The 213187-nt window shown below is 52.9% G+C and overlaps 11 protein-coding genes, 1 long non-coding RNA gene, 4 other non-coding genes and 1 pseudogene across 23 annotated transcripts; 9 read left to right on the forward strand and 8 right to left on the reverse strand.

The window, feature by feature from the left end:
• Nucleotides 1-6052: 6052 nt before the first annotated feature.
• LOC135271696 (uncharacterized) lies at nucleotides 6053-26425 on the forward strand. Its single transcript, XR_010339833.1, has 3 exons — nucleotides 6053-6124; nucleotides 17389-17521; nucleotides 26107-26425. It is a non-coding gene; the product is annotated as an uncharacterized LOC135271696 (long non-coding RNA).
• LOC110568290 (small ribosomal subunit protein uS11-like) lies at nucleotides 22651-23201 on the forward strand (annotated as a pseudogene).
• KCTD2 (potassium channel tetramerization domain containing 2) lies at nucleotides 26410-41967 on the reverse strand. The gene is made up of 6 exons (XM_012453928.2): nucleotides 41608-41967; nucleotides 39594-39702; nucleotides 35926-36017; nucleotides 32185-32280; nucleotides 29985-30110; nucleotides 26410-29226 (listed from the first exon to the last, which is right to left on the reverse strand). Exons 1-6 carry the CDS (start codon nucleotides 41944-41946, stop codon nucleotides 29197-29199), a joined length of 792 nt encoding a protein of 263 aa, XP_012309351.2. The 5' UTR covers nucleotides 41947-41967; the 3' UTR covers nucleotides 26410-29196.
• A 219-nt stretch (nucleotides 41968-42186) lies between these two features.
• On the forward strand, nucleotides 42187-47759 carry ATP5PD (ATP synthase peripheral stalk subunit d). The gene is made up of 6 exons (XM_012453741.3): nucleotides 42187-42275; nucleotides 43340-43470; nucleotides 44358-44454; nucleotides 46439-46510; nucleotides 47366-47428; nucleotides 47553-47759. Exons 2-6 carry the CDS (start codon nucleotides 43349-43351, stop codon nucleotides 47682-47684), a joined length of 486 nt encoding a protein of 161 aa, XP_012309164.1. The 5' UTR covers nucleotides 42187-42275; nucleotides 43340-43348; the 3' UTR covers nucleotides 47685-47759.
• A 4987-nt stretch (nucleotides 47760-52746) lies between these two features.
• Nucleotides 52747-52819, reverse strand: TRNAR-UCG (transfer RNA arginine (anticodon UCG)). The gene has a single exon. It is a non-coding gene; the product is annotated as a tRNA-Arg (tRNA).
• Nucleotides 52820-53433: 614 nt separating this feature from the next.
• Nucleotides 53434-53506, forward strand: TRNAR-CCU (transfer RNA arginine (anticodon CCU)). Its single transcript has one exon. It is a non-coding gene; the product is annotated as a tRNA-Arg (tRNA).
• Nucleotides 53507-54256: 750 nt separating this feature from the next.
• Nucleotides 54257-54329, reverse strand: TRNAR-CCU (transfer RNA arginine (anticodon CCU)). The gene has a single exon. It is a non-coding gene; the product is annotated as a tRNA-Arg (tRNA).
• Nucleotides 54330-57021: 2692 nt separating this feature from the next.
• On the reverse strand, nucleotides 57022-57127 carry LOC135271785 (U6 spliceosomal RNA). Its single transcript, XR_010339910.1, has one exon. It is a non-coding gene; the product is annotated as a U6 spliceosomal RNA (small nuclear RNA).
• A 1861-nt stretch (nucleotides 57128-58988) lies between these two features.
• On the reverse strand, nucleotides 58989-68192 carry MRPL58 (mitochondrial ribosomal protein L58). 2 transcript variants are annotated; one of them, XM_012453744.2, is made up of 6 exons: nucleotides 68075-68192; nucleotides 64083-64119; nucleotides 60476-60535; nucleotides 59852-59934; nucleotides 59590-59759; nucleotides 58989-59328 (listed from the first exon to the last, which is right to left on the reverse strand). In XM_012453744.2, the coding sequence occupies exons 1-6, from the start codon at nucleotides 68171-68173 to the stop codon at nucleotides 59244-59246; spliced, it is 534 nt and encodes a 177-aa protein (XP_012309167.2). In that variant the 5' UTR covers nucleotides 68174-68192; the 3' UTR covers nucleotides 58989-59243. The 2 variants fall into 2 exon arrangements, with proteins under 2 accessions (XP_012309167.2, XP_012309165.2); XM_012453742.2 differs by having other exon boundaries at nucleotides 67988-68192.
• A 2644-nt stretch (nucleotides 68193-70836) lies between these two features.
• LOC105718141 (serine/arginine-rich splicing factor 3-like) lies at nucleotides 70837-71743 on the forward strand. Its single transcript, XM_064369165.1, has one exon. It carries the CDS (start codon nucleotides 70951-70953, stop codon nucleotides 71443-71445), a length of 495 nt encoding a protein of 164 aa, XP_064225235.1. The 5' UTR covers nucleotides 70837-70950; the 3' UTR covers nucleotides 71446-71743.
• A 5279-nt stretch (nucleotides 71744-77022) lies between these two features.
• Nucleotides 77023-94797, reverse strand: CDR2L (cerebellar degeneration related protein 2 like). Its single transcript, XM_012453745.3, has 5 exons — nucleotides 94304-94797; nucleotides 83761-83873; nucleotides 81620-81768; nucleotides 80580-80744; nucleotides 77023-79628 (listed from the first exon to the last, which is right to left on the reverse strand). Exons 1-5 carry the CDS (start codon nucleotides 94380-94382, stop codon nucleotides 78737-78739), a joined length of 1398 nt encoding a protein of 465 aa, XP_012309168.1. The 5' UTR covers nucleotides 94383-94797; the 3' UTR covers nucleotides 77023-78736.
• Nucleotides 94798-111117: 16320 nt separating this feature from the next.
• HID1 (HID1 domain containing) lies at nucleotides 111118-131524 on the forward strand. Of its 3 annotated transcripts, none has more exons than XM_064369143.1 (19): nucleotides 111118-111246; nucleotides 118096-118245; nucleotides 118818-118988; nucleotides 119737-119853; nucleotides 120489-120595; nucleotides 120845-120961; nucleotides 122534-122756; nucleotides 122849-122905; nucleotides 123717-123857; nucleotides 124004-124094; nucleotides 124286-124437; nucleotides 124544-124622; nucleotides 125969-126133; nucleotides 127668-127895; nucleotides 128285-128418; nucleotides 128843-128923; nucleotides 129884-129975; nucleotides 130141-130299; nucleotides 130550-131524. In XM_064369143.1, the coding sequence occupies exons 1-19, from the start codon at nucleotides 111181-111183 to the stop codon at nucleotides 130611-130613; spliced, it is 2394 nt and encodes a 797-aa protein (XP_064225213.1). In that variant the 5' UTR covers nucleotides 111118-111180; the 3' UTR covers nucleotides 130614-131524. The 3 variants fall into 3 exon arrangements, with proteins under 3 accessions (XP_064225213.1, XP_012309169.1, XP_064225214.1); XM_012453746.3 differs by having other exon boundaries at nucleotides 128285-128391; XM_064369144.1 differs by having other exon boundaries at nucleotides 119740-119853.
• A 730-nt stretch (nucleotides 131525-132254) lies between these two features.
• Nucleotides 132255-145336, reverse strand: OTOP3 (otopetrin 3). Its single transcript, XM_012453954.2, has 7 exons — nucleotides 145255-145336; nucleotides 139345-139761; nucleotides 139117-139253; nucleotides 138279-138337; nucleotides 137915-138033; nucleotides 133825-134639; nucleotides 132255-133001 (listed from the first exon to the last, which is right to left on the reverse strand). Exons 1-7 carry the CDS (start codon nucleotides 145271-145273, stop codon nucleotides 132831-132833), a joined length of 1737 nt encoding a protein of 578 aa, XP_012309377.2. The 5' UTR covers nucleotides 145274-145336; the 3' UTR covers nucleotides 132255-132830.
• Nucleotides 145337-146025: 689 nt separating this feature from the next.
• OTOP2 (otopetrin 2) lies at nucleotides 146026-156393 on the reverse strand. Its single transcript, XM_012453955.2, has 7 exons — nucleotides 156305-156393; nucleotides 155691-156036; nucleotides 154989-155125; nucleotides 153448-153506; nucleotides 152920-153053; nucleotides 150349-151223; nucleotides 146026-147820 (listed from the first exon to the last, which is right to left on the reverse strand). Exons 2-7 carry the CDS (start codon nucleotides 156001-156003, stop codon nucleotides 147650-147652), a joined length of 1689 nt encoding a protein of 562 aa, XP_012309378.2. The 5' UTR covers nucleotides 156004-156036; nucleotides 156305-156393; the 3' UTR covers nucleotides 146026-147649.
• Nucleotides 156394-157537: 1144 nt separating this feature from the next.
• USH1G (USH1 protein network component sans) lies at nucleotides 157538-161175 on the forward strand. Its single transcript, XM_012453957.2, has 2 exons — nucleotides 157538-157713; nucleotides 159954-161175. The coding sequence occupies exons 1-2, from the start codon at nucleotides 157550-157552 to the stop codon at nucleotides 161173-161175; spliced, it is 1386 nt and encodes a 461-aa protein (XP_012309380.2). The 5' UTR covers nucleotides 157538-157549.
• A 10973-nt stretch (nucleotides 161176-172148) lies between these two features.
• On the forward strand, nucleotides 172149-199049 carry FADS6 (fatty acid desaturase 6). The gene is given in 8 exon segments (XM_021670893.2): nucleotides 172149-172198; nucleotides 178905-178967; nucleotides 179074-179357; nucleotides 179957-180123; nucleotides 190320-190500; nucleotides 192249-192436; nucleotides 194512-194691; nucleotides 195601-199049. Coding segments are annotated over 8 exon segments (1263 nt in total). The 3' UTR covers nucleotides 195751-199049.
• A 2097-nt stretch (nucleotides 199050-201146) lies between these two features.
• On the forward strand, nucleotides 201147-211454 carry FDXR (ferredoxin reductase). Of its 5 annotated transcripts, XM_012453751.3 has the most exons (13): nucleotides 201162-201255; nucleotides 201802-201920; nucleotides 202011-202082; nucleotides 207127-207219; nucleotides 207427-207549; nucleotides 207747-207860; nucleotides 208161-208262; nucleotides 209042-209149; nucleotides 209403-209487; nucleotides 209619-209818; nucleotides 209908-210079; nucleotides 210726-210896; nucleotides 211022-211454. In XM_012453751.3, exons 1-13 carry the CDS (start codon nucleotides 201177-201179, stop codon nucleotides 211150-211152), a joined length of 1569 nt encoding a protein of 522 aa, XP_012309174.2. In that variant the 5' UTR covers nucleotides 201162-201176; the 3' UTR covers nucleotides 211153-211454. The 5 variants fall into 5 exon arrangements, with proteins under 5 accessions (XP_012309170.2, XP_012309171.2, XP_012309174.2 ...); XM_012453747.3 differs by lacking the exon at nucleotides 201802-201920 and having other exon boundaries at nucleotides 201147-201255; nucleotides 201985-202082; nucleotides 207124-207219; XM_012453748.2 differs by lacking the exon at nucleotides 201802-201920 and having other exon boundaries at nucleotides 201147-201255; nucleotides 201985-202082.
• The last annotated feature ends 1733 nt before the right edge of the window (nucleotides 211455-213187 follow it).

The following is a 213187-nucleotide window of genomic DNA, read 5'->3' on the forward strand; positions in this document are numbered from 1 at the left end:
TGGTCAAAGGGGCCGGGCGAGGTGGCTATTGCCTGTAATCTCAGCATTTTGAGAGGCCAAGGCGGGTGGATTTGTGACCAGTCTGACCAACATGGTAAAACGCCGTCTCTACCAAAAATACAAAAATTAGCCAGGCAAGGTTGTACATGCCTGTAATCCCAGCTACTCAGGAGGCTGAGGCAGGCGAATTGCTTGAATCCAGGAGGTGGAGGTTGCAGTGAGCCGAGATCATGCCACTGCACTCCAATCTGGGCAACAGAGCGAGACCATGTCTCAAAAAAATAAATAAAAATTAGGCAAAGGATCTGAATAGACATTTCTCCAAACAAGATATGCAAATATTCAATAAACACAAGGAAAGATGCTCAACCTCATTAGTCATCAAAGAAATGCAGATCAAAACCACAATACAGGCTGGGCACGGTGGCTCAGGCCTGTAATCCCAGCCCTTTGGGAGGACAAGCTGGGCAGATCACAAGGTCAAGAGATAGAGAACATCCTGGCCAATATGGTGAAACCCCATCTTTACTAAAAATACAAAAATTAGCTGGGCGTGGTGGCACGTGCCTATAATCCCAGCTACTCAGGAGGCTGAGGCAGGAGAGTCGCTTGAACCAGGGAGTCGGAGGTTGCAGTGAGCCAAGATTGCCCCACTGCACTCCAGCCTGGAGACAGAGCAAAACTCCGTCTCAAAAAAATAAAAACAAAAACAAGACAAAACAAAACATAAGAAGATACCACTTCACAGCCACTGGGATGGCTTCACTTCTGGGTGACTTACACAGGAGACAGCAGTGTCAGGTTGTAAGAACATTGAGACAGATGTCACTGTGGTGCTTATGGCTCATTCTCTTGCCTGTAGAGTGGGTCTTTATTGCCAGGGAAAGGTCGGGCTTTGACAAAGGGGACATTTGGCTCAGTCTGAGGTTCACTGGAGACAAACGGGAGGAGGGGACAGGACCCAGTAAGATTGGCCCTATGGGGCCAGGCACGGTGGCTCACATGTGTAAACATCTGTAATCCCAGCACTTCAGGAGGCTGAGGTGGGCGGATCACTTGAGGTCAGGAGTTTGAGACCAGCCTGGCCAGCATGGTGAAACCCCATCTCTACTTAAAAAATAAAAATAAAAATAGCTGGGTGTAGTGGCACATGCCTGTAGTCCCAGCTACCTGGGAGGCTGAGGTAGGAGATTGGCTTGAACCTGGGAGGCGGAGGTTGCAGTGAGCCAAGCTCTTACCATTGCACTCCAGCCTGGGCGACAGAGCAAGACTATCTCAAAAAAAAAAAAAAAAAAAGATTTGCCCCATGGGCCTATAAGGATGATCCCAGGCCTGTCCTGTCTGGGGGACAGAGGGTCACATTTGCAGCATCTCGGCACCAGTTATCTCACCTGGCCCAGTCCTGTGAATGGCAGTACCTTAAGAGCAGACTGGATACAGCCGCCTCCCTTCCCATTCCTGGGTACTCTGGCAGGACCCAGGGACTCACATTCTGGAGGCTCCTCTACCTTTCTGAAAAGTTCAAGCACAAGAGGTTTCCCAGGACCTCACTGTCCTCTGGGAAGCACCACCCAAAACTTGACCTCTACTTCATCAAGATGAAGTTGGTAGTGCTCTGGGGCACCCTTGCCAGGGTGAGGCTCTCACTGGGCTGAGGGCATGGTTACTGTGGCTGCAGTGCAGAACCAGCATTCTCTGGCCTTCCCCAGGCCTCTTCTGTGACCCTGTCCCTTAAATGCAGGGCTGAACTCACATCCTAATCACCAGGCCCAGTTTTGGGTTTTTTTTTTTTTTTTTTTTTTTTTGAGACAGAGTCTCACTCTATCACCCAGGCTGGAGTGCAGTGGCATGAGCTCGGCTCACTGCCACCTCCGCCTCCTGGGTTCAAGCGATTCTCCTGCCTCAGCCTCCTGAGTAGCTGTGATTACAGACATGTGCCACCGTGACTGGCTAATTTTTGTATTTTTAGTAGAGATGGGTTTCACCATGTTGGCCAAGATGGTCTTGAACTCCTGACCTCAGGTGATCTACCCGCCTTGGCCTCCCAAAGTGTTGGGATTACAGGCATGAGACACCACGCCTGGCTACAGTTAGTTCTTTTTGTGTCCATCTTTGTTTACTTTAAGGTCAGAAAGTTGTTTTTTGTTTTTTTTTTTTTTTGAGACAGTGTCTCACTCTGTTGCCCCGGCTGGAGTGCAATGGCACAATCTCAGCTCATTGCAACCTCTGCCTCTTAGGTTCAAGTGATTCTCCTGCCTCCGCCTCCTGAGTAGCTGGGATTACAGGTGCCCACCACAATGCCCAGCTAATTTTCGTATTTTTAGTAGTGATGGGGTTTCACCATGTTGGTCAGTCTGGTCTTGAACTTCTGGCCTCAAGTGATCTGCCTGCCTCGGTCTCCCAAAGTGCTGAGATTTCAGGTGTGAGCCACTGTGTCCGGCCCCAAAAAGCCTTTGTCTCCATATGTAGCTCGGTGTGGGCACCACTGTGACCAACCTGAGGGTCTGTTCTCCCAAACTCCTGAGCTATGGTGGGGCAGGGACTGGGTCTACGTTGCTCCCCACCGCACCTGCCCTGCAGAACCTTGTGCCTGGCCCACAGGAGCCACTCACGGGACACTTACGGAGCACCGAAGTAAACCAGGCAGAGACGGAACCATCTCCAGCTGTGTAGCTGGCTGTGTGAAACACAAAAGCAATAAGGCCTTTGACCTCCAGGCAGGAAACATCAACGAGAAAGATGCAACTTCCAGAAACACTTGGCAGGGAATCAAAAACCAGTGCCCCGGGTTTCTGACACTTTGATTCTTATTTATTTTGGCAAGCATGAGTGACTGGCTACACAAATGTGATTTCACTTTTTATCTTTTTTTTTTTGAGACGGAATCTCACTCTGTCACCCAGGCTGGAGTGCCGTGGCTCTATCTCTCTGCTGCCCTGGTTCAAGCGATTCTTCCGCCTCAGCTTCCCAATAGCTGGGATTACAGGTGCCTGCCACTGTGTCTGGCTAATTTTTGTATTTTTAGTAGAGACAGGGTTTCACCGTCTTGGCCAGGCTGGTCTGAAACTCCTGACCTCAGGTGATCCGCCTGCCTCAGCCTCCCAAAGTGCTGGGATTACAGGCATGGGCCACTGTGCCCAGCCTATTTTATTATTATTATTATTTTGAGACAGGGTCTTGCTCTGTCACCCAAGCTGGAGTGCAGTGGAGTGATCTTGGCTCACTGCAACCTCTACCTCCCGAGTTCAAGCAATTCTCCTACCTCAGCCTCCTGAGTAGCTGGGATTACAGGCACGCACCACCATGCCTGGGTAATTTTTGTTATTTTTAGTAGAGATAGGGTTTCACCATGTTGGCCAGGGAAGTCTCAAACTCCTGACCTCAGGTGATCTGCCCGCCTTGGCCTCCCAAAGTGCTGGGATTATAGGCATGAGCCACCTCTTCTGGCAAGTTCATACTTATTAACATGTCATTTGCAATGGGAATGAGATCCTGTCTCAAAAAAGAAAAAGCAGACTGGGTGCAATGGCTCATGCCAGTAATCCTAGCACTTTGGGAGGCCAAGGGGGGCAGATCATGACATCAGGAGATAGAGACCATCCTGGCCAACATGGTGAAACCCAGTCTCTACTAAAATACAAAAAATTAGCTGGTCATGGTGGTGCATGCTTGTAGTCCCAGCTACTCGGGAAGCTGAGGTAGCAGAATCTCTTGAACCCAGGAGGTGGAGGTTGCAGTGAGCTGAGATCGCACCACTGCACTCCAGCCTGGTGACAAAGTAAGACTCCATCTCAAAACAAACAAATCAACAAACAAAAAACCCCACAGGTTTTGTCAATAATTACTCAAGTAATATATGAACACAATCTTTTATGGGAATAATACAAAAGCAGAAACCTTTTTCAAATAATCTGTGGAGGCAGATTTGTTTATAGCCTGTTTGGATTTAGCCTGAGTGCTGAAGCAGGACGGGAGGAGTGAGTGGGTGGCATTCGGGGACAGTCCCTGCCCTGGGCCTCAGTGGGGGAAAGGGAGCGGCAGGGCCACTGACATGGGTCATTCATAAGCACTGGCTGAACTTGCTGCCCCAAAAAGGGCCCCTCTGTGATTTTTTTTTTTTGAGGCAGGGTCTCCCTCTGTCACCCAGGCTGGAGTGCAGTGGTGTGATCATAGCTCACTGTGCAGCCTCAACCTCCTGGGTTCAAGCAATCCTCCAGCCTCAGCCTCCTGAATAGCTGGGACCACAGATGTGTGCCACCACACCCAGCTAATTGCCCAGGCTGGTCTGGAACTCACAGGCTCAAGTGATCCTCTTGCATTGGCTTCTCAAAATGCTGAGATGAGAGGCATGCACCACCGTGCCTGGCTCCCCTGTTATGTTACCCCCCGTGAGGCACAGGCTGAAACCTGGGTCACTAATTTCTCCAGGAACAGTCCAGGTAGAGACCAGACACCCTGACATTCGGTTTGCTAACAGGCCTCCTTGAAAGTGCGGGCCTGCTTGCCATCTGGCTCGTGGGAATGCCGAAAAGAGTTTCAGGACCCTCAGAACTACCATTGTGGACCTATGGGGGCCCAGGACTCCCCCAAATAAGGAACAGCTGTTTGAGAGTAAGTAACATCCCCAGGACATTTGGATGTGTGCCTGAGGGTGTCATGCACTATCCTGCCACCAAGTGTCTTTCAGAGCTGGGAGGACTTGGTGAGGAAGCCCCCGTCCTCACCAGCCCTGTGACGTGGGAAGACTCTGAGATGTGGCTGGTGCTATCCACCTGGGTCATGCATTTACCTTTTCAGCATTTCCTGACCTGAGCCCTCCTCTGCAGAAGCCTGTGGCCACTGGGGCCAGGAGGAAGACTGGGGTGGGGAGGCAAGATGTGGGTTTTGGGTAAAAGGTCTCTCGATAAGGCAGAAAGACTTTGAGCTCATTCCTTACTTCATAGGGGCAGCAGCCTTCGGCAAATGAGTCACTGGGATTGGTGCTGGGTGAAGACTCCAGGGAGAAAGGCCACCACGAGGTTACAGCCAGGGCTTCCTCAGAGGAGCCCACCCCATCCTCCACAACTTTCAGAGCATACTCTGCACTCCCTGTGCCCTCCTGGCTCCAAAATGACCACCTCGAAGGAAAAACCTGGGTCACTAATTTCCCCAGGAACAGGCCAGGTGGAGACTCAATTCAGGAAAACGCCGGAGGCAGCATGCAGCCTGGTTCGGAATGCGTTGCTCTTGGGATTTTTTTTCTCCCGTGATTGGTATCAGTTCCTCTTCAGAGCCAATCATTAACCTCACTGAGAGCCCTCGCTTGAGAAGCCACAGGAACAAGTGGCTGGTTGTGGCTGGAAATGCGGAGGGGGCTCCATGGTGTGCCCAAATCTTCAGCTTCCCCGGACAGAGGAGTCCCCCAGCAGTGTCTCGGCCTGGATTCAGCCTCTGGTCATGGCAGAGGCCTGGATGTGGACACGGCCCCTCTGCTGTAGGCAGTGCTACCTTCTGGGAGCTGAGTGGGTTGGTGATGGCTGGGGGTGGGGGCGCCGCTTTCAGCAGCATTCAGCGGGGTGGAGGGGGTTTAAGGTTTACCCACCCAGGACAGCATCACGCCTTCTCCAGGCTGTAAAACACCAGCTGAGTGAGCAGCTCTGCTCTGGGCAGCAGGGACAGCAGCGCCACCCCTGCCTGGGCTTGGGTCCCCAGCCTATCATTTTTGGATCTGAGGGAGGCCTGGGCTCCTCCAGTTTGACCTCACAGCCGCCAGTGAAGCCAGTCAGATAGTCCACCCGTACCCCAATCCATCCAGTGCCACCTCTCAGTCTGACAACCTGGCCCAAGCTTTGCCCACTCTCAGACGCCAAGGCCTTTGGGACAGGCCCCAGCGCCGAGTGGCCAAGAGCAGTCTGGAGGACCAAGGCCGGGCCTCTGCTGGGATGAGGGTTGGGAGCGGGCTGTGGAACCCCCCCACCCACAAGGCCACAAGACTCCCTCCCCTCCTCGTCCCGCGCCGTGACTTGGGGAACTCCAGCCGGATTCAGAGCCCTCCTGTGGCTGCGGCGAGGAAGGGTTGCCTGCGTTCTGGGAAGTGGGACCGCGCAGGGCCGGCGACTCCCCCAGCGCGGCAGCCAGCGCTTAGGTAAGTCCATCTTTATTTATGGACGGCCGCCGCGTGCGGCTCGGGGTCCGGGCGCTGCTTTAGAGTGGCCGAGGCGCCGCTGCTGACCATGACCGCGGGGTAGAGCGGCTCGAGGAAGGCGGCCAGGAAGCGGTAGAGGAGGCTGGCGCCACCTGCCAGGCCGTAGGACAGGCAGCCGGCGCCCCAGTCGAGCGCCACGCCCAGCGTGCGGTGGTAGGCGCCGCGATGCACCGTCTGCGCGTTGTCGTGCCACACCGAGAACTTGAGCGAGTCCCACTCCAGGCACCAGGAGTAGGGGTTGCGACCCAGCAGATAGACCACGCTGCAGCGCAGGCGGCCGCGGAGCGGGGAGCGGGGGCGGTAGGTGACGCCCAGGCACACCCACGAGTTGGACACCTCCACCTCCCAGTAGTGGCGGCCCTCGGACAGGTCGCGTGAGCACAGCACCTGCGGCCACTGCTTGAAGCCCGGGAAGGGGCCGCCCTGTCTGGGGGCTCCAGGTGGATGCCCAGGTTCAGCACCGAGTGAGTCTCCTTGAGGAGGAACAGCTCCTCGCCGGCTGTGGTGGGGTCGAAGTTCAGGTTGCAGTAACCTGGGGGGTGGAGGTGGGGAAGCCGGGTCAGCAGCCCCCAGGGCAGGGCGCTGGGTTGCTAAGCATTTGCGTGGAAGTCAGGGGATGTTTCCACCCAGGCTCCTGGGAGCCATCCCTGACCCACTCACCCCTTCTGACCCTGAACTCACCCGCTGCCCAGCCATAGCCTGTAGGATGAGTGAGTGCTGCGCTAGGTCATCCTCCTCCCCCTGCCATCAGACACTAACATTAATCTCCCTTTCTGTTTGCTCAGGGACACAAGACTGAGTTGGGGCCTGGCGAATTGGCTCACGCCTGTAATCCCAGCACTTTGGGAGGCCAAGGTGGGCGGATCACCTGAGGTTATGAGTTCGAGACCAGCCTGGCCAGCATGGTGAAACTCCATTTATACTACAAATGCAAAAATTAGCTGGGCATGGTGGCGCGTGCCTGTAATCCAAGCTACTCAGGAGGCTGAGGCAGGAGAATCGCTTGAACACGTGGGGCAGAGGTTGCAGTGAGCCAGAATCCCGACACTGCACTCCAGCCTGGGTGACAGAGTGAGACTCCATCTTTAAAAAAAAAAAATGGACAGAGCCCACCAGCCGGGCATGGTGGCTCATGCCTGTAATCCCAGCACTTTGGGAGGCCGAGGCGGGTGGATCATGAGGTCAGGAGTTCAAGACCAGACTGGCCAATATGGTGAAACCCCATCTCTACTAAAAATCCAAAAATTAGCTGGGTATGGTGGCATTTGCCTGTAGTCCCAGTTACTCAGGAGACTGAGGCAGAAGAATTGCTTGAACGGGGGAGCAGAGGTTACAGTGAGCTGAGATCACGCCACTGCACTCCAGCCTGGGCGACAGAGCAAAACTCTGTCTCAAAAAAAAAAAAAGAAATGGACAGAGCCCATCCAAGCTGACTTGGGTGAAGCCCAAGGGAGGTTGGCAGGCATCTGAGTGAGGGCAGGGGTTGTGCCACACATGGGCCAAGGAGCCGCTGGGGTGGAAGTGAGTTCTTGCTTCACCCTCGGGGGTACGATGGGACAGCATCTCCTCCTTTTCCTACCAGGGGCCTGAGGTGGAGACCAAGTCCTTCTGAGGTCTCCAGTCCTAAGGGAAAGGTCAGAGCAAGAGAGAGCTGGCAGCTCCCTGGAGGTCCTGACCCGAGTAGAGGAGGGGCTGGGGAAGACGAGGCACCCAGGACCCTGCTCCTTTCCTTCCCATCCTGGAGGCTGGATCCCAGGACCCAGGACTCACACTTGAGGAGTGTCTTCCTGTCCACAGCTGTGGGCAGCCCCTCATAGGAGCTCATCTTAATGCCTGGGGGAGATGGAGGGGCTTTGCTGAGGACATTCTCATAGCCCCATATTGTCCTAGAGAGAGGCATGGGCATCCAGGGGGCTGTTGCACCTAGGGATGGTGCACACAGCAGGCAGGGCTCTCCCAGTGCCCAGAACCCCAAACACTGCCCCACAGGGCCATCCCAGCCCCTGGAATGCAGGCCCCAGGCTGCCAGGGACTCACCCTTCAGAAGGAGCTGCTTGAAGAAGCTGAGGCCCACGTCCAGCATCCGGGTCCGGAGCTCAGCCAGGGTCTCTGGCAGCTGGGAGAAGCTCTGCGTTTCCTCACAGTTGATGCCCATCAGAGGTTCCATGTGGGCTGAGAACTGCTTCAGCCTGGGGAACTCCTGGATGTAGGAAGGTGCCAGAGGTGCCATCTGTTAGCCAGGGCCTAGGCAGACGCCAGGGGCCCAGAGGCCCCCAAAACCATGGACTGGTGGAGTGGAAATTTCCCCTTTTCAAACCTGGGCATCTCCTTTCCCTCCTCCCAGCTGTTTGGACATCAGAGGTCAGGGCTTTGCCAGGGGCTTGGGCACTGTGGCCTAGTGTGCATTATTAGCCAAAGGCGATTTTCAGAAAATGATGAGAGGATTTCTGTTGCGCCTTGAACTGCATAGTAAAAGCCATTGCCAAATGCTTCCTATTCTGTGCAGGGAATAAGGTGAGCAGTCGCCCTAGACGTCTGCACAGGGTGTGTTGGCAGCTTAAGAAAGGAAGCTGGGGCCGGGCGTGGTGGCTCATGCCTGTAATCCCAGCACTTTGAGAGGCCAAGGCAGGCGGATCACCTGAGGTTGGGAGTTCAAGACCAGCCTGACCAACATGGAGAAATCTCGTCTCTACTAAAAATACAAAATTAGCTGTGTGGCTGTGGTGGCGCATGCCTGTAATCCCAGCTACTTGGGAGGCTGAGGCAGGGAATCTCTTGAACCTGGGAGGCAGAGGTTGTGGTGAACTGAGATCGTGCCATTGCACTCCAGCCTGGGCAATAAGAGCGAGACTCCGTCTCAAAAAAAAAAAAAAAGAAAGGAAGCTGGAGTTCCCAACCACCACAGGTTTTGGGCAGCTCCAGGCCTCATCCAGAAACTGCTGCTTGGCCCCACCTGCTACTTACAGCAGCAGCATTCCAGGCTTCCGGGCTAGACCAGGACTAAGGAAGGAAAAGGCATTTCACGATTCTTTTTTTTTTCTTTTTTTGAGACAGGGTCTTCATTTGTTGCCCAGGCTGCAGTCCAGTGGTGCAATCCTGGCTCACTACAACCTCCACCTCCTGGGCTGGAAAAGGGATTTCAATCCAGGCTATAGACATTGTTCTGGCCTCACTTTCAGCTGTGATCCAGGGAAATCTGAAGAAACTTAGACTGTATCAGATGCCTGGAATCCCATGTGGTCCAGGGAAACCAAGGCAGGAAAGTTGGGGTAAGGCTGAGCGCTGAAGTGGAGAAAGACAAGGGTGTTGGTGCAAGCTCAAGACAGATGGCCTGGAATGCGGAGGCTCCCGGAGGCAGAGGGATGGAAACAGTGACGTACCCTAAAGGCTGATCGCTCATCCAAGGTCTGGGCCAGATCTGGTGGTTTTTTTTTTTTTTTTTGGTTGTTTTTTATTATTATTTTTTTGAGATGGAGTTTTGCTCTTGTTACCCAGGCTGGAGTGCAATGGCGCGATCTCGGCTCACCGCAACCTCCGCCTCCTGGGTTCAGGCAATTCTCCTGCCTCAGCCTCCTGGGTAACCGGGATTACAGGCATGCGCCACCATGCCCAGCTAATTTTTTGTATTTTTAGTAGAGACGGGGTTTCACCATGTTGACCAGGATGGTCTCGATCTCTTGATCTTGTGATCCACTCACCTCGGCCTCCCAAAGTGCTGGGATTATAGGCGTGAGCCACCGCGCCCGGCCTGTTTTTTTTTTTTTTTTGAGACAGTTTTGCTCTTGTTGCCTGGTCTGGAGTGCAATAGCACAATCTTGGCTTACTGCAACCTTTGCCTCCCGGGTTCAGGTGATTCTCCTGCCTCAGCCTCCCGAGTAGCTGGGATTACAGGCACCTGCCACCATGCCTAGCTAATTTTTGTATTTTTAGTAGAGACAGGGTTTCACCATGTTGGCCAGGCTGGTCTTGAACTCTTGAGCTCAGGTGATCTGCCCACCTCAGCCTCCCAAAGTGCTGGAATTACAGGCGTCAGTCAGCATGCCCGGCCGAGATCTGGTATGTTTGTGGGTGGAGGGAGAGTGGAGGCTGCGATGGGGCCTGAACCAGAGGTTGCGGGGTGGGACCTTGCCTGCAGAAACTGCTGGTTGCTCTGGTTGATGAGCAGGGTATGGAGCCAGACGCTGTCTCCTTTCAGCTTCAGGAGCCGGTTGTGGCTCTGCTGTATGGAGCTGCTCAGCTTCTCCAGGGCTGCTGCCTCCTCCTTCTCCATGAAATCCAAGATCCTCACCTGCAGCTGTTTCACCTCCTGGATGATCTCTGAGAAGCAGGTGTTCACCTCATCTCGCATTGTCTGGATCAGTTTCTGGGGGTTGGGGAGTATGTAGAGAGGCGTCTGTGAGTTCCAGTCCAGCACCCCCACTGTCACGGCCCAGAGCCTGTCTAGGCATCCTGTCTCTGCCTGCCTGGTCCCATGCCATCCACTCCAAGTCCTAAGAGGTCTCTGTAGCTCCATGCAGGGCTCTGGGGAAGTCTGGGCCTCGGGTCGGGTGGGCCAACCTTACCGAGAGAAAGGCCACCGGGCCCTGGTGCTTCTGGCTGTCAGCAGTGATGATCGGCATCTGGTTCTCCACAGTGTCCTGGACCTTTTGAACCTCGACCTGGGGTGGGGGTTGTGGGGAGAGGTCGGGGGGAGAGGAGGAGGGGCCCCTGATTTAGAGAGGTGGCCTTGGAGAAGCCCTTCTGCAGATAGGCCCATGCCTGAGCCCAGAAGAGACATACCTTGTGCATTCATCTGCTCAGCTTCAATGACAATGAGAGGGCAGTGCTGGATGGCCCACGGTCCAGCCCTCTGCTTGGAGGGCTGCTCTCGCTCCCTGAGCGCCTGTCTCTATTTGAAGGAATCAGGTTATTTGCTCCTAACAGTGATAACCACAGAGTTTCAGGCCACAGGAAAGGGTCTTGGAGAGCTCGGGAGGCGGTGGGGCCAGGAGGGGCTTAGCAGGTACACAGCCATGTGGGCTCCCTGGGGCAGTGCTGCCAGGCCCAAATCCCACATAAGCCTTTAGTCTCCACCTATCTCAGCAACAGGCATTTTCACTGTTATAAAACAGGGCCGGGCGCGGTGGCTCACGCCTGTAATCCCAGCACTTTGGGAGGCTGAGGCGGGTGGATCACAAGGTCAAGAGATCGAGACCATCCTGGTCAACATGGTAAAACCCCGTCTCTACTAAAAATACAAAAAAAAATTAGCTGGGCACAGTGGCGCGTGCCTGTAATCCCAGCTACTCAGGAGGCTGAGGCAGGAGAATCGCTGGAACCCAGGAGGCGGAGGTTGCGGTGAGCCGAGATCGCGCCATTGCACTCCATCCTGGGTAACGAGAGCGAAACTCTGTCTCAAAAAAAAAAAAGAAAAAAAAAAAAACAATGCGATTCCAAGTGCTATCCATGAATCACTGCTGGTCCTTAGCAAAATAAGAAGCTCACGCCAGGTTGTAAATCAGTGTGATCAATGTAGTCTGTCCTTCACTGACAAGTCTTTTTTTCTTTTTGAGACGGAGTTTCGCTCTTGTTACCCAGGCTGGAGTGCAATGGCGCGATCTCGGCTCACCGCAACCTCCGCCTCCTGGGTTCAGGCAATTCTCCTGCCTCAGCCTCCTGAGTAGCTGGGATTACAGGCACGCACCACCGTGCCCAGCTAATTTTTTGTATTTTTAGTAGAGACGGGGTTTCACCATGTTGACCAGGATGGTCTCGATCTCTTGACCTCGTGATCCGCCTGCCTTGGCCTCCCAAAGTGCTGGGATTACAGGCGTGAGCCACTGCGTCCGGCCCCCTTTTTTTTTTTTTTAAAATCAGTCTTGCTTTGTGGCCCAGGCTGGAGCACAGTGGTGCAATCTCAGCTCACTGAAACCTCCGCCTCCCCAGCTCAAGCCATCTTTCCACCTCAGCCTCCTGACCACCACGCCAGGCTAATTTTTCTACTTTTTGTAGAGATGGAGTCTTGCCATGTTGCCCAAGCTGGTCTCAAACTCCTGAGCTCAAGTGATCCACCTGCCTCGGCCTCTCAAAGTGCTGGGATTACAGGAGTGAGCCACCACGCCCAGCTGTTTTACAAAATCTTGCAATGTAAAAAGTGTCAGCCAGGGCCGGCCAATCACAGCACTTTGGGAGCCCGAGGCTGGTGGATCACGAGGGTAGGAGTTTGAGACCAGCCTGGCCGACATGATGAAAACCCGTCTCTACTAATAATACAAAAATTAGCCGGGCGTGGTGACACATGCCTATAATCCCAGCTACTCGGGAGGCTGAAGCAGGAGAATCACTTGAATCCAGGAGCTGGAGATTGCAGTGAGCCCAGATCACACCACTGCCCTCCGGCCTGGGCAAAGGAGCAAGACTCCATCTCAAAAAAACAGAAAAGAAAAAAGAAAAACATGTCAGTCGGATGCAGTGGCTCACGCCTGTAATCCCAGCACTTTGGGAGGCTGAGGCAGGCAGATCACGAGGTTAGGAGTTTGAGACCAGCCTGGTCAACATGATGAAGCCCCGTTTCTACTAAAAATACAAAAATTAGCCAGGTGTGGTGATGTGTGCCTATAATCCCAGCTACTCAGGAAGCTGAGGCAGGAGAATTGCTTGAACCTGGGAGGCAAAGGTTGCAGTGAGCAGAGATTGAGCCACTGCACTCCAGCCTGGGAGACAGAGCAAGATATTGACACGGAAACACACACACACACACACACACACACAGAAAAGAAAAAAGTGTCAACCGAACTAATTCTGCTTAGTGAAGTTGGTTTATGCTCTGGCACAAATTCCTTATCTTGCTATGAATCACTGACAGGGCTATGTTAGAATAGCACTGTTCATGGAATATACATGATAGGAAATCTAAAATATAAGAATTCCACTATTAAAAAATACAGTCACAGAAACATTCAGAGTAGTTAAAAAAAAAAAAAATACAAATAGGCCAGGAGGAGTGGCTCAGGCCTGTAATCCCAGCACTCTGGGAGGCCGAGGCACTTAATTCAAGGTCCAGAATTAAAGATCAGCCTGGTTAACATGGTGAGGTCAACCCCATCTCTACTGAAAATACAAAACGTAGCCGGGCGTAGTGGCTAACACCTGTAATCCCAGCTACTTGGGAGGCTGAGGCAGGAGAATCGCTTAAACACAGGAGGCAGAGGTTGCAATGAGTCGAGATCGTGCCGTTACACTCCAGCCTGGTCGCCAAGAGCAAAACTCTGTCTCAAAAAAAAAAGAAAAAAAAAGAAAGAAAAGAAAATGGAGGAAATGGTTCACACAGCCTAAGGGGATGCTGTATTTTGATATGTGGATCTAGGCTTCATACATACAATTCTGAATCCTTACTCATTTAACTCACTAGTACCTTTTTATGTCACAACATGACCCCAGTGACCATGACTTTAATAGCTGCTTCATTTTCTTTTTTTTCTTTTTTTCTTTTTTTTTTTTGAGATGGAGTTTCGCTCTTGTTACCCAGGCTGGAGTGCAATGGCGCGATCTCGGCTCACCACAACCTCCGCCTCCTTGGTTCAGGCAATTCTCCTGCCTCAGCCTCCTGTGTAGCTGGGATTACAGGCATGTGCTACCATGCCCAGCTAATTTTTTGTATTAGTAGAGACGGGGTTTCACCATGTTGACCAGGATGGTCTCGATCTCTTGACCTCGTGATCCACCTGCCTCGGCCTCCCAAAGTGCTGGGATTACAGGCTTGAGCCACCGCGCCTGGCCTTTTTTTTTTTTTTTTATTTTAATAGAGATGGGGTTTCACCATCTTGGCCAGGCTGGTCTTGAATTCCTGACCTCGTGATCCACCCATCTCGGCCTCCCGAAGTGCTGGGATTACAGGCTTGAGCCACCGCGCCTGGCCAGCTGCTTGATTTTCTTCCAAGGAAACGTGAAAGACCCCAAGAACTGAGAGTCCCCCACCTCCCCCCACCTCACCTCCTTGTGGGCGCGCTCTTCCTCCAGCGAGGTGACGTCATGGTTCTTGTGCTCCTCCAGTAGACAGACCCCGCACATGCCGCAGCCTTCCATGCGACAGTACATCTGCCGCAGACTGTGGTGCTTCCGGCACAAGCAGTTCTTGAGATCCCACACGGGCTCCAGCAGCTGGTGGTCCTTGAACATCTGGTCTTCGAAGTGGCTGCGCAGGTGTTTCTCGCACAGGAGGCCACGCACTGCAGGCACAACTTGACAGATTTGAGCTTTGGGGTGGAATAAAAGTCGCAGGCCACGTCCTGGGACCGAGCCAGGGGCCACAAGGACCCTGAGGCCTGGCCCTTGGCCTGGATGAAGCTGGCCACCATCTCCCCCAGAATGACATTCTTACAAAGGCAGGGCCTGGAGGGGTAGCCCTCTTGGCACTGGGGGCAATAGAGCTTCTCGCCCATGGCAGCCTGGTGGTTCCAGAAACCTTGGAGGCAGCTCATGCAGAAGTTGTGACCGCAGGCGGTGGTGACCGGGTTGCAGAACACCTCTCGGCAAACGGGACAGAGGAGTTGGTCCTCTAGCATGCGGAGATTGCTGTTGTTCCTCAGGAGCTGGACTTGGGGAGGTCTCAAGGGCTGGACAGGGGGCTGCAGTGCTGGGCCTTGGTCCTTGTTCTGTAGTGACCCTGGGAAGATGGAGCAAAGCCATGCAGAAGCCGAGACCGGGGCAGGGCGGGGGGGCATTGAGGAAGTTCTCCCGTCCTCCTCTTAGTAGCAACTGTCTGCCCATGGCAGGCAGGGACTGTCATTGACCAACCCACTTGGGGGACATAAATTGAAGATTGTGGGCTGGGTGCAGTGGCTCACGCCTGTAATCCCAGCACTTTGGGAGGCCGAGGTGGGCCGATTACCCGAGGTTAGGAGTTCCAGACCAGCCTGGCCAGCATGGTGAAACTCCATCTCTACTAAAAATACAAAAATTAGCTAGGTGCCTGTAATCCCAGCTACTCAGGAGGCTGGGGCAGGAGAATCGCTTGAGCCTGGGAGGCGGAGGCTGCAGGGAGCTGACATTGTGTGACTGCACTCCAGCCTGGGCCACAGAGCAAGACTCAGTTTCAAACACAAAGAAGACTGTTCTTCTTGTTCCAGTCCTGATTTCTGGAACACAAGAGCGCTGACAGGCAGAAGGAAGTTACATTGTGACGAGGGAAAGGAGCTGCTTTCTTGGAGGAAGAGTTAGGAGCCTAAGTACTTATGTGAAACTCTCTGCATGTCAGGGAGAGCTGGATGCTTGGCTGCCCTGTGACAACAGGAAAAAGAACCTTGGGCACTCAGGCACCTGGCCCTTGTCCCAGCCCCACTCTCCAGATGCTGGGAGGGTCCCCATCAGTCCATTGTGCCCACACCCCAAGCGGTTTGCATCTTTTGGGGTCTGACAGCCGCCTCCTCACCTTTCCCTTTGGCTGATGTTTTGCTATCTCCCTATCCAGGCGTCTTCCCTCCTTGAAGGTTGCCTGCAGTTTTGCTCCCTGAGGTCATAATTCAAGCTTGACCAGCCCCAGCATTTCGCTTGTGATATCAGCAGGGCAGACGGTGCCACTGGACAGGCTGCGATGCTGATTTAGTCTGCGTCTCTAGGAGCAGTTTGTCCAGAGCTTTTGTCCCAGGAGACAGAGTCACTGCTGACAGTTCATTTAATCTCTCTGGATCATGGTTCTTTTTCCTTGCTTGCTTTCTTTCTTGCTTGTTTGCTTCTCTTTTTGTGAGATGGAGTCTCACTGTGTCACCCAGGCTGGAGTGCAGTGGCGGCTCACTGCAACCTCTGCCTCCCAGGTTCAAGCGATTCTCCTGCTTCAGCCTCCTGAGTAGCTGGGATTACAGGTGTCCACCACCACGTCTGGCTAAATTTTTGTATTTTTAGTAGAGACGGGTTTTCACCATGTTGGCCAGTCTCAAACTCCTGACCCCACGTGATCTACCTGCCTCGGCTTCCCAAAGTGGTGGGATTACAGATGTGAGCCACCTTGCCTGGTCTGATTTTCAGCCTTTCTTACTTAGGAATACATACACTTTCCCTTTTAAATATGGCTTTTGCTGCACCCCATAGTAAAGCAGCATTATCATTTTCACTAAATTAAAAACACATTTTCTTTTTTGAGACGGAGTCTTTCTCTGTTGCCCAGGCTGGAGTGCAGTGGCACAATCTCGGCTCCCTTCAACCTCAGTCTCCCGGGTTCAAGCGATTCTCCTGCCTCAGCCTCCCGAGTAGTTAGGACTACAGGTTCATGCCACCACGTCTGGCTAATTTTTTGTATTTTTAGTAGAAATGGGGTTTCACTGTGTTAGCCAGGATGGTCTCAATCTCCTGACTTCGTGATCTGCCCGAGTTGGTCTCCCAAGGTGCTGGGATTACAGGCGTGAGCCTCCATGCCCAGACATTAAAAACATTTTCTAATTTCTGTTGTGATTTATTATTTGACCTCCTATTTATTTGTTTATTGAGACAGAGTCTTGCTCTGTCACCCACGCTGGCATGCGGTGGCGTGATCTCTGCTCACTGCAACCTCTGCCTCCCAGGTTCAAGCACTTCTTCTGCCTCTCAAGTAGCTGGGACTACAGGTGTGTGCCACCACGCCCAGCTAATTTTTGTATTTTTTTGTAGAGGTGGGGTTTTGCCATGTTGCCCAGACTGGTTTTGAACTCCTGGGCTCTAGTGATCACACCTTGACCTCCCAAAGTACTGGGATTACAGGCGTGAACCACTGCACCCGGCCCACTGGGATTACAGGCGTGAACCACTGCACCCGGCCCACTGGGATTACAGGCGTGAACCGCTACACCCGGCCCACTGGGATTACAGGCGTGAACCGCTGCACCCGGCCCACTGGGATTACAGGCGTGAACCGCTGCACCCGGCCCACTGGGATTACAGGCGTGAACCGCTGCACCCGGCCCACTGGGATTACAGGCGTGAACCGCTGCACCCGGCCCACTGGGATTACAGGCGTGAACCGCTGCACCCGGCCCACTGGGATTACAGGCGTGAACCGCTGCACCCGGCCCACTGGGATTACAGGCGTGAACCGCTGCACCCGGCCCTAATTGTATTTTTTACTTCTAACATTTCTACTTGCCTCCTCTTGTTTTGCTTCTCCAAGGCTTATCACTGCTTGTTCCGAGAATGCTTTCTAAGCAGCAGTAGACTTGAGAATGTTATTAGCTGCTACTGTTTGTTTTCCTTCTAAGGTCCTAAGTCAGCCAAAACCAGAATGGAACAAACAAAAAAATCTCAAGGGTATATAGCTTTCAAGGCCTCGCTGGCAAACAGCGAAACGGGGACATCAAATAGATTCTGGAGTGATCTTCAGTGGTTATCCAGGTAAGACATTTCTTCGCATTTTTCCTTTTGAAATGTTGAGGTTGAGATACACAGAAGTACAGAGGGGAAAAAACCCCCAAGTCTTTTAAAAATAATGTCTTCATTTAGAAATATGACTGATGGGGGCTTGGCAGGGGTTACTAGGATCTGAAAGAGGCTGAGTTTCATCTTCCAGCCCAACTGTCCACATTTAGAACTGACAACATTCATGAACTAAGTCAACATCCACCAAAAATAACATAAGATAATGCTTACTGTTTTGGAGGATGAAAATGACACACACAGACCTCACCCACCGATCTCCAAGCTGGGACAACAAACGCTTGCATTTAAACTTCTCTAAAATGTCAAATTAGCATATTCTTTCCCTCAATGTAAAGTTTCAATAAACTTGACTAAATCTGCCTTTATTTTAAAAACCTTACAAAAGATGTATTTAAATGCTTGAAGAAATTAACTTTAGGCCGGGCGTGGTGGCTGTGGCTCTTGCCTGTAATTCCAGCACTTTGGGAGGCCAAGGCAGGCGGATCACCTGAGGTCAGGAGTTGGAGACCAGCCTGACCAACATGGTGAAACACCGTCTGTACTAAAAATACAAAATTAGGCAGGCATGGTGGCACATGTCTGTAATCCCCAGGTACTTGGGAGGCTGAGGCAGGAGAATTGCTTGAACCTGGGAGGTGGAGGTTGCAGTGAGATGAGATCGTGCCATTGTACTCCAGCCTGGACGACAGAGTGAGACTCTGTCTCAAAAAAAGAAACCAATCTTGTTTCACTATTATCTGCTTTCATTTCTCCTTTCCTCACTGGAGTATTTAAAGCAAAGGCCAAACATGAATTTTCATCCACAAACATGGATATCCTTACTTTTTTTTTTTTTTTTTTTTGAGACGGAGTTTCGCTCTCGTTACCCAGGCTGGAGTGCAATGGCGTGATCTCGGCTCACTGCAACCTCCGCCTCCTGGGTTCAGGCAATTCTCCTGCCTCAGCCTCCTGAGTAGCTGGGATTACAGGCACACGCCACCATGCCCAGCTGATTTTTTGTATTTTTAGTAGAGACAGGGTTTCACCATATTGACCAGGATGGTCTCGATCTCTAGACCTCGTGATCCACCCACCTCAGCCTCCCAAAGTGCTGGGATTACAGGCGTGAGCCACCGCGCCCGGCCGAATATCCTTACTTTTAAGAGACAAGAATTATCTCTTTTGAAAACCCAACTTCACTCAGTAGAAAAAGAAGAAAATTGCATGAAAAAGAAAAAAAAGAAGAAAAAGAAAACCAAACCCCAACAATATTATTCTCTTTCTCTCTCTCACACACACGTTCCTTTATTTTTATTTATTTATTCATTTTTTTTTTTTTTTTTTTTTTTGGAGACAGTCTCACTCTGTTACCCAGGCTGGAGTGCAGTGGAACAATCTTGGCTCACTGAAACTTCCTCCTCCTGGGTTCAAGCGATTCTCCTGCCTTAGCCTCCCAAGTAGCAGGGACTACAGGAGCGCACCACCACGCCCTGGTAATTTTTTTTTCTTTTTTTTTAAGACGGGGTTTCACCATGTTGATCAGGCTGGTCTTGTCAACCTCAGGTGATCTGCCCACCTTGGCCTCCAAAGTGCTTGGATTACAGGCGTCAGCCACCACGCCTGGCCAATTTTTGTATTTTTAGTAGAGACGAAGTTTCACCCTGTTGGCCAGGCTGGTCTTGATCTCTTGACCTTGTTATCTGCCCACCTTAACTCCCAAAGTGCTGGGATTACAAGTGTGAGGAACTGCGCCTGGCCCACATATTTCTTTATATTTGTCAAAGTTTAAATGTCTCTAATTGTCATATAAATGCATTTTTTTTTTTTAGCCTTGCAGTAGCTGCCGATATAAATGCATTTTTACTGTTAGAATCAGGATCTAACAAAAAATACAAAACAAAGGCCAGGCGTGGTGGCTCACTCCTGTAATCCCAGCACTTTGGGAGGCCAAGGCGGGTGGATTGCCTGAGCTCAGGAGTTCAAGACCAGCCTGGGCAACACAGTGAAACCCCGTCTCTCCAAAAAAAAAAAATTAGCCAGGCATGGTGGCACCCCCCTCAGTCCCAGCTGTGGGAGGCTGGGGTGGGAGGATTGCTTGGGCCTCGGAGGTTGAGGCTACACTGAGTGGAGATTGTATCAGTGCACACTCCAGCCTGGGCAACAGAGTAAGACCCTGTCTCAAAAATAATAATAAAAATAACTGGGCCACGTGTAGTGGCTCATGCCTCTAATCCCAGCACTTTGGGAGGCCAAGGCAGGTGGATCAGCTGAGATCAGGAGTTTGAGACCAGTGTGGCCAACATGGTGAAACTCCGACTCTACTAAGAATACAAAAATTAGCCAGGTGTGATGGCGTGTGGCTGTAGTCCCAGGGGCTGGGGAGGCTGAGGCAGGAGAATCACTTGAACCCAGGAGGTGGAGCTTTCAGTGAGCCAAGATCTCACCACTACAGTCCAGCCTGAGTGACACAGAAAGACTTCAGCTCAAAAAATAATAATAACAGCTCCATCTCCTACGATTTCCCCTTGCCACTTTTTTGTTGAAGAAACAGAGTCGTTTGCCCTTTGCAGTTTCTCCTTTCTGGGTGTGGCTGGTTGGATATCCATGTACCATTTCACCTGTTCCTGTATTCTCAGCATTTCCTGTAAGCTGCTGGGATTCAGGTGCAGTTTTTGGTGGGCGTCTTTCATACGTGGTGTCGTCTATTTCTGATTGCTTAAAATCAGGAGGCACGGATGTTTGGCTCTCTTTGCCTGGTTCATGTTGATTCTGTACTGAACATCGTGTATAAGGAACTGGAGTGTTGACTGAAGGCTAAGGATGGTACTATATTCCTTCAGAACGGATTTATGACTGTTACTGGCAGGAGGCTAGAAACACCAGCAGTCCTAAATCACCTTAGTCTAATCAGGGACTAGATGATTGAAAGCTGGACTCCAAGAACCACATACCAATCAAATAGATATTCCAGAAAAAAAAGAGAAAAATTAAAAAAAGAAAAGAAAGCTGGATTCCAGTCCTTTCGGAGGTCTGGTCTATTTTGGCTTATCCTGCCTCCCGGGGATCCCAACCCTAAGCACAGAGGCTTTACCTGGGCCCTTCCCTGGCACAGACTGATCTCCAATATTTCTTTCATATCCCTGTGAGCCAGGAGCAGCTTTGACAGCTTCTCAGATGCCTCTACCAGAATCAGCAGATCCACTAAGGAAAAATGCTGGGTCACTTCTCTGGGTTTCCTTCTTCTACTGATCTAGGCCCTGTAATTCTTTGCTAGAATTCACTGGCACGCACATGCGCACACGTGCGCACACACACATGCACACCACATGTATATGTATGCGTGTCTCTCTTTTTCTAGCTCTTTTCAGGGAGAATGTTGGTCAGAATTATGTGGTCCACAATTCTTAGAAATTCAGTATCATTTGGCTTTTTTTTTTGAGACAGAGTCTTGCTCTGTTGCCAGGCTGGAGTGCAGTAGTGCAATCTTGGCTCACTACAACCTCTGCCTCCTGGGTTCAAGCAGTTCTTCTGCCTCAGCCTCCCAAGTAGCTGGCACTACAGGCACACGCTGCCATGCCCAGCTAATTTTTGTATTTTTAGTAAAGACAGGGTTTCACCGTATTGGTCAGGCTGGTCTTGAACTCCTGACCTCATGATCCGCCTGCCTCCCAAAGTGCTGGGATTACAGGCGTGAGCCACCATGCCCGGCCAACCTTTTGTATATGCATGGAGGTTTTCATCATGTAATGTGAGTCACGCCTCACTAAGTTGAGTTTCACTCTCTTAGTTTAAGAACGCTCGTGTTGTTGAAGTGTATGGGCTCTGGAGCCTGACTACTGGATCTGCCTGAAGGCCAGTCTCCTTTGCCTTTGAGCCTCAGTTTCCCCAACCCACCTAAGAGCTGTGTGACCTGGGGCAAATTACCTCACATTTCTGCCCAGAACTCTTCTTCAGAAAAATGGGGTAAAAATACCTCCTAAGTGCTTCGAAGACCATGGGGATTAAAAAAAAAACCAAAACCTCCTAAGGTGGTCGTGATGATTAAGTGAATGAACACACTCCGAACAGTGCTACTGGGGACTCAGACCTGACGGCTACTGCTTTTATCTTTCTTTCTTTCCTTTTTTTTTGAGACAGAGTCTCACTCTTTTATCCAGGCTGGAGTGCAGTGGCTTGATCTAGGCTCACTGCAGCCTCTGTCTCCCAGGCTCCAGCGATTTTCCTGCCTCAGCCTCCTGAGTCGCTGGGGTTACAGGCGTGTGCCATCACACCTGGCTAATTTTTGTATTTTTAGTAGAGACAGGGTTTCACCATGTTGGCCAGGCTGGTCTTGAACTCCTGACCTCATGATCCGCCCGCCTCGGCCTCCCAAAGTGCTGAGATTACAGGTGTGAGCCACCGCGCCCGGCCTATTGCTTTACTCCATCACTCAGGTTGCTGGGAGGTTAAGTGAGAACTTTAGTAGAAATGCTGAAAGAGCCTAGTACTGAGTCTATAGGTTGATCATGATTGGATCACCCTTCTGAGGGGCAGCCTTATGCCCCAGCTTGTCTTCCTAAGACCTTCACCCAGGTCCCTCTGACTCAACCTGCCTAGAATTGAACTCACTCTCACTCCAAACCAGCTCCCCACTCTCGTTTTCCCAGACCAAACCTGACCATCCCTCCAGGCTCATCCAGTTCCCTAAGCTCCCTCTCTATGTCCTGCAGAGTCTACGTTTTTTTTTTTTTTTTAAGAGACGGGGTTTCATCATGTTGACCAGGCTGGTCTTGAACTCCTGACCTCATTATCCACCATCCTTGGCCTCCCAAAGTGCTGGGGTTACGGGCATGAGCCACCACGCCTGGCCCTACCTTTTAATCTTTTTTTTTGGGAAGGAGTCTCTCTCTGTCGCCCAGCCTGGAGGTTGGAGTGCAGTGGCGCAATCTCGGCTCACTGCAACCTCCACCTCCTGGAGTTCAAGCGATTCTCCTGCTTCAGCCTCCTGACAACGTCTGGCTGGGCGTAGTGGCTCACGCCTGTAATCCCAGCACTTTGGGAGGCCAAGGCGGGCAGATCACGAGGTCAGGAGATCGAGACCATCCTGGCAAACGTGGTGAAACCCCGTCTCTACTAAAAATACAAAACTTAGCTTTCTGGTGTGGAGTGTGGAGATGGCGTGCAAAAATGGCACCTCAAAAGGGGAAGGAAAAGAAGGAAGAACAGGTTGTCAGCCTCGGACCTCAGGTGGCTGAAGGAGAGAATGTGTTTGGTGTCTGCCATATCTTTGCATCCTTCAGTGACACTGATCTTTCTGGCAAAGAAATCATCTGCCGTGTGACTGGTGGGATGAAGGTGAAGGCAGACCAAGATGAATCCTCGCCATATGCTGCTATGTTGCCTGCCCAGGATGTGGCCCAGAGGTGCAAGGAGGAGCTGGGTGTCACTGTCCTACACATCAAACTCCGGGCCACAGGAGGAAATAGGACCAAGATCCCTGGACCTGGGGCCCAGTTGGCTCTTAGAGCCCTTGCCTGCTCGGGTATAATATCAGGCGGATTGAGGACATCACCCCCATCCCCTCTGACAGCACCCACAGGCAGGGGGATCGCCATGGTAGTCATCTGTGAACAAGACTTCTCAAAATATTTTGTTAATAAATTGCCTTCATGTAAAATAAAACAACAAAAATTAGCTGGGCACGGTGGCGCATGCCTGTAATTCCAGCTACTCAAGAGGCTGAGGCAGGAGAATCGCTTGAACTAGGGAGGTTGAGATTGCAGGGATCCGAGATCATGCCATTGCATTCCAGCCTGGGCAAGAGCAAAACTCTGTCTAAAAAAAACCAAAAAAACAAAACAAAAAAAAACAGGGTCTCACTCTGTCTCTCATGCTAGAGAGCATAGCTCACTGCAGCTTTGAAATCCTGGGCTCAAGTGATCCTCCCACCTCAGCTTTCTGGGTAGTTGGAACTGCAGGCATGTGTCATTACACCTGGCTAATTAAAAAAACATGCGTATATAGATGCAGCCTCACTATATAGCCCAGCCTGGTCTTGAACTCCTGGCCTCAAGCAGTCCTCCCACCTCAGCCTCCCAAAGTACTGGGATTGTAGGCATGAGCCACTGTGCCTGGCAATTAGGAGCAATTAACATAGCCTAGAAATACTGTCTCTGAGACAGGGACACAATGATTTGGCACTTCATGTCTATTTTGGAGGGAGGGAGGGATTAGTTTTGAAGGGATCCATGGAGGCATGAAGTTGTTTTTCACCATCCTTTTTTTTTTTTTTCCAAGACAGAGTTTTGCTCTTATTGCCCAGGCTGGAGTGCAGTGGCGGGATCTCGGCTCACTGCAACCTCTGCCTCCTGGGTTCAAGTGATTCTCCTGCCTCAGCCTCTTGAGTAGCTGGGATTACAGGCGCCCACCACCATGCCTGGCTAATTTTTTGTATTTTTAGTAGAGACAGGGTTTCACTATGTTGGCCAGGCTGGTCTCAAACTCCTGACCTGAGGTGATCTGCCCGCCTCGGCCTCCCAAAGTGCCGAGATTTCAGGTGTGAGCCACGGCACCTAGCATTTTTCACCATCCTATGCAAGCTAAGTGTGTGCAGAAGTGTGTACCTATAGGGGAATCAAAGGCGGGCTGAGCCAGTTAGCCCTTCGTCATCTCTCAGCCCCAATCCCACCCTCTGAACTCTGCCCCAAGCTGCATTTCCCCCCTCCTACCTCACCCTGGTAGGACAGGCTGAGGGAGACTGCAAGGCAAGAGAAAAAAAGGGACAGTGTGTTTCCTGTTGTCAGCCAGACCACAGAACACTGCTGGGTGCTGGCATAGCTGATTCCAGGAGTGGTGTTGGTTTCTTGATGGTTTCTCTACCCTCTGAGAGGCAGCAGCTGCCGCTGGCCAGCACCTCCTCCACTGGGCCCTTCCTCTTGAGTCTCCATTTTATTTTATTTTTTGAGACAGAGTCTCTCTCTGTTGCCCAGGCTGGAGTGTATAGTTCACTCTCGGCCCCCTGCAACCTCCACCTCCCAGGTTCAAGCGATTCTTGTGCCTCAGCTGCCCAAGTAGCTGGGATTACAGGCGTGCACCACCACGACTGGCTGATTTTTGTATTTTTAGTAGAGACAGGGTTTCACTGTGTTGGCCAGGCTGGTCTTAAACATCTGACCTCAAGTGATCTGCCTCAGCCTCCCAAAGTGCTGAGATTACAGGTGTGAGCTGCCGTGCTTGGCCTTATTTTATTTTAAATTTAATTTTATGTAGAGACAGGGGTCTCACCATGATGCCCAGGCTGATGGCAAACTCTTGGGCTTAAGAAATCCTCCCAGGTTGGCTCCCAAAGTGCAGGTGAATCTCTCTTTTTTTTTTTTTCGAGATGTTGTTTCACTTGCTACCCAGGCTGGAGTGCAATGGCGTGATCTCTGCTCACAGCAACCTCCGCCTCCTGGGTTCAAGTGATTCTCCTGCCTCAGCCTCCTGAATAGCTGGGATTACAGGCACGTGGCACCACGCCTGGCTAATTTTGTATTTTTTAGTAGAGACAGGTTTTCTCCATATTGGTTAGGCTGGTCTCAAACACCTGACCTCAGGTGATCCACCCACCTCAGCCTCCCAAAGTGGTGGGAGCCACTACAGGTGTGAGCCACGACGCCCAGCTGAATCTCCATTTTTTTTTTTTTTTTTTTTGAGACGAGTCTTGCTCTGTCGCCCAGGCTAGAGTGCATTTTTAGTAGAGACGGGGTTTCACCATGTTGGTCGGGCTTGTCTCAAACTCCTGACCTCATGATCTGCCCGCCTCGGCCTCCCAAAGTTCTGAGATTACAGGCGTGAGACACCGCACCTGGCCTGAATCTCCTGTTGTTCACAAGTCCCAGGAGTGAGGACTGCACCCCGCAATCCCTACATCTGTGATGCCTCAGTGCCCACCCCTGCCCTTTCCTTTCTCCACTACCAGGCAACAACTGCTGTGGTCTCCCAGTTGGACCCTGGCGGATGCATCCACATACCCTGTTCACTAAGCTGTGAGTCCATCTTGTCTCCACACCTGAAAGTGCTGTCCGGAAGGGACTAACACCTTCTAAGGATCCCAGGCCCCGCCTGATGCTAAAGTGATCAACACTTGTTTGCCGATTACTTGTCACCAAATGCTTCTCACTCATCCTCTTTCTTGTCTTCTTTGTACTTACACTCACTCTTTCAGAAAGAATTGTCCTTAAAAACCATCTCACAGCCAGGCACGGTGACTCACACCTGTAATCCCAGCACACTGGGAGGCTGAGGCAGGCGGATCACCTGAGGTCAGGAGTTCAAGACCAGTCTGGCCAACATAACAAAATCCCATGTCTACTAAAAATACAAATTAGCCAGGCATGCAGGCAGGCACCTTTAATCCCAGCTACTCAGGAGGTGCGGCTGGAGAACTGCTTGAGCCCGGGAGGCAGAGGTTGCAGTGAGCCAAGACTGCACCACTGCACTCCAGCCTTGGTGACTGAGCGAAACTCCATCTCAAAAAAAAAAAAAAAAACCAAAAAAAAAACCAAACCACATCTCACACTCCTCCCCTTGTCTCTTTCCAGCTCTCCGGTGGGCAGCCCATCTGTCCCACCTTCTGTTTCTCTGCACTCTCTGGGTCTTTTCAGATTCAGTAAAATGAAAGCGAGGAGAGAGAAGGCTCAACACCCTCTTTGGCGGTTTCGGTAGCAGGAGAAAAGGACCTGGTCAGCTGCCCTGGCGGGAAAGGTGAAGTGATCTCCTGAGACCCCTGAGGGTCCTGTGAGAATCTTCGACAGGAAGTGATGGTGGGAATCCAGAGCCTACAGTGATGGAAAACGCACCAGAGTTCTCGAGATTCATAAGTTTATTTCCTATCTGTATTGACAAAAAAAAAAAAAAAAAAAAAAAGTCACAGCGTTTCAGACTATTTAAAAACACAAACAGGAACAGAGGGTACCCAACAGTGACAGCCTCATCCCGAAGGTCCGGATCAAAGGCCACGCTGGAGGGTGCGGGTGTCCTCTTGGGCCTCCTCCTCAGCGTCCTGTGGCTCCCTGCCCCCAGCCTCGCTGACACCCCCAGAGCAGTTACAACTGTGCAGAAAGGAAGCCACTTTAGAGGACGCCGGGCCCCACCTCACTGTCATGGAAAAAGGCCAGATTCTGAGGAAAAGACAGAATCAGTGCTACTGTGTCATTGCTTGAGGGATGCTGGGCGCTCCTGGGCCTGGATGGCATCACCTGCGTCCCAGACCTAGGGCAGAGAAAAAGGCAGGCCCCTCCCCACTTGGCAATACTGGGCAGCACAGAGTGTGGGTCACTGGTCACGTGACAGCCCCAAACTGCCACGCAGACCTCTCTGACGTGATTAGCCAGACACTCTGAGGGCACAAGGCTTTCAAGCAAGAACACCAGCTTGGTTCCTAAAGGGTGTGGGTGAACAACACTCCCAGAAATCTGAAGAAACCAATTGGCCTCAGAGTCTTGGAGTGCTGGAACAATACAGTTGTCATTGAGTTGCAGCGAGGAGGGAAACTTGGTGAATACCAGCCCCCCAGAGGGCGGAAATATCACTCCCATTGCCCGGAGCACGTGGCTTGGGGCTCAATTGCAATCTTTTCATAGGGGCAAATGCAGAATCTAAGAGGAACGAAGGAAACGGCGCCCTTAGGTGCTGGACATTGGTGTCTGCCCGCCAGGCCTCCTTGCCGAACCTGGTGAGAAAGCTGGGGTTGGGACTAGAAGCCCCAGCCTGCGCTGATGATCAGGCATGTCCCAGGAAAGCAGACAGGCACAAGACCCCAATGCAAGCTGCTTTCCTCCTGTCAGTCTGACGTTACTCACTGGACCTGGCCAAGGAGCACCTCTTCCGAAGTCCTCCCTCCTCCTTGGCTCAGAGCAGTCCTTCCCGCAATTGCTACTTTCCTTGGCTACATCTAAATCGCTAAATCGTTGTTTTTTTTTTTCCTGAAAGATATGACTGGATGGATGCCTGTGACTCTTTTGAAGGGATGGCTGCTTTTACTGAGGGTGGCAGTTCATCTAACATTTTACAGCTGTAAAATGTGGCGCACAGGTGTGTAGACACTGATGTGTCAGCAGAAACCCCTATATACCGGGTTCTGTGCTATGCTACAGATACAGAGAAACAGAGAGTGAGGGTCCTAGGGAAAAGTTAAGCCATCTGGGCATGGTTAGGTCAGAAGCTAAAGACATTTGGCATAGTCTATAGTCATTTCCAGAAATTACTACCCAGATGCACCTGGCAAGCAGGTGCGCTTTGGAGCAGAGGACATAGCCTCTGAAGGTGGGCAGGAGAGCCTGGCTCCAGGCAGCTTTCACAGGAGCAGTCCCCAGAGCCCCTTCCCCTTCTCCGTGCGATCTGCTATGCTACTGAAAGTTATCGGGGTCAGACAGGGTCCCCTGGCTTCACTGCATTCCATGACTGCTCAGCGAGACCCGGACGCTCGGAGAGAAAAGTGTGGACACAAGCTCTGCAGACACAGCCCGAGGGAGAGCGCTGCCGCTCTGGATCCTCGCCAGCATGGCACTCCACAAAAGGAAGTAATGGTGAGGGAAGGTCAGAGACACAGGGGGTCCTCAGTCTGTCTAGCACACATATACACACCACTGGGGACAGCACAGAGGGGAGCAGGTTTGTCAAGGTCAGAAACCAAGAAGAGACACAAATATTGCACAGTCAAGGCATTTCCAAGAGACAGTCACAGAAATAACAACTCTTTGAGATACAACAACGTAACACATTTGGCAACTTTCAAAGAAACAGCCTTCCCCACTCCAAGCCATCAAAAGGTCTGTTAAGTCCCTTCATCTTTGGTCCAGTTGAAAAAGCCAGGGAAGGTAACAGGGTCAATGGGGGCAAGAGAAGGCTGCAGCCGCAGTTCCGCCAGCTCCCTACAGCTCCCACTTGGCTGGCTGACTCAGGGCAGGATGCTGCCTGTCTCAAACCTCCTACTGGAGGGAAAGCAAGCTCTCTGGAGGGTCCTGGCTGCTGGACAAAACTGAGGGAAAGCTGCACGTGGTGGCAGCTGAGAGCCCCAAATTCAGGGAAATGATCAACACAATAGAGGACACCCCATCCTCCCTTTCCTTGGAGGCTCCATTCATGGGAATGTGGGGTGCTATGGCATCTCTATGCTTTACCTAAAACCTCAATTCGACAAATTGCAGCTAGAACCCTCTGCATCTGCTGCAGGTCTTTGAGGGTGCACAGGAGGGGCAGTGTTCCAAAGCAGCTGCTAACGTCCAATGTGGCACACGCAGGGTGAAACCATGGCATGGGGCAGGAACAATCCTCTTTCCTTTGCTCCACCTTCCTAAAAGTACAGGCCGTTTCCCTCATCCCTCAGATTCCCAAAAGGCTCTGACTGGGAACCCAGCCCAGCTGCTGTTGAAAAGATCTGTTCTAATACTGGCTAAGAAAATGAAAACAGGTTTCTGAAAAGGTATGCTGCAGCCAGAAGCTGAATCTGTCTTCGGAGTCCTGCGGGTGGGGAGGGAGTTCCTTTAGTTTTGACCAGAACACTTCTTCACAGGGGGCCAGGCTCAGCTGTGCTTTGCAGTGGCTCGGTCACTGGACAGGAGCAAGGTTTCACTTCACAGAGGGGCTCTGCTGACTGCTCTCCTGAAGGTCTGGAGTTTCGGGGTCTTAGTTTACATCCGTGATCCTCTCTCCTGCAGAATCTGAAAGTTGGAGACGGGGGAGAGGCTGAGGCAGCTGAGGGAAAAGAGAGAGACGTCGGGGGCTGCTTTCCACAGAGCCGGTGAGCAGCATGACAGTCCTGTCATCCCAGGAAGCAAGCAGGGTGCAGCCTCAGCCTCACCCGCGGTGCTTTGGTGCGAAACACTCTCTTGCTGGACACAGCTGGGTCTGAAGCTTATGTGCTGTGGGACCAAAGCTTTGCCAGCCTAAAGGAAGTGGTTCCAGTTTACCTGGTATCCACCATTTAGAAGCTTCGTGTGTGTGTGTATGGGGGGCGGGGGTGGGGTGAGGGGGTGCATGGTGGAGGGAAAAGAAACAGTGTCAAACAATTTTCTAGGAACTTAAGGAAGGTAAAGATCACAAAGGTAAGTAAACACCCTTTTTCTCCTGAGGCAGTGAAAAAACAAGTTTTAGAGAATAAAGGCAAAATACTTTCCAAGTCTGAGTTCAGAATTCCTGCCCTGTAGTAATTAGTGGTAACCAGCTTTTCTTTTCATTGATTTGGCAGAGGATGGAGAAAGCCTATCCTTTTTAGGTTTCTATTTCCTAACTAAAAACCCATCAGTGCTCTGTAAATCCCAATTTCAATTACACAGTCAAAAACAACAAAACGAGGGGAAAACGCCACGCTGGCTCTGGAAGGCCAGGGAAGAAGTGAGGCGCAAGAGTTCAGGAAAAGGCCACGGAGGGGCCGCGAACAAGCAGGCCAGAGACAGCTGCCCGGGGAGGGGTTCCTTACCTTCGCCTTTTCGCTCGGCTCTATGACGATGCCATTGGTAGAGTTATTTAGTTCTCTGGAGACAACACAGAGGAATTCTGCCTGATCCTCATTGCCATAGTTATAGGAAGATCCGATGCTGATGAGCTGATGAGCCAAGAATACAGTGAACATGTACACAGCGATCTTAACATAGTAAAGTGCTACACAAATCACCCCTCCTCCGACCGAACTTTTGTTTTACTTCTCAAAGGATAAAGACTTCTTTGGGACCACCAAAGCCCCAGGGGGCAAATGGGCCTGTTCTTCATCAGGGCATCCTCAGTGAGGCTTCCCTGGGGGAGAAGTATGAGCTCCCAGCACTGTCCCTTCACCCAAGCTCTGAAGTCCCCCCACAGGCAGCGGCCGGATTAACACACCCACGCTCCCTCCATCACACCAAGGGGAGAGACAACGCATATGTGAACAAAATGGACATGTTCTTCAGTCACACACAGAGCTGGCTCCTCTTTCAGCAGAAGCCGTAGACAGGAGACTGGTACTCAGAAGGCTCTGGAAAGCACCAAGTGAATCACTGATCAGCTACTGGAAGTCATGTGGTACTGGTACTTTTTTTTTTTTTCCAGACAGGGTCTTGCTCTGTCACCCAAGCTGGAGTGCAATGGTGCAATCAGAGCTCACTGCAGCCTCCACCTCCTGGGCTCAAGTGATCCTCTCACCTCAGCCTCCTGAGTAGCTGGGACTACAGATGTGTGCACCATGCCTGGCTAATTCTTTTATTTTTCATAAAGAAGGGGTGGGGTCTCACTATGTTGCCCAGGCTGGCCTCCGAACTCCAGGACTCAAGCGATCCTCCCACCATGGCCTCCCAAAGTGCTGAGATTACAGGTGTGAGCCACTGTGTGGTACTTTTAACCTTTTTGGAGAATGAAATTCAGTATTTAATTCTAAAGGGGAAATATACACACAGGGGAGCAGCTCAGGCAGAGAGTGAGGGCATCCCAGTGAGCGGGTGAGGCCTCATGTGGGTGGCATGGCTGACTGCAGTAGGATGGGGCTGGGGTGCTTCCGCCTGGCTGAAACTAACTTCCTCATCCAGAAGGGAGGCAATGAGAACACCCTCCGTCCTCCCACAGGACAGTAATAAGATGAGAAATGTAACAAGAAATTATTCATTAGTTTCACAAAGAATTAATTTAAAAAAAATCATTTGCTTAAGACCTCGTATCAGGAAAAATACTTCTGCAGTAGAGGGCATTAAACTCTTGGCAACGTTTTACAACCCACGCCCAGTAAGAACCAAGCTGACAGCACAGGCAGAGTGGATTCCGTGGTGTAAGCTAAGCGTGAGGAATAATCAGCACTGGCTCTGAAGACAGAGACAGCTTTGCACTTGATCCATAAGATAATACCATTAATGCAAAGTGTGAGTTTTCTTTTAGAAGGTAAGCATCTGGTGAGACAGCTCTTGACCTCTTAAAACTCTACACGTAAGTAGGCATAATCCATATAAAATCATATTTACTATTTGCTCTGGCCTTCCTGTGTTTTGAAGGCAACAAGACAACTGAACAAGTCTGCCATCTAATGGAGGAAAACAGTGAAGCTCCTACTGTCAGCTTTGTTTTGATAGCTTAATCATAAACTCGAAGTGGGGGAAACGGCCGCACCACACTTCCCACGGTGCCCGATCCCTTCCTAGCACAGCTGTTCACCAAGCTCTTCGTGGTGGATTACACAGACATTCAGAACCAAAAAGTTCTGATCCTGGGAAAAGAATGGAAGGCTTGTTGTTGAATCCCAGTCTCCTTTAGGGACTCGTTCTAGAATCCCTGTGAGGGAACACAAACCAAAGGGAGGCACTTTGAAGCCTCAAGTGCTCGCTGACTCCCCTGCAAAGTCTGGGTGTGAAGCTAAGACATCATGCTCCTCTGTTCCCCCAAATCCCCGTGTGCCACGGAGCAGCAGCGCCCACCAACTCTCTGTTCCCTACTCATGTGCCACGGAGCAGCAGTGCCCACTGAATCTCTGTTCCCCCAACTCCTCATGTACCACTGACCAGCAGTGCCCACTGAATGGCTCTTTGCCCATGTTTTGGAAAATAATCCCACCTGGCCCTACCCATCTCCCAGGGTTATTAACTGGCCATCCACAGTGATTGTTCAAAGAGCTGCAGACCCCCTGAATGGGGTCTGGGGTGGCTGCTCTGTAAGAGATGTACCTGTTCGAATTTCCACCCGTCGGACATCGTGGAGACCATCTGTGTGAGCTCTTCTTCTTGACACTGCAGGACTCTGTACACATGTTTCACGGGGCCCTGCAACGACCAGGCACAGACTGAGAACATCAAGGGCACCACAGTTTGCAGGTGCCCCGAGGAGGCTCTTCAAATGAATCAACATTGAAAAGGAGTTTGCTTGGAAATCTTTTCTTGGCAGCCACCCACTATCCCCTTTTACAAATAGTACTGTGGCATTTCTTTTCCCCCGTCCTCTTTAAAAAATGTTTTTCTTTTTAAATGACCACAAGCCAGGATACTGTGGCTTTTCAATAAAAACTTATCCAAGGAAAGAAAGAAAAAAAAGGTAAAATAATTGTGAACTTCAGAGGGATGAATGATTGAGCAACTATGCTGATGAACTTAGATTTAATCCATTTCCCCAAGTCAAAAATAAGGTAAAATTAGTATTATTATTATTAGTTTTTGAGATGCAGTCTTGCTTTGTCACCCAGGCTGGAGTACAACACTGTGATCTCAGCTCACTGCAACCTCTGCCTCCTGGGTTCAAGAGATTCTCCTGCATCAGCCTCCCAAGTAGCTGGGATTACAGGCACCCACCACTATGCCTGGCTAATTTTTGTATTTTTGGTAGAGACAGGCTTTCAGCATATTAGTCAAGCTGGTCTCGAACTCTTCACTTCAGGTGATCTGCCTGCCTCAGCCTCCCAAAGTGCTGGGATTACAGGCATGAGCCACTGTGCCCAGCCCAATTGTTTTATAATACAAAATGTAGAGTATCACAAAAGATCTGTGACGTTGGCCACAGTTGTCAAAGTCCCAGTTATTTAAGATGCCATTATATTGTCTCTTTTCTCTCTTCCAAAGTAAACCACTGGTGCTCTCAAATGCACCAGGAGCAATCACCTGCAAAAATACTATTATAAGAAATAGAAGGCTGGGTATGGTGGTTCATGCCTATAATTCCAGCACTTCGGGAGGCTGAGGCGGGTGGATCACCTGAGGTCAGGCGTTCGAGACCAGCCTGGTCAACACAGGGAAATCCTGTCCCTAGTAAAAATACAAAAAGTAGCTGGGCATAGTGGTGCACGCCTGTAATCCCAGCTACTCAAGAGGCTGAGGCAGGAGAATTGCTTGAACCCAGGAGGCAGAGGCTGCAGCGAGCTGAGATTGCACCACTGCATTCCAGCCTGGGCAACACAGCGAGACTCCGTCTCAAAAAAAAAAACAAAAAGGAAAAAGAAATAGGAAAGTAGTTAGGTGGCAGACACTAAGAGCTAAGAACAAAGATGGGGTCGAGGCCCACATCTTGGGTTTGGCTTGAATGCTGCATGTGTGAAGGGCTACAGGTAAGTTCAAAGAGATAACGTGTTTGAAAATCCACACACACAAAATAAAATAAAAAAAGGAAACAAAATGAAAATCCACACACGGCCAACTTCATTTTATAGCCACGAACAACATCAAATTCATTTTCAGTTTCACTACATAAAAAGGACAGATGGAAAGATCAGCTAAGATCAAAAAGGTCTTGACATTCTTAGAACAAAAAACCTTCCAAAGGTGTATGAATCCACAAGGCTTCAGAATCTACAAGACGAATTAATTTAATTGTGGTCATCAAATAGAAATCTTATAATGTTCTCTAGGAATCAGCTGATGACGAAGAAGGGAGAATGTTCAGGTACCACGATTTGAATCATTTCAAATTACAAAATTCATGGTGTCATCAAAATTTACAGTAAGCAGTCATTTTTTAGAATGTGGAAAACTGAAGATAAGACTAGATTACCAAAATGTTTAAACTATTAAATATCCACAATAGTAAAAGACACCACATAAATGTAAGATACCAAAGAGACTGGTGACAGTGGATCACATTTCAAGTAATAATCTGCAAACCAACTACAAAGCCACCTTTGAACATCAAAAAGGAGCCTTTCAGCTGTAAGCCAGATGGAAGAAAACTAAATGAGTAAGCCCCTCTCTTCATCTTTGCAAACTGCTGGAGAAAGTGGATAAGAGAGTTAATTTTTCATCATTAGTGTCAGTTACTCATCCAGATACTCCATTTAGAGCCAGAAAACTTTTTTTTTTGAGATGGAGTCTCATTCTGTTGCCCAAGCTGGAGTACAGTGGTGCCATCTCAGTTCACTGCAACCTCCGCTATCTTGGTTCAAGTGGTTCTCCTGCTTCAGCCTCCAGAGTAGCTGGAATTACAGGTGTCCACTACCACATCCGGCCAATTTTTGGTAGAGACGGGGTTTCACCACGTTGGCCGGCTGGTCTTGAACTTCTGACCTCAAGTGATCCACTTGCCTCAGCCTCTCAGAGTGTTGGGATTACAGGTGTGAGCCACCGCACCTTGCCTAGAGCCAGAAAACTTTGAAACATGAAGTCTAACAAAAAAATAATAGGCATTATTTTTTACTTTTAAAAAGAAACTTATGCCAGGCATGGTGGCTCACGCCTGTAATCCCAGCACTTTGGGAGGCCCAGGTGGGTGGATCACTTGAGTTCAAGGAGTTTAAGACCAGCCTGGCCAATATGGTGAAACTCCATCTCTATGCACTCCAGCCTGGGTGACAGACCAAGACTTTGTCTCAAAAAAAAAAAAAAGAAAAGAAAAAAAATTAAAGAAATGTACTGCCTTCTTAATGGCAGGAAAATTCTGTGCTGCAATAGATTACACCTAAAGCATCTACCACCAGTATCTGATAGGATAAGAGGCAATTATGCTACAAGACAGGTAGTCATGGTGGAGTAAGACTCTGCCCTCTCTTACTGTTAACTCTGTTGCTGCAGTTTCTTTTCTTTTTTTTTTTCCTAATTTTCCCAAGACCTCTTAATTCCAAAGTTGCAGTTTCTTAAAACAGAGTTTAAACGCATGAAAGAGAGGGTCTGTTTTTCTGGCTAGACTTCAAGCTTCTTGAGGGCAAGGACTTTCAATTACTTACAGAATCCCAAGGGCCTAATAGAAGCTATTATGGCCATTCAAACACATGATGAATGACAAGATGTAAAATAGGTATGCCCTAACACCTTTCCTCTAACTAGGTGGGCAAATTCCCTTTCACTCTTGTTACTATATGTGAGTTAATATAAAAATCAAGGCCAGGTGCAGCTCACACCTGTAATCCCAGTACCTTGGGAGGACAAGGTGGGTGGACTACTTGAGTCTAGGAGTTTGAGACCAGCCTGGTCAACAAAGCGAAACCTCCTCTCTACCAAAAATACAAAAAATTAGCCAGGCATGGTGGCTTGCACCTGTAGTCCCAGCTACTCAGGAGGCTGTGGTGGGAGAATCACTTGAGCCTGCAAAGTAGGAGCTGTATGTGACTCGATCGTGTGCTAAAGGCTTGTCTCCATAGAGTGGCCAACAGGAGGAACCAAGACCTCTACAGTCTTTAGGAGGGAGACATACTCGGTCAGAGAGAATAGGTTGTGGACCTTAAGTGCCCTGGGAGCCTCCTCCTGCCATCTGGTGAGCAGCCACACTCTTCTCATTCTACTGGGACATAGGCCTATTCTGTTTTCTTTGTTGTTTCTTCTTTCCTGTTTTCTCCTGTGCAGTTTGGCTGAGTGTGCATTCCCTGCATGGCGAACAGACAGTGCTCCACACAGACCTCCAGCTCTAAGGGGAAAGGCATCCTTTTCAAATTACAGACAACCGACAGAGGGCCACTTGAGACATCCCCCGCTTAACAGTTCCAAACACATTACTTGTGAAGTTCTGTTCTCATTGTCCCGTATCCTTTCCTTAACCAGCCGCACAAGGGATGCGATGTTGTAAAACTCCGCTTCTTCCAGCACACCTGGAACAAGGACCAAACTGCAGTCAGACAGGTGTGTGAGTTTGCCAGGAAAACACCAAGGAGAGGTTGAAGGTTACATGCTTGCTAAAAACTGCTTTATTTATTTATTTACTTACTTACTTATTTTTTGAGACAGAGTCTCACTCTGTCACCTAGGCTGGAGTGCAGTGGTGGGATCACGGCTCACTGCAACCTCCGCCTCCTGGGTTCAAACGATCCTCCTGCCTCAGCCTCCCGAGTAAGTGGGACTACAGGTGCGGGCCACCACGTCAGGCTAATTTTTGTATGTTTTTTCCCCCCCAGATGGAGTTTCACTCTTGTTGCCCAGGCTGGAGTGCAATGGCGTGATCTCAGTTCACCATAGCCTCTACCTCCTGGGTTCAAGCGATTCTCCTGCCTCAGCCTCCCGAGTAGCTGGGAGTACAGGTGCCTGCTACCAGCTAATTTTTTTTATTTTTAGTAGAGATGGGGTTTCATCATGTTGGCCAGGCTGGTCTCAAACTCCTGACCACAGGTGATCCGCCTGCCTTGGCCTCCCAAAGTGCTAGGATTACAGGTGTGAGCCACTGTGCCTGGCCAATTTTTCTATTTATAGTAGAGCTGGGGTTTTGTCACATTGGCCAGGCTGGTCTCAAACTCTTGACCTCAGGTGATCCGCCCATCTTGACCTGCCAAAGTGCTGGGATTACAGGCATGAGCCACAGCTCCTGGCCTAAAAACAGCATTATTTAAATGCAAATCTAATCTCTCTCCTTCTGCCTAGGAAATCTCTCTTTGCTATTTTCGGTATGCCCATGACCTTTTCTCCAACATAAATTAGTCAAACGCCAGGGTATGCTCTGCTTACTCCATTTCAACCCTCCTTCCTCTACCTGGCACCTGCCCATTAGCTGCAGGATACCTTTCCCATATGTCACTTAGTTCCTGGAGCTAGTCATGTTGGACACCTCCTGAACTTGATATTTATGCCAATTTGCCTTCAAGAAAACTGGGGTGGTGGGGGTGGAGGTGTTTGTACAAATTTATGTGGACAAAAATTAATAGGATGCTAATCATTTAAACAACATAAGCCGGGTTCAGTGGTGCACAACTGTAATCCCAGCACTTTGGGAGGCCGAGGCGGGTGGATCACGAGGTCAGAAGTTCAAGACCAGCCTGGCCAACGTGGTGAAACCCCGTCTCTTTTTAAAAAAAATAAAAATAAATAAATTAATTAATTAACAACATAAAAAGCAATCATTGAAAGACTCCCATGCTAAATTAATTCAAAGGCCTTAAGACAATTATGAGATGTGTGATCTCACAGGAACAAATTTGCTATAAAGGCCATTAAGGCCATTATTAGGACAACTAACAAAATAAGCTGTATATAAAAGTATCAATATTAAATTTCCTGAGTTTGATAACTGTACTGTCTGTGGTTATATAAGAGAATAGCCTTGTTCTTGGGAAATCATACAAATATTAAGGGGTGAAATTTGCAATTTATTCTTAAATGGTTTAGAAATAAGACTTGTGGGCCGGGTGCGGTGGCTCATGCCTATAATCCTAGCACTTTGGGAGGCCGAGGTGGGTGGATCACCTGAGGTCAAGAGTTCAAGACCAGCCAGGCCAACATGGTGAAACCCCATCTTTAAAGAAAAAAGAATTGTGGTGGGAGAGGCAAGAGGATGGGGGAGGAAGAGGGGAAAAGAGAGGATGAAGGACAATGCAAATATAATTAAAAAAAAAAAAAGCTGGGTGTGATGGCTCTCACCTGTAATCCCAGCTACTCAGGAGGCCGAGGCGGGTGGATCACGAGGTCAAGAGATCGAGACCATCCTGGTCAACATGGTGAGACCCCGTCTCTACTAAAAATACAAAAAATTAGCCGGGCATGGTGGCGCGTGCCTGTAATCCCAGCTATTTAGGAGGCTGAGGCAGGAGAATTGCCTGAACCCAGGAGGCAGAGGTTACGGTAAGCCGAGATTGTGCAATTGCACTCCAGCCTGGGTAACAAGAGCGAAACTCTGTCTCCAAACAAACAAACAAACAAATAAACAAACAAAATCTCCCCAAACCCCAAATATGACAAAAATAACATTGAAAATTGGTTAATCTGGGATAAAGGGAGTACTCTGTGTTATTCTTACTCTTTTCTCTACGTTTTAAATTACTTCAAACTACAGTTTTTTAATTAAAGGCATTAGAAAAGATACTTAACTAAAAGAGGGTAATTGAATTGTTTGTAATACAAAGGATAGATGCTTGAGGGGATGACTACTTCATTTTCCATGATGTGCTTATTTCACACAGCACCCTTGTATCAAAATATCTCAGGTAGGGCACGGAGACTCAGGCCTGTAATCCCAGCACTCTGGGAGACTGAGGTGGGTGGATCACCTGAGGTCAGGAGTTGGAGAGCAGCCTGGCCAACATGGTGAAACCCTGTCTCTATTAAAAATACAAAAAATTAGCCAGGCATAGTGGCGCATGCCTATAGTCCCAGCTACTTCGGGGGCTGAGGCAGGAGAATTTCTTGAACCCGGAGGCAGAGGTTGCAGTGAGCTGACATCATGCCAGTGCACTCCAGCCTGGATAACAGAGGGAGAGTCCATCTCAAAAAGAAAAGAAAAGAAAAATCTCACATACTCCATAAATATATATATGTACTATGTACCCCCCAAAATTAAAAATTTTTTTTAAAAAAGAAAGAAGATTGCCCAAGAGTTGGTAATTGCTGAAGCTGGATAGCGGATGCACGGAATTCACTGTACTATTCCCATTACTTTGTATGCATTTGAAATATTGTTTAAAAACAGACATTTAAAAAAAGAGAGAGGGCAATTCCTCTTTTTACTGGCTGAAACAGAGTTGTTTTGCAGTCACTTCATTAACTAGTACAGTCAATACAAGCTTTCTTACTCAGAGCCAAAGCTCCCAGATCAGGGTGCCCTGGATTTAGGGACAGTCCCCTTTACAACTGACTGCCTTCAGTGGGACTATGCCAAGCCTTGTAGAAAGTGGACTAGACCCACTTACAGTCCCAATGCCCTACAAACCAAAAGATGAAGCAACTGATGATACACCTGACAATGAACTAGAGAATGAATTAGGTCAGCTGCAAACATTTACAAGGAAGCATGAGGCCAGAGTCTTAAAAGAAACGAGGCCAAGCCTTTATTATTTTTGTACAACTGCGAGTTCAAACCAAAATTGAAACTATAAATAACTGAATGCCAGAGATGTCTTGGTTCTTCAGACTACAGACACTCACTGCTAGCAAACAAATAAATGTAAAAAAAAAAGGATCGTGACAATTCTAGAGATTTGGAAAGAACTCATAAAGTTGTCTGCAAAGCTGAGCTACCTATCTTCCTTCTCACCAAGAAGCTGAACAAAGCCTAAGGAGGCTTCCTTAAACATGACTCCCTCAGACAAGCCTGGTAAATGGAGGCTTCCCGTGCAGTTTCATAAACCCAAAACTATACCTGCACGTGAGCTTGATGAAACTCTCAACCGAAATTTAAATCAGTAAAATAACTTTAAAGATTCGACTTGAATTTTGAAAACCCCCAATGCAAACAGTCCTCTTACCTTCTTCTGCCAACTCCTTAGTAATGATGAGTTTCCCATGGCGGAGGTAGTTTAGGATAGGACCAAAGTAGGTGGGGTCTCTGTCAATCAGATATGCCCCCGTCTCATCCTGCCAACCAAACACAAGGGTATCATTCTAGAGCTTTGAGGAGCATTTTAAACAAAGACAGGACAGGGTTTCACCATCTTTGTCGGCGCCCCAAGACAACAATTCATTCCATCAGCTAAAAAAATTTTAGTGATGGCAAGTTTTGCTACACATTTGCTTATCACAAACTATTGGTAAGAAAGCCAGCTTTATATATCTTGTACATGAACATCATCTTAGGTACGGTGTTACAGACACACAGTCATACTTATTTAGGTGTTTACTTACTGGCTGGAATTCGAAAATCTTTGCCTGGACAATAATTACAATGACAAACATTGTTCTGTCGAGTGTCTATTATTAAGAAAGGGGGAAGGGCCGGGCGCAGTGGCTCACGCCTGTAATCCCAGCACTTTGGGAGGCTGAGGCGGGTGGATCACGAGGTCAAGAGATCGAGACCATCCTGGTCAACATGGTGAAACCCCGTCTCTACTAAAAATACAAAAAATTAGCTGGGCATGGTGCCGTGTGCCTGTAATCCCAGCTATTCGGGAGCCTGAGGCAGGAGAATTGCCTGAACTCAGGAGGCGGAAGTTGCGGTGAGCCGAGATTGTGCCATTGCACTCCAGCCTGGGTAACAAGAGTGAAACTCCGTCTCAAAAAATAAAGGGGGGGAAAATGTCATAGCTGTGTAATTGCAGTCTTTGCTTGAGATGGACATTCTGACTTCTCCACTGTCCCTGAATTGCATTCCTAATTCTAAGAAAACCTATGTAGCTGGCAATGCTCCTGAGCTCAAGGCCAACATCAGTGGGAGTTTGCACTGCCAGCTGTAATCTCACACACCCCAGCTCTGTGCCCAGAGGAAGCTTGGTACTGCCAGGACTTGGCTCTAAGCAGCTTTAATCCTACTCATCTTTACAGTAAAAAGAACAAGAAGAAACTGCTTCTATTACCACAAGGAGGATATAGGGTAGATAAAAATAATTCCTTTATCAGCAAGGGTTTTGAAATCTCTTTAAAGTTAGGGCAGGATAGGCTTCCATCAATCTGAGATTTCTTAGAGGAGAGATGGGAGAGGAATAAACGAAAACAACGAATGTTTATGCAACCCCAGCTCGGTTTCGAGGGGTGACCAGCTGAGTGCTATATGAGAACTTCAAGGTGAACACGTAAAGTTAAAAAGAAAATGACACAGTTCAAATGGGAAATGATTTAAGTGTCTTGTCATCTCTCAACCCTTTGATTAGCAGCCATGCATCGTGCCCACCACCACTCTGAGATTTTCATTTTCCTTCTGTCTTAGCCGGTTAGCCAAGATTTGCAGCGGCAAACAGTAACCTCTTTCCAAAAAACGCATTTGATCTAAATATGGACCTAAACCAGTGACCTGATAAAAGTTCTGCGACCAGGACTATAGGAAAGCAGTGTGGTATCACAAGAAGCACTTCCTGCAGCTGTCGAAGCCCAACTTGGCAGAGGGGTCCGAGAGGAAGTCTGAGAAAGCTACAAGGATGCCTGAGCTCACCCTGACCCAGTTCTGGATGCATCTGGCACCGGCAGTGGGGGGCTGAAGAGGAGCCAGGGAAAACTCAGGCAGATCTCAGTGGGATGTCAGGGGCAGAGAATATGGAGAAGGGGTGTGGAGTGCGTTCTCGTGGGTGCGGGTGGGCGCAGTGTGGGAAGGAGTCTCAGAGAACGAAGGGCGGGGTCAGGGAGAAAGCCAGAGTGTGCCTGAACATGGGAGAGAATGGGAAGAGGGAGGTCCCTCTGAGGCCCCTGCGCGTAGCGTGGGAGGCAGGGGGAGGAGGGGGTCCAGGCTTGACGGGGCTGCCTGTGAGGAGCCTGTCTCAGGCCTCTGGGGACGGATCTAGGAGGAATGACGGGGTTCGAAGGCCCGGGGGCGCGCCCGAGGGCGGGGCACACCTTGTCTGAGTCCAGCTCCGGGTCCTCCTGGCAGCAGAGGCGGCAGAGGAAAGACTTGGGCTCCCGGCCTAAGGTCTGTCTTGTGGTCACGAAGTAGGTGCCTCCCACGTTCAGCCTGACCCAGCGGGCCGCGCCGCCGCCCCCTGCCCGCTCGGGGGGTCCGGGACCGGGCTCCAGTGGCTGCGCGACGGCGGCGGCCGGACGGCCGTACCCGCGGGGCGTGGGGCCAGCCGGGCGTGGGCTGGGAGGCCCGCGGACTGGGCCGCCTCCGTCGCCCACCCCGCTCCCGCCGCCCCCTCCCAGCCCCGCCATCGCCGGGTCCAGCTGCAGCTCCGCCATCTTGGGCCGCCGCCGCCGCCGTCGCCGCTGCCCGCGCGCAGCCGGGCCGGCCCATTTCTCGGCAGGGAGAGCCGGGCCGGCCCATCGGCGGGGGTGGGGCAGGGGGGAGAGGGACGGGAGCGCCCCCAACCAGCGCCCGGGGACCCGCGCGGCTGAGGCGCTGTGCCCGCCCCCGGGGCGAGACTTCCGAAGCCAGTCCTCATTTCTATTGGCTGATCTGCGAAACAAGGGCCACCCCCTTGGCTTTGGGGTTGGCTGAGGGAAGACCTTCCGGTGACCCACTTCCGTTACTTGCTGCTGTGGACGGTAGGCAGCCGGGGTCGGTGAAGGTGAGTGAGGCTCCGGGTGTTGGATCCCATCCCTGGAGTTCTCTTTTGCTCTGTCCCCTCCAAACCTCACACTGACCCTTGTCGTACATACCTCATCAGGGACGCCGGGCCCTCGGGTTGCCCCGCTGGCAGAGTGCCCTTTGTGTAGCTGCCGCCCCTCTCGCTATCCCTTCCTCACCCCTCCCGGGCGCGGGGTCACCGGGGCCCAGCTGTGTCCTGGGCGCCGCTGATTTAGGCTTTGCCATAAGTCGTGTCTCGTGCAGTCCGCTCCCAGCGCGGCAGACTTCAATAGTCTTGTGGGGGTAGTGGGGAAACGTTACGCAGAAGGTGTTAACTTGCCAAGGGACGCTCAGCGGGCTGCGGGGCTGCGCACTTCCCCTCCCTCCGGCGGTTTCCAGGATTCGAACGGGTAGAGCGTTCAGGGCTTCTCAAATGCAAGGTTCAATTACTCATTCAGGAATGATTTATTGAGCATCTCCTATGCGCATGACCTGTTCTAGGTGCTGGGGATTAAGCAATAGATTTTCTTTTTTTTTGCAGACGGAGTTTCGCTCATGTTGCCCAGGCTGGAGTGCCATGCGGCGATCTCCTCTCACCGCAACCTCCGCCTCCCAGGTTCAAGCGATTCTCCTGCCTCAACCTCCCCAGTAGCTGGGATTACAGGCACGCGCCACCACGCCCGGCTAATTTTGTATTTGTAGTAGACATGGCGTTTCTCCATATTGGTCAGGCTGATCTCGAACTCCTGACCCCAGGTGATCCACCCGACTGGGCCTCCCAAAGTGCTAGGATTACAGGCGTGAGCCACCTCACCTGGCCTTTTATTTATTTGTTTAATTTTTTGAGACAGAGTCTCACTCTGTTGCCAGGCTGGAGTGCAGTGGTGTGATCTCGGCTCACTGCAACCTCTGCCTCCCGGGTTCAAGTGATTCTTGTGAAGGCTTGGATGTTTCTAAGATTTAAAGGATTCTCTCTAAGAGCTCTTATTTTGTTACTTACTATTTTTTCCCAACTGAAAATTCACCTCATAAAAAAGCCTTGTTTTGATCTGACATATTTTTCAGGATCCCAAGATGGCTGGGCGAAAACTTGCTCTAAAAACCATTGACTGGATAGCTTTTTCGGAGATCATACCCCAAAACCAAAAGGCAATTGCTAATTCCCTGAAATCCTGGAATGAGATCCTCACCTCCAGGTCAGTGTGTTTCTGAGAGGGAACCCCATACTTGCTACTGGATCTAGAAAGAAAACAGTATTGGCCGGGCGCGGTTGCTCATGCTTGTAATCCCAGAACTTTGGGAGGCCAAGGCGGGCAGATCACAAGGTCAAGAGATGGAGACCATCCTGGCCAACATGGTGAAACCCCGACTCTACTAAAAATACAAAAAAATTAGCCGGGCGTGGTGGCACGTGCCTGTGGTCCTAGCTACTTGGGAGGCTGAGGCGGAAGAATCGCTTGAACCCAGGAGGCAGAGGTTGCAGTGAGCCGAGATCACGCCACTGTACTCCAGCCTGGCGACAGAGCAAGACTCCACCTCCAAAAAAAAAAAAAAAAAAAGAAAAAGAAAACAGTATTAAGGAATTACAAATGAATTATTGATGCCCTTCTGACAACATATAAAGAAATTCTTGCATTTTTTTTTTTTTTTTTTTGGAGACAGAGTTTCACTCTTGTTGCCCAGGTTGGAGTGCAATGGTGTAATCTTAGCTCACCACAACCTTTGCCTCCCAGGTTCAAGCAATTCTCCTGCCTCAGCCTCCTGAGTAGCTGGGATTACAGGCATGGGCCACCATGACCGGCTAATTTTTTGTATTTTTTGTGGAGATGGGGTTTTTGTGGGTTTCTTCATGTTGGTCAGGGTGGTCTCGAACTCCCGACCTCAGGTGATCCGCCTCCCTCAGCCTCCCAAAGGGCCAGGATTACAGGCGTGAGCCACCACGCCGGGCCAATCCTTGCATTTTCATGATGATCCTAGGAGAGGAAAGTGTGACAACTCTCCAGGCCGTAGAAAGAAGGGATGGGAAATAGTGAATTTTCTACTGCTTATGAACAATCCTAACTTTGCCTTTTCTTGTGAGCAGGTTGGCTGCTTTACCTGAGAATCCACCATCTATTGACTGGGCTTACTACAAGGCCAATGTGGCCAAGGCAGGCTTGGTGGATGACTTTGAGAAGAAGGTGAGACTTCAGACCTCTAAAGCACTGAGTTTGTAATATGCCTGTGTGTGGGGGGGAGCAGGAATGTGAATAATTACATATGCAGCATGACAGTCAGACCCCTAAGGAAGCTTAGGGAAGATGGGTATGGCCAAAGGCCTTGTGGTAGATTTAACTGTAAAGAGGCACAGGGATTTAGGCTCTGTTCACTCAGCAGTACAGTGTAGCCTTAATCTGGGAGCCAGAGAGCTTTCTGATTAGAACAGGAGTTTTGACCTGCTCTGTTTCTGACCTGGGCTGGTTCACACCCTCCTTAGGCAACGTGGTGGTCCCCCACTCCCCGGAGGTCACCATATTGATGCCGAGCTTAGTGCAGACACCCGAACGATATAATGCACTAAGCCTAGAACTCCTGGGCTCAAGCGAACCTCCTGCCTCAGCCTTTCGAGTAGCTGGGACTACAGGCATGCGTCACCACGCCCCAAAGGGCTTTCAAGTTAAATGTTTGCCCACCTCTTGGGTTCCTTTTAGCTACCTGTCTCCCTTTGAAACAAACTAATGTTTCTTCCACTCTTTTCCTGTCCTTTTTCTTTTTTCTTTTCTTGGAGTTGGAGTCTTGCTCTGTTGCCCAGGCTGGAGTGCAGTGGCATGATCTCAGCTCACTGCAACCTCTGCCTCCCGAGTTCAAGCTATTCTCCTGCCTCAGCCTCCTGAATAGCTGGAGCTAAAAGTATACACTACCACACCCAGTTAATTTTTGGTATTTTTAGTAGAGACCGGGTTTCACCATGTTGTCCAGGCTGGTCTCAAACTCATAACCTCAAGTGATCTGCCCGCCTCAGCCTCCCAAAGTGCTAGGATCACAGGCATGAGCCACTGCGCCCAGCCTCCTGTTTGTTTTTTTGAGACAGGGTCTGGCTCTGTTGCCCGGGCTGGAGTGCAGTGGCGCAGTCTTGGCTCACTGCAGCCTCTGCCTCCCAAGCTCAAGCCATCCTTTTACCTTAGCCTCCTGAGTAGCTGGGACTACAGGTGCGTGCCGCCACCACACCTGGCCAGTTTTCTTAGTTTTTTCTTTTTTGGTAGAGACGGTTTTGCCATGTTGCCCAGGCAGGTCTCAAACTCCTGGTCTCAGGTGATCCACCTCTCTGCTCTTTTTTTTTTGAGTTAGTTTCACTCTGTCATTCAGATTGGAGGTAATGGCGCCATCTTGGCTCACAGCAACCTTTTTCTCCTGGGCTGAAGGCATTCTCCCACCTCAGCCTCCCAAGTAACTAGGACCACAGTGCCACCATGCCCAGCTAATTTTTTGTATTTTTGGTGGAGACAGGGTTTCGCCATGTTGCCCAGGCTGGTCTTGAACTCCTGAGCTCAGGTGATCCACCCTCCTTGGCCTCCCAAAGTGCTGGTAGTACAGGTGTGAGCCACCACGCCCAGCCTCTGCTCTGTCTTTTTAACTGTCCCTTATAACTGTAATTTCTCATCCACCTATCCTCTCTGGTATTTACACAAGTCCCAATATCCAGAGTTCATTTGCTTATTCATTCAAAGATGCTTATGGAGGGCCTGCTCTGTGCCAGGCAGTGTTAAGTGCTGGAGCCATAACACTAGGCAGTCTTCTAAGGAGACCAGCCATTATGCAGCGCTGCTTCCACCAGTCAGCCCTCTAGGATTTCATGCAGAAGAGAAATCAGAATTTGTTTTACAATTCAAGGTGCTAAGAGGTCATTTATTTTGGTCATCAATTCCAGCTGTCCTTTTCAGATGAAGAAAATGAAGCTCATTGTAATAAAAAATTGTCTAGGGTTCCCAGTTTGTGATAGGGCTGAGGAGACCCTTGAGTTCCTGTTCCCAGTCTAATATTCTTTCCACTACAATAACTTGAGATGCATGCGGTATCCGCTTGGGACACAGTATGTCTTTCAATATGGTCTGTAAGGACTAGTAGCTTCCAGCCCTTTGGGCTCCTGGGTGTGTTGGCGATGGCTCACTGTCCTTGTGTTTGTAGTTTAATGCCCTGAAGGTTCCTGTACCAGAGGATCCATATACTGCCCTGGTGGATGCTGAAGAAAAAGAAGATGTAAGTAGTTGAGGCTCTTGCTTATTCCGAAATTCTCTTGATCCTGGCAGCTCTATATTATAGCTAGGTTAAGGTGGAGTGAGTTAAATGGAAAAAGAGTTAACAGCCATAAAAAGAAATTGCTTGTCAGTAAATGCAGCAACATGGACGAATTTCAAAATAATTATGCTGAGTGAAAGAAGCCAGCAAGAAAAGAGTACAGCATGTGATTCCATCTTTATAAAACTCTAAATTCCACGGAAAACTGAAGTAAAAAAAAAAAACAATTCTAGAAAATGTAGCTAATCTACAGTGGCTGCCTGGGGACGGTTGAGAGGAGACTGCCAGTTTCACAGGTGGATACAAACATCAAAACTTAGCAAATGGTGTTCTTTTATCACGCTTCAGATATACCTCAATAAAGCTGTTAAAAACAAGGAGATGGAATTAGAAAATTTATCCAAGTATGATTAAAATACCTAATTGTTTGCTTGAAAGTGCTGAAGGCCAAACTTTGGAACTCACTGGCTTCACCAAAGAGAAGTCTGGCTAGGTGCTCAGGTGGCTTGTCCTGACCATTCAGTGGCTGGGCCCTACGAAAACAGACGTTCTGTAGGTCTTCCAGGTGAGGAACTTGGAGAAGCAGCCCAGTGCTGCCATCCTAAGCTGGTTTCTTGTATGGGCTTCTATGTGTGTGTTAGGAAAAGCTGAGGGTTGCCTCTCAGAGTGAGTGCCCCCGAGTGGTCAGGGTAACCACGGATTCTCCATAGAGCAATGGGAAAGCAGGAGTGGGCCCTGGGAGGACTCCTACCTTAGCAGCCGCTGGGGTGGAAGGCAGCCTGGTTTCAGAACTGAATTTCTCTTTTTTTCTTAAAGGTGAAGTCTTGTGCTGAGTGGGTGTCTCTCTCAAAGGCCAGGGTTGTAGAATATGAGAAACAGGTAAGGATGATGGGTAGCCATTGCCTGTAATACTGTTGCACATCTTTCACCTGGTGGCAGGAGCCTGCCTTGGATATTCTGCTTTCCATCTCTGTTTACTTTAACACATTTCCCCTCTTTCCAGATGGAGAAGTATAAGAACTTAATTCCATTTGAACAGATGACCATTGAGGACTTGAACGAAGCTTTCCCAGAAACCAAATTGGACAAGCAAAAGTATCCCTACTGGCCTCACCAACCAATTGAGAATTTATAAAATTGAGTCCAGGAGGAGGCTCTGGCCCTTATATTACACATTCTGGATATTAAAAATAAAAGTAATTATACAGTTCTGGGTATGTCTTCTACTCTGTGGGTGAGATAGTTAAACCTCTCTTCTGAGGTGGCCTCACTGGATTTGGGTTTTGTTAAAATGGAAACGTGAGCCTAGAGAGGTTTGTTGGGCTGGTTGTCTGACAGACTACGTAGGCGCCGCTTACGCAGGCCCCAGGACTACTGAAATGGCAACAAATAACACCAGGGCCTATGGCAGTGTATTTCACTGCGATGTGATAAGGAATTGTTATCTGCTGATTCTCTTCAACTTCCTCTTTGCTTTCAAACCCCTGGTTCCAAGGGAGTGCTCCTGCTTGTCATTACTAAGTCGCAAGAACAGCTGGTCCAAATGGCTAGCTGTAAGAGCAGCTATTTACTTTTCTGTGCTCCAGCTTTTGAACATGAAAGTGGTATTAGAAAAGGAAACTCTGGCCAGGCACGGTGGCTTACGCCTGTAATCCCAGCACTTTGGGAGACCCAGGCAGGCGGATCACCTGAGGTCAGGAGTTGTAAACTAACCTGGACAACATGCGGAAACCCTATCTTTACTAAAAATACAAAAATCAGCCAGGCACAGTGGCTCACGCCCGTAATCCCAGCACTTTGGGATGGTGAGGTGGGCAGATCACCAGGTCACGAGTTCAAGACTGGCCTGACCAACGTGGCGAAACCTCGTCTCTACTAAAGATACAAAAATTACTCAGATGTGGTGGTGCACACTTGTCATCCTAGCTACTGAGGAGGCTGTGGCAGGAGAATCGCTTGAACCTGGAAGGCAGAGCGAGACTGTCTCAAAAAGGGAAAGTTTTATGTTGTGAAGTTAACGTACAGCTTTTTGTATTTGAACATGGAAAATTATTTTAACTTCATCAGTTAAGTTTTAAAAAGTAGAAAGAGTTGTCCTTAAAGTCAGAGGACCTGTTAGGCCTACCACCTAATTGCTGATTTTAGATTAATTGTTTACTGGCTTGAGACTTTAGTTTTCTCATTTACAAATATCAGGACTGTAATGAGAATTAAATGAGATAACCTGGGAAGTTTCCAGGTAAGAAAGTAAGCAGCTGGGCGTGGTGGCTCATGCCTAATCCCAGCACCTTCTGAGGCCGAGGTGGGCGATCACCCAAGGTCGGGAGTTTGAGACCGGCCTGACCAACATGGAGAAACCCCATCTCTACTAAAACTACAAAATTAGCTGGGCATGGTGACACATGCCTGTAATCTCAGCTACTCTGGAGGCTGAGAGAGTAGCTTGAACCTGGGAGGCGGAGATTGCAGTGAGCCGAGATCGTGCCACTGCATTTCAGACTGGGCAACAAGAGCAAAACTGTCTCAAAAAAAAAAAGTAAGCAAAGGCTGACTTGATATGGCTTAAATCCTACATAGGAAAGGGTAGCACATGCAGGGGAGACATGTGACATTTCTGCCAAATACTGCAGGCGGACTATATTAGAGAAGAGCAACCATGCCTGAAGAGAAATCTGTAGTCTTAAAGAATGTAAGCAGAGGCGAGCCTAGGGGCGCTGCTCCTGATTGGTAGGAATAAGGCTGGGTTGAAAATGGAAGGCACCGAATGGGTGGAGTCTACTCCCCCTGGAACGACTTGAATTAACAATCAGACTGGCCAGAGATGAGAAGCGGTAGCTGTGCAAGGCCCTTAATGTGCATGATGAGTACCACACCCTTCCCCTGCGAGGCTGCAGTCACTGAACTGGCACTCAGCCATCCAGCTGAGGATCTGAGGATGCAGACGACAGCCAAGTGACAGCGAGGGGATTTGAGAAAAATCCAGTTTCTCAGAGCATGCTTAGAGATTGCGCTGTTCAAGGAGAGTAACGTGAGTCCCGAGAAGGTGTTGGGATGTGAAGGGGGCATCCCCAGCATTCGAGGGAGCCCTTCGGGAGATTTCCTGTGCTAAGTAACAGTGAACAAACTAGGGACAGTCTCAGCCAAAGGCACGTGGGTGGGAAGGGGGTACTTTTAAGCACCATGGCTCGCGCCTGTAATCCCAGCACTTTGGGAGCCAGAAGCAGGTGAATCACCTGAGGTCAGGAGTTTGAGACCAGCCTGGCCAATATGGCGAATTTCCATCTACTAAAAATACTAAAATTAGCCGGATATGGTGGTGGGCGCCTGTAATTCCAGCTACTGGGACCCTGCAGGCATCTTTGACTTAGGGCAACCAGCTCTAAACCCCTCTCCTTCCCTATCTGTCTGGGGATGTGGCACCACCTCCCTCCGGAATCCTAGGAAAACGTCTCAGGCTCCTCCTAGGCTCTTTAATCCCCGATCAGTCAAGCATCGCCTCCCAGAGTCCACTTGCTAAGAATCTCCTCTTTTACTTTCCTCTGGGTGTCACTGTTGTCACCTGTGTTCAGGCCTTGGTAATTTCCTCCTTAAGCCATCATGCCTCACTCAAAAAGTGGCCTCACTCACTGCCTGTACTCTCACCCACCTCCAATCCATTCTTCATATTGCCGCCAAAGGGAGCTTTTCCAAAAGCAAATTCGTGCACTTGACTCCTCTGAGTAAAACCCTCCCCTGGCACCACACTGCCCACAAGATCAAATGCAGTCTCTTTACCTTGGGGGCAAGGCTCTCAGGCCCTCTCTTAGGCACTGTTCTCCTCCCATTATAACCTCAGCAAATTGCTAACTGTACCTCCTACTCCACCCTTCCCATCAGGCATTTGCAATTCCTGCTCACACTAGAAGATTAGAACGATCTAGAGGCTTCTAGAGCATTCTTTGTTGAGTGCTGGCACTGTACCTTAGTCATACATTCCCCAGGGACTAACACTGTGCTTGACACTTAGAAGAACTTTAATGTGAATTTATTATGAATAAAAGAGAGGAGGCCGGGTATGGTGGCTCACATCCGTAATCCCGGCACTTTGGGAGGCCAGTGTGGGAGGATGGCTTGAGCTCAGGACTTTGAAACCAGGCTGGCCAACATGGCGAATTTAGTACTAATTTTGTACTAAAAGTACAAAAATTAGCTGGGTGTGGTGGTGGGCATCTGTAATCCCAGCTACATAGGAGCCTAAGGCATGAGAATCGCCTGAACCCAGGAGGTGGAGGTTTCAGTGAGCTGAGATCTTGCCATTGCACTCCAGCCTGGGTGACAAGAGTGAGACTCCATCTCAAACAAAAACAAAACAAAGCAGTTTACTAAAGTATAATAAAATGCATACAGAGGAAATTGAGAACATCATTAGGTGTACAGTGCTCTGATGTTTTACAAGGGGAACAGACCTGTTCTCATGGGAAACAGAACTTGAGCAGCTCCTCAAAGCTTCTGAAGCTCCCCCAACCCAGGGTAGCACCATTGTCACTTCTTTTCACCTACTCCCTCCACTCCTTCCTCCCATCCATCAACCCCCTTCCTCCCTCTCAGCGTTGTTGCGAGGGTTATGAGTAAAATGAAGGCTTTTTCTGGGCAAACTCTGAATGCCCGATGACATCCCTTTCACCCAGCAGCCCGACTCTCCACTCTTCCTCGGCTCCTCTGCCTGAGTCTGAGAGGCACCACAAAGCTCCCACTGGCTTCAGGCCGAGACTCAGCAGCGGGATAGTGGAGGGAAGGAGGAAGGTGAAGGTGGGCATTTATTCCCTCGGCTCCCTCCCTGTGATATCAAGGTAGCCGTGGCCTCTCTGCATCTCTGGATTTGACATCTTAGCTCCTGGGGGCGACTCTCAATACCCGATCTCCAGGTTCCAGGAGCTGCTGCCTTTTGTGACCCTTCAGGCCTGGTGATGGGGACAGCTTGTCACTAATGCCCATCCTGGAGTCCTCATGTTTCCTTACACCTGCCTGTACTAAACCGGACTCCTTTAAACGCTCCTCGGATTACCCAGTGGGAATGTGCCATCTTCTTCATGCCAGACTCTGACTGGTACAAAGATTGGCATTTATTCTCCCTGATGTCCAAGTACGCTTGCACACATGAGTCCTGGCACCCTCTTCCAAGCATAGGGCAGTGGGGTGGTGAGTGCCGTCTCACTGTAGACAGAGCCACTAGCAGGACTGAGGCCACAGAGTTGGGCCACACCCCTACTGCTCTTGAGGCCAGGGACTGGAGTTCTGTCTGCTGTTTAACTTCAATACAATAGATTGAAACATAACCCGCTCCATTTCATTTGCTTGTGGGTTTGCAGCTTGTAGAGCACATTCAGGAATGTTTGAATGTTGAACTCATTCCAGGTACCAGCTAAGAGAGGCAAAAAAAAGTGGGGCCCCACTTGCCCTCATGTCGGTTTGAAGTCTGGCTTCATAGAGAAGAAAAGGAAAATTAATTGAAATAGACATATGCACAAAATATAGCTAAGTATTAAAAAGACAAAATGTGCCAGTTGGTTTTTGTTTTTTACGTTATAGATTTTTTTTTCTTTTGAGACAGTCTTTTTCTGTTGCCAGGATGGAGTGCAGTGGCACGATATTGGCTCACTGCAACCTCTGACCACCTGGTTCAAGTGATTCTTCTGCCTCAGTCTCCCGAGTAGTTGGGATTACAGGCACAGGCCACCATGCCCTGCTAATTTTTGTACTTTTGTTAGAGACGGGGTTTTACCATGTTGGCCAGGATAGTCTCTATCTCCTGACCTCGTGATTTGCCCACCTTGGCTTCCCAAAGTGCTGGGATTACAGGCGTGAGCCACAGCCTAGATTTTTTTTTTTTTTTTTAAGAATTACTTTTATTAAAGTGGGTTTTAAAAACACAGCGCCAGCAACACAACCCCAGGTGAGTCTCAAACCCAAAACTGCCAATTTCAGAGGTCAGTCCCTAACCATTAGACCACCAGAAATTCACCACAGGCTGATCAATGACGTCGTAAGTGGAAGCGTCCGGGGTGCAAAGCCTGATTGGACAGAGGCAGCGCCCCAGCTTCGGATCGCGATAGCCGCGGTAAGGAGGGATCGGGAGGCATTTCTGGGTCAGGAAATGCCTGACCAAGAAAAACAAGAAAACTGACGGAAATTTTATAGTTGCATGAATTAAAACATTCCGACCACGAAGGGACTCGAACCCTCAATCTTCTGATCCGAAGTCAGACGCCTTATCCATTAGGCCACGCGGTCTCCTACTGCGCATACCTGCCCGGGAGACTAATTTGGTGATTGTTAAATGCTCCTGCGTGGCACGGCTACCGCGCTCACAACCCTGGCCGCCTATAGCGAAGTGCTGGCTCTCTTCTCTGGCCCCAGCTGCTCAAGCAGCCACCCCTGAGCGGCGCAGCACCCGTCCCAGTCTTTAAGCCTCTCTGGGCACTGTGGCTGCGTGGCCTAACGGATAAAGCGTCTGACTTCAGATCAGAAGATTGAGGATTCCAATCCCCTCGTGGTGGCGCTCCTTTTGAGCGAGCAGCCCGTGCCCCAACCCCAGCATAGTTTGCAGGTTTGTTCTTCCCTCTGTCCTCGTCCCTGCGTATTCCTCACAGCTGCGCTCCACCGGGCTGGGCGCTTGCCGAGCACTTCCTCTTGGCTACGGCGCACTGCAGGCTCCTGGTCCCCGCGCGTCACCACCGCGTGGAGCTCTTTAGTAGCTTGGTGGGGATGCCGCGCCTGGCGAGCAGCTCATCCGGTCGTCCCGATGGCTTCTCGAGCTTGCAACGCGGTGACCCACGGTAGGGCCGTGTTTGGGCACGTGCTATTGAACACCTATCACGGAGCACGTGGATTCGGCGTCTTACCGCGCCCCAGTGGCCTAATGGATAAGGCACTGGCCTCCTAAGCCAGGGATTGTGGGTTCGAGTCCCACCTGGGGTGTTGAGGGGGCTGTGCTCCCGAAGTCGCTTTTGGTGCGGGGAACCAGCGACCTCCACCACCATCCGCCGGCTTCCTGCTTGCATCTGCCCTGTCTACGCCCCACGCCTTCTCCTGCAGGACCCTCTATTTGCAGTCGCCGTAGTCAGTCATTTATCCCTGGTTCTGCGGGGCTGCCCGGCCAGGTGGAGTTGGGGTATCCGGGGAACCCTCTGAGCAACTTTATTCTCCCGAGTTCCCCCAGATTCAATATTGTGGCGCCCTGCCCTGACGAAAGCTGTTCATTCAAGGGCTTGGCGTGACCCGCGCTTACCAGCTTTAGGTGCTTGGAGGAGGTGGCTCCTCTTCAACACGTTGCACGGGAGTCGAACCAGAGACCAAGATCAATTCCAGCGTCCCTGAGAAGGAAAGAAAAAGGAAATAAAAGATCCTGTACAAAGTTGTCACTTTTTGGCCGGGCGCGGTGGCTCACGCCTGTAATTCCCAACACTTTGGGAGGCGGAGGCTGGCGGATCACCTGAGGTCAGGAGTTTGAGACCAGCCTGGCCAATATGGTGAAACCTCGTCTCTACTAAAAATACAAAAATTAGCCGGGCGTGGTGGCGTGCGCCTGTAATCCCAGATACTCCAGAGGCTGAGGCAGAAGAATCGCTTGAACTCGGGAGGCTGAGGTTGCAGTGGTCCGAGATGTGCTCGCTGCACTCCAGCCTGGGCAACAGAGAGAGACTCCGTCTCAAAAGAACTTGTTATCCCTACCCCAGGTGGGACTCGAACCCACAATCCCTGGCTTAGGAGGCCAGTGCCTTATCCATTAGGCCACTGGGGCTTGCGGCACGTGATTGCAACATCCCTTACTTTTGTAAGCGGGTGGCCCCTTCTCCTAGACAAGGCCTCAGAGAGGCGCGATCCATCGAGTGGGCTCCGTCCCTGCGGAGCGCACGTTTGGTGAACGGACTGGAGGATACCGCAGTGCGCGGGGACCTGCCCCGCCACCGCCCCGTTTAGCAAGCACCAGCCCCAAGCCCCCTCCCGCGCCCCCTTGCTTCCCCGACCCCCACACTGGGACGCTCCATGGAGTCTGGAGGGTCCCCTCGGAGGCTGCCTGCACACCCGGACCATGGGGTATGAAGACTGAGGTTTGGAGGGGTTTCCTTCCTACTGCCCTGAGCCTTTCTGTCCACCTCTACAGAACTGATAAAAAATCCAGGAATTTTAGGAAAAAGTAGCATAGGAAGTGAAGGAGAACAGAGAAGTATTAATCATGAATATTGAAATACAAACACTGAAAATCTTGCTTATCATGAGGGAATATACAACAGGGAAGCAAGTCCTTTCAGTTATAATAGAAATACATAGAAAGGAAATCAGCCAAGTAGCTATTTCACCCTAATTCTAATCAAGAATAAGCACATTTAAAAATGTTACACACATTTAAAATCCATTATTAAAGGCTACAGGCCGGGTGCTGTGGCTCATGCCTGTAATCCCAGCACTTTGGAAAGCCGAGGTGGGCAGATTGCTTGAGCCCAGGAGTTCAAAACCAGCCTGGCAACATAGCGAGACACTGTCTCATTAAAAAATAAAAATAAAAAATAAAAAATAAAGTCTTAGGCACAGCCGAAGGATTTAACAGTTCAGTGAGGGCAGCATCTGTCCCCATTGTGTCCTTGCCCATCTGTTCCAGCATCGCAGGGCAAAGGAGACATGGGGACATTCTTTTTTGTTTTTCTCCAAAATGTATAGTCTGCAGAAACCTGTCTCCTCTTCTCCTTAATAGCAGCAAGAAGGATTTAACCCACCTGGCTCCAGTTTACTGCCTTGAGGATGCCCCCGTTTAAGTTAACTGACTTGTCCATTGCTGGGACCCAGCACTCTGCTCCAGGGTCAACCTGCAGGGATGACTTCTCTGCTTTCCTGCCAGCACCCTCTAGCCTGGCGTCCGTCCCCCCACTCCCGGCCCCCACTCAGCCTTGCCTCGCTCAGCTGCTCCTGTTCATCCCCAGGAATCCACTTGTCTCCCTGGGGCTTGGATCTTCCAGCTCCAGTCTCACTCCGAGCTCCAGCACTCCATTCCCTCTCCTGGGTATCACCACTGGGCACTCCTCCTCACAGGCAAAACCACGCTGATCCAGCTGTCCTCCCAAGGCCACTCCCCTTCATGATGTTCCTGTGTGAGTGCACAGCATCACCCATGTCACGCCCCTCACTCCCATACCACCCAGGCCAATTTTCTGTCTTCATAATCCTCCAGCATCTGGTATTTCCTCCCCACCCCTGCTGCTGCCACCCTAGTTCCAGAGCGTGTCCCTGACTGCTCACATGGGGTCAGTTGCCATCCATGCACACCTTCCTACAGCCTCTCCTCATTCTGTCATGGGCAGAGCAGCCTTCCTGCCACAGCCTCTGTAGGGGAAAGACTAAATGTCTTAGCTGTCACTTTTAAGTCCTTTCTAGACCTGGATCCCAGTCAATTGGCAGACTCATCTTTCACAGTTCCTTGTCCTCTGGGTTCCAGCCAAACTGGGCTAGAAATCGTGGCAGACATTCCCCGGGTACCAGCTCAGTGCCACTAACCATGTAGTTATTCACTGAAATCCCACAATAACCCTATGAGGTAGGTGCTAATAACATAACCCCTAGTTTAGGCTGAGCTCAGTTGCTCATGCCTGTAATCCCAGCACTTTGGGAGGCTAAGGCAGGCTGATCACTTGAGGTCAGGCATTTGAGACCAGCCTGGCCAACATGGCGAAACCCCATCTCTACTAAAAATACAAAAAATAACTGGGTGTGGTGGTGTGCATTTGAGATCCCAGCTACTCAGGAGGCTGAGGCAGGAGAATTGCTTGAACCCAGGAGGTGAAGGTTGCAGTGAGCCGAGATTGTGCCGTTGCACTCCAGCCTGGGTGACGGAGTGAGACTATGTCTCAAAATAAATAAATAAATAAAATAACCCCTAGTTTATAGGTGGGGAAACTTAAGGTTCAGAGAGGTTAGGTAGCAGCTGGGGAGGTGGACGGGTGCGCACTGACCCATGCAGTCCCCTTCAGGGCCCATTCTCTCAATCACAAGTTTCCCGTCCAGCCACAGGCAGGCCTTGGAGTTGCCATTTTCGTAGCCTTTGCAGTTGGCCACCACTGGAGCCTCCAAGTGACATGCTCTTACCCTGCCAGTTCCTCCCCTCCCTTCAGGCCCATCTCAAGCACATCCTCTTCCACCATCCAGCTGAACTAGTCATTCCTCTGTCTCCTGCAATCTACTGAGACCTTTCTTTTGTCATTCATCCTGCTTCGGGTCTTGCTGCTGGAACAGGAATCCACTTTTCCTCTCAGCTTTTACTATCACCTGATCAAATGTCAATTCTCCGGAAGAACGCACTTTTGCTTTGTTTGCTTCTGACTCCTCCCTACCTCATGCTGTGAGCACTTGGTATTCACTTAGCGCTTACTGAATTACGGAATGAACTGGTAACTGTACAGCCTGCATATGAGCCTCGGCCCCTCCCAGGCTCTGAGTCCCTTGAGGACAGGGACCACGTCTTACACATTTTTAATTTACATTAAAGGAGCCATGCTGATCTTCTCTGTATCATTCTAATTTTAGTATATGTGCTGCTGAAGTGAGCAAATGTTTGTATTTTGTAAGTCATTTATAAATGATTTTCCTCCTTGTTTAGGCTCATGTGCTCACATAAACTAGATCAAAAGCATATAGAACAGTTTAAGAAATTCATACATGCAGCCAGGCGTGGTGGCTCATGCCTGTAATCCAAGCACTTTGGAGGCCAAGGCGGGCGGATCACCTGAGGTCGGGAGTTCAAGACCAGCCTGACCAACATGGTGAAACCTTGTCTTATAAAAAAAAAAAAAGAAAAGAAAAAAATCCTGAGGGGATTGTAAAAATCTCCTTCCGGTTCCAACTTATTCTTCCTGCCTCTAAAACCCACTGCCTAATACGGCACCTGACACACAATACTTCTCATTCAAGACACCTGGTGGTTTTGTTACCCATGTCTCTTAAAACCTAAATGCCTTGGCCTGGCGCAGTGGCTCACACCTGTGATCGAGCACTCTGGAGTAGCTGGGATTACAGGCGCACGCCACCACGCCCGGCTAATTTTTGTATTTTTAGTAGAGACGAGGTTTCACCATATTGGCCAGGCTGGTCTCAAACTCCTGACCTCAGGTGATCCGCCAGCCTCCGCCTCCCAAAGTGCTGGGAATTACAGGCTGAGGTGGGCAGATCACCTAAGGTCAGGAGTTCAAGACCAGTCTGGCCAACATGGTGAAACCCTGTCTCTACAAAATACAAAAATTAGCCGGGTGTGGTGGCAGGCGCCTGTAATCGCAGCCACTCAGGAGGCTGAGACAGGAGACTCGCTTGAACCCTGGAGGTGGAGGTTGCAATGAGCTGAGATAGCGATATTGCACGCCAGCCTGGGCCACAGAGCGAGACTCTGTCTCAAAAACAAAAAACCTAAACTCTTTAACTTGAATTCAAGCCTCTTCACATCAAGCCGGCCTCTCTCCAGGCTCACTTCCCAGAATCGCCCTGCACGAATCGACCATTCAGTGCCTCCACCTTCCTTGCTACCTCCTCCACCCCTGCCTCTTCTCTGTCTCCTGTGTTCATAGTGTCCCCTTCAAATGGCATGTCCTCCTCCCCTCTACTGATGAAAGTCCTGTACCTTTTCCATAGCCAAGCTCAAATGCCCACTTACCTGTCTCAACCCTCCTACCTGGCTGTGTGTGTGGTTTTTGTGTTTTTTTTGAGATGAAGTCTCGCTCCGTTGCCGAGGCTGGAGTGCAGTGGTGTGATCTTGGTTCACTGTAACCTCTGCCTCCTGGGTTCAAATGATTCTCCTGCCTCAGCCCCTGAGTAGCTGAGATTACAGGTGCCTGCCACCATACCCAGCTAATTTTTGTATTTTAGTAGAGACAGGGTTTCACCATGTTGGCGAGGCTGGTCTTGAATTCCTGACCTCAGGTGATCTGCCTGCCTCAGCCTCCCAAAGTGCTGGGACTACAGGCTTGAGCCACTGTGCCCATTGGGTTATTTATTTATTTTTTTTTGAGACATGGTCTTGCTCTGTCACTCAAGCTGAAGTGCAGTGGTGCCATTATGGTTCACTGCAACCTTGAACTCCTGGGCTCAAGTGATTCTCCTGCCTCAGCCCCCCGAGTAGTTGGGACTATGGACATGTGCCACCACACCCGGCTAATTTTTGTATTTTCTGTAGAGATGAGGTCTCGCTATGTTGCTCAGGCTGGTTTTAAACTCCTGACCTCGTGTGATCCTCCTGCCTTAGCCTCCAAAGTGCTTAGATTACAGGCGTGAGCCACCACGCCTGGCCTGTGTGTTCTTTCACAGCAGACACCAGAACCCTTTCCTGTTCCTGGGTGCTGTGTCAACAACTGTGAGGCTAATTCAACTGAGAGAGAAGGTAGGAATTGCTTTCTGAAGCATTCTGAGTGAGAAGGGAACACTATGAGTTTCAAGTTTTATTGTGGCTAATACATCAGATGCATTATTAAGGTTGGACAACATGGTAACTGCCTAGAAAGATCTTTGCAATCAGTGCCTGCAACCTTCATTCCCAATAAACATTCTTGTGATGGCTCCAATGTTATCGACAAGCATTAACAGTCAAAAAGAGAAAAGGAAATCTCCTCATGGTGTGAAAGGCCTCTCAGCTGCAGCTGCTGGGACGCCCAGAAGCGCCTTCCAGCTGCAGAGGGTGATTTCAGTCCATGTCGACCCTCCTGCTTGTCTTTATGGCAGAATGAATTCTCTTTTGTCTCAGCCTTTCCCGATTCATGCTTTCTATCCTGAAAACAAAAAGACTGCAATTAGGCCCAGATGCCCAATCAGTGCTTTTCAAAGTGGTGAGAGGAGTTGGAAGCTCAACGGGAAGCCAAGCAGTTTACCAGCAGGCACTAGAGCCGAGCCTGCGTCCCAGGTCAGCGTCCCCTCCTCTTCCTAGAGCTTCTCCCAGGGCACGTCCTGGACTTTCCTCTGCCCCTTCCTTACCTGTGTAGACTATCGTCCACACAAATCAGTTTATAGCAGCTTAGGTCATTTGCCAGTACCTGAGTCTCTGAAGTTTAGCATCTTCTTTCGATGGCTCCTTGGGTGTCTGGCTGGCCTCAGTGATCATGTCTCGAATTTTCTGCAGGCAATCTGCCAGATTCCGGAACTGATAGCGGCTGCTCTCAGAGGTGAGGATCAACTCTCCTGACCTGTTGATCTTGTTTTTGTGCTGCAGAGAACAAAGGAAAAACCGGAGTCCTACAGAGTAAAGGTTTAAAAGCCACCGAGGGATTTCTAGGGAAAGAAAGGGATGGTGGTTACCATGATGGCTATCTTCTGCCTCACACGCTCTGCGATCCAGTCGGCAGTTGCCAAGTGGAACCTGACTTCCGCCTTGGAATTCACTGTGGATGAAAGGGAGAAGGGAGCATGAGTGCCTGAGACTTCCAGGAAGGATCAACCCCTGCGTGACCAGTGATCATCCTGAAACAAAGGGAGGCCAGATACCCAACCATGTACATTCTAGCTTACATCCAAGTTGGCTATGAACAAGCCTGCGAAGACAGTGAGGCACTTCTGGACAAAAATAGACTTTCAGTAACTAAGTGTCTAGTGCTTCTCTTACAGTTTTACTGGGTACAAAAAAAAATGGAGGGAATGGATTTCACCAGAATGAAGGAAAGCTGTTGTTGGAGCTGGCTGCCGCCTCACACTGTGATTTCCCTTTGTTTAGACTCACAAGCCAGTCCTAGTCCTAGCAACCCACAGCTGAACGTCTGAGAATCAGACCACATTCAAAAGAATAAAGAGGATTATTATAAACTGGCAGCACTTAAGCTTCTGCTGAAAATTCCCTTTATTCCATATGAACCTAAACACAGGGTTCCTGAAGCCCATCTCCCAGCTACATTTGAAAGCAAAAGAAAGCAATGAGGCACCCCGTACCTTTGTTCACATTCTGCCCCCCAGGACCACTACTCCGACAATAAGATATTGTCAAGCGATCTGTAAAACAGAACAAAGTACACACGCAAAACTGATTACCTCCTGGCAAATGTGCAAACCACCAATTTACTATCAACATAACTATCCCTATTATATATCTTTCTCTTTCAATGACTTTTACATACAGTCATCCCTCAGTAGCTGTGGGGGATTGGCTCTAGCACCCCTGTGGATACCAAAATCCACGAATGCACGGTCCCTGATATAAAATGGTGCAGTATTTGCAAATAACCGGCACACATCTTCCTGCATACTTACAACTAGATCACCTATAACACCTAATACAATATAAACACCATGTAAATTGTTGTTATACTGTATTGTTTAGGGAATAATCAGAAAAAAAATTCTGCATAAGCTGCAAACATCTTTTTTCTTTTTCAATTTTTTTTTTTTACAGATAGGATCTCACTCTGTCACCCAGGATGGAGTGCAGTGACATGATCATAGTTCACTGCAGCCTCAAACTCCTGAGCTCAAGTGATCCTCCTGCCTCAGCCTCCCAAGTAGCTAGGACTTCAGGCATGTGCCACCATACCCTGCTGATTATTTTTTAAGTTTTTTTTTTTTTTTTGTAGTTATAGGGTTTTGCTATGTTGCCCAGGCTGTTCTTGAACTTCTGGGCTAAAATGATCCTCCCAATGTATTGGGATTACAGGTGTGAACCACTGTGCCCAGCCTCTTTTTCAAATATTTTTGATTCACAGTTGGTGGAATCCATAGATGTAGAACTCACAGATACAGAAGGCCAACCGTATATATAAAAGTAACATTCAGATCAGTGAAGCTGGAAGTTATTTACAGATGTCAAAACTGAAATCAGAGCAAGTGACTTTCCCAAGGTCACACAGACAGCAAAGAAAGTAAAATCAGGACTTGGCTGTCTGCTTCTACTCCCATACATTCCCCCGGGTCTGCTGCCCTCGCTTTTTGCTGCTTGTTTTCTGTTCGTTTCAAAGCAAGGATCATTTCGAAAGTTCAAACTAAGGGACAGAGTTAGTTTCATCCCAGATGTGGCGGATGTGGAATCTCAATAGACTATAAGCTCCAAGAGGGCAGGACTGTACCTAATTCATGGTGTGTTCATGGGTATTCCCCAGGCCTAGATCACAGTTAGTGTTAAAACATCTGTTGGATGAATGAGGAGCTGGGAGCTCTAGCTTCAAACACTGGCTCGATCATGAAGTGACCATGATCTTGGCAAAGTCTCACTGTTTTTTCTGGGTCTCATTTTTGTTTGTTTTTAACCTGTAAAATGAGGTTTCATCCTTCCCCTTTTATAATTAATGGAAAGCAGTCTTGTCATGTCTGAGGAATGTAAGGAAGGCAGGATATTGGGAAAATTTCAGGAGACTGGATGGTAAATCGCAAGAATTTTGCACGGCAAAGAACTGCGGCACCATGGTGGTAGAAAGCTGGCCTCCGTGAGGGGTAGTGACTTATCTTGGGACTGCTTTTAAGAGGATTTCCTTCTTTGAAAATCAAGTTTTTTCTGAGACAAGGTCTCCCTCTGGCACCCAGGCTGGAGTCCAGCGGCACAATGACGGCTCACTGCAGCCTCAACATCTTGGGCTCAAGCGATCCTCCTGGGTTCAAGGGATCCTTCCATCTCAGCCTCCCAAGTAGCTGAGACTACAGGCAGGAACAGCTTCAAGCTATAAAACTGCTTTGCTGCAGCATGTATTGGCTCCTCAGCCACAGGGTGTCCTGTGGGTTGCAGTCATCTGGCCTCTGTTTTAGAGTCACCCTGACAAGGGTCACAGGGAACCAGCACCTTTGGCTGCTCTTCCTCACACTGTCTATGGAAGTCAGACACTCTCTGAGTCTAAAAAAGGCTCATTGTTTCTTTATAGGCTGTAACTGTTAGGCCTTGCTTCTGCCTGACAGTTACAAAATTTTAAAGTTATGCAAATGGTTTATTTACATGGAAATGTCTCTCACTCCTGTCTTCTTATCTCTCTATTCCTCAAGGCAGTCACTGTATCCAGGGTGTTCCTTTCAGATACACACACACACACACACACACACACACACACACACACACACACACGTGCCTCCACACAGATATAGATACAAATATAGATACACATATACTGATACAGATATTTAGAAATAGATATTTCAGGCTGGGCACAGTGGCTCATGCCTGTAATCCCAGCACTTTGGGAGGCCGAGGCGGGCAGATCATGAGGTCAGGAGTTCGAGACCAGCCTGTCCAACATGGTGAAACACCATCTCTACTAAAGATACAAAATTAGCTGGGCGTGGTAGTGTGTGCCTGTAATCCCAGCTACAAAGAAGGATGAGACAGGAGAATTGCTTGAACCTGGGAGGTGGAGGTTACAGTGAGCTGAGATTGTGCCATTTCACTCCAGCCTGAGCGATAGGGCGAGACTGTGTCTCAAAAACAAACAAACAAAATAAATACATATTTCAGAGATATAGATATGTAAAACACAAATGGTAGCTTATAAATTCTCCTGCGTCTTCCTCTTTCAGTTCATCTATCATAGAGTGCTCCACGTCACGCGAACATTAAGAGCTCTCCACTCATGCAGTACATTGCACAGTACGACGCAAGTGGCCACGCTCGAATGAATCATGATTCATTTCTTATTCTAAATAATGTTGCAAAGATTCTACTTTTCACACCCAGAGATAGTCTCTTTAATTGGGATAGAGAAATCTGGAAGGAATGTGTGAGGGATGAGAGAAATGACTGATTTTTTTTTTTTCTTTCTGAGACAGAGTCTCGCTGTCTTGCCTAGGCTGGAGTGCAGTGGTGCAATTTCAGCTCACTGCAACCTCTGTCTCCCAGGCTCAAGTGATTCTTGTGCCTCAGCCTCCTGAGTAGCTGGGATCACAGGCACCCACCACCACACCTGGCTAATTTTTGAATTTGATTAAATAAATAAATAAATAAATTTATTTATTTTTGATACAGAGTCTCGTTCTGTTGCCCAGGCTGGAGTGCAATGGCAGAATCTTGGCTCACTGCATCCTCTGCCTCTGGGTTCAAGTGATTCTCCTGCCTCAGCCTCCCAAGTAGCTGGGATTACAGGCGCTTGCCCCACACCCGGCTAATTTTATATTTTTAGTAGAGATAGAGTTTTACCATGTTGGCCAGGATGATCTCAAACTTCTGACTTCAGATGATCCACTCACCTCGGTCTCCCAAATTGCTGGGATTACAGGTGTGAGCCACTGCGCCTGGCCTAAGTTTTGTATTTTTAGTAGTGATGGGGTTTCACCATGTTGGCCTGGATGATACTGATCTCCTGACCTCAGATGATCCACTCGCCTTAGCCTCCCAAACTGTTGGGATTACAGGCGTGAGCCACCATGCCTGGCCAACGGACTTTTCTTTTTTTCAGACAGAGTTTTGCTTTTGTCGCCAGGCTGGAGTGCAGTGACATGATCTCGGCTCACTGCAACCTCCACCTCCTGGGTTCAAGTGATTCTCCTGCCTCAGCCTCCTGAGTAGCTGAGATTACAGACACATGCTACCACACAGCCAACTGATTTTTAAGAAAACAAAATTACTTACCTAGAGGGATGTCATTGTCGGCTTGCTTTGCACCATCCTGTAATGTAATGTACACAGTGTCAAATAAATAAGTATTATCTACTGGGTGACTCCTAACTGGTCCAAGGCAACAACAAGAAAGATGTAAAGCCACAACACGAATATTATACATTAGTATTGTCACCGCAAAATCATATCACAATGACAGAAAAAGCATCCTTAGACTCCAGGGGTAACACCTCAGAAACATTCCTCCAGGAAAAAGGAACTGATATCTCCAGCCTTCCCTGCCCTGGCCTTAGCTAATATTAGGCACCATCAGAGGCCTGGCTCCACGGGGAGGGGGAGCCACGGTGGACGTGCATCAGGGAGCCTTCAAAAGAACACCCTCTGTCAACCTGGAGCAACAAGCCCAGTGGGCCACCCTGTTCCTTCCGGGGCCACAGGAGGCTCCCACATGAGGCAGTTCACCTTGGACAGTGACTGTAAACGCACCCTGGGGGTTTCTGTCAAACTAACTACTCACTCCAGGACTTCTCACCTCCACGTCTCTCTCTCCCTTGCTGTTCCTCAAGCAGCAATGCCCTTCAGCCTTAAATCTTTGTATCTACAAGGCCCAGTGCAAACACTACCCACTCCAAGGCTTTTCTGGCCCTCTCAGCTCAAAGCATCAGTATCCTCAGGGGCACTCCCACTGACTACCTTCATTTCTTTTTTTTTGAGATGGAATCTTGTTCTGTAGCCCAGGCTGGAGTGGAATGGTACGATCTCAGCTCACTGCAATCTCCGCCTCTCTGGTTCAAGCGATTCTCCTGCCTCAGCCTCCCAAGTAGCTGGGATTACAGGCGCATGCCACCATGCCCAGCTTTTTTTTTTTTTTGTATTTTTATAGACATGGGGTTTCACCATGTTGGCCAGGCTGGTTTTGAACTCCTGACCTCAAGTGATCAACCCACCTTGGTCTCCCAAAGTGCTAGGACTACAGGTGTAAGCCACTGTGCCAGGCCTGCCTTCATTTATTTTATCTTAGAATTATTTGGGGGTTGGCTGGGCGTGGTGGCTCACACCTGTAATCCCAGCACTTTGGGAGGCCGAGATGGGTGGCTCAGTTGAGGTAAGGAGTTGGAGACCAGCCTGGCCAACATGGTGAAACCCCCTCTCTACTAAAAACACAAAAAAATTAGCCAGGCATGGTGGCACACTTCTGTAATCCTAGCTACTTGAGGAGGCTGAGGTGGGAGGATTGTTTGAACTCAGGAGGTGGAGGTTGCAATGAGCTCAGATCACGACACTGCACTCCAGCCTGGGTAAGAAAAAAAAAAAGAATTATTTGGGGGTGACACCCTCATCCTACTCCACCTGTCTGCAGCACTGAAGATCATGGGCCACAGTCTCTTTCCTAAAGCATGTTCTTCCCGTTCCTTCTGAGATTTTCCTCTTACCTCCCTAGGACTCTTTCTCACTCTCCTTTGCTAGGTCTTTGCAACTTTTAAACACTGACATGCCCTTGAAATACTTCTCTCTCTCTCTCCTCTTTCGTTCCCTAGAATACTCATCTATACTGAGGAAAACAGCCAATTTATTATTTTTTTTTAGACAAAGAGCCTCACTCTGTCACCCAGGCTGGAGTGCAGTGGCATGATCTCGGTTCACTGCAACCTCCACCTTCTGGGTTCAAGTGATTCTCCTGCCTCAGCCTCCTGAGTAGCTGGGACTACAGGCGTGTGCCACCATGCCCGGCTAATTTTTGTATGTTTAGTAGAGATGGGGTTTCACCATGTTGGCCAGGTTGCTCTTGAATTCCTGACCTCAAGTGATCCCCTCCAACCTTGGTCTCCCAAAGTGCTGGGATTACAGTCGTGAGCCACTGTGTTTGGCCAGAAAATAGCCTGTTTTTGACAGCTAACTCTCTGGCTCAAACTCAAACCTCTCTCCTCAACTCCACACTCATATACCCAATTCAATGTCTCTTCTCAGATGTCTAATGGACTCAAACCTCAAGCCTCCTCAGAGGACTTCCCTTAATAACAATGTGAGGTAGCCTCAGCACTCTGTTGCAGCATCCTGGCCTATTCATTACACTACTTCTCACTACCTGATGTTTTCCCTATGTGTTTACTGTCTGCTCCTTCCACTAGAATTAAGCTCCATGAAGGAGAGATCCTGTCTATTTTGTTTATCATGGCAGTATATGCTAGACTGAAGTAGTGCCTGACACAGTAGGTATACAATAAACATTTTAATGAATGAATGAACAAACAAATGAATGCTATTGCCACTTTCTCATCCCAGTGAATAAAAACTCAATCCTTTCATTGCTCAAGGCCCCAGTTCTGGCTGGGCATGGTGGCTCATGCCTGTAATCCCAGCACTTTGGGTAGCTGAGGCAGGCAGATCACTTGAGGTCAGGAGTTTGAGACCAGCCTGGCCAACATGGTGAAACCCTGTCTCTACTAAAAATACAAAAAAAATGAGCTGGGCGTGGTGGTACATGCCTATAATCCCAGCTACTCAGGAGGCTGAGGCATAAGAATCACTTGGACCCAGGAGGCAGAGGTTACAGTGAGTTGAGATCATGCCACTGAACTCCAGCCTGGATGACAGAGTGAGACCCTGTCTCAAAAAAATAAAAAAAAACCCAGATTTCAATTTCTCTTTTATTCTCATTTCTTACATCCAATCAGTTAGCAAATCTTCAGGCTTTCTCTCCAAAATATGTCTAGGATCTGACCAATTCTCATGACTCCTACTGCTTCCACCCTGCTTATCATCTCTTGCCTATATATTGCAATCTCCTTACTTGTCTCCTTGATCTTGACATCCTCGATCTGTTCTCTATAAGGTTCTCTGAGTGATCCTTGTAAACTAAGATAATTCTATTCCCCTGCCTCAAGTTCTCCAAAAGGTCTCCCTTGCATTCAGAGGAAAGGTTGGAGGCCAGTAAGTTCTAGAAACAGGCCTTTCCCAGCCGTCCATCCCTCTCTAGCTTTCCCTCCTGACTCCCCTACTCAGCCACACCTGGGATCTGCTACTGCCTCCAGGTTGTTGCACTCGCTCTTCCCTCTGCCTGGGATGCTCATCTCCTCACTATGCTCATGAGTTGCTGTCTGGCTTCTTCCAGGTCTTCACTCAAATGTCACCTTCTCATTGAGGGCCTTCCCAGACAATCCTACTTAAAATTGCAACCCTACTCCCTACCTCTGGCACTACTTCTTCCTTCTTGGCTTTATTTTCTCCAAAGTACCACCTCACACATTCTATACTAGTTATTTATTGCCTGTCTCCTTCCACTAGAACATAAGCTCCACAAGCTTTAAAATTATTCGCTACTCCACGCCCCAGACTAGCACGGTGCGCACAGCTTTTGTTGAGTGAATGAATGAATGAATATTCTCTTCCAGTCCTGTAAGTGGAAGCTCAATGGATTTGGGTGGGTCTTATCTTTCTTGCTCCGGGGCTTGCTGCAATGCCTGCGCACAGCGGGCTAAATAAATGCATCCTGAAGGAACGAACGTGAAGCCGTTTTATTCGCGTGTCCTGGGATTACTAAAGGCAATGGACCGTGTAACGTCCCAAAGGGTAGCAAACATCTTGGCAGCCTCTTGCCTTTATGTCCGCTTTGGAGAACCAGAATGCTATTTCCCCTTGGGACTGGAATTTGGTCTTGAAGGCCTGGAAACGAACGTGGAAAAGCTGGCGGCCCCGAAGGAAGCATACCCAGCCGGCCTTCCCGGCTCCCGCACATCTCGCGTCAGAGCGAGCACCCCACTCCCAGCCAGGTTTGCGCGGACAGCCAGCCCCCTCTCGCGGCGACCATCACGTAGCTCCCCGACATAGCTCCACATCCGGCCAATGGGGCCTGGGGTTCCTAACGTCACCCAACAGCCGGACAAAACACCCCTTCCGTCCAGTCCTTCCTGGCTCACCGGGACCCTCCAGGCGGTCTCCGAGCCCTGAGATTCGGGGTAGAGCTTGTCCAGGCTGTAGATGCTCTTGAACTCAGTGCCGTCTACCTGCTTGTGCAGCGCCCGGCGTGGGCACCCTGCGGTCGGTGGGAGCAGCCAGACTCCGGGTCGGCTCAGGCCCCAGCGCAGACACCTGGTGGCCGCCATGCTCGGGTTTTGCGACTGTTTCCGGCGGGCGCTTCCTCCCCGCGCTCCGCAAGCTCGCGCTGCTCTCAAGATTTGGTTCCGCGCAGCTTCTAGGGCCCGCTGAGGGGAGGCGGCGAGCTGGGGTCCCGGCGATGTTCCCGGGCCGGCAGCCTCTGGAAGGCCCGGTTGGCGGGGGGAGACGGTAGCCAGACAGCGAGCTCCTACGGGAAGAGTGCCCCGATCTCGTGTCCCCCAGAAACACCACTTCTCTCCCTGTCAGAGTCCGTGCCGCCCGCCTGGACCGCCCACCGTCGGTCAATCAAACACCAGCGAGGCCTGCCCGGCCAGCCTGGGGCATGTCCCGCCCGCCCGCCGCGTGCTTCCCAGCCCCTTTACTCTGCTCTACTTTATCTTTTTTCTCTTCCTTTAAAAAAAATCTAGTCTGCGTGGTAGTTCTAAATTTTAATTAAAAAAAAAAAAATCACTCAGTCCTAATTGTCTTATTGCTGTCTCCTAGCCGGAATGTGAGCTCCAGGAGGGCACCAGCTCACTGCTGTATCCCCAGCACGCAGAACGTGGCACATCGTGGGCACCCCATGAGTATTGATAAAATGAATTCTGTGGGAATGTGCTTTTGAAAGGTGAGCTCTGGTAGAGCTGAGTTTTAGGGAACGCTAGGCTCTTTTTACGTGTCAGCCTATGTGCAAACTCCCCGCCGAGCACTTGTGTGTAATGCCTTATATCCAGCTGCTCTGCAGGACAAATACCAGATGGGAGGAGGAGGCAGGTCACCGAAAGAAATGTTTCCAAAACGTCGAACATCATCCCCCGACCCACAGCTTTATGGAGCAAGATGGTGCTTTTTTCCAGCCAGGAGAGAGGGGGAGCCTGGGGAGGTAGGGAGAGAATTCAGAGAACTGCCGGCCAACTAGAGCCCGTTCATAGGGCTGTTAAGGGATGAACTCCAGACAAGCTTTAATTTTGAAAAAGGTTCAAAGTAGAGCGCAGTGTTTGCAAACAGCTAAACCTTAGTTAAGTTAACTTTGTTGAAAGGCAATGTGGTAAGTGGAAACACACCTAAATAAACGTTCGTAATTATTAGTAATGCTAGTGGTGGTTTCTTAATAAAGAGTTCTATTTTTAGGAAAAATCATAATTATGTTCTATTTTTAGGAAAAAGCTAAATAAATGCATCCTGAGGAACAAACAAGAAGCCGTTTTATAACAACAACAAAAAAATACAAAAAACAAAACAAAATAAAACAAAAGAAGCCATTTTATTTGCATGTCCTGGGGTCAGTAGAGGCAATGGACAGTGTAACGTCCCAAAGCGTAACAAACAACTTAGCAGCCTGGGGATGCTGGCTGATTGAAATAGGAGACTGTCATCAAACCAAGCCTTTACCATCTTAGCGTTATTGCTGCAGCAAATCTTTAAGATGGAATAAACCACTTTCCAAGTAATGGCTTTATAAGCTTAGACTAGGAAGGGGTGGCAATTGGTTGGAAGGAGTCTCCTGGGTCCCTTCCTATCTGACTTAGTCCCAAGACCTCAAAGGGAATGAGGTATCTCCATGGCAACTGGAGTAACTGCTCAGGGGAGCAAAATCAGGCATTCACTCAGATCGGGGGCTAAGGGATTATGAGGAATAGTCAGAACCTTTCCATGACGTCATTGCTCTGAGGCTGGGCTCCAGCCCTGCACCTGACCCAAGGCAATAGGAAAAGGAAGCTGCAGGTTTCCATGGCCCCAAATAAACACAGCCTGCTCAGGCCATCTGGTGGCCTGGATTCTGGGAGAGGAGGTGGGTAGAAGAGAGAAAGAGACAAGCTGTCCTGGGGTGGAGAGAAGAGCAGCTGGCAAGCTCCTCTTACCTGCTGCTGCCATGAACTATCCACAATGGGGACCCTGGGAGAAACAGGCCAGAACGGGGCCACCTGTTTCCGCAGAAAGATGGGAACTGAAGGCTGAGGCCAGTCTTCCCTTTCCCCTCCTTGGGTCTCTATAGGCTGAGATGATGCTTCAGGGAGGGGACATTCATGGGGGAAGAGAGGAAAGAGGTCATTCCTGGCAGCTGAGGAGCTTGCAGACACCAGCCCTTCTATAGGGCCCTTGAGTTGGGGTACTATTCCTATGTAAGGGGTCCACAGGATTCCCCTTTCTTCTCCTCTGGACTGTCCTGGGTCAGATGGCCTCTTAAAACTCATCATTGGCCGAGCATGGGGGCTCTTGCTTGTAATCTCAGCACTCTGGGAGGCCAAGGTGGGTGGATCACCTGAGGTCAGGAGTTCAAGACCAGTCTGGCTAACATGGTGAAATCTTGTCTCTACCAAAAAGTGCAAAAATTAGCTGGACAGGGTGGCACATGCCTGTAATACCAGCTACTCAGGAGGCTAAGGCTGGGGAGAATTGCTTGAACCCAGGAGGTGGAGGTTGTACTGAACTGAGCTAGTGCCACTGCACTCCAGCCTGGGTGACAGAGCAGGACTCCATATCAAAAAACAAACAAACAAACAAACAAATAAACAAAAAACCAAACTCAGGCCGGGCGCAGTGGCTCACGCCTGTAATTCCAGCACTTTGGGAGGCCGAGGTGAGTGGATCACCTGAGGTCAGGAGTTTAAGACCAGCTTGGCCATCGTGGTGAAACCCCATCTTTAAAAAACCAACAAACAGCCGCCATTTCGTGGACGCCGGGTGAGCTGGAGCATTGGTGTGTGTTGGGCCGGAGGAAAGCGGGAAGACGCATCGGAGTGTGTGGATTTGAGCCTCTGCATTTCTTACCCTAGATCTTGAAATGCATCGTGATTTCTGTCCGTTGGACTGTAAGGTTTATGTAGGCAATCTTGGAAACAATGGCAACAAGACCGAATTGGAACGGGCTTTTGGCTACTATGGACCACTCCGAAGTGTGTGGGTTGCTAGAAACCCTCCCGGCTTTGCTTTTGTCGAATTTGAAGGTCCCCGAGACGCAGCTGATGCTGTCCGAGAGCTAGATGGAAGAACACTATGTGGCTGCCGTGTAAGAGTGGAACTGTCTAATGGTGAAAAAAGAAGTAGGAATCGTGGCCCACCTCCCTCTTGGGGCCGTCGTCCTGGAGATGATTATCGTAGGAGGAGTCCTCCACCTCGTCGCAGATCTCCAAGAAGGAGAAGCTTCTCTTGCAGCCGGAGCAGGTCCCTTTCTAGAGAGAGGAGAAGAGAGAGATTGCTGTTTCGGGAGAGAAATCACAAGCTGTCCCGATCCTTCTCTAGGTCTCGTAGCCGTTCTAGGTCAAATGAAAGGAAATAGAAGACCAGTTTGCAAGAGAAGTGGTGTACAGGAAATTACTTCATTTGACAGGAGTATGTACAGAAAATTCAAGTTTTGTTTGAGACTTCATAAGCTTGGTGCATTTTTAAGATGTTTTAGCTGTTCAAATTTGTTTGTCTTTTGAAACAGTGACACAAAGGTGTAATTCTCTATGGTTTGAAATGGATCATATGAGGCACGTAATACCAAGAATTGTTACTTCACAATGTTCCCTTAAGCAAAATTGAATTTGCTTTGAATTTTAGTTATGCATAGACTGATAATAAACCTCTAAACTCGCCCAAAAATAAAAAAAAATAAAAAATAAAAATAGAAAACCAACCAACAAACAAAAAAACCAAACTCATCATTTTATGTAGATAGGGATTGTGCAATGAGGCCTGGTGGATTGATGAAGCATGGTGGATTGGTCAGGTCTAAGTTGGAATATTTATTTTTTTATTAAAAAAATAGAGGCCAGGCGCAGTGGCTCATGCCTATAATTCCAGCACTTTGAGAGTCTGAGGTGGACAGATCACAAGGTCAGGAGATGGAGATCATCCTGGCTAACATGGTGAAATCCAGTCTCTACTAAAATGCAAAACATTAGCTGGGCATGGTGGCACACGCCTGTAGTCCTAGCTACTCTGGAGGCTGAGGCATGGGAATTGCTTGAACCGGAGAGGCAGAGGTTGCAGTGAGCCGAGATCATGTCACTGCGCTCCAGCCTGGTGTCAGAATGAGACTCCGTCTCAAAAAAAAAAAAAAAAAAGTCCATATCCTAACTCTTGGTAGCTGTGAATACGACTTTATTTTAAAATTTTATTATTATTTTTTGAGCCAAAGTCTTGCTCTGTCACTCAGGCTGGAGTGCAGTGGTGTGATCCCAGCTCACTGCAACCGTGGCCTCCCCAGCTCAAGTGATCCTCCCACCTCAGTGTCCTCAGCAGCTGGGAATACAGTCAGGTGCCAGCTAATTTTTGTATTTTTTTGTAGAGACAAGGTTTCACCATGTTGCCCAGGCTGGTCTTGAATTCCTGGGCTCAAGCAGTCGGCTTACCTTGGCCCCCCAAAGTGCTGGGATTATAAGCATGAGCCACTGTGCCTAGCTAAGCTCGAATATTTCAGTGACCTTGAATTACTAACCTAACCTCTAAGTTTTTGTATCCTCACCAGTAAAAGGGAGATTTTATAGATTGTATAGTCGTCTCATAAAGTTTTTGAGGATAGTAAACACATATAAAACATTTAACACCGTGCTTGGCATGAAGTCAGCAGGCAACAAAAATTAGCTGCTGCTGAGGGATGCAGGTTCCTTAAGGGAACTTTCTTTTTCTTTCACAGACCTGATTACTGTTGTCTTTTTTCCTCTGTAGCCCTGGAGTGGGAAATCCAGGCTGACAAGCTCTATTCCAAACCCTCTTTCCTTCTTCCCTGAGGCAATGGGCAGCGCGCCGCCGTCTCCCTGGAAGGTACTTCCTTCATTGCTTCCCCTTATCTGCCTCGTCCCCTAAAACTGGAGCCACCCCCCAGCTCTCAGCTCAGGATCCCCAGGGAGGGTGGAGGCAGGTCTATTTGGCTGGCTCTCCTCTCCAAATGGTGCAGTGGGTTTGGCCTGGGAGAGGAGAAGAGTGCCAGTTCAGGGGAGGAGAAAATGAGGGAGGAGCCCCTGGGGAGGCAGCAGGGAGTGTCTGTCCACTGAGCAAGGATAAAGTGGTGATCAGGAGGGAAGAGGGAAAGAAATGCATCCACAGGGCAGTTTAGAAAGCTGAGGGAGGCCAGGCATGGTGGCTCACGCCTGTAATCCCAGCACTTTGGGAGGCCAATGTGGGAGGATCACTTGAGTGCATGAGTTCAAGACCAGCCTGGACAATATAGTAAGATCTGGTCTCTGCGGAAAAAACAAACAAACAAACAAAAAACCATCATGGTGGCGTGCACTTGTAGTCCCCGCTACTGGAGAGGCTGAAGGGAGAGGATCACTTCAGTCCAGGAGTTGGAGGCCGCAGTAAGCTACAGTTGTGCCATTGCACTCTAGCCTGGGCAACAGAGCAAGACCTTGTCTTAAAAAAAAATGCTGAAGGGGAGAAGGGCAGCTGGATACATGCCATGGCTTCCTTCCCTTCACCTCTCGGGTGTGATGGCTCCATGTATACATCACCACCTGCTCCCCTCTTGTTGGTGACAGGTGACAACAGGATGGGAAAACCCAACAGCCACTTGCATGCTGCCCTTGTAAAACCCCTACGCTGTTCAGTTGATGTAGTAGGCACAGCAGTTTGGGGCCCAGACCTGGGCTTGCCACATCACATTTTTTTTTTTTTTCGAGACAAGAGTCTGGCTCTGCCGCCCAGGCTAAAGTGCAGTGGTGTGGTCTAGGTTCACTGCAACCTCCGCCTCCGGGGTTCAAGCAATTCCTGTACCTCAGCCTCTGGAGTAGCTGGGATTACAGGTGCATACTACCAAGCCCCGCTAGTTTTTGGGTTTTTAGTAGGAACAGGGTTTCACCATGTTGGCCAGGCTGGTCTCCAGCTCCTGGGCTCAAGTGATCCTCCTGCCTCAGCCTCCCAAAGTGCTGGGATTACAGGTGTGAGCCACTGCACCTGACCCCACATCACACTTACCTCACCTCCTGTGTTTGAGGGAAGTTGTTTCCGTGAGGACAATGGGGGAAGGAGTTTTGGAGGGAAGCCTGCATTTCTCCCCAGCTCCAGCTGAGTCCTGAATCTACTTCCCCGGGAAGACTTTGGAAGCTTTTCCACAGACTCAGGTCATGTGGGCTGGTGGAATTGGGGTCCACAGAGCTGCCTTTTTTGTTTGGAGATGGGAGAGTGAAGAAGCCAGCAAGAAACCCCTCAAAGATTGAGGAGCATTTTCCTCACCGATTTTGGAAGTTACTCAGGCTGCTGGTGCAAGGAGGGGTGGGTGGGGTTGGCAGTGTGAGGTGAAGGAGGATACCCTAGAGGTGTCCCTTTGGTCAAGACCCACCATCCTGTTTTTAGGCTTCCAATATCTGAGCTTGCATAGCAATTCTCAAGTTCAGGATGGAAATTACTAAATCTGGAGAGAGCTGGGTAGAGCATGGGAAGTTTGAAAAAACATTATCATTTTGCATTTTTTTTTTCAGTCCAAGTCTCACTCTGTTGCCCAGGCTGGAGTTTAGTGGCATGATCTTGGCTCACTGCAACCTCCACCTTCCAGGGTCAAGTGATTCTCCTGCCTCAGTCTCCCGAGTAGCTGGGATTACAGCCACCAGTCACTATACCCAGCTAATTTTTTGTATTTTTAGTAGAAACAGGGTTTCACCATGTTGGCCAGGATGGTCTTGAACCCCTGACCTTGTGATTTGCCTACCTAGGCCTCCCAAAGTGTTGTGATTACAGGTGTGAGCCACTGCCCCTGATGCATTTTTTTTTTTTGACAGAGTCTCACTCTGTTACCCAGGTTGGAGTGCAGTGGTGCCATCTTGGCTCACTGAAACTTCCGCTTTCCAGTTTCAAGTGATCCTCCCACCTCAGCCTCCCAAGTAGCTAGGATTACAGGCATGCGTCACCACGCCTGACTAATTGTTTTGTATTTTTAGTAGAGACCAGGTTTCACCATGTTGGCCAGACTGGTCTCAAACTCTTGACCTCATGTGATCTGCCTGCCTCAGCCTCCCAATGTGCTGGGATTACAGGTGTGAGCCACCGCACCCGGCCTATCATTTTGCATTGAGGAAAACAGAAGACCCAACAGATTGCACCTCCAGAACAAGAGGGAGGCTGGTGCAATCTGGGTGATGGGGACCCCTTCAGAAGACGAGCCCCTCTATGTACCAAGGAAGAATGGGAGTGGTGAGGCTTTTATGTATATGGAAGAGAGGTGTGGGGATTATTAGCTTGAAGAACACCAGGAGATGGCCTTCTTGTCATTCCTGTGACTGTCCTGTGTCATCAATGGGTGGTTTCCCAAGGACAGATCAGCTTCTCCATCCTTCATGGCCCCTCAGGGTATCAGTCCGGCCCTGGACTCCCTGCAGTGGCTTCTCATTGCACTGAGGAGGCCCGAGCTCTCCGTGCAGGGCCCTTGGGAGCTGGCCTCCACCCTCTGCCCCGGCTGCTCCCTGGGCCTGCACTGGTCTTCCCCGTTGGTTCCTCCCCAGCCTTCAGGTTTCAGCTTCATCATCACCTCTCCAGCAGCGCCCTGACCATCCTCGCTTAGCATTTCTCAATCTTTTTTTCCCATGATCGCCCCCCCGTTCCCACCTCAAAGAGCCTATTTAGACATTTTCTCCCAATTGCCAATTCCTCTCCCAGGAATTTTAGTAACACTGTATATCTCTTCATGTGCTGTATTTATATATCTAGATATGATTATGTAAGTCTTTTTTGTTTTTTTAGACAGGATTTTGCTCTGTTGCCCAAGCTGGAGTGCAGTGGTGTGATCATAGGTCACTGAAGCTTCGACCTCCCAGGCTCATGATCCTCCCACCTCAGCCTCCTGAGCAGCTGGGATTACAAGTGCACACCACCATGCTCTGCTACATTTTTGTAGAGAGGGGTCTTGCTATGTTGCCCAGGCTGGTCTCAAACTTCTGAGCTCAAGTGATACACTTTGGCCTCCCAAAGAGCTGGGATTACAGGCATGAGCCACTGCACCAGGTCTATTTTTTTTTTTTTTGAGATGGAGTTTCGCTCTTGTTACCCAGGCTGGAGTGCAATGGCGCGATCTTGGCTCACCACAATCTCTGCCTCCTGGGTTCAGGCAATTCTCCTGCCTCAGCCTCCTGAGTAGCTGGGATTACACGCATGCGCCACCATACCCAGCTAATTTTTTGTATTTTTAGTAGAGATGAGGTTTCCATGTTGACCAGGATGGTCTCAATCTCTTGACCTCGTGATCCACCCGCCTTGGCCTCCCAAAGTGCTGGGATTATAGGTGTGAGCCACCATGCCTGGCCCTATTTTTTTTTTTTTTAGACGGAGTCTCACTCTGTCACCCAGGCTGGAGTGCAGTGGTGCGATCTTGGCTCACTGTAACCTCTGCCTCCCTAGTTCAAGCGATTCTTCTGCCTCAGCCTCCCAAGTAGCTGGGACTACAGGCACATGCCACATCTGGCTAATTTTTTTTTTTTTTCTATTTTTAGTAGAGACAGGATTTCACTGTCTTAGCCACGATGGTCTTGATCTGCTGACCTCATGATCCACCCACCTCAGCCTCCGAAAGTGCTGGGATTACAGGCGTGAGCCACCACACTGGGCCGATTTTTTTTTTAAACTTGGTTCACCCTGTTGAGTTCACGTGCTCTAGCTCAGGTAGCACTGCCCTCCTGCCCTGATTTTTCCATCATGCTATCTTTTGTTTGTATATTTTGGGTGGATCTCCCCACACCAGAATGTAAACTCCAAGGGAAGAGGAGCCCTGCTGAGTTGTTCACCATGTATCCCTAGGTGGCTCACAATAAATATAGAAACTTCTGCCTAGGCCTGCTATTTGGCGCTGTTCTGTCTCGGAGAAGTGGGACCCAGGATGCTACCCTCTCCCGTGGCTGGGTGTGATGCAAGGCAGGTGTGTGAGATACACAGAGATGGGCCATTTCTGCTTTTAGAATACTGGTGCATTTTTTATTAAAGAAGAGAATAAAGCATTTGTAAATATATTTCTCTCATGTATACTTCAAAGGTGACGCTGGTCTGCCACTACAGAGCTGGGGAGCAAACAGGCTGGAGCTCTTCCCCCAACCCCTCCACACTCCTCTCCCCCAGAAAACAGAGACACATGGAGGGCAGGGAGCTGCCTAGCCCCAAAGACAAAAGTTTCCAAGTTGCATGTACAGAGGGACGCAGTCACCATCCGTTCCCATCACAGAGCCACCCAGAAAGCAGGTGGTGTTTCCAGGAGGTCAGGGATGCTTGGTAAGAAAACCCCTTTACCCATTAGAAATAAATAAGGCATGAAGGTTTCCACTGGGCTCCCGGTGCAGAGGCCAGGGCCCCTGCCTTCCGCTGACTGTATGGCTCCTCTGGTTTCTAGGGTCTCAGGAAGGGCGGCAAAAGGAACTAGAAGCCCTGGAGGACTGCTCAGGGCAAGCTGGGGACCTGGGTGTCTCTTAGCTGAACCTTGACTCTCTGACATCTTGAAGCAAAACCCCTGACTCCGCTGGGTCCTCAAAAGCCCCCCACAAAGGTGGGAGGTTAAGAGCAGGCAATATATGGGAGGAAGGGAGTGAGGGAACATGTTCCTTAACCCCATCCCAATTCAACACGATGCAGCATGGGGTAAAAATCCCAGTCCCCAGTGAAGGGGAGGCAGGGGTGGACACTGGGACCACTGGCTGGTAGTGCATGTCCAGAATATTCTGGGGGCTGCAGACATGACCTGTGCCAGGGTTGGCCTGTGGGGAGTGTGCAGTGAATGAGACATCATGGTCCCTGAGATGGGGCAAGCACAGAGAGGACAGGCAGAGGCCAAGCTCGATTAGTTGGAGGCAGTATGAAGGGATGGGGGCACCCCACTCTCCCGGCCCTTGGCAGGCTTAAAGCCCAGCAGGGATTTCTGGGGCTGGAAGCTGAGGAGGCCGGCTCTGAGGGACACAGTGCGCCGCTCTGTGGAGGGGCTCCTTCTGACTAGCTACAGATCTGCGGTGGGCCCGGGGTATCCAGGGAGAAGCCTGTCCTTGGCAGGGCTGGGTCAGGGACACTCTGGGCCCAGCTGAGGCTTCCTGCTCTGCCTGACGGGGACATGTCTGACCTGGTCAGGACCCTGGGAGTGGGACAGCTGGTGCTAAGGAAATATCAGCGCATCAGGGCTGGGGAGAAGCAGTAGGTGGTCCAGGAAACCCCTGAAACAGCTGCCTCTGGGGTCCCCTTTCAAGTGTTTCCAGTTGTGGCAAGGGGTCAAGGAGACCTTGCATTGCAAATCTCTTAGAAAAAACAAACGTAACCAAAAAATTTAAAAAAGCCAACTGATCCAGAATGGCTTTCAGAAGCCTGGTCACCAGCTTGAAGGTGAGGCGCAGGGTCAGGAAGCCGGGGGCTGGGGGAGGTGGGGGATCCCTGGGGGAGTGGGGACATTTGGCTTTGAACTCTGAGCTGCGCCTTTGGGCTGGCGCGAGGTGGCCAAGGGCTCCTGGGAGGCAGGACGGGTGGGCTGCCTCTGCTCGGCAGGGAACATGCTGCGCTTCCGGATCAGGGGGCGGCGTGCTGCGGTGGCCGGCCGCTAAAGGGTGCTCGCTCTCTGGAGGCTGCACCGCCCGGGCCTGAGGGACCCACAGCTTCCACCCTGAGGGAGGCTGCAGGCCGGGCAAGGGTCACTTGCTGCTGTGCGTCTTGACTTTGGTGGCGTTGATGTCAGCCTTGGTCTTCTGGATCCTGGAGAAGATCTCCTTGAAGAGTGCCTTGTACTCGGGCTGGCTCTGCTCCAGTCGCTTGTCCACGGCCTCCACGTGCTGGCTCAGGCTCTTCTCGCCCACCTTGGCCTCCCCCTGGCCCTCTTCACCCCCCCGCAGGTCCCTCCACGAGCTGTCCCGGGAGATGGGGCGCGAGGTCTGCACGCCGGCGTGCCGCACCCCGGCCCCGTGCTGCCGGCACTTGCTCAGCAGCTCCTCATACTTCTCCAGCAGCGCGTGGTACTGCTCGTCTACCTCCCGCAGGATGGACATGCCCCGCTTGCGCACGCTGTTGGCGTGCAGTGTGAGGTTGCCTGCATGCCGGCTGGCTGGGTCTTTGGCCACGATGGCGTTGAGTGCGGTGTCGCTGCAGCTCTTGCGCACCACGTGGCCTGGGGAGGCAGCCGGCGAGGAGACGCCGTCCTGGGCACCCGAGTCGTCCCCGCGGCCGGGCTGGGGATCGTCGGCCTCAGGGGCCTGCGTGAGGGGTGCGAGCAGGGCCTCGGCCAGGTGGTCGTCCGGGCCCAGCAGGTAGGTCTTGGCCTGCTTCATCTGCTGCAGCTCCAGCAGCTCGGCCTCCAGCTCCTGCACGCGCAGGCGACAGGCTTCCTTCTCGCACAGTTGCCGCTCCAGCTCCGAGTACTCCTGCAGCACCGCCGTGTACTCGCGCTCCGCCCGCTCCTTGCGCTGCCGCTCCTGGCTCACCTGGGAGCGCAGTGCCCCCACCAGGGTTTGCAGCCGCTCGTTCTCCTGCTCCAGGGGTCGCGGGCCCAGCTCCAGGGAGGAACTGTGCAGGCGGAAAGCATCCTTGCACCTGGTGGGGAGCCAAGGGGGATGGGGGCGGAGGAGACGGCAGTGGTCGCGGCCAAGGCCAAGCAGCCCAGCCAGGGCGCTTACATCTCTCTCGTTCTCTGGGCTGAAATACTGTTTGCTCCTCTCCGCTGGCTCTCCACTCTCCTCCACCCTTCTCCCCCTGCTCTCTGCCCCCAGAGGCTGACCACCACGGACCGCCTCTGCCAGGTCGCCTCCTTCTTTCCTGAGCTTGGTCCATGGGAGGGGAGGCACTGGCTAGAGGTCCGAGGCGGAAGCAGAGGCCGTGGGGTGTATTCTCCCTGGGCTCTCCATGCTTAATGGTGGCCAGGCAACCCTCTCCATGCCCCCTCGGTGCTGGTAACCTCCCTTCTCCCTTGCTCTTTGAGGCCTAGGGCTGGTAGCAGGTCCTCTCTGCTGCAACCCTGGGGCGCTACAGTCTCTCAGTGGTTTCCCTACACCCTGCCCACACCTCTTCCTCATTTAACTTCTCCATTACTCTGTGTAAGGGACTGTTTCCTGCCAGGACCCTTATTGAAACACCCACTACGTATGTAATATGTATTTTTCCATTAAGTGGTTGTCTGGTCTTAGATTTAATGGGAATCGAAAAGCACAGTGGGGTTACTCCTTCTGGGTTAGCATCCTGGCTGTACCTCTTACTAAACAGGTGACCTTGGATAAGACACATAACCTCTGAGCTTCAATTTTCTCATCTGGAGAACAGGCATAATAAAACACCCCTGACAGTGTTACAATAAGAATTCAATCAGCACAGTGGCAGCACACAGCCAGTGCTCAGTAAACGCCAGCTGCTATGACTATCGTTAGCAACAGGACCAGTCTCCCTGATGGCCTGGATGATGCACCAGCTCTCATTTCCCCTGCTGCCTGCCGCCTCCCCTTCCTCCCCTGGCTGGCAATCCCACAGACAGGAAGCAGCACTCTCACCTACCGGGGGCTGGTGCATAGCTCCTTGAGGCAGGGGAAGGTATGGATGGTACGCCTGCGTTCGCGCTTCTCCCGGAGCACTCGCAGCTGTTCCAGGCCCCTCAGTTGCTCCACCTGGGCCTGCAGCTCTTCCACCTGAGCCTGGAGGCACTCAATGGTCTCTGTCAGCCTGGGGATGAGAAGGTGGATACATAAATGAAGGACTTTAAGGGGATGGGGTCAGTGTGCCTCACTGCAGCCCTGGCTCCCTGAAGATGGAGGGATGTGGGTAGGGGACAGACAGGTACCCTTGAGCTGCTGTCTGAGGTAGGGTGGGGAATTCTCTGCACGCCCAAGGACCCGCCCTTCTTTTATACCTACAAGGCAAGCTGATCACATCCCCTCTGTGCCACCTCAGTTACTTGTCACTCCTCTATCACTTATTGTCCTGCATTGCCATAAAATATTTACATGTCGGCTGGGCGAGGTGGCTCACACCCGTAATCCCAGCACTTTGGGAGGCCAAGGTGGGCTGATCACCTGAGAGTGGGAGTTGGAGACCAGCCTGACCAACATGGAGAAACCCCGTCTCTATCAAAAATACAAAATTAGCCAGGTGTAGCAGCGCATGCCTGTAATCTCAGCTACTCGGGAGGCTGAGGCAGGAGAATTGCTTGAACCCGGGAGGTTTACGTGAACTGAGATCATGCTATTGCACTCCAGCCTGGGCAACAAGAACAAAACTCCATCTCAAAAAAAAAAAAAAAAATTGACATGCTTCCCTCCTCTTCCAGGCTGTGAGCTCTCACAGTGCAGGACGATGCCTTTGTTTCCCCATTGTGGCATCCCCAGTGTCTAAAACAGAGCCTGGTGCATAGTTGGTGCTTAAAGCAAGGTTGTGCCCTGAATGTTAAATCACACAAAATCGACAAGGGCAAGCTGACCTTCCATCCCAGGTTCCTAGGGAGAGGTGCACGAGTCACGCCCACCAGCCCACAGGCCCACGTGTATACCCAACCCTGGGCTCTCCTTCGCCCGGCCCCCAGCCCTCAGCTGGGCCCTCACCCGTGGATCTTCTGCTGGGCAGCCTTACTCTCCAGCACTAGCTTGTGGTTGGTCAGCTCCAGGTCCCGGGCCGTCAGGTCCAGCTGCTCATAGACTTTGGCGTGCTGCTCGTTCACGTGCCGCAGCGTGTCCAGCTGCTTGGTTAGGTACTGGGGGCGGGAGGACATTGAGTAACCTTTTAAGATTGGGCAGGAGCAAATGTCTCTGCCTAGATGCTCCTCCTACTTCTTTTTTTGTCTTTTTTCTTTTCTTTCTTTTTTTTTTTTTGAGACAGATTCTCGCTTCGATGCCCAGACTGGAGTGCAGTGGCACGATCTCGGCTCACTGCAATCTCTGCCTCCCAGGTTCAAGTGATTTTCATGCCTCAACCTCCTGAGTAGCTGGAACTATAGGTGTCTGCCACCATGCCTGGCCAATTTTTGTATTTTTAGTAGAGACAGGGCTTCACCATATTGGCTAGGTTGGTATTGAACTGCTGATCTCCAGTGATCTGCCTGCCTCTGCCTCCCAAAGTGCTGGAATTACAGGCATAAGCCACCATGCTGGCCTCTTTTTTTTTTTTTTTTTTAACTTTTAAATTCTTTTATAGGCTGTGAGTGGTGGCTCATTCCTGTAATCCCAGCACTTTGGGAGGTGGAGGCGGGTGGATCATAAGGTCAGGAGATCTAGACCATCCTGGCCAACATGGTGAAATCCTGTCTCCACAAAATACAAAAAGCTGGGCGTGGTGGCAGGTACATGTAGTCCCAGCTACTTGGGAGGCTGAGGCAGGAGAATTGCTTGAACCCGGGAGGCAGAAGTTGCAGTGAGCCGAGATTGTGCCACTGCACTCCAGCCTCAGCGACACAGGAAGACTCCATCTCAAAAAAAAAATTATTTTATTTTATTTATTTATTTTTAAGACAGGGTCTCCCTCTGTTGCCTAGGCTGGAGTGCAGTGGCACAATCACGGCTCACTGTAGCCTCAACCTCCAGGCTCAAACAATCCTCTCACCTCAGTCTCTTGAGTAGCTGGGACCACAGGTGCATGCCACCATGTCCAGCTAATTTTTGTATTTTTTGTAGAGACAACATTTTGCTACGTTGCCTGGGCTCAAGTAATTCACCCACCTAGGCCTCCCAAAGTGCTGGGATTACAAGCATGAGCCACCACGACCGGCCCCTCCTCCCCCTTTTAAGGACAAGTTTGCTTTGATGTGTCTGTCTTTAGCTGAGTGGGGTTAAAAAATGGCGGTTCAGGCTGGGTGTGGTGGCTCATGCCTGTAATCCTAGCACTTTGGGAGGCTGAGGCAGGAGGATCACTTGAGCTCAGGAGTTAGAGACTAGCGTGGGCAACATGGTGAGACCTGGTCTCTATTGAAAAAAAAAAAAAAAAGGCCGGGCACCGTGGCTCACACCTGTAATCCCAGCACTTTGGGAGGCCAAGGTGGGTGGATCCCTAGGTCAGGAGTTCAAGATCAGTCTGATCAACATGGTGAAACCTTATCTCTACTAAAAATACAAAAATTAGCTGGGCGTGGTGGCGTGCACCTGTAATCCCAGCTACTCAGGAGGCTGAGGCAGGAGAATCGCTTGAATTGGGGAGGTGGAGGTTGCAGTGAGCCAAGATTGCACCACTGCACTCCAGCCCGGGCAAAGGAGCAAGACTCCGTCACAAAACAAAACAAAACAAAACAAAACGCGGCACAATAGGGCTGCCTGGGATAGCTGTGTTATCCTTGTATGGGACAGCACGGTTGTGAACTGTACCAGGCTATTGGGCCACAGCTGTGTCTGATAAGCAGGTACTTTATTCTTTTTTTTGAGACAGAGTCTTGCTCTGTCACCAGGCGCCAGGCTGGAGTTCAGTGGCACAATCTCGGCTCACTGCAATCTCCGCCTCCTGGATTCAAGCAATTCTCCTGCCTCAGCCTCTCGAGTAGCTGGGACTACAGGCGTGCACCACCACGCCCAGCTAATTTTTGTAATTCTTTTAGTAGAGATGGGGGTTTCACCTTGTTGGCCAGGATGGTCTCGATCTCTTGACCTCGTGATCCGCCCGCCTCGGCCTCCCAAAGGGCACTTCATTCTAAGTTGCATAAAGGCACGCACAGGCCAAGGGGCCCCTGAGGGGTGTGGGCAAGCACATGCAGGGCCCTCACCTCGATCTCCTGCACCTGTTCCTCATTGGTGGAGTACATCTGCTGCAGGGACCCCTCCAGCTCCTTATTCCTCTCCAGCAGAGTCTTCCCCAGCTCTGCAGCTAAGTGCAAGTCTAGGACAAGAGAAACAGGAGCATGAGAACAAAGCAGAGGACCCCCGTCCATGTTACAAGCATCTTCTCTAGGTGACCCCAACGTAACCAAGACACTGGGAGCCTCCAGGCCTGGGAGGAGAGGTAAGACAGGAGCTAAGCCTTTGCACTGATTGTTATTTCTGCCTGGAATGTTCTTTCCTGACACCGCCAGGACTTACTCCCCCTTCTTCTTCAATTCTGTGCCTGTCACCTCCTTAGATCTTTCCCCAACCACTTGATTCAAAGTCACACTGTTCCCTGCCCTGCATTCTCTCCCCTACTTCATTTTTCTCCTTAGCATTTAGCACCATCTAATTTTCCAAGCAAGTTACTCCTTTATCTTCTTCATCTCCCCCAACTAGCTGTGAGCTCATGGGGCAGGTTTTTTTTTTTTTTTGGCAACCCCAGCTGTTGCATTTTTTTTTTTTTTTTTGAGATGGTGCCCAGGCTGGAGTGCAGTGGGTATTCGCAGGTGTGATCATCTACACTGCAGCCTTGAGCTCCTGGGCTCAAGCGATCCTCCTCCCTCAGCCTCCTAGGGCAACATAGTGAGACTTCATCTCTATTTAAAAAAAAAAAAAAAAGGTGGTGCAATAGGGCTGCCTGGGATAGGATCCCTTGAGCCCAGTTCAAGGCTGCAGTGCATATGATCTCGCCTGGGAATAGGTGTGGAACTATAGTACTGGTGGCTGGGACTGCAAGGGTACTACAAAATTTTTAAGAACTTTTTGTAGAGACAGGGACTTGTTATATTGCCCAGGCTAGTCTCAAACTCCTGGCCTCAAGTGACCCTCCTACCTTGGCCTCTCAAAATGCTGGTATTACAGGTGTGAGCCACAGCACCTGGTGGAGCAGGGATTTTTATGTTTTGCTCATGAATATCCCCAGGTCCCAGGACAGTATCTAGCAGAGTCAGTGCATAATTTGTCTTTTTGGAAGAATGAGTGAGTGATTGACAAGAGCATGGATGGACACAGGGGTGAGGTGCCATGGGGTGATAGGCAAGGGAGAGCTTCACTCTCCCTGGGAGGCTCAGGCAAATGAGCAGCTTCCGAGTTGGACTTCGAAGGGTGAATAGGAGGCTGGGTGCAGTGGCTTACGCCTGTAATCCCAGCACTTTGGGAGGGTAAGGTGGGAGGATCACTTGAAGTCAGGAGTTCGAGACCAGCCCAGCCAACATGGTGAAACTCCATCTCTACTAAAAATATAAAAATTAGCTAGGCATGGTGGCGCAAGCCTGTAATCCCAGATACTTGGGAGGCTGAGGCAGAAGAATGGCTTGAACCTGGGAGGCGGAGTTTGCAGTGAGCCGAGATCGTGCTACTGCACTCCAGCCTGGGTAACATAACAAGACTCCGTCTCATTAAAAAAAAAGGGGGTGAATAGGAGCTTGCTGAGAGGCAGAGAGCAGAAGGGCTTGCTGAATGTTAAAATTGGAAGAGGATTCAGAACTCTTTGGCCCAACTTCTTGATTTTATGGATAACAAGCAGGATGGCAGGGTGACTTAGCCATGGTCACCTGGCTGGCTTATGTCCATGCTGGGGGGAGAATCCAGGTGTTTTCCTTCTGGTTGGGTACCATTTGACCCTAGTGACATGTGCTCCTCTCTCAAACCTTCTCCTTTCCCTGGGCAGCAGAACTATCCTCTTCCCCCAGCAGCCCTGTAGAACCTTCCCTCCCCGACCCCAGTCCAAGGGAAATGAGCACAAGTCAGAAAGGCTGGGAAGGAATTGTCCTGTTTTTAGGGGGATGTTGTGGGGGATGGGTGGGTAGAGAGGAGTTAGAAGGAAACGGCAGATACTAAAATCCCTAAAAATTCTCTTTGTGGGTCTGAGTTGTTTGATGGTACCTAGACATTTGGAGTAGATACAATCCTCCCAACACACATATGTATATTACATATATTTATTATATTTTGTTTCTTTTTTGCTTTTTTTTTTTTAAGATGGAGCCTTGCTTTATCTCCCAGGCTGGAGTGCAGTGGGGCAATCTCAGCTGTCTGCAACCTCTGCCTCTCAGGTTCAAGCCATTCTCCTGCCTCAGCCTCTCAAGTAGGTGGGATTACAGGCACCCACCACCATGTCCAGCTAATTTTGGTATTTTTAATAGAGACGGAGTTTCACCATGTTGGTCAGGCTGATCTCAAACTCCTGACCTCAAGCAACCCAACCACGTCGGCCTCCAGAAGCGCTGGGATTACAGGCATGAGACACTGCGCCTGCACTGTTTTTCAAAGAGGCAGGGTGATAAAAATATTAGAAAATTGATTGTGGTGATGGTTGCACAACTCTGTGAATACAATAAAAACCATTAAATTGCACACTTTGAATGAGTGAATTGTGTGTTAATTAAATCTCAATAAAGCTGTTAAGGAAAAAAAAAAAGATTTAGGCAGCTTAATCCAGAGACAGAGAAAGGTGAGAGAGGGCGGGTTTTTAAAGAGTTTGTTAGAGCAGGCTCAGGCTGAGTTCACAAGACTGTTTTCTTTCAAAAACATCTTACCGTTTTTCATAAGGCACAATTGATGTAAAAATAGTCAAACAGTACAGAAAGTTTAAAAACTGGTGATTTAGGCGGGGTGAAGTGACTAATGCCTGTAATCCCAGCACTTTGGGAGGCCAAGGCGGCTGGATCACTTGATGTCAGGAGTTCAAGACCAGCCTGACCAACATGGTAAAACCCCGTTTCTACTAAAAACATAAAAATTAGCCAGGCATGGTAGCGTGTGCCTGTGGTCCCAGTCACTCAGGAGGCCGAGGCAGGAGGATCACTTGATCCTGGGAGACAGAGGTTGCAGTGAACCGAGATTGTGCCACTGCACTCCAGCCTGGGCGACAGAGAGAGACCCTGTCTCAAAAAATCCCCAATAACCTCCCCTCCTCAAAAACACACACACACACACACAAACAACAACAATAACAATAACAACAACAAAAGACTGATTTAAAAATTATAGGCCAGGCCAGGCCAGGCATTGTGGCTCATGCCTGTAATCCCAGCACTTCAGGAGGCCGAGGTGGGAGGACTGTTTTAGTAAAGGAGTTCGAGACCAGCCTGGGCAATACAATGAGACCATGTCTTTATAAAAAATAAGAAAATTAGTTGGGTGTGGTGGTACACACTTGTCCCAGCTACTTGGTGAGCTGTCATTGTGCCACTGCACTCCAACTTGGGTGACGGACAGAGCGAGACCTTGTCTCTCAAAAAGAAAAAAAAAAAGCAAACTGTAGACTGGGCATAGTGGTTCATACCTATAATTCCAGTGCTTTGAGAGGCTGAGATGGGAGGATCGCTTGAAGCCAAAAGTTAGACTAGCCTGGGAAACAGCAAGACCCCATCTTTTTTTCTTTTTTTTTTTTTTGAGACAGTCTCGCTATGTCTCCAGGCTGGAGAGAAGTGGCCCAGTCCTGGCTCACTGCAACCTCCGCCCCCTGGGTTCAAGTGATTCTCCTGCCTCAGCTGCCAGGCGTGCGCTACCACACCCAGCTAATTTTTGTATTTTTAGTAGAGAAGGGGTTTTGCCATGTTGACCAGGATGGTCTCAATCTCTTGACCTCCTGCTCCACTGCCTCAGCCTCCCAAAGTGCTGGGATTACAGGCGTGAGCCACCATACCTGCCCAAGACCTCATCTCTACAAAAAAATTGCAAAAATTAGCCAGGCATGGTGGTGCATGTTTGTGGTTGCAGCTACTAGGGAGGTTGACGTGGGAGGATTGCTTGAGTCCAGGAGTTTCAAATTAGAGTAATCTATGATTGCGCCACTGCATTCCAGTGAGACAAAGCAAGACCCTATCTCTGAAAAAAAGGAAAGAAACTAATTAACTTTGTTGTACAAAACACTTTGTGCAAATCACCGCGCAGTTCCTTAGGACACAGAATTCCTTAAACAAAGGGTAGGTCTAGGTACCTGGAACAAATGGTAGGTCTAGAAACAGAATTCCTGGGACAAAAGGTAGTCCTTCTTGAGGCATCCTGTCAAAAGACTGTCCAGGAAAGCACTGGTCTGTTTCACTTTATGAGGCTGCTTCTTAAAACAGCTCTCAATCTAGGCTGACGATGTAAATCAGATCAAGACCTGTAAAGGCAACTCTACTGGGGCCAATACGATGTGGTTCAGGGATCCAGCTCTCTACTGCTTTCTCTTTTTAGACATCGCGATAGTTCTAGGGTCCCTGGAGGATGGATGAGCTGTATACTCCTGGACAGAAAGCTTCCTAGATACGGCTGTTTCAGCTGAGCCCTTGCTGTGCATTGGACAGAGGCCTGAGAAGGAATGGCTGGGGAGCCCAAGGGATGTCTTTGAAAAGAAACCTAGACCTGGGGTGGGAAGTTTTCCTTTGGGACGAGCTGGGCAAGCAGTGACTCTCGGTGGGCAGCTGAGGGCAGAGCCTTGGGTCTACAGCCAAGCTGGGGGCAGAACTGGCTTTGCCTTATGAGAGGCAGAGGGCCCTGACCAGCCACTGAGCCTGGACGTGAAAGCCGAGCTGCTTGACAGAACAAATCTGAAGTCTGCTCCTGTGCACAGAGGCGAGGTTTTGAAACAGCCAAAGTGGAGCCTCCAGGGCTGGGTTTTAGCCAAAGGAGGGCCCTGTGTCCTGATGTCTTCTGGAGAAGGAGTGCAAGCTCCTATCCTAGAGCAAGGCTGCAGCCACTTAACCTGGAAAAACAAAAGCAGCTTTCCCAAATACCTACCTCAGCCATTTAAAAAACAACAAAGAAGCAAAATCATAAATCATAGATAAGAACCTTTAGCCTTGAGCAATTAACTTTCTGATGAGGCTGCCAAGAAAAACTAATTATCTAATGCCTGGCGGCTGTGGCTCACACCTGTAATCCCAGCACTTTGGGAGGTTAAGGCAGGTGGATCACAAGGTCGAGAGTTCGAGACCAGCCTGGCCAACATGGGGAAACCCCGTCTCTACTAAAAATACAAAAATTAGCCTGGCATGGTCGTGCGCATCTGTAATCCCAGCTATTCAGGAGGCTGAGGCAGGAGAATTGCTTGAACCCAAGAGGCGGAGGTTGCAGTGAGCCAAGATCACGCCATTGCACTCCAGCCTGGGTAACAAGAGCAAGACTCCATCTTAAAACAAAAACAAAACCAAAAAAATCAAAAACTAGTTACTTAACATAAACCTAGTAAGGGAATGAGATATATGCTGTATGAATTTGTTAACTGTAAATTGGGCGAAAGTCTGTAGGTATCTACAAAGTGTGAAGTTTGATGTAAAGATTATTGAACTGGGCAACATAGAGAGACCCCTGTCTCTATAAAAAAATTAATTAGCTGGGCTGCTGGCGCACACCTGTAATCCCAGCTACTCAGGAGGCTGAAACAGGAGAGTTACTTGAATCTGGGAGGTGGAGGTTGCAGTGAGCCAGGATCGTGCTACTGCACTCCAGCCTGGGCAATGGAACGACTCCATCTCAAAAAAAAAAAGAAGATTAAACTATAGCTCTGTGCTATGTTACGTGTGTGGCATAACTCAGGACTCAGGAGCTGGGCAAGATTGCCTTCAGTTTGTGATGAAAGAGTCATGCTATCTTTCTGTTTTCCATAGTGGGGCTGAAATTCAGCTCATCCCTGAACAGTTTCCACTAGTTGAGATATACATGAAAAAGATCAAAGGGCTACCCTTCTAAATGTTTCCTCCCTTGGAAACTGTTACATGGTCTGCAAAGAGGCCATTGCTACTGATTCCACTTCCTGCCGTGGGTGTCGGAGGACACGCTCCATGTGAGTGGCCTGCATGGAGCCCCTGCAGCTTAGCTAGAGTGCAAAGCCACCGAATCAGAGGTAAGGGAAGAAAGGCCGAGTGCAGTGCAACGTCTTGCCCCCCCTTCCAGGTGAGTGTCTGCGCTGTGTGTATATTTCTAATGCTGGCAGGCCAGGGTGGTATACCAACCTATACACCAGAGACATCGAAGGTTGCCCTTTGAAGGCTGTGAACCGACTTCAGCCAGCTAGTGATTCAGGGATGGGCAGAAAGAGAAGCAATGGAAGTTGTAGGGGGTGGAGAGGCAGGTCTCAGATCATTTTAGGGAAACTGGATCACAGTGCAAGCTAAGCTGCTCAAAGCTCACAGGAGGGATCAGGGAAGAGTCTAGAAGTTGTAGAGCAGGGTACTGAGTGGAGCCAAGTGCTAAGGAGAGGACACCAGCTAGCTGAGGGCTGGTGCTTGCTCCAGGCTCAGAGGAGAGAGGTCTCGGAACAGGAGAATGAGGAAGCTGGCTAGGCATGAAGTGGACACGGAGTAACAGCCTGTCACAGCTAGATGAATGGGACACACTGGACCAAACCGGGAAAGGTGCTAAGTCTGGGCTATGGGTTTGAACTGTGCAGGTCAAAATTAAAAAAAAACCAAAACATTAAGTCTGGGCTGGCACCTCCCCTGCCTGGACCCTAGGGTTTTCTGGAGACTCCTTCAGGAGGATTTAGTGGTTTTACATGAAGCAATACCCCAGAGGCCTGAGAAGGACTGTCTGGGGAGCTCAGAGCCTGTCTTTCAAAAGAAACCTAGAGGCTGGGTGCGGTGGCTCACGCCTGTAATCTCAGCACTTTGGGAGGCCGAGGTGGGTGGATAACCTGAGGTCAGGAGTTCGAGACCAACCTGACCAATGACCAACCTGACCAACATGGAGAAAGTCTGTCTCTATTAAATAAATAAATAAATAAATAAAAAGAAAAGAAACCTAGAAGGCCAGGTGTGGTGGCTCATGCCTGTAATCCCAGCACTTTGGGATTACAGGCTGAGGCAGGTGGATCACCTGAGGTTGGGAGTTTGAGACCAGCCTGACCAACATGGAGAAACCCCATCTTTTCTAAAAATACAAAATTAGCTGGGCATGGTGGTGCATGCCTGTAATCCCAGCTACTCAGGAGCCTGAGGCAGGAGAATTGCTTTAACTGGAGAGGCAGAGGTTGCGGTGAGCTGAGATTATGCCATTGCACTCCAATCTGGGCAACAAGAGTGAAACTCCATCTCAAAAAAAAAAGAAACCTAGAAATCCCACTGTCCCTCACTGGCTGGGGCACCATAGATTCCAGAGCAGAGAGGTGGCAAAGGGACAGGGGACATGTACAGGGAGGACGAAGGTAAGGGTGTGGGCCCCAGGCAGTAGACATGAGTACCACCTGGCAGGGCCGTGGGGTCCTATTCTCAGCTCCAGGCCATGACTGTCAGCCACTCTGGGTTCACAGAATCAGGGTCAGGTCACTTTTGGGGTAACTGGGGTGGAGGCAGGACCCCCCTCCTGTTGCCAGGTCAGAGCTCTCCCAAGGCTGAGGACTCAAGGTCAGCAAGGCAGGCAGGGAGCATGGGTACCAAGGACTTCAAATCTGTGACTCAGCAGCTGCCTCTCAGCCTGGAAAAAGGAACTCACAGGGCCTGCCGTGCCTGGTCCAAGGTGGGGGAGGGAGGCGGGCCGAGAGATGGAGTGCCAGTGCTTAATAATTCATGGCTTTTTCTATTTTCACAGGTGCTCGTGGCAGTGAGCAGAGGGAACAGTGAGAATTTAGGACCTTGCTTGTCCCCACGGCCGCCTTCCACCAGGACAGAGCACCGAAGTCAAACAGGATCTCTTCAGTCAAGCTTCTGGAAAGTGGAATCAGGGCCTGTCCTTGGGGCAGGAGGAAACAGACGGGAGGGGAGACCAGGTGGCTGGCTGAGAAAGCCGTTTCTGGGCCACTCACAGGCAACCAGGGAGCAGCTGTGTGGAAGAGAATTTGGGGGTTGGGAGATGCAACAGGCCTCTGACACCCAATATGGCTGGCCTTTGGCCCTGGTTCCGTCCCACCATCCAGCTCTCCATGCCTGGCCCCTGGGGCACAGAGCGGGCAGGGCCCATGGGAATGCCTCAGTACCCGTGTCTGATTCTTCCTTCAGCCCCTCACTCCTCACTTTCCAGCCTTCTAACGTCGCTCTATGACTTGGTTACAAGCATCCCTTCCTCTGAATGCCTCCTTCCCTCCCTCTCCTGGGGAGTTTCCAGCTCAAAAGGGCCTTGGCATAAACCTTTCTGAGTCTCTGCTGTCCCTGTCGCTGGGCCTACAGCTGCAGAACCCCTCACACTCTAACACCATTGTGAGTTTGATCCTATTTCTATCTCCTCTAATGGAATGTAGAGTCCTCTGAGGGCAGAGACTATGTCCTCAGGCTCAGCACAGCACCTGGCCCACAGCAAACAAACATCCAGCTTTTGCTGGGAAGCTCCAGTTTCTTCTGAGACTGTATCATTTCTGCTTTCCCTCCTGGTTCCTGGCCTTTGGCTGCCAGGCCAGGCCGACAGCTGCAGACCAGCAGGGCCAGAGAAGCAGGGGTCTGCAGGGCCCATCCCTCCCCCAGCACAGGTGGAGTCTCAGATACCTTTCTTTCTCAAGAAGCTGCACATCTCTGCACATCTCCCACCCCTATGCCCTGGCTCCTTTTCCATATCTGGGCCAGGAACAGTGCCAAAGGCTTCATTAGGGGTGCAGGAATTAAGTGAGACAGCAACAATATTAGCATCAGCCTCCCTGAAAACCATCTTTTCAAGAACTCAGCTTCCAATCTTTCCTTCCAAGCCTGCCTCTTCCAGGAAGCCCTCACCACTGCTCATAATACTGTGCCACCCGCCAGGTGCAGTGGCTCACGCTTGTAATCCCAGCACTTTGGGAGGCCAAGGCAAGCGGATCATTTGAGGTCAGGAGTTCGAGATCAGCCTAGTCAACATGGTGAAACCCTGTCTCTACTAAAAATACAAAAATTAGCCCGGCATGGTGACACGTCCCTGTAGTCCCAGCTACTCAGGAGACTGAAGCAAGAGAATTGCTTGAACCCAGGAGGTGGAGGTTGCAGTGAGCCGAGATTGTACCATTACATTCCAGCCTGGGTGACAGAGCGAGACTCTGTCTCAAAAACAAAAACAAAAACAAAAAAATACTGTGCCACCTGCAGTTAGTTACAAGCCTGCCTCCTTCACCTGCCAAGGTATACTTTCAGGGTCAGGGTTGTGACTATTCCCAGCTCCCAGGATGGTGCCTGGTACTTAAGGGGAGCCTAATAGGTGTCCCTGGAAAAATTTAGTGCCCAGGATGGGAGCAGGCGTTGTCACAGTGTGTGGGGATGTGTGTGTGTGTTTGAGGGGGGCTGTATCTCATTCCAGGCAAAGGAGGCTGAGGCTAGAGTCCAGGGCACAGACCATGACAGGGTCTAGCCCAGCATCCCCAGTCCCACCCTGGTCTCCCCGAGGCTATGCTTAACCCTGGTCCTGAGCACAAGGACAGAGCCTCATCTGCCAGCCAATCTTGGCCATGTGGGGAAGTAGGTCAGGGGCTGCAGGATCTGGGTAGCTGCTGCACATGAGGGCAAAGCCAGCCCTCTGGGGCCTTGTGGATGGAGACCAGGCTGTGGGCATATCACAGTAGGCCACGATCGCACAGACTGCAGCAGACCTGTGTCCACACCCACCTAGCTTGCTGGAGACTGTGAGAAGGTCACTTCTCCCTGGACACGTTTCCTCCCCCCTTCCAGCTCTCACCATCCAAGAACGAGGCATCTTGGGGGAGGAGAGGGTAGACGAACTCCACTCCAGCAGGCCTCCTCCTCCTTCCTGTCCCAACAGCCCCACCCCCACTCCCAGTGATGTCACTTCGGCCACCTCATCACCAGCTTCTAACCCCCTTGCAGTCGCCCATTAGGCCCTCAGATGGCAGCTGTGGGCAGCGGAGGTGGATCCCTCTTTACTCTGTCTCTCATCTGGCACACTGGCCGGAATTTCCGAACCTTGACCCTCTCCAAACCAGGAGCCATTTGCAAGGGGACCGGGCAGGGGAGGGCTAGGCGACTCCCGACTCTCGAAGGCAGATGGGAGACTCGACTTTCTGCTTCTTCACCGGCAAGGACCCGGCACCACTTCTCCCTGAGTAGGAAGCAAGTTAGGGAAACTTTCTGGGAGTCTTAGAGCTTATAAATCCTGGCAGGGACGGGTGCTGCTGGCTTTGGCGTGAGATAACTTCCCTCTACACACGCGCCACCCTTCCAGCCAAACATGACGAAGGAGCCGCCTCCCGGCCTCCAAAGACTCCCAGCCAGTGCTCAGGCCCGTTAACAATACCAGGGGCGGCTGGGCAGTTGCTGCCTCCAGGACGGGGTGGGCGAGCTGGATGACGGATGCCCTGTCGTCTGGGAAAATAGGAAGAGTGCCCCCTGCCCCCCACTTTTGCAGGTCTCCACCCGTCCGGTCCGCATCTTCTCGGGCAGCGCCCCCTCTCTCCACGTCCGGGTTCTCCAGACGCGTCGCTCCTTCAAGTCGGGCGCGCCGGGTCCAGCCCAGCCCCTCCCGGGGTGATAGCGCCCAACAATGGAGAAGCGGACAGGGGTCACAGGGCGCTCCCCGCCTTCCTGCCCCCGGAACCCCCGCGCTCACCCTGCTCCAGGTCCTGCTGGTCGTACCAGGGCTCCTCTTCCTCCGCGGAGAAGTCTTCCATCCCAGCGGCTCTCCGCATGGCCCGGCAGGCGGTTGGCGGGTGCTGCGGCAGCGCGGCTCAGGGCCGGGTCGCGCGGCCCGGGACAATGCGGCGGAGGCGGGCCGGGCCTCCCGCGTAGGGGACTCGGGCTACAGCGCCCGCGCCGCGCCCCCTCGCCATCGGCCGCCCCTCGGGCGCCCACGCGGGGCCTGGCGCGTTGCCGCGGTCCGGCCCGGCCGGGATCCCGTGGAGCCGGGGGCGCCGGGCGGGCAGCGGCGACACAAAGGGTGGAGGGGCGGGGACAGCGGGTGGGACGCTGGCAGGGAGGATCCGGGCCCGCAGGCGGGTTTGGGGCGTTAGGAGCGCGCGGGTGCCGCGGGGGGCGCCCCCCGCCCGGCTTGGGTCCGCACTGCCCCTGGCCCGCCTGGCGACACCCGGAGCCGCCGCTGCATCTCGGTGGAGCCCGCCTGCCGCTTGCGGAGCCCCGCTCCGCGGGGTGGGGCCGGCCGCCGCCGACCAATCAGGAGGCGCATGCAAAGATGGAGGCGGGGCCGAGGGCGGGACCCTCTTGTGTCCTGGTCTGGGAATTCCAAGATCAACCCTTTCGTCCTCCCGCCACGACCGATTCAGTTTACGTTTCTTGTCTGAAATTATGTTATTTTAGAAGTTGTCGTCTCGTAGATCTCTGTAGCAAGAATATTGTCTCTTTTTCACAGCTGGCTACTCAGCTCCTAGAGCAGGCTGCTCACCAGTCGGGTGCGGTGCCTCACTCCTGTAATCCCAGCACTTTGGGAGGCCGAGGTGGGCAGATCGCCCTAGGTCAGGGGTTCGAGACCAGCGGGGCCAACACGGCGAAACCCCGTCTCCACTAAAAATACAAAAGTTAGCCGGGCATGGTGGCGCATGCCTGTATTCCCTGGTACTCGGGAGGCTGAGGCAGGAGAATCGCTTGAACCCGGGAGGAGGAGGTTGCAGTAAGCCAAGATCACGCCATTGCACTCCAGCCTGGGGAACAGAGGGAGACTCCGTCTCAAACAAACAAAAACAAACAACAGGCTGGTCATTGATACATTGCATCGTCATTCTTTGAATGAATAAAAATTTACAGTTGCCTTTGGGAACTTGAGTGTTTAAGTGCCTGTGACTGGAAACTACAGGCCTACAGTGGCAAAGTTTGAGGGTATTTTACCTGCATTAGAGGTTCTGTTTTCTTTTCCTTGGGACCCGTATCCTATATCCAATTATATCCATTAAAACCATACATATTTGCATCTGTCCAAGCATTCTTTCCTTAGAGGAGTTTTCAGACTCAAGCATTCATGTAACTCATTTTTATTGGGACCCATAATGTGCTGGTGCTATTGAGAATCTCTGAATAATGTTGTAATACATCCAACAAACAACCTGTATCCAGAATATAGAAAGAGCATCTACATAGTCATACCCAACCCAGTAGAAAAGTGGGTAAAGGATTTGATCAGGCAATTCACCAAAGAGGATATACAAATAACCCAATAAACATGCAACAAGGTAATCAACTTCTTTAGCCATCAGAAAAATGCAAATTAAAACCACAATGAGGTATCACTAACCAATCACCAGAGAGGTTTTAGGAAAAAAAAAAAAAAAATGGCTGGCCACAATGGCTCACGCCTGTAATCCCAGCACTTCGGGAGGCTGAGGTGGGTGGAATATGAGGTCAGGAGTTCAAGACCAGACTGGCCACATGGTGAAACCCCATCTCTAAAAAAAATTTTTTTAAATAAAAAAAGAAAAAGAAAAGAAAACACAAGCCAGGCTTGGTGGTTCATGCCTATAATCTCAGCACTTTGTAGGGGTGTAGGGTGGGAGGATCACTTGAGTCTGGAGTTCAAGACCAGCCTGGGCAGCATAACAAGACCCTATCTCTACAAAATATTAAAAAATAAAAGTTAGGTGGGCATGGTGACACAGTTCTGTAGTCCTAGCTACTTTGGGTGGCTGAGGTGGGAGAATCACTTGAGCCTAGGAGGTTGAGGTTGCAGGGAGCCATGATCATGCCATTGCACTCCAGCCTGGGTGACAGAGCAGGACCCTGTTTCCAAAAAAAAAAAAAAAAAAAAAAAATACCTAATGTTGGCAAGAACGTTGAGCAACTGGAACTCTGTCACCCAGCAGAAAAGTGGGTAAAAGATTTAATCAGGTAATTGACCAAAGAGGATATACAAAATAACACTGCTGGAGGGAGTACATAAGAGGACAACCACTTTAGAAAACTGCTTGACATGGCCAGGTGTGGCGGCTCACACCTATAATCCTAGCACTTTAGGAGGCCAAGGCGGGTGGATCACTTGAGGTCAGGAGTTCAAGATCATCCTGGCCAACATGGTGAAACCCTGTCTCTACTAAAAATACAAAATTAGCTGGGTGTGATGGTACATGCCTGTAGTCCGAGCTACTTGGGAGGCTGAGGCAGGAGAATCGCTGGAACCCAGGAGGCAGAAGTTGCAAAGAGCTGAGATTGTGCCACTACACTCCAGCCTAGGCGACAGAGTGAGACTCCATGGAGGTGGGCCGGGGCGTGGGGGGAGGGTGGAGAAAGAAAGAAAAAAAAACTGCTTGATAACCATGAAAACTGAATAACGTAGGCTGTTGTAGATTGTTTTCCTAGGCAGCTGATCCTGAGATGGAGATTAGCATGCAGGAAGTTGATTAGTGTTATCAATCATATTGGATTAGAGAGGGAAAAAAAGAGAGGAATTTGACTAGGAAGTGCTCTCAGGATCAACACCTGTAGGAAAGGGAGGGAAGCAGGGTTAGGGGGAGGGAGAACTGGGTTGGGATGTAGCCTCTGCAAAAGTCTCCTTTGATCCCTGAAGAACTTTGAATCTGGGGTGACCCTTCAAAGCTATTGCAAGTATCAGTGGAGGGGGGGCGCTTTATATCTCCCATCCTTACATATCAACCAGTCATTGAATGACACAGGTCATCCCTAGGAGGCATGTGCGACCTTGGCCAAAGAAATGTTTTTTCAGCTGAGGCTAGTTTGCACAGAGGCCTGGCAGCTGGGGCTGCCAGCCAGGGGTCCTCCCAGCAGCTGAGGGAATAGGTCCTTTCGTTCTGAAAGAGTCGGGGATGCATGACAGGCTGCCAGTGAGCACACCCCATAACCCAGCAATTCTATTCCTATATATGTGCAACAGAAATATGTACATACCTTATCTCAAAGACGTGTTCAAGAATGTTCATAGCCACGCTATTCATAGGAGCCCACACTGGAAGCAACACAGACGTCTGTCAACGGTTGACGAAGCATATGTAGCATGTTCATGTAATGGAATATTATATAGCACAAATAAAATGATCTACTGTCATGGGCCTGGGTTAAAAAAAACCACTGAGTGAAAGATGTCAGACACAAAGAGTAAATACCTGTATTTATTTCTTCTTGCTTCTGTAACAAATAACCCCAAATTTAATGGCTTGAAACAACACAAGTTTATTATTTTACAATTCCATAGAAGTCTGACAAGGATCTCTGGCTAAAGTCAAAGCATTGGTAGAAGCTGTGTTCTTACTGGAGGCTCCAGGAGAGAATCCGTTCCCTTGTCTTTTGCACCTTCTAGAGGCCACCCATATTCCTTGGCTTATGGCCTCTTCATCTTCAAAGCTAGCAACAGAGGGTGGAGTCCTTTTTCACATCCCATCACTCTGACCTCTCCACTTCCCTCTTAGAAAGGACTCTTGTGATTAAACTGGGCACACTGAATAATCCAGGATCATCTCCCTGTCTCAATGTCCTTAACTTAATGACATCTGCAAAGTCTCTCATGTTGGGTGAGGTAACATATTCAGAGATTCTGGGGATTAGGATGCAGATATCTCTGGTGGGTCACGATTCTTTCACAGCACCGCATGATTCCATTTTATATAAAGTTCATGTGTCTGTAATCCCAGCTACTCAGAAGGGAGAGGCAAGAGGTCAGGAATTTGAGACCAGCCTGGGCAGCACAACCACCCTCTGTCTCTATAAAACATAAATAATAAATAAATAAAGTTCAGAACTGGCAAAATGAATCGAGATAGTGTTTGGCTTTGGGAAGGTATGTGCAGAATTCTAAGCGGCTGGGAATCTTTCTCTAAAATTTTTTCAACTTTTTTTTTTTTTTGAGATGGAGTCCCAGGCTGGAGTGCTGTGTCATGATCTTAGCTCACTGTAATCTCAAAGTCCTGGGCTCAAGTGATCCTCCTGCCTCAGACTCCTGGATGACTGGGACTGCAGGCTTGTGCCACCATACCCGGTGAATTTTTTTCTTTTTTTGCAATTGTGGCGAAATACACATAAGATTTACCATTTACCATTTAACTTTTTTTTTTTTTTTGAGGCGGAGTTTCGCTTCTGTTGCCCAGGCTGGAGTGCACTGGTGGCCCGATGTCAGCTCACCGCAACCTCCTGGGTTCAAGTGATTCTCCTGCCTCGGCCTCCGGAATAGAGACAGGGTTTCTCCATGTTGGTCAGGCTGGTCTCGAACTCCTGACCTCAGGTGATCCTCCCGACCTCAGGTCCTCCTGCCTTGGCCTCCCACAGTGCTGGGATTACAGGTGTGAGCCACTGTGCCTGGCCTGTTTAACCTTTTTTGAGTGTATAGTTAACGGTATTAAATAATTTATAATGTACAACTATCACCACCATCCAACTCCATAGCTATTTTCATCTTGTCAAACTGAAACTCTGTATTATTAAACACTAGCTCCCATTCAGGAGAATTTTAAACACTAAATCCCATTCAGGAGAATTCTATCTTCTGATCTGGGTGCTGGTTACACAGGTGAGTTCACTTCGTGAAAATTCACCCACGTGTACACTTAAGATGTGTGCACTATTCTGAAGATATATTATACTTCAATCAAATGAAGTATAGACCAATATAGATATATTATACTCCAATCAGATGAAGAAGAGGCCAGGCATGGTGGCTCATGCCTGTAATCCCAGCACTTTGGGAGGCCGAAGTGAGTGGATCACCTAAGGTCAAGAGTTTAAAGACCAGCCTGGCCAACATGGAAAATCCCCGTCTCTACCAAAAATACAAAAATTAGCTGGGCGTGGTGGTGCATGCCTGTAATCCCAGCTACTCAGGAGGCTGAGGCAGGAGAATCATTTGAACTTGGGAGGCGGAGGTTGCAGTGACCCGAGATGGCCCCACTGCACTCCAGCTTTGGGCAACAGAGTAAGACTCCATCTAAAATAAAATAAAATAATTAGGGCAGAGCGTGGTGGCTCACGCCTGTAATCCCAGCACTTTAGGGGGCTGAGGTGGGTAGATCATGAGGTCAAGAGTTTGAGACCAGCCTGGCCAATATGGTGATACCCCATCTCTACTAAAAATACAAAAATTAGCTGGGCATGGTGGCGTGCCTGTAGTCTCAGCTGCTTGGGAGGCTGAGGCAAGAGAATCGCTTGAACCGGGAAGGTGGGGGTTGGAGTGAGCCGTGATCGCGCCACTGCACTCCAGCCTGGGCTACAGAGCGAGACTCCATCCCTCTCCAAAAAAGGAAAACACCCTATGGCTGGCCTAAACGCTTCCATGAGGAGGGAAATCCAGTCTGCCTTCAAGGACGAAATTCTTCAGGCTCCATGAGCTACAGGTCAACAAGCCCCGGATCCATTTCAGTCCTTTTTCTGTGATGTATAGGCAAGTATAGACTACCTGACCTGACCTTGGTAATCCCGGACCTGGCACCTCACCTGAGTGTCAGGAAACCTATTTCGTAGTGTTCCTTGTCGCGGGCATCAAAATACGGCGCTGATGGCAAAGAGCCCTCGGTGGACTCGATGCCCCCCAAGCCTTGGGCACTGTGAAGCCCTGGGGTCTTGTGACCCCAGCGGGCGGGAGCACTTCCCTGCGTGCACCCCAGGCTCCCGGAGCTCCCCGGCACCTCCAGCCCAGGTACTGCATGGGGGTCCCAGCCGCCGCGCGAAGATGGCCAGGCCCACCCCGCGAGCGCCGCTTCGATGCGGGGCGGAGCTGGGGACGCTGATGCGACAGCCGAAGGCTCCGTCGCCGCTGCTCACCCGCAGCCTGCATCCCCCACCTCCGCGTGCGGCCCGGCCCAGCCCACAGGAAGTGACGGCGCGCGGGCTGCGCTGGCAGCGGAGGAGCCGCACCACCCTTAACCGCACCGGGGCGTCCGGAGAGGCGGAGGGCGTCGAACCACCGACCTTTCACGCCGCGTGTCTTCGGTTGAGGTCAAAGGATCAGGCGACATCTGAAAACCTTCCTCGGGTCCCCACACCCCTGCAGGCGGCGCCTCCCTCCCTGTCCCGGGACGTGGTCACTCCAGCGCTGGGCGCACTCTGTACTGAATGATCTCGTCCCATCTGTCCCCTCCACCAGTCTGAGGTCAGCGCCTGGCGGGGTAAGGCGCTCAGGACATTGGAGTGAGTGAGGTCATCTGCTGCCCATCCCCCTCTCTCCCATACACCGTCTGAGTTTGTTCCAGACAACCCTGTGCTCCGAAGGGTACATTATTGCAGATTCTCGCAGTCCTCGTGGTCGGGAAGTGCCTCCATCTATCTACCTCAAATCCCTGCAGTGTTAACCCTCCAGGCCTGTCATCAGTGGGGTGACCCTTTGGAGACTTGCGCTGATGATATCCAGCCTTACTCCTCTGATGCCTCCTCCTGGGCTGGTTGGGAGGGTACAATGAATTTATACATGCTGCGGCCTTAGATCAGCGCCGGGGTCTGCCGAGCACTAGTCACTGACTATTACACTGTAAGAATATATATATATATATTTTTGAGATGGAATCTGGCACTGTCGCCCAGGCTGGAGTGCAGTGGGGCAATCTCGGCTCACTGCAACCTCCACCTCCCGAGTTCAAGCGATTCTCCTGCCTCAGCCTCCCAAGTAGCTGGGACTACAGGCACACACCACCACGCTTGGCTAATTTTTGTATTTTTAGTAGAGAGAGGGTTTCACTATATTGGCCAGGCTGGTCTCAAACTCCTGACCTTGTGATCTGCCCATGTCGAGCTCCCAAAGTTCTGGGATTACAGGCTTGAGCTACCGCCTGGGCTAGGGTCTTATTCTTATTATCCGTTTTACCCGGAGGAACTATTCCTTGCCCCTCACTACCCCCTAAGGTAGGCTGGGGATGCCTGTGCAGGGACTTTACCCTCCTGGCTGGGGAGGCAGGTGGAGCCTGCAGTGAAGGCTCAGGCCTTGGGAGAAGATACCCGGGGAGAAGCCCCTCGTGCATTTGTCTGCTGCAGGCTGCCTGGGCTCCACTGCCTCTAGCACAGGCACATCACAGCACGGAGCCCCTCTGCATGGGACCCTCCTGCTTCCTGGCGACTGAGAACTCCTTGAGGGCAGGGACTCTGGCTGGCACATCACAGGTCCCGCAGTGAATGAAGAAACATTCTAAGCCATATTTCTTGGCCTTCTTCATCCTTCTTCCCAGTGACCCCCAACTCCACATTTCACAGCTTTCCTTATCCCTTTGCCCCAGGTCAGATCCACCTGCCCTGCCTGAAAAGCTCCTAAAACTACTCAAAGAGGAATCTACCATTCACGGTGGTTCACGCCTGTAATCCCAGCACTTTGGGAGGCCGAGGAGTGTGGATTACCTGAGGTCAGGAGTTCGAGACCAGCCTGGCCAACATGGTGAAATCCTGTCTCTAGTAAAAATACAATTATCTGGGCGTGGTGGTGCATGCCTGTAATCCCAGCTACTCTGGAGGCTAAGGCAGGAGAATTGCTTGAACCGGGATGCAAGAGGCGGAGGTTGCAGTGAGCCAAGATTGCGCCACTGCACTCCAGTCTAGGCAACAATAGCTAAACTCCATTTCAAACAAACAAACAAACAAACAGATGAATCTGAGAAACAGTTGGCCAAAATGTGTCATTCCTATTGACTAAAGTGGGCGACCAAGTGGCTCCTCCCCCTGTAAGCAACCAAGCTGGAAGCCCACGAGTTATTGTCATTTATCCAATAAATATTCATGATGGGCTAGGCACCGTGCTGAGTGCTGACGATACAGAGAACAAGTGCTGAGGATACAGAAATACTAGCCGGGTGTGGTGGTGTGCACCTGTAGTTCCAGTTACTTGGGAGGCTGAGGCAGGAGAATCACTTGAACCCAGGAGGCGGAGGTTGCAGTTCAAGATCACGCCACTGCACTACAGCTTGGGCAACAAGAGTGAAACTATCTCAAAAACAAAACAAAACAAAGAAAGGGTGACACTGGCTTTCCGGCTTGAGCATCTGGGAGGTAGGTGCCCTTTATTGAGATGAGGAGACTTGGAGACAAGGGTCAAGAGAGAGAACCGTCAGGTTTAGGGGATGGAGTATGGAGAACAGAATTCGCCACAGTGGGGTAGTCCCAGCTACTTGGGAGGCTGAGGCAGGAGAAACACTTGAACCTGGGAGGCGGAGGTTGAAGTGAGCTGAGATCGGGTCATTGCACTCCAGTCTGGGCAACAACAGCGAAACTCCGTCTCAAAAAACAAATGAAAACAAAACAATGGTACCAAATTCTCTGACACTCCTTCCATGGACCAGAGGTAGAGGTCCTCTCCCTGGGAATCCGGTGACCTTGTGACGATTTTGGCCGATAGAGTGCGGTGGAAATGCCTTTCTATGTTACTTCCCTCCCAGGCTGGGTGCTTTCCCCTTGTTCTCTCGAACACCCTCTTTTCTTTTCTCTCTCTCTCTCTCTTTTCTTTTTCCTGAGACAGGGTCGAGCTCTGTCACTCAGACTGAGTACAGTGGTGAGATCATAGCTCATTGCATTCTCAGCCTCTCGGGCTCAAGCGATCCTCCTGCCTCAGCCTCCTGAGTAGCTGAGACTACCGATGTGCGCCACCACACCTGGCTAGTATTTCGTTCTTATTTTGTTGTAGAGATGGAGTCTTGTTATGCTGCCCAGGCTGGTCTCAAACTCCTGGGCTCAAGCCATCCTTCTGCCTTGGCCTTCCAAAGGGCTGGGATTACAGGTGTGAGCCACCGTGTCCCCCTCCTCTTTTCATATGCATCCTTTGGGTGTCCCCTCACAGGGCCCAGTGTCCTTGCTGAGAGAGGCCCAAGCCACATGGAGAGGTCACATGTTGGTGTTTCTGTCTTCAGCCCCAAATGAGCCCAGCCTTCGGGTCCTGCCAGCTCAGGCATCAGATATGTGAGTAAAGCACCTGGTGATTTCAGCCCCCAGCTGTTCCGAGTGAAGCCCTGCACCAGCCATTCTGATCTCCACAGCTGAGACCCCAGACATGGTGAAGAAAAGATCAGCCATCGCAGCTGAGTCCTGTCTGAATTACTGACCCATGGAATTTGTGAACATGATAAAATGGTTATAGTTTAACACCAGTCTGGCAGAGAGGTTGTTATGCAGCAATGGTACCTAGAACGCACATGAGATAGAAAATAAGTTCTAAGACTCCACCTCGTTAACGCCGCCGGCCTGCTTCCTCTCCATCCACTTGTGACTGCTTTCGTTCAACCCTCATCAGCTCTCGCCTCTCAGCTGGATTCCCCATGTTCAGGTCATTTCTCTCTCCTCCTGCAGCCAGGATGGCTTCACTAAGCTCTAATGACATCGCTTGCATTTCCCAGGCTCTCTGTTGCTCCTGGAATAAGATTAAAGCCTCTTATCAGGATATATTCAGCCCTTTATGGTCTGCTCCTGGTCCACTTCAAGCTTGTCTCCTATCTCTACATTTCAAACCAAGTCCGTCTTTTTTCTTTCCCTCCCTTCCTCCCTTCCTCTGTTCCTCCTGACCTTCTTTCCTTCCTTCCTATCTCCTCCTTTCCTCCCTCCCTTCCTTCCTTTTTCCTTTTCTTCCTCCCTCCCTCCCTCCATCTGTCCTCTCTTTCTTTTTTTGATTTTTAAAAATATTATAATAGAGGCCGGGGCGGTGGTTCATGCTAATTCCAGTACTTTGAGAGGCCAAAGCGGGCAGATCACCTGGCCAGGAGTTGGAGACCAGCCTGGCCAACATGGTGAAACCCCGTCTCTACTACAAATACAAAAATTAGCCCAGTGTGGCGGCGCATGCCTGTAATCACAGCTACTCAGGAGGCTGAGGCTGGAGAATTGCTTGAACCTGGGAGGCGGGGGTTGCAGTGAGCCAAGATCGCTCCACTGCACTCCAGCCTGGGTAACAAAAAGATACTCCATCTCAAGATAAATAAAAAAACAAAATAAATAAAAATATTATAACAGGGACAGGGTCTCACTATGTTGCCCTGGCTGGTCTCAATCTCCTGGCCTCCAGCAATCCTCTCACCTTGGCCTCCCAAAGCTCTGGGATTACAGTCATGAGCCACTGTACCTGGTCTTTTTATTTATTTATTTGGAGACAGGGTCTCACTCTGTGGCCCAAGCTATGGTGCAGTGGCGTGATCATGGATCCCTGCAGTCTTGAACACCTGGGCTCAAACCATCCCCTGACCTCAGCCTCCTGAGTAGCTGGGCCTACAGGTGCATGCCACCTTGCCTGGTTAATTATTTTATTTTACTTTTCACTGAGACAAGGTCTCACTGTGTTGCCCAGGCTGGTCTTGAATTCCTGGGCTCAAGCGATCCTCCCACCCCAGCCTTCTGAGTAGCTGAGATTGTAGGTGCGTGCCACCATGCCTGGCTCAACCAGGTGTTTCTGTTCCCTGGATGAGCCAGGCTCTCTTCACTTCCGGGCCACCTTCTTTCTGTTTGCTCCCCCTAATAACTGGATTCTAGAAATTTTTTTTCTTTTTGTTTTTGAGACGAAGTCTCACTCTGTAGCCCAGGCTGGAGTACAGTGGCATGATCTCGGCTCACTGCAACATTTGCCTCCCAGGGAAGTGCTGGGATTACAGTTGTAAGCCACTGTGTCCCCCTCAATTCAAGCAATTCTCATGCCTCAGCCTCCCAAGTAGTTGAGATTACAGGCACGTGCTACCATGCCCAGCTAATTTTTGTATCTTTAGTAGAGACAGGGTTTCACCATGTTGGCCGGGCTGGTCTTGAACTCCTGACCTGATGATCCACCCGCCTCAGCCTCTCAAAGTGCTGGGATTACAGGTGTGAGCCACTGTGCCTGGCCTCTTTTTTTTTTTCTTAGATGGAGTCTCACTCTGTAGCTCAGGCTGGAGTACAGTGGCGTGATCTCGGCTCATTGCAACATTTGCCTCCTGGGGAAGTGCTGGGATTACAGGTGTAAGCCACCATGCCTGGCCTCTTTTTTTTTTTTCTTAGATGGAGTCTCACTCTGTCACCCAGGCTGGATTGTAGTTGCATGATCTCAGCTCACTGCAACGTCCACTTCTTGGGTTCAAGTGATTCTCCTGCCTCAGCCTCCCAAGTAGCTGGGACTGCAGGCACATGCCACCATGTCCAGCTAATTTTTTTCTTTTGTATTTTTGGCAGAGATGGGGTTTCACCACGTTGGTCAGGCTAGTCTCAAACTCCTGACCTCCTGTGATTTGCCCGCCTCGGCCTCCCAAAGTGCTGGGATTACAGGCATGAGCCTCTGTACCTGGCCTGGAAATTTTTTCTTTGCCTTTCAGACCTCTTTCCATCTTTCGCACTCTGCCTCATGCCCTGGCATGCTGGGCTTTCGTGGGGTCTCTTGCTCTCCTGTTTTCTGTGGGTCCATCCGATGGGAAGCACCAGCAGGAATTGGGAGGTCAGTGGAGTAAAGGTGGAGTATTCCACAGCTCAGTCCCTTCCAGACCCTGCGAGGCTTCCGCTCCTGCTGGGCCTCTTCTGCAGCAGCCTTTCTCCAGGTTCTGACCACCATTCCATCCCTGACCCTGACAAGCCAAGCTTCCCCGCTGCTTCCAGCCCCAGAGTGCTCCATGGACCCTTTTTGTCTTCCCTTCTTTTTGTAAATTGCACCTTGATGAACTCTCCTTGGTTACTCTGTATGAATGTTCCATTGTTCCATGTGTTTCTGTTGAGACCTTAGCTGATACACTCTGTCATCCTCCAGCCTCAGCCTGGCTTCCTCTACTCTGTGGAGTCTTTCCTTCTCTGTTTCCACCAGGGCCCTGGACAGACTTCCTCTCTCAACCCCATGAGTCTCTGTTGCCTGTATTGTTGCCCTCTGTGTCTCCCTCTCTCTGCAGCAGGAACTTACCTTTGTAGCTGAGGCACTAGGCCCTTGAATGGTACTAGTTCAGTAGATGCTCAGTACATTTTTTTCTGAGACAGTTTTGATCTTGTTGCCCAAGGCTGGAGTGCAGTGGCTTGATTTCGGCTCGCTGCAAACTCCGCCTCCTGGGTTCAAGCGATTCTCCTGCCTCAGCCTCTGGAGTAGCTGGGATTACAGGTGCCCACCACCATGCCCAGCTAATTTTTGGTATTTTTAGTAGAGACAGGGTTTCACCAGGCTGGTCTCGAACTCCTGACCTCAGGTGATCCACTGCCTCAGCCTCCCAAAGTGCCGGGATTACAGATGTGAGCCATGGCACCTGGCCTCTGTAAATGTCTGTTGGATGATTGATGGTTGAACTCAGAAAAAGGGTGCCAGGGAGAGCTATGAGAGCTGCAGACCAGGGAGTCTTCGTTTTATGCTGGACATGAAGGAGAACAGGACATGGTTTTTGTATGGAGACATCACAGCGAAGAACCTACCAGGGAATTGTCAAATTATTCAAAAAAATTTTTTAAAGCTCTGTTTTATTTACTAAGAATATTTTTTCTTCATACATCCAGACTTATTTCTCAAAAGGTTTACTATAAAAGTTTACACACACACACAAAAGTAGAGAGAAGGGTGGAACACATTGTTTTTCTTTGCTGCAGTATATATATATGTATTGAGATTGAGTCTTGCTCTGTAGCCAGGCTGGAGTGCAATGGCACGATCTTGGCTCACTGCAACCTCTGCCTCCTGGGTTCAAGCAATTCTTCTGCCTCAGCCTCCCAAGTAGCTGGGACCACAGGCTCATGCCACCACGCCCGGCTAATTTTTGTATTTTTAGTAGAGACAAGGTTTCACCATGTTGGCCAGGATGGTCTCGATCTCTTGACCTCGTGATCCGCCCGCCTTGGCCTCCCAAAGTGCTGGGATTACAGGTGTGAGCCACTATGCCCAGCCTGCTGCAGTATGTTTAAAAGCAAATCCCCATTTCATTGCTACAGATGCCAATATGCGTCACTGGAAAACAACAGCATTTTTGGGTTGAGGGTGCAGTGAGCTGTGATCGTGCCACTGCACTTAGCCTGGGCAACAGAGGGAGACCCTATCTCAAAACATGATTGCTGGTGGAATCAGGAAGGATGTTAGGCTTAACTTAGAGACTATAAACAAAGGGCCGGGAGGAGTGGGTGTTTTTCCACTCAGGTGTGTTAGTGGTCAGGTTCCTCAGGACAATGTTAAGTTTTTTTCCATGATATGGTGGGGTGAATGCACAGGGACCTTGTAAGATTTCCTGGCATGAAGATGATTTAAGGAGGAGAATGTCCACCTGAGTGGGAGAAGACCCCCTGAGGCTAGGTGAGGGTGGACTCACTTAAATCCGGTAATATTTCCATGTCACTTGGAGTTTCTGGTTGCAAACCACAGAAATGGCTCTGGGTGATGGGCAAGGCCAAAGGGGTCAAAATTTCACCTGGAGTGGCTGGTTAGCAACAGTTTTTTTTTTTTTTTTTTTTTTGAGATGGAGTCTTGCTCTGTTGCCCAGGCTAGAGGAGTGCAATGGCAAAATCTCTGCTCACTGCAGCCTCCGCCTTCTGGGTTCAAGCGATTCTCCTGCCTCAGTCTCCTGAGTAGCTGGGACTACAGGCACATGCCAGCACGCCCGGCTAATTTTTGTGTTTTTAGTAGAGATGAGTTTCATCATGTTGGTCAGGCTGGTCTCGAACTCTTGATCTCCTGATTCCCCTGCTTCGGCTTCCCAAGTGCTGGGATTACAGGCATGAGCCACTGCACCCAGCCTAGCAACAGTTCTTAATTCTTTTCTCCTCCTCGTCCTCCTCCTCCTTCTTCATACCTTCACTTGGCTTTATTATTTTTTCTTCTTTTTAAAGGCCAATCGCTGTGGCTTCTGTCTGTAATCCCTGTATTTTGGGAGGCCCAGGCGGGAGGGTCGCTTAAGCTCAGGAGTTTGAGGCCAGTTGGACCACACGGCAAAACCCCATCTCTACAAAAAATACAAAATTAGCCAGGCATCATGGTGTGTACCTGTAGTGTCAGCTACTTGGAAGGCTGAGGTGGGAGGACTGCTTAAGTCTGGGAGGTAGAGGGTGCAGTGAGCTGTGATCGTGCCACTGCACTTAGCCTGGGCAACAGAGGGAGACCCTGTCTCAACAAATAAAAATAAAGAAAGAAACAAACTGTCAGCATGTGGCACTGCTAGTTTTTAAACGTCATTGTGCTAGGTATGTAGTGTTACTGTGGTTTCAATTTGCATTTCCCTAATGATTACGATTGAGAGTTTTTAATATCACTCTGGCCTGGACTGGGGTTGAGTGATTTGTAGAATAGACTGGATTTTTTTTTTTTAATGCCAAATAAAGGAACTATTCATTCATTATCTTGGAATGATTAGAAAAACCATGAAATCTGCCAAGGATTTTGCCCAGGGTGGGGAAAACCCACCTCTGGAGAAAGGCTAGAGCTATCCTATGATTGCCCTGCGGAGTGTTTGTTCAGTGAAATGGCGATGCCCTTCGCACTCCTCTTTCCCTCCGCACCCGCTCCTCCCTCCCTGCCACACTTTGGCTCCCAGATGGTGCAGCACTCATTTTTCACCTGTGGAATTCTTCTTTAAGCGAATGTCACATCCTTTTGAAGCACCCAGGGGCCAGGCATGGTGGCTTACTTCTGTAATCCCAGCACTTTGGGAGGCTGAGGTGGGAGGATCCCTTGAGGCCAGGAGTTTGGGATTAGCCTGAACGTAGCAAGATCGTGTCTAGTACAAAAAATGAAAAAAAAAAAATTAGCTGGGCATGGTGGTGTACACCTGTAGTCCTAACTAATTAGCAGGCTGAGGCAGGAGGATTGCCTGAGCCCCGGAATTCAAGGCTACAATGAGCTATGCTTGTACCACTGCACTACAGCCTGGGCAACAGAGTGAAACCCTGTCTCTAAAATGAATGCATGAATGAATGAATAAATAAATAATAGGGCTGGGTGCAGTGGCTCACGCCTGTAATCACAGCAATTTGGGAGGCTGAGGTGGGTGGATCATTTGAGGTCAGGGGTTCAAGACCAGCCTGGACAACATGGTGAAACTCTGTCTCTACTAAAAATACAAAAAAATTAGCTGGGCATGGTGGGGTTCCCTGTGGTCCCAGCTACTCAGGAGGCTGAGGCAAGATAATTGCTTGAACCCAGGAGGTGGAGGTTGCAGTGAGCTGAGATTGTGCCACTGCACTACAGCCCAGATGACAGAGTGAAATTTCATCTCAAAAAATAAAAATAAAAATAAAAATAAAATAAAAAAGCACATAGGATCTCTAGAAGCTTCCAGACGTAGTGTGCAAAATGACGTTGTGGAAAAAGTGCAGCCTCATTTGGGTCAGATCCTTACTACCTGTGTGGCCTTGGGCAAGTAACTGCTTTAAACCTCATTTTCCCCAAGTGTAAAATGGGGATAAAACAATACCTCAGAGGTAGATATTAGAGATATCATCATCCTTGTTTTGTTTTAATTTTCCCCCCCCAAGATGGAGTCTTGCTCTGTTGCCCAGGCTGGAGTGCAGTGGCACCATCTCAGTTCACTGTAACCTCTGCCTCCCGGTCTAAGCAATTCTCCTACCTCAGCCTCTGGAGTAGCTGGGATTACAGGCACGTGCCACCTCGCCCAACTAATTTTTGTATTTTTAGTAGAGACAGGGATTCACCATTGTTGGCCAGGCTGGTCTCGAACTTCTGACCTCGTGATCCACCCGCCTCGGCCTCCCAAAGTGCTGGGATTACAGGGGTGAGTCGCCACTCCCGGCCTTGTTTTGATTATTAATCTGCCTCAATTACAGGCTTACTTGTCTGCACCCTGGCTGCTTCTTTCCTCGTCCTTCTCCCTAGCTCCTCACCCATAAAGAGCAGGCTGTATGACTTATGTCGCCTGCGCCGGTGTCTGACACAGAGTTGGCAAATACTAAACCTTCAGCACATTTGTTGAAATGGATGAATCTCAAAGGATTCTCTGGGAAGGCAGGTGGCCAGAGAGCAGTGGGGACCTCGAGGGACTTCCCGCTCTCATTGAGGCGAGGAGCTGCTTTCCTGGAGCAGGGAAACTGAGTCACCGGCTCCCTCTCTCATAACCCAGGGCCGATCCTAGAGCTTGTGATCGGAATAACTGCAGGACTGTCTGAACACGTGTGTTTGACAGGTCAGAAAAAGGGGATCCAAGAGAGTGGATGCTCAGAAAACATGAATGGGAAAGACAGACTGGAAAGGAGGAAAGTGGGGTGTAGAGGGTCGGCTGAGACGTGGGCTCAGGGCCCGAGCGGGGATGAAGGGTGAGGACAGGATCGGGGGAGAAGAGCTGAGAGGAGGGTTTTGGGCCCTGGGGACTGCATGGCTGCGGGGGAGATGGAAGCGGCGGGGACAAGGCTCCGACGCAAAAGGAAGAGCGCCGAGGCTCTGGGTGGGAGCTGAGTGCACCCGGCGTGCGGCGGCGGGGTCGTAGCCGCGAACTCCGGGGGTCGTGGGTGGCTGGCGCGGCAGGTGCAGGGGGCGGAGCCATGTGGGGGCGGGGCCTGTCGAGGCGGGGCAGCGAGGGGCGGGGCCGACGCGGGCCGGGGGCGGGGCGCGCCGCTAGTCTCCAGCGAGAGCCGCGGGGGCCGCGGAGCTGGAGCGGGAGCTGAAGCCGGAGCCCAGGCTGGAGTCGGGGCGGGGGCCTGGCCGGAGCGGGCTCCAGCGACATGGGGTCGACCGACTCCAAGCTGAACTTCCGGAAGGCGGTGATCCAGCTCACTACCAAGACGCAGGTGCGCCACGGGGCCCCCGCCTCCTCATCCACCTGCCGGGCTGGGGGCTGGGCAGGGCCGGGGGTGCGCGAACTTGGCTCGCCGGGAGACGGGGGGCACGGGCGGGCCACGAGCGTGATGCTAAGGCCAGCGCCAGAGCGGGACCCCGCGGCCTGTACCTCGAAGCTCCATCCCCTGGCCCTAGCCCTCACCCCCCAGCCTCCTCTCCTGGAAACACCCCTCTCCTCGAAGCCGCTGCTGCCTCCTTAGGCTGACGTGTGCCTACTTCCCGAGCCGGCGACACAGCTGTCCGCCCCCTGTCCCGCCCCCCCCACCCCGGCGTCCCCAGCTTAGCATCTCCAGCCTCCCGCTGCCCCTACCCACCTATCCACCGTCCGCTCCCCTCCCTGCCCCTCATTGCCCGCGGGTCCCGGACACGCAGTCCTGGTTGACTCAACGCAAACAAAGCCTGGCTGACGCCCGCCCGGGTCGGAAAAACAGCTGGTGCGCCGCGGCAGCGGCCTCACTGGGCCCTGGTCGATGCCCGCAGGCAGGGAAGGCCTAGGTCTTCCTGGGAACACGCAAAGAGCCGCAGGCAGCGAGGCAGCCTTGCAAGGGGGACCTGTCTCCAGGCCTACGAGCACAGCCTCCCAGCTGGGGATCTCTCCAGGGGTCTCCCCCGAGGCCCTGCCATGGAAAGGCTGTGTTAGCCTGTGTCCTCTGTTCTCTGGCTCAGGGATGGGGACCCGGAGGATGGTCCTGAGTCAGCTGGTGAGGGGCCTAGGGACCCTTCAGCCTAGTCTATGGTCATAACTCTCCCGTGAGTCCACAAGTGGCCCCATGGCCACCTCCTTGTCCCCAACACACACCATCTGGCCCCAGCAAGGCTGCTTCTCTGCCCACCCCTTCTCTCCTGGCTTTTTGAAGCAGGCCACTGGCCACAGAGATGCTCAGCCCTGACTCTCCAGGTTCCCTGTTTTCAGGGGACTCAAAACCTGCTGCCATCTGGGGCCTTTCTTTTTCCTGGCCCCCACCCGACTGCTCTCCAGGGCTCTCTCTTGCTGCAGGCGGGTAGAGTAGGATGGAGGAAGCCAGCTCCCACAGCCAGCTGGTTGCAGCTTCAGGGGCCAGCCCTTGCTCCCTCACTCTTTTCCCCACCCTGGAAAGGTCAGGTGCACTGCACATGCTCATGGCCTCTGGAGAGTCCAATCCCGGCTGAAAGGCGCTTGATAGAAATCAGACCACACTTTTCTCCATTCCCCACGGCTCCTGGGTCGTTCTGGAGCTTGGCTTTCTTGGGATGGGGTTTTTGTTTGTGGGTGGCAGGGAAGGTGGCAAGTGGGCTGGCCCCTCAGTGTAGGGCTGCGGGGAGAGGAGAGGGGCTGTGGGGAGAGGAGGGGGACGGCAGGGAGGAAGGCAGGCTCCCATGTTTACCGACCTGGAGAGAAATGCCTTGTTGGAGGTTTGCACTGTGGGCTCAGCAGCTGGGGTCCTTTGCTGGGCCAGTGGGGCCAGCTCAGCAGGGTCCCAAAGGATCTGGAGTGACCTAGATTCCTACCTGCTCAGGCCTTTTCCCTAAAATACTGTGTCCCTCTGTCTTTCCCCGGCTACAGCCCTATGACGGGCCGCTTGAGATGGTGCTGTTTTGTTTCCCAGCTGAGGACACTGAGTAGGCTTGGAATAGAGCCTCGATAGGCTGGAGACCAGACCAGCCTTCCGGAGAGCGCTGACTGGGTCCTGTAGGTTGTGGGGGGTGGGAGGGGGGTGCCTGGGCTGCCTGGAGTGAGAGGCCCTCAGCAGCTAAAGCCTTGGACTCTGTAATTGACCTGGCTTGAGTGGCTTGGGTGTGAGGACCAGAACCCAGATGATCATCACTGATCTTACCACTTGGAGTCCTCAAGGAAGTTCAGTCCAGTTATCCATAGGATGATATGTGGTTCCAGGCTCTTAGAGGGTGTGGCTTGGGCAGCAGACAGGCAGACCCAGCACCTTTTCCCGTGGCCTGGGCCTGTGTCGCTGCTGCGCCTCCTTCCTCGCCTTCCTGTCCTGCATCCTGTTTTCTTCCTGCCCCACGGTCCAACCCTGGGCCAGGCTTGACCCTGGTCCTGAGAGCCAGCAGCTTCAACTGTGTTTCCTGGCCCTTGCTCAGAGTAGGTGGGGCTCTGGAAGGAGACATTCGCAGACCTGGAACCCTCTTCTGGATCCCACCTGTTTGGAATTCTCTGCTGCAGGCCAGATGAGACCTGGCGGGTGCATGTTTACATATGCGTACATGTATGTGCATAGGAATACATGGTGACACTGTCCTCCAGAGCAGGCTTAGGGGGCTCAAGTATATTGGGGGACCTTCCTTCTGCACACCCTGAGAGTCAAAAGATACAACTGGTCCCCCAGGTCTGAGTGGGGGTCCGATCTGAGCAGGGGCTTGGAAAAGCTGGGTTAAGAAAATCTGATTTTGGCCAGGCATGGTGGCTCATGGCTGTAATCCCAGCACTTTGGGAGGCAGAGGCAGGAGGATCGCTTGAGCCCAGGAGTTTAAGACCAGCCTGGGCAACACAGCAAGACCCTATTTCTTAAAAAAAAAAAAAAAAATTAGCTGGGACTGGTGAGGTACACCTGTTGTACCAGCAACACAGGAGGCTGAGGTGGGAGGACTGCTTGAGCCCAGGAGTTTGAGGTTACAGTGAGCTATGATTGCACAACTTTACTCCAGTGTGGGCAACCGAGCATAACCCTGACTCAAAAACAAACAAAAGAAAAAGAATAAAGGAAGAAGAATACCTAGTTTTCCACTAGGGTAGCTCAGTTTCTGTGGCCCTAGCAGCAGGGGCCTGCCCACCTCCAGCAAAAACACTTTCTTCAAAGATCAGATATTAGAAGCTTCCTTGGGTTGGGTGGAGGGCAGCTGGGTCATTGAGGCAGGCGCTGAGCCACATCTCTCCCATCAGAAGCCTAAGGGGCCTCAGTGACCCTGACTAACTCCTGTAGCATCGGCTTGGTCTGGGCAAGTGGTCACCAAATCCGAATGTCCAGGCCACCACAGTGGGACCAGGAGAGGATGCCCAAGCTCAGGAAAGACGAGGCAAAGCCCTGTTCCTGAAGTTCAAGGCTGGGGTCTGTCATGGCTGGGATCTTGCCTCTGCTTCCAGAATGGGCTGTGCTGAGGCCTCCTGAGTCTCTCTCTTCCTTCATTTTGGATTTGGCCCCCCGGTGGCACTGCCTGATGAACTAGGTCAGAGGTCATGTCCACTTGTGCTTAGCTGAGTTTCTCCCCTCTGAAGGAGATAGCAGCTACCTGGGAGATTGGGAAAGTGTCAGGGATGGCAGCTTCCCAGAGGTGCTCCCAGATGGTTCTGTGGGTTTCCTGGGATGTCCTTCCTCACCCCACCCTGGCCCCAGGCCACCCAGACTGTGGTACCATGCCTCTGCACTCCAGGGAGTGCCAGATGGCTATCCTGGCTGAAGGCAGGAGGGCCAGCAAACCCCAGCCCCAGGGCCCTCCTTTGGCCTTTGTTCTGCTCCCCCAGGGAAGAACTTGCTCTACCAGTTCTGGGACTGAGAGTCACAGCCACATGGTACCCTGCAGCTCCCTGGGGTGCGGTGGAGGTGTTTGCTCTGGGAGTGGGCTGGGGTATGCCTGGACCTTGGTGAGGCATGCCACCCCAGCTCTGAGTTTGGAGAGCCCCACTGGTGCTCAGCCTTGCTCTGTGGCCAGGCCAAAGGGGTCCCCAGGACTGAGCGCAGCTTCAGTGGAACAAATATTGGCTGAACATCTGCCATAGGCTTCACCTGCAAGGTCAGGGACTGACGGGGCTTTATAAAGGCACGTGCACCCAGACTGTGGAGGCTGGAACTATGCAGGGTGGGAGGGGTGGGGGATGGAGGTTCCTAGGTGGGAGCAAGCAAGTCTGGGGCTCTGGGAGGCTTCTTAGAAGAAGTAGCTTCAGAGAACAGAATTATTATTTTTAAATATTTAGAGAAAGGGTCTCATTCTGTCACACAGGTTGGAGTACAGTGACACAATCACAGCTCACTGCAGCCTTGAACTCCTGGGCTCAGGCGATCTTCCCGCCTCGGCCTCCCAAGTAGCTGAGCTGACAGGTTTATGCCACCATGCCCAGCTAATTTTTTTTATTTTTGTAGAGGTGGTATTTTGCCATGTTGTTCAGGCTAGTCTTAAACTCCTGGGCTCAAGCAGTCCACCTGCCTCAGCCTCCCAAAGTGTTGGGACTATAGGTGTGAGCCACTGTGCCTGGCCATTATTATTATTATTATTATTTGGTGATGAAGCCACCATGCCTGGGCATCATTATTATTATTATTTGGAGATGGAGTCTTGCTCTGCTGCCCAGGCACAATCTCAACTCACTGTACCCTCTGCCTCCCGTGTTCAAACGATTCTCCTGCCTCAACCTCCCGAGTAGCTGGACAGGCGTCCGCCACCACGCCCAGCTAATTTTTTGTATTTTAGTAGAGACAAGGTTTCACCATGTTGCCCAGTCTGGTCTCAAACTCCTGACCTTGTGATCCGCACGCCTTGGTTTCCCAAAGTGTTGGGATTCCAGGCATGAGCCATTGTGCCCGGCCTATTATTATTATTATTATTTTGAGATGGAATCTTGCTTTGTCACCCAGGCTGGAGTGCAGTAGCGTAATCCCAGCTCACTGCAACCTCTGCCTCTGGGTTCAAGTGATTCTTTTGCCTTAGCCTCCCGAGTAGCTGGGACTAAAGGCGTGTGCCACCACGCCTGGCTAATTTTTGTATTTTTAGTACAGATGGGGTTTTATCATGTTGGCCAGGCTGGTCTCGAACTCCTGACCTTGTGATCTGCCAGCCTCTGCTTCCCAAAGTGCTGGGGTTACAGGCATGAGCCACCCTGCCCAGCCATTGTTATTTTTTGAGACAGAACCTTGCTCTGTTGCCCAGGCTAGAGTGCAGTGGTGCCATCACACCTAACTGCAGCCTTGACCTTCTGGGCTCAAGGGATTCTCCTACAGCCTCCTGAGTAGTTGGGATTACAGGCCCACCTGGCGAATTTGTTTTTATTTTTAGTAGAGACAGGATTGCCACAAAAGTCATGCTGCCCAGGCTGGTCTTAACTCCTGGGCTCAAGCAATTCTTCCATCTCGGCCTCCCAAAGTGCTGGGATTACAGACATGAGCCACCACACCCGCCCCAGAATTATTTTTAACAAGATATATGTTTTTTCTGATGATAAGAGTAATGTGTATGAAGTGCAGACTTGTGGTAGCGGGGCCCTCGGGTTTTCTTGGCTCTAGGATTTCAGAGAAGGTAAAAAGCTGTGTTGGAGAGAGCAGGGAAGGTGTCTTCAGGAAGTGACGTTCAGAAGGAGCCTTAAGGGATGGGGCTGAGGAGGTACGCCTGCCATGGGCAGTCTGGTCCCTTAACAGATGAACATTCAAAAGGAAAAAAATAGTAACATGTGCTCTTACAGAAAAATATAAAGAAAAATATAAAACCACCCAGAGAGAGAGTTGCTATTAACATTCTGGTTCATTTTCTTCTAGTCTTTTATTCATGTATAATTTAACACAAAATTGTGAGGATCCTAGGGGAATTTTATATCTTGTCTTTTTTTTTTTGAGATGGGGTTTTGCTCTTGTTGCTCAAACTGGAGTGCAGTGGCATGAGCTCAGCTCACTGCAACCTCTGCCTCCCAGGTTCAAGTGATTCTCCCGCTTCAGCCTCCTGAGCAGCTGGGATTACAGGTGTCCATCGCCACATCTGGCTAATTTTTTGTATTTTTAGTAGAGACAGGGTTTCACTATGTTGGCCAGGCTGGTCTCGAACTCCTGACCTCAGGTGATCAACCTGCCTCGGCCTCCGAAAGTGCTGGGATTACAGGCGTGAGCCACCGCGCCCGGCTGGGCATGTGTGTTTTTAAGGCCTGTTGCCTCCGTGGGAATGGATTTTGGAATGCATTGTCATAGGGGAAGAGGGGAAGAGAAAACAGCTCTGGTGAAGGTAAAGAGAAGAGACAGCAGGGTTGAGTCCTGGGGTAGTAAATGCAGGTGTGTGTGTATGACATACAGGTGTGTATGCATGTGTGTCTGCGTGTATGTGTGTAAGGCATGTTTCTGTGAGATCTTGGCTGAGTGCCGGGCTGAGGTTTGGACTTGTTCCAGCAGGCAGTGGGGAGCCCCTGCAGGGCTCTGGGTGAGAGCGCAGTTCCTGTGGCGCTGTGTGTGGTGCATGGGTTGCTGGCAGCGTAGAGCCAGGTTGAAGGAGGTGGATTTGAAGGCGGGAGGCCTGGCGAGGGCGGCCTGGGCTGCAATGCTGGAGGTGGGCGCGGAGAGGAGTGAGTTGGGGTGAGAGAACGCAGAGGTGAATTCAGCAGATGTGGCAGCTGTTTTGGGTGTGCTGAGAGAGGGCGGAGGCTGGAGGCCTGTGGCAGGCAGCTTGGGTGACTGAAAACAGAGTGTAAGTCCCCTTGTCTTCTTGCCATGGGGAGAGGGCATGGTCTTGACCTGGATCCCCGGGCATTGGACCTAACGACGTGGCCTGGGGCCATGACCCAGGTGGGGAGGTCAGCCTGCCTTGCCAGGGGAGGACGGTGACTTAACCAGCATCACACAGCCCCTCAGGGGTGGCGCTGGGCTTTGGCTGACTCTGTGCCTAGCTGCCCTCTGACCATGTACGCCCGGTGTCTCCAGCCTGTCTGTGCTGGTCAGGGCTTGTGGTGGCTGAAGGATGTCCCCCACCCATGTGGGAGGGCTCTGGGACCCCAGCTGGAATGAGGTAGAGGGTCTCTGGCTTCCCTCTTGGGGTCTCTCCTGGCCACAGTTCCGGCAAACTGTGGGCCCTCTGGCTAGGAGTCGTGTGACTCTGGACCCTTGGTTCCCGCACAGCCCGTGGAAGCCACCGATGATGCCTTTTGGGACCAGTTCTGGGCAGACACAGCCACCTCGGTGCAGGACGTGTTTGCACTGGTGCCGGCAGCGGAGATCCGGGCCGTGCGGGAAGAGTCGCCCTCCAACTTGGCCACCCTGTGCTACAAGGTGAGGGCCGCCCGGACCCTTGCTGCCACTCTTCCACCCTCCCCGCCCACAGCAGGAGAAGGCAGGCATCCAGGCCCTCCCACCCCCGGTCCAGGCAGTCCTGCGGCTTCACCCAGCTCTCCCGCTTCTCTCTCTGTGGGTCTCCTCTCTGCGGGAGGGACCATGGCAGCCGCGTTTATGGGGGCTTCTCCAGGCCACATCTAAACTGAGCACCTTCGGAAGATCAGCTCATTCAGCTCCTTCTGTGGGGTGGGTACTGTTAGTGTTGCCAGTTTACAGATAGGGAAACTGAGGCTGGGACAGATTCACTTAGCAAGGCCTCAGCCATCCAGTGGTGGGCTGGGTTCTGCCTGTCCTGATGCTCTCAGCTGCTCTGGCCTGTGTCCCGGGCCCCCCAGGGGTAGTAAATGCAGGTGTGTGTGTATGACATACAGGCCGACCCCAACTGCAGAGCCACCTGCCAGGCGGCCCCACTGTCTCTCCTCTGCGGCCTGGGTGCCCACCCTGACTCCAAGTGCCAGGGTCCCCTCCCCGCCTTCCAGCCTGCCTTCTGCTCCTTCCTGCCCCCACAGGCCGTGGAGAAGCTGGTGCAGGGAGCAGAGAGTGGCTGCCATTCGGAGAAGGAGAAGCAGATCGTCCTGAACTGCAGCCGGCTGCTCACCCGCGTGCTGCCCTACATCTTCGAGGATCCCGACTGGAGGGGCTTCTTCTGGTCCACAGTGCCCGGGGCAGGGCGAGGAGGGGTCTGTGGGCCTGGCCAGGGCTGGGTGGGAGGCAGAGTCAGGGTCACAGGGAGAGTGCCCTTCGGGGCCGGGCCACGCTCCTCCAAGCCTCTCTGGGATTTGGGAAGCGCAGGGGTGGGGCCAGTGGGTACTGCTGAGGGATGGTGTTCGATGCCACCTCCTTGGGCCTTCAGTTCTTCTCCCATAGGGGTCTCTGCCCCCACAGTCCAGAGGAAGTAGGCTGTAGAGAGAAGCTGAGAGCCAAGGGTCGCTGGGCAGAGGCAGGGGCAGAGTAACTGGGCCCTCTGAGGGCCAGAGAGGGACCGTACTGTCCTTTCTCCCCCACACCATCTGCCCACCTGCCCTGGGTTTATCTCCAGGTGAGGTGCTGAGGGGTACGACAGTGATTCCTAGCAGGGCTGAGACTCCTGATCAGGGTCACTGCCCCGCCCCCTCCAGTCAGTAGGGGAGGTTCCCTTGCTGTTCCTGCCCCGCCCCCTCCAGCCAGTGGGGGAGGTTCCCTTGCTGTTCCTGCCCCGCCCCCTCCAGTCAGTAAGGGAGGTTCCCTTGCTGCCCCTGGCCCAGCTTCCTGCTCTGCCCGGCTTCTGCCATGGGAGGTTTGGGGCAACCAGGAATCCACTTCCTCTCCCTTCATTCCTCTGCCCATGGGTGCCTGCCTGGGCTCAGTCCTGTCCCCCGCCCCCAAGCCCTGGGCCACCTCTCCCTGGCCAACTCTCACTGAGGCAGCCTGTGGGTGCTGTGTCCTCAGCAGGGAGAAGACGATGACGAGAATGCCAGGCCCCTGGCCGAGTCCCTGCTGCTGGCCATTGCTGACCTGCTGTTCTGCCCGGACTTCACGGTCCAGAGCCACCGGAGGAGCACTGTGGTGAGGGCCCCCAGCCCCCGCCCCCAGACCGGGACAGGATCTGATCCTGGCTTGGGGCCAGGCCAGTTGGAGTTCCCTTGGGTGGGATGCATTGGGGGCTGGGGGGCTCCAGGAGAGCTGAGCTGCCTGGCGCATGTGAGCCTGGGTTGAGGGTGGTGGCTGGTACAGCTGGAGGGAAGCCAGCTGGGGCTGGCCCTGCCAGGCGCCTTCAGATAGCTGGGTACAGACACCCATTGTCTTTGCCTGCCCAGGGTGTGTGGGGGTTCGGGGCTGGGACACAGGAGGCCTGGCCCTCTCGCTTCCTGTAGTGGCACGGACTCCACCTTGAGTGTTCTCTGCCCACCCCCCCACTGGGGGCACCGGATTCCCTCCCTGCCCCTCCCTCTCTCCCTGTCCCAAACTGGACCGAGCAAGTAAACAAACCAGTGTGAGATGGAAGAAAAATGAGCTTTCAACAGGCCTGAGAATATTCGTTCCTGCCCTGTGCACAAGGGCTGGGGCATTTTGGGGACCTGTCTTTAGGAGAATTGGGGGTCTCTGCCCATGGGACTGTACAAGGCTCGAGGTGGCCGGGTTCTGACCCAGGCTGCTCACCTCTCGCCCCCTAACCCGGCCTTTCCTGGCCTGGTCCCCAGGACTCGGCGGAGGACGTCCACTCCCTGGACAGCTGTGAATACATCTGGGAGGCTGGTGTGGGCTTCGCTCACTCTCCCCAGCCCAACTACATCCACGACATGAACCGGTCAGCTTTGCCCAGACCCAGAGCCCTTGGTGCAGCTGGACCCCGGGCTGGGCCCCCCGCACAGCTCAGAGAGAGCCCATGCAGTCTCCGCAGGAGACCGTCCTCCCCTGTAATCCGCCCTTGGGCTTACAGGGGTCGACAGGGATCACTTCCTTCCACGGACCTGGGCGGGGTGGCTGCGCTGGGGGGGCGGCATCTCCGAGAGAGGGCTGGGATGCTAAGGTGCCCTCCCCCTCCCTGCCCCCGAAGGATGGAGCTGCTGAAACTGCTGCTGACATGTTTCTCCGAGGCCATGTACCTGCCCCCAGCTCCGGAAAGTGGCAGCACCAACCCATGGGTTCAGTTCTTTTGTTCCACGGAGAACAGGTGAGAGCCCCTGGCCTTTCGGCTCTCTCCTCTGATTCCAGTCAACCCAGAGCTGAGCCCACTCGCCGCCTGGGTCTCGTTTGAGGAGAGGTGCTGCCCCCTGGTGGTGATGACCTGTAACGTACCAGCCACACCTTACACCAGCCCTGTCAGTCTCTCATTGGAGTCCCCGACAGGACAGAATCTGGGGACCCCTCAGTGATCCGTGCCTGGGTCCTCCATCAAGAGCCGCCTGTCCAGTAAAATAGTTTGCAAACCACGAGTGCAATCTGCAAATTTAAAAACGTTAAAAGGTAAAATTGGACCGGGCACGGTGGCTCACGTCTGTAATCCCAGCACGTAGGGAGGCTGAGGCACACGGATCACCTGAGGTCGGGAGTTTGAGACCGGCCTGGCCAACATAGTGAAACCCGTCTCTACTAAAAATACGAAAATTAGCGGGGCGTGGTGGTAATCCCAGCCACTTGGGAGATTGAGGCACGAGAATCACATGAACCCGGGAGGCGGAGGTTGCAGTGAGCCGAGATCGCACCACTGCACTCCAAGCTGGGTGACAAGAGGGAAACTCCATCTCAAAAAAAAAAATTAAAATTAAGTAATAATATATGTCATATAACCCGATCTACCTCAAACTTTAGTATTTAACATGCAATCAGTATCTAACATTATTGAGCTGTTTTCATCCCCTTTTCATACTAGGCTTTGAAAATCCCGTGTGCATTTTGCACTTACAGCAGGTCTCAGTTCCGATCAGCCACATTCCAAGGGCTTGACAGCTCCATGTGGCTTGAGGCTGCCATGTGGGACCCTGCAGTTCAGAGAGCGGGTCAGGGTGCGTGTGTGACAAATACCCCGTAGGGCAGGGAGGCCCCACCCACAGGGGGCACTCATGGACTGTGGGGCACACATGAGCACAGGGGCGTGTCACCCGTGCCATGTGGCTGGGTTATTTGAGCAGGTAGCTCCCCGCAGGAGCTGTGTTGGCCACACAGGGTCAGTGCCCAGCAGGTGGTGGTCGACCTCTGCCTTCCAGACTCTGGTCCCTACACGACACGTCTCATTCTTCAGGTTTCCTAGCCTTCTGGCTCAACCTTCCACTCTACTCCAGAAGATAAGGGAGCCTCCACCAGCCATTCTGGCCAGAGTTTTCTTTCTCACCAGCCTTATCAGGCAAACTGCCACCCTTTGTCCCTCACTTAACCTCTCTGGGTCTCAGCTTCCTCATCTGTAAGATGAGCAGCTTGAACCGTGACATCTCTTGAGTCTGAGTCGGGTCATTCTGCAGCCTGGGAGCTGGTTGGCTCAGCCTGGGCTCTGCTCCTCGAGGGGAAGCTCCCTTCTCCATGGGCCTCCAATCTCATCTCTGAGGCCCCGATGGAGGGTATCTGCCCCTTAAAACCCTAATGTGTCTTAATCATGGTTCTGCGCCTTCCCCACCCACTCTTCCCAAGCCACTCCCTGGCCTGGTGCTAAAATGTTGAATGAGGCTGACCCTCCCACGTGGCCAGAGGGGTGTGGCCAGGGGGCTGGGCTCGGAGGAGCCTCTGCAGCCTCGCCCCTCTCCCGCTGCAGACATGCCCTGCCCCTCTTCACCTCCCTCCTCAACACCGTGTGTGCCTATGACCCTGTGGGCTACGGGATCCCCTACAATCACCTGCTCTTCTCTGACTACCGGGAACCCCTGGTGGAGGAGGCTGCCCAGGTGCTCATTGTCACACTGGACCACGACAGCGCCAGCAGTGCCAGCCCCACTGTGGATGGCACCACCACGGGCACCGCCATGGATGATGCCGATGTAAGCATGGGAGTGCGGAGGCACCAGCTGGTCCTGCCGGGGCGAGGGTTGCGGGAAGACGCTGGCTCACCAGGGCCTTCTCCTCTCGGCAGCCTCCAGGCCCGGAGAACCTGTTTGTGAACTACCTGTCCCGCATCCACCGCGAGGAGGCAAGTCCAGTCCCCACGGTGGCTTTGCAGGGGGTGGGGGAGGCAAGTGAGACAGGGATATGGGGGATCCTGACCCCTCCATGAAGGAACCATGCTCTCTGTGGACTGGGGCCACCCCAAGTGAAATAGTGGCAGGACTGTGAGAGTTTCAAGGTGCAGGAAGGGCTGATGGCCTCACCTGGGTAGAGGCAACTGGGAAGGCTTCTAGGAGGAGGTGGCTGATGTCATTTCAGAGGCGGTGGGGAGAGAGGGAAATGACAGTGGACAAGGACTTCAGGCCAGGCAGTCCCAGTTCATGTGTCTTGTGACCTTGGTGGCAAGGTGCTTGAACTCCCAGAGTTCTAACTTCTGTAGCTAAAAAACAGGCCCCTCGCTGCCTTCTCACCCCGTGAGCATGAAGTAGAGCACAGCCCAGCTAGTGGCAGTCTCAGTAAATGACAGCTCTTCAAAACAGTGGAATGCTCCTCCAGTGTGATGGGGGGGTAGGGGGAGTATTTTGGGGAGGGGTAGAAGGATGGAACCTGTCAACCATGAGTCCAAGGTTCAGAGTGTGTGTATGTCGGGGCGGGGGAGGGTCACTGGGAGCAGCAGCCTTGCTCCAGGGGTGGACAGGTAGTCTGCGGTCTGGTGGAGGGGCCAGGGCTGTCCACACCTATGAGTGACTCGGCTTCCTGAGGTGTCACCCCAGGACAGCTATGGATGATAGCATCTGGCTCTGGGGAAAGGAGGGGGCATTTGTGGGGGGCCTGGGCTGGGAAGCTGGAGCTGCAGGGATCTGGGCTGGAGGTCCCCCCCTCTGCCCTTGCCCCAGGACTTCCAGTTCATCCTCAAGGGCATAGCCCGGCTGCTGTCCAACCCCCTGCTCCAGACCTACCTGCCAAACTCCACCAAGAAGATCCAGTTCCACCAGGAGCTGCTAGTTCTCTTCTGGAAGCTCTGCGACTTCAACAAGGTGGGCCAGTCTCGAGGGCCCTGCAGGGAGATGGGGAGCCGCGGCCCCAGTAGCTGGGGGGCCGGTACAGCATCAGACTGAGGGGGTTGGGGCAGAGCTGCCCCTCCCTCCAACTCTGCCCCCTTCATACCTCCCCGCACCCCCAGAAATTCCTCTTCTTCGTGCTGAAGAGCAGTGACGTCCTAGACATCCTTGTCCCCATCCTCTTCTTCCTCAACGATGCCCGGGCCGATCAGTGTAAGACCAGGGTGGGATGGGATGCTGGGGGGTTTCCTGGCAGCCAGGTGGAGGGCCGACCATCTGCCCTGCCTCCCAGGAGCTTGGGCAGAGTGCTCTGACCTCCCAGGAAGGAGGCCCCCAAAACATCCCCTCCTGGGCCCCCCCTCCTCCTCCCACCCAAGAGACCTGTGCCCTGCCACCTGCCACAGCTCGGGTGGGCCTGATGCACATTGGCGTCTTCATCCTGCTGCTTCTGAGCGGGGAGCGGAACTTCGGGGTGCGGCTGAACAAGCCCTACTCGGTGCGTGTGCCCATGGACATCCCCGTCTTCACGGGGACCCACGCCGACCTGCTCATTGTGGTGAGGGGGCTCGTGCGGCCGGGCTGGGAGGTGCAGGGGCAGCGTCCTCTTGGTTGAGTCTGGAGGCATCGGGGACCCCACAGTGCCCCTGTCCCTCCTGGCACAGGTGTTCCACAAGATCATCACCAGCGGGCACCAGCGACTGCAGCCCCTCTTTGACTGCCTGCTCACCATCGTGGTCAACGGTAGGGGCCTGGAGCCTGCCCTCCCCGCGCTCACCACCAGGTGGTGCTAGGCCACAGGCCAACCTGCCACCCGCTCCTGGGTTCAAGCCCCTCCAGCCCACAGAAAGAATGCAAACTTGTGTACCGTTAAAAAAAAAAAGGGTGACAACAATTTTATAATATGTTTTATCTAATCCACTATATGCCAAATACCGTCATTTCAGCATGAAGCCAATATAAAAATTACTAATGAGATATTGAATATTCCCTCTCACACTCAGTCTTGTCGCCCAGGCTGGAGTACAGTGGCGCCATCTCAGCTCACTGCAACCTCCGCCTCCTGGGTTCAAGTGATTCTCCTGCCTCGGCCTTCTGAGTAGCTGGGATTACAGGCGTGCACTAGCACACCAGGCTGATTTTTGTATCTTTAGTAGAGACAGGGTTTTGCCATGTTGGCCAGGCTGGTCTCGAACTCTTTAGATTTTCTTTCTTTTTTTTGAAACGAAGTCTTGCTCTGTTGCCCAGGCTGGAGTGCAATGGCATGATCTCGGCTTACTGCAACTTCTACCTCCCAGGTTCAAGTGATTCTCCTGCCTCAGCCTCCTAAGTAGCTGGAATTACAGGCGCCTACCCCCATGCCTGGCTAATTTTTTTTTTTGTATTTTTAGTAGAGATAGGGTTTCACCATGTTGGTTAGGCTGATCTCAAACTCCTGATCTGTGATCTGCCCACCTTGGCCTCCCACTGCACCCGGCCCCATCTCACAAATCTTAACTGAGCTGGTTCTGAGGACGCATTTGTGAACAAGACAACCCCGGTCCCTGGCGTGCAGAGCCCTCAGCCCAGTGAGGGAAAGTGACACCAGACAAGGAAGTGCGCAGATCGGCAGGGAACTTCAGGCTGGGCGTGCCCCAGAATACATCTCTAGTGACATGGCAGCTTGACGTTCTAGAAAGATTTAAAGTCCTGAGTTTGTATCCCTGCCCGATCATTTCATTACTGGGTAACTCGGGCCAAGTTTATAACCTTCTCGGAGTCTCAGTTTCCCTGTCCATAAAATGGGGATGATCTTGTCTGTGCCCTGCCTCCCTCTTGGCGGGGGTGGGGAGCTGGCACAGGTGGGATGCGTATGGCTTTGTAAGCAGGACAGCTGTCTTCATGGTTGAGGGGTGAGGGTGGGACCTCACTGCCTCCCAGGACTCTGCATGGAGTATGGCCAGTGTAGACTCGGCCTCTCCGGCCTTGGTCTTCCTGGCTCTGCAGGGAGAAGGGAGGGATTGGGAACAGGAGGATGTGTTGTTACTCAGGCCCAGGATGTGCAGGGATGGCTGGGGGGCCCCAGGAGTGAGCCGGCCCCTCCCCTACAGTGTCCCCCTACCTCAAGAGCCTGTCCATGGTGACTGCCAACAAGTTGTTGCACCTGCTGGAGGCCTTCTCCACCACCTGGTTCCTCTTCTCTGCTGCCCAGAACCACCACCTGGTCTTCTTCCTCCTGGAGGTCTTCAACAACATCATCCAGTACCAGTTTGATGGTGAGGCACCAGCCCGAGGCCCTGGCCATCAGGGTGGGAAGTGGACCTCCTTCCTACCTGAGGAGGGCACAGCCCAGGAGGTGGCCTCTAGGAGGTGCTGGCCTGCTGGCCTTCTGCCCTGGTTCTTTCATTCAGGGTACATTTATTGAGCACCGGCAGTGTACCTGGGTGCGGGGGATACAGCAGGGAACAGAGCTTTGCTTCTTGCCCTGTGGAGCTCACAGCTGGGGATGGAGGCAGGCAGGGAGGCTTCAAACTGATGATTACCTTCTAACAGGGCATCTGACTTTTGTGTGTGTGTGAGGGTGTCTCGCTCTGTCGCCCAGGCTGGAGTGCAGTGTCGCGATCTTGGCTCACTGCAACCTCCATCTCCCGGGTTCAAGCGATTCTCCTGCCTCAGTCCCCCAGGTAGCTGGGATTACAGGTGCCCCCCACCACACCTGGCTACCTTTTTGTATTTTTAGTAGAGACAAGCAGTCTGCCTGCCTCGGCCTCCCAAAGCACTGGGGTTACAGGCATGAGCTGCTGGGCTGGACCTTTCCCTTTGTGGGATTTCACCAAGTTAGCCAGTCTGGGTCTCAAACTCCCGACCTCAAATGATCCACCCGCCTTGGCCTCCCAAAGTGCTGGGATTCTAGGCATGAGCCACCACACCCGGCCTGAACTGGGATAAAAGGGAAGTGCAGAGTAGTGAGACCCTGATGGGTGTCTCAGCAGCTGTCTGCCCAGTGTCACAGACACCCGGCTGCCGCTGTCACTTCAAGCCTTGCCACTTGTTGGCCCTGTGACCGGGGCATGTCATCTGACCTCTCCAAGCCTCAGTTCCCTCATATGTAAGGTGCTTGTAACAATGGTTCTAAAAGTCCCTGTCTCAGAGGGTGTTGGGAAGATTGAACAAAATAACCCTGAGAAGGCACTTAGCACAGCGCCTGGCAACTGAAAAACAATCTATTTTTATTATTGCTATTTCCACAGTCAGTCAAATTTGCAGTGATCTCTGAGGGAGAACTAGGGGCAAGGTGGGGCAGGAGACAGCACGTGCAAAGGCCCTGGGGTGGGATGTGGAGCTGAAAGTGGAGGAGTATGGCGTGAGGCAGGACCAGAGACGGGCACTGAGAGCGGTGGGGATGGATGGCAGGCACATGGCACGTCATCCTCAGAGACTCCTCCTGGCACCTTGCTTGGGGAGAGAGTCAGAATATTTAACGGCTGGCCTGGTGTGGACACTGCCGTGCCGGGGCCTGCCCTCTTTGCCAGGTGTTAGCCCTTTAGTGCTGGGTTGTGGGGGTGTCTTGGGCACTGGGGAGGGGTGTTGTGGGGTGCTCAGGCCTGACATCCTGGGATAGCCATAGTGGGCACACATAGCCAGTGCCAGCCTTGGCCCAGCACCTTCTCTTGGGCTCCCTGTACCATCCCCAACCCCTTTGGCAGACACCCTCCTATCCTCCAAACTCCCCCTTCGAGGAAGCCCACCCCGATTGGATGGGGGAGCGGGAGGGGCCTCCCTGAGGTGAGACATGCTCCCTGCCCACAGGCAACGCCAACCTGGTCTACGCCATCATCCGCAAGCGCAGCGTCTTCCACCAGCTGGCCAACCTGCCCACGGACCCGCCCGCCATCCACAAGGCCCTGCAGCGCCGCCGGCGGACACCTGAGCCCCTGTCCCGCACTGGCTCGCAGGAGGGCACCTCCATGGAGGGCTCCCGCCCCGCCGCCCCTGCAGAGCCCGGCACCCTCAAGACCAGCCTGGTGGCCACTCCAGGTCTGGTGCGAGTGGGTGGCAGAAGAGCGTGGATATCGGTGTGGCTGGGGGAGGGACATGAAGATGTGACCTCAGGGTGTCACCCCCATCTCTGGCAAAGAGCGTGACTTGCATTGGAAAGCTGAGGGGATGGGGCTGGGCAACAGGGATGGGGAGGGTACTGGGTGGGCTTAGCATGGGTAGCTTGTCGTTGGGGGCAGAGCCTCAGGGCAGGTGTAGACTGTGGAGGGGTGGGCACAGGAGAGGGCGTTGCAGTGATCAGACGCTGCCTCTAGAGTCAGCGGAAATTCCAGAGGGAAGCAGGAGTAAAATACAAATACAAATAAAAAATAAAGTGGGTGGAAGAAGGGCTAGAAGGGGGTCCTCACTCCCACCTGTGCCCTGCCCAGGCATTGACAAGCTGACTGAGAAGTCCCAGGTGTCAGAGGATGGCACCTTGCGGTCCCTAGAGCCTGAGCCCCAGCAGAGCTCGGAGGACGGCAGCCCGGCCAAGGGGGTGGGTGACGGGGACTCCTGGAGCTGGGTGAGGCTGCCCTTCCCTTCCTCCCTGGCTTCTGCAGTGGGGGCTGGGCTGGGGCACTCTGGGGTCACCTGCAGGAGAGGGGCAAGCACCCAGTGCCCAGGGCATCAGGGTCAGTGCTGCTGACTCCCTTGGGGGTGGGGGCCTCTCATAGACCCCTCCCTTGTTTACTGGTTCCGGCAAAGCCCTTGGCCTTCAGACTTCTCATCCCTTGGCCTTATCTGAGCTGGCCTTTACCCAGCCTGCCTTGTCAGCCGCTGGCCCTAAACCTGTCACTAGGTTGGGCTGGGCCTGGGGCCCGGGGCAAAGGCTGCTGGGCTGGGCTTCCCCTTTGTGGGATTTCCAGCTGCCAGTGGAGAGAACTCATGGCCCCCCACCCCTCACCCACCCCCTCCATACCTCACCCCTGTTTCTTTCTGGGGGCCAGGAGCCCAGCCAGGCATGGAGGGAGCAGCGGCGACCATCCAGCTCATCAGCCAGCGGGCAGTGGAGCCCAACGCCGGAGTGGGTGAGGGATCCCATGCCGGGCGAGCGGGGGCTGGGGTGTGGGCAGATGGCACTGGGGTGGGAGCTGGCTTGGGGCTCCCTGGCCTGGGGAAGCTCAGTGAAGACTCAGTGAAGATGGCAATGTGTCCAAATCAAAGGACCCTGGCGTAGGAGCCTGCCTCCGGGTCAGTCCTTCCCCTGGGTGACATCCCACGTGTTTGGCCTGTCTCTGGCTCAGTTGCTTCCTCTGTCTACATGATTGCCAGAGTCCCTAGCAGGATTAAGCTCCAGTGCCCACAGTGCTCTCTTCCTTAATAAATCACTCTTTCCCACTTCCTTCCCTGAATCTCATCCCCACCCGCCGTGTCTCCTGAGATCACGCTGACTGCACTGGAACAGGGATAATTGCCGTCCCTGCCTGACCATGATTTTGTGAGGGCTAAAGGCGACAGTCTCCCGAGAGGCATGTGGCACAGCCCTGGCTTAATGCAGGGCCATGATGCTTGCCATTAATAACAATTAACTGTTCCCGGGTCCTGCTTGGTACATTTATTGAGCACCTGCAGTGTATCTGGGTGCAGGGAATACAGTGGGGAACAGAGCTTTGCTGCTTGCCCTGTGGAGCTCACAGCTGGGGATGGGGGCAGGGAGGGGGGATTCAAACAGATGATTACCCTCTAGCAGGGCATCTGACTTTTTTTGTGTGTGTGAGACTCTGTTGCCCAGGCTGGAGTGCAGTGGCACGATCTCAGCTCACTGCAACCTCCATCTTCCGGGTTCAAGCGATTCTCCTACCTCAGCCCCCGAGTAGCTGGGACTACAGATGTGCACCACCACACCTGCCTGCTTGGTGCCAGGCCTGTGCTGCGGGGAGCAGGGATGCTTTCTGCCTTGGGGAGCCCGTGGTGCTGGGTCAGGGTCAGGCTTGCCTTGCAGCCTCCGGGGGCTGCTTTCCCAGCCCTGGGAACCGGTCCCTCCCCAGGTCCTCTCCTGGAAGTCCAAGCTGCCGCTGCAGACCATCATGAGGCTTCTGCAGGTGCTGGTTCCGCAGGTGGAGAAGATCTGCATCGACAAGTGAGTTGGGTGCCAGCAGGCTGGAGCGCGGGCAGGTGGGCTCTGGGCGGGGCAAACCTAGGCTTAGGTGGGCGTGTGATGAACAGCACGGGTCTTGGGGGTCCAGGGTGAGCCCCCTGCTCCCCTAGACTGTGTGAGTGTGCTGGAGACACCCTCTCTCGATAGGGGCCTGACAGATGAGTCTGAGATCCTAAGGTTCCTGCAACATGGCACCCTGGTGGGGCTGCTACCCGTGCCCCACCCCATCCTCATCCGCAAGTACCAGGCCAACTCGGGCACTGCCATGTGGTTCCGAACCTACATGTGGGGCGTCATCTATCTCAGGTGGGCCCCCGGGGGTGGGGTGGTGTCCGCCTGAGAGCCTGTCCAGCAGGTCTCAGCAGGGACCTCTGCTCCTAGCCCCACCACCCGTGGTGGACTTCATGTCAACACAGTCAACTAAGGCCGCCTTGCCTGCTTGAGGGTGGGCACCCACTGCCCGGGGTGGGCATCGGGATGGAAAGGGTTGGCTTGGCCATTCCTGCTGCCCTGCAAGGTGTCCTGGCACCCAGGTAACCCCCCATTTCCTCCACAGGAATGTGGACCCCCCTGTCTGGTACGACACTGACGTGAAACTGTTTGAGATACAGCGGGTGTGAGGATGGAGCCGGCGAGGCACTCAGTCTAGGGGAGGGCGGGGCCCTGGTCCCTGAGGCTTCCCCCACCCACCATTCTGAGCTTTAAATGACCACAATCAGGCAGAGTGGCCGTGTCCTGCGTGTCAGGCCCCAGAGACCCCTGTGACCAGGACAATGTGGACCAGCTCTGATCCCCTCAAACCCAAGGCTGGACTCACAGGAGCCCCATCTCTGGGGCTATGCCCCCACCAGAGACAACGCTCCCAACACTCGGACTCCCTCTTTTTTATTTTTATTTTTATAAAGACGGGGTTTCACCATGTTGGTCAGGCTGGTCTTGAACTCCCGACCTCAGGTGATCCGCCCGCCTTGGCCTCCAAAGTGCTTGGATTACAGGCGTGAGCCACCACGCCCAGCCTGGACTCCCTCTTCAAGAACTGGCTCAGTGCTGTCCCTCAGTGCGCACCCACTCCTGTGCTGCCCAGCCCCAGAGGCAGAAGCCACCGGCTCACTGTGCCCTAGGGGTTTGACCAGCGAAACTCAGGCTGTCCCCTGAGGTGCCTGGGCAGGGTGAGGGGTGCTTGAGCCGGCTGTTCCAGGCTCCAGGGGAAAAAGATGTGGCCAGGCTGCTCCTCGAGGAGGCTGGGAGCTGGCTGACTGCAAAAGCCAGGCTGAGGCACCTCCAGTATCCTTGGGGTGTGGTGTTGGGTGGTGAGGGGCTTCTGCTGTATTATTCTGGATCCCTCTTACTCAGTAATAGGGGGCAGGGAAGAGAACTGGAGGGCAGCCGTTTAGTCCTCCCTGCCCTGCCCACTGTGGATGGGGCAATGCCACCCCTCATCCCGCACTCTGGGTCCTGCCCCCCAACCCCTGTGTCAGAACAATCTTTGCTCTGTACAATCGGCCTCTTTACAATAAAACCTCCTACTCCACACTCTGACTCTGTGGTGGAGGCACGGGGCCAGGCATGGCTCTTGTCTTCAGGGGAGCTGGGGACTCTGCACCCCAGGGGGCCCCCAGTGCATGACTGGGAACCAGCATTTGTCATTTTCTCGGGTGAGAAAGCAGGATTAGACCCTGTCACCTAGGGTTTGGGCCCCTGGGCTGTTGCCACCCAGAGAAAGAGCCCACAGGAGAGGCCACGGGGCCGCTCCAGGCAGCGACTGAGACAGCGCTGGGAGGCCTGTGGTTGCCAGTGCTCCACTTCGAGGAGGGTTGAAGAGGAAGGCAGAGCGTCGCCTGCAGGGCCAGGGCTGCCCTCTCTGGCCTCGCCCCAGGCAGAGCCCGCTGTTTGCATTGGGCTCAGGAAGATGGATGGGCTGCCACACCTGCCCTTTCCCTTCCATTCCTGCCCCGCCCGATGGCTCAGGGGATCAGCCAGCCCTGGGACTGGCAGCCAGGGATCACAGCCTTCACGGTGAGCCAGCTGCACTGTCCCAGAGACTGGGTGTGCTGGGGAGGGGCGGGGTGGAGATACACAAGTCCCGACCTGTCTCTCTCACCTCCTCCCCTGGATCATTACAGGGAAGAACTGGGTTAAACCCCTCCCGGCTCAGGAGCAGGACTGTCCCAGCCCCACAGCCCTACCCAAAAGGACCATTCCTTTCAACCATGACCAGAGGAGCAGTTCTGTCCCTGCGAACAAATGCCACGAGCCTGAATGCAATCGATCGAACAAATAGGATTTATGCAGCAGGAGAGAGCTGTTGAACCCTGCCTGGCAGCTAATTAATGAGCTCATTAGGAGATAGGCTGTGTGGGGAAGGGAGCTGGCCTCCCAGCTCGGAGCTCGGCGCTCTGAGGATGTCCAGAGCCACACCTGGACCAGATGCTCTTCTCGCAGCAGGAGACAGACCGCTGAGGCCTGGCTGGAGAGGGGCACCCCTTGCCAAACTCCCCAGACTCTGTCTTGTAGGTCTGACCTTCCCAGAGAGTAGCCGTGAGGGGGCCCCCACCAGCCTCCTGGGGTGCACACTTGGGCTTGCTGATTGTGGTGGGAAGGCAGGAGGCAGGCATGTGCCCAGGTCTGGGCATGGGTATCAGAAAGTGCCCAGACCCCTGCCCTTGGACTCTGGCTATAGGCAGTGCCCTCCCCTTCAGTGAGGCTCCGGGGAGTGGGAGGCCTTGGGAGCCTCCGGCTGGTCTCGGCACCTCTCAGAATGAGGCGTCTGCTCAGAGACTCTGGGCTACCATCTTCCCCGCCTCGGCACTTCAGGTTTCTGCAGGGGGCAGGCAGCCTCAGGCTCCCAGGTAGACCTCCACGAGGCCTCCCACAGAGTGCATGCGGTAGAAGACCCCCAGAGGCAGGCCGAAGTTGACGATGGCAAACCATATCTGGTAGCCGTAGAAATCCTTTTCTAGCCCGTTCTCAAACTCCGGGTGTATGCCGAATGCAGGCATCATCCACAGCTGGGGGAGGGGATAGTGCTGTTAGGGAAGGGCTCTCCTGTGCCCCAGGGCACTCGGCTCAGGGGAGGCGGCCCTCAAACCTGCAGCCCCTCCAGTGCCAGCCCCATCTCCCACTCAATCTCCCGCTAACCCTTGGGCTTTCGGTGCAAACTCTTCTCTCCCCCAGATCTTTCTCGCCCTACTGCAGCAGGCCTTAGCCATCCCCAGCCATCTCCCTGAGCTTGCCTGGGGCCAGCCTGAACTTCAGATGGGTCAGGACACCCCAGGCTCTGCCACGTGTGAGAGGAACAGCAGGAATTCCCAGTGTGCCACCTGCTCTGTCAAGCTAGGCACCCCCACCCTGTGCCCTGAGCTCGGGCTTCACTCCTCCGTTAGCTACTTTTAGTTTTTATTTATTTATTTATTTATTTTTTAAGACAAGGTCTCACTCTGTCACTCAGGCTGGAGTGAAGTGGCAGGATCAGAGTTCACTGCAGCCTCAACCTTCTGGGCTCAAGTGATCCTCTCACCTCAGTCTCCCAGGTAGCTGGGACTATAGGCATGTGCCATCCTGCTCAGCTAATTTTTAAATTTTTTTTTTTTTTTGAGATGAAGTCTCGCTCTGTCGCCCAGGCTGGAGTGCAGTGGCGTGATCTCAGCTCACTGCAACCTCCGCCTCCGGGGTTCAAGCAATTCTCCTGCCTCAGCCTTGGGGAGACACTCTTAAGCACCATCAAGATAGTTGGAAAGGGGTATGCGTCCTTCATCCATCCCTTTGTGAGTGAGGCTTTCTGGGTCTGTGTGGCCACCTCAACCCCCGAGACCTCTTAGCCCAGCCACTTACTGTGATATTGCAGATGATGAGGAAGAGTGAGATCTCCTTGAGTGCCCGCCGCTTCCAGTTGAGGTGGCTGTAGGAGTGAATGTAGGCCAGCGATGCCCGCCGCAGGCCCTGGCCCAGTTCCAGCAGGGAGCCTCTGCGGGGAGGCTCGGCCTCCTGCTTCCCTGCCAGGCCTTCAGGAACTGCCTCCCAGAGTGGGCGCCGGTGCAAACCCTCGATGATGAAGAGGTTCTGGGCGATGTGCTGCAGGATGAGCAGCAGTGAATAGGCCAGGATGAGGCGGTTGAGCAGCTCATGTGGGCGCGTGGCCACAATGGCCACGATGGAGAAGTAGGCAATGCCCATCTGGCCCAGTGCAGTGCCCATCAGCAACACCACATCCAGGCTGCGGGTGGGATTCTTGACCGTGTCCAGCTCTCGCTCCTCCAGCCCATGTATGGCTGTGCCCGCCAGGCATGCCAGGCTCATGGTGGGCAGCACAGCCACATAGAAGGCATAGTAGAGGATGAAGTACTGGAAAGCAATGACAGGGCCGCTGGCCTGGATCTGGAAGAGCACGAAGACACACACGCCTGCCAACAGCACCAGCAGGCCCAGCAGCGGCCCAAAGATGGCCCCGTGCAGGTGGAAGGGCGCGATGCCAGGGTGGGCACCCATGTGGTGTGCCACATGGCGGCCCACATTCTTCCACATGACAAACAGCACAGCACAGCAGATGAGGCAGTACTCAGTGCTGAAGGGGTAGAGCATCAGGTAGCCCTTCCGGAAAACTTCACACACAGTGGCATTGAGGCACAGACAGGTGTTGGTCTCATTGCCTGGGGAGAGGGGGCAGGGTGGGAGGGGCCGACATTCAGGCAGGCTCTGAGGAAACTGGCTACACAGATCCCTTCCATTCCCTGAAATACGCCAGAGCTGAAAGGGACCAAGCTGCTCATTTTACAGATGTGGAAACAGAGGCCCAGGCACAGAACTCAGAAATCCCACAGAATGGTCATTTTTTTTTTTGAGGCGGAGTCACAGTCTGTCACCAGGCTGGAGTGCAGTGGTGCTAGCTCAGCTCACTGCAGCCTCTGCCTCTCAGGTTCAAGCGATTCTCCTGCCTCAGCCTCCTGAGTAGCTGGGATTACAGACATGCATCACCACACCTGGCTAATTTTGTATTTTTAGTTGAGATGGGGTTTCTCCGTGTTGATCAGGCTGGTCTTGAACTCCTGACCTCAGGTGATCCACCTGCCTTGGCCTCCCAAAGTGCTGGGATTATAGGCATAAGCCACCATGCCCGGCCAGAATGGTCATTCTTTTTCAAAGGAATTGAAGACTTCAGATGCCAGCTTATATAAAGCATTCAAAACATGATGCTACCAGGTGCAGTGTCTCATGCCTGTAATCCCAGCACTTTGGGAGACTGAGGTGAGCGGATTGCCTGAGGTCAGGAGTTCGAGACCAGCCTGGCCAACATAGTGAAATCCCGTCTCTACTAAAAACACAAAAATTAGCTGGGTGTGGTGGCAGGCACCTGTAATCCCAGCTACTCAGGTGGCTGAGGCAGAAGAATCGCTTGGACCAGGCAGGCAGAGGTTGTAGTGAGTTGAGCTCATGCCATTGCACTCCGGCCTGGGTGACGAGAATGAGACTTTATCTCAAAAAAAAAAAAAAAAAAAAAAATCATGATGCCAGCCAGGTGCAGTGGCTCATGCCTGTAATCCCAGCATTTTGAGACGCCAAGGCAGAAAGATTTCTTGAGCTCAGGAGTTCAAGATTGGCTTGGGTAACATGGCAAAACCTCGTCTCTACTAAAAATCAAAAACATTAGTTGGGTGGCACACGCCTGTAGTCCCAGCTATTTGGGAGGCTGAGGTGGGAGGATCACTTGAGCCCAGGAAGTCGAGGCTGCAGTGAGTCGTGTTCCCACTACTGCATTCCAGTCTGGGTGACAGAGTGAGACTGTGTCTCAAAGAAACCAAAAACCAAAACCCCAAAAACCCCCACATGACATCTCTGGTGCCAAATGTCACCTCCACAGATTACTTCCTGGGCTCAAGGGAAAACCTGTGGTAGTGACACCTGAACCCAGCGATCGGCCTTAGCAGCACGCACTGTCAGGTCATCGGTCGTTAGTACCTTGGCGTCAGTGTTCTTCAAAGCACACAGCATCAGCTGGAAAAAGCTGGGGCCAAAAATACCTAACTTGAATCTAATCAAGGTTTTGTCCACATTTCCGATTCCAAGGAAAAGTAGGCGAGAGGGACTGCAGTTAAACGCTGCCAGGAGGAAGCAGCCTGACAAGTCTCAAGATCAGTGGGAAGATACCGATGTAGACTTAACCAAATGCATTGCACGTTTGAACAAACTGTCTGTAGAAGGCATTTCTGGGACTAACTGGAGAAAGTGGGATATAGACTAATGCAGAGGACAGAATGAAGTTAAAGAATTCTCTTAACAATTATAATAGCATTGTGGTCATGTGGGAGAATACATCTCTTTTTAAAGAGACACACAATGGGCCCGGCATGGTGGCTCATGCCTATAATCCCGGCACTTTGGGAGGCTGAGGAGGGAGGATCACTCCAACCCAGTAGTTTGAGACCAGTCTGGGCTCAAAATTTTTTTTGTGAGATTCCATCTCTACAAAAATTTGAAAAATTAGCTGGGGGTGCTGGTATGTGCCTGTAGTCCCAGATACTCAGGAGGCTGAGGAGGGAGGATCGCTTGAGCCCAGAAGTTGGAATCTGCAGTAAGCTATGATTGCACCACTGCACTCCAGCCTGGGTGACAGAGCAAGACCCTGTCTCAAAAAAACACAAATGTATATTGAAATATTTTGAGATAAAAAGTCATGATTTCTGTAATTTAAGTACTTCAGCAAAAATAAAAATAAATATGGCCAAATTTTAATAATTATTATGCTGAGGTGATGGGTTTATCTTATTCTACTTATTTGTAATGCTTGAATTATTTTATTTATTTATTTATTTAGAGATGGTTTCACTCTTATCTCCCAGGCCAGAGTGCAATGGCGCATCTCAGCTCACTGCAACCTCTGCCTCCCGGGTTCAAGCGATTCTCAGGTCTCAGCCCCCCGAGTAGCTGCGATTACAGGCACGCACCACCATGCCCAGCTAATTTTTGTATTTTTAGTAGAGATGGGGTTTCACCATGTTGGCCAGGCAGGTCTCGAACTCCTGACCTCAGGTGATCTGCCCACCTCGGCCTCCCAAAGTGCTGGGATTATAGGCGTGAGCCACTGCGCCTGGCCTTGAATTATTTTATGATATCAAAATCCATGATGTCACTTGCCAAAAATTCTCTCTTGCACAGCTTTTCTGAGAAATGTAAGCAGAGTATACAGAATGCTCACAGTACACAGGCGTGTCGTGACTGATGCAGCGAGTATGTGAACGTGTGAATGTGCCGGGAGGGCTGGGCTGCAGGGCGTGATGGTGATGCCACCTGGGGTGGGGTGAGGCATGTACATACAGGTGTGGCTGAACCCCACAGAGCAGTGTTCCCATGTGGGGTATGGGATGTGGCCTCTAGGATAGGAGGTGAGGCGTGTGGGACAATCTTGAGAGTTTTTCTGCCCAGAAATCTTCTGTTCCACCAGATTGATAAGTCTAGGTACCTAAAATTGTATTAGGAAGGCATTCCTTTCAGCCCTGGAGGCTGTTCAGTTGCTTGAGAGTAAAATGCAAATACCATGGGTGGGGTGCATACCTGAAGGACTTAGTGGCCAGCTCAGCCAGGATCAGTGGCTGGCTTGCTGACGGCTATCTGGACGCCTGGAGTGGGGTGCAGGGCACCAGCACCTGATGGGGTGGGATGAGAATCACTAGCAAACCTCAGTTTTCTGTTGATTTGAATCTGGCCTTTAGAGTTTTCTCCCATCTCTGTAGACTAACTGAGCCTCACCTGTTTTGGGAAGTGTAGCGTGCGTGTGCGTGTGTGTGCACGTGTGCATTCATGTGCGTGTGTACGTGTGTGTGTGCATGTGTGTGTGCACGCGCACACACGTGTGCATTCATGTGCGTGTGTGCGTGCGTGTGTGTGTGTGTTTTCTCAGGGCAAGGAAGTCCTGGTCTCCTTTCCATACCTGAGAACTTTTCCATGAGGACGCCAAGCTCAGCTTCGATCTCTCGGTGCATGGAGTCATTGGTAACGGCCAGAACCCACAGCAGCAGGTTTGTGGCCAGGGTCAGCATCAGGCCACACCTGGAGGAAGTGCCACACTCTTACACACCCTGGTTGGCTCCCCGGGCACCAAAGCCTCAGCATCCGCTGTTGTTGGGGCAACCACTGACTCCCTAGTGTCACGCTGGCACTAGGACACAGAAAAGGCAGCCCTGGGGCCACCTGGGACACATCCCAGACAAACCTATAGCCCCAGGGCCACCCTGACCAGGGAAGCGGTGGGGAGGACAGAGAGGCCGGGGGTTTGGGAGGGAGAGAAGTCTTACCTAGTGAAGTTGGTCTGGACCTGAACACAGTCTTTGCAGTGTTTCCAGAGCACCCAGGTCTGAAAGAGACAGGGCCTTGAGCCCAGGGGCCGGTGGAGGGGGTGGGACCCCAGTGTGAGTTCCTGGGGTGCATGCGTGTATTTACAGTGAAAGACACAGGGAGAAAGACTGGGGTAGAATCCCGGCTCCACTGCTTCTTGCTGCGTGGTGTTGAGTCAGTGGCAAACCATCTCTGAGCCTTAGTTGCCTAAGCTCTGAAAAGGGACCAAAAAGCCCATCCTTTGGGGAAATTGAGGGAAATAAAGAAGCCAGTGGGAATGAAGCACCCAACACAAGGCCTGGAGAATCAAGCGGTTCTCCTGCCTCGGCATCTGAGTAGCTGGGACTACAGGCATCTGCCACCACGCCTGGATAATTTTTGTATTTTTAGTAGAGATGGGGTTTCACTATGTTGGCCAGGCTGGCCTTGAACTCCTGAACTCAGATGATCCACCCGCCTCGGCCTCCCAAAGTGCTGGGATTACAGGTATGATCCCCCACCAGCGGAGATCATATTCTTAAGAGGTTTGTTCTTCTAGGGAGTATATATTCAGGGATATGCCTACAAACGCATAGGCAGCTGGACTTCTAAGTGTCTATGTCGGTGACACAGTGTGTGTGTTGATGCAGGAACCCACGGGTATGTGTGGACATGAACACTTGTCCGACGGGTGTGGTGTGTGTGCAAAGACCCCGGGGCATTTGGTATTTGCCTATGCGGCTGTTCCTAGGTGTAGGTAGCAGGAGATGTGCGCATGGCATGGGTAGATAGGGCGTGTGGATGGGAGAAGCCTGTCACCTGGATGCCGATGAAGACCATCTCAATGACAGGGAAGACAAGCTCCAGCTGTGACTTGCAGTGGACGTGGCTCATGTCGTAGCCCACTCGGAAGATGTTGAGGCAGAAGGTACAGCTGCCAAAGAGCACCAGGGAGCCTAGCCGGGCGTGCAGGCGGGCATTGGCGCCTGCCCGGAACTGGCTCTCCCTCCCCATCCCAGCCCGGCCCCCCAGCATCCCGAAACTCACCCCGCACCCAGAGGGGCCCCGCGTGAGGGTCTTGGTAGAGCACGGCATGTGGCTGGCGAGTGGTGCTCGCCACGTAGTACAGAAGCCAGAGCAGGGAGAGGACCTTCAGCGTGGCCAGCAGGATCCACACGTCGCCCAGAGTAACGGCCACCTTGTTGAAGATCATGCTGCAGATGAAGGCCCCACCCAGGAACACCACATTCAGGGCCAGGAGCCCCGAGAAGAGCTGCCCGGCCTTCTGGGCCTGCCGGTCCCGCCGCAGCAGCAGGGAGAAATGCCGCACCAGCCAGGACTTCTGCTGGGGCTGGGCAGCGGCTGCTGTCTCCTCGGCCCCCATGTCCACTGGGTCCTCCTTCTCTGGGGCTGCTTCAGTCTCCTGTGCTTCTGGAGAAGGGATGGCTGGAGCCTCAACAGGGGCTGGAGATGGAGAAAGGGTCCTGGATTAACTGCCAGGCTGACCTGGGTTCAAGTCCACCCTGCTCCTAACTGCTGTGTGACTCAGGGCCAGTTATGCAGCCTCTCTGGTTGGGACATTGGAACTAACAGCAGCTGCCCAATTGCCTTACGGGACCTGAGGAGGTTCAAACAGACCAGGAGAAACCCTTTGTTCTGCACACAAACATGGGGAATTAGTTTGGCTGGTGTGAGGATCATGTTCTCCCTCTCAACCTCACTTCCTGACTTGTGCCTGATCCTAAGGTCAGCAGACTCTGCCTAGTGCCTGGTCAGTTTCCAGGGCTGTGACTTTTTGTCATCAAAAGGCAGTGGTGTCCTTCCGCCCCCTGGGAGGAATTTCACTTCTGACATCAGGGAGGGCAAGCTGGTGTCCTCTCTTATCCTGACGCTGATTGGTTGGGAAGTGATTGCCTAAAATGTTTTGTAGAGAAGCATCCTGAGGCTGTGTCTGGGCTTGGTAAGAAAGAATGTGGGTGATCTGAAACATTACTGTATTATGGGAACATAGAAGCACCTGGACAATTACTTGTAAAAGGTCTAGACCAGCGGTCCCCAACTTTTTTGGCACCAGGGACCAGTTTCCTGGAAGAGAATTTCTCCATGGATGGAGGGTGGGGGATGGTTTCAGGATGAAACTGTTCTGCTTCAGATCATCGAGTATTAGATTCTCATAAGGAGTGGGCAACCCCTAGATCCTTCACATGCGCAGTTCACAGGGTTCGTGCTCCTATGAGAATCTATTGGCACTGCTGATCTGACAGGAGGCGGAGCTCTGCCTGTCATGCTCCCTCCCCATCGCTCACCTCCTGCTGTGCGGCCTGGTCCCTAACAGGCTATGGGCCGGTACTGGTCCTCAGCCTGGGGACTGGGGACTCCTGGTCTAGATGATACCCATCAAGTTCACAATAGGAGTTTCTTCTGGGATAAGGCTACTGGGATTAGGAGTGGTAGACTTTTTAGTTTACTGTTCTAGTTTTTTTTTAAAAAAATGAGCACAGTACTTATGCAATTAAAAGTAATTTTAGGTTGGGCATGGTGGCTGATGCCTGTAATCTCAGCACTTACGGAGGCTCAGGTAGGAGGATTGCTTGAGCCCAGGTGTTCAAGACCAGCCTGGCCAACATAGCAAGACACCATCTTTACATATATACATATATATGTGTGTGTGTGTGTGTGTGTGTGTGTGTGTTTATATATATGATGGTTTATGCCTATAGTCCTAACTATTCACAGTTCAAGGAGGTTGGCTTGAACCCAGGAAATCAAGGTTGCAGTGAGCTATGATTAGGCCACTGCATTCCAATCATGTGCAGTGAGTGACAGAGCAAGACCCTGCTTTTAAACATAAACAAATAAATAAAATAATGTTAAAATACATTAAAGGTTGAGGGAAAAGTTTCTGGGGTTGATTTACAATGTCTGCTGAGAGCACGGGACAGGCCCAGATCAGCACCACTGCCATGCCCTTGACTTTGAAGGAACTGACTTCCCTTTTGTACCCCTTCCCCACTCCCGGAAGTACTACGAGTGCCTGGTGTCACATAGGAAGCACAATCGTTACCCTCCTCTTTTCCTGAACATCTCCTGCCACTCCCACACCTCTCCCAAGCATTCACTCAGGCCGACCATTTTGTCACCACTTGCTTAGACCAGATTTTGGGTCACCCAATGCCTGCAGCTCTGAGTTCAGCATACTCTCCCCACTGGGCACTCCTTCTTCCTGGTGGGACTGAGCTGCTGTTGAGAGAGGGGACAGTTCTGCTGCTTCTGGGTGCTCTCCTGGTGGGGAGGCTGAGCTGATTCAGAAGCCTCCCTAGAGAACCCCTGTGCCACCCAGGCTCTTCCTTGGTCCTGCTGCTGCCCTCATGCTCCGGGCTCAGGGTTCTAGGTGCTCATCGTCCCCATTCTCTTGCTTCCTAATGGTCACAGTCTCAGAGTGGCATCTCCATCTCCACATCTCCTAGCAGAGAACTGGGTGTCCTCTTTGCCTCTCCCATCATCCCTTACATCCTCTTAGGCCCCAAGCTTGTTCATTCCAGCTCACAAGTTGCTCTAGATTTTTCTTTATTTATTTTTAGAGCTAGGGTCTTGCTCTGTCTCCCAGCCTGGAGTGCAGTGGCACCATCATACCTCACTCCAACTTTGAACTCCTGGGCTCAAGTGATCCTCCTGATTCAGACTCATGAGTAGTTGGGACTACAGACAGGCATGTGCCATCACACCTGGCTAATTTTTTTTTTTTTTTTTTTTTTTTTTTTGTATTAGTAGAGACGGGGTTTCACCATGTTGACCAGGATGGTCTCGATCTCTTGACCTGGTGATCCACCCGCCTCGGCCTCCCAAAGTGCTGGGATTACAGGCTTGAGCCACCGCGCCCGGCCCACCTGGCTAATTTTTAAAATTTTTGTTGCAGCGATGGGGTCACACTATGTTGCCTAGGCTGGACTTGAACTCCTGGCCTCAAGTGATCCTTCTGTGTCAGGTTCCCAAAGTGCTGGGATTATGAGTGTAAGCCACTGTGCCTGGCCTGGATTTTTCTTGACCTCAACCACTAGCTGGTCTGGGCCCCCTTCCTCACTCTCTTGGACTGGGCTCCCTGCCCAGAGTACCTCTCCCCTACTGAAAGTCCTGCAGAGGCAACTAACTGCCCTCAGTATAAAGTCCAAACTACAACACAGCCTGCAGGGCCTCTCAAAATGAGAGGTGTATGATTAGCATGGACCTGGACAAGGTTCCAGGTTCTCTGCCCGAGGCAGGGTAGCTGCTGCTGCTTCCTGGTCTGGCTACAGCTTGGCTCTCTGGCATCATCTTCAGAACCTACTCCCCTCTCCTTGGGCTATACCATCTTGCTGCCTTTCCTGGAATGCCCCCAGTCTTTGCCCACACACCACCCTTTGCCTTTAACGCCTACCCTTCTTGGCCCTTGGCTAACTCTAGCTTGTCCTTCAGGACTCAGCAGAGACTCTGCCTTGTCTCTGCAGCCCTCCCTGATCAGCCCTCCCACCGCTGATCAGCACCCCATGCTGATCACCCATTGTCCTCTGCTTCCATTAGCTGTGCTTTGCTCTGTCTCTCCCTTGAGACCCCGGGCTTCAGGAGCTTCAGACGCGCCCTCTCTGCAGCACCAGAAGACCTTCACCATATCTGGCTTGAAAATGCAACCTCTCCAAGCTCCCATTCTCCCCTACGCACCCACCTGCTTCAAATTTATACCTTCTGCTGTTCTCTTCAGGGGCAGATGGAGCACTAAAACTTGAGCCTCTTTCTGAGATTCTACAAATAATTTTTTCCCCCTTCCCAGTCCACTCTGTCATCCTTGCCCAAGTTCTGTCCCCTCCCTGTCCCCACCCACCTCCCCTGTTGCACTCCAGGCACCAGCCTCCCACACCCACCCAGGCCCAGGTAGAGAGCTCTGCGTTTCTCCCATGGTCTCCTGCCTCCTGCCATCCTTCCTGGACACTGCTCTTCTTTCTGCCCTGCCTACCAGTTGCCCATCCTCCCCACCCACCTGGAAAGCCTTCCTCTCTGCCTAAGCCTTCTGGTACTACTTTGCTGGGGCCACTCCCCTCTGTTGAGAGTAGATGTGCCCTGTTTGGTGTGCTGTGGGTGTAGCTGGCTCTCATTAAGGCCCAGAACTCCTCCAGGACAGAGACCGGGCCCCGCTTAACTCAGACCCTGAAACCTAGCACAGATGTGACATTCACTCAGTGTTTGCCCACTGACTCTGTAGTCTTCTACAGAAGAATTTTCAGCACCAGAGCTGTGGACAGAGACCCTCCCCATTAAACTCTTTCCAGGCTGGCAGGGGAGGAGACCCCAGATGATCTTTATCTTTCCCTCCTAGTTGAACAAGGCTGGGGCTCACAGGGCTGCCTCCCTGCTCCATATCTCCCAGCCCTAATTGCTCTAATTCACCTTCCCCAAAACCCTCTCCCCCAGCCCCCAAGCAGGGTAGACTAATGATGGAGAGCCAAGATTCCAGCACATATTACCTCTGTCATCTTAGACTACTGAGACTACTACAGAGAGCTACTTAGACTCTGTGCCTCAGTGTTGTCATCTGCAAAACGAATACACAACTATGGAATAGTAGCTGGTGCATAGTAGATGCTCAATAAAGACTTCCTGAACAAGGCTGGGTTCAGTGGCCTTGTAATCTCAGCAAAGAGCCTGTAATCTCAGCACTTTGGGAGGCTGAGGTGAGCAGATCCCTTGAGCCCAGGAGTTGGAGGCCAGCCTGGGTAACATGACAAAACTCCACCTCTACAAAAAATACCAAAAAATTAGCCAGGTGTGGTGGCATGCCCCTGTAGTCCCAGCTACCTGGGAGGCTGATGTGGGAGGATTGCTTCAGCCTGGGAGGTTAAGGCTGCAGTGAGCTGTGATCACGCCACTGAACTCCAGCCTGAGGGACAGAGTTAGACCCTGTCTCAAAAGGAAAAAAATACTGAACGAATAAAGGAAGGGATTAGTACCAAACAAGGGCTTTGTCAGATTTACATGATTTAATACACGCAAGCACAGGTACAGAGTGATGCCTGGCTCCAGAAAGCGCAGTGTTAGCTGTCTCTGCATTTCCTTCCAGTTCGTTTCAGGTCCTGGAGAGCTGGGAGGAGTCCGGATTATTGGTGAATTTCAAGGGTGGGTTTTACTCAGACTGGAGGGGACACTAGGGGACAAGGTTCCAGGTTCTCTGCCTCTGGGGTTTTGCCCTGACAGTCTCTCCCATCTTCCACGTCTCCCACCCTGGGGGCCAACCCTCCAAAGGCCGCTGGAGTGAGCCCTCAAAGGAGAGAGTTTGGTCCCTGGCTGGGCAGGGGGCCGGAGTGGGCATGTAGGGGTCTCAGGCAGAGGGCTAGGGCTAGGGCGCCTGGAACTGACAAGGAGGACTCCGCCGCCCCCTGGCACGCCCCTGGGCACGACGCCAGTCCAAGGGAGGGCCGGGACACCAAACTGGTTTGTGGGTCTCGGTTAGAGGCGGTGATGAAAGCCGCGAAGCCGAAGTCGTCGGGCCCAGGAACTCAGGGCCGGCTCCCAAGAGGCTGCTGAGTGCGGGCGCCCTCGGGATTTCCTTCCGAGCCATTTAAGGGACTGTGGGGCCGGGGGGCAGCCTCTTCGTGCGTGCCCTAGACCGGGCGTCCAGACAGCCCCAACCAACCCCCACCCCAGGCCTCCGCGCCCACTTTCTGCTGTGTGGGCCCGGCCGGGAGGAGCCGCGCCCTGCGGCCCTCGTGCGCCCCGGGTCCACGGAAAGGAGTAGAGGCGCAGAGCCCGGGTTGAGGGTCGGGCAAGGGGCCGGCCTCGGATCAAAGGGAGTTGACCTCTCCACAGTCACCCCGCTCTCCCGCTCAAATCCCTGCAGCCCCTACTGGTGAACCCCGCTTTGGGGGCGTAGTGTGTGCCAGTGTCTGGGGGGCGCTAGCTGGGAAAGCTCCACCGGCGCTCCGGGCTTACCTGAGGCTGGGACAGGCATCGCCGCCGGCTAAGCACCGACTGCGGGCGCTGTGCGGATCGGATCGTCCGTCCCCAGGTGAGACCGATGCTCCCGACGCCCTCCCCCAGCAGGACTGCGCAGCCGCCGCTCGGACTCCGCGGCCCATCGATTTTTCTGTTGACTTTGGAAATCTCATTAATCCCTCTTTAATTACCCTGCCGGGGGCTCGGACCCAGAGGGTGCAGCCAATTGCGAAGCTGCTGGGCAAAAGGGCGGGGCCGAGGGCGGTGCAGGTGCGGGCAGGTAGGGTCTCTAGCTCGCAGCCCGTCCTCGTCCTAGCGTGGGGTGAGAGGGGTGCAGTGTTCTTAGGCCCGCAGTAAAGAGCTTGTGGAGTTCAGGCCTGGCTTTCCTTTGGTGATCAAGCTGGGAATGGACGCCCTCACTCCAGGCCTGGAGTCTCTTTTTTCCCGTGACCTACCAAGCCCCAGGCCTGGGGGCCGCCCGGCAGGAACCTGTATCTCCCTTAAGTCAAACCTGAACTTGGTATGGGGAGAGTTGGAGCAGAGCCCCATTTTGACGGGGCAGGAGGCCTCCTCAGCTCCACCTGCAGCCTCTGAGAACTACTCACCGCCTTCTGCTGACAGGGTCCGGGCACGCTTTCCTCAGAGTCCCCTGAACTCCAGGTGCTGCTGTTCCCATGCCCTCCCCCAAATGCCATCTGCTCTGTGGGTCCCACCCAGCCCTTCCCCTCCCCCTGACTCTGCATGGTCACCCCCACCTTTCACTCTTCTTCTAACTGTGGAGCCTCCTTCCCTTCTCTCTGCTGTCTTCCATCCTCAGCATCTCTATACCCTTTGTAGAGTAGAATCCCCAGGACTTGGGGGAAGCTCCTAGTGGAACTCCTGGGTCAAGGGGAGGTCAGGAGAGGCCCAGGTGGTGAGGATCTGAGTCTCCCAACTCCTCTTAAACTAGAACTGCCCTGTTTATATCTTTTTTTTTTTTTTTTTTTGAAACGGAGTCTTGCTCTGTCTCCCAGGCTAGAGTGCAGTGGCTCGATCTCAGTTCACTGCAACCTTAGTCTGTTGGGTTCAAGCGATTCTCCTGCCTCAGCCCCCTGAGTAGCTGGGATTACAGGTGCTTACCACCATGTCCAGCTAAGTTTTATATTTTTTAGTAGAGATAGGGTTTCTCCATGTTGGCCAGGCTGGTCTCGAACTCCTGACCTCAAGTGATCCGTCTGCCTTGTCCTCCTAAAGTGCTGAGATTACAGGCGTGAGTCACCACGGCTGGCCTATATTATAAACTTCGATTCCTGTAGTATTTCATTTGAAGGGAAAAAATGATCTGCTTGAAAACAAAGTTTGAAAATTACTGTTCCTAGCAAAAAGGCTCTGGTTTTTTTGTAGCTATGTGACTTTGGGCAAGTCACTTTACCTCTCTGGACCTCAGCTTCCTTTTTCGTAAAATGCAGACATTAGACTAGGTCACTGCTTCCTAAACTTTCTTGTGTCATGGGACACATAAAAAAATGATTAGATAGGGTGCTGGGCTCATGCCTGTAATCCCAGCACTTTGGGAAGCCGAAGCGGGAGGATTACTTGAGCCCAGGAGTTCAAGACCAGCCTGGGCAACAAAGTGAGACTCCCCATCTCCACAAAAAAAACACACATCAAAAAAATTTAGCCAGGCGTGGTGGCAGAAGTAGCTGTAGTTCCAGCTACTCAGGAGGCTGAGGTGGGAGGGTCTCTTGAGTCCAGGAGGTTGAGGGTGTAGTGAGCTATCTGTACTCCAGCCTGGGCAAAAAAGTGAGACCATTTCAAAAAAATAAAAAATGATTATTTGTATATGTCACCTGGAGAAAGGGAAGAGGAAGATGGTAGTTTGGGAACTCTGGTTACCCACTCTGTAGTTAGTCTATCATTTGGATGTTGCTCACACATTACAAAGCTTGAGATCTGAAAATCTCCAGGGGCCCTTCCCACTCTGAACCCCAAGATCCTCTCCTGTGACCATCTCAGATGGGATAACAGAGATGAACAGTGGGGATGGGGGCAAAGCACAGGTTTATTGGTTTCCAGCTCCAGGCAGTGCACTGGCCAGGCCCCAGGGCAGGATTAGAGGTGGAGCCAGAGCCAGCACTTCCAGATCTTGCTGGGCCTAGAAATGCCGCCAGGAGAGGTCTCCCTTCCCCAGTCACCTCCTGCCCCATGGTCATACTGGGGTGGATGGGCCTGTCCTGATTCTGATTTAAAAATTCAACCTGGAAAAATAACTTTTGTGAAAATTCCACTCTGGGACCAGCAGACAATGGGCTGTCATATGGCACCGGCTGGGATTCATTCCCAGAGGATGTCTGAACGGGCACAGGAGCTTAGTCTCCTCTTCCTGCTCCCTGCCATGTCTCTGTTGGAGGCCTCAGGACAGCACGTAGACCTCCAGCAGGCTGGAGACGGCGTGCATGCGGTAGAAGATGCCGAAAGGGAGGCAGATGTTGACGATGGCCGCCCAGAGGGAGTAGCCGTAGAAATCCACTTCCACTGTGTTGCTGAAGTGAGGGCGGGCCCCGAAGGCGGGCATGATCCACAGCTGTGTGGAGAGAGGAGCATTTCAGGAGCCGGCCCGGATGGAAGCCTGTGGGTCATTTCTGTGGGCTTTGCTGGGCTGTGGCAAGATGGGAGCCCATCCTTCTAGCTTGGTGGACAGGGAGGGCTGGGTGTCAGTGAATGGGCAGCTCCAGTATTTTGGACAGGACCTGGCACTCTCTAAGGGGCTCAGGAAGTACACCCAACTGAATTTGCCATCCCCAGGCTAGGAGTCCACCTGTGATCACCTCTCCCAAAATCTCAGCAGGATCTCAGTGTGGGATGGGGGAGGGGAGAAGAGGTTTCACTAGAAGAAGAGGTACAACTAGTGAAATCAGCAGCTCTATCCTGGGGGGTTGTGTGCATAGGGGTGAGGGTGGCAGAATCAGATAGCCTAAGGGGAGGGGGTTTGGGGTTCAGGCAGAAGGCCACTCCACCCTATCCCTTCCTGAGCTCTGCCCTCCAGCTCTCTCCTCATCCCCTTCTCCCTTCCCAGGGCTGGGAGGAGGTGGATGTTTGAATCCTGCTTTCTCTCTGGCTATGAGCTCAGAAGGTTCAGGTGTAAGAAGCAAAGAGCAAAGATTTTTAGACTAGCCCCACCTCTACCCCCAGTTAGCTGTCCTTGGGCACACTGCAGTCTCAGCAGGCACTCTGAGCCTGTTCTGTCCTATAAAATGAAGGAGATGGAGAAGATGCTATTGGAGGTGATTTAGGCTCAGATACCTGGAGCAAGAATAGCCTCCCAGAAGGTGGCCCCTAGCCTATAAGCCCGGCCTGGGTGGAAGGTGGGGTCAGGGCCAGAGGGCAGGGGGACAGGCGCCAAAGCCGGTCTAAGACATGCTAAGCTCTGGGCCTTTTGCTTCTACTGATAGGGTCAGAGATTGACGCCCACATTTTTTTTTTTTTTTAGACGGAGTCCGCTCTGTCGCCCAGGCTGGAGTGCAGTGGCAGCATCTCGGCTCACTGCAACCTCCGCCTCCCAGGTTCAAGTGATTCTCCTGCCTCAGCCTCCTCAGTAGCTGGGATTGCAGGCACATGCCACCGCATCCGGCTAGTTTTTGTATTTTTAGAAGACATGGGGTTTCACTATGTCGGTCAGGCTGGTCTCGAACTCCTGACCTTGTGATCCACCCACCTCGGCCTCCCAGGCCTCCCAAAGTGCTGGGATTACAGGCGTGAGCCACCGTTCCCAGCCTTTTTTTTTTTTTTTAAAGTGAAATTAACTGTGTTGGAAGGCTCCTGCATGGCATCATCCCACCTCTATGGGTACCACGTTCTGGAGGATGGCCCTTCACAGTAGGACTCACTAAGAGCAGCTCGTAGTCAGGGCTGCTGGTTCACCTCATGCAGGTAGGATTTCATGGGGTAGAATTCACTCTGGGATCTTTCTCTGTGGGATATACCCACATTAAGTAATTTTCTATATTAGGCGTATTTTTCTATTGGAGGTTATAGCTGAAACAACTGTTTTTCTACTGAGTGAAACCTCATTAGAAGTGTTTTTTTCTCTTTGAGACGGACCCACATAGGTACATGTTTCTATATCAGAGGTAATTGTAAGCCCCACTGGGCCATTTCTGTCTTGGGTTGTACTAGAAACATCAAGAGTCTTTCCCTATTGGGGTGCACCTTCATTCCCAGTGTTTCTGCCCTGGGATGCTTCCATATAGAGAACATTTGTATTGGGTGAAGTCTATTGGTCTTTTTTTTTTTTTTGAGACAGAGTCTCGCTCTGTTGCCCAGACTGGAGTACAGTGGCACAATCGCAGCTCATTGCAACCTCTGCCTCCTGGGTTCAAGCAATTCCCTTGCCTCAGCCTCCTGAGTAGCTAAGATTATAGGCATGTACCATCACGCCTGGCTAATTTTTATATTTTTAGTGGATATGGGATTTCACTATGTTGGTCTGGCTGGTCTCGAACTCCCGGCCTCAAGTGATCTTCCTGCCTTGGCCTCCCAAAGTGCTGGGATTACAGGCGTGAGCCACTGTGCCTGGACAAGTCTGTTGCTCTTAATCTTTGCTGAGTCACTGGGGAGGGGGTGACTGTTGTAGATGCCCTCCTTCCCAGCTGGCCTGCCACTTCACTCTGCTAACAGACTGCTCACACTTACACTGGTCTCCGCTACTTCCTGATGCTGCTCCAATTATTCTGAGAAGCAGGCAGGTCACAAGTTCCCAGGAGCAGTCACACCTCCCACTGGGGGGTGAGGGCCCCCACCTTCCGCATCAGCTCTCAGCTCCCTCTCACCTCCGCCCGCCCCTGTGTCAACCTTCCCTGGGACCCCTCCAGCTCTATCTGGTGCCTAGATGCCAGAATGCTAGGATTTCATATTCTCTGTGTGCCCTGAGATGCCATTTTCCCCAAAGCTACTGCTGGCGCCCTCTGAACCTGCTCCTTTCCTAGAGAGCTGTACGATTCTCAGGTGGGCTGCAGGGAAGACAGAGAAGGCTAAGTGCTTAAACCTGCAAGAGGATCTTTCCTCAGCCTCTTCTTCTCCCAAGCCCACCCCTTCCTCCCCGCAGCTACTCACGATCACATTGCAGAGCAGGAGAAACAGAGAAATGTCTTTTAGGCACCGGCGTCTCCAGTGGCTTCTGGGGGTTGAGACGATGCCCACTGCTTCCTGCTGGTCTGCAGGGCTGGGGCTAACCAGCCCGGGGCTGGGTGGGCAGGCAGGCAAGGTGTGGAGGGCATCCTGGTTGGTGAAGGTGAGGCCTTGGCAGGGCTCCTTGGGGGGTGTACCGTGAGGCTCAGCCCCGGGTGGTCCTCGGTGAAGGCTCTCGATGATAAACATGTTCTGGAAGGTGTGCTGGGCGATCATGAGCAGTGCGTGTGTGAGGTTGAGCCCTGCCAGCAGGTCCTGGGGCGTGCCCACCACCACGGCCACAATGGAGTAGTAGGAGATGGCGTACTGACCCAGGGCGGCACCCATCAGCAGGGCCACGTCCAGGGTGCGCGTGGGGTTCTTATGGTGGTCCATGGCCCGGCGGTCAAAACGGTAGATGATAGAGCCACTCAGGCTGACCAAGGTCGTGAGTCCCAAGCAGACAATGTTGAAGCTGTAGTAGATGACCAGGGCCTGCTGGTTGAGGCCCCCCTCCCCGCTCACTTGAACCTCGTAGATGATGAATACAGCCAGCCCCGCGACAAAGAGCAGCAGGCCCAGAATTGGGCCGGCAAAAAAGGTCTCCCGGAAGAGGCTGAGCGGGGATGGGGTGTGGCTGTGGCCAGAGGTGGAGGCCAGCAATCTGCCCACATTCTTCCACATGACATACAGCATGGTGGAGGCGAAGAGGCTGTACTCGATGTTGAAGGGATATAGGTAGAAGTACCCCTGCTGGAAGATCTGGCAGACGGTCGTGCTGCAGAGGCAGGAGTCTCCTCCCACTGCATCGCCCGCACGCTCTGCTGCGGAGAGAGAGACACGAGGCTGGACTGCCTTCTCGCCTTCCTAGAGAGGTCTCACCCCTAGCCTGTGATCATTCTTGTTTTTTTTTTTTTGAGATGGAGTTTCACTCTTGTTCAGGATGGAGTGCAATGGCGTGATCTTGGCTCACTGCAACCTCCGCCTCCTGGGTTCAAGTGATTCTCCTGAGTAGCTGGGATTATAGGAGCCCGCCACCATGCCCAGCTAATTTTTGTAATTTTAGTAGAGATAGGGTCTCGCCATGTTGGCCAGACTGGTCACGAACTTCTGACCTCAGGTGATCTGCCCGCCTTGGCCTCCCAAAGTGCTGGGATTACAGGCGTGAGCCTCTGTGCCCGCCCTAGCCTGTGACCTTTGTAAAGGCAGGGTTCCTGCCTGTCACGACTGCTATATTCACCATGGTATCCCTCATACCTTCACAGGGTGTGGCACACTCCTTCATTTCACAAATATTTCTTGAGCACCTACTGTGTGCCAGAGACTGTGGGACACATCAGTGCTCAGTAAGAACAGTCTGGGCCAGGCGCAGTGGCTCACACATGTAATCCCAACACTTTGGGAGGACGATGCCGGCAGATCACTTGAGGTCAGGAGTTTGAGACCAGCTTGGCCAACATGATGAAACCCCGTCTCTACTAAAAATACAAAAATTAGCCTGGCCTGGTGGCATGTGCCTGTAGTTCCAGCTACTTGAGAGGCTAAGACATGAGAATGCTTGAATCCAGGAGGCGGAGGTTGCAGTGAGCCGAAATCGTACTGCTGCACTCCAGCCTGGGCGACAGAGGGAGACTCTGTCTCAAAAAAAAGAACAGTCTAAACCACAGGGCTGCGCACTTCACCCCATTCAATTCCTTCCATCCCTTCCAGCCCTGGCTCCCTGAGATAGAAAGTGGCCCTCTTGGGAATCTTTAACGTTCAAGCTTCCTCATGGCCCTCCCCACCATCTGACTCAGCCCAGAAAGCCAGCTGCAACGTCCAAGTCTCCACATGACTGTCCCGTCACTTCTGTTTGTACCACATGGAAAGGAGTCTTGACTCCAGAATGTGCTTTGTAGGATAGGATACCCTGGAGCTTGGCAAATGTCTCTTTTCATCCTGAGAGCTGGCCCAGCTGGCTTTGCAGATGAAGAAACTGAGGCTTTCTTCTTCTCCCTCTTCTTCTTCTTTTTTTTTTTTTTTTTTGAGATAGGATCTCACTCTGTCACTAAGGCTGGAGTGCAGTGGCACAATCATGGCTCACTGCAGTCTCAACCTCCCGGGCTCAAGCGATCCTCCCAGCTCAGCCTCCCATAGTAACCAAAGGCATGCACCACCACACCTGGCTAATTAGAGTCAGGGTTTCATCATCTTGCTCAGGCTGGTCTCGAACTCCTGAGCTCAAGCCATCTTCCTGCCTTGGCCTCCCAATGTGCTAGGATTACAGGCATGAGCGATTGTACTTGGTCGGTCCCTTCTTGGCTGCAGCCTCAAGGATAAAAGGACGCCCCCGATACTCCCCTTCTGGGGTCACCTACACTTATACTGCAGAGGTAAATCCTGCAGCAGGAGGAGCCCCCTGGCTCTCTCCTTTGCCTCTATGCCCTTATGAGGGAACGAGAGACTGATGTTACAAATTCACAAAGCACCCGGCCCCAGGCCTGGTAGCCACAGGGCCAGCATTGAGATGAAACTCACTATCAGAGGCGAGACGGGTGTGGCTGGCATTGCTGTGAGAACTGCTGTAGGAGTGGGCCTGGTGCACAGATTCATCCACCACGGCTGCCATCCAGATGGCCAGGTTGGTGGTGAGTGTGAACATGAGACCGCACCTGTTCGGGGTTGGGGGCAGGGACAAAGAGGCCTGTGACCCTTTGGCGGGTGGTGGGTTGGGGAGCAATACTGAGAGCTGGTGTTGGGAAATGAGAAAGCAGACAGGCCCTGTGTGAACAGGGAAGCTGATTTCAGTAGGAACACAGCCTGGCTGGTATGCCACGCAAGAGAGGGCCAGGAGCTTTCCAGGAGCCCGGGCCACCACCACTCCCTCCCCTGGGAGAAAGAGTCCCTCAAGGTAGTGGAAGTCAGCCTGACAAAGCAAGGATGCCTTGGCTGCAACCCGACCCAGGGGGCATACAGAGGGGCCCTGCCCCGGGGTGGAAAGCCCGAATCTCTCCTGCAAGGCCAACACCGGCGCGCTGGGCACGGGCACCGAGCTGGGGTTCTCACCGGGTCAGGTCCAGGTGGACGTGAACACAGTCTTTAGCGGAGACCCAGAGAAAGTAGGTCTGTATTGAGAGAATGTGGTGAGAAGCATTTACTCCACAGATGGACAAAACTCCAGCTCATCCACGTCCATGCCATCTTGTTCTCTCTGCCCGAGGAACCCTTACACTGAGTTATCAGGTTTATTTTAGCTTCACAAAATGAGGTGGGGGCTGGGCATGGTGACTCACGTCTGTAATCCCAGCACTTTGAGAGACTGAGGTGGGTGGATCACTTGAGGTCAGGAGTTCAAGACCAGCCTGGCCAACATGGTGAAATCCCGTTTCTAAAATACAAAAAAATTAGCTGGGCATAGTGGCATGTGCCTGTAATCCCAGCTTCTTGGGAGACTGAGGCATGAGAATCGCTTGAACCTGGGAGGTGGAGGCTGCAGTGAGCCGAGATTGTGCCACTGCACTCCAGCCTGGGTGACAGAGCGAGACTAAATCTCAAAGAAACGAGGTGGGGAGCACTGTCTCTTTCTATTCTATTGCACAGTTTGTATCAAATAGTGGTTCTCCATTCTTTAGAGGTTTGCAAAGTGTCACATGTGAAACTCCGCTCACGGTGGGGTTTATTTTGTGTGGAGGTGGGGGTCAAGCAGAGTTTTGACTACCTAGTTATTTTTTTTCTGGGAGCAAGGCCAGCCTGAGGTTAGGTCTTGCTCAGGGTGGAAGGAGTCTCTGTGGACTTCTCACCTTCCTTTGACAACATCCCCTGCTCATCCTCGTCCTCTGTCACCCTGCCAGGCCTTGCTGTTGTCTGGCTGCCTGTGAATCCCTGCCACGCCATTTGGTGATGTGGGGATATCTATATTTTCATTTTACCTGAGTATTCTTCAAACCCGTAAAATGTGAGAGACTAAAGCTACATAAATGCCACAGCCAGCCGTGTGCTGAATTGTGGAAACTTGGGCAGCAGGGGTGATGTTTCTGGGGAGGGCATCATCCATGGTGCCATTCTGGTCATGATAGAAGGCTGGGGGCTTTTCTGATCCCATCTAAGCCCAGTCCTGTCTCAGCTCAATCAGAAGCTCTTTCAAAGTATTGTTTATGCAACAACAATAACAACAAAATAAATGTTTGAGAAATCCCACTTACGGTCAGATCTTATTTCTGAATAAATACAGAACAGAAGGGCCAACCTGGCAGGACCCTGGGCTGACACGGATACCCACTATGGGCACCCAAGGAGGGCAGGCCAGGTGCTAGGAGACAAGGCTGGCTGTCACAACTCACACCTCCTAGGTGTTAACTACTGACACTGCTTAGGTTGAAGTAACATTGCAGAGCTCCAAGTGGGAGCTCACATTGGGATATCACTTCATTATGTGGTGTTTCCACGTTGATGCACTCCTGTGATGTTCCCTACCGCCCTGTTCCCAGTTTGCTTAATTGCTCAGGATAGGAGGCAGGTGGAGCTCAGGTCTCCAACCCCTTGTTGGCTCCTCTCCAACGGCCAAGTGTCGAGTCCTTTCTCCCACACAGCGACACTCCTCCACCCACCTGGATCATGACGAACACAGCCTGGATGAGGGGGTGCAGGATCTTGATGGCCAACTGGCACTCAAAGAAACTGGAGTAGTAGCCGGTCTTGAAGACATCCATGATAAGAGTGCAGATTCCAAACAGCACCAGCCCACCTGGTGGGAGACGACAGTCCCTGAGGATGGGAGGCTGGGCAGGTGGGCGGATGGGTGAGTGAGTGACAGTTGGATGGATCAACGGGGAGAGCGGGAGGATAGGTGGATAGGCGGATAGACAGACTGAAAGGCGAATGGGTGGATGGAAGGGTGAGTGTATGACTGAGTGGGGGGATGGATGGACATGCTACCAAGCCCCCCCTTCTTCTTTGGGGCTGTGTAGATACCGCAGAGAGCCCTGACTGGGCTCTTTCAGTGGCTGCCGTCTTCTGGTTCCTGCTCTCCATCAAAGGCCCTCCGGCGGCCAGCCTTCTCCAATTTTCCGACCGGTGGCAAAGAGGTCTCGCTTCATTCATCCCTCTACTCATCTCTCCCCCAGGACCCCTTACCTCCCCCTTTTTCCTTAACTGCAGCCCGCGTCACCCTCAGCCACATCCGGCCCTCCTGCTCCTCCCTAGGGAAACGCTCACCTTTCTACATCAACCACCGCTGCAACTCCTGCAAACCCCTCAGCCTGCAGGTCCCTGCTGTGCCCACCCCACCTCGACCCCACCTCCCCTGGCACCTCGGAGCCAGATGGGGCCAGCGTGCGCGTCCCGGTAGGCCACCGCGCCGGGGCAGCGCACAGTGCGGAGGAGGTAGAAGAGGATCCAGAGCACTGCCAGCAGCATCATCGTGGTGAGCAGCGCGAACACGTCGGTGTCGTACACGGCCACCTTGTTGAAGGCTCCGCCGCTGATGAGCGTGCAGGCGAGAAGCAGCACGTTCACGGCCAGCAGCACCGACAGCAGGCGGCCGCCCTTCTTCCACACCTCCCTGGGGCCCGCCTGCGGCGCCAGGGGGCTCTCCCTGGGGCCCGGGGCCAGCTCCTCGGACATGGCGGGGGCGACTGGCGGAGGCTAGAGGGGTCACTGTGGGGGAGGAACGGACAGGACTCCGGGTCAACCCCGACGGCTCTCCTTCCACCATCTCATCCCTAAATTTGGGAACTACGGAGTTCCCGACCCGCAGGGTGGGGGCTTCGGGTTCTGGAGGAAGTGCTGGGAAAGGGGAAGAGAAAACGCAGAACCTTCTTCTCTCGCTGGACAGGAAAGAGAGGAGAAGCGGCAGCACCGGATCGGACCCCACCAAGGGTCCCCACTCCCCAAGTCCGACGGCCCTCTGGCCCCGGGCACCCACCTGGCTGGGCCTGGAGCCGGCGCTGAGCTGGGGGTCAGGGGACGGCGAGCGTCTCCTCTCTCCCACGCCGGGCTGGACAGGCGCTTTATACCCAGGAGGACAGGGTGATTTACAGCTGCGGGAGTTCGGCTCCATAAAGCTCTCAGTCCCGCTCACATGATCCATCTTTCTCCAAGGTGAATTTAGGAAGGAGCCCGCGGGAGCCAGATAAGGCAAGATTCATATTTACCCTTTGAGAGGCGACCCCACTCCGTCACCCCGGTGCGGCCAGGCTCGGGTGCGGCCCCGCACTGCGGCACCCAGAGGGCACCCCGCCCCCGGTGCCCACCGCGCCCTGGCACGCAGCATTCCAGGCGCCCAGAGCCCCGAGAGCTAAGCTCAAGAGACGTCCCGAAAGCCCGCGGGCACCCCGACGCCTTCCAGCCGCGGCGCACCCTGTATCCTCGTGCTCCTCTGCTGCTGCTCGGGATGGGAACCCCAGCCCTCCTCCCCGCAAGGTCCTCGCAGTGACCCAAGCTCCCTTTTCCGCTACCCCGCCGCCCCGCCCGCCCCCTGGTCCCCGCTCCGCTGGATGCGGCGAAGTCTGGGCTTGGGTGCGAAGTTCCACGCGGCGCGCGGAGCGGCTGCCAGTCCTCCAGCGCCCCCTGCTGGAGCGCGGCCGAGGGACTCGTGCGGGAGGCGGCCGGGCCCGCGGAGTCCCACTCGCTCACCGCACCGCGGTCGGTGCTCGTGCCCCTTCTTAGGCCCACTGTCCTGGGGCTCAGGGCAGCTCCCCTACCCCGCCCTCGGCACCCCTCCCCAGCTCTCGGCTTGTTCCACTAACAGGTGGAGAAATCGGGGGCCACAGCGCCCCAGGCTCTAGTGAGGACGGACCCCTGACTGTCCCCAGATTGGGGCGGGGCCCCGGGGTGGGCACTTTTGAAAAGGGGAGGCAGGGCCTCGCGTGGGTCACCCTCGTGCTTTGAGGTGCATGCGGGGTGTTTAGGACCCAGGAGAAAACCGGAGGCGGCTCCCTGGACAGCGGGAGATTCCCCCCCACCCCCGCCTCCGGGTGAGCGGCTCAGATGTCCCAGTAGTCGCGGCTCTGGCGCTCCGCACCCTCCGTCTGCGGCAGCGGGGGCTGGTGGCCCCGGCCCCTGCCCGGCCCCCCTCCCCCAACCTCATGCCTCAGCCCTAACCCTGCTGCCCTCCCCTGCGGGGGGCCTTTCCCCGTGCCCCCCGCCCTCCCCATCCACGTCGGGCGCCATGAACGACCAGTACCACCGGGCAGCCCGGGATGGCTACCTGGAGCTTCTCAAGGAGGCCACCCGGAAGGAGCTGAATGCCCCCGACGAGGATGGCATGACCCCCACTCTCTGGGCTGCCTACCACGGCAACCTCGAGTCTCTGCGCCTCATTGTGAGCCGCGGGTAAGTACACCCCACCCAGCACCCTGGAAGCCTCGTCCTTGAAGCCCCTGAAACCCCAGGGTCCCTGGGCTCGTCCGCTCCTCCTCGGAGCTGCTTCCTTCCCCTGCAGACAGGTGCACCCTTAGACCCTGCTGTTGGTGGGAGAGACACACGTGGAGGGGGACCCAAGCAGAGGCATCTGACACTTGTAACACTTGTGACCTGGATTTGGGGCTAGGAGGGGAGAAACTGGGATTTGGGGCTTCCTGATTATGGGGGATTGCTGCAGAGTGAGGGGAAGGTGGGAGAGATTCCCTGCCTGGGGTCCTCCTGGAGCAAGTGTGAGGGGCTTAGGCCCAGAGAGAAGGCTGGGAAGTCTGGAGGAACCAGCAGTGGAGGGTAGGAAGGGAGGGGGTCTTCACTGCCCACTCTCCAGTCTTGGATCCAAATGGCTCTCCCAGCCGGTACCCACCTCCCCACTGCAGGCCAGTGTCACACAGCACTTACCCTCACCCTGCTCATTTTGGGGATTTATGGACACTGTCTGCAGCACCAAATGTCACTGGTTCAGCCACCCCATTAACTCTCTCCAAGCCCCTCCCCTACAGCCGGGCACAGCTAAGCTATGGGGAGGCTGCGATGTGCTCACCATGAAGGGGCTTCTCTCCCCTCCCCCTCCCTTTAGAGTTGTCCGAGGGGGAGGGGTGGGCATCCAGTGCAGGTGTCAGCGCCAGGGACAGGGCCTGGAGGTGGCAGTTGAGCCACTTCCAGGACCAGAGTTACTGACGTGGGTTCCTTGGGGCTAAAGTCAAAGGACTGTGACAAACTCCCTCAGGTCCAATGGCTTTATAAAAAGAAGTCAGGTTGTTCTGGACACCAGGGCAGCCTGGACAGGATGAGGGGTGACAGGACACCCCAGGAGAGTTGATGTGAAGTCTCAGGTCATGGGAGAGAGGGCCAGGGGTTGAGCTGGCCCCAGTGCCAGGCGCTGGGCTGTGGCCTGAACATGTCGTGGGTCCTGGAGACCCCCCCTCTTGCCCTCTCTTTGGGCCCAGCCTCAGGTGGGAGCAGCCTCGGAGTCTGGACAACTGAGCCATGTCCTGGGAGGCCAAGGATGACTGGCCCCTCCCCGCCCCAGGAGGGCACACAGTGACACTGGCCCCTGTCACCCCTTCAGAGAGGCTCATGGGAGGAGGGGAAGAGGGCTCCTTTTGGTTACACCAAGCCCCAACTCCTTCAGAGGTCAGGACTGGTGTTTGATGGGGTGTGGGCCGGGTGCCGGGGCCCTTCCCACACTGGCCTGCAGGACTTGGCAGCCGGGAGGGGAGGCCCAGGAGGGGGTGTTCGGGGAGCTGATGAGACAAAGGAGTGATTCTTCCCCCAGGCCTGGGGGGTGGCCTTGTGGCCTCATTAGTGCAGGGCAGGGGTACTGTTCTGGGCCCCCAAGGGAGGGAGAGCTCCGGAGGGGTCTTGGAAGCTTCCCCTGGGAGACACATTCTGGTGTGAAGGTGCTTGTGGGGGCTATCGGGGGTCCCTGGACAGGCTCAAGTGAGCCAGCCTCTCAGGGATACCAAAGAGAGGGCAGCCTGGGGAGGGGAGGGCTTTGGAGCATGGGCAGCTGATTTCCTCCTCCTCCCCTCCAGTCCTGGCTGCCCCGGCACTCCCCTCCGGGTCCAGGCCAAGGCCCGACACCTTTCACACTCGGGCTTGCCAGGCCTGGCCCTGCTCCCTGCAGACAGGGCCGTGCCTGCCGACACGCAAGCCTACACCTCACACGCACTCACCCAGGGCTGGGGCCCAGCACACACCACCCTCTGGTCTTTCTCTTTTACGGTCACTGGGCGAATGCAGCCACACTCACCACCACGCCTGCCTAGAGACCCAGCGGCCCTGGCCCACCACCGCTCTGGGCCAGCTCTGCGCAGGGCCCCATGAATAATTCACTCCCTTCTCTCAGGGCATCAAATATTTATCCCCTGAGATTCCCAGCCCTCAGTCAGTTCGGGGAAGGCCCCGCCCCGGTCCCGCCTTCTCTGCCACCCCACTTCCTGCACACCTGGGGCCATTTTCCCCTGGGCTCACCCCAGGTCTGTTTGGTGACTCAGGCCTGCAGGTGTCCTGGAGTCGAAGAGGTCACAGGGTCACGGTACCTTTGGGGCCTGCTGTGGCCGTGGGGAAGCTCCCCACCCCGACTCCACTCCCTCCACCTCCATCCTCAGCAAGGACTCATCACCCGTCCCTCCTGTGTGCTCTCCCTGCAGGGGCGACCCAGACAAGTGTGACATCTGGGGCAACACACCCCTGCACCTGGCAGCTTCCAATGGCCACTTGCACTGCCTGTCCTTCCTGGTGTCCTTCGGGGCCAACATCTGGTGCCTAGACAATGACTACCACACGCCGCTGGACATGGCCGCCATGAAGGGCCACATGGAGTGTGTGCGCTACCTGGACTCCATCGCGGCCAAGCAGAGCAGCCTCAACCCCAAGCTGGTGGGCAAGCTGAAGGACAAGGCCTTCCGCGAGGCGGAGCGGCGCATCCGCGAGTGTGCCAAGCTGCAGCGCAAGCACCACGAGCGCATGGAGCGGCACTACCGGCGCGAGCTGGCCGAGCGCTCCGACACCCTCAGCTTCTCCAGCCTCACATCCAGCACCCTGAGCCGCCGGCTGCAGCACCTGGCACTGGGCAGCCACCTGCCCTACTCGCAAGCCACGCTGCACGGCACGTCCAGGGGCAAGACCAAGATGCAGAAGAAGCTGGAGCGGCGAAAGCAGGGCGGCGAAGGCACCTTCAAGGTCTCCGAGGATGGGCGCAAGAGCGTGCGCTCGCTCTCCGGCCTGCAGCTGGGCAGTGATGTGATGTTCGTGCGCCAGGGCACCTACGCCAACCCCAAGGAGTGGGGCCGAGCCCCGCTCCGGGACATGTTCCTCTCGGACGAGGACAGCGTCTCCCGTGCCACGCTGGCGGCCGAGCCTGCTCACTCGGAGGTCAGCACCGACTCAGGCCACGACTCCCTGTTTACCCGCCCCGGCCTGGGCACCATGGTGTTCCGCAGAAACTACTTGAGCAGTGGGCTGCAGGGACTGGGCCGCGAGGATGGGGGACTGGACGGGGTGGGAGCGCCGAGGGGTCGGCTGCAGAGCTCCCCCAGCCTGGACGACGACAGCCTGGGCAGTGCCAACAGCCTGCAGGACCGCAGTTGTGGGGAGGAGCTGCCCTGGGACGAGCTGGACTTAGGCTTGGACGAAGACCTGGAGCCCGAGACCAGCCCGCTGGAGACCTTCCTGGCCTCTCTGCACATGGAGGACTTTGCCGCCCTCCTGCGGCAGGAGAAGATCGACCTCGAAGCTCTGATGCTGTGCTCTGACCTCGACCTCCGCAGCATCAGCGTCCCCCTGGGGCCCCGAAAGAAGATCTTGGGGGCTGTGAGGAGGCGGCGGCAGGTGATGGAGCGCCCGCCAGCCCTGGAGGACACAGAGCTGTGAGTGTCCAGCCTGGCGGGGGCGGGGATGGAGGAACAGGAGTTGGAAGGCATCTGGGGAGGGGGTTACGTATCTGCCTATTCAGGAGTGGAGGGTGGGGGGGATACCGCGTTTCATACAATTGAAATGGGGCCATCAATGATAAGAGGCCCCATTATTTTATTTACCACCAGCTCAGAACAAGAAGCTGCCAATTTATTGAGGACTGGAGGCGTTCTTATCACAACGCCTCGATTTGTGATAAGTGCACCTTGATTTTGGGGACATCAACATGTGCGGACATGGGTGTCTTAGTGTCCGTGAGGTGCAGCAGTCACAGGAATCACAGCTGGGGTGTTGCTGAGCCCTCCCACCTCCCAGGTGCTGGCTTGTGCCCTTGAACACGTCCTCCTGCTTAATCCCCCTAAACGCCTGTGTGAGCTGAACTATATTGGTGGACTGTATCGTTCCCATTTTACAGCAGATGGAGGCTCAGTTGGTCAGAATAGCTCACCTCAAGGTCCTGCTCCTGCTGAGCATGGAGCTGGGCTTGATCCCTGGTCTGCATGGCTTTAGAGCCTGGGGTCAAGGTGGCTCCCGTGGGCTGCAGGGTGTACAGTCAGCAGGGCCTCTCAATTGCCCAAGCCCTCAGGCAGATTTTTTTTTTTTTTTTGAGACACAGTCTCACTCACTCTTGTCACCAAGGCTGGAGTGCAGTGGCACAATCTCGGTTCACTGCAATCTCTACTGCCCGGGTTCAAACGATTCTCCTGCCTCAGCCTCCTGAGTAGCTGGGATTACAGGTGTCCACTCCCAGCCCAGCTAATTTTTGTATTTTTAGTAGAGATGGGGTTTCACCATGTTGGCCAGGCTGGTCTTGAACTCCTAACCTCAGGTGATCCGCCCACCTCAGCCTCCCAAAGTGCTGGGATTGCAGGCATGAGCCACCACATCTGGACTTAGGCAGATGTTTTACCTGCTGTTCCTGAATGCTCCAACCAGGAATGTGGGCAAATAGTCCAAGAGGGCCAGAAGCAGCCTTGGAGGCAGAGTTCATGTTCCAAAGGCCGCCATAGTGCCCAAGGCTGCCACCAAGTGGTCATGCTGTGGCCAGTCCCTGCCCTGGCCCCTCCCCCATGATATCCCACAGGCCCAACAAACACTGTCCTCACTTCCTTTTAGGTATCTATGGCCTTTATCCTGAATGGCTGGGGCAGGGATGGGTGTTGAGGGGCAGTCTGGTTTAGAGTTTTGGGGATGGGGAGGTCACCCATAGGCTGGCATCCCCCATCCGTGACCATCAGCCTGCTTAGAGATGGGGAGGCTAAGTTGTCCAGATGGCTGTCCTAGTTGAAAATGATGCCTCTGATGGCTGGGCGCAGTGGCTCACGCCTGTAATCCCAGCACTTTGGGAGGCCAAGGTGGGTGGATCATGAGGTCAGGAGTTCAAGACCAGCCTAACCAACATGGAGAAACCCCATCTATACTAAAAATACAAAAAATTATCCGGGCGTGGTGGCACGCACCTGTAATCCCAGCTATTCAGGAGGCTGAGGCAGGAGATTGGCTTGAACCTGGAAGGCAGAGGTTGCAGTGAACCAAGATTGTGCCACTGCACTCCAGCCTGGGCAACAGAGTGAGATTCTGTCTCAAAAAAAAAAAAAAAAAGGAAAAAAAAGAAAATGTTGCCTTGTTGCCTCTGAAGGACCTCACCTGAGATCCGTTTCTGTCTCTTCCCCCACAGGTGACCGGGGGCTCCTCTCCCGAGACCAAAATGAATCGCAAGTTGCCACAACCTATGGTGAGGCCTCGAGGTCCTCACGGTCGCCAGCCCTGCAGCCCCCTTCCCCAGGAGCAAGGACCACGTGGTCAACTCCTTTGAAAGCCTGTCTACACCTTGAAGCAGAGGGTGTGGTCTGGAGGCACCAGAGGGGCAAGAGAATGTTCCAGAACTCCAGTTCTGAGGGGTCTCCAAGGCCCTGAGCCACCCACTCTGAGCAGCCCTAAAGGACATGTAGACGTGGGGGAGTCCTGCTCCAGAGGGAGGGCACGGGCATCGGAGCTGGATGAGAGTGTGGGAGGTGGATGCGGGAGGGGGTGCCTGTCCCAGGCGCCATGGCCTCTCCCACCCCTTCTCTGAGGGTCCTGCTCTTTTGTGCTGAGGCCGGAGACTTGCTCGCTTCCTGCATTTTTGTGAAGGGAAGAGTTTGGGCTGCCTCCCCTCCTCCTGTCCACCCCAGAGGGGACGTTCCCCAGCCAGACTCTTCAGCCAAACGCCCTGTCAGTCTGCACCTCAACCCAAGCATAGCCAGCACCCCCTCCTTCACCCACTGGCCAAGGCCCAGAGCTGGAGAGCCAGGCTGGGGTGGGGTGGGGGTACTGACACCCTTCCCAGCTCATCCAGGGGTGGAGCCTGGCCTGTCTTCCTCCAGCCTTCCCCTTCTTCCTTGTGCCGCCTGGCCCCCCCCAGGGACTCCACAGGGCCAGGGCACTAGATGCAAGGTGCTAGACCAACAGGCTGCAGTATTATAGCCCCCAGGCCCAGCAGGCATGCGCTGGGCTACAGAAAGGCATCCGCCAACCTCTTCAGTCTCCCAGCCGCGGCAGAACAGGGCGTGGCTGGGTGTCAGGCCTGGGGTGGGTAAGTCCTGCGGTGTAGACACTGGAGAAAGTGGATAATCTAAACTGCAGATTGTCCCCAGGTCGCCAGGGCTGTGTGTGTGCATGTTTGTGTGTATGTATGCACGCATGTGTGCATGTGTCTGTACATGTGTGGTGTGTTTGTGCATGTATTTTTGGGTATGTGTGTGCACATGTGCACTTGCATGTGTGTTAGTGCACACATGCGTGCACGTGTCAACGTGCATGTGTGTTTGTGTGTGCGTATGTGTGTTCATGTGCGCACATGTGCATGTGCATGCATGTTAGTGTGTGCACATGCGTGCACGTGTCCACGTGCGTGCATGTGTGTGCGTGTGTGCACATGTGCACGTGCATGCATGTTAGTGTGTGCACGTGCATGTGTGTTTGTGTGTGTGTATGTGTGTTCATGTGTGTGCACATGTGTGGACGCTCAAGTTGGGTATTGTGTGGTGGGTTTCCCTCCAGGTCTGGAAGGGCCTGGGCTGCTGCATGATTCTGCATGGATGAGGGTAAGGGAGAGCTCACCTGTGTCCCAGCCCTGTGATGGTAGTGAGACCAGGGGAAAGGCCAGCTCAGAGGGTGCTCAGAGCTTGTGTCCTCAGATGTGTGCCCCCAGAGCTCTCCAGCCAGACCGAGGTCACAGATGTGGGAGAGTCCCTCAGGAGCCCGCCGATACGTGTGTGCCCCTTCGCATCCCATGCAGAGGTGCCTTCCACCTCTCTCAGCCATGGTCCCCCATCCCTGACCTGCTGGGAGCATGGCCACAGCTCCCAGCTCCTCTTGGGGCCCCCTTGGCTAGGGCAGGGGAAAGAGAGCCCTCAAGGCCTCTTTCTGGTCTGTGTGGGGATTCCTATCCCCACACACATGCCCAGAGTGGGGGGCATGGAGGAGATGGTCCCTGTCCCTCTACAGGACACTGAGGACTTGGCTGCCTGCCACTGCCATTCAAAGCCCACCACAGCGCTTTTCCCTGTTCTCTGGGCCTGATCCTGGGGCCACCCCCAAGTGCCGACTTGTTTTTCCCAGAGCCCCAGGTGCTGCCCTTCTCTCCCGTTTCTTGTCCATTTACCGCCGCAGCCCCTCCCGGTTCTCCCGATGCAGGGGTGGAGCAGGCGCTGTGCTCCTGCCGCTGTACCCTCAATCCATCCTGCAGGCTCATTACGACTTTTGTAGAGAATGTTCTCCATCAGCGTCATGCCTGTGTCTTGTCCTTTAATGCTTTGGGGATGGAGTGAAGAGTGGGAAGGTGGGGTGGGGGTGGGAGGGGGTCTTCTCTGTGCTCGTGAGGACTGGGTCCTGGGTCCTGTTCTCTGGAGTGTCCTCAAGCCCCCAGCTGTGCATCTTTGCAGGGAGCCCTAGGCCTGTACCCTGCTCTCCTAGCTCAGCCCAGAATTAGGAGCTGCTGGAGAGGCAGGGCTGAGAACTGGGGCAGGAGGGTCCCCCTGAGCAAGGAGGATGGCCGAGCTTCCAGCCTTGTTGCCAGGGCCTGCAGCTGTGGAGCTCAAGAGGATACGTTCTCTCTTCCCACCAAGGCTTCCCTGGGCTTTTCCAGATATGGGCAGAAGCTGTACTCTGGGAGGCTGCCACCTGTCACCTGGGCTCTGGGCCTCCAGAGGGTCTCCATGTCCCTCACCACTGCAGGGAGTTCATGGGCAGCCTGATTTGAAGCCCTCCTTTCTCCCAGGGGTGATTCCCCTCCCTAAGCTGGTGCCCAGTGGGCTGTTTTCTCAGTCGGGTCTGAGGAAGGGCCCTGGAGTCATCTTGCTCCATTACCTCTGGCTGCTGGGCCAATTTCTTCTGCCAAAGGGAGTTCAAGACAGTTCCCTTCCCCCAGCATCAATCAGAAAGGTCCCTAGGATGTTGGTGCAGGAAGGTTGCCTAGCAACCATCAGGGGTTCCAAGCCACTTCCCTCCACTTCACAGATGGAAAAAAGGAGGCCCACAGAGGGGAAGAGTCAGACCCAGAATGTGGGTCTCTGGCTGCTGCCACGCTTTTCTCACACTCAGGCTGCCAAGGGCGCCAACACAACACGATTCCACCTGCCATGCCCCCGGGGGGTGCGTCTCCCTGCGACCTCTGCTGGCCATCCCGGTCACTGCACCCACCTCATGAAAGCCTCCTTCGCCGCGATGGTCCAGAAGAGGATACAGGGGCGTGGAGTGGTAAGACAGATAGCAGAGGGACGCTTCAGCATCCCGGCAGAGAGGAACAGGAGGCAGCGAGACGAGGGGCTCCGTGGGCCAGTGTGGCTCCAGCGCGGAAGCCTGGGGCGCCAGGAGCAGGGGCTGCTCCAGGGAGCCTGTGGGGATGTACAAGCAGAAAATATTACGTATAGGGGCTCAGCTTTCGTCACTCATTTCCATAAAGGTTTATATCAAAAAGAGGGACATTTTAGCACGTTGGGAGGCAGAGCTGAGTAGATCATTTGAACCCAGAAGTTCCAGACCAGCCTGGGCAACATGGTGAGACCCTATCTCTACAAAAAATTGAAAAATTAGCCTGGTTGATGGTGCGTGCCTTTGGTCCCAGCTACTCAGGAGACTGAGGTGGGAGGATTGCTTGAGCTGGGAAGGTCAAGGCTGCAGTGAGCTATGAGCATACCATTGCACTCCAATCTGGGCAACAGAGTGAGACCCTGTCTCAAAGAAAAAAAAAAAGGGCCGGGTGCAGTGTCTCATGCCTGTAATCCCGACACTTTAGGAGGCTGAGGCAGGGGGATCACTTGACATCAGGAGTTTGAGACCAGCCTGACCAACATGGTGAAACCCCGTCTCTACTAAAAATACAAAAATTAGCCAGGCGTGGGAGCGTGTGCCTGTAATCCCAGCTACTTGGGAGGCTGAGGGACAAGAACTGCATGAACCCAGGAGGCGGAGGCTGCAGTGAGCCGAGATTGCGCCACTCCACTCCAACTGGAGGTGGGGGTGGTGGAGTGAATCAGAGGCGGAGAGGGCCTCCAGGGGACATGGCCCAACCCTGTCATTTTATAGACGAGGTGACTGAGGCCCAGAGGGGAAGGGGCTGGCCAGAGGTCACCGAGTCACCAAGTGGGCAAAGCAGCACTAGGTCTCCTGATGGTGCCCACTGCCTCCTGTCCCCATGTTATGGCCAGTCCCCAACAGCATGGCACCCCTGTCCCTCCAGCGCATGCTAAGTCTGTGACCTCTGAGATTGGCCCAGGTTGTATGGGAGATGGCAGGACTCGGGACAGCCAGATTTGGGCAGCAAAACTGGCTCCATCCCTTTCAGCTGTGTGGCCTTGGGTAAGTTACCTAGCCTCTCTGAGTCTGCTTCCTCATATGTAAAAATACGTATTATAATAACAGCATTAACCCCATAGGTTATTAGGAGGGTGAGATGATGGTGCATAGAAACACTCACACACTCCCTGGTATTTAGTACGCACCAGTTAATCAAGGTTATGGTTGTTGTTGATCTGAGACTGGCCGTGGGGTGTTCCCTGTATTTGTGGTCGGCCGAGCTGCCTCAGCAGGTGGGTCCTAGGGAGCAGTCCTGTTCTTCCAAACCCCGTATGAAAATGCACCCCCACCCCCGGCCCCCAACACTACTCTGGCTGGAGCCTTTCCCGACTCTGAAAATGCACACCCTGGGGCAGTTTCTCCACTGGACCCCAAACATAGCTGGTGGGTGCCCTGGCGGGTGGGGGGGGGGGTGTTCTCATGGAGGAGAGAGGGTGTTGGAAACAGTAGCTACCAGTGATTCCCTGCCCTCTGGGGCTCTCTCTCCCCCACAGGACCAGACCACCCCTCACTCACGGTCTCGTTTTTTCAAACCTCACAGCAGTTGTCCAAGATAGAGCAGGCAGAAGGCATCATGGACTAAGCCCCATTTTATACATGCGGCAACTGAGGTTCAGGTGGTACCGAGACCAGCTCGGCCGTACAGACTCCAGCCAGGTGGCGCTGAAGGCATTAAGAAGCAGACGCCCAGATAGAACAGGAAAGTGTATGGGGGGCCAATAGCCTTCCCAGCTGAGAGTCTCAGGGAGCTGACAGCATTCTGGGCTGAGGGCCTTGAGAAGATGCTGACCCGCTTGTTAATTCTCTCTGAACAGGTGATTATTATTAGCAAACAGGTGTTCTGTGTTTTCTCATAGACCCAAGATAAACTAGGCAGGCAGCTGGTGCCTGCTTACTGCTGATCAAGTACAAACTAGAAAATATTCTCCCCGAGGGAGCCCCGGGGGCAGGTCGCATAGCCGTGCTTAAAGCATTGTTTTCACCGGTGTATGATATGCAGATACTGTTTTGCTACTTTAGAATGCCCCAAGCAGTTTTCTGCTGGGGGGTGGGGTGGTGGCCACGGCTTCCTTACCACCGTTCTTCTTAGCAAACGGTGTAATTTATCATACACTGAGCATTTCTCAACAGGGTGGGGGTGGCAAATGACCCACAAATGCATAGTCTGTCTGTTTACATTGCTGCAGGCTCCTAGATGCCTTCTCAGAAACATGTATCTAGCACCTTCTACACACCAGGTACGGCAAACCCTTGAGAATGGTCTCGTTTGTTGACCTGCCTTTGCACTCAGGCAGGTTAAGTTATATCTCTGAACCTGTAAGTGCAGATGCTGGATCTGTGGATTTGAACCTCAAACTCTGGCTGTTTCCACAGCAGCCCCAGCCTTCTTCCACCCTATTCACCAAACCATCTCTCCAGGCTCTCTCCAGCACAGGGGCTGCCAGGAACAGGCCAGGAACACGGGCTCAACTGTTTGCACTTGGGAAGGTGGATGGGAGACAGGCAGGACTCACTACCCCTCCTCTCCCTCTGTCCCTGGGCGCCTCCCTCCTCTGGATATACCACTGTGACCCTATGCTTGTGTGTGCACGTGTGCCTGTGCAGCCTGTGTGTGTGTGTGATGTGGGTGAGGACATGTACACCTCTGTGACCATGGGGTGGGTGTAGTGGGTCCAGAGCTTTCCTGGAAGGTTGTGTTTATTTTTTTATTTTGAGACAAAGTCTGACTCTGTCAACCAGCCTGGAGTGCAATGGCACCATCTTGGCTCATTGCAACCTCCACCTCCCAGGTTCAAGTGATCCTCCTGCCTCAGCTTCTCGAGTAGCTGGGATTACAGGTGTGTGCCACCATGCCTGGCTAATTTTTTGTATTTTTTTTCTTTTTATAACCTGTGTATGTATTTTTTTTTTAGTAGAGACTGGTTTCACCATGTTGACCAGGCTGGTCTCGAACTCCTGACCTCAAGTGATCTGCCCACTTCAGCCTCCCAAAGTGCAGGGATTACAGGCGTGAGCCACCGTGCCCGGCTGGTTATTTGTGAGCTGAGTGTGAGTGTCTGTGATTTTGCTCATTTGTCTTTGATTCAGTGCCGCCAAGTTTTCCAGAAGAGGGATATGTGTGTGCATGTGTGTGTGTGCATGTGTGCATGCATGTGGGTGCATGTATGTGTGCATGTGTGTGAATGTGTATGCATGTGTGGGTGCGTGTGTATGCATGTGTGGGTGCGTGTATATATGTGAGGGTGTGTGTCTGAGGGTGCGTGTGTGTGTGCATGTGTGTGCATGCCTGGGTGCATGTGTGTGTGCATGTGTGTGCGAGTGCATATGTACATGTGTGTGCATGCATGTACACGTGTGTATGTGTGCATGCATGTCTGTGTGTGTGTATGTGTGTAGGTGCATGCGTGTGTGTGTGTGGGGTGCATGTGTCGGTACGTGTGTGGGTGCCTGTGTTTGTGCATGTGTGTGCACGTGCGTGCGTGCGTGCATGTGTGTGGGTACATGTGTGCACATATGTGTGGGTGCATGTGTATGTACAATGTGTGTGCATGTCTGTGTGTGTGCATGCGTGTGCATGTGTGGGTGCGTGTGTGCATGTGTGCGAGTGTGTGTACATGTGTGTGCGTGTATGTACACGTGTGTATGTGTGCATGCATGTCTGTGTGCGTGTGTGCATGTGTGTGGGGGGGGTGCATGTGTTGGTACATGTGTGGGTGCCTGTGTTTGTGCCTGTGTGTGCACGTGTGTGCGTGCGTGCATGTGCATGCATGTGTGTGGGTATGTGTGTGTGCATGTGTGTGGGTGCATGTGTATGTACATATGTGTGTGTGCATGTGTGTGTGTGTATGTACGTGTGTGTGCATGTCTGTGTGTGTGCATGTCTGTGTGTGTGTGTGTGTGTGCATGCCCACAGACGGCTCCATTGCTTCATCTGGAGTCTATTTTTATACTCCTCCTCTTCCCTATTATTTATTTTTAGGGCCCCAGTTCCTTTAGACTGGTAGGTTGAAGCTCCTGGACACCCCACCTTCCCTCACCCCAGCCTCACCCTGAACTGGGGGTTTCTGCAGAGAGACTCCCCCACCCTCTCTCTGGATGACTGGCTTGTTGGGGGTCCCAGCCCTGGGGGATAGGGTGGGCCATAGTGGGAGAAGAACTGATGGGATGGGGTGGAGGCAGTCTACCTCTTAGGGCACCGAGCGTGCTGAGGGGTCTGGGTGGGCTCTCCCCCTGGGCGGGGGTGTCCAGTTTGAGTGCATAGCTCTGCCACTTCCTAGAAAGGCCAGCTCAGCTTAACAAGCCTCAGTGTGAGTGGGGATGATTGGACCCCCCACTGTGGCAGGTTGTGAACATGAATGTAAAGTGCTTAGTTCAGGCCTCAATACCCAGTTGGTATAGGAGCAGCCCAGGGACCTGGCGGATGGGAGTCTAAGGGTAGGGAGGGCTCAGCGGGCATCAGCAGGGCCTGGGCAGCCCTGAGCTGGTGGCAGAGAGAGCTGACAGGCTGGGTTGTCCCCAAACCTCCCTTTCTGTGCCCACCACAGCCTTTGCACACCTGTTCAGTATCACAGGGCGGGGCTGGGAGGAACACCACTCCCCCAACCCCCCAGCCCTCAAGGAAGACGTGGGCGAAGAGGAGAGGAAATAGAGCATGTTCGTGTTCAGGCTCCTTTCCTGCTGGAAAGCAAAACCATTTATCCTTGTTATTATCGTAGCGATATATGCTAGATTTAAATAATATCGCAATCATGTTATAATTATGATAACACAAGGAGTGGTGTTCATGGTAGCGACAGCCACCACAAGCACGTGCCCTGCCATGGCCCATGATATCCGCGGTACAGAAATGATGTCATTGCTCCCCCAGTGATCGATGAGGTGGGTGGCATCACCCTCATCCACTCCAAATCACCCTCTCAGAAACCCGAGGCTCAGAGAGGTTAAACGACTTACCTAAGGTCACACAGCAAGGACTAGAACCCAGGCGTGTCTGACCCAGAGTCCTGCTCTAGGCTCTGTTTTGGGTGCCCCCACACTGTGGAGGAGTCCAGCCCTCACTCCCCTCCCAGCTCTGGCACTGGTCCCACCAGGCCCAACACACATCCCTCAGGCTAATCTACACCCCGGAGTCACTCACACAGAGGACTGTGGCGCTGATCTGACGCAGAGGACAGACCAGGTGGAAAACAGTGTCCGCGCTGCTGACGGCCCCAGCCCTGGGTTTCCAAGGACCTAATTTGCTATGCAGCTTGGAGAGTAACCCTGGGCCTCAGTCCTCAGTTTCCCTTCTTGCAAGGTAAGGAGAGGCTGACAGCCCGTGGAGCTTCAGCAGAGCCCCTGCCAGCTAGAGGCTGGCTCTCTCCATCCCTCCCGCCCCTCCCCCTCCCACCTTTCTGGGCCATCACTAACCTGGCTTCGTCGCCACAGAAAAGCAGCAGCCTGGGAACACCAGATGCAGGCTTTGGGGTAGCCGCAGAAGGCCAAGGGGAGGGTCCGGAGAGGGGTGGCCGATGCTGAGATGCTGCAGATGTGGCCCTGCACTGCTGGAGCCAGGGCAGTTCAAGGTGCCAGTCTCACCCCCAGCTGGCCAGGATCTGAGCCACAGGCGAGGTCTCTTCTCCCCCAGCTTGCCCAGCCCCACCCCTGTGATTAATGCCAGTTGCTTTATGGAGCTGGGCCTCACTCAGGCTTTGATAATTTGGAGGGCGGTGTGAATGGAGGGGTTATAAGGAAGGCTTAAAGACTCAGCCACCTAGGCTCAGGGCATAGAGACGGTTAAACTGCTGGCAGGAGGCACCTTCCTAACCCATCCAGTGCCATCCCTGAGCCCTGGTACCAGACCTCCAGGTCTCCAGACCCATCTGATTCTTGGGATTCCCCTCCAGGCCCTGGGGCAGGGCAGGGCCTTTCCCACCACCCCACCCAACCACAACAATAATTAACCCCAGTGCACCCCAGCAAATAAAGATCAGAATCACAGAAGGGAGGGATCATCACTGCCCCAGGATGGGGAACTCCAGAGGGCCCAGGAAGGCCAAGCCCTGGTGCATGTGACACACCCTGCCCCACTGTTGTGGCCTGAGTAGATCCAGATGCCCCAGTCCATTGGGGCTGGGGAGGAGGGCATCACTTCCCCATTCAGGTAAGGTTTGGGAAGACACGCTTGTCTCAGCTTTGGACCTGGGTCTTTTCCACCATTGACTATTTTTTCAAACCTTTTACTGCCTCCTTCATTCTCTTGAGCCTGTTTTCCTAATCATTCCATGCAGCTATCTATTCATTTAGTCAACAGGTGCTTACTGAGCACCTACTATGTGCCAAGCACAGCATCAGGTCCAGGAAGCTGTGTTGTCCAAAGAACAGGAAGGACCTGTCTCTCCACCAGGCCCTGTGCTCTTCTCCTTCAGCCAGGCTGTTTCAACCCACCCTAGTCTATCCATCAGCTGGCAAATCCTGAGCACTGGCTGGGTACGGGGTGGTGTGCTGGGCCTGTTGGGTGGTGGCATGCACTGGGAGGCAGGCCGGTTGGAAGTTATGGAGGAGATTCAGGGAAACATCAGGAAGGGGTGGGAAGGATCTTTGCCGTTTGGAAGCTCACAGTGCAGCTGGCTACAGGGAAGAGGCTGGCTGTGCAGCCCTTTATGTGACTTCTTCTTCCTGGGTACACAGAAAGGCCACAGTTCCAAGCCGGCCAGTGGCTGGGGCTATATGCCTGGATTCTGGCCACTGGAGTGTGGGTAGAAGTGATATGTGCCACTTCCAGACCTGGACCTCAAGCTACCTTCCCATGCTCTCCCTCCCCATCCCCTGGCAATCCTGTGGCAGCCCTATGTTGCAGGAGGCATCACAGGTGCAGAGAATCTGAAATTGGACTGTGATGTGAGCAAGAATAAACCTGTGTTGTGGTTGGCCACTGAGATGTTGGGGTTGTTTGTTACAACAGCTCATGTTGCTTATCCTGACTGATACAGGCAGACAATGCAGACAGGGACAGCTCGAATCCTGTGACTGGATCCCAGTGTCCAGGAGTGCTCATTGTGAGGTAATGTGTGATGGCTAATGCTAGCTGGTAGTGGGTATGAAGTCAGAGGAGGGGAAGGATGAATGGTGAAAGCTGAAATGCCTGGCACATAGTAGGTGCTCAATAAAATAGAATGAATGAAATATACAAAAACATTGGAAGAGCTTTGCTGTGATGGCTGAAGTTGCCAGACACACAGAGGTTGGGTGGGGCTTGGTTGGGGGATAGGAGTAGAGACAGTTACCCTGGGAAGAAAGATCTGGAAGGGAGAAAGGGCCACACTTATCCATGGGTCAGAGATCAGTGACCAGTCACTCACTCCAGCCCAAGCAGGAGAGTATTTGGAAATAGAGCTGGAACTTGGAGGCCTTCAAATGCCAAGCTGAGCAATTTAGACCTTAGGCTGCTGACTATTTTACTTTTACAGCCTAAGATCTAAAAGACCTTATGTTTGTCCAAAGTTTGAAGTGGTCTCCCAGGTGGGTGTGAGCATTAATCCATTGGGGCACAGGAAGAAAATGGTAAAACCCCCATTCATATTTATCTCACTTCCTCTTCTTCTTCTTCTTTTTTTTAAGATGGAGTCTCACTCTGTTACCCAGGCTGGAGTGCAGTGGTGCAATCTCAGCTCACTGCAACCTCCACGTCCTGGGTTCAAGCAATTCTCCTGCCTCAGCCTCCCGAGCAGCTTGGATTACAGGCGCACGCCACCACATCCGGTTATTTTTTATTTTATTTTATTTTTTTGTGTTTTTAGTAGAGATGGGGTTTTACCATGTTGTCCAGGCTGGTCTTGAACTCCTGACCTCAGGTGATCTGCCTGCCTCGGCCTCCCAGAGTGCTGGGATTACAGGCATGAGCCACTGTGCCTGGCCTATCTCACTTCTTTAAATGTCTGTTTTTTAGTGTCTGTGAAGCTACCAAGGCTCAGAGAGGTTGAGTAACTCATGAAAGGTCACACAGCTACTAAGTGTGCCTGACTTCAAAACCCCGCTCTGCTCTTCACATATGCTGAATCTTGTGCAGACAGATACGGGCTTGGGTGGGGGCAGAGGCAAGTCTAGAGGAGGGTGTTTGGAAGAGCAGGCAGCTCCTGGCTGTTTCTGTCACTGTGGGCAGTGGTTAAGGAGCCTGCCCAGGCCTGCTCACTAGGCCTGCAGGGCCTGTTGGGAAAGATGGAAGCAGGGAGCCCCGGTGAGGGCAGGCCTGCTGTACAAAGTGCCTCGTCCTGGGCTTCACCATTCAGCCTTGCTTGTGAGCAGAATCCCGAGGCAGGGATGGGGAGGACCAGGGGCTGAGAGGTCCAGATGAGATGACAGAGAGGGATAGGGATGAGTTGGGGGGTGTCACTCAGACTCTGGGCACAGCTGGCAGGGGTAGGTCAGCTGCTCTGCCACCCACCCATGCTCATGCCAACTCCATGGCCAAGGGAACCCACCTGCCAGCCCTGCCCTGCCTTCCCATGCTCCACTGTGCTGGGTTTAGGGGTGATTTTACCTTCTGATTTATACCTCTACAGAAGGCAATTACCGGCTGGGCAAGGTGGCTCACGCCTGTAATCCCAGCACTTTGGGAGGCCGAGGCAGGAGGATCACCTGGGATCGGGAGTTTGAGACCAGCCTGATCAACATGGAGAAACCCCGTCTGTACTAAAAATACAAAACTAGCTGGGCATGATGGCACGTGCCTGTAATCCCAGCTACTTGGGAGGCTGAGGCAGGAGAATTGCTTGAACCCGGAGGCGGAGGTTGTGGTAAGTCAAGATCGTGCCATTGTGCTCCAGTCTGGGCAACAAGAGCGAACCTCTGTCTCAAAAACAAACAAAAAATACACACACACACACATACATACATATACATACACACACACACATACATATACATATATACACACATACACACATACATACATATACATATATACACACACATATATACATATACATATACACACATACACACATATATACATATACATATACACACACACATATATACATATACATATACACACACATATACACATATATACATATACATATATACACATATATATACATATACATATACACACACATATATACATATACATATACATATACACACATATATACATATACATATACACATACACACACATATACACATATATACATATACATATATACACACACATATATACATATACATATACACACACATATACACATATATACATATACATACATACACATATATATACATATACATATACACACACATATATACATATACATATACACACATACATATATACACAGATACACACATATATACATATACATATACATATACACACATATATACATATACATATACACACATATACATATACATATACACACACATACATACATATACATATACACACACATATACACATATATACATATACATATATACACACACATATACATATACATACACACATATATATATCACCTAGACAGAAAAATGCGTATCTCCTAACAGTATAGCATGATAAAGTTTTACAAACTGAACACAGGCAAGGGTAACTAGAATCCAGTTTAAGAAACAAAACATCCTGGCCAACATAGTGAAACCTCATCTCTTCTAAAAATACAAAAATTAGCCGAGTGTGGTGGTGCATGCCTGTAATCCCAGCTACTCAAGAGGCTGAGGCGAAAGAATCGCTTGAACCCAAGAGGTGGAGGTTGCAATGAGCCAAGATTGTGCCATTGCACTCCAGCCTGGTGACAGAGCGAGACTCCGTCTCAAAAAAAAAAAAAAAAAGAAAAGAAAAGAAACAAAACATTTATCAGCCCCTAGAGAACTCCCTCATTCCCCTTCTAGTCACTATCAGTAAAAGCCATCCTAACTTCTAACGCCATAGACTCGTTTTGCCTGTGTTTGAACTTTATACACGTGGGATCACCTGGTCAGTGGACTTTTGTGTCTGGTTTCCATTTGTTCAGCATTAGGCTCGGGCTGTGTAGTGATCCCCCCGTCGCATGCATACACCACAGTTTATTGGTTGTTCCCAGTGTTATCTTTTGAGTAATGCCACTATGAATATCTGTGTATGTTTCTTTGCTTTTCTGTTGAGTATATATCTAGGGTATGCATGTGTTCAACTTAAACTCTTTTCACTTTTTTTTTTTTTTGAGATGAAGTCTTGCTCTGTCACCCGGGCTGGAGCGCAGTGGTGCGATCTTGGCACACTGCAACCTCTGCCTCCCGGGTTCAAGCGATTCTCCTGCCTCAGCCTCCAGAGTATCAGGGACTACAGGTGTACGATACCACACCCAGCTAATTTTTGTATGTGTTTTTTTTAGTAGAGACAGGGTTTTGCCATGTTGGCCAGGCTGCTCTTGAACTCCTGACCTCAGATGACCTGTCTGCCTCAGCCTACCAAAGTGCTGGGATTACAGGCATGAACCACCTTGCCCAGTCTTTTTTTTTTTTTTTTTTTTTGAGACGGAGTTTCGCTCTTGTTGCCCAGGCTGGAGTGCAGTGATGCAGTCATAGTTAGCTGCAGCCTCCAACTCCTGGGCTCAAGTGATCCTTGCACTTCAGCCTTCCAGAGCGTTGGGATTACAGTCGTAAGCCACCGTGCTAAATCTGTTCTACATCAAGTCTGCCTTTCTTGGGAGGCTAGCAGCCAGCCCTACCCCACAGGGATCCCTGCTCCTCCGACCTCCTCAATACATGTTCTTTCCTCCATTTGGCACTCAGCAGTTACCTCTGTCCAGTACCACTTGGATGTCCAGAAGGGAGCCAGGGCCTGGACAATCATGCACAGATGCTAATTGTGGTACCAGGAAGTTCCTGGTACATATGATTAAAGCGATAAGATCTCCTCCTTATAAGTTTAAAATATGGCATATTAATATCCAGTATACGTTTACAAATTATACATATACCCTCCTTGAAAACCGTAGTATGCCAGAGAGGGAGGGGTTTGAGGGTAGGGTGGGAAAGGGAGGGAGAAGCGCCTCTTCCTTATCTGTCTTAAGAATCTCTCACAGAGACAAAAGACCATTGCATTTGGAGAAGCCTCCTGATTTCAGCTCTAGATTTCAGCTCTAGTTCTGCCATTTAGTAACTGTAAAGTCTTGGGCAGATCAGCTCATCTCTTGGGGCCTCCGTTGATTAAATGAAGATGATACCATCCTTTTTTTTTTTTTTTTTTTTTGAGATGGAGTTTCGCTCTCGTCTCCTAGGCTGGAGTGCAATGGCAGATCTCGGCTCACTGCAACCTCCGCCTCCCGGGTTCAAGGGATTCTCCTGCCTCAGCCTCCTGAATAGCTGGGATTACAGGCATGTGCCACCATGCCCGGCTAATTATTGTATTTTTAGTAGAGACGGAGTTTCACCATGTTGGCCAGGCAGGTCTCAAACTCCTAACCTCAAGTGTTCCGCCCACCTCTGCCTCCCAAAGCGCTGGGATTACAGGCGAGAGCCACTGCACCTGGCCTTAGATGATGCCATCCTTGAGGGATGTGGGAATCTACAAAACCTCATCAGTATGCGACTGTCAGTGGTAACCTGTGAGGTGTGCGTATGTGCACGCACACTTGGTGAGAATTGCTTTATTAAATTGTCAGCCCCTTAGAATACTGAGCTGGTAAACAGAGCTTATCCTTTGATAAAGAATTAAAGGGATAAGCTCATACAAATTCATAATTAGCTGGGCTTAGTGCTCCCCGTGTGTGCCAAGCTACTGGGGAGGCTGAGGGAGAGGATGCCTGAGCCCAGGAAATTGAGGCTGCAGTGAGCTATGATTGTGCCACTGCACTCCAGCCTGGGTGATAGAGCGAGACCGTGTCTCTAAAAAAAAGATAGAGAAAAAGAATTCCTGAAGAAAAACACTGGAAAGGACTCAAAAGGAATCAAAGTCATTAGTGTCCTTGACAGGCCTCCCCCAACTTCTCTTTCCCAAAGGTCTCCTGGTAAAAATGCCCATGTCCCCACCATACCAGACCCCTTAAGTCATGAGACTTTAGAATGAAATCTGGAAAAACTAAAACAAAGAAGAAAAGAGAAAGGGTATTCAGAAGCAGAGAAGAGGAGTTCTCAGAGGACAGAGGCTTATCCCCTGAGGACCGCGGTCCAGATCTCCAGCAGTGCGGGGTGAGGACCTGGGCGGATGGGAAGGGGCTGTGACAGGTGTGGCTCCCACATCTCAGAGGGCTTGGCTGAGGCCCCGGCCCTGGGTTCAGACCTGGGCACTCCTGAGGGAGTGGAATGGCAGCAGGATCCGCCTGCCCACCCAGAACCATGACCTCTGGATGTTTTCCCCATAGCTACCCCCCTTCACCCAAAACATTACTGGGCTGAAGAGCCAGCTCCCCTGGGGTGACCTCTGCTGAAGTCACACTCAGAGGGGACCTCTCACTCCTTGACCCACTGGGAGGGGCAATGACGAGGAGAGTGAGTCCCTGAACTTTCTGCACCAGGAATTCCCAGATGTTCGTGTACCCAGTATTGCCCAAGGTAAGACAGAGCTTGGGAAAAACGAGGAGGCCTCTGCGGCACTGAGGGTCCTGTCTGCTGGCAGAGACAGACAACGGCATGTGTCATGTGTGTCACGTGTGGAGGCATCAGCTCAGTGCCACTAAGAATAGTCAGGGTCGGGGGAGGAGAAGGCTCGGACAGACCCCAGGGACCAAGGGAACTCAGGGAGTTATTTGAGGTCGGAGGTTAGGGAATGCCCTCGGGATGTGGCCAGGGTTGGTGGGGGTTGGGGGTTGGGGTGGGGTCTACATTGGGGTCTCTGTGCCCCTGACGCCTCTGTCCCTACTACCTGGGACTGGGTCTCACCGCAGGGTCGCCTCCCTGCCCCCCCATTCCCGGCTGCTGGCCCCGGATCCTCCCCCGCGGCGGTTCTGGTGCCGCCCGCCAGGGTCCCTCACGGGCCCGGGCCCGGGTCTCCTGAGGGCACAGCAGAGGAGCCAGGGTGTCTAGCACCTTGACCCTGTGGGCGGGTGTCCCCAGGCGGCTCGTGACTCCGCCCCGGCCCGCCCCGCCTCGCCTGCGCCGCAGACACCGCCTCGTCCTCCAGTCCTCCGTGCGCGCCGGGCCCGAGCCCACGGATCCCACGGGGCCCACGGAGCCCAGGTAGCCCATGGAACCCGCGCGGAGCGCGCCCCAGGGGGGCGAGGCGCTGCTGCGGGAGCTGGAGGTGCTGGTCCAGGACGTGGTGAGGACGAGCTCCTGGTGGGAGCGCCACGGCGTGGACTGCGCCATCCTCGCGCTCAGCCTCCTCGCCTTGCCGGCCGGTGAGGGACATGAGGACCTGGCAACCCGGCCGGGCTGCGGGTGGGGGCGGGTGCGGCCGAGGTGGCGGCGCGGGCTCTGGGAGCGCCGCCGGGCAGAGTGGACCGGCGGCGGCAGGCAGGCGGAGGTGGCCGGCTGACCCCAGGATGGAGGGTCACACCAGAACCCGAGTCTGGACTGGTGTGTCCTACCCTGTGTCCCCTAGGAGCGGGGCGCAGGAGGAGGGAGGGAGTCTGATGGCAGGAGGGTGGTGGAAGGGAAAGTCGAGGTGGGGGGAAGTGGCGGGAGGGATGAGGTGTGACTGGAGAGGGGGTGGGAGTTTCCCCTGGCCCCTTCCTGGTCTGGAACACCCATGGTACCTGAGGTCCCCTCACTGCTTTGGCTGGGGGCCCAGGAGGGAAACCACTGGAGAGTCAGGACCGCTGGAGGGGCAATCCTGGTCCCCCTCAGGCCACAGTGGAACCTGCCTCGCCCCCGCCTGTGGCAGCCCCTGGAGCCTGGTCCACTTTAATTTGGGCTCCCAGGGTAGGGGTTGAGGTGTTTGGGCCCAGATCACCCAGAACTAGAGAAAGACCCGGTCCCCTTCCTCCCCCGAACGCAGGGTTCCTGTGCCTGCGCTCTGAGAATGCCCTGGTCTTTTCGTCGGGCATCACCGTCTTGGGTGTGTGCCACTATACGCTCACTGTCAAAGGCAGCCACCTGGCCACTCACGGGGCCCTGACGGAGTCCAAACGCTGGAGCAAGATCTGGCTGCTTTTCTTTGTGGAGGTGAGCCTGGGAGAAGGAGTGAGCAGCTGCTGGGACCATGTGGGTAACCTCATTCTTCTGTGCAAGCATGTGGGTGTGTCCAGCTGTGCGTGTGCCCGCAGGGCAGGTGGCTGTGGCTGATGGTATGCGGGTCCACGTGTGCAGTACGCACTGCGGTGTGTCTGTGCACTTCTCCAAGCCCTTGAGAGGGTGTTTGCACCCCATGGTAGAAAACTGCACGATGAGTATGCGACTGTCTTGGCCCACAGGTCCAACCACTGGGGCCTCCAGGTTTTGCAATCAGGGTTTAAAATGTGAACCACTGACAGAAGGGTGGGGGGAGGGACCCTTCGCTCCGGATGCTGCTCCTCTGACGCCGGCCCGGGGTCAGCTCCAGGAAGGACCCACCTCACCTGACCCTTGCCCTCTCTTCTTCCACCCCTTGCCAGTTCTGCCTTGGCCTTCCTACCTTCGGGCAAGGCCAGGAAGGCAAAGGTTTCTGACCAGCTTGTCTTTCTCTCTTAACTGGTCTCCAAGCCTCTCCAGTTCCTCTGCTGAACTTGCTCCCTCCTCCTTTCCAGGGGGACCGTCGCCTGGCCACCCAGGTGATGGTCCCCCTGAATAAATAAATGGCCACACCTTATGAATAAATAGGAAAGCTGGCACCAGAAACAATTCTCTTCTGGAAGGACTGGTTATTGTGACCAAATTACTTAATTATTAAGTTTTTACAAAGTTACATGCCTTTATATAACTATCTACACACACATATATCTGTGTATCTATAATGCTATCCACCCAGCTGAGTAGATGAAGCATTTCTCACCCAGCACTATCATATTCCCTGTGCCTTCCCCTTCCCTGCCCTTCTCACCAGCACACACATCTAAAGTGCTGAAGACAAGAGGAACCGACAGGCTTCTGATCCTCAGGGTCAATTTCAAGACAATTCCTTTCCCTGGGAGCCTTGAGCATTGGTCCTGGCCAGACTCTTAGACACCGGTCAGGCCCTGGAGTCTGGGTCAGCTGCCCGCCAAGTTTGTAATCCACAGAGAGGCAAGGGAGACATTGGACTGTGCTGGTGACACGGACTGTGTCGTAACACTGGGTCATGGGGCAGAATGAGCTATGTTTGCATTGTTTAAAAAAAGCTGTACCGAGTGCCAGGAGCCTGGAGGCAGCTGAGGATGAGGAGCAGGTACCGAGACTTTGGGACTGCTTGGCTGTAAGGGATTTATTGCACAGAGCTAACCTAGTGGTTCTCAAACTTTGGTGTTCGAGACCTGGCCGGGCTGCGGGTGGGGGCGGGTGTGGCGGAGGTGGTGGCGTTGGCTCTGCTGCAGCAGCCGGTGAGCGCGCAGCTGGGCAGAGTGGACTGGCGGCGGCAGGCAGAAGGAGGTGGCCAGCTGACTGCAGGATGGAGGGTCACACCCGAACCAGAGAGTCTGGACTGGTGTGTCCTGCCCCGTGTCCCCTAGGAGCGGGGCGCAGGAGGAGGGAGGGAGTCTGGTGGCAGAATGACCTGAAGGCCCAGGCTTGCTAGAGAAGCGGACTTGGGCCACTGTGTTTTCACCAAGGTCCACAGGTGAATCTGATACACACCACCAAAGTGTTATACCCACATAGTAGCTATCATGTGTGTCAAATGAAGGCAGGAGGCCAAGGACGCCTCCTCTGAGAAGCTCTCCTGGGCTTTTCTGCTGGAGCTCTCCACCCGAAACCCAGCATGAAGGAGATACCCAGGTAGCCTTAGGGCTGCATTCTGCTTGTGAATGCTGTCTTTTCCCCATAAGCCCAGTAGCTTCATCTTTTTGACTCTTTGACTCTTCAGTCCTGGCACAGACCTGAGCTCTTGCTAGGCCTTCTATCAATATTTGTTGACGATGACCCTGCAGTTGTCTAGGGAACCAGGTCCAGGCCCGCGAGCCCCCTGGAAGCTGAGGAGGGAAGGCTTGGCTCCCGCCTCATATGGTGTGACACCTGGCTGGTGGACTGCAGTGGGCCGAGGAACAGGACCTGAGTAGTTTATCACTCAATCCTCCGACTAACCTACATGGGATTCGTTTTGATTTTTTTCATCCCACAGTTTCGCTCCAGCTACCCTCTGGGAGGGCCCAGTCCCAGTGTGGGGGAAGGAGTGGACCAGTCCTCCCAATCTGGCTGGTATCGGTGAGGCAAGTGCAGTGCTGGAGGAGGGTGCTGGTCTTGTCTGCCAGGCAGGGTGGTGGCGAGGACAGTGTCTGGGGCTCACGCCTGTAATCCTGGCACTTTGGGAGGCTGAGGCAGGCGGATCACCTGATCAAGGCTGAGTTCAAGATCAGCCTTTGAAGCAGTGGTTTCTGGCGCATGCTGCATCCCACGCTGCACAAACGTTCAAAGACCTAACAGGGAACGGTGGGGGATAAAGAAAGACACAGACATAGACATAGAGAAAGCTGGGCCAGGCGGTCCGGGAGGTGAGGATGTCAGTCTCTCCGGCCGACCTGTCTCAAGAGTACTTTTTTATATGTTTCCAAAGCACATAGCAGAGGGAGGGTACAGTTACTTAGAACAGCCTGTGGTTATAATTCTCATACTTCAGTTCACATACTTCAGCTAACAACTATCTTGCAGCAAGATCAGTGAAAGCTGGTTATCTCTCCAGGCCTGTCTCTGTTCTATTCCGAGACATACACATCCTCCTATTATGGTTTTACTTCTCTGGAGTTCACCCCAAGTTCACAGCAGCCTTGCTGCTGATCCCCCCAGAGAGGGTGGGCTACTCTGGCTCTCTACAGTGGTTGGAATCCCAGCTCCACTGGCTGCCCTGACCTTGAGCAAGTTACTTAATTCAACATTTAAGTGTCACTTTCCTCACCTAATAAACAGGAGAAATAACAGGAACCCCTCATGAGGCCTGCATGTGGATTAAACGTAGCGGTGCAGACCTTAACGGAGGGCCTGATCCTGACATGCTTCACCAGTGTGATCGTCACTTTCTTTCTCTGGAGTTAACATGGTTAGCTGCAAGGAAAGGGTTAGCAGTTGTTGTTTGCTTTGTTTGTCATTTTTTTTTTTTTGAGACAGAGTCTCGCTCTGTTGCCCAGGCTAGAATGCAATGATGCAATCTCGTCTCATTGCAATCTCCACCTCCCGGGTTCAAGCAATTCTCCCACCTCAGCCTCCCCAGTAGCTGGGATTACAGGCACCTGCCATCACGCCTGGTTAATTTTTTTGTGTGTATTTTTGTAGAGACGGGGTTTCACCATGTTGGCCAGGCTGGTCTTGAACTCCTGACCTCAGGTGAGCCACCTGCCTCGGCCTCCCAAAGTGCTGGGATTACAGGCATGAGCCACAGCGCCCCGCCTGTTGTTGTTGTTTTTTTTAGCTGCAAGGTTGCAAAGCTTGACAGAGCTGTGTATGTGTTTTGGGGTTGGGTGCTGTGTCCTCTGGGCCTCTGCAGGGCACAGAGGATAAGTTCTTGCTGCCTAGGACCTCAGAGGATGCCCTGGGACCCTTCCTAGATCTCTGACTCTCCTCCCACGTCTTGGTGTCTTCTCTCTTAGGATCCTTCCTTGGGGGGTACCTGTGCTCTTCCCAAACCTTGATGCTCCGGAGACATCATCACTGCAGAATAATGTAGCCTATAGACCTAGGTTCTTTTTGGTGTTTGGCAAATACTGCAGCCTCAGACATTAACTGAGTATCAGTGGCTCGCCTGGGCACTCAGCTTTTGCTGGGATTGTCTCAGGGTTTACCAGCTCCAAGCTGGGCCATGGGATCTGGGGAGGGGCAGACAGGCTGGAGGGGGAGGCTTCCACTCCAGGCTGTTGTTTCTCTCCTAAAGTATCCAACCTCCAAAGCCCCATTTCTGTTCTAATTGGAAAGTTCTATCCCTGACCTTCTCTCCCGCCTCTGATAACCCTGGCCTTGCCCAGCGAGAGTACCTGCCCAGCCCTGTCCTGGGTCACCATGGGGACTGCCAGTGAAGGGGACTGCACCATGCTCAGATGGCCATGGAAAGGTTGAGGGCAGCGTAGGGTGGGCAGGCTCCTGTAATTTAAGCCCTGAAGCTTGGGAAGGATTAACTCCTGAAATCAGACGGCTTTGGGGACTCTTCTGCATGTCACTCACAATCCAAGATGCTCCCCTGAGTGGGAGGGAACAGGCCCTGCCGGTTCCTAAGCTCAGGTGTCTCCACTTCAAATCCTTGTGAAGTCGGCTTTGTGCCGCAGGGGCGGGGCCACCGCTGCTGGACCCAAGCTCTGCCCTGGGGGAGGGGTACCTCATAGGGGAATGCCATCGCCTTCCTTCAGGCCTCTTGTCGGGGTGGAAACAGGGCCAGGAACCCCCAGCCTAGTCATGATCCTGGAACGTTCTCTTCTCACAGGAGTTCAATGTGGCCATTATCCTCCGGGCTGTCTCTCCAACCTTCTCTCTGCCTGTTCCCACACAAACCCCGAGGGCTGTTGCCTAAGTTCAACTATGACTTCTTATCTTTTTAATCTTTAATGTTTATTTAGAGGGAAAACTCAGATTTGCAGTACAAAATATACTTTTGCAAAACCCTTTTTATTTTTAAAATAGTTATAGATTCACAGGACTTGCAAAAACAGGACAGAGAGGTCTGGTGTAGCCTTTATCCAGTTTCCCACAATAACTACATTTATCTAAGTGTCATTCAATATCAAAACCAAGGAAATGGACATTAGTACTCTGTGTGTGTGTGTGTGTGTGTGTGTGTGTGTCCCAGCTCCTCTTACACCATGCTCCAATAGATGCTGGGGACATAACTGTGAATAAGACCCTGTTCCAGTTCCCCAGGGACTCAGAGTCAAGTGTAAAAGAGACACATACAAATGACATTAAAATAAAAAATCCTGATCTCACTGGCTAACGCTTACTGGTTGCTTCCTGCATCTTTTATGTAAATTACCTCATTTCATAGTCACAACTTCCTTCAAGGGTGAAATTATTATTACCCTCACTTTGTAGATGAGGAAACCCTGATCTGGGAGGTTAAGCCACTTGTGCAATGCCATACCAGCTGGTAGGTGCCCGGGGCAGGCAGAATGTGATGAGGGCATCAACCGGGGTGGAGTGAAGGCTCTGAGAGCTGAGGGTGGGAAGAGCAGGGCAGGGACATTGGGCCATGTCTGGAGATATTTTTGGCTATTAATACTGGGGTGTGGGCCAGGCTCAGTGGCTCCCACCACCTTGGGAGGCTGAGGCGGGAGGATCACTTGAGCCCAGGAGTTTGAGATCAGCCTTGGCAACACAGCGAGAGCCTGTCTCTACAAAACAAAACAAAAATTAGCTGGATGTGGTGTGTGCACCTGTAGTCCAAGCTACTTGGGAGGCCAAGGCAGGAGGATTGCTTGAGCCTAGGAGTTCAAGGCTTCTGTGAGCCAAGATTGCATCACTATAGTCCAGCCTGGGCGACAGAGTAAAACTCTGTCTCTAAATAATAATAGTAATAATAATAAAGCCTGGGGTGTGCAGGTGTGCATGCTACCGGCATCTACTGTGAATGGCCGGGGACATCGCTAAATGTCCTACAGTGCACAGGACAGCCCCTGACACAAAAAGTGCCGAGTCCCAAATGTGAATCATGCAGGGCTGCAAAACCCCAGGGAAAGTTTCCAGGGGAGATGCTGCCAGGACGGGGTTGGCCAAACTAAGGAGCAGGAAGGTGGCTTCAGACAGAGCAAATATGCGGACCAAGGCTGTGGGCATCAGCACAGTGCATGAGGGACCCTCAGGAATCTGGGGTCGCCAGAATCTAACGGGGACCCTGGAGAGGGGAAAGGAGGCATGTGGCAGGCAGAGGACCTGGAACTTGGTCTTGTGGCCAAAGGTGGTCATCTAAGTTGGTAGTTTTCAAAACTAACTTATTTTTTGAATGGGTAATATGTTTATGTAATTCAGAATTCAAAAAGCATCGGGAAGGTCTTCGTCCTGCCCCTTTCTGAAGATGTCCCATTTCCTCTCGGAGATGATGGCTGCAGGTTGTCAGTCTCTTCTATGTTCTTCTCTAATATTTTCCTCTTTTAGTTTTTTTTTGAGACAGAGTTTCACTCCATTGTCCAGGCTGGAATGTGGTGGCATGACCTTGGCTCACTGCAGCCTCTGCCTCCTGGGTTCCAGCGATTCTTCTACCTCAGCCTCCCAAGTAACTGGGACTACAGGCGAGCACCACCACACCTGGCTAATTTTTGTATTTTTAGTAGAGATGGGCTTCCCCATGTTGGCCAGGCTGGTCTTGAACCCTTGACCTCAAGTGATCTGCCTACCTTGGCCTCCCAAAGTGCCGCAATTACAGGCGTGAGCCACTGTGCCTGGCCCCTCTTTTAGTTTTTACACAAACAGTACCCTACAGGATTAAAACCATAGTTGTGAAATTATGATGCAGTGCTGGGTTTTAACTGGGTCACTCTATTGGATTTGAGGTGGATGAGGCAGGAGATGGGACGAAGGCTGTTGGCATGGGCAGGCCGAGAGATGGTGAGGACAAAAGGCAGGGATGGGGTTCAAGGAGGAGGTTTAGGTGGAGGCTGTCTAGGTGGGATCAGCAAGGAGGAGGAGGTGCAGACTGGTGGGCAGCGGGAATGGACAGGACGAGAAAGAGGGAGTGCAGGACGGTCCAGGGGCAGCGCTGGCCTGGCAGGAGAGCTTCCGGGCCGGATCTGTGCAGGTTCTGTTCCTCTCTCTAGACTCTTGCTGGTCCCCAGGGCATCAGCAGCCCCTTCACATCTGGCTCCAGAATGCTGGGGGCCTCTGGGGTTCCACGGACCTCAGCAGGAGGTTTTCTAGGTAAAATATAAAATGCACCGTGACATGATGTGGATGTTTGTCCCACCTAAATCCCAGTTTGAAATGTGATCTTTAAATGTAGGTTTTCTTAAGAAAAGCCTTTCACCGGGTGCGGCGGCTCACGCCTGTAATCCCAGCAGTTTGGGAGGGCGAGGCGGGTGGATCACTACGTTAGGAGTTCAAGACCAGCCTGACCCAGATGGTGAAACCCCGTCTCTACTGAAACTACAAAAGTTAGCCAGGTGCGGTGGCAGGCGCCCGTGATCCCAGCTACTTGGGAGGCTGAGGCAGGAGAACCACTTGAACCCCAGGTGGCAGAGGTTGCAGTGAGCTGATATCACGCCACTGCACTCCAGCCTAGGTGACAGAGTAAGACTCCATCTCAAAAAAAAAAAAAAAAAAGCCTTTGAGTTGCAGGTCAGGTGAGTTGGTTTTGGAAGTACCAGTAGTTCTGCTGGTGCGAGAGAGACTTGTCTCCAGGCAGGTAAACCCAAGTTTGTCAATGAAGACGGTAACCCCAGCGGCCAGCTGTTGCTGCTGCACCAACAGTGGGGAGGAGGCGGGGCTTTGTGGGAGGTGATTGGATCATGGAGGCGTTTCTCTTGAATGAGTTTGCAGCATCCCCTGGGTGTTGTCCTGGTGAGAGTGAGGGTGAGTTCTCAAAAGATCTGGCCATTTATACTGGGCACAGTGGCTCATGCCTGTAATCCCAACATTTTGGGAGGCCAAGGTGGGTGGATCACTTGAGGTCAGGAGTTCGAGACCAGCCTGGCCAATATGGCAAAACCCTGTCTCTACTAAAAATAGAAAAAATTAGCCGGGCATGCTCTGCTACTCAAGAGGCTGAGGCAGGAGAATGGCTTGAACCCGGGAAGTGGAGGTTGTAGTGAGCTGAGATCACGCCATTGCACTCCAGCCTGGGCAAGAGAGCGAGACTCAGAAAAAAAAAAAAAAGATCCGGTCACTTAAAAGTGTGCGGCACTCTCGCCCCTGCCCCCGTCTCACTGCTCCTGCTTTCACCATGTCACCGCCTGCTCTCTTTGCCTTCCCGTTGGACTTCTGCCACGATTGTCGTGATTATGATCTGCTATGATCGTAATCGTCCCGAGGCCTCCCTACCAAGCTTCCTGTGCAGCCTGCGGAACCTGAACTCATTAAACCTCTATTCTTTACAAACTACCTAGCCTCAGATATTTCTTTAGCAATGCCAGAATGGCCTAACACACACTGATACATTTGAATTTCAGACAAACAACCAATATTTTTGTACGAGTATATCCCAAATATTCCATGTAGTTGTTGTTTATCTGAAATTCGGAATTAAGAGGGCATCCTGTATTTTCATTTGCTCCACCTGGCCGTCTTGCTCAGGGAGAATATAAGTCTCCAGGTGCAAGTCCCCAGGGAACTCTTAGGGCTGGCTCTGGGGCAGGATCTGTGTGAATGCAGCCATGTTTTAGCCACCTTCGGGAAGACAGAGCGACCCTGGTGAAGGCCACAGCAAGAGTAGCCCTCGAGAGCACCTTATTCTCATGGGAGCAGGCCCTGTATAGTCAGCGTTGAGCCCATCAAATGGCGCTGAGGGCATTCTCTTCTGTTTCCCAGGGACAAGGCCCTGGGAACCCCACAGGTGTAGCACGGTGCTGAGCACCATCAGTGGTCAGACAATGCTTACATGAATAAACAACTGCATGAAAGAATACATTCGGCCGGGCGCGGTGGCTCACACGTGTATTCCTAGCACTTTGGGAGGCCGAGGCCGGTGGATCACATGAGGCCAGGAGTTTGAGACCAGTCTGGTCAACATGGTGAAACCCCATCTCTACTAAAAATACAAAAATTAGCTGGGTGCGGTGGTGGGCACCTGTAGTCCCAGCTACGAGGGAGGCTGAGGCAGGAGAACCCGGGAGGCAGAGCGTGGGAAGTAGAAAATTTCCTCTTTAAAGTTTCCTTTCTTGTTAAAGAATAGGTGTGCTAATCACTGTTTGTTAAGCCCTATCCTATGTAGCTGTTAGACATGCCATGCTTACAGGCATGTAGTACATTCTATGTCCTTGTACTTTAGCCAAGATATCTGTGCTGGACGTGCTCACAGGCGTGTCCCAGCTCTCCATTGCTTTTTCCTGTTTAGAAAAGTTTTAAGTTTTTAGCCAATCGGGTTTTAGTTTAGATTGTGAGGTCTGGCTCCAGCCAACGGAGATCAGACACAGTGGTAAGGACGATCCCAGATTCGTAAGGGATAAATTTGTGTGCTTTCCTTTGTTCATTGTACTCTCATGGCAAGATGACTAGTGAGGGTACCTTTCCAGCAGTCCGGGAAGTAAAAATTGTGTCGCCGAAAGATTCTTTGTCTCAGTGCTAATTATTGTTCGTGGCACCGAGCATCTGTTTCCAATGAAGGTTGCCATGAGCTGTGGTTTCACCACTGCACTCAAGCCTGGGCAGCAGAGCGAGTTCTGTCTCAAAATAAAATAAAATTAAAATAAAAACAGATAATCCTTTTCAGCAAGACCATCCATTTTCCAACTAACTCAGCGGCATGTGGTCACCCCCCACCTCCCTTGGGAAGTGTGTGCGTGCAGGATGCTGAGCCTGGTGCAGTGAGCCCTCCGCAGGGGGGGTCCCGCTGTCTTTACCTGGCTTGCAATGAGTGGTATTGGGAAATTTTTCACGTCATTCCAGAAACAGTCAGGCAGCGTCTTCAATAAAATTAACCACATTTTCTGTCCTAGATAAAATATTGGAAGAGGCTTACATCTGCATACCATTTGCATATATCTGCTTAAGAAACTCCTTAGCGTGGCTTTTGCATTCCAGACTGACTGCTGTCCTAGGAGTCAGAGCTGTGCTGCTGCTCAGAGCGGCTTTGGAGAATCCCACTGGAGATCCATGCTGGAGAAGAGTCACCTCTAGGGAGAAGCTCTCGGGCCCCCATCAGGGCACCGCCCCCGCCATGTGGACTCTTCAGGGGATGGTGTCCCTGCACTCTCACCCCACTCCTGCTGCCCCTCCTGGCTGCTGCTCCAGGCTCAGAGTGCTCAGTGTTATGAAGGAGCAGATGCTTCTAAGAGAAACGCACACAAAATCATTGCAGTGGATGCTGGGATCATCACCCGCAGTGCCTCCGATCACGACAGCCTGGGTAGTCACTGGCCGATTGGCACTCCAGGGGTCCAGCCTCCCACCTCCAAAGGCTTCGCAGAGCCTCGCCAAATGGACATGCTTGTATTGACTGGTTGCCCCTCCGTGGTGATAGATCCCTGAGAGTTGATGGTCACAGCTGATTAGCTGGGGCTGTGATGGAGGACGGCCCTGGACATGCAGGGGTTGAGGAGGCGGGGGTGTTCTCAGGGCTCTCAAAAGTTCTGCCTTGCTCCACTGTGCCTGACACGAACCCCAGCATCCTTTCTGGCTCCCTCCTCCAGGTATGCACGGCCTTCACTGCAGAGCACGCCACACACGGGCACGTCAAGATGCACCATGCCTACACCAATGTGGTGGGGCTGGGGGACTCCAGCACGTGGAGGCTGCCTTGCCTCAACCGCTATGTCTACATGTTCCTTGCTCCTCTCCTCCTCCCCGTCGCCACGCCACTGGTGGCTGTCGGTGAGTACCAAGAGAGCCTGGTCTGGGGTGCCCTGCATGGACCTGGTTCCTCTGCTCTCCTTGCCTGCCTGGCTTCATGGAGGTAGCTTGTAGAGGAAGGCCTGAGAGAGACTTGCTGAGACAGCCTGGCAGGGTAGAGAGAGCCTCGGACCCGGAGCCGAGTCTGGCTCTGCCACCTACTAGCTGGGGACCCTGGGCAGATAACCGAACCTCTCTGAGTCTCGGATCCTCTACCTGCTCCTCAAGTTTGGTGTGAAAGAAAATGAGGTCCTAGGTATAAAAATGTTTTGCAGGGGCCAGGCATGGTGGCTCATGCCTGTAATCCTAGTGTTTTGGGAGGCTGAGGCAGGTGGATGGCCTGAGCTTAGGAGTTCGAGACCACCCTGGGCAACATGGTGAAATCCCACCTCCACTAAAATACAACAAAATTAGCTGGGCGTGGTGGCGGGGGCCTGTAGTCCTAGCTACTTGGGAAGAATCACCTGAACCCTGGAGGTGGAGGTTTTAGTGAGCTGAGATCTCGCTATTGTAACTCCAGCCTGGGTGACAGGCTAGACTCTGTCTCAAATAAAAAAAAAAAAATGCTTTGCAGCTGCCTTGCACAAATAATACTTCATGTTAACAGCTTTGATGTCTGGGGAGCGATGTTGTGTGGTGGAGGGAGCAGGAGGGAGGGAGCAGCTAGACCTGGGTTTAAATCCCACAGCTTGACCTTCATCAGATTGCTTCCTGTTTCTGTCTTTCTTTGTTTCTTCTTCTTCTCCTTCTTCCTCCTCCTCTTCCTCTTCTTCCTCTCCTCCTCTCCTCCCTCTCCCTCTTCCTCCCTCCTCCTCCCTCCTCCTCCTCCCTCCTCCTCCCTCCTCCCCCCTCCTCCTCCTTCCTCCTCCCCTCCTCCCTCCTCCTCCCTCCTCCTCCTCCGTCCTCCTCCTCCTCCCCTCCTCCCTCCTCCTCCTCTCTCCTCCTCCCCTCCTCCCTCCTCCTCCTCTCTCCTCCTTCTTCCTCCCTCCTCCTCCCCTCCTCCCTCCTCCCTCCTCCTCCTCCTCTCCTCCTCCTCTCCTCCCTCCTCCTCCCCTCCTCCTCCCCTCCTCCCTCCTCCCTCCTCCTCCCCCCTCCTCCTCCCCTCCTCCCTCCTCCCTCCTCCTCCTCCTCCTCTCCTCCCTCTTCCCTCCTCCTCCTCCCTCCTCCCTCCTCCTCCTCCCCTTCTCCTTCTTCCTTCTCCTCCTTCTTTTTCTTCTTCACCCCCCTCCTCCACCTCCACAGAGTCTCATTCTATTGCCCCGGCTGGAGAGTGCAGTGATACAATCTCAGCTCACTCCAGGTGGTGCACACCTGTAGTTCCAACTACTCAGGGGGCTGAGGTGGGAGCATCACCTGAGCCTAGGAGGTCAGGCTCCTCCTGAGTAGCTGGGACCACAGGTGTGTGCCACCATGCCCAGCTAATTTTGTGTATTTTTGATAGAGATAGGGTTTTGCCATGTGGCCCAGGCTGGTCTTGAACTCCTAGGCTCAAGGAATCTGCCCGCCTTGGTCTCCCGAAGTGCTGGGTTTACAGACTTGAGCCGCGATGCCTGGCCTCGTTTCTTCATCCACACAATGGGGGACCCTGCTTTTCAGGGCTGTTGTGTGTATGAATTGAGCACACTTAGTCCCCTGCCACTGCCTTAGCACACTTGAGCTAGCAGGGAGCTGCTCCTGATGGATCTGAGCCTTGCCTGTCCCCTCCCTCTATGTCTTGCCTCTTCCTGCAGAGCGGCTGAGGACGGTGGAGCTGGGGACGGCCCTGCGGACGCTGGCCCTGGTTTCCCTGGGCCTTTATTCTCACTACTGGCTGCTCCTGAACGTGTCAGGCTTCAAGAGTCCCAGCTCAGCCCTGGGCTGCATGTTCATCACCAGATCCCTGCTGGCCCACCCCTACCTCCACGTCAACATCTTCCAGGTGAGGCCACCCCAACCTGGGCACTGGGCGGCTAAGGGGAGCATTCCCCAGGGGCCCTGACTGCAGGCTGGACTCTAGGGTGAGGAGAGAGGGGCCACCTGAGGGATGAGGCATCCTCCCTCTCGTGCCCTCGCCTCATCCTGGAGAGAACCTTCCTGCTCTGTTCACCAGTCAAGATCCTACTCGTGGCTCAAGCTCAAGTTTCACAGGCACCGTCAAGTGCTTCCTCTGCCAGGCGCTATCCTAGGTCGGGAACTCAGAAGTGGACAGGAGCTTCGGGTTGGTGCAGGACAGGACACAATTAGGGCATTAAGTCATTAACAGCAGTTCTGGTAAGTGCTCCCCTCTGACCTCCCCCCACCGACTCCAAGGATCATTCAAGAGTTTTGATTTCAGGTAAGAAGCAGGCTTCTCTGCTGGGCGTGGTGGCTCACGCCTGTAATCTCAGCACTTTGGGAGGCTGAGGTGGGTGGATCACCTGAGGTCAGTAGTTCAAGACCAGCCTGGCCAACCTGGCAAAATGCTGTCTCTATTAAAAACACAAAAATGGCCAGGCACTGTGGCTCATGCCTGTAACCCCAACATTTTGGGAGGCCGAGGCGCGAGGATCACCTGAAGTCAGGAGTTCAAAACCAGTCTGGACAACATGGCACAAAACCCCGTCTCTACTAAAAATACAAAAATTAGCTCGGCAAGGTAGGAGGCTGAGGCAGGAGAATCACTTGAACCCACGAGGCAGAGGTTGCAGTGAGCCAAGATCATGCCATTGCACTACAGCCTGGGCAACAGAGCGAGGCTCTGCCTCAAAACACACACACACACACACACACACACACACACACACACACTAGCTGGGCGTAGTGATGAGCACCTGTAATCCCAGCTACCTGGGAGGCTGAGGTGGGAGAATCACGTGAACCTGGGAGGCGGAGGTTGCAGTGAGCCGAAATTGCACCACTGTACTCCAGTCTGGGGGACAGAGCGAGACTCCATCTAAAAAAATAAAAAAATGAAGGTCGGGCGCGGTGGCTCACGCCTGTAATCCCAGCACTTTAGGAGTCCGAGGTGGGTGGATCACGAGGTCAAGAGATCGAGACCATCCTGGTCAACATGGTGAAACCCCGTCTCTACTAAAAATACAAAAAATTAGCTGGGCATGGTGGCGCGTGCCTGTAATCCCAGCTACTCAGGAGGCTGAGGCAGGAGAATTGCCTGAAACCAGGAGGCAGAGGTTGCAGTGAGCCGAGATCGCACCATTGCACTCCAGCCTGGGTAACAAGAGCGAAACTCCGTCTCAAAAAAAAAAAAAAAAAAAGAAAAGAAAAAGAATTGAGCTTCTCTCCTCAACACAGTCGGCATGCCTCCCTCCATTCACGGATGCCCACATGGTAGGAGATAAAGGCCCCAGTGAATGCCCCGAGGCAGGCAGATGAAGGCACTGGAGACGGAGTTCTTCATGGGAGGCCAGGGCTCAGCATCCAGCTCCGGCGTGATATCCACGGGGACATCTCCCTGCTCCCTGCCCAGGGAAGGCGCTAGAGAAGCGCTTCCTGTACTTCCCTGTCCAGCACTTACCACAGCTGCTGTTAACTACTTAATTACTTAATCCCATACTTGTGTCCTGTCCTGCACCCACCGAGGCTCCTGGTCACCTCTGACTTCCTGACCTAGGACAGCACCTGGCAGAGGAAGCCCTTGACACTGCCTATGAAACTTGACCTTGAATGACGAGTAGGGTCTTGACTGGTGGACAGAGCAGGAAGAGTCTCTCCGGGATGAGGCGAAGGTGTGAGGAGTGAGTGGTAGGCAGTTGGGAGTATGAGGGAACCACGCGCCCTGAGAGGTGCCCCGGCTAAGTCCCTGACTGTCCGGATGGGGAGGGAGGAGCAGAGCTGGGTGAGACTCAGTGCAGGAAACAGGGTCAGCATCGGAGCTAGGCTAGGGGCCCCTCTACCAGGTGCCCCGCATAGGAGGTCGGGGACAGAAGAGCCCTCTGGGTAGCACGAGGTCCCAGGACACCTGGCATGGGGTGGGGAGGTCCAGGCTGCCCGGCGTGATCCACATGTCTGTCACAGCACATTGGGCTGCCCATGTTCTCCCGGGACAACAAGCCCCGCCGGATCCACATGATGAGCCTGGGGGTGCTGAACCTGGCCCGGCTGCCGGTGCTGGACTGGGCGTTCGGGCACTCGATCATCAGCTGCCACGTGGAACACCACCTCTTCCCCAGGCTCTCCGACAACATGTGCCTCAAGGTAGTCGAGGTCTGGGCTGGGGGCGCTGGAATGAAGGGACTGTTAGAGGGTGGAAGGGAAGATTCTTTGGCCCAGCGGGGTTGCTCACGCCTATAATCCTGGCCCTTTGGGAGGCTGAGGCGGGCAGATTGCTTGAGCCCATGAGTTTGAGAGCAGCCTGGGCAACATGGTGAAACCCCGTCTTTCCAAAAAATACAAAAATGAGCTGGGTGTGGTGGCACATGCTTGTGGCCCCAGCTACTTGGGAAACTGAGTCACGACCACCTGAGCCTGGGGAGGTTGAGGCTGCAGTGAACCATAATTGTGCCTCTGCACTCCAGCCTGGGGGACAGAGTGAGACCCTGTCTCAAAAAAAAAAAAAAAAAGGTGGCAGCGGGAGGGAAGAACCTTCAGGAACTCCAAGTTCCCCATCTGGCCTGGTCAGAGGTCACCCAGGAAGGGCAGCCAGTGTATCTGCAGCAGCGTGGGTTTCAGATCAGAGACACCCAGGTTTCTTACTAGCAGTGTGGCTCTGGACAAGTGAACTGAATGCCTCTGGGCCTCAGCTTTCTCTTCTGAAAATGGGAGTAGCAGGGCTTATGTTGACAGGCTTTGAGGATAAAATGGAGAAATAGATCTGAAATGTTTGGCACACGGTAGGTGCTTGGTAAAAGGGAGCTCTGGTTTTTAGCCTCCTGTGCCGAGGAGGGCTGTCACGCAGTCAGGATCCCTGGATGTTGGGAAGAAGCCACTCCTTTCTTCTACTGGGTGGGGACAAGAATTCTCTGACTTAAGCCCTTCCGCTCCTCCGGAGAATCAAAGAACAAGGCAGATAGGAGCTAGGGGTGGGAAGAAGACACCCCCCCATGGGGTGATGGACCTGCCCACAGACCCAGCTCATAGGCCCCTCTCCTGCCCATCTTCCACCAGGTGAAGCCTGTGGTGTCCCAGTTCCTCCGTGAGAAGCAGCTACCATACAACGAGGACTCGTATCTGGCTCGCTTCCGGCTGTTTCTCCATCGCTATGAGGAGTTCATGGTGCAGGCCCCGCCGATCACTGAGCTTGTGGGGCTGCAATGAGGCCAGTGCAGCCACCCTGCCCCTGCCTGGCTCCATCTCAGCACTGAATCTCAGCAGCTCCATCTCAGGACTGAAGAGCTGGGTCCTTCCCACTGCTTCATCTGAGCCTTGGTAGGGCTAAGGGGAGGTGACAGGGTGAGGAGGGATCCTGTGCAGGGGCTACCTGGCAGGGTCAGCTCCCTCGGCTGTGACCTCCCTGGCACTGGGAGAGCCCCACATGGCCTTGGCCACTGCCTCCTTCAGGCTCTGCCCACCAAGGTGCCCTCTCCCCGGGACCTCAGGTGAGCTTGCTTTTGGCAGGCCGTCCTCGATTCTCAGCCAAAGGAACCTGTGCAGGACACTGGCTCAGCAGTTCCCCAGACCGCAGTATCAGTGAGATAAAAACTCCACAGAAGTGAGGGGAGAAGGTCCCTCAGGGACAGAGCTGGGGAAAGAGTATAAATGGCAGGCTGGGCGAGGTGGCTCACTCCTGTAATCCCAGCACTTTGGGCTGAGGCAGGTGGATCATAAGGTCAGGAGGTTGAGACCAGCCTGGCCAACATGGTGAAACCCCATCTCTGCAAAAAATACAAAAAAATTAGCCCAGTTGTGGTGGCGCACATTTGTAGTCCCAGCTACTTGGGAGGCTGGGGCAGGGGAATCTCTTGAACCCAGGAGGCAGAAGTTGCAGTGAGCCGAGATCACACCATTGCACTCTAGCCTGGGCGACAGAGCCAGACTCCATCTCAAAAAAAAAAAAAAAAAAAGAATAAATAGCTTTGAATGTGACCTTGGCTAGCTCAAACAAAGTTTACTTTGTTCTGTGATGTTTAGAAGTGGTGAACCTGAGGATCATCCATTGGGAGAGAGAAAAATTGGGGGGAGGGGGTTGGAGCTGGAGGGGGTTCTGGGAACGGTGTCTGGAGAACAGGTGGCTTCAGAGAGGAATGGGAGAGGGTGGGGTGCAGACAGAAGAGCCTGCAGTCAGGGCTGGGCGGGGCTGTGGAAGGATGGTCTGCAGCCTGGGAGTGAGATGGGAATATCAGGGAACAGCCAATGTCGGGTAGAGGAAGAGACCAAGGCACTGGGGGTCACCACTGAGATTCAGCCCACGGTGGGTAGTGCTGAGAGGGCTGGGAGCTGCTCCAGCTGGGGCTGGACTGGGAGGGTGCTAGAAAGTGCCCAGGTGGAGGCTGCGGGAGAGACAGAGAAGGAGGCCAGACCTGTGACAGGAGGCCAGACTCATTAGTTGAAAACAGGTTCTCTCACCTCGGCACTATTGACTTTTTTTCCCTTTGGAGATGGAGTCTCACTCTGTTGCCCACGCTTAAGTGCAGTGGCGCGATCTCGGCTCACTGCAACTTCTGCCTCCCGGGTTCAAGCCATACTCCTGCCTCAACCTCCCAAGTAGCTGGGACTACAGGCGCCCACTGCCACTCCCGGCTAATGTTTTGTATTTTAGCAGAGACGTGGTTTCACTGTGTTGCTCAGGCTGGTCTTGGACTCCTGAGCTCAGGCAATCTGCCTGCCTCGGCCTCCCAAAGTGCTGGGATTATAGGCATGAGCCACTGTGCCCGGCCACTATGGACATTTTATCTGGGCAACTCTGTGTTGCTGGGGCTGCCCCGTGCACTGTAGGATGTTTAGCAGCATCCCTGGCTTCTACCTACTAGATGCTGGGAGCTCAAGTAATGACAATCAAAACTGTCTCCAGACATTGCCAAATCTTCCCCAGCTGAGAACATGCAAGTCATTCTCTGAGTGCATAACTGCCTTGTTTTCCAGTGAAGTCCTTGGATGGGGTGAAGGGCGTGCTCACCCTGCTGATAGCGAGACAAACTGCTGGCAAATGGTAGCCTATGGGATGGGCAGAGGGGTCTGGCTACAGGCACAGGCATTCCCTGAGCCCGGTTCCGGTTCCGTTGGAGAGCCCCTCTGCGTGTGGCCGTAGGCAGCTGCACAGAGGCCACTGGTTCCTTCAGGTGCACTCCCCACTCATCTCCGTCATGCCTGCCTTTACCAAAGACTGCAACTCCTTTAGACACCCTTTCCCATAGCTACAGACTCTCACTCCTTCCCAAACAGCTCCCTCCAGGCTTGGGGTGGTAGTGGCTTCCAGCTGCTGCTAGGCTGGGGTGCTTCTCCATTCCCTTCACCCTGCTCACACCTCTGTATACAAACTCCTTCATTAAACTGTCCTCAGTCGCCCCTTTTCAGTGTGCCATCTGTTCCCTGCTAGAAGGCTGACTGATGGAGTGGAGTTTTGGATCCAGGCAGCCGTCTTGGCACGAGGCAGGCTTGGCGGCTCCCCAGCCCACCGCTTTGCTATATGCTATTGCTGCTCCTTGGAAATGCATTAGCAGCTTAGAAATGGCCTTAAGGTCTAGGGGTGTAATTAATCAAACTGCTAATTCTCCATTTGAGAAATGCAGTGACAGAAAAGGCCCCAAATGCACAGTCTTGGCTCATGATTAAAACCATCCAAATACATAACCAATGACTCATTGTTATTGATCTGGGCCTGACTGGGGCATGGGCAGCATCTGAAGGCCCTGGTGCCAGATCTGGCTGTACCATGGGTATCCTGGGAACAAGTCACTCGATTGCTTTGAGGCTGTATTTTCTGTTTCGCTGAGGATGTGGACTGGGAATTTCTGGGGCCTGAGAGGTGAGGGAGGTGAAAGGAGTGAATGAAGTATATCCGGGTCTCTGCGGAGACCTAAGGTCTAATCTACAGAGGCACATGGGAGGTCATACTATGTATGGATAATGATAATAATAGCTAATGTTTATTTAGCACTTATAGAAGATATCTTTACCTACATCGTCTGATTTTAATGTCTACAACAAATTGGCACTACTGTTTCCCTGGTATGTTACAGATGGTGAAAAAACGTCCTGGAGAGATTGAATTTCTCAATGTCACATAGCTAGTGCATGGAGGAAGAGGGATTGAAACCCAATGTTGTCTGACTCTGGAATCCATCCTCTTAAACACCAGATATACTGCCTCTAGACGGGGAGCCCTACAGAGCTTTTTTGATTGTATGAACTTCCATTATGTGCCAGCCACTGTGTGAAGCCCTGGGGATATAAGGTCTAATGAGATTGGGTCCCCACCCTCCTGGAGCTTATAGTCTAGCGCAGGGGTGGTCAAACTCTGTAAAGGACCAGATAGTAAATATTTGGGGTTTTGTGAACCATATGGTCTCTGTTACAACTACTCAATTGTGCCATCAAAGCACAAATCGAGCCATAGACAATATATAAGAAGTAATCATGGATGTCTTCCAATAAAGCTTTATTATATTCAAACTGAAGTCTGAATTTCATGTAATTTTTATGTGTCACAAAATTTCATTTTTTACCATTAAAAATGTAAAAACCAGGCCTGGCGTGGTAGCTCGCCCCTGTAATCCCAGCACTTTGGGAGGCCAAGGTCGGGGGGATCATGAGGTCAGGAGTTTGAGACCAGTCTGGCCAATATGGTGAAACCCCGTCTCACTAAAAATACAAAAGTTAGCTGGGTGGGGTGGTGTGCACCTGTAATCTCAGCTACTCAGTAGGCTGAGGCAGGAGAATCGCTTGAACCTGGGAGGTGGAAGTTGCAGTGAGCCGAGATAGCGCTACTGCACTCCAGCCTGGGCGACAGAGTGAGACTCCATCTCAGAGAAACACACAGACACACACACACACACACACACCAGCCGGGTGTAGCGGCTCACTCCTGTAATCCTGACACTTTGGAAGGTGGAGATAGGTGGATTGCATTGAGCTCAGGAGATTGAGACCAGCCTAGGTGACACGGCAAAACCCCATCTCCACAAAAAATGCAAAAATGGCAGGCACCTGTGGTCCCAGTTACTCAGGAGGCTGAGGCTGGAGGCTCGCTTGAACCAGGAAACGTAGGTTGCAGTGAGCTGAGATGGCACCACTGGGTGACAGAGAGGGACCTTGTCTCAAAAAACCAAACCAAAAACCCCAACCCCCCCAAAAAAAACCCCAAAACAGTAAAAATCATTCTTGCAGGTCATCCAAAACATGCTGGTGGACAGCGTTTGGCCTGCAAGCTATAGTCTGCCTACTCCTGGTCTAGTGAGACAGGCGTAAAACACAGTGACCTATTAGAAAGCAGAACAGTATTTACTTACCAGTGGGAGGGAGGGGAAGTGACCAGAAAGGGCAAAGAGGACTCCTGGGATCAGTATCCATGTTTTATTTCTTGATCTGGGTGGTGGTTATATGGTTACACCTTGTGATATATTGTCAAGCTGTGCACTTACGATCTGTGCACTTTTCTGTATGTTATTCTTAAATTTAAAACCTCATTAAAAATGACAAACAGTCTAATATGTCATCATGGGGTAAGATCGGATGCTGTGGAATGCGCAGCTTTAACCCCTTGGAGCGTGGGAGGGGACGGGTCAGAGAAAAGGCTTCTCCGAGGAAGTAATGTTTGACAAGAGGGCCCATGTGAAAAAGGAAGAGGCATTAGGTTATTGGGTCAGCTGTCACTACGGATCCTATCCTTATTTTTAAAAAATATTTTGATCATAGGCTTTTTGCATTAATTTTGACATTTTAAAACGCCGCAGTATAACATTTATCTTGAGGACTGAGCGTTTTGGAGCCCCCTTAAATTATGAACCCGAGGGGAGTGCCCCAACCCGGGTCCCGGCACGGCTGCAGAGGGGTCGGAGGCTCCGTCCTTAGTACCATAAGCCACTGCCCCGCCCCCCTTTTCTTCACCTGTGTAATGGGAAAGGAGGCGAGGTGGGACGAGCTCTCCAGGGTTTAATATTCCCCCTGGCCCGATAGGGACAGCATCTTGTAGGGCTTACAACACCCGCGGTCGAAGGAAGGGGCTGCTGAGTTCCTGGCGGGAACTCCCTCGCCCCAGATTTCCGCACTCTAGTTAAATTTCCCAGATTAACTGGGAAGGCTCGCTTTGAGCCGGACCCGTGATTGGCTGGGACGAAGTCACACGGGAGGATTAGCTACTAAATGGCAAGGTAGCATGCGTCATCAGCGAGCGACGAGAGCCTCCCGAGAGGGGCGCGGCTAAGTAAAATAAGCTCCTTTCTAATTGGCTGCTTCCTTAGGGAGGGACTGAAACAGCAATGGGGATTCGCTCTCTTCCAACGCTAGGCTTCCGGGATTTGGAGGGAAGGTGAGGATTGGGGAAGAAATGTATTAAATCGCCTGTGTCCTGGAACCTCAGAGGGGCGGGGCTTAGATGGTGGGGCGTGATTAAGGGCGGGCCTCTCTTTTGGGGGCGGGATTCTCTCGGGAGTCGGGGTGGAGCCGCAAGGCTCTGCTTTCCCGGAGCGCTGGGGGCGGGGATTGGGGCGGGGCCTCGCTTGTGGGCGGGGCCAGAGGCCGGGTGGTGGCGGGTTTGCAGTGCCGGGAGGTTGCCAGGACCCACTTGCAGGTTGCTGTTCCCAGCCATGGCTTCGCGCTGCTGGCGCTGGTGGGGCCGGTCGGCGTTGCCTCGGACCCGGCCGCTTTCCGCCGGGAGCACCCCGAGTAGGAGCAGGGCGCCTTTGGGGCTGGATGGGAGCGCGGGGAGGCCTGGAAGCTCTGAGTAGCGGTCGGAACCGAGCTGGGGCAGGGCTGGAGAGGGGCGAGACTGGAGGGGTCTCTTCCTGCTGGCGAGATCGCGGTGGTGTACGGGGGCGGGCGAGGATCTGTGCGTGAAATGTGAGGCTTCTAGGGTGAGAGTCGGAGGTCAACAGAGGTGAAAAGGAGAGACTATGAGATCCACAGGTGTGAGACGGGGTGAATGGGGGGTGATGCGGAGGTCTCTGGGGCGAGAGGGAAGTCTGAGTCGAAACAGGGATTTGTAGGAATAAAACAGGTCTATACGGGCAATATAACGTTTTGTGGAGAGAGAAGGGTTAGAGGGGCGACATTTTGGGGAGACCGAAGGGGCGAGATTGGGATGATATAGAGGCCGTTGGAAGGATGTGGAATTCTACCCGATTGGATAGGGAATGAAGTGGTGTTGGTAGGCCATTGGGAGTGGTGTAGTAGGTTCATGGGTGAGATGAGAGGCTCTGGATGAAGACTCAGCCTTTGGGGGTTCAGATGAAGTAAGAGACCCTGCAAATGCCAAAGCCTTGAGGAGAAAGAGAAGGAGGATGCAGGTGAGGGTGAAGCTTGGGAAGTTCCAGCTTCTGTTGGATATTCAAGTTGGTTTGGGACTGGGGAAAGAAGTCAGTTTTGACCTTTTCCCTCTCCTCTCCCTGGCCCCAGGCTTCCGCCACCAGTTCTCCACACAGGAGAAGACCCCTCAGATCTGTGTGGTGGGCAGTGGTCCAGCTGGCTTCTACACCGCCCAACACCTGCTAAAGGTAAGCCACTTCCTCATAGTCCATCATTCACCTGCTGCTCCAGTCCTAAGGGCAAGCCTCACCCGCTTTGGGTTTTAAGACCACTCCTGGATGCCTGATGGGGAAGGGGCTCCCAGCCATCTGGCCTGGACACTTCCCACTTGCTTCCTCACCTACACCTGGGGCTCCCCTCCCCTCACATCCTCAGTGTGAGAGAGGACCACTTGGTGTCCAGTGGTCAGTGGCAGGTGGTCAGCTCTGCCTCCCTGGCCAAGCACTCCAGGAGGCTTGTGTATACCTGCAGAATGACTTCATCCTCCTTCACCTTCCCTCCTTTCTCCTCTGTCTTCACTCTGTCCCAAACATCCTGCATCTCGAGGCTAACCGCCTCCTCCGCTTTCTGTAACTTTACCTTTTTTGCCATGCCCTCCTCACCCATAGCTCCAATCCTCCCTTGCCATTTTGTTCTTTCAGCTTGCCCTCTGCCCCTCCCCCTTCCCCTGTGAAGGCCAGGATCTCAAGGCTTTTAGTGTCCGCCTTGGTAGGCAGGGCCCCAAGCCAAGGCTACAGGTTATCCTTGAGACTCCACATCAGACTTTGAGACAGAGTAGAGAGGGGATACCCAGGTTAACTGAGACATGAGACAGTGGCCTAGCTTTGGAGAGGCTTGGAGTGTCTGTGGAGAGACAGGAGAATGGATGAATATCTTAATTATGCGCGCGCGCGCACACACACACACACTCACACACACATACTTGAAATGTAGGGTGACCAACTGGCCTGGATTTCCCAGGACAAAGGGCTTCAGCGCTAAGCTGGAGGTTCTTGGGAAACCTGGATGAGTTGATCACTCTGCGGAAAAGTGACCCATGCATGCTTCCCAAGCAACACAGGTGAAAGCTAATTACAATAATGTGGGCAGCGTGAGCTGAGGCAGGTGGGGTCAATCAGAAACTTTCTTGGGCTGGGAGCAGTGGCTCATGCCTGTAATCCCAGCACTTTGGGACGCTGTGGCAGGTAGATCACTTGAGGTCAGGAGTTCGAGACCAGCCTGTCCCACATGGTGAAAACTCTACTAAAAATATAAAAATTAGCCATGCATGGTGGCACACGTCTGTAGTCCCAGCTGCTTGGGAGGCTGAGGCTGGATGATTGCTTGAACCTGGGAGGCGTAGGTGGCATTGAGACAAGATCGCACCACTGCACTCCAGCCTGGGTGACAGAGTGAGACCCTGTCTCAAAAAAAAAAGGAAAAGAAAAGAAAAAAACTGTTTCCTGAAGAGGGTGCATTTGAGCTGCATTGAAGAAGACCAAGGGCTTTGGCGAGGGCCTCCCACATGTGGGGAGTCATCCTGGAATGCAAGGCCATGAGCACATGGCCATGTGGGAGGGAGGACAGCCTGGGCTCTGGGATGGAGACTGGGGCGTGCATGGGGGCTGGAGAGGCCCTGAAGGGCTTTGTCAAAGGGACAGTTTATTAGCTGAGCCTGAAATTTTCAAAGTGGGGAGAATAAGCCTTCCAGGCAGTGTTCTTTTTTTGAGATGGGGTCTCGCTCTGTCACCCAGGCTGTAGTGCAGTGACACAATCTCAGCTCACTTCAACCTCCACATCCCAGGTTCAAGCGATTCTCCTGCTTCAGCCTCCCGAGTAGCTGGAATTACAGGTGCATGCCACCATGTCTGGCTAACTTTTGTATTTTTAGTTCAGACAGAGTTTTACCATGTCGGTCAGGCTGGTTTCGAACTCCTGACCTCAAGTGATCCACCCACCTCGGCCTCCCAGAGTGCTGGGATTACAGGCGTGAGCCACCTTGTCTGGCCCAGGCGGTGTTCTTAGCACAACTGCACTCAGCTGGCAGACACTTGCACATGCTTTTCTTATGGGATGGGATGGGGAGGGGCTCAGGACAGTTACAATCCTTGTTCTGATCCTTGGGCTGATCTTTGCTCACAGGGAGCTCCAAGCTGCTGGCTGTGCTCCTAAGACAGGACCACCTGCAGCACGTTTGGGACAGTGGCAGTTAGCTTGAGTCAGGCACTGAGCGCAGCATCTGGTAGCATCCCCATGACAACCTGCAAAGCAGGTGTCGTGCCTCTTGCTTCACAGGTAAGGATTCTAGGGCTGAGTGAGGCTGTCTAAGCTTCCACCGCTGAGCAGGGACGGCACTGGGACCTAAGCAAAGGCAGCTCCGTGCTAGGCCATCCACGTTCATCCATTCAGTGATCAATTACTGGATGTAACACATTCTGGGTGCAGGCTTCACTGGGAACATGGAGGTGAGCAGGACAGACGTGGTCCCTGTGCTCGAGGACCTGACATTCGAATGTGGGGTGGGTGGACAGGTGGATAATTTACAAGGCATTTTAGGGCTCTGACGCTGTAAAGCACAGACACTGGGGTGCAGGGAGGGGGGTCCATGCCCAATCTGGAGGAAGAGATGTCCCAGTTGCAGTCTGAAGAACAGTAGATGTCAGGTTGGGGGACAATGACAGGAGTGTCCCAGGCACAGAGAACTGCATGGACAAAGAGGAAGAGAATGACCCTAGGGCAAAGGGCAAGTTCTGGAAGGTGCGTGTGTGCAATAAGGAAAGAGGTGAGAGTCAAGGCTGAGACGTAGGTGGGACCCTGATCCTGGGGAGCTTGGAAGCCACTGTCCAGGCTCTGGAGGCAGGTTTCACTGGGAGGTGTCCGCAGCTGCCTCCTCTTCCCCCATCAGAGTCTCCTGGGGCATCTTATCAAAATATACATTTCTAGGCCTAGCTCGGAGCTAATGTGGCTGGGCCCAAGAGTCAGCAACGTTAAGCACCCCGAAGGATTCTTGTGCCCACTGCTGTCCAGGTGGTTGGCTTCACTGGAGAGTTTTTGGGGTGCTGTTTTCCTTCAGGATGCCCCCTCTGCTTGCAGGGTAGATCCAGGCAGGGCTGGTAGCCAGAGAGCGGTGGGGAGCTGCTGGGGTGACAGTGAGGAAGAGGACTGGGAGGATGGGGGATTGATGGGATCAGGAGGGGGCAGGGAGGAGCCCCAGGTTCCAGCTTGGACTCTGGGCAGATGGGGTCGAGGGAACAGGAGCAGAAGGGGAGCTGTTTGGGATGAGGAGACTTGGCTTGAATCTGGATGGATTTGAGATGTCTGGGGTGGGTCATCCAGGGGTCTCAGGTTTGGAGCTTCGGGAAAGGTCTGGGCAGGAGAGAGAGAGTAGAAAGTCACCAGCAAGTTCAGGGGAATTTGGGGTCACAGGAGGGAGTGGCTAAAATCCCCAGGGAGGAGAGAGGAGTGCCTCAGAGAATGTCCTTGTTAGCGGGGAGCAGCTAGAGGGAGAGGAGAAAGGGAGGAGGTTTCCTGGAAGATGAGGTCAGCCATGAGAGATAAGGGGTAAGAATATCCAGCGGACTTAGCGTTCTGGAGGTGGCCCTGGAGAGGACACTGTGACCCAGAGTGAAGGATCTGTAGCAGGAAAGAATGGAAAATAAGGACAGAGAGGTCGGATCGGGTAAGGTGCTGACCTCCAGGCTGAGCAGTTTGAACTTTATGCTGTGGCACTGGGCCCCAGAGAAGATTTTTGAGCAAGGCAGTGACATACAACAACTGAATAGTAATAATTGCTCCCTCCTAGACTGAGCACTCAGAGTAGGTTGCACCCTGGGCTGCCTGATTACTCATTTAACCTTGAGCATGACGCCACAGGGATCTTCTTTTGGACAGAGAAGAAACTTTCCCCGGGGCACAGAGCCAGCTAGTGGTGGAGCTGGGATTGGCATACAACGCCACCTGTTTGACGCCAAGCCCGGTGCTCTTTGTGGGTACAACACCGTGGGGCTTGAGGGAGGTGGTTTGGGTAGCCCCCTGTGGCTGGCCTGGGATGGGGAGAGGTAGGAGGTGGGGGAGGGTGGACTTGGGTGCCGGCAGGCAGTGCAGGGGAAGACGGGATTTGAGCAAAGGCGAGGAGGTGGATGGGAGCCTTTGTCAGGGGTAGGGCAACTGATGGGCAGGGGCTTCTTTGTCTTGAGTCCTAGGGAAGCTGGAGGTGTCATAGCGAGGAGCTAGGATAGGATGGGGGGCTGGGCGTGTTGGCCATGGGAGCCCCAGCTGCTTCCGGCCTGGGGCCCAGAGTCTCACCACCCTGACCTTTGGGTGCTTCCCAGCAGCCCTGAGAGGGAGCCATCGTCCTTCTAGTGTGCAGAGGGGGAGACTGAGACCTGGGGAGGCCCTGGGACTTGCTGGGATCATGTGGCTGGTGGCAGAGCCAGACCAGAGTTGCCTGCTGTACCTGACCCTGTGCCTTCCACGTGGCCTCTCAAGGTGCCCTGGGAAGGCGGTCAGCGCGGAAACCCTGCATGAGAGACTCTTTCTAAGATGGGAGCAGGCCTGTTTCCATCTCTCCTCCCTGAGAATCCCCAGCTGTGCCCCTCCCTGTCCTGCTGTTCCCCTTTCCCAGAGCATGGTCCTGGGCACTAGAGCTGAGGCCCTGTGAATTCGGAGGGTGGTCCTCAGGTCCTCAGAAGACAAAGAAGCTGCCCTGATACAACTGATTCAATTCCAGCTGGGGAAGCTACCGCCCTCCTCAGTTGACCACTTTCTCCCCATTGCCCAGGGCCAACCGGCCTTCCATTTTTTTTGAGACAGAGTCTTGCTCTGTCACCCAGGCTGGAGTGTAGTGGCGCAATCTTGGCTCATTGCACCCTTCGCCTCCCGGGTTCAAGTGATTCTCCTGCCTCAGCCTCCTGAGTAGCTGGGATTACAGGCGCCCGCCATCATGCCTGGCTAATTTTTGTATTTTTAGTAGAGATGGGGTTTCACCATGTTGGCCAGGCTGGTCTCGAACTCCTGACCTCTGGCAGTCCACCTGCCTCAGCCTCCCAAAGTGCTGGCATTACAGGCATGAGCTGCCACGAGGAATGCTCTTTTTCCTTGCACAGGGTTAAGCCTTGTGTTCTCAGCCCAGGGTCCTGAACACTCCTGCTGTCTGGGGAGGGGGAGGAGTGTTCTGTCTGGGAGCCTGGGGGACCTGGAGGGGGTCCCAGCCTCTCTCTCCACCCCATCAGCTGCCACCCTGTTCCCCAGCAGCACCCCCAGGCCCATGTGGACATCTACGAGAAGCAGCCTGTGCCCTTTGGCCTGGTACGCTTTGGCGTGGCTCCTGACCATCCTGAGGTGAAGGTGGGTCTCTCTGGGCCAGGAGGCTGGGGTTTGGTCAAGATGGGGAGGGCAGGGAGGCTTCCTGGCTGGATGAAAGGACTTCATGCCCTCTGTCCCGATGCCACCCAGCTTCCATCCTGGGGACACAGAGTGGTGAGGGTGGTGCAGACGTGGGTCCCTGGAGCTGCCTCACCCTCTAACCCCTCCCATTCCTGGGCCACCTGGCAGAATGTCATCAACACATTCACCCAGACGGCCCACTCTGGCCGCTGTGCCTTCTGGGGCAATGTGGAGGTGGGCAGGGACGTGACGGTGCCGGAGCTGCGGGAGGCCTACCATGCCGTGGTGCTGGTGAGTGCGGCCAGGCCCTGGGTCGGGGAGGCAGGGGCTGCAGAAGGCAGCTGGCGGTGCAGGGCAGCAGGGGTGAGGCCAGGATGCACGCTGCAGCGGAGAAGCTGGAAGGGGGCCGCTGGGAGCCTGGGGGGCTGCCTGGCCCACCAGTGCTGGTGCTGAGAGCTGTGGGCCTCGGGCCTGTCATCTTTCATCAGAGCTACGGGGCAGAAGACCATCGGGCCCTGGAAATTCCTGGTGAGGAGCTGCCAGGTGTGTGCTCCGCCCGGGCCTTTGTGGGCTGGTACAACGGGCTTCCTGAGAACCAGGAGGTGAGTCTGGGGAGCATGCTCACTGCCTCTTCCTCCCCACCCCTTGGCCCTTGGATGTCAGACCTGGGGAAAGAGGGAGCTGCCATCCGGTGGTGAGGAGAGGTGAGATCCTGCTGACTGAAGCGGGAGGGCCTCAGGGGAGAGCTGTGTCCTGGTGTGGGAGGAGGGACCTGAGTTGTGGACTTTCCCGGTGTGGGGAAGCCCCAGGGCACAGCGGGGACTGGGCATGAGGCACCTGTAGACTGAGGTGAGCTTGAGTGGAGTGAGGCGGGGGGCCCTATCCAGACCTTTCCCCTGCAGCTGAAGCCAGACCTGAGCTGTGACACAGCTGTGATTCTGGGGCAGGGGAACGTGGCTCTGGACGTGGCCCGTATCCTACTGACCCCACCTGAGCACCTGGAGGTGAGTGGTAGGTTGGGGCTGAGGGGTGGAGGTGGGGTCACCCTGAGGAGAGAGTGGGCCTGTCTGCAGGGTTCAGGCCTCCCCTCTCCAAGCCAGGCTCAGTGCCTCTGTTTCCCCGTGGTGCCCAGGCAGAGGCCCTCTGAAGGGCAGTCCCATGAGCGTCCTCTTCTGTCATTTTCCCCTGCACTTTCTGTCCTCCAGCTGAGGGGCCTTTTTCTCTACTCTTCAGTACCCACGGGACCCTTGCTCTCACCATCCCCTGCCTGGATCATTCCCGCCCACCTCCCACCAGTTAACAGCCAAAGTTCATCTTTTAGATCTTGGCTCTGCTGTCCCTTGGCTTCCCTGAGTTGGCCCCATCACACCTCCTCCCACAGACCCGGCTACTGTGTCACAGCCTGTTACCGCCACAGCAATTTTACACACGTGGATGAGTATTTGATGAGTATTTCTCTCCCCACCAGATCAGAAGCTCTGTGAGGGCCTGCTCCTTGTCTCTTTTGTTCACCATTGATGCCCCTCCAAGCTCATTGCACGGGGCTGAGCACATAGGAGAGGCCCACTAAATACTTGTTGAATGCAAATGTGGGCCTGGTGTGCGATTAGTTGGAGTCATTTGCAGAGTTGGCAGCAATGCTCCATCTGGCCGCCAGAGGGGAGCAGTGGTGCAATTTTGGGCCTCCAGCCTTCTCCTGGCCCACGGTGGGGATGTGACCAAATGGAGAATCCGCTTTCCCGGGTCAGTGTCTGATGATTTCAAGGCCCTCCTTTTGTGTCAGAAAACGGACATCACGAAGGCAGCTCTGGGTGTGCTGAGGCAGAGTCGAGTGAAGACAGTGTGGCTAGTGGGCCGGCGTGGACCCCTGCAAGTGGCCTTCACCATTAAGGTGCTGGGGCCAGAGTGGGAGGAGCCAGGGTTCCAGGTGGAGGGCCTCTCCTTAAGGGGTGGGTGGGGCAGAGGCCCTGGGAGTAGCTGCTGCCTGGGATGGAAGAAGGGGAGCAGTCAGGGCCCCGGGGCCCTGTGTGTTTGGGGAGGATGTGGGTGGTGGTTGCTCCTGCCTGGGCTGGACCCTGGGGTGGGCTCAGGTGGACAGTGTTCCGACCTGACCTCCTCCCCCATTCCCTGCCCCCACCCTCAAGGAGCTTCGGGAGATGATTCAGTTACCAGGAACCCGGCCCATTTTGGATCCTGTGGATTTCTTGGACCTCCAGGACAGGCTCAAAGGTGAAGGACCCTGGCCTGGCCCACCAGCTACTGGGGAGCGTGTGACCTAAGTCAGAGAGGGTCGGGGAAGGGCATGCGGGGAGAGGGCCGGGCTCCAGGGACAGCCTGTGGACAGTCTACAATGCCGACAGAGGTCCCGCGCCCAAGGAAGCGGCTGACGGAACTGCTGCTTCGAACAGCCATAGAGAAGCCAGGGCCAGAGGAGGCTGCCCGCCGGGCTTCGGCCTCTCGTGCCTGGGGCCTCCGCTTTTTCCGAAGCCCCCAGCAGGTGCTGCCCTCACCAGATGGGCGGGGGGCAGCAGGTGTCCGCCTGGCAGTCACTAGACTGGAGGTAAGTCTCACGTTTCCCAAAGACACCCCCTTCCAAGGCCTCTGCCACTCCAGCCTGGAGTTGCCCACACTCTCCCCTCTCCCCAACAGGGTGTCGGTGAGACCACCCGGGCAGTGCCCACGGGAGCCATGGAAGACCTCCCTTGTGGGCTGGTGCTCAGCAGCGTTGGGTATAAGAGCCGCCCTATCGACCCAAGTGTGCCCTTTGACTCCAAGCTCGGGGTCATCCCCAATGTGGAGGGCCGGGTTACGGATGTGCCAGGTGAGAGGGTGTGAGGGGCCTGGGTGGCAAATTCTGGTGGGAGGCCAGGAAGCTGGCGTCTCCTGGGGCCATGCATTCACGCATATAGCAACACGCACTGAGGAACTTCTGTAGGGCAGGCCCTCTCCGGACTCAGCGCCACCCTCTTCTTGGCCCTAAGAGAAGACATATGTTCCAGTCTAGCTGGGACATACGGAACATATGTCTGGTCATTAAGTCATTCAACAAACATTCACTGAGGTCTGTTCTGGGCTAGGCCCTGTGCTTAGTGCTGGGATTGGAGATATATAAGGCAGTCATCAGGGAGCTTCCCGTTTTACCAAGTGCCCACACACCTATCTAGTCATTAGTTCATTTGGTAAACATTTATCAAGGGCCTACTGAAACTGCAGGTGGGCAAACTGCAGCTCCTAAGCTTAGGGATCCCCTCATCTAAGGGACACCAAGGTGTAAGGGGGTCTGGTAAAAACAGGGCGAGAGGAATCCAGGGCAGTGGACCAGCAGCCACCTCAGGCTCAGCCGACAGTCTTCGGGGAGGCATGGAGTGTCTGTGTGTGTGTGCACGTGGGTAGAGATTGTGGGCACAGGATGGCCAGGGTGGTGGCCAGCCACCTCCCTTCCTTCTGCTTTTGCTCCCCCCTCTCAGGCCTCTACTGCAGCGGCTGGGTGAAGAGAGGACCCACAGGGGTCATAGCTACAACAATGACTGACAGCTTCCTCACCGGCCAGACGCTGCTGCAGGACCTGAAGGCCGGGCTGCTCCCCTCTGGCCCCAGGCCTGGCTCCTCAGCCATCCAGGCCCTGCTCAGCAGCCGAGGTCTGGGCCCTGATGCTGAGGTCCTGGGAGGTGGGGTGGGAGGTCCTTCTTTGGGGTCTCTTTGGGAGGGGGCTGTTCTGGGAGGGGTGAAGGAGGAGGTGGTGACAGTCTCCCCTCTGCTTCAGGGGTCCAGCCAGTCTCTTTCTCAGACTGGGAGAAGCTGGATGCTGAGGAGGTGGCCCGGGGCCAGGGCACTGGGAAGCCCCGGGAGAAGCTGGTGGATCCTCAGGAGATGCTGCGCCTCCTGGGACACTGAGCCCAGCCCCAGCCCCTGGCAGGGAAGGGATGAGTCCTGGGAGGGGAAGGGCTGGGTCTGCCGAGTGGGACTCTGTTACATCCTGGCAGGCTGGGCTTGGAGGCTCGGCTGCCCTTCCAGGGTCTCTCCTCCCTCCTGGGGAAGCTTGCCCTGGCCAGCAAGGTTTTAGCTTTCAGCAACCGAGGCAAGCTTAGGGTCGTGTGGAGGTGCGGCTAACCTAACTCCTTCCCACCTCTCTCCTGCTGGACTGTGGAGGGTCACCAGGTTGGGAACATGCTGGAAATAAAACAGCTGCAACCAAGGGCTGTGGTTGATGGGGGACTTTTTTTGGAAGGGTTGGTTGGGGTCAGGGGTCACCTGCTGGCGGTAGCTCCCCTACCATCACCAGGTAGCGATGCAGAGACGACTCCCTGCTCGGGGGCCTCTTGGAGGCCTGAGGGGGCTCGGCAGCCTGGCCTGGCATAGGCACCTCCCTTTCCACTCGGCTCTGCTGTGGTTGTCCTGTCTTCTGTCCACACTGGGGCTGCCCGGGATGGGACCCCAGCCTGCCTGCTCCACTGGCCCCCTGGTTAACACTTAGGTGGGGGGAGCATGGGGGGCGCTAAGCAGCAGCTTGTTCCCTGTGCCTCTGGGTGCCCCAGGTGAGTCTGGTCCAGTTCCTATTCTCTGTTCGCTCCCAAAGCCTTCCTGCCTCGGTTTCCAGCCAGACCCACTGACCTTTACAAATAGTGCCTTAGTTGGCTGGGTGGTGGCTCAGGCCTGTAATCCCAGCACTTTGGGAGGCTGAGGTGGGTGGATCACGAGGTCAGGAGATCGAGACCATCCTGACCAATATGGTGAAACCCCGTCTCTACTAAAAATGCAAAAATTAGCCGGGCGTGGTAGTGTGCGCCTGTAGTCCCAGCTACTCAGGAGGCTGAGGCAGGCGAATCTCTTGAACCCAGGAGTCGGAGGGTGCAGTTAGCCGAGATTGCGCCATTGCACTCCAGCCTGACGACAGAGTGAGACTCTGTCTTAAAAAAAAAAAAAAAATAGTGCCTAAATCTCCCTAGGGCTTCCCAGTGTCTGGAGAGTGGTCACTGCCTTTGATGGCAGCCCCAGAGATGCTGCCTCGCTTTATAAACCGAGGGGTCCTCGAAATCAACTGGCCCAAGGTCACACACTCGTGAGCTGCGGGCTCAAACCCAGGCCCCGGGCAGGCTGGTGTTTCCTCCGAGGCACACTTGCCCCGCGTGTCGGGTATGGAGACGCGGTCCCTGAGAGGGGAGAGGGACCCGGGCCTGCGGCGGGAGGGGCCCCGAGGGGCGGCGGGCCAGGCCGGAGGCGGCGGGCCCCGGCGGGGCGGGCCCTTGCGGGCGGCAGTGAGCACTCCCGCACAGTCTGCTGCGAGCTCTAGAAGCCGGAGGCGCAGCGCGCAGCCCAGCCCGGGACGGAGCCGGCCTCGGGAGGGTCGCGGGGAGCGGGGGTGGGTCGGGGCCAGCCCGCCAGGTCGCGCCACCCGCCCCCGCCCCCGCTCCGGCGCCCGCCGAGCTGAGACTGAGCGCGCCAGCGCGCCGGGGCCAAGGCTCTGGGACAGGCACCGCGAGGAAGGCGGCCGGCGCGGGCTCTCGGCGTAGGCGCAGCGCCCCTTCCCCTTGGTGAGTGGCGGGCGGCGGGTGGCGGGCGGCGGGTGGCGGGTGGCGGGCGGGGGGCTCTAACTTCGCCGCCAACTTGGGGCTGGGTTCCCGCGGCGCGCCAGCAAGGACGGCGGAGACAGAGGCGGGACAGCCGGGGGGAGTCGGGCCGGCGCAGGACTCTTGGGGCGCAGGGAGGGGGCGGCTGGAGGACCCGGACCCTCGAGAACCGGGCCTTGGGTTTGGACCCGGGCGGCGAGAGAGGAGGGGGAAGAAGAGGCTGAGGAGACAGGCGCGCGGCGGACGCAAGAGAAGGACGCGGGCGAAGCGCCCAAGACGTTCGTCCCCGGGGTCGCCGAGCCCTCCTTCTCCTTCGCCTGGCACGGCGGCACCGCGGGACCGCGGGCAGTGCGGGGACGCGG

The sequence above is a fragment of the Aotus nancymaae genome, unplaced genomic scaffold (assembly GCF_030222135.1).
Source record: "Aotus nancymaae isolate 86718 unplaced genomic scaffold, 86718_ANA_hifiasm-v0.15.2.pri h1tg000089l, whole genome shotgun sequence".
Classification (NCBI taxonomy): domain Eukaryota; kingdom Metazoa; phylum Chordata; class Mammalia; order Primates; family Aotidae; genus Aotus; species Aotus nancymaae.

What these genes read in the sequence shown, in the direction of transcription:
- ATP5PD (XM_012453741.3), top strand. Translation starts at nt 43,349, where the DNA reads ATGGCTGGGCGAAAACTTGCTCTAAAAACCATTGACTGGATAGCTTTT. An exon ending in AATGAGATCCTCACCTCCAG is followed by an intron (nt 43,471 to 44,357) that starts GTCAGTGTGTTT and finishes TCTTGTGAGCAG; the next exon opens with GTTGGCTGCTTTACCTGAGA. An exon ending in TTGTAGAATATGAGAAACAG is followed by an intron (nt 47,429 to 47,552) that starts GTAAGGATGATG and finishes CCCTCTTTCCAG; the next exon opens with ATGGAGAAGTATAAGAACTT.
- OTOP3 (XM_012453954.2), bottom strand. An exon ending in TGGTCTTCATCGGCATCCAG is followed by an intron (nt 138,338 to 139,116) that starts GTGACAGGCTTC and finishes TGTCTCTTTCAG; the next exon opens with ACCTGGGTGCTCTGGAAACA. An exon ending in GTCCAGACCAACTTCACTAG is followed by an intron (nt 138,034 to 138,278) that starts GTAAGACTTCTC and finishes CACTTCCTCCAG; the next exon opens with GTGTGGCCTGATGCTGACCC.
- CDR2L (XM_012453745.3), bottom strand. Translation starts at nt 94,382, where the DNA reads ATGCGGAGAGCCGCTGGGATGGAAGACTTCTCCGCGGAGGAAGAGGAG. An exon ending in AACAGGTGCAGGAGATCGAG is followed by an intron (nt 81,769 to 83,760) that starts GTGAGGGCCCTG and finishes TCCCGCCCCCAG; the next exon opens with TACCTAACCAAGCAGCTGGA. An exon ending in GCCCAGCAGAAGATCCACGG is followed by an intron (nt 80,745 to 81,619) that starts GTGAGGGCCCAG and finishes TCTCATCCCCAG; the next exon opens with GCTGACAGAGACCATTGAGT.
- HID1 (XM_064369143.1), top strand. Translation starts at nt 111,181, where the DNA reads ATGGGGTCGACCGACTCCAAGCTGAACTTCCGGAAGGCGGTGATCCAG. An exon ending in TTTTGTTCCACGGAGAACAG is followed by an intron (nt 120,962 to 122,533) that starts GTGAGAGCCCCT and finishes CTCCCGCTGCAG; the next exon opens with ACATGCCCTGCCCCTCTTCA. An exon ending in CCGCCATGGATGATGCCGAT is followed by an intron (nt 122,757 to 122,848) that starts GTAAGCATGGGA and finishes TCCTCTCGGCAG; the next exon opens with CCTCCAGGCCCGGAGAACCT.
- MRPL58 (XM_012453742.2), bottom strand. Translation starts at nt 68,173, where the DNA reads ATGGCGGCCACCAGGTGTCTGCGCTGGGGCCTGAGCCGACCCGGAGTC. An exon ending in AGACCGCCTGGAGGGTCCCG is followed by an intron (nt 64,120 to 67,987) that starts GTGAGCCAGGAA and finishes ATTACATTACAG; the next exon opens with GATGGTGCAAAGCAAGCCGA. An exon ending in CGACAATGACATCCCTCTAG is followed by an intron (nt 60,536 to 64,082) that starts GTAAGTAATTTT and finishes TCTGTTTTACAG; the next exon opens with ATCGCTTGACAATATCTTAT.
- OTOP2 (XM_012453955.2), bottom strand. Translation starts at nt 156,003, where the DNA reads ATGTCCGAGGAGCTGGCCCCGGGCCCCAGGGAGAGCCCCCTGGCGCCG. An exon ending in GTCCACCTGGACCTGACCCG is followed by an intron (nt 153,054 to 153,447) that starts GTGAGAACCCCA and finishes AACCCCGAACAG; the next exon opens with GTGCGGTCTCATGTTCACAC. An exon ending in TCCTGCTCTGCAATGTGATC is followed by an intron (nt 147,821 to 150,348) that starts GTGAGTAGCTGC and finishes CTCTCCACACAG; the next exon opens with CTGTGGATCATGCCCGCCTT.
- LOC105718141 (XM_064369165.1), top strand. Translation starts at nt 70,951, where the DNA reads ATGCATCGTGATTTCTGTCCGTTGGACTGTAAGGTTTATGTAGGCAAT.
- USH1G (XM_012453957.2), top strand. Translation starts at nt 157,550, where the DNA reads ATGAACGACCAGTACCACCGGGCAGCCCGGGATGGCTACCTGGAGCTT. An exon ending in CGCCTCATTGTGAGCCGCGG is followed by an intron (nt 157,714 to 159,953) that starts GTAAGTACACCC and finishes CTCTCCCTGCAG; the next exon opens with GGGCGACCCAGACAAGTGTG.
- FDXR (XM_012453751.3), top strand. Translation starts at nt 201,177, where the DNA reads ATGGCTTCGCGCTGCTGGCGCTGGTGGGGCCGGTCGGCGTTGCCTCGG. An exon ending in AAGTGGCCTTCACCATTAAG is followed by an intron (nt 209,150 to 209,402) that starts GTGCTGGGGCCA and finishes CCCACCCTCAAG; the next exon opens with GAGCTTCGGGAGATGATTCA. An exon ending in CCTCCAGGACAGGCTCAAAG is followed by an intron (nt 209,488 to 209,618) that starts GTGAAGGACCCT and finishes CAATGCCGACAG; the next exon opens with AGGTCCCGCGCCCAAGGAAG.
- KCTD2 (XM_012453928.2), bottom strand. Translation starts at nt 41,946, where the DNA reads ATGGCGGAGCTGCAGCTGGACCCGGCGATGGCGGGGCTGGGAGGGGGC. An exon ending in TAAGGAGTTGGCAGAAGAAG is followed by an intron (nt 36,018 to 39,593) that starts GTAAGAGGACTG and finishes TCCTTGTTCCAG; the next exon opens with GTGTGCTGGAAGAAGCGGAG. An exon ending in ATGAGAACAGAACTTCACAA is followed by an intron (nt 32,281 to 35,925) that starts GTAATGTGTTTG and finishes TGGTCGTTGCAG; the next exon opens with GGCCCCGTGAAACATGTGTA.